Below are 202,179 nucleotides of genomic sequence, written 5' to 3' on the forward strand. Positions count from 1 at the left end.
GGCTTAGCACTCCTCCTACTGCCCATCTTCATTCCTGCAAGGACTTGCCAGTGCTGCTAACACCTCCTCCTCCATGCTCACTTGCCCATCACTTCAGTGGTTGGAGGCTCTGGATGCTTCGTCACCAGCCCTTTCACAGTCACCACCGGCTGTGAGCTGTTCCACAGCACCGCCTCCAGAGGCACATCAGGCCATGCCACCTCAGAAGCAGCTTCCATGGTGCAGGAAACTTCACCTCATGGACACCGTAGCCACTGCATGAGGCACCTCAAGAGAGTGAAGTGAAATTTCCTGTGCCATGGAGGCTTCTTCCCATGGAGGCTTCTTCAGAGGGGTCTGAGCCTGATGTGCTTCTGTGGCTGTGGAAGGGCTCATGGTAGAGCACCTGGATCCTCCGGCCACTGAAGGGATGGGTGAGTGAGCAGGGAGGTGGAGGTGGAGGAGGAGGAGGAAGAGGTGATAGCGGGAGAAGCACAGGCACTGCAACAAAGACAACAGGCAAGAGGAGGTGAGCCGGTGAGCCCTTAGGAAGGGACAAGGGGCCTACTTTGCCTGAGGGCCCCTAGTAACCTGGAACTGCCCTTGAATCTACATCATCAAGCAGTTTGGTAGCAGCAGGAGATAAATGTGTAGACACTGAATTCAGAAACTCAAGCAATATCTCTGACACTGAGAAAGGACAGCCAAGTGGTGACGACAGAGAAGCAGAAAGCAGTATGCAAGCCTGGCCAGATTATTCTATAATCTTAGAAGGATGTATGGCTTGGTTCTGAGAGGGCTTGGCTGTGACTATCATGAAGGGACCCTGCACTTCTGAATTTGTCACTACATTACTGCTCAGATGTTGTGGATTTTTGAGGGGATATTTACCAAGAGCTTTTGTGGGCATCACAGATGGTACTGGTGGGCATACTGGTGGCTCCAAATGCCATGTTGGCATCCTCGCCTTACGGTATGCATATAAGGAAAACTATGCACCAAGTAGATGGGTTATTCCTATGCACTTATTTACTTACAACTTTTCTAACTTCCTTCCCCTTCAGCTATGCTGTTTTCAGAATGGTTTGACTTTAAAAATACAATTCAACCACAAAATATAAAACAAATGAAAACTAAACCTAACTAAGATTAGCAACAATAAAACAATTTAAAACCAATCAAGTAGCAGTAGAATTAATTAAACAGTAGTAAAGATAGCGGAGGAAACAGTTTCTTATAACATTCCAGCTACAGCTGATGTATTCTACAACCTGGGTGCCACTAAGGAGAAGGCACTGCTCTCTGTTTGCCTCTTCACCCTGCAAAGTCATCGAGATCATGGCCTCTGATGCAGAACCTCAGCAAATGGCCAGGTAATTCTAGGAGCAAGCAGCTGTTCGGATGCCCTGCTTCAGATGCCCACAGAAGTCATTGGATTCCAGCTCCCATCAGCCCCAGCTAGCATAGCTAATGTTCAGGGATGATGGGAGTTGTAGACCAACTACATCTGGAGAGCCATAGGTTCCTCATTCCAGCTCTAGGCTTTTCAGTTACGATTGGTTGGATCCAGCCTTAGCAGTGCTTATAATAGATCCAGTGAAATCAATGGGACTTAAGTTAAAGGAACCTACTAACTCCCACTGATTTAAATGATTCTACTTCAAGCATGATTCTAAGTTTGGATCCAACTACCTGGTTCTATAAATACTATGGGTTGTATTCAACTAAGTCCAACGCAGAGTAGAGTAGACCCATTGAAATTAACCTAAGTTGATCTTGTCTATTAATTTTAATGGGCCTACTCTGAGTAGGACTAGTCTTGAATACCACCTTTTGGTTCCAGACTATTTAGCGTTTTATAAACCAACACCAGAACTTTGAACTCTGCCTGGAACAGAGCTTTCCTTTTCTTTTAAACTTTTGAGTAATATATTCTCAGTTAACAACCTGGCCACCATATTCTGAAGTTTTTCAGAGGCAACCCCATGTAGAATGCGTGCTGTAATCCAACCAAGATATGGACAACTGTAGAAAGATGATATTTATTTTTTATAGGGGAGATGCAGCCAACTCAAGCTAATGAAAGTTGTTTCTGTCATAGATGCCAGCTGTAAAATAGGAACCCATCCTTACTTAATAGTATGCTGAGGCCTCATTCTCCCTAGACCAGGGATGGAGAACTTGTAGCGCTTTGGATGTTACAGCTCCCATCATCCCTGACCATTGGCCATGGTGGCTGGGGCTGATGGGAGTTGTAGTCCAACAGCATCTGGAGGGATATATGCTCCCCACCCCTCATCTGGATGTTATCTCTGCAAACTCATTGGATGTTCCATACAAAACTTACCTCCAAGAAGAAATTAGCATGTTAGAATCAAGTGTTCTGGCCTAGTTTCTCCCTGGCATGCTATTGTTTTTATGTGGAGGATAGCTTTTTTATGGAGCCATCTTCTTCAACCTGGTGCCCTCCAGATGTTGTTGGTCTACAACCTCCATTCATGCCTGCCCATTGGCCATGCTGGCTGGGGCTGATAGGAGTTGGAGTCTAGCAGCATCTGAAGGGCATCTGGCTGGGGAAGGCTGGTACAAAAGAATGTCCAATCATGTCAGCCCCCACCTGTGGTCTGAAATGGTCCAGATCAGCCTTTCCCAACCAGTGTGCCTCCAGATGTTGTTGGACGACAACTCCCATCAGCCTCAGCCAGCATTGCCAATGGCTGAGGCTGATGGGAGTTGTGGTCCAACAACATCTGGAGGCACACTGGTTGGGAAAGGCTGGTCCAGACACTGGTAGATGGTCCAGAAACTGGTAGGCTACTTCAGTGACAAGTTATTAGACTCAAATTACAGTGCCTTTCTCTATGACAGGGATGGGGAACCAGTTGTTGGATTCCAGATTCCATCATTCCAACTAGCATGGGCAAAGGTCAGGGATGATGGGAGATGTAGTCCAACAACATCTGGCCACATGTTCCCTAGCCCTGCTCTATTTGACTTGACCTGGTGATTACATGTAATAAATAGCCCTTAACTCCATTAAATTTTTACACCAAGTTAATGCTAAAGTTTTAACACACATTTTAACGCAAGAGCTATGCGTGTGATCTCTTGAGACTTGTCATGTCTCCAGTGTGTTCTGGATCCCTTCCGGTGTCATGAACTGGACCTTGGGCACAACAAATGAAGAATTGTTCCTCCTGATAGAGTTATTCCTCCGCATGGAGTTATTCCTCCGCATGGAGTTCCGTTTCCTCAAGGAGTTCTGGTGGGACAGCTCACTTTTCTGGAGAGTCTGGATGAGGATGGAAGGCTTCTCATCCAGCTCCTTGGCACTGCAGCGTGGTGCTGCAACTTTGCTTGTGTTGCCAAACTTGGAGTAGTCGACCGCATAGGCCCCTTCCTCTTCTGTCACGATGGGCACAAAACGGTGGCCCCAAAGGATCTCTTCGGATATGTAGGATGATCTTGCTTGGGTGGTGATTCCAGTGGTTTCCACCACACCTTCAAGTATGACAATGATTTCTAGGTCTTGGTTGGCCAAGTCGCTGGCGGAGATGTCATAAAGAGGACTCCGCTTGTCGATGACATGGCAAATAATCAAAGGTGCCACTAGGAAAATATTATTACTTTCAATGGAATTGTCAACCGGGATGTCTAGCTGGTGAATTGGGATGACTTCACCTTCAGGGGTAGTGGTCTTCTTGACCACTTGGATTCGCACCGAGGCACTGATGATCATGCTTTTCCTCAGGTCCCCCACCCGAAACATGAAGCAGAGCTTGCCATTGCGTACGGCAATGACTGCATTCTGGCTGAAGATCAAAGTCTCGGCTCTCCGGTGAGCCTGGGCGGTTTTCATGAAGATGCAACCAAGCATGACAGCATTGATAATCAAGCCTACAATGTTCTGGAGAATCAAGACAGTGATGGCTATGGGACATTCTTCGGTCATCATCCTCCCTCCAAAGCCAATGGTCACCTGGACCTCAATGGAGAAGAGGAAAGCAGAGGTAAAGGACCTAAGGGTGGAAAAAAAGTTGCACACCATTATAAAATACTGAAATATGATGGGCCAGTCAAGGAATTCATTACTGAAACTTATCTGTTGTAGGAGTCTGGACTTTCAAGGAGCTGTCCCAGGTGCTGAAGCTAAAGCACCTCAGACAACTCCTTGAAAGTTCAGACTAAAACCTGGCATGGATTCCTCTGCCTCACTGACATGGAGCCACCAACCGCCACTGCTGAGGATCCCATTTATATATATTGCCAGCTGAATCAAATGGTAAAACTATGCCAGGACTGTACAAGTTCAGGTGGAAGAGGGAGAGGCCTGGGATGCACACAAACATAAGAAGAGCCCTGCTGGATCAGGCCTATCCAGTCTAGCATTCTGTTGCCACAATGGCTAACCAGATGCCTATGGGAAGCCCACAAATACGACATGAGCACAACAGCATGTTTAAATGGGAAGGGCCATAGCTCAGTGGTAGAGCATCTGCTTGGCATTAAACTGAAGCTTAATCCAGAAAAGACTGAGGCACTATTGGTGGATGGTTCTCCAGACCAGATGGATGGGTCATGGCCTGCTTTGGATGGGGTTACACTCCCTCTGAAGGAGCAGGTATATAGCTTGAGGTACACCTGGATCAATTACAGTCGCTTGAGACTTGTGGCACAGAGTGCCTTCCACTGGCTTCAACCCAGCTGCATGCCTCTCTGGACAGGGACAGTCTATCTTCTATTGCCAATGCTCTGGTGACCTTTAGGTTGGATGACTGCAATGTGTTATACTTGGGTCTACCTTTGAAGATGGTTTGAAAACTGCAGCTGGTGCAGAATTCATTGGCCAGATTGCTGACCAAAGCAAGATGGTCTGAGATAAAACCAATTATGGCATGACTACACTGGCTACTAAGTAGTTTCCAGGCTTAATTCAAAGTGCTTGTTTTGACCTACAAAGCCTTACACGGCTCATTGAGCAATTTGGGGGTCTTATATTCCTATTTTTTTTTGTGCTTCTGCCATTTTGGGGTTTTCCTAAGCCTACTGATTCCTCCCTCTTGTGGATGGATGGTAATGTTTTGGCTATATATAGATCGACTAATTGACTTCACTACTAGTATGTAGGAGGAGTGGTGCACCCTTGCACTGGGAGCCTGATCCATTCTGGCCCCTCAAGACCACACCAATTTGGGTAACATCAGCAAAAAAGAAAGTAAATAAATATCAAAGTAGATACGGTGCAAAGATAAGCTGGGAGACTTTGGTTGACCTGGGGTTCTACACACACATTGCCTTGAGCTGGGCGTACCATTTATTGCTCTGCCTCAGGCTGCAAAGTTTATTTATTTATTTATAAAAACACTTGTATACCGCAATTCCATTAAAAGAAAGAATCAAAGCAGTTTACAACTACATACATACACATAATTAAAAACACATCACATTTCTTAAAAGAGATCACCAACTAACTATTACAGAAAGTGTTTATCCAGACTGCCTACAAAAGCCTGATGCCAAAGGAAAGTTTTCAGCAAATGTTTAAAGGACACTACAGAAGGTGCCTGCCAAACTGGTATAGGAAGAGGATTGCGCAGGGCTGGGCCGATGGCGCTGAATGCTCGGTTTCATGCCAATGTCAAAGGAGCCTCACTAAGTTGGGCAATGACCATATCTCCAGGGTCAATATCTAAAGAAGTATTGGCTTCATAGCAAACCTCCAGCTGCCTGGAAACTCCTGAATGCATTATAGCAGGGGTGGAGAACACTTTTCAGCCCAAGGGCCACATTTCTTTCTGGGCAACCTTCCAAGGGCCACATGCCGGGGTGCGTGGGGCTGGAGGCAAAAGTGGGTAGAGCAACCAATGTAAATGTTACCTTTGTACCACAGGTTAGTGTCTACACACACCCCTCTTTGTCCTCCATCCAGACAAGGGGGGAGCATGATCAGAATTCAAGGACACTCAATTGGGAGTGCAAAGCAGGGCCAGTAGGGAGTCTGGCTGGGGAGGGGGTGTGAGTTAATGAGAGGCCTGAGGGCCTGACAGAGAGGCCTGGAGGGCCACATTTGGACTTACAATTTGCATTACAGCCTGGGCTGCATCCTGTGACACGGTTGCCGCAAATGGTATAGTCTACAGATGTTCGTGTCATGCAGACCTGAGGCAAAACCCAAGACATAGTGTGGGTGGGTGTGCAGATGTATTGCAATATGCCTGCTTGAGTGGCACTGACTCACACTTTGGGCATCATATGCTTCATCCTTAGGGCCACACATTACCTGACACAGGTGATGCATGGCTTCCACTTATTGACGCCCTCGCTTGTTGCACACGGCTTGTCCATGTCTCCGTGAGCAAAAGCCACCAGCCACCACATCATGGCGAAGAAGAGCCAGCTGCACAGGAAGGACATGGTGAAGATCACCAGGGTATGGCGCCACTTCAGGTCCACCAAAGTGGTGAAGATGTCCTGCAAGAAGCGCCCTTGCTCGCGGATGTTCTTGTGAGCCAGGTTGCAAGCACCATTTTTGGCAATGAAGCGGGCTTTGCGTGGGCGGTCCCGGATGCGTGGCTTGCCCAGGTTCTCTGCAGCAATCCTTGCAAGGACATACTCTTCAGGGATTATGCTCTTCCTGGCCAACATCTTCCTGTCACCATAGTCCACCAATCAACTGAAAACGGATAGAGGTGGAGGAGACCACAAATGAACCCTGCAGAGTTTTCCCTTGTATTTTGCTTACTCTTATCAGATCCTGGGAAAAGAAAGATGCATACATAAGTTCTCCCACTTTTTCATTCCGTTCCTCCCAATCATTACATGCCAAGCTAGGGAAGAACTTTGGAACAGAGTTTCAAGAGAATGGGAATCATTATCTGAGAATCAACAGCCTATGTTTCTGGATAGCAACTTCAGAGCATTCAGGTTGTATCCAATGTCATTCTTAGAGTAGACTCATTGAAATTAATGAATATAACTAATTTAAGTCCATTAATTTAAGTGGGGCTACTTTGAGTAGAACTTAGAGACAACTGTTCTTTTTCATGCTTGTGCTAATGTGTTAATGGACTAGTCCCTCCCATCCCGCAAAAATGTGTCATTTGCACAGTAAACTTAGTTTCATTGCCCAGCTTATTGGTCAGCATTTTGAGCAGTTTTGGGCAACATCATAGTTGTCTAAACACAAGCAAAATCCTCTTCCCACTGTTCCAACCTAAATTCTCACTCTTTGTTTCTCTAAACTCAAAAGAGGCGATTTACGGCATCACAACAACATGTAATATTAAGAATAAGGAGTATCAAACCAAATTGAAAAGGCAGTTTACATGCCATTTAAAGAAAAATGTGAACCTCACTCTCAGCACTCCTGAGAAATTCCACTTGTCACTAAAACGCCTTTTTTGGGGGGGGCTGTCCTTGAAATGCCATCTAGGTCTGTGACCATATAATAATATTTGTATTGCATTATATTGAAATGTCACAGAAGTTTCATCCAAGAAATGGCTTTATATTTCCTTTGAATTTTGCTAATCCATTTAAAGCACATTTAAAGCACGTGACCTCCCCCAAAGAATCCTGGGAACTGTAGTTTGTGAAGGGTGCTGGGAACTGTAGCTTTGTGGGGGGCAAACTACAGTTCCCAGGATTCTTTGGGGGAGGTCATGTGCTTTAAATGTGCTGTATGCCACCTTGGGTTCTATGATGAAAGAATGGCAGGATATAAATGCCATAAAAAATAAATAACAAATAGCTCACTACACTGGTCGTCCAGAATTTTAAATTAGGGACATTCCCAGCTCTACCTGGAGATGCTGGGGACTGAAGTTGGGACCTTCTTCAGGCAAATCAGATGGTCTACCCACTGAACTTTGGCCTTTCCCTAAAGAAAGAAACTCACAAAGCATATTGAGGGAAGCAAGCAGACTTTCAACAAGGGTCACATCTGCACCATACTTTAAAAACGCTCTTATAGTACTTTAACACCTTCAACAAGCTACAGTTCCAAAGATTATTTGGGGGCAGCCATGACTGCTAAAGTGGCATAACATGGCTTTACATGCATGGTGTGGATGTGACCAAGGTACATATTTTTCAGCTGGAGTTTGCACAGCCTTGGATCTCATCATCCAGAGAGATGGATGCAGAAACCAAATAGCGGGCTTTAGCTAGAATAAGGACACTAAAAGTAAGCTCTCCTACAGAAGCCCCATTGCAATGAATGCAGTATAATAACAGTACAGTAATTTGGTAAATACAGTAACTGAGTAAGATGCTTGGAGGGCTGCAGCAAGGGAGCTATGCAACTGGAAAGCAAAACTCCCCAAATTCTGCAACTAAACTCATATAAACATTATCCAAAGGCATCCTGGATTTAATCAATACTTTCTCAGGACATATGAACGGTTAAATGCCTTGTTTTAGTCCCACAGTATAGGAAATAGAAAGCAAGTGAGAGAAGGCATCTTTATTTGGAAATCTAGTGTTTACAATGCGGGAAGCAAGATTTTGAATCACACAAGGCTCTTCCTTTATTGTTGAAGTTCAGAGACATACAGAAGCTGCTAATCCAAAAATGGCTGGAAAACACAATTAAGGGCAGGCACTCACTGTCCCAGCAAAGTGATATTCTCTCCCTTCTCTCCTATCAAAATAATATCCAGCCTGATTGAAGAGTCCTGTTAAACTCAAAAGCTTGCTTCTAGCATCTTAAACACTAGTTCTCCAAATAAAGTCACTCCTCCCTTTGGTCTATGCTTCATGTTAATAAGGTGAAAAGTTGTTCAAGAAAACCAAGAACGCATCCTCCGGACTGGTGTATCATGAAATTCTAGTCAGCGCTAATATAACGTTCAACCCAAATGTTTGCTGTAGAGCATTCTATGAAGTTTGTAAAAACTGAAAAGGAAAAACAAAGATCATGTAACCCTACAAGCACGTGTCACATTTAATACAGATCTAATCTGAGCAGGGGCACACAAGTGCTTAGCACTGGAATCTTCTCTTCCCTCAATACAACCCTAAATTATGTGAATAAGAGTTCTTCTGAGCATGTCTGAAGTTCCTTTCTGTTATTTTGTTGCAGCCCACCCTTTTCTTAAATTGAGGGGGGGGAAATGCTTCTAGGGCAGAGGATGTGACTCGCTAAAAGCTTTGAGCATCTGTCACTTTAAAAATTCAGCACCAGTTGCATAAAAGTTACTTTGGGAGGAGATGAGAACTTGTTTTAATGGCAGGGGAGGGGAATATATGAAATCAGGAAGGGAAAGGCACAACAGCTGCAAGCACCTGAACTAGTCCCTTTTGTTAGTATTAGGCAGAGGGGACATTGACTAATAAAGTGCAGACAGACCCAAGATGGGAAATGGAAACTTACGAAGATTCTGCAGAGACAGCACAGAAGGAATCTGGAGCCGGCAGTCAGCCTGGCCAAATCCCGTGAGCTTCCATGGCAGCTGAATCCCCAAGACGCAAAAGGCAACAGAGAAGCAGGCAGGATTTAAGACGCAGGTAGCTGGTCTTCCTCTCTCACTCTTTCTGCTCTCCTCTGGGAAGATCCGCCCTGCTGCTTGGCCCACAAACTAGACGGGATGGTCAGAGATTTGGTGGCAGAGCCATTATTTTGTATGTCTTGCCCCAGGAGCTGTTCTTTGCCGAAGGGGAGGAGGGAAAGAGCGAGAGTGAGAGAGAAAGCAGCTCCAAGTTAAGGGAAGGCTAGCCAAGTTGTGTATGAGACTAAGGAGGACAGAACAATCCCGACAGCAACGGTAGCAGTATCACAGCCCTCCTCCTCCTCCTCCTCTGGAGACATACAAATCTTTGCAAAATTTTCAATATTTTTCCTGAGTTTGGGGATGGGAGGGAGAAAGGGAGGAGGGAGGTTGGCCCCAGTCCAAACTCCATTGACGCAGAAGAAAGTGAGATAATTAGATTCTCTTTTAACCTCTGAACTAAATAGAGCTTACCGACATTTTACAGTAAAAGAACCTCAGAATTCAGAGTCTTCCTGGCCAGTTGCTTCTGACGCTGACTGGTTTCCATAAGAAACAGTGGGCTGAAAGATGTGACCTTTGACCATGCGGGCTTGCGCCTCTCTAGGGAGGGCCCAGGATACAATAAGTTGCTCTCCTTAAGCGGTCGTGTCATGTGATTCCAGAGGGGTGCTCAGGGATCATTTGCAGTGTTGCAGAAGAGACCAGGGCCACATTCACGCCAGACATTTATTCCACTATTATTCCACTTTAAACAGTCATGGCTTCACCCAAAGGATCCTGAGAAGGGTAGCTTGTGAAAATAGCTGAGAGCTGTTAGAAGACTCCTAGCCTTTTCACAGAGCTACAACTGTCAGAGTGGTTTAACAATCAATTCCTCTTCTCAGAGAACTCTGGAAATTGTAGCTCTGTGAGGGGAAGAAGAGTCTCCTAACAACTCTCAGCGCCTTTCACAAACCATACTTCCCAGGATTCTTTGGGGGAAGCCATGCCTGTTTAAAGTGGAATAAAAGTGGAATAAATGCCTGGTGTGGATGTGGTCCAGAAAGCTGCTGTTGCAATTTGTGTTGCAGAGAGTTTTGTATCAGATTTCCTAGACCATTGCAAAGGATTCTTCCAGGGAGACATAGGGACCAGTAGTATAGTGGCAAATCCAGAAGTGCAGGGTCCCTTCATGATAATCATGACACACACTCTCATCCACGACCCCTCCCTCCCTTACTTGCTGGCTCTCCGTCATTATCTTTACACTCCTCAGTCCTTCTCACATGTGCCTTCTTCCACAGCAACAGGAAGGGGAGTGTGTTAGCTAATGAGAAGAGTCTTCTCAGTGGCTCACTCACTTCCTTCACTCTGATTGGCTCCAATCAGCACAAAAGGACAAGGAAGCATGTTAGAAGGTTATTCTTAGTAGCTCACACACTCCCCTTTCATACTGATTAACTCATCAGATGCTGAAGACATTGGGACCCTGCTCCCAAAAAAGTAAAAGGTCTAAGACCACCACCCCAACCCTGGACAACTACACCCCTGATAGGGACATAGGAAGCTGCCTTAGTCAGACTGTTGGTCCCTTTAGCTCACAATTGTCTACACTCCCTGCTCGGAGGGAGGGACAAATCTGTCAATTTTGACAGTCAATTTTCCAGTTATAAGTTTAATTCTTCACATTTCTACAACAGTATGCCATTTTTTTAAAATCCTCATAAAAATTCATCAGCATTTTCGAGCAAATTTCTCCAAACGTACGTTTGCAAAGCAATTTCCCCTAATATAATGCATTTTCTGTTCTTTTCTTTTTTAAAAATGTTCTCATGAAAATTCAGCAGGTTAGCGTGAATTCCTCCTATTATACACCTTTCTGTATGGAGTTTTGCCTAACATAAACAGTGCAAAGCACTTTCCACCTCTTATTTATATTTTCCTTAACACAACATGCTTATGTATGTTATTTTCACTAATAGATGCATTTTATGTACATTTCCCCCTGAAATATGTATTTTTGGGTGGAGAACTGCGTTGCAAAATTTAGAGAAGTGCACATTTAAAAGGATGGCTGTGTTTAGGGGTTCACGGGGAATATTGCAAACCCTACCTGGAAATGGCAGGCATGGAACTAGAGACCTTCTGCATGTAAAAAGCAAGGGCTCTATCACTGAGCTATAGCCCTAGAACTCTACAGAGCATCATCTGCACCAATATAAAATACTGCAGCTCCAAATAATCATTTGTAATTGGTGATCCGATAACACTGATTGGCAGGAGGTTCAGGACAAATGAAAGGAAGTACTTCTTGGAAGAGCATGTAGTTAAATTATGGAACTTCCTGCCATATCATGAAGTTGGGTGGCTACTGGCTTAGGAGGCATTCAAAGCAGATTAGACAAATTCACTATTGCTGCTAGCCATCATGGCTGTAAGCTGCTTCCAGGACCAGAGTCAGCATGTCTCTGAATTTCCAGTTGCTGGGGAACAACAGCGGGAGAAGGCTATTTTCTTCATCCCTGTATGTGTGATTCCCAGAGGCACCGGGTTGGTCACTGTGAGAAGCAGGCCTTGACTGATCCAGCAGAGCATTCATTTATTTATGTATTTAACAAAATTTATATACCACTTGCTTGTAAGAAGGCCTCTAAGTGGTTTGCAAGAAACAATAAGATGATCGTTTCTTGTAAACCGCTTAAAGGGCTTCTTATGATCAATTTAATTTTGAACAATTTAATCCCAGCTTTTGGGATTCAGACTCACACTGCTCCTGAACATGGTTCTGTTCAGCGAGCATCGTTAATATCCTTTGGAAAACTTAGTCATGCCCTTGCTTTCATTGGGGCTTGGTTGTGACTAAGTTTCTCTGGATTGTGCCCAGCTAAGCTTTTATCTCTTAATAGTTGACAACAGGACACAGTAAACAATGGTCTGTGTATTACTTTCATTTGAAGTGCAACGTACACAGGAAGCTACCTTATATAGAGCCAGACTATTGGCCCATCTAACTCAGTATTGTCTCCACTGACTGGCAGTGGCTCTCCGGGCTTTGAGGCAGGGGACATTTCCAGCTCTACCTGGAGATGCTGGGGATTGTACCTGGGACCTTCTGCGTGGCGTAGATGTTCTGCTGCTGAGCTATGCTGTGCCTTGCTCTTTGAACATTGGGAAATAATTTTCTAAAAACCTCTGGTCCAATAAAAGGTTTCCTTACCTAAATTCCTCTCTTGGCTGAGAACACCCTGGGAAATATGCTGTGGAAATTGCAGAAATCATGCAATCCAAACATCGTTTCAAAACAAGTCAAAGCTAATCAGTGCATAGCAAAATGTCTGTGATGCTTTCCCACTGGTTTGAGCTGATGAAGTGTGTCGTCCTGGCACTCAGTCTCTTGTGTTTAATGGAAACTTGCATTCTTGGAAATCTGATTCCACCTCCCAACCCCCCCAGCCCAGCCAACTATTAGGGTTCCTAATAGGAAGGATAAACACTGAAGCTGTTTTATAAGACTAAGTTTAGAAAAGTACATGTGACCTAAACTGTTGACCCAAAACCAATGAAATGTTGTGCTGAGATAGGCAGTGTGTGCTGCTCTGGTTAGAGTAAAACTGGGGAGACTCAGGTCGCTTCTAGCCAAGTTGTTTATTGAGCATTCATCCTGATCTGTTTTGCACAAACTTTGCAGGGGGGTTTAGATGGTGTCAACTATTTATTGAGCATTCATTCTCATTTGTTTGCAGGGAGGTTAGATGATGTTGGGACAAGCAAATGTTAGCCCACGCTTTCCAGTGAATTTCCAAAAACTCCATTTTGGGAGGGAGAGAGCAGGTTTGCTGTGCAAAACCACCCAACCAATTATAATTGCACAATCTGAATTTGCCAGTATGTGATTGAATTTTTAGCTTAAAATAGTGACAGCCTGGAAGTGCTCCCAGGTTCAATGCCCTGCTCAGCCACAAAGCTCTCTGGGTCAGTCTGAGTCGGATCACCAGCCCATCTAGCTCAGTACTGTCTGCACTAACAGGCAGCAGCTTTCCAGGGTTTCAGACAGGAGCCTTTCTTAATCCTGCCTGGAAATGCATGGTCAGGCAGTGAGTTATGGCCCTTCCTCAATGCGTAGGCAGTGCAGCAGAAACTTATTTCAAACATATGCTGATAAGTAGCTGTGGATACTGTTCGTAAAGCATGATTTCTCCTCTGATATTCCCCACTTTCTACACACCTCGCAGCATGAGAAAGCTAACACACTCAGTAACAGGTGTGTGGGAAACTTTGGGCCCTCCATGTGCTGCTGAATTACAACTTCCATCAGCCCCAGCAAGCATAGCCAATGGCCAGAGATGATGGGAGTTGTAGTTCAACAGCACATGGAAGGCCAAAGTCTGCAAACAGAGGCGGGCAAATCTGTCAATCTCGCTTTCTCTCATATTTCCATTTTTAAGTTCCGATCTCCACATTTCCACAACAGTTTGCAATTAAAAAAAATCCTCATGAAAGGTCATCAGCATTTTAGTACAAATTTCTCCTAACACGTTTGTATGCAATTTTCCCAAGTATACACATTTCTGCAAATTGATTGTCCCTAATATAATGCATTTTATGCTATTTTCAATAATATATTCATTCTTATGCACATTGCCACATCACTTGCATTTTAAAAAACACCTCATGGAAATTCATCAGTAGTTTAGTGCATTTCTTATACTATACACATTTTGCTATGCAATGTTACCTAACGTGCCCATTTTTGCAAAGCTATTTTCCCATAATATGCTTCATTTTCGTATGACATTTTCACTAATATATGCACCCTAGTACATGCATTTTTTGTACACAATACTTGCCTTCAGAACCGCACCGCAAAATTTGTAGATTTGTGAATTTTAAAGGATGGCTGTGTTTTGGTTCAGGTATTGTTTCAGAAAGTGCAAATTAGGTAGGTTCACTTTTAAACGCAAGATGAATTGAATTTCATCCCCATCCCTAATGTGGATTGTTTTTATTGCCCACAGAACAGTGGTACAGTGATGGAGGAATGCAGGACTGCTGTGCTCCACAACTTTTTTTCATATGCTGTATCGCTAGTGTAACTGATTGGACCCAGTTCTAGCAAGTGAATAAGGTGCTGCTGAGGTGTTTTCAAGTTTATTTGTGATAGATCAGCATAGACATTGGGCAATGAGGAAAATAATCAGCCCAGATACTTCTTTCCTTTCCTTTGATAGGGTTTCTACTTCATGCTAGCTATTTCAATGGTAATACTTCTTTGCAAGATGTTTTGCATTTCTAATGAAAAGTTAAAGGCTGCATTTCAGCTGAACACCCTTGATTAAAGTCCCATCTGTTTACATGCTGAACCTGTGTGGTCAGAAGTAGCTAAGCACCATGGAGTTTGCTCCCAGGGAACTCTGCATAGGAGTGCAGTCATGTCGACCCTAAGAAATGGGGCATTATGCTGTGTAGTGTTGGCTCTATGGTGTCCATGCATGTATACATAATACCTCAGTAAATGAAATACATGCATTCCTGGACATTATTCTGTAACAGAAACTTTGGTACCAGAGGAAGGAATAACATGGAAAGGACAGGGATAGGTTCCTACACCACAAAAAAGAAGAGCACTTTAACATGTTTCAGCAAAACTTTTATTCAAAACTTACAATATGCATGTCTGAAATGAAACAACCAGGCCAGGTAAGTCTTGTATACAGACCACTTGAAGGCTTCTTCCAAAATGCATCCAGGGATGCCTGCCTTGCCTTTTTTCTTTTGTCATGTAGCAGCTTTGAGCACAGTTCTCCTCTCCGTACCCTCGACCAGGCAAGCAAGGGGCAGACTCCCCCACCCCGTGCTTGGTCTCTCTCTTGGCCATCCTCCCCTACACTCGAGCAGATGCAACTGCAGTAAACAGTGCTTCCAGGACCCCCCAAAGCACTGTTTACTGTGGAGGCGTCTGTGCCACCTGGCAAGGAGTGCCATTCCGGCCACACATTAGAGAGCTGCCTGCAGCAGCTGCAATTGGGTAGACGAGGAGCCACATGCTGACTTTGTCAGAGTGTGTGCCCCCTCCACAGCCCCCCCCAAAGACTTTGTTAAAAGGAGCTTCTTTCCTGGAGAATTTGTTAACTGAGGTGTCACTGTACTGGATCAACACAGCTGCCTGCGTTCTTGGAGTCTCCTTGCAGCTCTTGTATTTCACAATTTACCTCTGCCTACACCTGCTGCCATTGTGAAGGATTATCCCCTTTTTCTCCAGCTGCGGCAATCCCTGTCCTCTGCTTGCACTGCTCCTCCTGCTCTGAGGCTGATCATGGCCCAGCATGCTGACAGTGGCTACCAAGGAACATAGGTCAGACCATTGGTCCCTCTAGCTCAGTACTGTCTACACTGACTGGCAGCAGCTCTCCTAAGTTTCAGGCAGGGGACATTCCCAGGATTGAACCAAGGACCTTCTGCATGCAAACCTGCTGTTCTTCTGCTGAGTTCTGTCCCTTCTCCCAATATATTTAGGAAGCTACCTTATACTGAGTTAAACCATTGGTCCATCTAGCTCAGCATTGTCTGCACTGACTGGCAGTGGCTCCCCTTTCTCCCAGCCCTGTCTGGAGATGTTGGGGATTGAACCTGGGACCTTCTGCATGCAAAGCAGATGCTCTACTGCTGAGCTATTGGCCCTTCCCTGTAGTCTCTGAGTTTTCCTCTCTGCTGTTCTGAGTGGGGCCTTCTTTCTTCCAAGGGGTTCAACAGAGGCTTAGTGGGCCAATGTCCTGTCACCAGCCATGACTTATGTGGACAGCAATGTACCGGGTGAGGCTGCCAATAGTTTGCTTCTAAAGTTTACTCCTTCAACCTACAGCTGACTTGGATTGAGAACTGCTTCTCCTGCTTGCTGCCTTAGTTTGGAAGAGTCAAAGTCCTCTTATCTCATAAGAAATGATAGTATTAAATGACCCTACTTTAGAGGATGATAGAGAGAGTGCTAAATCTTGGCAAAGGAACTCGGTAATGTTCAGAATTAATTGGGGCATTCTCTTGGACGGGTTGCGGAGGACTAATTTGCAGTCGAGCTTTTAGATCAAGTTCTGCTTTTGGTGCCGATATTAAACTGGCCTTTTCCCAAAGGAAATACAAGGATGTTGTTGCCTTCGCTTCATTCCTTGGAGGCAGCTTGTTGCATACAAGACTCTTGCTTTTGCCCATAGTTTTCAACAGGTGGCTCTTGAGGTTATGGCTCAGAAACTAGAGTGCTTACTGCCAGGGCTAGAACTGGGAACTCACAGGTCAAGACACTACAGCGGAGGTTGACCCATTAGGGCAAATGCAGCAGCGCCCCACCAATCGTAGTCTGCTTTCAGGCAGCCCCCACCTTCCTGCCTACTTACCAGTTCAGAGAGTGGCCCTGGCTGTCAGTTTCCTCCTTCTGAGTGTTGCTCCTTGTAGAACTCAGCAGGGAGGACGGAGACAAAACCAGAATTAGTTGGCTGTGCCTGTCATTGGCTCTGGCTCCACCTACTGTTGGGCTCCCTGCTTTTTGCCCTACCAGTCCCAGTGGGCACCAGCCACCACTGTAGGCACAGCTGCCCTGATTAGTGAACGACCAGTGCTACAGGTTTGCAAAGAAAGCCAATGTGGTGCTTGTGAGGCGTCCTTCCCTGGCTCTCCCTGTCAGGTTCCTACCTGCTCGTAGTTACTGTCTGTCACTAGGCACCACCAGGGACTCCACCAGTCCGGACTGCTCTCTCTTATGGTTTCTCTCCCCGCTCTAGCACAGATCTCAACAGATCCCCCTGCTAGGCAACCACCAGTAACTTCCCAATACTAGTATTCCCAGAGACTCTGAATACTGGTATTGTTATTCTCTTCACCGCTGCCACCATTTATTACAGTTCCCCTTCAGCCTTGGTCATTACCTTACCCTCCCTTCTGGTCTGTGAAACCCCAGCCAAGGATCAGGCCTTTGGTAAACCAAATTAAGTATTTATTACAGATAACAAAGCTAACAAGATTAACAAGATTTCTTCTTAAGGCACATAAGCATATGGTTTTACTCAATACTAATCTGAACTCCACCTCCCTCCTGGCAAACAACTCTCTAAACCCCACCAACCAACCCACTCAGTTCTCTTCTCCCCCCCGATTCCACTCTCACTCTTCCTTTTATACATTCAGCCATTTTAAACACTCAGCCAATCATCTCGCATTCTACTGCCCATTCACTCCCCCTCCTCTTTCACTCCACTTACCATGTATCTTCTAAAACAACAACACTTACCATATATACATTAATATAGGAACATCACAGTGCTCTCCAGATATTGCTGGATTACATCTCCCATCACTCTTGACGATTGGCCGCACTGGCTAGGGCTAATGGGGTTTGGAGTCCGACAACATCTGGAGAACTACAGGCTCCCCATCTCTGCTCTAGATGATACTAAGCCTTACTAAGTGATTAGATACTGGTGTAATTCTCGCCACACAGGCTGGCTGTTAAAAAGACCTCTGGTTGAGGTTGGGACTTTGCCTGAGGAAAAAAAGGCTTCACTGCAAAAGATACAGGCCATAATTCATCAAAATTAGTCACAACAAAATCCCCCTGAAAGCAGTTGGACTGATCCTAGGCACATTTAGAGTAAGCCCCATCGAAGTGATTGGGGGGTTGGTCAGAATGATGTCTTTGAGTCCCCTCCAAGCCTGTGGTTTTGTAGCTGTAAGGATAGAATTTATAGTGGAAGGAATCTACTGTACCGGTCAAATCAGTCTCTTTGTTCAGGTAATGGGTCTGGCCAAGTCTGTCAAGTACCCAATTTACATGTCTAAAGACCCAGTCAAGGGCAGATGTGTTGCCATAGGAACAAGTAGCTGGTGATGCTCTTTCGTGAGGGTGGTTCCCCACCCCCTATCCTAGTGCCAGGGGATAGCCTATGTGTGGTTTTAGTCTGATGTGGAGCTGGGAAGAGACAGAGGGGCTGATTGCTCTTTGTGATGAATCCAGAGCTATGGCTTTGGGGATTCCCCTAGAAACCTAATGGGGAAGCAGAATCTGTTGGAATGTTAATGCTGTGAGCTCCTTCCACCTTATGCTCAGCTTGTATTTATGTGTAAATAAAACCATTAACATAAAGACACCACGGCCTCCAGTGATTTTCATTCCAAGGAAACTGAACTCTGGGTAAGAACTGGAACCCCTGGAGTCTCTCATTGCTTAGGGACTAGGGTGCGTGCAACAATATTGAATCTTATTCTGAGTAAGCACACGTAAAGTCAGGCTGCATATCCCAGAATTAGTAGTAATTCTCTTGAGCTGGATGTCACCTACCCCTTCTCCTTTTCTTCCCCAGACAAAAATGATCAGCACCGTTCTCTGCCTACAGAGAAGTCCACCCAGGAATCCAACAACCATTTCCAGTGCAAGAAACCCTTTTGCTCGCCAAAAGGGGGAAGATTTCAACTCTAGTACTCCAAGAAATTGTCAACTCTGTTTAGGACAAGGGATCAAATTGCTAAGGAAATACATGGGAGGACTGTCTACCATTTTGTGAAGAAGAATTTATTGCACCAAAGTCAGCAAACATAATAGGCTTCAGTTTTATAAAAGTTACAGATGCAAAAATCCTTGGCAAAGTCTGCGGTGATGCTACAGTATATAGAAATATGTATATTTTCCTCATTTGTTGAAAAAATCAGGCAATAAAAAGCCAATAGCATGCAATTTTGCAGGCCGGTTCACATGTCAGCCCGAACAAAAGATGCAAAGATGCTGTCTTCCTGCGCCAGGAGATTCTCAGGTGTGTCATATTCCAAAATGACCCCTCGTTTCATCACAATCACCAGGTCTGCCGTCAGGATGGTGTGGACCCGGTGCTGCAGTTAAAAGATATATCTAAATTATTTCATTTTTTCTCCCCGTATAGCATCAGAGACATAGATTTGAGTTCATACAGTCCTTGGGCCACTGATGCAAACCAATAAATGAAGAAAGTTAAAATCTAAATGAACGTAATATATTTCTATCACATAGGTACACAAAAATGGCAAAACTTTGCAAAAAATAGATCTATAGCTTATAGAATGTACTAACCAATCTTACGTGGCTTTGCAACATTGCACTTGTGTGTAATATTGCATAAATATGTTCTAAAATAGCTGGCTGTGCTATCTGGCTTTCAGAACATATTTATGCAATATTACATACTATGTTTGCATTGCAATGTTGTAAAGCCAGCCCTGTTCTTCACCAGTTATTTGTTTCCAAAGAGCTGTTATTGGTTTGGAATGGGGTGGGGGGTGGACCTCAGGCTCAGGGGACAAATGCAGCCCTGCAGGCCTTCCTATCTTCACCAGGCAATTCTCTCTCCTCAAGGCACACTGCTTCTTTCCAGACCATGCCCCTCAGCAATCCTGATCCATGTCTCCCTGAAATACTTTTCCATAGCTTTAAGTGTCCTCTCTGTCATGGTGCTACTTGCTTGCCTGGATGGAGAGAGGTGTGTGTAGGAACTAGGGATGAAAAGATCTGTCAATTTCAGTTCTCTCAGTTTCTCATTTTTCCAGTCTTAAATTCACTCCTCCACATTTCTGCAGTGATTTGTGAATTGTTTTTTTAAAAAATCCTCATGAAATTTCTCTAGCATTTTAGTGCAAATTTCTCCTAATATTTCTGTACATATTTTTGTAGGCAGTTTAGACTAACGTACATATTTTTTGCAAGCAATTCATCCTAACATAATGCATTTTTGTCTGTTATTTTCAGCAATATGTTTGTTTTGTGCACACTTTCCCCCTACATATGCGTTTTTGTAAACATTGTTTGGTTGGCGAACTGGATTGCAAAATTCAAACAAGTGTGAGTTTCAAAGCATGGCTGTGTTTTGGTTCTCATATTGTTTCGGAAAGTGCACATTTGATGAATTTGGCATGCAATGTGAACTGGATGGAATGGAAGGGTGTTCCAAAGCTCTGGAGAACAGTTGCACAAAAGGCCTTGCTAACCTGGCATTCACAGATGTTGATACCCACAGAAGGTCCTCCTGAGATGTTCTCAAATATCAGAGTGGTGATTGTGGGTTTAGGAGCAGAAATTTGACTGTTCGCATGTAAAGGCAAACCCTACCAAATGTGCATTTTTTGAAATAATATGCAAACTGAAACACAAATATCTTTTGATACTTATCCAAATTTTGCAATGTAGTTCTCCAGCTAACAAATATTGTGGGCTTCCCCCAGGCACCTGGTTGGCTACTGTGAGAACAGGATGCTGGACAAGATGGGCCACTGGCCTGATCCAGCAGGCTCTTCTTATGTTCTTATATAAAAATGCATATACTATGGCAAAGTGTGCATATAAATGCATACATTAGTGAAATAATGTAACAAAAATGCATTCTATTAGGGAAAATCGGTTTGCAAAAACATGTATACTAGGTAAAATTGCATATAAAATGTGTATAGTTGGGAGAAATTTACCCCCAAACAATAATGGAGTTTCACAAGTGTTTTTCTTTAAACTGATGTGGAAATGTGGGGAACTGTAAGGCTGAAAAAATAAGAGGCACTGAAATTAACATATATGCCCATCCCTAGGTGGGCTTCAGTATGAGAGGAGGTGGTGCTCTCTGAGAGAGCCAGCACTCCAACCATTTAGGACTTGGTTGTAGGAGCTAATGAAGATATGCATGTACTTTTTCCCCCCTTCATGAACGAGTGAAGGAGGCTTCAACTTTTCACACGGGAAAAAAAATGCTTGGAAAACACTGATCTCGAATGTCAGAATGCCCCAAGATTGGCTGTTCAGAGCTTGAACCACAAAGAAGAGTGTAAAGGACTGAAGAAAGTAATACCAGAAGGCCAGAAATCTTGTGGGGAATCCTGGGTCAAAACGGGATTTATTTGTTCATCTTCACCAAAGTGGTGAAAAGTCCACGCTCTTTGAGGAGATTGGCAGCTGTGTCGCACTCGACAAGTGTACCTTCAGAGAAGACTAAGACAAGGTCTGAATCCAGGATTTGAGAGACCCGGTGCTGGAAGGAAGAAAAGGAAAGAAAAAGAGAAAAGAAAAGAAAAGAAAAGAAAAGGCAAATGACAGAAAAGGACTGCCATGTGAAGAACAGGAAAGCTTAATATAAATATAGACAGACATGTTTCATTGAGAATTGAGGGGAGAGAACTATGTAAAGTAAATATGCAGGTATCAAAATCAGCATGGGGCTCCATATGAGAATCCAGTAAAGCAGCATTTATTCACTCCCATAATTACCTCCTTCAGTTTATTGGATGTGTATTATTGCCCCTCGTTTATCAGGATGCTCCAAACACTGTGGTTTGAAAGTTGAGAAAAATCACATGTAGGATCTTCTAGTTGTGACAGCCCTCTGTGCATGCAAATAGCTCTGTGCATATGCACTGAGAATGTGATTTTGCTGCAGCTTTCCTAATGTGCATAATTACAGCAGTTTAAGTGATCTCAGGGTAACTGCATGTAATTATCTACATACAGGATCTGCACAGCTGAAGTCATTGTATGGATTGAAATATGTCCTTGTATGGATTTTGATTCTGCTCAACATTTTTGGAGTAGTCCCAACTTAGGATTTAATGCCAAACTGGCCATGTTTGCATTTAACACTAAACCATAGTTCAGCACTACACATATGAGCTGGAAAAAGCCAGAGCAAAGACTTGGGCTCGCATGCTCCCCATCTCCTCTTCTTGCATGGCTAGGAGAAGGACATCTGTTTCTTTTCATTTAACTTTCTCAGAATCCTGACTTGTCTTTATGCATGAACCAGAGGTCGTGGTTTTAAACAAACATTGGTTAATTAAACAGGCCAGCTTTCATAACCAATGGTTTGACTGGCTAGAGTTTGTTTTAAACCACAATTTCTGGTTCATATGTAAAGACAGGCCAGATTCTGAGAAAGTGAAACTAATCCCTGGAGAGCTCCTCCTCTTGGCTGTGGAGGAGCAGGAAGGAAGGGAGCACGCAGACCCAAGGCTGACTCCTTTGTGCTGGTGCACGATTGCACTAAACTGTGGTTTGGTGTTATGTGTGAATTGGGTCATTGTTTCCACCAGATCTATTATTAAGTTTATCATCAACTGGAAAAATGTGGAAAAGATGTCCACCATGGAATTGCATACTTACAGCTATTATTACCACTGTGCGATCTGCAAAGGCGGTCATCACAACCTTCTGCAAAATGTTTTCCTAGCAAATAAGAGATGCAACAGTCACTGAATGACCACATAATAATAATAATAAAATTTTATTTGTTAGTCGCCCATCTGTCCGACTTAACGGACACTCTGGGCAACTTACACAATATAAAATACAATATAAAACATATGCATACAACAGTCATAATATTAACATCAGTTCATCTAAACCATCCTTCAATAATACAGCATAATAGCAACCCACCCCAGAGATCCCATAGGCCTGCCTGAATAGCCAGGTCTTTAAGGCTCGGCGAAAAGCCATCAGGGAGGAGGCATGTCGAAGGTCAAAAGGAAGCAAGTTCCAGAGGTTGGGGGCCACGATTGAAAAAGCCCTCTCTCTGGTCCGCACCAGCCTAGCTGTTTTTACCGGTGGGACCGAGAGAAGGTCTTGTGAGGCTGATCTTGTTTGGCGGCATATTTGGTGAGCTTTTTGCACAGGTGGATTTTGACCACACCAACAGAATGTGGTGTGTCAATAATCTGTGTCAGGATCTTGCATGGCCATGGTTAAAATTCTCTCCACTAAAATCTATAAAATTAACCCAACACAGCTGCATCATGAGTGACCACCTATACACCTATCTGTATAAATCAGGCCTGAATTAGATGCTGGAATCAAAAGTGAGCTGACAAAGACAGAATCTTATCAGTTCTCTTTACAAAAATGCTCAGGAACCACCAATCCAGACTCCTCATTGAAACAGAGGAGTCATTGAAACAGGACTGTAAGGAACTCAGTGGGATAATGAACCTAACCCTTCTCTCTCTCTCCCCCACTTCCAATTTCTCAAAGTAGGAATGAGCAACATTCTCCAGTTTAGGGGCTGGACTTTCCCGACAAAGCTATTTGAGGGATAGATAGGCCCTCTCATCAGGTCATGAGGGCAAGGTGTCACATCTGACCTGGAAGGCATTCTGGTGGTAGGGCCTCTGCAATAATGCTTTACCATTTGACGCTTGAGGGAATTAGTCTGAGTTCTGGATATTAATGTAACGTTACAATAATGCTTGGAAAAACAGAAGGGAGTAGAAAAAGAGGAAGGCCAAACAACAGATGGATTGATTCCATAAAGACCTGAACTTACAAGATCTGAACAGGGTGGTTCATGACAGATGCTGTTGGAGGTCGCTGATTCATAGGGTCGCCATAAGTCGTAGTCGACTTGAAGGCACATAACAACAACAACGCTCCATGATTTCCTACTACCCGGAAGAACATAACATCCTGGTGGATCAGGCCAATGGCCCATCTAGTCTAGCATCCTGTTCTCACAGATGCCCACAGGAACCCTGCAAACAGGACTTGAGTGCAAAGAGCGCTCTCCCATCCTGCCTTTTCCAGCAACTGGTATTCAGAAGCATGCCACTTCCTATCATGGAGGCAAAGCACAGCCATCGTGGCTAGTAGCCACTGCCAGCTTTTCTTCCTCCATGAATTTCTCTCATCCTCTTTTAAAGCCATCTAAATTGGTGGCCATCACTGCCTCCAGTGGTAGAGAATTCCATAGTTTAACTATACGCTGTGTGAAGAAGTACTTGCTTTGGTTTCTCCTGAATCTTTCAACAAAAACATGCCCATTTTTTGTGCTTTGGAATAGTGCAGGTATGGAGAACCTCAGGCCCAGGGGTCCAAATACAGCCCTCCAAGTCTCTCTCTTTGGTCCTCTAGATTCTCCCCGGGCTATGCTTATGAGGAGAGACTGAAAGAACTGGACATGTTTCCTCCTCAGCCACACCCACTTTCCCTAAGCCCCACCCTAAACTGGAGAAGACAGTGGGTGTGTGAGTGGGTATAGAAATTAGCCTACTGTACAGAGCTAAAATTTACATTTGTTACTCTGTGCTTTTTTTTGCCACTGTCCTCACACACCACTAGAAACCTCAGAAAGATGCTCAGAAGAGAATGTGGCCTTTGGGCTGGAAAAGATTCCCTTCCCTTGAAGTAAGCGAAAGAATGTCCTCTACATGGCTGGTGTTAACGTGCTCTGCCCAGTTTTGTCCCACCACTGGCATGTGGCCCCTGGAAGGTTGTCCAGAAGAGAATGTGGCCCTTGGGCTGGAAAAAGCCCCCCACCATTTTTGTTGTTGTTATATGCCTTCAATTCAATTGCAACTTACGGTGACCCTATGAATCTTTTTTGGATATATTCATATGGTTTTCATGGTAAGAGGTATTCAGAGGTGGTTTACTATTGCCTTCCTCTAAGCCTACGGCACCTGGTATTCCCAGGCGGTCTCCCATTCAAGTACTAACCAGGCCTGACCCTGCTTAGCTTCCGAGATTAGACAAGATTGGGCACGTTCAGGGTAGTATGGCCACAGGCCCCCACCCTTGGAACAGTATCTTAGGAAAAACTACTTAGGAAAATGGCAACAGCAGAGCAATAGTTTCTTACTCACTGTGGCCATATCGATGGATGCCGTGGCTTCATCCATGATGAGGATGCTGCTCTTCCGTACAAATGCTCTGGCCAAGCAGAAGAGCTGTCGCTGGCCTACGCTAAAGTTCTCTCCTCCTTCAGTGACCATAGCATCTGGAAAAGGGAGTAAAAAGCCATGAATTATAGCACTGAGTGACTAGCAATCATGAGCTTCATTCAATGAACATAAGGAACTGGAATAATGACCTGGGCTATGCGCCATTGGGCAATGGCACCAAAGCACAGGAAACCGGTGGTAGCATCCTAGCACCTGCACAGTGGGACAATTCCTCCTTTTGATCTGCTGTCACTAGGAGCTGGTCATCTCCTTGTGCTAGTACTGCAGCAGCGAGTTATTTCAATATATGAAATGGAATTGCTTATAGCCAGAGGGGGGTCCCAAACTGTGGTCCCATGAGCTTCATTCAGGTGGTCTGCAGCATGACCACATTAAATATTCATATGGATTTTTAATTATATTCTTATAGCTTCTTTTCTTATCTTGCATTGTATTACAGCTGGAATTCTATGGAATGCAAATTGCAATACAACAAATAACAAGACATAAGAGAAGCAATAAAAATACAATTAAAAATCATATAGCATCCAGCACAGTGTGTTACAATTGCAGCAACAAACTGGCCTAGTGTACAAAGGTAAAATGGTTACTCTGCCCACGTTTGTCTCTCTGCCCCATCAGGTTGCTTGTTTTAGTTGCAACAGTTGATACCTGTACTTGGATCACTACTGGTGCTGGTTTTGTGAAAAGCTTCACTGGAAGCACTTGATGATTTTTAGGGGAAATTGTCATGAAAGGCTGAGAAAGTGTTTGATTATTAAAGTGACTCCTGATTGGCTAGAATCCTCCATGTGATCAATGTGTTGCCCTTACTCTAATAGACTTCATTTGCAATTAATGATATCAGCACACAGCTAAATCTGAATGGGTACATAGCACTGTGCCACTGTCACAACCTATACATGATTCCTGATTGGCTAGGACAAAGAATGAAACAGAGAAACAAGTGGCCTGGAGCAGAGGAGAGAAACAATGGTTGCGAACAGGTGCAACAAAAGTAGGATTAAGGGTTTGGGGGGAATTGCCCACCCCCAAATGACTACTTTTGGGGTGAAAAATGAAAACCATTCAGTTCAGCATTCTATTGCAGCATCTGAGTGTGACATTCCTAATGAGATGCCCACAGTTTCTCGAGAGTGCATAGAAACCTGCTTGACACTTGCCCCCTCCAACATCAGCCAGTGCTCACATTGTTGTTGTTGTTTTGTTTTGTTGTTTAAAGAGGAAAATATTGTTCTGATCTGGGAAAATTCAGGTGGTTCAGCCTCTTGATTAGCCTTATTAACACACTGCAACATGACTCAGTTCGGCACATGTTGGTCTAGTGTGGAACAACATGTTACTAGCAGCAAGATGCCTGTCTCCACAAAATAAATGGGGCATGGTTTATGCCCAAGTTGAGGAAGGCCAGTGGTGTGTAGTGGTTAGAGTGTTAGATTAAGAATGGGGAGACCCAGATTCAAATCCCTACATAGCCAAAATGCTCACTAGGTGACTTCGTGCCAATCACTATCTTCCAGTCTAACCTACCTCACAGAGTTATTGTAAGGATAAAAGAGAAGAGAGGAGAACCTCAAGGGCCTTGGAGAAAGGTGAGTAATACATGCAATTAATAAATAAATAAGTTTCACATACAATTTTGTAAAATGGCAGAATTTAATTTCTAACCCTAAACATTTTTTCCCAGATTTTGCAAGGGAAATTTTGACTTCAAGGGATGCTTTTCAAAAATATTAATCTTAAATTCCTGTTGCTGACTTGTAAGGCAGTATCGACTTGTCATTTTCAGCAATTCAGAAACATTACATCTTGGTTGAAGGTGTATGGGGTGGGGAATTAAAATGAAAAAGAAATTCTACACAAATTCAAGTCAGAAGAATTTCTTTGACCACTACCCACCCTCTCCTTTCAGCTCTGTGTTATATACACTTTCAGCTACTTATTTGTGGTGTCTTATTTTTACATGATTACCCAAGAGTTTTTAAAGTGTACACCCCAGAATGTTATGTGTGAATGAGACAACCAGGAGATTAAAAACACATGGATCACACATATGAATTAATCAAAACCAGGATTGTCTGAAATTCTTTATCAAGTATATACCTGCCCACAAACCCAGGTTTGCTGCAACATAACTTGTGGAAAGGCTCTTTGCAACATTAAGCAGCGAAATCATTACTTTGCATGCTGGAGTCTTGTTTTTAATTGAATGTGTTGGTGGAGCTAAAAAAGTATCATAATTATTTCCAATATACCCACCTAGACCACCTGGCAATGCCTTGACCATGTTCTTCAACTGGGCAATCTCCAGAGCTTCCCAAAGTGTTTCATCTGTACATTTGCACTCTGGATCCAGATTAAAGCTAAAGAAAGGAAGATGTAGAAATGCTCAGAGTTTGCTATTGAATGTGCTGTGCACCTTCATCCGCTGCAAGCCCAGTTTGAAGTATGTTCCCTAGTAGGGATGGAAGGTTCTATCCATTTTGGTTCTTTAGGTTTCTCATTCTTCCCATCTGAAATTCAGTTCTCCACATTTCTGCAGCAATTTGCATTTTTTTTAAAAAAAAAACAATCCTTGTGAAAATTCTTCAGCATTTTAGTGTGAAGCTCCTAATTATTTTTGTGTGCAGTTTTGACCAATGTACACATTTTTGCAAGCAATTTCTCCTTAATATAATGCATTTTTGTATGTTATTTTCACCAATATATTCATTTTTATGCACGCTTTCCCCTAATACAAGCATTTTTGTAAACATTGATTGATTGGAGAACTGTGTCGCAAAATATGGATAAGTGTGAATTTCAAAGTATTGCTGTGTTTTGGTTCCCATATTGTTTTAGAAACTGAGAATCTGATAGATTCGGCTTTCAATGTGAACAGAATCAAAGTTCTCCCCCATCCCTATTGCTGGACTACTCATCTGTTCAGGCAGCCATTTGACCCTGGACGTTGACCCTTGGAAAAACTGGGCAGATATACTTCCTCACTGCACCTTCCTGGCTTCCTTTGCCACTGGGAGATGTGAATGGAGTACAGAGACCACAAGTTTGTTTACTTTCTTATGTTTATATCCTGCATTACTTCTATCATGAAAAACAAGGCAGTGTATGTGTAGTCCTTGGGCAGTCACCCATTCAGACCTGCTTAGCTTCAGCAACGTGGTGGGCTCATGTGTCCTCAGATCATATCCTAGGATCCTTTTTTTTAAAAAAAATCTCCTTCTTCCTATGGTACATTTTCCCCAGAATAAAAGAATCAGAAGAATGGGAGAGACAGCAGGGAAGAGCACAAGCAAACCTGAGACCTACTCTTGATCCCCCTAGAGGGTGGAATAATATAATCTAAACATGTCCAAGAGCATCAGATCTCTTATCTTCTGCAATGGCATGGAACTCTGGGGCCAGATATCAATGTGGGGAGCATGGAGCAAGATTGCTCAGGTTCTGCACCAAAATAAACATATTTTGTGCCCAAATTCTAATCCCTCCCCAAATAATAATTTGAATGAAGCCTTGTATAAGGCTTGTTTGGCACTGATTTTGTTCAGTACATATTGTTGTTGTCATTTTCTGAACCTCACTTGGGAACATTCTCTCCCAGCTTTCCAACACAGAGGAGGCCAAGATCTCTTCTCGATCATACCAGAATGCAGGACACAGAATAATGGGCTCAAGCTACAGGAAGACAAATTTCAGCAGAACACCAGGAAAAACTTCCTAACTGTTAGAGCAGTTTGACAATGGAACCAATTACCTAAGAAAGTGGTGGGCTCTCCAATGCTGGAGACATTCAAGAGGCAGCTAGACAGCCATCAGAAGAACACAATAACATAAGAAGGGGCTGCTGGATCAGGCCAATGGCCCATTTAGTCCAACATCCTGTTCTCAGAGTGGCCAACCAGGTGCCAATGGGAAGCCTGCAAGTAGGACCTGAGTGCAAAAGCACTCTCTCCTCCTGCGGCTGCTGGTAACTGGTTTTCAGTTTTCATATGTAAGGTATGCTTTAACCTGGATTCCTGCATTGAGCAAGGGGTTGGACTTGATGGCCTTATAGGCCCCTTCCAGCTCTACAGTTCTGTGGTTCTATGAACAACATTTAGGTGGGCCTAACTGTCTGCAAGCCCACCATAACCAACATTCTGTCTGTCTGTCACAGTCTCTGAGGAAAGTGGGTTGGGCTATGGGAGGAGACTGTATGGTCTGAAGGCACATGAGGCCATCACTTTGCCAAAGCTAAGCAGGTCTGGGACTGGTCAGTGCCTGGATGGGAGACCATCTGTGAACCATATGTATGCCGCCTTGAGTTTTCCATTATGAAAGAAAGGTGGGATATAAATGCAAGAAAATAAACAAATAAATAAAAATGTGTGTGCATACAGAACCCATAATTAATTAAAAGCCACAGCTAGAATTACAAGGGTGGTCCAAAATCAATGAATGACTTTTGCTTTCTCATTTAGCACTTCCAGGTGAAGGATGCTTTGGCTATAAAGTATTCTGATTCAGGCTGTGAGTGGTATGTTTCAAGCAAGGGATCCTTGTGCGAAAATTCTAAGCAAGTTTGTATCTGTGCTTTGTGTAGCCCTCTTTAGCAGTCAAATCTGTAAGTAACAGGGTGCAAAACTAACACCCAGAAGGGCCCTAGTTGTGCTTGGGGGACATTTGGATGAGTTCTGTACATTATGCCAACCATGTTTGAAATTTCTGGGCCCACAGCAACCCTGCAGGTAGAGAATCCAGCCAAGTGAGCTACAAGAGGAGGCATCTGCACTTACCGAATGGAACCACTGAACAATATGGGGTCCTGGAGGATTATGGATAGCCTGGAGCGCAACATGTCAAGTGGCAGCTTTGAAATGTCAATCCCATCAATAACAATCCTTCCTGTTTGAAATGACAGAGAGCAAGGCGGGAGGAGACGCACAATGAAATGTAGGTAAAGCATACAGAAAGATACAAGAGCACCTGGAAACTATGGCAAAACAGGACAGTGCTTTGGGGGTAGACGTCTAGGGCTCCACTCAGCAGAATGAGCAAGAGGGCCCCAAATGAAGCAGGGCTGGTGTTATCGCATTTTGAAGTAATACACTTTACCATCTAAAGTTACTTTGAGCCAGTCACTGCCTCTTAGCCTAACCCACCTCACAAGGCTATTGTGAGAATAAAATGGGGAGGGGAAGAACCATATATTCATTTACAAAACCCTGGACAGGTCCAGGGTACCTTAAGCACCACCTGAACCCTTATATCCCAGCTTGATCACTGAGATCATCTGCAGGAACAGCTCTGATCACCCCCTGAGTTGGAGAGGCTCGTTAATGACATGAAATCGAGCCTTCAGTGTCATCAACCCAGTTCCCTGGAATGCTCTGCCAAGAGAGATTCAGCAGGCACCTTTTGTTTTAACTTTTAAAGGCCTGCTGAAAACCTTTCTATGTCACCAGGCTTGCAAGCAATTGAGAAATAGCTTTCTGCAATTAATGCAGTCAATGATTTCTGATTATATGGTTTTATTGCATATCTACGTATGTTGTAAACAGCTTTGATTTTTTTATGAACAGAGGTATATAAATATTTATTTAAAATAAAATAAAACAAACATATGCCACCTTGAGGTACTTTAGAGAAATGGTGAAATATAAATGTAATAATAAATGAAGAACCCCCCCAAGACTGTTAAGTCCATTTGGGGAAAGTGAAGTAATACCATCTAGAGAGCGGGGTAGGGGGATATAAGACCAGGGACGGCCCTACCACTAGGCAGATGGAGGCAGTTGCCTCAAGCAGCAAATGCTGGGGGGAGAGAGTGGACCGAGCACAGCATTATTCAAGTTGGCTATCGCTAATGGGAGTAGGAATCCAACAGCATCTGGTGGGCATCATGTTGGCTACCCTGGTATAGAGCCTATGCAAGTACAAATTATATGTGCATAGGCTCTGTGTGTGCTATTGGGAACCCCGCCAAAGGCAAGGTCCCTAACGGTACACTCGACAGAGCCTATGTGCATACGGAACGTGCCCAATATCAGCAATGCTAAATATCACAAGCAATGCTAAATATCACATTTGAAGTAGCTCAAATGTTTTTCTTTGCTTGCACTTGAGTGAATGTACCTTTTAGGGTCATAATACCGTTACTCATGAGCTCACAATACAAACCCAACGGCTTGGCTTTTCTGGCCAGCCAGCTTCCTCCTTAAAACGTCAATTAAGCTCTGCTTGATCAAACACAGCTATCAATCAGCCCTAAATGAACCTACTGGTGGGGGTGGGGGAAAGAGCTTAACTTTAATTAAGAACAGGAGCAGCAGCAACATGAATGTGGCACTTCTGGATCCATAGTCTTGCTCAGCCTAAAGGGGTGGCAACCCTTTACTGATCTAATGCAGCCTGAAATGGAATTATTGACGGATGCCCCCTTTTGGTTTTCTCCACCCCCTCTCTCCCATTCTCTTTTGTTCTTCCCATAAAGGAAATATTTTGATTCTGCACTACATGATTAATGATGCTACTGGGGGGATAATGCACGACATGTTGAATATAGGAGCAGAGAAAGAGCAGCACCTCATGCAGCTGTCACTATCTGAGGCTGATCTAGCACAGCCAGGCAATAGGATCTGGCCCTTTTTTTCTTCTTGTATGTTCCAGCTTTTCATTTTGGGTGATTGGCTGTGTAAGTCTGTAGCTGCAAGAAGAGGGAGACTGGCACTGAACCAATGTTCAGAGGTTGCACAGATGAGGAGATAAGACGGAATAGGCTAGGGATATGGAATCTGTAATGTTCCAGAAGTTTGCAGGACTACAGCTCTCAACATCCGTAACCGGCCAGGACTGATGGGAGTTTAGAGTCCAACATCAGGAAGGTCACAGATTCCCCACCTCTGGGATAGGCAGAGAGTGACACTGGATTCCCACTGATTTAATATTTCCTAAGTCATGCCTGCAGGCAGCAAAATGATTTATTGAGCTCCTAATAGGCTTCTATTAGGTTGGCGGGGGAGAGATAAATATATTCATATTTCAATGTGAATCTACCTGATTTACACTTCCCAAACGAAGTACATGATGTATGGATGGAAAGATCTGTCGATTTCAATTTCAGTTCAGTCAGTTTCTAATTTTTCCAATTTTACATGAAATTCTCCACTTTCTGTTGCAATTTGCATTTTTTTAAAAATTCTCATGAAAATTCTTCAGCATTTTAGTGCAAATTTCTCCTCTGACTCATGTACACACTTGTGCAAGCATGTTCACTTAATATATGCATTTCTATAAACATTGCTTGGTTGGACAACTGCCCTACAAAATTCAGATAAGTGTGAATTTCACAGGAAGTCTGTGTTAATGGTTTTCATATTGTTTTGGAATGTGCAAATTTGATAGACTCAGCTTTAAATGTAATCTGAATCGAATTTCTCCCCCATCCCCAACAGGGAGTAAAATGCAGCCATCCTTCCAAATTTGTACTTCTCTTAATTTTGTGATACAGTTCCTCCAACCAAAGAAATGTGTGCAAAAATCCATATATTAGGTGAAAGTATGCACAAAATGCATAGATTAGTGAAAAAAGCATAGAGAAATGCACTATACTGGGGAAACTGCTTGCAAAAATATAGGTGATATACAACTGTCATATTTAGAGTAGACCTTAGAGTAGAAATAAATGGAATTAAGATACTCAAGTAACTACTCTGAGGATGACTCACACTGGATCTTATTTATGTATGTTAAAGAGAAATGTGCTGACAATTTCTTGTGAGGACTTTTTTTAAAAAAAATCACAAACTCATGCAGAAATGTGGAGAACTGTACATAAAATTGGGGAAAAATGAGGAACAGAGAGAAGCTGAAACTGACCCTAACTATTCCACATAGGCTGATAAGTTTCGCTTGCCTTGGTTGACAGATTTTGCAAACCCTATGCTAAACAGCAACTGCTTCCGGGTACTTACCATCAAATATGTCTACCATTCTGAAGAATGCCAAGGACAGCGATGATTTTCCACTGCCAGTGCGACCACAGATGCCAACCTGCAAAATAAGGTTCATTGTGATTTTTTTAAAGCATTGCTGATGAATTGGGGGAGGAGATCACAGTGAGCAAATTCCCAAACTCACGATTTTTTAAACTAGCGATGGAGAAACACTTTATAGATGTTGAGTTTTAAGCCGAGTCTTGGCAGTGAAGTAGCTGGGGGAAGTGAGCTGTGAACACTTAAGGCTTCTGAGAGTTTTTAGGAGTCCCCTCTCAGCCTCACAGAGCTACAATTCCCAGAGCTCCCTGGGAAGAGGGATCGATTGTACTATAAACCACTGGTAAAAAAAGTGAAATGATTTAAGTTTGTGGAACCTTCTGGCCTGGTTTGATGTAAGTTTTGACATGCTTGAGAACTGGCTTCAGGTTGTTTTCATATCGGACGCACAGATTTTCAATCTTGATTTCCCCTTCTTGTGGCCAGTCTTTGGGAACTTGAGAAATATCTGAAAGATGAACAAAGGGAGTTGACTATAAATGCTTGGAACTGTGGTGGCTGGTGGTTCCGATGCCAGTGGGGCAATGAATCTGCTTTGGGTTTTTGTCCAAACTTTCAAGCAGCTGTCCAAGGTGCTGAAATCTATGCCCAAAATAGGTTCAGCACCTTGGACATCTCCTTGAAAGTTCGGACTAAAACCCGAAGCAGATTCATTGCTCCGCTGATATCAGAGCCACCAGTTTTCACTGCTTGGGAACCTTATTCATGTAACCAATTAAAAGCAATAGCAATCTTGTTTCACTCCCTAGCTTGTGTACGTGCAAGATAAGGCATTCATCTGCATCCAAAATAAGCAAAATGTGAAGCAAAAGAGCCCCCCCTTAATTAGCGGCTCTTGATTTAGTTATCTTTCATCTCCAGATAAAACAATAGTGTTAAGACTGTACACATTGTATGATATCTCAGCCATACTCAGAGATGACCCACTGAAATCAATGGACTTCAGTAACGTAAGTCCATTGATTTCAGTGGGTCTAACTTTGACTTAGTTGGACATCACTCATTAAGGAGTGCAAGGAGAGGGATTGCACTTACTGCCTCACCCCCTAAGCAGAACTTTTTTAATTGTATTTTTAATGTTTTTACTGTACTGTGTGTGTGGTTTTTTTACTTGTAAATTGCTTTGATGTTTTTAACAAAATAGCAGTATAGAAATATATTTATAAATAAATATAAAATAAATAACTTCGGAAAGAGCCTACACATGTAGAAACTGCAAAAAGTGTAGGGCTCCTTGACTGACTTATCTCATTGCACAAACAGAGCCTAGGGACATACAGTCTGTCCACAAGCACACTCTTCCAGAAGTTATACCTGTACAGGGCAGGAATGAGACATGATTCCCTTCTGCCTTCTATGTGTGTCCACTGTAGTGTGTTTACAGTCACTGTGAGCAACAACTTTGTTGTAATGGGAATACAAAAGTGGACAATCCAGACCAGTGTCAAACCTTTTAGCAGTGGTGGTGGCTTCTGTTTTTAATTATTTCTACTGCAGATGAAGGTGGTAGAAGCAGCAACAGCATAACTCACTCTGCTCTTGGTGATCCAGCTGCCATTTTCTTAATTCCAAATTGGCCTGCATGAAGCACTGTCCTGGGGCATTTTGGGGTTTTTTGGGGGGGAGGGGGACATTGTGGCAACTACAATATCATGGCAGCTGTTGTGTTCCTCCTCTCTCAAATACCCTGAAACAACACTGTGTCTGTGCCATTTGGGGTTAAGATAAATTGTGGGTGGCCTCCAAGGACAAAGCTTGGTTGCCACCATTGCCACTACCACCTGCAGCAAAGCAGAATTAGTAGTAACAGTAGAAGGTGCTCCTACTGCTAAAGGAGTCAGGTGGATTTTCAGCAAACACACTCCCTGCCAAATGGCCCCACAAATGAGGCTGTGATATTTGGGGGTGGGATCTGACTATACTATCTGTCTGTACACACATACACAGAGAGAGAGAGAGAGATGTTGGGTATGCTTTAACTAGGATTCCTGCATTGAGCATGGGTTGGACTCGATGGCCTTATAGGCCCCTTCCAACTCTACTATTCTATAATTCTATGTAATATGCACATATATAGCATGCATACATAGCACATGCATTCCCACAGTCTAAAGTGGCACAGTACACTCAAGGATCAATCTGTGTGAGTTAGGCCTTATATAATAATGATCCCATTACTGGAGTCAGAATAGAAGGTCAGCAAGCATTTTAACATTATTTACTTAAGTTCGTGCATTCATTCATTCATACATACATACATACATAAAAACACAAGGATGCGGCACCATACCCATGGTGGCATCATAGTTCTCTGACTCCATGTTGAGAAAACTGTTCACTTTCTTCACTGCACCCATTTGCACTTCTAGGTCTGCCAGATTTCTCACCACCCAGTTCAAATAATTGGTGATCTGCAATGATATAAGAGGACAGGGTCGCCATAAGTCATCGTCGACTTGGAGGCACATAACAACAACATGGGGAAAAAGAATGAAGACAGTGGCATCCTTTCATACCTGTTCTGCGGGATGGAAACTGGTTGCTGACTGTACAATGCGACTGAATGATTCTTTATTCAATAGTGAACCAAGTATCATTTTTGAAAGTAGCTAAATAAGTCATACTCAGAGTTAGATCCATTGACACCAATGAACTATCAGGTGCCATGGCTACTCATTCACACAGAGCATCAGGGAGAGAGATAGACTGAACAGAGTTCACTGCTCCTTCTTGCTCTCATCACTGCTTGCAGACCTGATCAGGGCAGGTATGCAAGACTATGACAATGAGGAAGAGGAGATGAAGATTTGGGATAGTGAGGAGGGGCACCGCTTGGATGTGAGCCTTGGCACATTTCAGAAGGTATCCCTGACACTTCCACCACAAACTTTTCCGCTCCCTTTCCTCATGTCCCTTCCCTCTGCTGAAATTTGGATTGCAAAATCCTCAGGACAGAGAGAGACCTGTTTTTGTTTTGCTGAATTTAATCTGTAAAGCACTATATACAGTGAGGAGGATTTATTGTAAGAAAGCAAGTTAGAGACAAAGGGGTGTTATCTAAATTCTACCCAGAGTAGACACATTGAAATTAATGGCCCTAAGTTAGTCATGTCTATTAATTCCAAGGGGTCTTCTCTGGGTATGACTAACACTGGATACAACCCAAAATTTATTAGTTAATTGTTAATTTATATTTAAATATCCAGCCTGACTTTCAATCAAAGTTCTCCTTTCAAGGTTCTTCACAATGTTACAGAAAGAAATAAGATTAACAAAATGAAAAGCAGGTCCCTTGCTGAAGGCAGAAATGAGGAAGGCTGAAGGCCACCGATGCTGTATTATTGTGATTACACAGCACATTGAAGTCCTTGCATACACTTCTGTCTTCCTTTCCTTGGGAGCACGCAGGGCCTGGGAATTGCCGTGACTTTATTATGATTTTTTCCAATTGGCTCATAAAGCCTGAAGCTGCTCCAAGTTGTTCCAAACTCCCTTGGCCCTGGCTTGAATCCATGTCTTCCTTTCAATATTGAGAAAGTTGGTAAGGGAACTGTGCATTCTGCTTTTTTAAAACAGTGGCTGTGAATCCAGCGGACTGGCGCACAAGGCACTGGAAAATTCTCCTGTGCAGGCCCCATCACAATGAGTGCAACCTGCACAAGAGGATGGTGCTGACTCTTGCAGAGGCTATTGATAACACTTGCAGGGCTGGGACATTCCCGGTAGATTGTGCCCAAGAGCTGTAAAACTACGTACTGTCAGTGCATAGAGGAGGCCCAAACCCACGAGGCCAGAAGTGGACCCTACAGAAATGGCAGCCATGGCCGCAGTAAGGACAATGAAAGCGCCCAAGTAATCCTGCAGAAGAAACAAAAGTAGGGAAACAGATTTATGCTACAAAGCAAAGCAGTAATATACAGACAATCCAATACATCAGTTCCATATTTTTCAACACACCTGTTCTGCTTCCATTTCCTCTGCATCAGTTGTGACAGGGGAGATGGGCCGCTACCGCTGCTGCACCATGCTCCCAGTTTTGGCAGCATTTTTGCACAGCAGAATGGGGTGTGGCAGCATGGTGGCAAGGGCAGCAGAGATCCAGTTTGGTGGCAGCAGGCACAAGTACACATGCATCTATGCCCCCTGTTGCCACCAACCAAGTCCTCCCTGCCACTCCAGCGCCCCCATATCCCAGTCCATGAGAGCAGCAGCACCACCATGGGAGCAAGGAGAGTGCCCCACTTGAAAAGCTGTGACTGTATGGATTGCTGCTGTAGTCAGCACTAGAGTGTCCAGATGCAGAAGAGAACAGGGCTCATGCTTCTTTAATAATTGTGCAGAAGAGGGAATTTTAGCAGGTGTTACCTTACATGGCAAGCTACATCTATTGCAATCCACAACTACTTTTTAAACATTGTTGGATCAGGCCAAAGGCTCATCAAGCCCAGTATCCTGTTCTCACAGTGGCCCTCCAGATGTCTCTGGGAAGCCTACAAGCAGGACCTGAGCGTGACAGTACTCTTCCCACTTGTGAATTTTTATTGTTATTTTCCAGTCTCTTAAACGGCATCCATCAACAAAGATAAAACAATATAATGAATAAGTCAAGATATACTTATACAACAGAGTCATACGTAGGGTTTCAATTCTGGAAGTGACAGAAAAAAGAGTGGGGGAGGAATACGAAATATTCAAGCCATGTTGGCATTTTCTGTTTTATTCTGTATGTGGGAGATCAAGTTCCAAATTGCTGCCAGATCTTCCTCAGCACCTTATAGATTATGCTAAATGCAGGAGTCCAGGTTGTTTTTGTTTTACTAATCCTAAATAAAAGCATAATTAATTGGTACATTTGTCCAGCTGTTTTCACTGTTTAAATAAGAAATAAATTCATACCAGATCGTTCAGAAAGAGTCTATTTACTAATAGGCAAAGAACCTTGCAGTTTACGAATGTGCCTATAGCCAACAGATATTTCTATCAAACTTTAAAAAGCGGGGACATCAGGCAGATATAGTGAATGCACCAGGGGAGCAGGAGACCTGACCTCCTCTCTGAGATATTGTACTGCCCTACCAATCTGTAAAATTGTAAAAATGCAGACACAATTTGGATTGGTCTTTCACAGTCCAATCCACTTCCTGTGTAGCTTGGAAGAATTCGGTAACATGAAGGTCCCCCAGCAACTTACAACATTGTTAAAAACAAAAGTAAATATACCATGCCATAAAAACAAAGTAATAAACAGCAACCACTCTCATACAGCCATAGAAAGCTTTGGCAGTACACTAATACAAACATCATCTCAGTCTTTCAAATGCCTGGGGAAAAAGATGTCTTTACCTGGCACCAAAAAGATGTCAATGAAAGTACCAGGGGGACCTCATGCCACCCTACTATTTTTAGGAGCCACCTGTGATTGTAAGGCGTTTTAAACTCTATATAATGTAGTATTTCAATAGTTGTAACTCACCCTGCGATCTTAGGATAAAGGGTAGGATAATGATGATAATAAAATAATAATGATAACAACAACAACGATTTCTGGCTCTTCTTTTCAATTAACAATATGTTTCCGGGCCAGATTCAAAGTGTTGGTTCTTACCTATAAAGCCCTTAACGGCATCGGACCGCAATACCTGGCGGAACGCCTCTCCCGCTATGTACCTACCCGGTCGCTGCGCTCGACGTCGAAGGCCCTTCTCCGTGTCCCAACGCATAGGGAGGCACGGAGAACGATAACTAGAGCTAGGGCCTTCTCAGTGGTGGCCCCCGAACTATGGAACGCCCTCCCTGATGAGATACGCCTGGCGCCTTCTTTGTTATCTTTTCGGCGCCAGGTAAAGACCTACCTCTTTGCCCAGGCTTTTTAAATTTAAATTTAAATTTCAAATTGTTAATTTTAATTTTTTTTTGTTGCAATCTTGTTTTCACATATGTTTTATAGTGCATTTTATTTATACTCACTTGTATTTTAACCTGTTTTTATTGTTGTACACCGCCCTGAGAGCTTATTACTAAAGGGCGGTATAAAAGCACAATTAATTAATAATAAATAAATAAATAAATAACTCTGGGAACTGTGGTTTGCTCATACCTAACCAAGAAAGGCATGAGAAGATCTAGGAGTAACTGATCAAGACTCAGGATTATCTCCAACGCTAGTCCTACTCAGAGTAGGCTCCTTGAAATTAATGGACATGACTAACTTAGGTTAATTGATTTCAATGGGCTTACTCTGAGTAAAACTTAGTCTGGTATGAGCCTTAGTCCAGCATCTAAGATGAACACTTACTTTTCTGTCTAGTTGTTGCTATATAATGTTCCTCTGTCCCAGTGACCTACTGCACCAGATACTGAAGGACACCTGCTGTTTATTCAGAACCAGCCAGGCATCAGCATTCGTACACCAGAGGTGTAATTTCAAAACTAGTATCTCCCTTGGCCCAAGGACAATTATAACTTTGCACCTTGCAGTGTCCCTGTAACCCAATAATATATAGCTCACACTTTGCATGTTTGCAGTCATGGTTTCAATCCCTGTCATCTCCAGTTAAAATATCTCTGCAGCTCTGCTGGGAAACATTTCTGCCTGAGATCCTGGAAAGACTGTCAGATAGCTGTTACATTGACCATGAGTCATCTCCTCCTCCACTCCAGCCCAAAGTGCTCTTTGTACTGGAGTTCCACAACTGGAACTCCTAATGTAACTGACTGCTTGTAAAAACAACTGTAGCCACTCCCCCACATTTTGATTGGGGATGCAGCATGGAAGGAGAGGGTCCAAATCTTTCCCCCTATGCTGTGTGTGTGTGTGTGAGGGACCCTGATCCCAATCACCCACAGAAGCTGCTACTAGCCACAGAAGGGCAGTTTATGGACACAAACATTGTAGGTTTCCCCCTCCATGGCTAATAGTTTGGTGGGGATAGCGGGGTTAAGACAGGAAATTGAAGCAGGGGAAAGGGTCAGCACAGGCTCCCTCCAAATGCCCCATGGCTGCTTTTACAAGAAGAAAATCATGTCTTTGGTGTTCCAGCCACAGAATTCCAACATAACATATAGCAGGGGTCACCAACCTTTTTGAGACCATGGGAACACTTGGAATTTTGAGAGAGTGCTGTGGGCACCACCCCCTCTGGTTGCTTCTCTCCTTTCTGCACTGTTCCAGAAAAGTATACAATATGCAAACAACTACTATGTGCCAATCACTGACAAGGGGTGGACTTAGGGGAGTGGCCAATGCTAAAGCAATTTAGACCAAAAAAAGCCCACACGTATGGATGGTTGAAAACCAGGTTTTCACAATAATCCGACCACAAACAGGACATGTACGGATCTTGAGGCCACCAACTGAATATAGAAAACACGATTTTGGGGTTAGGTATGGATGGGCCCTTAGGAACAATATGCCAGAATGGGTCAGGTGATATGTCTCAACTCTTATAAAAGCTTCTGGGTCAGGCTTGCTTTACAGCCCTGCCAGGTGAACTAGGAGGAAAAACACTCTCATTCTCCTCTCCATAGATTGGAGCAAAGTATCATCCAGACCAGACAATCTCTTTAAGGGCAACCCAAATGATCGAGGGGTTGGAGCAACACCTCTATGAAAAAAAGTTACAACATGTGAGGCTTTTTAGTATAGAGAAAAGGCAAGTAAGGGGGTATGACAGAGGTGTATAAAACTATGCATGCTGTGGGGAAAGTGGATAGAGAAACGTTTTTCTTTCTTTCTCGTAACACTTGAACACAGGGACACCCAAGGAAGCTGAATAGTTGAAAACGAAGGACAGACAAAAGAAAGAGCCTCGTCACACAGCACATTGCTAAACTATGGAATTCACTCTCTAAAGAGATAGTGATGGCCACCAACTTGCACGGTGTAAAAGAGGATCAGACAAATACATGGGGGGATGGCTTTCAATGGCTGCTATGCTCTACTTCCTCTGTTGGAGACAGTATGCCTTTGTATATGTGATGGGCGTGTAGACCGCAAGGTGTTTTGCCTGCCTGGTGCGAAGGTTGCAGATATCGCCCGTTGTTTAGATAGTTTGGTAGACAGTGCTGGGAAGGAGTCAGTGGTCGTGGTGCACGCTGGCACCAACGACATGGGGAAATGCAGCCGTGAGGTCCTGGAAGCAAAATTTAGGTTGCTAGGTAGGATGCCGAAAGCCAGGACCTCCAAGGTGGCTTTCTCTGAAATGCTACCAGTTCCACGCGCAGGACCACCCAGACAGGCCCAGCTTTGCAGTCTCAATGCATGGATGAGACGATGGTGTCGGGTGGAAGGGTTCAGATTTGTTAGGCACTGGGGAACATTTTGGGACAAGCCGGGCCTGTACAAAAGGGACGGGCTCCACTTGAACCAGAATGGAACCAGACTGCTGGCACTTAAAATTAAAAAGGTGGCAGAGCAGCTTTTAAACTGACTGAGGGGGGAAATCTGACAGGAGCTGAGGAAGGTCTGGTTCGGAATAAACCTCCCCCCTGGGATAAAAACCAAAGAAATGATGAAATTTTAAAAGGGGTAGGCCTAGAAGTAGGCATTGTGAGAGCAGGGGCACAGGATATAAATTCAGAAGAGCAAAATTACCACACGCCAAACCACAAATGCCAAAGACACTTGAAGAGAGACACTGCTTACAAGTGCCTGTACGCTAATGCTAGGAGCCTCCGAACCAAGATGGGAGAACTGGAGTGCTTGGTTTTAGAGGAGAGCATTGATATAGTGAGCATAACGGAGACCTGGTGGAATGGAGAAAACCAGTGGGATACGGTTATCCCTGGATATAAACTATATCGGAAGGACAGGGAAGGACATATTGGTGGAGGAGTCGCTCTATACGTGAAAGAAGGCATTGAATCCAGCAAGCTCGAAACCCCAAAAGAGGCAGACTCCTCCACAGAATCGTTGTGGGTGGTGATACCATGCCCCAGGAGGGACTTAATACTGGGAACAATCTATCGTCCCCCAGATCAAAATGCTCAGGGAGACCTTGAGATGAGATATGAAATTGAGGAAGCATCCAAACTAGGAAATGTGGTAGTAATGGGTGACTTCAACTACCTGGACATAGATTGGCCGCATATGTGTTCCAGTCATGACAAAGAAACAAAGTTTCTAGATATTCTAAATGACTATTCCCTAGACCAGTTGGTCATGGAACCGACCAGAGGGACGGCAACCCTGGACTTAATCCTCAGTGGGGACCGGGACCTGGTGCGAGATGTAAGTGTTGTTGAACCGATTGGGAGCAGTGACCACAGTGCTATTAAATTAAACATACATGTAACTGGCCAATTGCCAAGAAAATCCAACACGGTCACATTTGACTTCAAAAGAGGAAACTTCACAAAAATGAGGGGATTGGTAAAAAGAAAGCTGAAAAACAAAGTCCAGAGGGTCACATCACTCGAAAATGCTTGGAAGTTGTTTAAAAACACTATATTAGAAGCTCAACTGGAGTGCATACCGCAGATCAGAAAAGGTACCGCCAGAGCCAAGAAGATGCCAGCATGGTTAACGAGCAAAGTCAAGGAAGCTCTTAGAGGCAAAAAGTCTTCCTTCAGAAAATGGAAGTCTTGTCCGAATGAAGAAAATAAAAAAGAACACAAACTCTGGCAAAAGAAATGCAAGAAGACAATAAGGGATGCTAAAAAAGAATTTGAGGAGCACATTGCTAAGAACATAAAAACCAACAACAAAAAAATCTATAAATACATTCAAAGCAGAGGACCATCTAGGGAGGCGATTGGACCCTTGGATGATAAGGGAGTCAAAGGTGTACTAAAGAACAATAAGGAGATTGCAGAGAAGCTAAATGAATTCTTTGCATCTGTCTTCACAGTGGAAAATATAGGGCAGATCCCTGAACCTGAACTAACATTTGCAGGAAGGGATTCTGAGGAACTGAGACAAATAGTGGTGAGAGGAAGTTCTAGGCTTAATGGACAATATAAAAACTGACAAATCACCGGGCCCGGATGGCATCCACCCGAGAGTTCTCAAAGAACTCAAATGTGAAATTGCTGATCTGCTAACTAAAATATGTAACTTGTCCCTCGGGTCCTCCTCCGTGCCTGAGGACTGGAAAGTGGCATATGTAACGCCAATCTTCAAAAAGGGATCCAGAGGGGATCCCGGAAATTACAGGCCAGTTAGCTTAACTTCTGTCCCTGGAAAACTGGTAGAAAGTATGATTAAAGCTAGATTAACTAAGCACATAGAAGAACAAGCCTTGCTGAAGCAGAGCCAGCATGGCTTCTGCAAGGGAAAGTCCTGTCTCAGTAACCTATTAGAATTCTTTGAGAGTGTCAACAAGCATATAGATAGAGGTGATCCAGTGGACATAGTGTACTTAGACTTTCAAAACGTTTTTGACAAGGTGCCTCACCAAAGGTTTCTGAGGAAGCTTAGCAGTCATGGAATAAGAGGAGAGGTCCTCTTGTGGATAAGGAATTGGTTAAGAAGCAGAAAGCAGAGAGTAGGAATAAACAGAGAGTTCTCCCAATGGAGGGCTGTAGAAAGTGGAGTCCCTCAAGGATCGGTATTGGGACCTGTACTTTTCAACTTGTTCATTAATGACCTAGAATTAGGAGTGAGCAGTGAAGTGGCCAAGTTTGCTGACGACACTAAATTGTTCAGGGTTGTTAAAACAAAAAGGGATTGCGAAGAACTCCAAAAAGACCTCTCCAAACTGAGTGAATGGGCGGAAAAATGGCAAATGCAATTCAATATAAACAAGTGTAAAATTATGCATATTGGAGCAAACAATCTGAATTTCACATATACGCTCATGGGGTCTGAACTGGTGGTGACCGACCAGGAGAGAGACCTCGGGGTTGTAGTGGACAGCACGATGAAAATGTTGACCCAGTGTGCGGCAGCTGTGAAAAAGGCAAATTCCATGCTAGCGATAATTAGGAAAGGTATTGAAAATAAAACAGCCGATATCATAATGCCGTTGTATAAATCTATGGTGCGGCCGCATTTGGAATACTGTGTACAGTTCTGGTCGCCTCATCTCAAAAAGGATATTATAGAGTTGGAAAAGGTTCAGAAGAGGGCAACCAGAATGATCAAGGGGATGGAGCGACTCCCTTACGAGGAAAGGTTGCAGCATTTGGGGCTTTTTAGTTTAGAGAAAAGGCGGGTCAGAGGAGACATGATAGAAGTGTATAAAATTATGCATGGCATTGAGAAAGTGGATAGAGAAAAGTTCTTCTCCCTCTCTCATAATACTAGAACTCGTGGACATTCAAAGAAGCTGAATGTTGGAAGATTCAGGACAGCCAAAAGGAAGTACTTCTTTACTCAGCGCATAGTTAAACTATGGAATTTGCTCCCACAAGATGCAGTAATGGCCACCAGCTTGGATGGCTTTAAAAGAAGATTAGACATATTCATGGAGGACAGGGCTATCAATGGCTACTAGCCATGATGGCTGTGCTCTGCCACCCTAGTCAGAGGCAGCATGCTTCTGAAAACCAGTTGCCGGAAGCCTCAGGAGGGGAGAGTGTTCTTGCACTCAGGTCCTGCTTGCGGGCTTTCCCCAGGCACCTGGTTGGCCACTATGAGAACAGGATGCTGGACTAGATGGGCCACTGGCCTGATCCAGCAGGCTCTTCTTATGTTCTTATGTTCTTATGTATACCCATTGCTAGGAACTGCAAATGAGGAGAGTGCTGTTGTGCTCAGGGCCTTGTTGCAGGCTTTCCATAGGCATCTGCTTGGCCACTGTGAGAACAGGATGATGGACTGGCCTGATCCAGTAGGGCTCTTCTTATGTTCTTACAATCTGCACAGCAGCACCAAATGAAGAGGTTTCTTGGCTTCATCAGGGAAATCTTAACAGAAACAGCACTGAGCTATTTTAAGCACTGGCGTATATGAAAGTGTGGGTGTTTTATAGTCAGATGTGTCCCAGCTATAAATCTTTGCCCAGCATTCCACATCAAACAAAGTAACTGTTGGCTTCTAAGGTTTCAAACGCAGGGTAGGGACTAAGCTGTACGTACCGTCCTGACCTCCAGCCATCTGTTGGCGGCTGACAGAAACAAGTATGCAATGTTGTTTGTGTCCGTCAGTTCCAGCATATGCTGTTTAAATCTGGGTTCGTGTCTGCAAAAGACAAAGCAATTCTTACGTTAACAATTGGGTGGCTCACAATTTCAATGTTACAATAGGCAGAGTAGATGGCAGAATCCCAGGAAGTGGACTGCAGAATCAACTGTGCAGACCTACTTTCACTCACATTCATCCCTTCTTACCTTTGCTCCTCTGAGTTATCCTCTGTTTTGTTACCCTTGCCTACCTCCATTTCCTTCCCCCAACCTTATCAAAATGTACAACCTCATCCAAAACACAGAGCTGAAAGAGGAAGTGGGAAAGATTGTCACGCTTCCAACTTCCTTTTTCAGCTCTATGTACATGCTAAGGCCCTTCCTATGTACTACACAGTAATTGAAACCAGTCACGCAAAAGCCTGGGAGAATCGTTGCCTGACATCTAAACTAGAAGCATAAGCATCATTGGTCTCTCTGGGGAAGGTTTTTCCACAGGCAAGGTGCCACCACAAAACAGGCCCTATACACAGCTAATTTCTGAAGGGAGAGCCACCCACAGCAGGTCCTCTAATGAAGATATGTCAAGGATGGTTAACCTGTGACCCCCAGATGTTGTACTCCAGCTCCCATCATCCGGTCAGCACTGATGGGAATTGCTGTCCATCTGGAGGACCACGGATTCCCCTTCCCTGCTTTAAGGGAACAGATAGATCCATGCAGGAGAAGGCAGGCCTTCAGTTTGGGACAGAAGAGATGCAAAAAAAATGATCACATCTGATTGTCCTACCTGACCCTCACCATAGGTACTAATAAAATGAAAATCCATGCTCACTGCTGGTGCAGCACAGTAAGTGAGTAGAGAAGAACCCAGTAAGCACCTCTCCATTTGCACACCCTCCCTTGCCCCTCTCCTGTCCAACTACAGATGGGGGAGAAATTCAATCCAGTTTGCATTTAAAGGCAAATTTACCTAATCTGCACTTTCGAAAACAAAAACACAGCCATCCTTTAAAATTCGCACTTCTCCGAATTTTGCAATGCAGTTCTCTATCCAAATAATGTCTACAAAAGTGCTTATACTAATGTAAAGGGTGCATACAAAAATATAGATTAGTAAAATATATATTTATAGTGCATTATATTAGGGGAACTTGGTTGGCAAAAATGAATACATGAGGAGAAATCTGCACTAAAATGCTGATAAATTTTCATGAGGACTTTCTTCTAAAAAAATATTGCAAACTGATATGGAAATATGGGGAACTGAATTTAAGATTGGAAACGGTTCATTTACTTTTAAACTGTATTCCTGTTGTTTGGGATTAATGGCAGATCAACACAAGTGGATTTTGCGACTTATATTTTGAGGCTGGAAGAATAAACACCCACCATCTATTGGTGTGAGGACCTCACTGCCCTTGATACACTTGGACATATTTGTTATAAACATTAATTTCATGTGGATACTTATCTGGACATTTAGATGGCTTATACTGATTTATATGTTTAAATTATAGATATATTTATCGTTATTGTATTTTAATGTGAGCAGATGGTTTTTTTCCTCCACTTTTTTCTTTTCTCTCCCCCCTCGCTTACTTTGTTAAATTGTTACAAACAAATCAATTTAAAGAAAAGACTGGAAAAATGGAGAAACTGAGAGAAACAGAAATTGACAGATTCACCCTTCCCTACCCCGAAAATACTGTCTATTTGACAACGATAAATCACAAAAAATGTCATTGGTCCGGAACATGAGAGGAGTATGGGTTGCATGTTTCAGCCTACATTTAATAAGTGATACTATCAGACCAATGGCGCCCTTTTGATGTCTTTTTCCTTTCTGTTCTGCATGCTAGCTGACCATCGTTTAACTCGACCCAGGTGTTTGCATAACTACCAAGCCTCCCTCCCAAAAACTAGCTCAGAGAAATTTCATCATGATGCGTACGTTCCTCCATTGGCGGGAGGAAAATTCAGTCTCGCTTCAGATCAGAATGCAGCACGGCTGCTATAAGTGATGTTTAGAAGAGACTGTAAATACTGGCAGAGGTCTGACTGCATTGCATAAATGTTAGCATTGTGCTTTTTGTTCTGGTGGAAACAGATGAACAGCTCTTTGCTGGTTTATTATACACTGCAAGAATACGGTGCTTCTGGTTTGTTTTTATTTAATTTTGTTTTGCTTTTTTGCAAACCTGGGAGCCATTTAAGAACCAGGAATGGTTTTAACAAAAGCAAAGCCTGAAGAATGACCCTTCCGGTTTAAGGCATGGTGGAACTCAGAAGGGGGAAGCTATGCTCTATTTGAAAAAGCCTTATTTATTCATTCATTCATGTATTTATTACTTGTACTTATGACCTATCCTCTGTGGAAAGGTCCCACCGTAGGTTACCAAAAAAGTCACTATTAAAATAAGTATAATTTACATTAAATCATAAAATAAATTCACAAACCAACCAACCAACGACAAGATATTGAAAGAGCTCCAAAGGACAGCAGTGCAGAAAGAAGAAAGCCATTCATCCACTCGACTGAAGGCCTGGATAAAGAAGTACGTCTTCTTGACTAATTGTTAAAAAGCATACATTTTGACACGAAACCTTATCCATCTTGCCTTAAAATCCCTGGATGCCCAGCATCTTTTGGATCGTAATTAGCAGATGCTAGCAAAGCTGTACTCAGAAAGCCTTTTGCAATCTGCATTTTCATGCTGATTTATCCCTGGAGTGTCTGGATAAGGAACCAGCCATCCCAGAAACATAGTGTTATATTTAATATTGGTCTTACCCAGAGTAGATCCATTAAAATTAAGGAACCTAAGTTACCCATGGTCCTTAATTTCAATGGGTCTACTCTGATTAACATTGGATTACAACCTTTATAAATCTGATAAATAAATAACCAACCAACCAACCTTTGGCCCTACTGATGTTGTTGGGCTCCAACTCCCATAATCTATCACCATTAGTCATGCTGGCTGGGATTGATGGAAGTTGGAGTCCAACAACATCTGGAGGACACCAGGTTTTCCAGCCCTGCCATCGAGGGCATTGATAGCAAAATCCCTTGAGGCATTTAACTTGCTTTTTGTAACAGGATAATGTTGATATGGCAAACCTTCATTTCTTTTGGTTATTAATCAGGGTGGATTGTGTCTCAGGTATTGTTTTGGATATGAAAAACAAGTGATTATGTGGCCCACAACTCAACAGAGTAATGTGCATCTGTTCACATTGTCACAGTTTTAGGTTTGTATATTTTAAAAACTGGCCCTCCAGGCCTCTCTCTGTGGTCCTCTGGACTCTCCCCAGGCTATACCTCTTCTTAGCCATCCCCTTCTCCCCAGACCATACCCTTTACCAGCCTTACTTTGAGCCCTCCTCGAATGTTTTTGCCCAACTGAAATGTGTCCTTGAACTCTAATAATGGCTCTTGCTTGCCTGGAGAAGGATAAAGAGGTATATGTTGTGTGTGTAGAAACTAGTCTACTGCACAAAGGTAAACATTACATTATTTTCTCCACCCACTCTTGCCTCTGGCCCTGCCCACCACTAGCATGTGGCCCCCAGAAGATTGCCCAGTAAGGGAATTTGGCCCTCAGGCTGCAAAAGGTTCCCCACCCCTGCCTGAAAACATTTTACGTATGCACCTCAAAAACTGTGGTGTGTACGGAAGCACACAGGTTAACAAGTTTGCAAAGTGTTGTAGTGCTATAAAGAAAGAAAGAAAGAACGACTTTGTCAAATCTTGTTTCTCCAAAAGGAGTGGTTCAAAAGAACTGTATGTCTATCTATATCAAAAGCAACAATGTCTCAATTATCATACAACTTCTATCTTTTTTTGGGGGGGAAACCCAGTATTGTCTGTCTCCTGCATTGGACTGTTTCTTTTTGGCAGCCACGATTCACCCTCCCCCCCCCCGCAAACACACACAATGGAAACTCTGACACACTCAATCTGCATCTTTTCATCCCCCTCCAAGCTCTCCTTCTGCACATTCTTAGACCTTTTATCCTGTTCAGATGACGAACGAAAAGGTCACCCAAATCCCAGTCTAATTGGACTGTGCTACTTTGTGGTGAACTAGTCCAGGGAATTCATTACTGTTTGACGGGTACATAATGAACTCAGGACAAAGGGAAACAACTACCAGGTTTATCTGGTAAACCTGAGCCTTGAAATAAAGTCCTGGGATGGAAGAAAATTGTTAGCTGCTGCACGAGAGGATGGATGAAACGGAAGGATCTTAGTGGATACCGAGGCAAATTAAAGTGAGACAGGATGGAAACGTAGCATTTTTAAACAAGTATTCAGTTCAGGATCTAGCAAGCTCAAACCATCTAATAATATTGGCCAGGATCAGAGGGATTCCATAACTAAGGATGGAGGAGAAATCCAGTTTGCATTTTAATATTAAGCACCCTAATTAACAGTTCCTGAAACAATGGGGAAACTGAAACACATCTTACCAAAATTCACACTTTTCCCAGTTTTTGCAATTCAGCTCCATGTGAATCTACTTCACTTACACTTTCTAAAACATGAAATGAAATGAAGCTATCCTTTAAAAATTCGCATTTCTCCAAATTTTGCAATAAAGTTCTCTAACAGAAACATGTTTTAAAAAATGCATATATTACAGGAATGTGTGCATAAACACGCATATATTAGTGAAAATGACATACAAATATACATTGTATTGGGGAAACCACTTGCAAAAATGCGTATCTAAGGAGAAATTTGGCAAATTTTATCAGTTTTTTTTAAAAAAACTGTAGCAATGTAGAAAAATAGGAGAGGAACTAAAATTGACGGATTTGTCCATCCTTATCTACAACTTCTGCGCACCAAAGGAGACTATTTCAGGAACACAATTCCTCCACGTCACAGAGCAAACCACTTTTGAAATGGAAGTTTAAATAGCCATCATGAGGTATTTTGTCTGTGTTTGTGTGCTATTGAGAGGAAAAAGATCAAAAAGTGCATGCTCCCTACCCAAAATGCAAAAGAGAGGAAGCAGTTTATCCCCCTGTACCTCCCTAAATTTGACAGTTTGAATGTTTGGCCCAGTCTTAGCCTGAGCTAGGGGTAGCCAACATGCCACCCTCTAGATGTTGGCCACATTCACACCGTATATTTATTCAACTATTATTCCACTTTAAACAGTCATGGCTTCCCCCAAAGGAAGTATCATTTGTGAAGAGTGTTGGGAGCTGTTAGGAGACTCCTATTCCCATCATAGAGTTATAATTGCTAGAGTGGCATAACAGTCAGTCCCTCTTCCCAGTGAACTCTGGGAATGATAGCTCTATGAGGGAAAAGGGAATCTCCTAACAACCCTCAGAACCCTTCACAAACTATACTTCCCAAGATTCTTTGGGTGAAGCCATGACTGTTTAAAGTGGAATAACAGTGGAATAAATGTATGGTGTGAATGTGGTCATTGTTGGGCTACAACTCCCATCATCCCAGACCATTGGTCATAATGGCTGGGACTGATGGGAGCTGTAGTCCAACGACATCTGGAGGCACCACGCCGGCTGTGCAAAGTAACTAGTGGGATCTGCTCTTGCTTCTCTGTGTGTGTTGCCTACAGATTGCCTTCATCCCCCAACCTGGGAGAAGCCTGTACTGAAAACTTGACAACTGAACTGAGTAAGCTTGCCAGGGCCCTTTTAGACAGTTTCCAATACTAAAATAAAGGGAAGTAATTTACAAACCTGAAAGCTCTAATGGTGGTGAGGCCTTCTGCTGTCTCTGAAAAGTGGCAGAGGAGAGGTAGTTGAGTGCTGTCATCAAGTTCCTGAAGATCCCTGCCACCAAGGGGAAGAAGAGGTAAGAAGGAAATAACAGACCAGGAAAAAAGCAAACAGCAGGACATGGCAATTAATGGAAGCATTTATTCTAACCTCATTCACTTAGAGGTGGGGAACCTTTTTTCATCCTGAGGGCCACATTCCCTCATGGACAACCATCCAGGGGCCGCACACCAGTGGTGGGCATGGCTAAAGTGAGCATGGCTATATACACACTACATCCTCCATCTAAGGCAAGAAAGGGGTAATATCACAGTTCAAGGACACATTCTAGCCAGGCGAAATCACCAGGAGAGGGTCCAGAGCAGGGCCAGTGAGAGGTGCGGCCTGGGCAGAGTCCTGAGGACTGGACAGAGAGGCCTTGAGGGCCACATCTGGTTCCTTCCTGGGCCTGAGGTTCCCCACACCTGTTTTAAAACTTGCTTTTCCTAAACTGGTGGTGACTGCTAACATCAGAATCATAATGAAAAATATCAATAGCCATTAACTGACAAGATATTTGGGACAGACTCTTAAAAAAAAACCTACTTGGATGCAACTCTGAAGTATTTCTGGATGAAATAGAAGGCTATCCCCAGAGGCACAAGAGCAACTACGAACTGCGGAGTGGCATATGAAATCATCCCAATGGCAGATAGACAGAGCAAGGTAGACCGAGAGAGGGACTCCAGAGTGGATGGAATGTGCTGCACCAAAGATAATGTGCAAATGTTAGATTGGGCCAACATTCTGATCCTTACCGCTAAATGTTTATTCATTTACTATTTTATGTATTACATTTATAATTGTGCTTTTGTTCCTTCTCAGAACTCGAGGTGACATGCTTATTTATTTGTTTTGGCCATTTCTACGCTGCCTTTCAGTCAAAACTTTCAAGGTGGTGTACAGTAAAACCACAGGATTCCTACATGATCTCCCATCCAACGCTGGGCAAACTCAGATCCCTGAATCCCAGACATGGGATTTCAAAAGGCTTGGAAAGTAAAACTATCCTAAATTTTTGTTTGCATGCATTTTTTCTATCTTCATTATTCTCCTTTTCTTCTTTGAATTTCTGATGGTGAGCCCCACTGAAATTGGCTGCAGCAAGGAATTCCCCATTGGGAACCCCCTAGTGCAGCTGAAGGGGCTTGCTGTCAGTGCAGATCAGCTGACTGATACTGTCCTTGAGCCATACTTTGAATCCAAACCTTACCTGCAAAGTGACTCCAAAAAGGGATTGCTCTATCAGCTTGCTAGCCAATCAACAGTTATATTGAACCCCTGGGAACTCTGGCAGGTGGACAGAGCCACTGACCTGTCAATCACTTGATTCATTATGATGTCAGGCCTCATGCACCTGTCAAAACTAGCCCACAGTGATGGGGGAAATGAGGGATCTGGTCCACTGGCTGGATCCTGGTCCCCACCCGTTATATTCTGAAAAAAGACTAGACCAATGAGCTTACCTGATCAATAATATTTGTATCAGCAGAAAAGCGGTTGAGAATCAGCCCCAGAGGTGTTGTGTCAAAGAATCTATTAGAGGACAAAAAATATAAATAAAAAGTTTTATAGAAAAGAATGCTGCTATTGTTTGGCCTCCTGAATTATGTCCAGTTAAAGCAGTAAGATGGGGCTGTAGCTGCAGGGCCCATACACCTTAACATGAAAACCATCATGGCAGCTTTGAGGCCAAAGAAGTCAGTGGCCTGATTTTCACTGCACTGCAGCGCCACCCAAATAGTGGCCAGCGAGGGTACTGCAGCTCATCAGCTCATCAGATGTCTTGAGGAGCCAATAGGAGCCTGTCTGTCTCTATATAAAACTACTGCCACAGGTGCGGTTCCTCAGTCTGAACTTGGGTTGTCAGTTCTCAGGATGTGACCTGAAATTTCAGGGTTTTGGCCTTCTTTTCTGGAACTCCAAGAGAAGGAGTAAAATCTCAAGCTGAGAGGTCATTACCAAGGAGGTAGACTATTTTGTGCTTGATTTGAAAGTTTCTGGTAACATTCACTTTGCCCCCCATCCATTAAGTCCCAGTGTGATGGATCAAGCAAAGCCGAGTCCCCCTCCCATCAATCTGCCTAGTGTCATTCTCTGGTATCATCTGGCGTCAGAAGCCTTTGCCCCATCCCATCAGGCCCCAAATCCCGGTTGCTGCTAAGAGCCATCCCTTCATTTCCAGGCTGCATTTCCTGCAACTCAGATTTTGATTCTCTGGAGATCTGATAACCCTTGGCTCACTGTGCGTCCTAAAGGCGATTAGGGAACTGAGACTCATTTCATTTTCACTGTACCTGATTGGTCCAAGGATGATCTTGTTAAGGAGGTCATGGTGAAGGTTCTTAGCTGCTGTTAGGCCCATCCATTCCACGGTCAGAGAAGTGACCAGGCAAAGGACAATTCCTGCACCGCTAAGGATGCTGAATACGACAACATAGCAAGTCTATTAAAAACAAGGGTAGGGAGAGGACATATTTCTCATCCTGGGAAGGAATATAATTTTCCTTTGATTACGAAACACCCTCAAGGACATGCTTATATCTGCAGTGCAGACCAGCTGGTGGGTCATAGTTCCAAAAGACTTTAGTACTCTGTGCACTTCCTATTCAAATTAATTGAATGCTTTTATAGCACTTTGGGAGGGAAAGAATGAAGTTTCCTGATCTCTTGTGTGTACCTGTGGGAGTACTGCTGAGATACAAAACTGGATTACAATAAGAAAATAAGAACAGCCTGCTGGATCAGGCCAGTGGCCCATCTAGTCCATCATCCTGTTCTCACAGTGGCCAACCAGTTGCCCATGGGAAGCCCACAAGCAGGACCTGAGCACAAGAGTACTCTCTCCTCCTGCAGTTCCCAGCAACTGGTATTTGGAAGCATACTGCCTCTGACTCAGGAGGCAAGGCATAGTCATCAAGGCTAGCAGCCACTGATAGTAGCCTTATCTTCCGTGAATTTGTCTAAACCTCTTTCAAAGAGCCATCACTGCCTCTTGTGGGAGTATTTTCTTTTGACTCTCCCAAATCTTCCAACATTAAGCTTCATTGGATGTCCACGAGTTCTAGTGTTTTGAGAAAGGGAGAAAAACTTTTCTCTATCCACTTTCTCCACGCCATGCATAATTTTATACACTTCTATCATGTCGCCTCTGACTTGCCTTTTCTCTAAACTAAAAAGCCCCAAATGTTGCAACCCCTTCTCATAGGGGAGTCACTCCATCCCCTTGATCATTTTGGTTGCATTGAAATTAGTTTAGAAGGAATGTCTCTAAACAGTGGGATGACCCAGGGGCAAAGCAAGTCTAACATGCCAGTTCCAGCAGTGAACCAAAGGTGAATCTCTTTACTTCAGGGATTGGGAACCTAAGGAGTGGGGGCCAAATGCAGTCTTAAGGCCTCTCTGCTGGGCCCTCAGAACTCTCCCCAGGCCATACCCCTTCTCTCTAGACCATGCCGATAACCAGCCCTAGTTTGCAGCCTCCTTGAGTGCTTATGCCTGGCTGGAATGTCTCTTTGAATTCTGATAATGGATGGAGGATAGAGAGGGATGTACGAGTGTGTGTAGTAGGGATGGAGGAGAAATTCAGTTCAGTTTGCATTTAAAGTTGAATTTATCAAATTTGCACTTTCAGAAACAACATGAGAGCTGAAACACAGCCATACTTCAAAATTCACATTTATCTGAATTTTGCAATGCAGTTCTCCAACTAAGCAATGTTTGCAAAAATGCATATAGTAGGGGCAGAGCTTGGAAAAGTTACTTTTTTGAACTACAACTCCCACCAGCCCAATCCAGTGGCCATGCTGGCTGGGGCTGATGGGAGTTGTAGTTTAAAAAAGTAACTTTTCCAAGCTCTGATTAGGGGCTAGTGCGCATAATATGAATGTAATAGTGAAAAATAGCACACAAAATGCATTTTATTGCTTGCAAAAATGTGTACATTAGACAAAGCTTCATATAAAAATGTGTTTAGCAGGAAAAAGTCTCGCTAAAATGCTTGAGAATTTCATTCAGGATTTTTTTTTAAAAAAAATGCAAAGTGCTGCAGAAATGTGGAGAACTGAATTTAAGGTTGGAAAAATGAGAGACTAAGAGGACCAAAATTAACAGATCCTTCCATCGCTAGCATAGAAACAAACCTACTGTACCAAGGTAAAATTCACATTTGTTGCTCCACCCACTTTTGACTTGGCCCTGCCCACCATTGGCATGTCAGGTTGCCTGGAAGGGAATGTAGCCCTTGACTGGAAAAGGTTCCCCTTCCCTGTTTGACTTACTCCCATATAAGGAAAGAATTCCTATTTTGGGAAGACATAGAGGTCAGCATCACACCACTGAGGTCAGCATTGGATTAGGAGCAAAACTTACTCTCTGCTTCTGAGTTGTCTGATCCCCACAGAGAGAGACCCCATGGAGACCCACTTAGAGGCTGTGGGGTGATATTTTTTCTCACAGGGTGCCCCAGGCCCAGCATTGTTCCAGGGCATTCTGGGCGAAATTGTGGTCCCCACTTATTTGTAGCTGCTGGCATCGGGAAAAACTCTGCTTCCAGCCACTGAGAAGACCTCTTGTCTTTAATGTTGCCACTGCTGCCTGTGGTTGCAGCAACAATTTACATTAAAATAAAGGGGCTACCCCAATGGCAAGCTTCCCCCTCCTTGAAATAACCCTAAATTTGGTAGACCTCTTTCCGCTTCATCTCCCCAAATCTGAACTGAAACCTTTCTGTGAACCTTCAGCTCAGTCTTCAAAAAACCCCATTAGCTTACACACAGCATTTGACAGATGTCTTTGATAAGCAGGAAGGGGAGTTCCTTTTGGTGCATTCCCTGGGATTTTTTAAGTTACACAAGTCCTAAAGTTGAACAGCCCCTTCAATGGCTGGGATTGGCATAATTTAAGACCATCTTTCCTATATGATCCCAGCAGATATAGCTCACAGTTCCATCACTGTGGCAGCTAGGACCAGGTCCTTTATGGCAATTGCTTCCTAAATATGTTGGAAAAGCTACATCTTTACTGGGGTTCCAGAAAGGGTGTAATATATTTCTTTTTCAGTGGGTATTTGGAAGCTTTGATTTGTTTGTAGCTATTATTTGTAGCTGGGTTTATTTTCAATTGCCACCGCATGTTTTAAGAGGTTTTATCATTGCTGTTTACAGTAGGGCCCCACTCATACAGTGGGTTACGTTCCGGACCCCCACCGTAAAGCAAAAACCGCTGAAAAGCGAATGGTGCGCAGCATCCGAAAACCGCCATAAAAGCAGAACAAGCGCTGTATGAGTGGGGCTTTAGTCTAATTGCGTCTAATTGAGACTGCCACATTAGCAAAGCGTCATAAAGCGGGGCCCTACTGTATTTAGGAAGCTGACCTATCCTGAGTGTGACCATTGGTCCATCTTGTTCAGCATTGCCTACACTGGCTGGAAGTGGCTCTCCAGGGTTTCAGACAGAGGCATTCCCAGCCCTACCTGGAGATGTTGAGGATTGAATCTGGAACTTTCTGTATGTAAGGCAGATGCTCCAACGAGCTACAGTTTATTTGCTGTTAACTGCTTTAACCTTTGCACTTTGGCCTACCTTACTGGCAGGCTGTTCTGTGGAACACAAGGCCTGCTTGTTGTTGGCCATCGATGTCCACTGTGCCAGCCAATAATCAATTGCAACAATGACCGAGTGCTTCACGAGTTTAGAGAAGATCATCAGGAAGAGTAAGAGAAACCCTCCTGAGGTGAGATACAGCCAGCAGGTCTTCCACGGCATCTTTGTTCTCAGTCGCATTACCGTCAACATGTCATCATCTTCTTCTTCTTCCTCTTCTTCCTCTGCTAGGTCATAAATTTAACTTCATCATATATGTATGTATATATCAGGTGCAAGTAAAGATGGAGGACAATTTTGTTTGGTCCATGTTTTTAAGCGAACCAACCTTAGGTCACACCCACACCATACATTTAGAGCACATTTAGTCAAGCACGTGGCTTCCCCCAAAGAATCCTGGGAGCTGTAGTTTGTAAAGGGTGCTGGGAACTGTAGCTCTGTGAGGGGTTAACTTCAGTTCCCAGGATTCTTTAGAGGAAGCCATGTGCTTAAAATGTATGGTGTGGATGCGTGTCGCACCTCCTGATACTAAATGGATGGGAATGTAATTATCCTTCGGATTTTGCAGTTCTCTGAATGTTATTATACAGACCTCTGCTCAAAAAAGTACCAAAATGTATAATATGTGTAATGTGTCAATATATTACACACAGCCAATGTGACGTAATGGTCAGAGTGTTGGACTAGGGCTTGGAAGTCCAGGGTTCGAATCCCCACTCAGCCATGAAGCTCACTGGGTGACGTCAGCCTAACCTGGCGCCAGGCAAAAACATTTCTCTTCTCCCAGACATTCGTCTCTTAATTTTTTGGAGGGCTTTTGAAGTTGTAGCCTCTTTTAGGGGGTGGGTTGTTCCATCATCTTATCCATGTATTGTGTGTTTTTTAAAAACTTTTTATTTGTGTTAGTTTTATATTGGTTTTAATCTTTATATTGCATGTTTTGAGTTCATTTTTATACAGAAAAGCAACATACTACTACTACTGCTACTACTACTAATAATAAATTTTAAGAATGGAGAGGGGGAGAGTCATGTACATCGCTTTGAGCTCCTTGGAGGAAAATGGTATATAAATACAGTAAATAAATAAATAAGGTTAAAATACATTTAGAAATGCACACATTGAGATGAAATAAATATTTAAATAGGTATTTCAATACAAATGTTTGTACTATTTGTTTACAATCACAGAATAATACCTAAAGGGGGCAGAACAGACTTATGAATGAAATTGACATGGGCCAGGAATATTCATGGGATCTTTCCATTCCTAGTTGCAAGTGACTAACATGACAAGGATTACCCCTGTATCTGCTTAGACAGACACAAATATGCTGAGCGTCTGAGGGTTGGTTCACACATATGCATTCATCACTTGAAGACTGCAACATCCAGTGATGTGTGAATGAGTTATACCATACCACAGAGAGCCCTTCCTATCACTTTCAACTCAATGGCTTTTCAATGGAGTCAGTTCACACATTCAGCTGCCATCAACACATGCATGTACGTATATAAGTGTGTGTACAGAAACCTGAGACTTTTGCATGACTGGAATGTAGTCTCCAATAGAAAGATATATGTCACACCTGTTGTTCCACCCACTTTTGCCTCTGGCCCGCTCACCACTTGTATGCGGCCCCCAGAATGCTGCCCATGAGGAAGTGTGGCCCTCAGTCTGAAAAAGGTTCCCTGCTGAGGTACAACAATCCTTCCCACAGTATAACTTGAATTAAGGCACTGGCTTGCTTGAGAGTTCCCTTGAACAAAAACCGACCATGTGCCTATGTGTGAGAGAAAGGTGGATACATAGTCATCAACAGAGCTTGGAAAAGTTACTTTTTTGAACTACAATTCCCATCAGCCCCAGCCAGCATGGTGCTGGCTGGGGCTGATGGGAGTTGTAGTTCAAAAAAGTAACTTTTCCAAGCTCTGGTCATCAACTGGTCACACAGAGCATGGTCATAACAGACTGCTGCTTCCACCATTTTGTCACACCACAATCAGTGTAGCCAGCCATCAGGTCCCTCCTGAGTAGGCTACTAGTGCACAAAGTGTGTATGAAGAAGGCATATAGACTGAGATGTACTCAATGGCTGCTACACAGATGTGGATGCCCACCTGGAGATGCACCAAAGCCTAAGCATAATTTTTAAAGCCCTGGAGGACATCTACGTTGGCTGGTGTTTTCATAGAAACATAGGAAATTGCTTTATACCAAGTCAGACTATTGGTCCATCTAGCTTAGCATCGCCTACAATGACTGGCGATTCCCCAGGATTTCAGACAGGATTCTCTCTCTAACCGGAGATTCTTGTGATTGAATCTGGGGTCTCCTGCAAACAAAGCAGCTGCCCTACCTCTGAGCTGCTACCATCCCTCCTTTCAGCATTACATGAAGCTGCTAACCCCTTCAACTCCCTGTTCACCATGCTCTATATACGTTATATATATTAAGGCCTTTGCACACAAAAATGCAAATATTGGTCCCAATTTTCAGATGAGGGTTCCTGGCTGCCACTGCCAATCCTCTGATTGGAATTCTTGTTATTCCATCACTGAGGGAAGCTTGAGATGTTTTAGCTCAGAATAAGACCTTCTCGGTGGCACCCTGACTGTGGAATGCTCTTCCCCTTGAGGAAGGGCTGTAACTCAGTGATAGATGCTTTGCATGCAGAAGGTCCCAAGTTCAATCCCCGGCATCTCCAGGTAAGGTTCAGAATGTTCCCTGCCTGAAAGCCTGGTGAGCTGCTGCCGGTCAGTGAAGACAATACTAAACAAGATGGACCAACAGCCTGAGTCAGTATAAGGCAGCTTCCTATGTTCCTATGAGGTGTGCACCTTTTGGCACCAGCAGAAGCCCCATCTCTTCCTCCAGGCCTTTCAGTGAAGATGAGGGTTAGGATATTGAGCCACCCGACACTGTTATATGAAGCAGATTGAGTGTATTCAGGTTAAGATGGTTTTATTGACTGATTTTATTATGAAGTTTATGTATTGCTTTTATCAGAATGTGATTCACCCTGAGATGAAGGGTGGGATATAAAGTTTGATAAAACAATAATAAAACTCAGCATTTTGTCCCATCCAGACTTAGCTTGCAGGGTTGGTGGCTACTATTACGAGGCAGAATTCATGTACTGAATTTGAAGGAAGAGAGATAAGAGTGTCCCATTTTAAAGTAAGAGTGTGTTGGGACTACTTTTGACATTCCTAGCAGGAGCAGGCAACACCTGAGTGCTTTCATATATCTGGAAGTGCATTGTATATTCTTATTCATTCATTCAATTATAATAATTTTCTTTCTTTTTCAGCAAAGGAAAAGTAAATAAGGGCAATGTTTCTCATTACCTTCATCCTCATCTTCCAGCTGTGCTTTAGATTCTCTTGGGTACATAGCTCTTCGGAGAGTCTTCCTTTCCAGAGTAGTTTGGTCAGCTTCCATATCCTATCATCAAGATTTTAAAATGGAAACACAGGGGAAAATGGTGAGGGGTAGGTGCCCCCCCCAAAGGAGCAAAGAGATAATGAATTCCATGAAGGAAAGGAATGAGGAATGCTGTGTATTCCAAGAAGACTATGAACAGCTGTGCTACTTTGCAACTCTGGTGCTAGTGCACATTTGGCTGGATATTTGTAGGCTCCCATTTGCTGGGACCATTCATGAAATGAGGTAACTGAGAGTGGACACAACACTACAACAGGTAATCTACTGAGAAGGCCCATGATGAATTCCTACACTAAAATTCTGGGTAGGTATGTTTTCATGTATGAAGCAAGCATGAATCCCAAGGTTCTGTGGCAAAACGGAAAGCACTCTTGCTCTCCTTATGGACAGATCATCTTGTGTCTTAGTATGACGCATAAAATCTGGATCAATGGCTTGACTTAGACTGCGGCCCTGCTGTTTGCATTACCTTTTCTAATTCCTGGTCCTGCCGATTCATCAGTGTTTTCCAGTGTTCAAAGAGCTCAACATCTTTAGTTTGGATGTCCTTCAGCGTCCCTTCTCTAAGCACAGTTCCATCCTTCATGGCAATGATCTAAGGAGGAGGAAAACTATGCGAGTGTTTCCATAACAAAACAAAGTTGTTGGGAAAAGGCTATAAGCTGTGCATGCAGAAGGTGCAAGGGTCAATTCCCGGCATCTCCAGGGAGGCCTGGAAGAGACTCCTATCTGAAACCCTGGAGAGTTGCTGTCAGTCAGTGTAGATTGCTCTTCTTCAAACTTGGGTCTCCAGATATTGTTGGATTACAACTCCCATCATCCTTGGCCATTGTAGTCCAAGAACATCTGGGGACCCCAAGTTGAAGAACAGTGGTGTATATCACTGTTCTTCAACCTTAGGTCCCCAGATGTTTCTGCACTACAACTTCCATCAACTGTGACCACTGGCTAAGCTGGCAGTGGATGATGGGAGTTGTAGTCCAACAACATCTGGGGACCCAACGTTGAAGAACAGTGGTGTATGATACTGAGCTAGGTGGGCCAATGGTCTGACTCAGGATATAAGGCAGATTTGTAGGTTCCTATGTTCCAAAATTATGCGCCGCTTTGGAAATTTGACACCACTAGGGATGGATTGTAAATTTTAGTTTCTCTCAATTTCTCATTATTTCAATCTTAAGTTCAGTTCTCCACATTTCCGCATCATTGTGATTTTTAAAAAAAGACTTCATGCAAATGTGATAGCATTTTAGTGCACATTTCTCCTGATTTAAGAACATAAGAACATAAGAAGAGCCTGCTGGATCAGGCCAGTGGCCCATCTAGTCCAGCATCCTGTTCTCACAGTGGCCAACCAGATCTATGCTTTTGTGTATGCAATTTCCCCCAATATAAATATTTTTGCAAGTAATTTCCCCTAATATAATGCATTTTTGTATGTGTTTTCACTAATATATTGTTATGGGTTTGGGGGTTGAGAGGGAGGACTTCTATGAGTCCCTTTCCAGCCTCTGATTTGGAACCCTGTGCCTGGAGGTGGGCTCTGCAGCAGAGAAGCTTGCTCTGCTGGTCAGATGAGTCTCTTTTGTTAGTCTAGTAGAGTGGCTAGGTGAGTTAATGGGTCTGTCAAGTGCCTATTAACTGGCGAACGAGCCAGGGAGATCCTATTGTTACTGAAACTCTTCAAGAGAGCCCCTCCCCTTCCTGAGGCCAAGGAGAGGCTTGTGTTTTGAGTGGAGTTGGAGGAAAGGTTGGGAATTGGAGGCAGGCAGAGAGGCTGGCTCTCTGCACCATGGCTTTAGAGTGCCTCCTGTAAGCCTGATGGAAAATGCAAGATCTATTGGACTGCTGATGCTTTGAACCCCTCCATCTTAAACTCAGGTTGAAACGTGTGTAAATAAATAAGCTCAGGTTGAAATGCACATAAATAAATAAACCATATTTTGTAAAGACACCACAGTCTCCGCTGACCTTCTTTACAAGGAAACAAACCCGGGGTAAGCACAGAGACCTCTGGAGATCTCTCACTGCTCTGAGATTGTGGTGGCGCACAACAATATGCATTTTATCCACACTTTCCCATAATATACACATTTTTGGTTGCAGAACTGCATTGCAAAATTTGGAGATGTGTGAATATCGAAGGACAGCTGACTTTCAGCTTGTGTATTGTTTCAGGAAGAGTGAATTAGCTAAGTCTGCACTTTAACTCAATTTTTTCACTTTCCCTAGAAAACACATATAATTTGGTCCATCAGTGTGCTTCCCATTACCCACATACAGAGCTTTAGCACAAAATGAAGCATACAGGAAGCATCATCTGGAAAACAAATTGCGTGTTGTATTGCATGCTTTCCGCCATCTGGGTTGTGCTATCAGTGCTGACCTTGATGACCCTAAAATTGCTCTGTGATTCCAGACTACAGGAGACTAGCCTGGTCTGTTCATGGGTTACGTGCAGTCTGTGGGGACTGGATAATGCTAAATCAGCACGCTAGAGCCCTGAGATGACATGCCCTAAAGCCAACATCATTTTTGCTCAATGGATGGTCTTGTTCCGTTATCTGGCCAGCACAGAAGAGGCTCTTTTTAACCCCTAAACCTTTAACTGAAGAATGAATTCCAATGTCACATCTACACAAAACTGATAAAGTAGTATTAAAACAGCCATGGCTTCACTCAAATAATTCTGTGAACTGCAGTTTGTTAAGGGTGCTGGGAGATGTTAGGAGACCCCCCATTCACTCCACAGAGCTACAATTACCAGAGTGGTTTAGAAATCAACCCCTCTCCTCTCTTCTCTTCTGGAACTTAACAAACTACAGGCCCCAAGATTCTTTGAAGGGAGCCATAACTGTTTAAAGTGGTGTAATAGTGTTTTAAATGTATGGTGCAGATGTGGCCCAATTATCAGACATGCATTCTATTTCTCTATTTGCATATCACATTGCCACAACCATATAGTATCATCCACAACAGAGGGATGGCACAATGGAAACCAGACATGTATGAATCTATTTGTTCCCAATTATTTAGGCAAAATGTTTGCTACCGTGTTGTTTTTGAAGTTGACTTACAACTCAGCTATCTGCACTTGTGCAGTCAGCCATTCACATGAATGGCGGTATCACAGGGTAGTATTTGTGGAGGATTATACAGCTACTTCTGTAAGCAAGAAGAAATGAAAATGCAGGAAGGGGGGGAAGTGAATATCGGCTTTTCATCTAAAAAAATGCCTGGGTGTTTGTGAGCCTCCCCTTCAAATATTTGCCAATCCTCAACGGCATTTACAAGTCACTGAAAGAGAATGTTACTAGAATAATGCAGCCTCCTATGCAAGCCAAGAGGGAAACATCTCTGGTGGTCTCCATTGAAAAGCAGTAAAGGAAAGTGATGTTGGGGGCAAACGTTCACTCTCCTGAGGGAAGCCTTGGGGCAAGAGGCTCCCCCTGAGAGAAGCCAGCTTTTGTCTGCAGCAGCTGTTTTCCCAGCTGCAACCCCTCAAGGCAGTGCCCAACAAAGGCTAATGGGGAAAAGGTGCCCCTGTCCATTTGCACAGGGCTTGTGATATGAGCAGAAATAGAGGCAGGCTGCTTTAGGAGGGCTATGCCCACGATGCATCTGCTCAAACAATTAAAGGAGCAGTCCCCTCAAAGTCAAGAACCCTTGCTTGGAATTCTCATCCTATTTCTCTGCAGGGATCCCTTTTCATGGCTATGTCGACACATTATGTGATGTTCCACAATGACCCACATCCAGCATCAAGTGAATATAATGTCACTCATGCAGGTGACCAAATGAGCAAGCTAGTGTTTGGAATGAGCATAGTTCATAGAACTAGTTCAAAAATTATGGAATGATCTATTGGATGAGGTGCGCCTGGCGCCAACACTGTTATCTTTTCGGCACCAGTTCAAGACTTTCCTCTTCTCCCAGGCATTTTAGCATGTGTTTTTAAATTGTTTCTGAATTTTTTGGATTGTGTTTTTGAATTGTTTTTTGTGTTTTAAAATTTGTATATTTGTTTTTAATGTTTTTAATTGCTGTAAACCACCCAGAGAGCTTCAGCTATGGGGCAGTATATAAATGTAATAAATAAATAAATAATTTTTTTTTAATTGCCAAACTGCCCCTGAAAAGAGTCTCCAACAATTGCCATGTGAACTAAAGGTGAATTAAATCCATTTGGGGGTAGAAGTTTGAATGATTTCTAGCTCTCCTTCACATTCATTCCGCCCCTCCCCCAGCAGGAGGCTTGGATGCTTAGCTAACCAGAGAGATATATGATAGGAGAAAATTAGAATAGTAATAGAATGAATGAGTTGAGAGAAATTATTTTGTCATTTTTGAAACATTAGGGCAGGGGTGGGGAACTGGTGGCCCTCCAGATGTTGTTGGACTCCAACTTCCATCAGTCCCAGCCATCATGGCCAGAGTCAGGGTGATGGGAGGGCCACCGGTTCCCCATCTCTGCATGATGACTTGGATCCATTCAGTGAAATGAGCTGTCAGAAGGGCGAGGACCATTGGGAGCTGCTTTGTACTGAGTCAGACCATTCACCCATCTAAGCAGATTGTCATTCAATGCACAATTACATTACCAAATGAACTGCCACAAAATGTGATGATAGCCACAATTTTAGATGCATTTGAAAGAGGTCAGCAAATTCAGACAAAGCAAGTCTATCCTTAGCTATGCAATAGGAGAGGGACAGATGATTTGCTCTTGAACATGAAGGTTCTACTTTGGATTACTAGATGCTGGGAACAAACAACTAAATAGGAGATGCCTGTCCCCATCATGTGCTGTTTGAAAGATTCACATGGAAAACTTGGATGATGTCAGAGTGCAAACTAGAAGTGGTCCTCTTTGGTCTGATCCAGTAAGACAATTCTAGAATGGTTAAAAAACAACATGTCCCCATTGCTTACCCAATCTGCATGTGGCAGGTACTGCAACTTATGAGTCACTAATACGAGGGTCCTTTTGTCATCCCTAAGGAACTTCAGGATACCTTCTTGCATCAGGTGATCACTCAGGTGAATGTCCAAGGCAGAAAATGGGTCATCCTGAAATTGAATATATGAAGAAAGAGCATGATGAAGTAGGTTCATACATTTCTAACAATTAGAATCTCATGAAAGAAATGTTGTTGTTATGTGCCTTCAAGTTGATTACGACTTATGGCGACCCTATGAATCAGTGACCTCCAAGAGCATCTGTCGCGAACCGCCCTGTTGAGATCTTCAGGTTTCTGTGGTCAGAGACTTCTGCTTGTTATGGTTATGGGGAGGCAGCGATTGCGTCTATGTCCTTTATATTGTTTGCAACCAAGTCACAAATGATGAACCTTTCAATGTCATCTGAGAAAGGCTAAATCTCCTGAGAAAGGCTCCTGCTCATTCATTAGTCTGTCCTACAATGAAGGTAAGATGTGGCCCTGGATAATCCCACACTGACATGGCATCTGTGACTTTGGTACAGGAAGCATAGCCAAGTTGGTGGGCAACCACTAACAACTAGCCTTCCCCAGCCGGTTCCCCTCCATATGTTCTGGGCTACATCTCCCATCAGCCCTAGCCAGCATGCCCATGCTCTCATCAGCCCCAGCATTAGATGACTGAATGTTAAAAAATACACATGACCCAGAGTTAACTTTTCTTGTAATTTGCAGTTTGGGGGGCAATTGTTTTAAACAGAGGACCAGAGATATTTTTTATTCTAAAAGTCACCTCCACCTGCTTTTCTCATCATAAGGAAAAGGCTACAAGCAGTAGCAGGTGGCGTGATGGGATGGCAGCACTAACTGGACCTCCCAACAGCTGTGTCACTGCTGCTTGCCAGAAGGGGGAGGCAGCAGGGAAGTTAGCATGGGGCAAATGCACCAGCAAGAGCACAGTATTGGCTCTGGTGGTGAGTTTTCAAAGTGCCAACCTCCCTGTTGCCTTATCCCTCCCAGTAAGCAGCAGCGACTCAGCTATTGGGAGGTTAGGTAAGTGCTGCCGTCGCACAGTGCCACACACTCCTGGCTATAGGTACCCATCTCTTTTCCTTTACTTATGGAAATCAGCTTGGAAGGGCCCATTTTGACTGGGAAAAGAAGTCTGTCCTGCCCACGTGCCCACCTACCTACAGTTTCCCATGGCTGTTTGAGGGTTTTAAAAATGAAGAGGGAAACCTATGCGCAATTGCACGTTGCATGCAGCTTCAATCTGGGGCTAAGAAAGAGAGACTGGCTGAAAACAACCCAATGACTTCATGGCTCAACTGAAATTTGAACCAGGGGTTTGTAAGTTCATAGGTTATGAGGTTAATGACCATGTTACAGTAGCTTCACTTGTATTTATTATTTGAAATGTATTAACATATTTATATCTTTCAAAAGATGGCTCACAATATTAAAATGAGGTGCAACAATTAAAAACATGCAAAGAAAAGTTCACACTTTGCTGCAAAGTGAAAACTGACAGTCAAATTTGGATAAGAGAAATCCAGTTCCAGGTACTCAAATGTTAACAGTTTAACATCTCATCTCTTCTCAGCAGATTTCCAGTTGAGTATGAATTAATTTTAATTCTCATTAATGGCTAGAAGTGTAAATACAAAAGAGGTGGAGGAAAGTGGCATGTTTTGTTCTTTTTAAGACAAGGATGGAGAATCATTGGACCACAACTCCCATGATCCCTGACTATTGGCCATGCAGGCTGTGGCTGATGGGATTCGCAGTCCAGCAACACAGGATCCCCATCCCTATTTTAAGATTTTTTTTTCTCATTTCAGAATTTATAAATGGCTCAACATTCAGAAAATACCTGACTGGTGTATAGAAATAGCGTACCAACCAATAATACAGACCATAAAATAGCATTAAAGCATAGAACCAATAAGAATTAAAAACTGCAGAAATAATACAAAAAAGGCTTACCAGGAAGACAATGTTGGTGTTTTGGTACAGCGCTCGAGCAACACAGATTCGTTGCCGCTGACCTCCACTTAAGTTAATTCCCTAATGGGTAAAACAGACCATAAATTTCAGTCCCTTGAGTAAGCACCAGTGACTTCTGCATTGCCAAGTTCTTGAAAAACAGTGGGTTTTTATTAATATCCCCCCCAGCCAAAAAACCCCACACCTCCAAATTTATATAACAACGTGTTATGTTAAATATTAGGGCTGTGGGTAGCCAAAGTTAGACAGCGTCTGAGCTAAGACAGAAAATGTTTCTTAGAAATTAACTAAGGAATGAAACATTCTGAAATAATTTGTAAGCTATAAATACCCCTCTTTTATTAATATAGTTGAGGGGGCTTGCCAGTGATCTTATACCTCACTGTCTCATGAAGGCCCCGTCTGCACTATACATTTAAAGCAGTATCATACCACTTTTAACAGTCATGGTTTACCCCAAAGAATCTTGGGAACTGTAGTTTGTTAAGGATGCTAAGAGTTGTGTTATTCCCCTCACAAAGCTACAGTTCCAAGAGCTTCCTAGAAAGAAGTATTGACTGTTAAACCACTTTGGGAACTGTAGCTCTCTGAGAGGAACAGGGATCTCCTAACAGCTCTCCGCACTCTTAACAAGTTCCCAGGATTATGGTGCGACCACATTTGCAATACTGTGTACAGTTCTGGTCGCCTCACCTCAAAAAGGATATTGTAGAGTTGGAAAAGGTTCCAAAACAAGGGCAACCAAGATGATCAAGGGGATGGAACGACTCCCCTGTGAGGAAAGGTTGCAGCATTTGGGGCTTTTCCGTTTAGAGAAAAGGCGAGTAAGAGGTAACATGACAGAAGTTTATAAAATTATGCATGGCATGGATATAGAGACATTTCTCTCTCTCATAACACTAGAACTCATGGACATCCAATGAAGTTGGATGCTGGAAGATCCAAGACAGATAAAAGAAAATACTTCTTCACACAGCGCATAGTTAAGCTATGGAACTCACTCCCAGAGGAGGCAGTGATAGCCACCAACCTGGACAGCTTTAAAAGAGGATTAGACAAATTCATGGAGGATAAGGGTATTGAAGGTGACTAGCCATGATGGCTATGCTCTGTGTCCACAATCAGAGACAGTATGCTTCTGAACACCAGATGCTGGAAACCACAAGTGGGGAAAGAGCTCTTGTGCACAGGTCCTGCCTGCAGGCTTCCCATGGGCATCTGGTTGGCCACTGTGAGAAGAGGATGCTGAATGAAATGAGCCATTGGCCTGATTCTGCAGGCACTTCTTATATGCTTAGGATTCTTTGGGAGAAGCCATGACAGAGGCGGCTTCTAGATTGCTGACTCCTGATGGCCTTATTGCCATAGCAACACAAAGCCATAACCTGGGGGAGTCACATACTGTGTGGGAACTTAGAGTTGCAGCAGGTTATAGGGTAGAATGAGGGCAAGAAGCCACAAACCAGACAACAAAATAGTTGTGGGCTGGGCATTGAGGAAGCTTCTTTAGAAGACCAGCTTGAGCTGATGTCATTGCTAAAAACGGTTTCATAAATGGGTCCACTTAGACCATAACCGTGATTTCCTCCTCCTCAATTTACCCTTTCTCCGATCTCTGTCTGATCTCCAAATGGCAATAGATCAATGTCAGGCTGCAGAGAGCAGGCATCAGTCACAGCTCTGTATCTGTTGAAGGAAGACAAAAAAATGACACACGCACACCAAAAAGAGAAAAAGACTTGGCTTCTACCGGACAAGGCCAGTGGGAATGCAGGAAGCTGCCTTATACCAAGTCAGACCTTTGGGTCCATCTAGCTCTGCACTGACTGGCAGCAGCTCTCTGGGATTTCCGATTGGGTTCTCTCCCAGCTCTACCTGGAGATGCCGGAGATTTAACCTGAGTCCTTCTGCATGCAAAGCAGCTGCTTTACCACTGAGCTACAACCATTCCTCCCTTCAGCATTACATGAAGCTGTTGACCCTGTCAACTCCATTTTCCATGTTGCATATAAGTTTAGGAACATAGGAACCCACAAAACTGCCTTCAGACCATTGGCCCATCTCGCTCAGTCCTGTTTACATTGACTGGCAGTGACTGTCTGGGGCTTCAGATAAGAGTTTTTGCAAGTCCTCCCTGGAGATTTCAGGGATTGAACCTGGGACCTTCTGCAAGCAAAGCATGGGCTCTTCCACTGAACCATGGCCTGGTGAGGAAACGTTATGGTGTGAGCCTAAAAGCTTGTGGTTTGTAGGCACTGCCAATCAGCTGATCAATGATGCCTGCAAAGTCCTGTGCTTCTGAAACCGCAACAATCAGCTGATTGTTGGAGCTTGCAAAGCCCTATGCATCAAGCTTTGTAAGCCCTGGAAAACAGCTGATTTTGGGTTCTGCCTTCGCCCACATGGTTTGAGTTCAAACTGTGTGGGTGAAAATGGGTCACCTGATGTCATTGTGATGTCAAGTGATTGACAGGTGATTGACAGGTGATTGACAGGTGACTGCCCCCATACCTATCATATGTGGCCAGCAATGGGTGGGGGTGCAGACCAGGAACTGGCCTGCTGGCTGGATCCAGATTCCCACTCCTCACTTAGAGCATTTGAACATATTTGCAATGGGCCAAACTAGAGGTTCTCTCTGCAGATGCATGATCTCAACACAACAATTTATGAAATAACAGGGAATACTGGGCCAGAGGGGAATGTATGGGGGCTGGGGTTGGAGATGAGAAGTGTCATTTTAGTGGCACTGGGATGGGAAGAGTTCCTGGTGCATTTCACCCATTTTTTTCTAATGGTAGTCACTGTTTTCTTCCTAAAAATCCCCACTGGGAACCTTTATGGCTTGGCTGCATCCTCTCCTCTAGCCTTACCTGAGCATAGAGTAGGAAGCCTGCGACATTTGATCTTTAGAAGCATAGCAACATTATTCCGTACCTCTGCTTATTAAATGGGCTGCCAAAGGTAATGTTTTCCTCCACTGTAGCATTGAGGAGCCAGGGCTTTTGGGCTGCATAAGCCACAGAGTATCGGTTCCTGACGGAAGAGGTGAACACATTAAAAGCAGGCGGCAGGCGGCTTCTCCTGCACAGAGCTTATGGCGAATTGGCAGGAGACAAAGATGCACACAAGAGAAGAGCAGCTGTTATAACTAGAGGGAAAGGAGGGGAAGTTTTAAAGGAGAAGATTATGTTAGAGGAACACCCACTCTCTGCCTCAGCTTTCTCCTCCTGCAATAAACTCCAAGTCAAAAAGGTGCTATCACATGTGCCTTACTTGCACTAATCTTAAAGCTAATGGAGTTGCTGATATGCAGTGCAGAAGCAGGATTGCATCCCCCCACTTTTGACACTGGACATGCCTGTCCAATGGACATATGCCCAATCAGTGTGTTCTTTACATGTTGAACTCCAGGTGCAGAGACTCCATGGTCTATGCATAGATATCAGGTTCTGCAGAATTATGCACAGGTTGGAGCATGCACAGAAGGCAATTCAAAGTTAGAATTTTCAATGGCAATTTTCGGAACTCCAATCAATGGTGGTTACTTTATTTCTGTGTTGGCCCTAGCAGATCCCTAACCATGATGACTGCAAATGCCAGGGCTGATATAAAATGTATGCCTAAGCTAGCTTTCCTTCTTCTTTTCAAACATTAGTGCTGTGCCAAACATTTCTCCTGCAATTTTTTCCAACTGCTCTCCATCAGTTAATGAGAAAAGAGATTGCATTTGAAAATTATCAAAGGGGAGAGAAAATTTTGGTGACATTCTCATTAGTGGGGTGCAGGGTTTTTGATGGGCTTGCTTTACCTTTGAGGCAGACAAGGGTATTTGTAGTGTCCTTTTTTCATTCCACATCATCTCACCAGTGGCCTGCACTCTGCAGCCTTTGTGGGTGCCTGCACCGGCAGTGGCTGGGGTCCACTGGGATTGGTGGGGCAGAAGGCAGGGTGCCCAACAGTAGGTGGAGCCAGAGCCAATGACAGGAAGAGTCAGAGTCAAGTACACAAGAAACCAACTAATTCTCATTTTGTCCCCAATAGAGGTAGAAGCTTGCAACCACTGCCAACCCATGGACTGGTTGTAAGTAACAAGACAGGCAGGTGGGAGCTGGCTGAGGGCAGACTGAGGTTGGCCGGGCAGTGCCCCTTTCGCCCATTCATCCACTGGCCTGCACTTCTGTGAAAGCTCCAGGGAAGACATCATGAGGTAACTCCTCCCACGGGGCTTTTTCCGATCAGGAAATGTGGTCAGCCACAGAGGCTGCAGAAAGGCTGGAGAAATGCTTACTGGGAAAAAAAACACACACAGTACCCTTGACCACCTCCCAATGATAAGGTAAAGCTCAAAACCCTGCAGCAACCAAAATTCTAAAGAAATTCTTAACTGTCCTAAGAATGAGGTGGAGAAATGGACGCCTCTTTTGCAGAGGAAGAAAACGTTCGAGAAATTGGAAGACAGATTTCTGCACAGCGCTGTCCAACATACTGCAGCACGAGCATCTCTGAAAATAAATGCAGGACTTGGAGGAATGCATGTAGATGGATTGCAATTGGAGCTGAAATGAATGTGCTCTTTTCAAAATCCCCCCCCCCGGCACGTGTGGATGCCATATATTCTGCAGCTGCTCTCTGAATGTTCACATCCTCAGTGAATGTTCGCTATCTGACACTCTTGATATCAAGGACCTTGGAAAGCTCCTTGAAAGTTCAGACCAAACCCTGGAGAGGATTCCACTGCCCCACTGAGATGGAGCCACCAATGGCCCACTGTCTGACAATTGAAATGTCACAGATTGCACGACTGTTGACAAGTGGTGTTATAGCATAGTAGTTTTCCAACTTTCTACCTTCAGAGAGCAGTTTCCGTATAAAATTTCTGTCAAAGAATCCCTGCAGAAGGGACACAGATTTAGTTCATGAGTGACACGTTTGGGCCACGCCAGGGACGGCTGGGAGGGGTGGGGCAGGGTAGCATTGCCTACTTGGCTTCCCAATGCAGAAGTCGCTACCTGTAACTGAGAGGCAGAGGTGAGGTGGTGGAGAGGATGGAGTGGTGTGGGCTCAGCATCAGAAGCATTGGATTGGCTTTGTTGCTGCACCCGTGCCATGCCATCCTCCCCACTTCCTTGCCCTTCCCCCCTCAGTTACTGCCAGCAACTTCTATGTTGGGAAGCCAGGTAAGCAATGACCCCCTGTCCCACTGGGCACTACTTGGCCACACTGTGAACTGAGAATGTACCATACTTATTTATCGCTCTGAGCAGCAAACTCAAAAGGTTGAGTGCCGACAGATTAGAGCCAAAAGATGGCCAATGAGAAACAAGGGGGAAGCATTATGATACTCAGGAGGACTCCGAGATTTCTAGAAGCACCATATATATGAAAGGCACATTGGGCAAAATGTTAAAAAAAAAAAACAGCTCAAAGAAAGCTGAGCATGTTGAAACGGAAAACTAGGGGGAGGGGAGGATTGCCTAACTTGAATGGTTGATTGGAACAATGAACAGGAACACTTCCATTAGGAGGGAAAATACACTGCAACATTTTGTTGCAGGTCCCACTTGGAACATTAATATGTCACCCTTCTTTCAGGATAAAGCTGAAAGCTCTGCAAACAGGATTCCCAGACCCAGACTTTCTAAGCTTCAACAAAGTTGTGGCATCATGTGCTTTCAAACCCCCTATAACACATGTACAACCTTCCTTTTCAGGTACTGTGTGTATTGAAGAGGAAGATTAACCTTCTGAAGAACCTTATCTAACATTATTGATCTCACAGAGCAAGAGCAGCCAACATGGTGCTCTCCAAATGTTATTGTACTACAACTCCTTCTAGCCTTGGCCATCATGGCCCATGGTCAGAGACGATGGAAAGTCTAGTCCAGCACCATCTGTAGAGCATTACGTTAGCTACCCCCCATCACAGAGTAACCACTCAGAAGCTTCTAAGGAACCCAGGATGGTGCAAGTGATAGTTTGCAAAACTACTGGTATATCCTGTTTGATTGTGTTTAATGATGAGCATGCAATATTATTTAATATTTGATAGTATTTAATAGTTGACATGCAATGCTTTTTAAAAATCTGCCAGGATGCAACAATGGTTAGCATTTGACAGTTGACAACTTAAGTGATTTCGCATCCGAAGCCTGTCAAAATCAATACTGTCAAAAAATGCCATCAAGTCTAAAGCATTTGAATGTCATGGTTGAAATGTCACATTCAAAATGCAAATTTAGATTCTAATCCTGAATTTGACATTTTCTCATTCATAATGTACATAGCAAATGTGGAAAATTCATAGCATTTTAAAAATATTTGTAGACATTCATATATTTTTTTGAAGAGCTGGCCTGTTTCATCAAAATAGGCTCTCTGCAAGTTTCACGGATAGCTATCTACAACTTGATAAAAAGAGATGTGGGTGTTGAGAAATAATAAGTGTTGGTTAGAAGCATTTTATGTAAAGTTCCCATATCACAGGAATTTAGAAGACACAAAAAGTTAATGTAGTATGTTAATTTCCCTTATGCTATCAGATATCTGATAACACAGTGGTTCCCAGTTGCTGCCAAGTAAGCTATCAGTTAAAGCTGAAATGAAGTTTCATTTTAGTTCAGTGAATGTTTTGCGAGAGGGTGATAATATAAATGATATATTTCTATAAAATAAATCGAAATTTATGTGCATTTGATAGTGCAGTCCTATAACAGGTCTGCTCAGAAGCAAGTCCAATGGAATTCAAGGAACTTCCTTCCTGGTAAATGATATAGGATAGCTGCCCAATTCACTGAAACTTGGACTGAAACTAGAAGAATCCTGGATCTTTGGATTATATATCAGCAACGGAAATTGAGTTTCACTATTTAGGATTTGACTACTGAGGCACTGATGATTGCCATCTGAACTAGACTTGGCCATCAAAATTTGAGTTTTGCATCAAAATGTTAAGGCTGAAACTCAAATTCTAGAAAATACAGTTTAGCAAAATAATCCAAAACATTAGAATCTGTGGGCTAAAATCTATAGTTCATAGTAGAAATTCATTTCAGATCTGCTACTGGCTTTATGGCAAGTACATTTTCATTTATTCCCATCCCATCTCCTCCCACTGATTGACTACTACATTCCAGACCAACTCCGTTGGTTCCATTGACATGAAAACTTGATGAGCTGTTGCTTTTTTTTTTGCCCATTATCATTGTACGGCTTATTTTGTATTGATACCACCAAGACCATGCTAGGCCTCAGAACAACCCAGGTTCCATAGGGAACAAGAGGATCAATAATTAATAACTGATTAATAATTAATTTGAATTAATTAATCAATAATTAATTAATCAATAATTAAAAATCCTGGGAAGTGTAGTTTGTGAAGGGTGTTGAGAATTATTAGACCTCTATTCCCCTCATAGAACTACTATTCTCAGAGTTTTCTGGGGAAAGGGACTGACTGTTAACCTACTCTGACAATTGTAGCTGTGTTAGGGGAATAGAGCATCTCTTAACAACTCTCAGCATCCTTCACAAACTACACTTCCCAGGATTCTTTGGGGGAACCATGACTGTTTAAAGTGGAATAAACATATGGTGTGAACATGGCTCTAGACTACTACAGCAGCAACAAAAAGAAATAAAAACACCAAGTTTAATAATAAGTTAACTAATGCCTTCCCCGTGACATAGGAAAAACCTTTTCCCTTCCCTACCCAGATAATTTATTGATTGCATGCATATCTGGCTTTTCCCACCTTGAAGGGTGGTAAATAAAATGAATACATTCTTTCCATGATGGAGTGGGACATGCAGTTTCCAAAAGGTCTTTAACCCAGGCACCAACCAGAGTCTTAGCTGCAGCAAGTTTGATGTGCCATGTGCCTTCAGACCATGCCATGGAACATGTCACATATGATGTGGGTGCTTCATATAAACACATGATCTGTTCAATTCTTCTCCAAAATGAGAATTCACAAAATGTATGTTGCTATGGACCACTTACATCATATACAATAATGTTTATGTGAAGAAGGTTACGTGGGGAAGAGTGGTTCTGCTCTATCACATGAGGTCACTGTTTACTAGTGGGTCTTAGCTGTCTGTACTGGGTATTAAAATTCCTGGTGGCGCATATTTGGCAATTTACTTGATCAGGACATTAGGCAGATAAACCCATACCCCCCCCCCCAAAATGGGGAACCACTGTGTTGAAGAAGTCTACTAGTTATTATTCTCTAGCAAGGTATTGTAAATCAGGGTCAGGAAACAAGACGACAACTGTATAAAAGGTAGGGATTCAAGAAGAAGAAGATTCAAGAATAATACCTCCAATTTGCTTCAAAAGAAGACTCAGTTTCATTTACACTGCAAGTTACGGTAAACATTATTTTAGTAGTAGTTGGTGAAAAGATAACAGCAACAAGGCAAACAGATTTCACATACTTGTGAGATAAAAATAAAGCAAAATCCTGATAGTGAAGCACAGGGAGAAAGACATTTGCATTCTACTCCAGATAACTGAACATCACTCAACTGCAGCTATATAAGATACTGATGGAAATTCTGATCAAGTTTGTACAGTTTCCATTTTGGAGCCACCACCAGCTCCTCATACAATTCAACATGCCATATACTGGCTTTTATATTCCCCCCCCCTCGTGCATGTGTGTAACATCCTATGAGATTTGAGATTTTTGAACCTCCATGAGGCGTCATAAAAAGTCCTTCAGGATTCCATGCCCCGGGCCCATCTTTATGCAGATCTCAGAGGTGTCATTATTACAAGATCCCCACATCATTTGGGGGCTTCAGGTGTCCCAATGGGCAGATACCATCTTCTGACTAGGATCCTAAGACCTCCAACATCTTGGAAGATCTTGGGGTCTGGGTCAATATCCTTCATGATGGGCAAACCTCTCTCATCCTCTGAAGGTTGCTGTCACAGAGGATAGGGAGCTCCTTGTAAGGGTTACATGAGATAAACTCAGAGTGCTTCCAGACTGTCACTATTTTCAGGTAGGATTCAATCACATACCAGAAAATTCAGGTTGCACAGTTACAGTTGATTGGGAAGGTCTTGCACAGCAAACCCACTTCCCCAAAAGATCAGACTTTTTGCAATTAAGAAAGCGATGGGAAGATACACTGGAAAGTGTGGAATAACACTTGCAGATCCACACCACACATATAAATCACATCCAACTCATATTTAAAGTACATGACTTCCCCCAAAGGATCCTGACAACTGTGGTTTCCACCTCATGGAGCTACAACTTTCCAGCGCCATTAACTACAATTCCCATGATTCTTTGGGGGACATAATGTGCTTTCAATGTGCACTGGATATGCTTTAAATATATGGTGTGGACCTGTCCTTCCTTTGACATTATCTATCTTCCCTGCAAGCGATCAGAATGAATCCTCATTGCATAGCCATTGTTGTCTAATGCTTAATAAGCAGGAAGCAAACTAAGATTCTCTTCTGTTCTGTAATTCATTATTTCTGTGATTCTATAATGTTGATTATATAACTCCAACTGCCCTTTGGTTTATTTATGAACACAACTGAGTTTTGTTATGTCCAATTGTGATTTTAGTTATGTGAAGTTCTTATTTCAAAGCCCCACACCATAGTTTTGAACCCCTGTTGGGGGGAGGAAACTTATGCAAGATGAAGTCCCTCCCAACCTCTTATCCTCTCTGTTCCCCACAAGATTCTAAACTCCTTAAAGAATATGTAAACAGCATATACATGCAAATGACAATGGTGCTAAGTATGGCTTCACAGCTTAATATTAATGAGGGTCAATGCTTCACTGCAACAAGCAATGGCTTGGACAGCCTAAACTCACACCTGGAAACACACACGGAAGGGAGAAGCATCACTATTAATTAATTCACTGCAGCATAGATAAAAAAAATCATCTCAGGAACATGACATACATTTTTAGAAGAGAGGAAGAAGGTGCATCAGCTGAAGTAAAAGTTCCAAGTTGTAAAATATATATAAACACTAATTAATTCCTGCTTATCTTAGGTCAGGTTTTTACAGTGTTAACTAGTTGTGTAACTTGATGTCCCACGCTCAAATGTAGGAGTGAGTTTTCATCAGAAGGTGTGCAAAGAGGGAGTTTTCTCTTACAACAGAAGGCTCATCATTTCCCTGTTCAGCAGAATGGATTCCTAAATTTAAGTATTGGGTGGATCTAACAAGTCCCTGCAGACACAGGAGCACTGAAGCACACACAAAGCTGCTCACTCTGTTGAAGAAAGTGGAGCAGTCCTCTATGCAAGAATGCAGGCCATAACCCAGTAAGCCACTGGATGATAGAGCAGTCTCTTGAGAGCAGCAGTGCTGACCCTTCCTGATAGGACAGTCATGGGGTGGAAGCTGCTGCAGGGCAAGTCCTTCCTGCATTGCTCAGAAGTCTGAGATCATAGGGAAGAGGTCTGCAATGAGGCTTTTACTGATAGTGCTGCTCCCTCAAGAAACTAAGGCAGAGGTATCTTTTTTCCTTTTGAGGGCCACATTCCCTCACAGTAATCTGTCGGAAGGTGGGCGTCCTTGTCCTGGGTGGGACCAGAGTCAGTGATGAGTGGAGCCAGAGCCAAAAGTGGGTTGGGCCATCCTCCTCTTTTCACTGTCTTCCTACCACCCCTTTTGTTCTCTCCCATGCTCTCTGATAGCTCTTTTCCCTCTCTCTTTTTTTCCTGACCCCCCCTCTCTCCCCTTTTCTTTCCACTAGGGGAGTGGGGACAGATTGCTCTTGCCAAAAATCCCATTGATCACTTGCAGCTCCAATCAGCCCCCAGTCAGAGACGCTGGGGAAGTTGTAGCCTAGCAACATCTGGAAGGCGAAATGTTCCCCACCTGATATACCTAGTCTATGTCTGTCTATTTAGCCTGACATTGGCTCTCAAAGTTTTCAGGTACAGGTCTAGCCCTGCTCTCTGAGATCCCAATGACTGAATCTTCTGCATGTGAGACATGCACTGACCATGGTCCTTAGCAACCTTACTCACTTTCCACCTCCAAATTCTTGAAGTGACAGGCCATCAGGAGATTTAAAGATATCCTACACCCTGGAAATTCCCAGCTGTTTTCTTATCTCTGGCTGAGAGCCATCTGTAGGTAAGGATAAAAGTTACCTTCTGGCAAGGGTGAAATGTTACCTGTGCATAAAAAGCACAGAATGGAAAATATGATGCCAGGCTACATACTACAAACTTTTCATTAGCCTCTCCAGAGTTTTTGATACTCTCTTCTAGCCCATGCCTCTCCCTTGGCTTACCTTTATAAGATCAGTGGGCAAACTCAAACATGCAGAATTATGTAGTAAGGGAATAATGGTAGGAATTAGAGCCTTGATTATTATGCCAAGGGACTGAAACCATAAGGGCTGAATTTGGTAATACCTGTAAAATCCTTCTGAAAACACCTCTTTGTCAGACAGTCTGAAATTACCAGCAAAAACATTTGTTTGTGCCACAGATTGGGAAACATCAGGCTCTGATATATAATTGTATGCCCTCTTTGTATGATATTTCCTTTTTTACATATAGGATTCCTCAAAGCCTCAGCCTTCATTTGTGCAAAAAAAAAAAGTTTCTAGCATTCACAATCATAGAAATAACTGTGAAATGATGGCAAAATATTAAAATAGCTGGAAAGGAGAGAAGTTAAAAGTAGGAACAAACTGACTACATTTTCCAGCTCTTGCAATCTTTAAACCTATCTGTCAAATTTTTCCAGGGCTAACTCATAGATAAGTTCATTAACTAACTCCAGAAAAGCACCACAGTGATGAAAATGATATGGAAACATACCGGTTCCAATGAACTTTGCCTTCCAAACTTTGCATCTCACCAAGAATAGCAAGAAGGAGGGAAGATTTTCCACAGCCAACCTGACCTACAATCATTGTCATTTGGCCTACAAAACAACAGCAAAGCAAAATTAGACTCTTTGATCCATTCCTTCCTTTGATCCATTAAGAACAGAATAATGCTGGTTACTTTGATCATAACATGTATGAATGACGAACTCTTGCATATATGAATTAAATGATGAGAATATAATCATATAGATTGGCTACTGTTTAATTGATACATAGTTGCCAGCTAGCTATTTTTATTATTATTTATTAGATTTATTAGTCACTTGACACCCAAAGGTTCCCAAGCAACTTACACAATGTTAAAAAAAAGAAATAAAACACACTATAGAAACATAACAATAAACAATAGCAATACCACCCCCACAGAGCCACAGGAAGGTTTGGCAGCATATTAAAACAAAACATCATCTCAATCTATCAAATGCCTGGGAGAAAAGGTATGTCTCTACCTGGCACCGAAAAGGTGACAATGAAGGTGCCAGGCGGACCTCAATAGCTATTATTTATTTATTTATTACATTTTATACCCCGCTTTTCTTTCAACAAGGCAGGATATATGTGGGTCACAGGCGGTCTCCCATATAGATATTGATCAGACCCAGACTTGCTTAGCTTCACCAAGGTGGTGACCTCATGTGCGTTCAGACCATAGCCTGATCTGATGCCTCATTTATTTGTTACAGGAAGAAAGGGAAAAGAGAGAAAATGTCACTGTGTTGAATATGGTCACGATCCTGAAGAATTTTAATCTCATTCATGAAAGAGATTAAGTAGTCTGTATATGACTACTTAAAAGCACCTCCCATAGAGTTCAATGAGACTTAGTCCAAAATAAATGAATATAGGATTGTAGCTTTATAATGCAATCAAATATATGTCTGTTTTGAAGTAAGTCTCATGGAATGTGACTTATTTCCATAGTAGGTGTGCGCTAGGGATGGGGTTAGTAGCTGGTTCCTATCTGTTTGAATTCCGACAGCCCAGCTTTCAGTATCAATCCGTCATTTTTTGTTCCCGATTTGTGGGGGGGTTTCCAGCGAAAAAAATAATGTATTTGCTAATGAAAATGCTTATGCTGTAGGCACTTGTTCCACTGAGTTAAGTTAAGAATGCATCAGCTCAGAGGAAAGCTGATTACGAATTTGGAGCGGATTTTTTTTAAAAAAACAACAATCCTGTGCTGATGACAGCAGCATCCCGCCTCAAGAAATCAATGCCGATCTGAAAACAATGAGGATTGTCGGATTATGGCAAAATCTGGTAATAGATCCGATTTAGCAAATATTCTTCCAAAACATTAGTGTGCATAAGCTCGTACCATTTATCATATATTTATCTCCCATTAGCACTGGTGGGATTTAAAAGTGCTTCAATGTTTATTAACAGAAATTTTGTATCATCTATACAACCTGTGCCAACCTTTGGATCCACAGAGGTTGCTGAACTACAATTCCCATCATTCCTGATCACTGGCCATACTGGCTGGGGCTGATGGGATTTGTAGTTCAATAACATCTGGGGACCCAAATGTTGGGAAGGGCTTATCTATAACCTCTGTCTATCCATCCACCCATCCATCCGTCTGTCTGTCCGTGTGTGTGTGTGTATGTGTGTGTGTACCTGTTGTTGAACTACAGTTACCATCATCTCTGACCGTTAGCCCTGCTGGCTGGGGCTGACTGGAATTGGAGTCCAACAATACCTGGAGGGCCACAGGTCCTGTACCTCTCCTCTAAACCAACCACAGACTACAAGAGAAGGTATGATGAATGAAATTATGTTGAAAATGGAAGGTTATTAATTAATTGTACCTGTTGGAATTCTGATGTCAATATTGGATAATGTGGCTAAACCACTTCCCCATGAGAAGTATCCGTTGGTTACCTGCAATATATACCATACATTAGAACTGCAAACACATGCAATAATTATACTCAGTACGTGTATGTATGAAATTATCTATAATCTGTTTCTCTTGTTTTGACACTCAAAGGCCTTGTTTGCATGTAATGCTAAACCATGGTTTGTTAAACCATGGCTTAGCGTTGTGTGTAAACCCTCCCCAGCAGCTTAAGTATGGTCTATTTATTACTATCAAATCACAGTCTGAAGCATGGTTTGTTGATATTGTATGGATCTTGGTTTGTTTTAAGTTAACTATGGCTCAGTGTTACATATGAACTCAGCATCCTTCCTTAACCATGATTTGTTTATCTGACTGAAGATACTCCCTGTACTATAAAGGAATGATGGAAATCAAACTGGGAAACAAATCAAACTCTGGAGAAACAAGCCATGGTTTGCTTGATCATCTGTGGGACAACTTGTGGTGAACTTACGGCTTGTTAAACAAACCATGGCTTAGCATTATGTGCAAACCAGGCCAAAGATTTTTTTAAAATGAGATGCCACAATACAAAGGAAGGAATAGGGTGAGTCCGTGATTTTACTTTAAATATTATTTTCTTACCTTTTCAGTGTTGCAAATTTCATAAAGTACAAGGGTGCAAAAACAATGAAAACAAGCCAAGTCATATCTGGTGAAAGATGTTTTATGCCATGGATGCCACTTGGGCATTGAAGGGCAAAGCCAGATCTAACAATAACCTCAAGATGCAAAACTGTTCTTTAAGTGAAAATGCATCCCCATCCAGAACAAACTAACTACCACTTTCCTGGTCAGATGAACCACTAAACAACAGTACATCGACCTTATCTGGCTTCAACTTACAAGCAATTCATTAATTGATGATTAAGTTGAACACCTGGCAGTTCATGAACTTAAAAATAACTGGTTGGCTGCCCTACTTAAAATGCAAGTCACCTTGATAGCACAGTCATTGATGTCTGCAGGATGGGTTGGTAGCCTTAGTGAATGCTCATAGCTGTCCAGCTGGTATCTCAAGGGCTGCTTCCGATTGATGGCTTTGGAGTGCTAGGCAGGTCAACAGAAAGGAACAAGAAATGAAAGAGGTTTTATGGAAGATTTACAGAAATAAAGTAACGCAAGTATTTATAGAAGCTACAAATGGCAGCAAAAGAGGCATTCCCTCCCCAGTGTGAGAGAAGAAGGAATGACTCTTCTAAAACAATGCCTGCTGTAGCAGCTACAGACTAAAAACAAGAAATAGGCATTTTTTAAAAAAACCCTTCAAGCTATTGGGGGTTTCTATTTGGGGGCTGTGCATGCCCCCTGATCCAATTCAGAACCCAATCTGGTACTTCAGAGCAGCCCAAATCCAATCTGGGATAATACAGGTCTGACCCTGTTTTAAAAACTTAATTAAACATGCAGTCAGGATGGGCAGGGGAGGTTGTCTGACTGGGTCTCCTTTTCATCCGCTTCTCCTCGCTGTCAGACCCCCTTCTCTTTGACAGTTCTGGATCACTCCAGGGGAAACAGTTTGGGAACTGCCATCATCGAGCTTCCAGTCTTGGCCACTTCCTCCTCCACCTGCCACCATAGGGCCTTCTGATGAAGCACCTTGCAGAGCAGAGCTTGGAAAAGTTACTTTTTTGAACTACAACTCCCATCAGCCCCAGCCAGCATGGCCACTGGATTGGGCTGATGGGAGTTCAAAAAAGTAACTTTTCCATGCTCTGTTGCAGAGTAAAAGCAGGTACAAACAGTTGTCAATTCTGTTTTTATTTTTAACATGCTGCTTATTGCTTATTGCTTATTGCTATGACCTTACATAAAGAGATCAGAAGCAGGGCTCGTTCTATCAGCTCTGCTGAAAGACCACCTCCATCAGGCATCTCCTACCCCTGAACTGTTTCTAGGACAGCTGGTCTTGAGGTAAGACTTACTATTGCTCCCAGGCTATGGTCTGGAGGCACATGAGGCCAGCACCCTGTTGAAGCTAAGCAGGATCAGGTCTGGTCAGTGCCTGGTGGGAGACTGCCTGGGAACCATATGTAAGCTTCCTTGGGTTTCTATCATGAAAAGAAAGGTGGGGTATAAATGTAATAAATAAATAATATTTAAGAACTGGTACCTGAGTTTGCTTTTTTCCTCTTCCCTCCCTGCCCCTTTCTCCTTGTGTGTTGTCATTATTATTATTATTATCATTACTTTAGATTGTAAACCTGTGGGCAGGGATTGTGCATAAGCTGCTCTTCTGGGAGCCTTTTTGGCTGAAGAGCGGAGCACCAATGCAACAAATAAATAAATAATGTAGCAAAATGGGATGCTTCCATATGGCACTTTATTCTGGGCTCAGTGCTTTTCATGAATGCAAGTTTTTCACAGCGTCCACATGCCGGCATCCTCATCAAGATGCCATCCCATTCCCCTCCCCCTCCATTTAAGTCAGATTCACATTCCCCTGCAGAAAATTCATTAAGCAAGAAAGAGCCACAGAACCATTTAATTGGTCCCGATTAAATGGGAGTGGAAATATGGGATGGCCTTTTGATGAGGATGACGTTGTGTGGACACTGCAAAAAAACTTGCATGCACGAGCAGCACAGAGTCAACAACACACTGCCATGTGGGAGTAGGACTGGGGGAGAGATTAGATTCAGTTTGCATTGAAAGGTGAATTTACCTAATTCACACTTCTCCATACCATACGCAAACTGAAACACAGCCATCGTTCAATATTCACACTTTTCTGAAGTTTGCAATGCTGTTCTCACACCATGTACAAAATGTACATAGAATAGCGTAAAATGTCCACATACATGCATATATATAAGTGAAAATAACAGAAAAATGCATTATATTAGGGGAAATTGTTTTTGCAAAAATGTGTATATTAGGCAAAACTGATTACAAAAATGTGTATATTAGGAAAAATTCACATGAAAATGCTGATGAATTTGGATGAGGGCTTCTTCTTTTTAAAAAAATCACAAACTGATGTGGAGATGAGAAACTAAGAGAAAGTGAGATTGACAGATTCACTGGTCCATAGTTGCCAGTGTGCTTAGATCAGTTTTATAACCGATTTTTTTAAAAAAAGAAAGAGGAGAGAGAGATAAAAACACTTACAAGTCCTGTGTGCTTCTTACAAGACTCATATGTTAAGGCGCTATCTCCATTTCTCCAGCTATCGTCTCCAATCTCATCGCTTATGAGAAATTCATTCAGTTTTTGCACACTGGAACCAGACACATAGAGGCAGATTGTTACTGCTCATAACAACATGCTGGGAAATTGCTGAATAATGATTAAAACATCTCTGTGGCATTGGTTGTAAACCACCATGCTCCCTGACAACATAATGGATGCTCTCTGGACAAACAGCTCATCATATGGTAAAAGTGCCCCTAAACTCCACCATTTGCAATTGAGGTGGGTTGGTCTCCAGTGGGAAAAGAACACATCTATACTTAGAAGAAGGGGGGTTCTAGCCTAGTCATTGTCCCAAATGTCTAGGCTTCTATCTGTAGTAATTTTTGTTCATATGGGAGAATGTTCAAATGCAACCTCCACCATCACCACCGGCAGTTTCACTCAGGTCCTGCTTACAGGCTTCCTATAGGCATTGGTTGCCAGTTTGTTTCCAGGGTTAAGATGCTCACGCTAGTGTTTAAAGGCCTACATGACTCAGGCCCCAAATATCTTAAAGGTTGCCTCCCTTCCCCATAGGCCCACTTGGATGTCAAAATCAGCAGAGGGAGCCATCTTGGTAGTTCTGCCACCCTCAGAAGTTTGGAAGGGTAGTGCCCCCAGAAGAGTGCGTTCTCTGTGGTAGCCCAAGTTATGGAATTCCCACCCCACAGAGGTGCATCTACCACTTTTACTGTACTGCTTTCGGTGAACGCTGAAGAAGCACCTTTTTACCCTGACCTTTGACACTTGAGATATGCATATACCCTATTCTTGTGACTGTAACTTTTTTTAATATTAAATTTTAAACTCTTGTAATCCACCCAGCTACCTGATGGTGTAGGGTGGGTTATAAATATCATCATAATCATCATCTGGTTGGCCATCGTAAAAAGAAAATGCTGGACTAGATGATCCTTTGGCCTGATCTAGCAGAGGTCTTCTTATGTTAGTTTGAAGGGGTTTGTTGTTGTTGTTATGTGCCTCCAAGTCGACTACGACTTATGGCGACCCTATGAATCAGTGACCTCCAAGAGCATCTGTCATGAACCACCCTGTTCAGATCTTGTAAGTTCAGGTCTGTGGCTTCCTTTATGGAATCAATCCATCTCTTCTTTGGCCTTCCTCTTTTTCTACTTCCTTCTGTTTTTCCAAGCATTATTATCTTTTCTAATGAATCATGTCTTCTCATTATGTCTCCAAAGTATGATAACCTCAGTTTCATCATTTTAGCTTCTAGTGATAGTTCTGGTTTAATTTGTTCTAACACCCAATTATTTGTCTTTTTTGCAGTGCATGGTATCCGCAAAGCTCTTCTCCAACACCACATTTCAAATGAGTTGATTTTTCTCTTAGCTTTTTTCACTGTCCAACTTTCACATCCATACATAGAGATCTGAAATACCATGGTCTGAATGATCCTGACTTCAGTGTTTAGTGATACATCTTTACATTTGAGGACCTTTTCTAGTTCTCTCACAGCTGTCCTCCCCAGTCCTAGCTTTCTTCTGATTTCTTGACTATTGTCTCCATTTTGGTTAATGATTGTGCCAAGGTATTGATAATCCTTGACAAGTTCAATGTCCTCAGTGTCAACTGGGTATGATCTAGAAATAGACAAGTTTCCTTCAGATCAATTCGGAAATGGCTCACCAATTATGAATACCTTTGAGGAACTCTCGGGGAGAGAAAAAACTTACTAAAAATTGGGAAATCTAAATTGACTCATCGTGCCCAAAGCACTATATTGCTTTGGTTTAAAATACCATCAATATTTTATCGAGGTGCTGATCTGAGCTCAAACAGAGCTGAACAAAGACCTACAAAAAGATGTTTTCAAACTCTGGTGAGCAAGCTGAAAGTCCCCTCATTTTCTATTCAAAGCTGGAGAACTTTTGGTGAGCTCCAATACTCACCTCTTATTTGAAGTGAGAGTTATAAGATTTGTATTTCTGAGTCCAGAAATGTGAAACTTGCTGACCTCATTAGATTTCCTATGTGCTACACAGGAAGGGCTGTAGTTCAAGAGCATCTGCCTTGCATGCAAAACATCCCAGGTTCAATCCCTGGCATCTCCAGGTAGGGCTGGGGGAGACTCCCTGAATGAAGGCCTGGAGAGCCACTGCCAGTCAGTGCAGACAATACTGAGCTAGATGGACCAATAGTAAAGGGCCCATCCATGCCTAACAGCAAAATCTGCATTTTCTATATTCAGTTGGTGGCCTCGAGATCCATACATGTCCTGTTTGTGGTCAGATTATTGTGAAAACCTGATTTTCAATCATCCATACATGTGTGCTTTTTTTTTTCTAAATTGCTTTAGCATTGGCCACTCCCCTAAGTCCACCCCTTTTCAGTGATTGGTCCATTAAGGCCATTTGCTTTTCATGTGCTTTTTTGGAAAAGCGCAGAAACCTTTTCTTTTAAATTCCCATGCATGTGCAGGTTTGTGGATGTGCTATTCGATGGAAGGAAGACAACCGGCTTGGCAAATGGAATGCCCATGGACCGCCTATTGCCGTAAAGTCCACAACATGAGTGCACCAACGTTAATGCAACTGATTATCAGTTTAGGAAGGCATATGGGGTTTGGTGGTATTTCTAATGCGGATTTGTGAACATGAAAATCTGTACTTGGTTGCAACGTCATATGGACAACAGTGAATTAAATGAGGACACAAAGCTATAACACTGCAGATTATACAGTCATATGGACAGGCCCTTATACTGAGTTTACTGAACTTCCTTTTATCTAGGGTGCTTCCGGATGGTTGCTATTTTGTGGGTAGGATTCAGTAGGATACCAGCAAATTCAGGTTGCACAGTTAAAGTAGATTTGGCCTTCCTGCACAACAAATGCACTTCCAAAATAATTCATACTTTTTGCAGGAAGGAATGTGATGGGAAAATGCACTGGAAATTGCTTGGTGCAAAGTTGCATAACTTTCCCTTAAATAAATCAGAACGAATGCTCAATAAACTGCTGGTGTTGTACTGTATAACCTCCTTGCAAACTTTGTACAAACAAATCAGGATCAATGTTCAGTAACCTGGTTGCCTTGAAATGACCCCAGCAGGGCTGGCGCCAGGGGGCGGCCAAGTCGGGCCCTGGCTGAGGGCCCCTCCTTAGGGTGGGAGGGTAGCGTTCCCATTCTGTGATCCATGTCAGCATCAACTCCCGACACTGCTGCGGATTGTGGAAAGGGAGCTCCCAAGCACTTCCCCCCATATAGTTAATGCGGACCACACATGCCTCACCTACCTCTAGCTCTCCTGTAAATGACATGCGTGTGGATAAATAAGGATTAGTCTTGGATGTAGGTGTTCACAGGATCAGGCATTTTACAAATATGGATTAGTTTTGAAGGACAGTCTGATCAGTTGGCAAGATAACAGCTTGTGGGTTTTTTCTTCATTTATATTGATTGCATCTTGTTTGCCATCTAGGTTGATGGCAGGCATGTCCGCAAGCAGTAGAGGACACGCAAAGGGGGTTATTAGTTCTGCGAGATCTGTACAGAGGGGTTGCACTCTGACACCACGGGCCCAGAGCAGGCTGATGCCCAAGGGCCCTGGCATGCCTGGTGCCGGCCCTGGAGCCTAGAGAGCCTTTCACGGGACTATACTGCTACAGATATTTACATTAACATGAGTTGAAAATTTATTTAGTAGACTGCAGTGGTACATTCAAAATTTAAACAGGATTCATTCACAGAAAACCACAAAAGGTACAGCCCACTCTTAACCTTTCTTTTGGAAGCATTGGTTTACTTTACTTAGGCAATTCCAAGAGCTCAAACTGACTTATTTAGGTGTAATTTTTTTATTTCTTAGTTGTTAGTTACTTTAGATGCTATAAATGTGGATTTTATTGTTATTTAAGTTACCATTATATTGTTCTCTTAGAAGCTATCTGTAGAGTCGTGAAAGGTCAACTGGATTGGGTGTGCTATTTTTGCTATACTGTTCTTCTATGCATGTAACAACATTTGTGATCTCTTACAATGTTAATAAAATTAAAATTAAAAAAAAAAGAAAACCATAAAATGTTTCTCTACCATGTAACAAGACTGTTCCCTAAATGAGGGTTTTTGGCCAACACATGAAACCACTTAGTTATCTGGGGAATGGGACACTTAATTTTATATGATAATTTGATGGATGACAGTGGGGAGAGAGTTGCCAAGCCTGCACTCGCTGGGAAATTGCTTTGGTTGCAAGAGGAAGATAAGCAGAGGGGAAAAGGTTCTAATAGCGTTTGAGATTTGTCTTGGCAAAAATGGGATCTTTGAAGAGCTCAAATGTGCAAAGCAAGATATTCTCTGCTGGTGTTACAGCTGAGCTAAATATAGGACAGAGAGAGAGAGAGAGAAGGGGAGGGAGGGTGAAAATTTAAACAAAGGAAAGGCAAGGGTGGAGGGTTGGAGACTGCAAGAAAAGGTGGAATATGTCATGATTAGGATAAGAAACTTTTCTCCAGATTTTTTGTTGTTGTGGCTTCCCCTCCTGCCCCCTGACTTCCCATGTAGTTCACTTGGGGGGAGGGGGAATAAAAACATATTGTATGACAAAGATTATCCACAATCTGTGTTGAGAAAAGGTCATAGGAACATAAGCAGCTGCCTTATACAGAGTGAGACCATTGGTCCATCTAGCTCAGTATCATCTGCACTGACTGGCAGCAGTGATCCAGGGTTTCAGACAGGGAGTCTTTCTCAGCCTTTCCCAGAAGTACCGGGGATTGAACCCAAGACCTTCTGCATGCAGAGCAGATGCTCTCCCACTGAGCAACAGCCCTTCCTTATTCTCAGTTCTATAATTTGCACAAATTTTGCTTGTGCATTTTTGTGTTTTGCATAAACTATTTTGCTTGCACTAAGCGTCATGTCATGGGCTGGGGCAAAGAATTATGCAGAGCAAAAGTGGTTAAGATGTTTAACCAAACAGGGATGGGATGATAGGTCAGTAAGAGAAGCAGAGGCTTTCCATGCAATCCCCAGCATAGTCAGGGAAGGCTGGGAAAGTCCCAGTCTGCAAACTTGGACACTATGAAATTGGTTCAAAACAGAGGTGGGGAACCTCTTTCAGTCCAAGGGCCACATTCCCTTCTGGGTAATCTTCCAGGGGCCACATGCCAACAGTGGGCAGGACCGGAGGCAAAAGTGGGTGGAGCAACAAATGTCAATTTTACCTTCGTACAGTAGGCTAATTTCAACACACTCTCACACACTCCTCTGTGTCCTCCAGCCTGGCAAGCAAGAGGCTTTATCAGTGTTCAAGGACACATACCAGACAGGCAGAAACACTTGAGGAAGACGTGGCTGTGGAGGGAGTGTGGCCTGGAGAGAGGCCTGGAGGGGCATATTTCACCCCTAGGCTTGAGGTTCCCCACCCTTGGCCTAAAAGCTCATGTGTCTTAGTCCAACTCCTGGACACTAGTTGGCCCTTCATCATGCACGTTCCATCCCTGAGCTCGGTCTGCCTGATCCACAGTCTCCCAAGTGCAAAAAGCTCACATAACTGGGGCTGAGTTTTCCAGGCAGGACTTTTTGCTCAAAGTCTGAGGCCTCAACAGTGTTTTGCAGGGAGTCTAAAGGGCTTATAGGGCAGGTGGGCTGACCAGTGGAAGCAGAGCAGTAGTAGTGTAAAAAAAGACAATGATAAAATTCCTATTGGCGGCCCCCATTTTTCCTTAGAATGCACCAGACTCAACATCATTCTGAGACATTCCAGGGGAGATATGACAGCATCATTATAAAAAAAAAAAGTAAAAGAAGAGGCCATTTCTCAGTGAAAGCAAAGCAAAGCTAAGAAAACAGGAAACTGTCAAGGTCTGTCAACTGTGAAGTAACTGTGAAGTCCTTCATCTTGTCTGACCAAGCTCTTTGAAGCAATTTCTTCTGCAGTTACAGAATTCTCAGTCTCCACAACTTGGCTTTTTTAAAGTAGGAACTAATAAAGGCTTGCTTGCAATTGACACTGAATGGGGTCTGCATAACTAACTCAGAAAGACCTACAGCAATAAAGGCTTTCCCTCCCCAACACACACACACACACACACATTTTCTGGAGTCTTTTTTGCTGCTGGGTTAAAGCAAAGCCTGTTTTTCCTAAATGAAAGAATTCACACTCTCTAAGCAGGCCACTCATTTTGCATAGGAATTGAATAATACATTCATATGCATTAAAACACATACCTTATGATGGCCTTGACAGCAAATCGAACGACAGTGGAGAGCAGGAAGAGTGGAGTGACCAGAATGTGGAACAGGGACAGGGATGCAAAGGCCTGGGCTGTGGATGGTGGTTCCTCTTTAACATAGGTGTAGGTCACAAAAGTCTGTCACGTCAGGAAAAAGAAAAGGTTGGTGGTAGCGTATGTGACTTCCAGCAGAACAAGACAAAGGACATGCAAGTAAGGGGGAGGAATTCACTTCTGTTTGCATATTAATGAGAAAGTTTTCAAATTCGCTCTTCTCAAATGAACACACAAACCCAAACACAATTATTCTTCAGAAATTTGCGCTCCTCTGAATTTTGTAATGCAGTTCTCTGACCAAATAATTTGTATGGAAATGCATGTATTAGGAGAAAGTATGGATAAAAGTGCACATATTAATGAAAATAACATGCAAGAATACATTATTGCAAAATGTATATATTACTCAAAACTGTATGCAAAAATGTGTACATTAGGAGAAATTCACACTACGATGCTGACAAATTTTCATGAGAATTTTTTTTTAAGCATGTTGCTGCAGAAATGTGGAGAACTTAATTTAAGACTGGAAGAATGAGAAACGGAGAGGAAAGAAATGGGCAGATCTTTCCATCCCTACCTCAACCCTACACCCAAGGAAATCTTTCACACAAAAAACCCTTTCACTGTAGAAGAGTAGAGCACTTTCTGAATCTAAGGCAGAAATTTCATATGACCAGAAGCGTACCGAATAAATCTCTTCCTGTTAACTGGAAATATCATGACTGGCTACATTTACTGTGGGCTCTATGACAGATTCAACCATCCTTCTATGTGAGGCTGCAGTTCTACATAGCTCAAAGACTAACGGCTGGACTGTACTACCCGCCAACACACTACCAGTTGGGATTCAAAGGTTGGATTGATTACTTATAAAGCCCTGAATGACTTAGGACCTAAGTACTTGAAGGAGTACTCCTCCCTCCATATTGTCCTGCCCGGCTGTGGTGTAGTGGTTAGAGTGTTGGACTAGGACCTGGGAGACCAGGGTTCAAATCTCCACTCAGCTATGAAGCTCGTTGGATGGCCTTGGGCTACTCACCAACTCTCAACCTAACCTACCTTGCAGAGTCATTGTGAGGAAAGGAAGGGAAACATGAATGCCACCTTGAGTTACAGGGAGGAAAGGTGGGGTATAAATGCAACAATAAATACATAAATTGTTTTGCAGAGACCCTCACTATCAAAAGTTATACAGTATGTGGCTACAAGAGAGGCAACCTTTTCTGAAGTGGGGCCCTAGCTGTGGAATGCACTACCCTCAAAGGTTTGGTTGGCATCACCTCCCCCCCCCCTTCAGCACTGGCTTAAAAACATAGTCATTTTACCAAGCGTGTTTAGTGCTCAGTTTGGGGATTTTTACTGATGCTGTTATGCAGTCATAAGATTGATGATGATTGGATTTTACCTGCACTCGTGCTCGCTGTTAATGGAAACCACTGTTCCCCCATCCTGAGATCTTGTTGATATATAAGATGCATTACAAAATATTTAAAATAAAATAAATGAGTTTCATTTTCTGAGACTGGCATTTTCAGTTTTCCTATCCCCTGGTCTCTGATATTGGTGGTTGCTGTTATTTATTAAATGTATATCCTCCCCTTCCTCCCAAAGGAGTCTTGGGCAGCAAACACATCAGTGGTAAAATAATAATAATAAAAAACATACCTTAAAACTTTCAAAACAACTAAAAACACGTAAAACAATCTATGGAAACTCCATGGAGTCTCTCCCCTACCTCTCTTTTTAGGGATTTAGAATGCACATACATTGGATGGGCATCAGAATGTACATTGGAAGGCGCCTTGAAGTGTGGGTACTGCCTTTTCTTTTCTGAAACATCTGGCTGCTTTGCAGAAGACTTTGTGCATCCAGCCAACAACGACTGCACTACCACCACTACTGGGGTGGAAAGCAAAACAGATAGAATTGGACAGAAGGTGAGCTTGGGGTAATTGTCTGCACCAGTGGAACTACTAGCTCCTGCTAAGTAATAACATGCCAAATTTTGACTGAATATCAGAAAAAAACTCCTGTTAGAGCGGTACGACAATTGAACCAATGACCTAGGGAGGGGGTGGGCTCTCCAATACTGGAAGTATTCAAGAGGCAACTGGACAGCCACCTGTCAGGGATGCTTTAATTTGGATTCCTGCATTGAGCAGGGGGTTGGATTTGATGGCCTTACAGGCCCCTTCCAACTCTGTGATTCTATGATTCTAGGGTGCAAGGGACTATGCAACAGCCTTTGGAAGAACATCCGGATCTCACACTGGCTTGCCGGACGCCCATGGGAAGCCCACAGTTCCCATAGCTTCCTGAGCCCATCAGCCTGTGAGCTGGAGTGCAGAGGAGAGGGAAGGAGAAGAGGAGGAGCCTCTCTTGTTATTGCGACCACATCTCCATGGTGGGGTGAGTCAGAGGCTCCATTTCCTCAGAGGACAACAGTAGCAGATGATGCCTAGTAGGCAACATGAAAATGAATGTTGGAAGATTCAGCACAGGCAAAATAAAGGACTTCTTCACACAGCACATAGATAATGCACATGATGGCTGTGCTCTGCCACCCTAGTCAGAAGCAGTATGTTTCTGAAAACCAGTTGCCGGAAGCCTCAGAGGGGAGAGTGTTCTTGCACTCGGGTCCTGCTTGCGGGCTTCCCCCAGGCACCTGGTTGGCCACTGTGAGAACAGGATGCTGGACTAGATGGACTAGATGGTCCAGCAGGCTCTTCTTATGTTCTTATGTTCTTATAAATGATGGAATTTCCTCCCACAAGAAGCAGGGATGGCCACCAGCTTGGATGGCTTTAAAAGGGGGTCAGACAAATACACGGAGGATAAGGCTATGAATGGATACAGTGGCTATATTCAACCTCCACTGTAGGAGGCAGTATGGCTCTGAATGTTAGCACTGCATTTGAATGCAGGCAGAAGCTGAACTGTAAGAGAATCCCTGCTGAAGGAGCACACTTTACCCTTGATACAATCACACTGAGCTTCTGGATTTAAGAAAAAAAAATAAGCTGGCATTTATCTACAGGGAATTACGTGTTTGATAGGCAAGATCCCTAGATCTGGCTAACTAAGGTGGTGATGCAACAAGGCATGCTTGCTCCTGCATCTCAAGAGAAGGGGGATCTCAAAAGTCTCATCTCCAAGTGAGGAGTGTAAGGAGAGAGATAGAGAGAGAAGGAAATGAGGTCAGCAACTCTAAGAGTATCAATCTAGCACTAGTAGAAGGAAGATCAGCACAGGTTAGGAGGGAAAGGACAGTCTAGGAAGCATAGAGGTTCCTCTCTTTGTCTACTCTTTCCCATGCAGGCACACCAGCTTTCACTGCAAGCTGAGTTGCACCACAAAATTTCCAACATTGAATATTAGCTTCGGAAACTGCAGGAGGGAAGAATGCTCTTGCACTCAGGCAGAGCTTGGAAAAGTTACTTTTTTGAACTACATGCTGGCCATGCTGGGTGGGGCTGATGGGAGTTGTAGTTGAAAAAAGTAACTTTTCCAAGCTCTGCACTCAGGTATAATGGGCATCTGGTTGGCCATTGTGAGAACAGGATGCTGGACTAGATGGGTGTTTGGCCTGATCCAGCAGGGCTCTTCTTAGGCAGAAGATGAAGAGCAATTCCAGGGAAAAACAACCAAAAGGGCATAAAATGCCACCTGAGTAATCCTAGCACCAGAAGGACACCATATTATTTCTGTTCTTGATATCACACTTGAATGTGATTTATATTATGAGACTCTTTTGTAAAGTGCTTTGAGAGTCTCCTAAGGCTAGCAAGTGGGATATAAGTAAGCTAAATAAATAAACACATGCTCTGCTGCTACTATTGCTGCTTTTGAGCTACTGCCATGAAGGAAAGGGGGGAAATGTTTGGGGAACACCTTTCCTAGACCTCAGATGGTTTGGGAAAGTTCTCACGGTTTCCCGGTCCTTTTTCAAAGCCATGACCAATTTGAGGACATTTTTGTGAGTGGTGAAGGGTCGCTAACTCTAGATAGAATCTTTCTGTTGATATTTCGATAATAATGATCAGTGCTTTTTTGGTAAAAACCAAGGTGCTGGTACTCATATCTTCATAAAAGTGCTGTGGGTGCAAGCACAAAATGGGTGTCATGGGTGTGTGTGTGTGTGTGTGTGTGTGTGTGTGTGTGAGTGAGAGAGAGAGAGAGAGAGAGAGAGAGAGAGAGAGAGAGACCTGATGGTACTCCATACCAGTGAGTACCATCACAAAAAAGCTCTGATAATTATAATTGTCACTATCATCATCAGGAAATGTTTTACGTATCGGAACATTCAAAATAGCACCTGCCCTGCGGTTTGAAATGATGCACCACCTCAGAAAACTACCACTTTGTTCTCCTCCATGTCTACAGCCAGTTTAACAGTTTGCTTAATGAACCACCCACCATGCCTGTTTCACCCCCCAATAATTCTTACCGCAAGAACAGCTGCAATTGGTATAGCTGCATTCATAAAAACTGTGGAAATAAGCAGAACCATAAATTATGCACCAAACCTTATCAGAGTCCAAACTGTACTATGAACTTTCACCTTAAGATTATTTCCTGCCCAGGATCAAAACACCGGACAACTCCTTAACAGGAAAAAAAAATGTTTTTCATGACAGACAAAAACTTGGAAATATTATGATTTGTGTATTTTACTGAGCTGGAGAACATATTCCCAAAAGAATTGTAGAGTTATATACCACAGTTAAAACGTTCCTCAGTGGGGAAGGGGGAATAATTTAAATTGCTGGGGTTATGTTAACCTAATCCTAGGGTGGCCATTAAAAACAAACTCTAATTTATCAGCCATCCATAGATGCTGTGTATAATTATTAATGTAAACTAACTGATGTCAACAAGCTTAATAAGGAAGTTTAGAGGATTGTTTGGAGAGACATTGTCATGTTTGTCCCAGAGTATGAGAAAAGCAAAAAGAGGTCAGAAAAATAATGTTATTGAATCATTTTTTCCTTTAGTCAAGTTTCATAAACTTGTAAGTTTCACAGAGCTTTTTTTCCCATCTTAGAAGATGAAGAAAATGGACAGTCATCTTTTGGGAAATGTGACCTGCTTCATTCTATGTGATCTTTCTCTGCTCAAATTGGGACTGGAGAGGGGATTGAATCCTGGGAATGAGCAAAGGGCAAAAGACTATTGCCCATGTAGGCCCCAGGGATTGTCCTTTCAATCTGTGGCTTCTAAAATTGGGGTCAGAAGCCACACAGAGGAAATAAACTGAAATGATATGATAATTCAGTCATGTGCCTTGGATCTCTATAAGCAACTAAAAATCTTCAGTTGGACCTAAGTCTAGTAATGGCTACTAGGTATGATAGTCATGTATTAATGCCAGTTGCTGAGGTTCAAAAGTGGGAGAGTGTTACTGCAATCAACTCCTGCTTGTGGGCTTCCAATAGGCATCTGAATGATCACTGTGCAAAACAGGATGCTGGATTAGATGGGCCTTTTTGAGCTCATCCAGCAGAGCTCTTCTTATACTCTTATCTTGCAATATTTTATAGATGGAAACAGACACATGCTTGCAACACCCAGATTTATTTTCATACTATGAGATAGGAACATGAGAAGAGCCAGTGGCCCATCTAGTCAAGCAACTTGGCCTCAGAGCACCTAACCAGATGCCTCCACAAGACACAACTGTGATTGCACTTTCCCCTCTTGTGATTACCAGCAACTGGCATGAACACCTCACACCTTTTGTTGGTTACTTAAGATGTTTTCGTTCACCCTGACCTTTGGAAGTGAAGCATGCACTTTTATTAGTCCTCCCTGCAAACTGCAAATTATACTGTGAGTTGTTATTTGTTTCATGCTTTTATTGTAGTTGTTTTAGGGGCTGTTGATTAGGGATTATTTTGTAATTGGATTTTAGCCTATGCAACCCATAGGGTGGGCAAGACTTTTGCTAAAATCGAACTTGGCACTGGACTTCCCCATAGTTCACACATTTGCTATCTTTGCAGATCAATCTTGGATGCTGCGAACTTCTGTGGGTTTTCCTAACACTGGATTCTTTTTAAACCACACTGAATATAACTATGTTATTACCATTGTATTCCCTGTGCTGTGTTGCTGTGCTAATGTGAAACTGATCAGCATGTGTCTTTGATTTGTTATATGAAACTTACTAGGAGATCTCTCCTTTTCTCTCACAGTAACAGACCAGGCGATCTCTCACTTTCCCCCACAGTTGGGGGGGGGGAGCACGAGGAGAAGGTGAAGGAAAGGATTGGGTGAGTGGGTGGGCATGAGGCAGAGAGAAAGCCACTTTCCTTTCCTTTTCAAAGGGAAAACATTTTTAGAAATAATGTTAACAATATTGTTATTTTTCTGGAGAAAAAAACAAATTGATAAAAACAAAGGATAGTGGAAAAATAGTTAAAATGGACTATAACTGCCTGCTAGTTCAGCAGAATGTGATCTGAACCAGCACCATTTAGCAGATCCAATCTCTAGCAACCCACCCTAAGATGGTAGAGTGAATGGCTGGTAAGAAATACCAGAAGTTAATTTAATTTTTTAATTAACATTCTTTGGTGCATTTGTCCAAAAGTAGACTCTTCCAGAAAACCTTTATTCATCTCTGCTTTTTTATTTAAACCTGATATTTTGCAATGCTATTGGTTACAGTATGATTACCGTTACTTATAGCTACAGTAAGCTGTTGTATTTATTGTTGCTATGATTTGGGGGGGTTGCATGCCTATTGTTGTGTTTATTTCTGTGGCTTTTGTTTTTTATATCATGTGGTACTTGTTTTTTTAACACTGTAATTTGCAGCTACTTGGGGTTTGTCTTTGAAAAAGAAAAGAAATGATCAAATAAAGAAATGACAGCCTGCCAATCAACCTGTCACATATGGGGGATCGGTGGGATAGAATTACTTACTGGAGAGAGATGTGTAAAGAGCAAAAGTTTTGAGGCTCGTAAGTTCTTTCATCCTTGTTTCTTCCACGCTTCTACAGAATATGTGCTCCCAAGCATACAGTTTTAAGAGTTTGATTCCTTTCAGTATTTCATTGGTTTTCTTCAGCCTCTCTGTAGAATAATCCTTTCCACCAAAGGAAAATGGAGGGAGAAAATGAAAACTGCATTAAATCACACTTTTCAGCAGCAGCAACAGCAACAACCACGATAACAACCCAATGAGAAAATGGTCTTTTTGTCTCTTAGATCCTTTACATCAGCCTTCACCAACCCTCAGGGATGATGGGAGTTATAGTCCAACAACATCTGAAGATCCAGAAATGAGGAAGTCTGCTTTAGAGCCTTTTCTTTTTTTTTAAAAAAAGTCACCTTTTGCAATTTATTCTAGGTATTGAAATCATTTTGGGCATTGATGCGAGTGGTCTCATTCACATTACTCTCATTCACACATTTTAAGATGTCTGAAGATTAAGGGTCAATTCGGACAACTCTCCAATTCAAAGTGCAATTTCTGATTCCAGTTTGGCAGGCAAGTGCTAGCGTAGCTTAAGCAATTCAGGCGTTATGGCAAACTATGGCTAGTGCCAAACTGCAAAGTGAGTTCACAAGATGGGGAGAGAAAGAAGGAAGAGAGCCCACAGCATGTTTCCAATCTAAACCATGGCTTGAGGACACATCTGGAACATATGAAGTTGCCTTATATTGAATTAGATCATTGGTCCATCCGGCTCAGTATTGTCTACACTGACAGGCAGTGGATCACCAGGGTTTCAGATGGGGTCCTCTCCCAGTTGTACCTAGAGATGCCAGAGACTGAACCTGGAACCTTCTGCTTGAAAAACATGTTCTCTACCCATGAGTTATGGTCCCTCTCATTGAGTCAATGCCATCAATCAGGTTTTTTTTAAATGTTATTGCCACATCTTATGAGGAGAGATTGAAAGAACTGGGCATCTTTAGCCTTGGGAAGAGAAGACAGAGGGGAGATATGATAGCACTCTTCAAGTACTTGGAAGTTTGCCACACAGAGGAGGGCCAGGATCTCTTCTCAGTCATCCCAGAGTGCAGGATAATGGGCTTAAGTTTCAGGAAGCCAGATGTCAGCTGATCATCAGGAAAAACCTTTAATTGTTCGAGCAGTACAACAATGGTACAAATTACCTAGGGAGAGCGGTGGGCTCTTCAATACTGGAGGCATTCCAGAGGCAGCTGGACAGCCGTCTGTTGGGTATGCTTTAACTTGGATTACTGCACTGAGCAGGGGGTTGGACTTGATGGCCTTATAGTCCCCTTCCAAGTCTACGATGTTATGATTCTATGATTTTTAAATGAATGGAGTGCTTTTTAATGCAAAGATAATGCTATTTAACTATATTGCTGTTCCTCAGACCAATGTCAAATCAATAAGCAGGAAACACATCTAAAAAGAGATGTTAAGCAACATGTCTGATGGCATACACTGGCCAGGTATATTATTGTTGTTGTTGTTGTTGTTTATTTCTACCCCGCCTTGGCCAAAAGGCCCTCAAGGCGGCTTACAAAAAACACAAATATAAAAATACATCAATATAAAAATACATCAATAAAAACAACATAATTTACAATAGGCAATACATAAATAAATAAATGTGGGTGAGAAGGAGGATGGGCACAGAAGAAATCCAAAGGAATGGATCTTGACAGGAAAGACCTGGAGGAGAGATCCTTTCTCCATGATGACTAAGATGATGGATTAGTGATGCCGTGCTACTCAGAGTGGATTTTAGTTCAGCCACCACCGACTGCCCCAACCCAGATCATAGTATAGGACTCTACTGTTACCATTCTAGGCACCTTCTTTAAGTAGCTGCAAGTGTCATGTGTGGAAATGACTTACAAGTGTGCTCTTCTGAGCTTCAGCCAACTTTGTCGCTATGAAATATTGTATTGGAGCCAGCAGTACAATGACAGCAGCACCAACCAAGGCACTCCATCCAAGTAAGTTGTAGAGCAGGATCACACCCATGATGATCTACAAAAAGAGGGAAGAAACATAGACACTTAGGAAATGTAGCCTGTTCCATAGTTTGGTGCATAAACCTGCACAGATTATCTAAGGGTGGATTCATCTGGGATTCACTGGGTAGAGCTGTCAAATTCAAAATATGCATACAAAGTGTTCAGCTGGAAAGCGCATGTGACAACAACTAATGCACTTATGGGGAACCCCTGATAAAAATTACAGTGGTGATTATGATCAATCTACTGATTAACAACACAGTGTACAGGAGGTCCTGCTTCCTGTTTCCTTGTTCACAGAGGACTGCTGGAGCACAAGGCCTTCTTCATATTGGCACCATACCTGTGGGATTATGCAGGCTTCCCATAGGCATCTGGTTGACCACAGAACGCTGGCCTAGATGATCCAGCAGGGCTCTTCCTATGCTCCTAACTCCCTGTCCTGAGACATCTGTCCAACCACATCTCTTTAGAGTTTCAATCTCTTTTTAAATGAAAAGATGTAAACTAATGGTGCTTCCCTGACATTTTTACTTTTTATCAATTGCTTTCATTTAATATATTGTGCTGATTTGATCTTGGTAGGAATGATGTTGTTGTTATTAGTCTTATTATTCTTATTATTTGACTTTATTGTGAGATGTTACAGGTACCCTGTTGAGCTGAGAAGGGAGGGAGGGAAAGGAAGGAAGGACAGGAAGCTGCCTTAGGGCCTGTCCATATGACTGTATAACCTGCAATGATATAGCTTTGTGCCCTCATTAATTCACCATCATCCATATGATGTTGCAGGCTAGTACGGATTTTCGAGTTCACAAATCCGCATTGGAAATACCACTGAAAAACTGATAAGCTTTCCTAAACTGATTACCACATTAATGTCCATGCCCTTGGATGCAATGCCACAGACTTTCCTGCAATAGGCAGTCCATGGGCGTTCCTCCGTCATATGCCAAGCCCCTTGCCTCCTTCCCACCCAACAGCACATCTGCAAACCTACGTATGCATGGGAATTTAAAAAAAAAGATACACGTTTCTGTGCTCTTCCAAAAAAGCAAATGACCATTATGGACCAATCACCGAAAAGGGGTGGAATTGGGTGGGCGGTGGCTAATGCTATAGCAATTTAGACACACAAAAAGCCCACATGTATGGATGCTTGAAAATAGGGTTTTCACAATAATTCAACCACACACAGGACATATATGGATCTAGAGGCCACCAACCGAATATGGAAAATGTGGATTTTGCGCGTAGGTATGGACAGGCCCTTATACTGAGTCAGACCATTGGTCCATCTAGCTCAGTAGTGTCTACACCACAGGTGGAGAACCTCCTGCCTGCAGGCCTAAGTAGGCATGTCAGGCCTTGCCATTTGGCCCACCTGCAACACCATTTTAGCTAAGCCACACCCACTTGCCAATCACTTGATGTCATACTACATGACATCAAGTGTAGGCAGGTAAAAGGCATCTGCACATCCAAAAGAGGCACTGCCAACCAGCTGCGATTTGGTGCTTCATAAGCAATTTTGCCTGATACACACACATTTTTGCAAAGCAGTTTTCCCCGATACAATGCATTTTCCCTGATACAAGCATTTAGAAGGTTGTTTGAAACTGTTTTAGAAGTTTTGATTGTATTGTTTTAGTATTGACATGTTTGCCTCCCTGGGCTCCTTTGGAGGAAGGTGCAGAATATTAATCTAATAAATGAAAATAACAATAATAATGTATATGTACACTTTACCTTAGTACATGCATTTTTGTACACATTACTCGGCTGGAGAACTGCATTTCAGGAAGTGTGGGGAATTTGGGGAAGTGTGAATTTCAAAGGAAGGTGATGTTTCTGTTTGTGTAATATTTCAAAAAGTGTGGATCAGGTAAGTTCATCTTTAAATGTGAACTGAATTGAATGTTGCCCCCATCCTTAGTCTAAGTTGTACCACTTCATACTACAAGGGGGGGGGACTCACAAGACTGAATGCTCTTCCGTACCCCAAAAATAAGAATTGCTGCATAGAGAAATGTAGATGTCATAGAGGAAGCTAGCCTAAAACTGTTTTCCCTGACTAGTGTTTTTAGATGGAGGGGGAGTAACATGCAGGAGCATTCAGTCATATGAGCCCCACCAGCAGTCTGAAGTAGTACAGCTCAGACATAGGTTTAACCACCTCAGTGAGAACTAGCTCCACCTCTCACCCAAAGAGGATTACTCCTACCCTCTTTCTTCCTGGTGAATATGGAGAGTTGGGGAGGTGTCACTGACCTTCTTATGTCAACACTGGGAACATAAAGTTTTTACTCAAATGCCATGATTAGCAGAAGGGTCACCGCTCAGTAATAAAGCATCTGCTTTGCATACAGAAAGCCTCAAGTAGAATCCCTGGCATCTCCAGGGAAGGCTAAAAACCTGGAGAGCCGTTGCCAATCAGTGTAGACAGGGCCGGCTCCAGGCATGCGGGGGCCCTTGGGCATCAGCTTGCCCTGGCCCCCCATGCCCCCCCACCTTCCCCACCCCCCACAGCCCCCCTCACCCCCGCGGCCCCCCTTACCTGTCGGCATTAGCATTGCCCTTAATGAAGGTCTGTTTTAGCATTGCCCTTAATGAAGATGGTGGCCGTGGCTTCCCTAAGGGGAATGAAGCCTCCGCCGCCATCTTTGTTGATGGCACACGTGCGTGCTACTCGCACACATCTCTGCCATCAACTAAGATGGCGGCAGCGGCTTCAGTACCTTAGGGAAGCTGCGGCCGCCATCTTCATTAAGGGCAATACTAAAAAGCCATCTGACAGGTAAGTGGGGGGTGGGGGGCACGGATTGCGGGGGGCGGCAGCGGAGGGCCCCTCAGGGGCTCCTGTAGCTCCGGGGCCCTCAGGCCAGTGCCCAAACTGGCCGCCCTTTAGAACCGGCCCTGAGTGTAGACAATACTAAACTAGATAGACCAATAGTCTGATTTGTATAAGACAGCCTCCTATGTTCCTTGAACATCATGGTAAGCCGTCATTTAAGGGAGGGGCAACCAAGATGCATACAATGCATATAACCTGTCACCACTCTTAATTTTTGACCTTCATGCACAACAGAATCTAAGAGGGTTACATGTTACATTTCTTATGTGGATCAGCATCTGCATAGGACGTTTCACATGCCCAAACCATAACATATTGTTGCGCGCCTCCCCAATCTCTGAGCGGTGAGATTTCAGGGGTCCCTGCGCTCCTCCAGGGTTTGGTTTCCTTTGGGAAGAAGGTCAGCGGAGACTGCGGTGTCTTTACAAAATATGGTTTATTTATTTACACACATTCCAACCTGAGCTTAGGATGGAGGGGTTCAAGGCATCAGCAGTCCAATATCCAGCTTTTCCATCTGGGTTGCAGGAGACATCCTAAAGCCATGGTGCAGAGGGATAGTGTCTCTGCCTGCCTCCAGCCCCAGCCATTCTCGCTCACGACTCAAAACACAAACCTCTCCTAGCAGCCAGGAGGGGGATGGAAGGCTCTCCTGAAGTGTTTCAATGACAAAAGGGTCTTCCTGGCCCATTCACCAGTTGCTGGGCAACTGATACACCCATTACAAACCTGGCCACTCTATTTGTTTAACAAAAGAAATTCATCTGGCCAGCAGAGCCAGCCCCAAGGCACAGGATTCCAAATCAGAGGCTGGAAAGGGGACCCACAGGAATCATCCACTCCAACCCGCATGCTCATAACAATATGAACAGTAGCATACCTTGAGGTTTTTCTTCATATCATTCTTCCAGACAGGTATTTATTGTAGAAAGGATGTTTGTGATGCATACAAATTTTGTTGCAGTATCCCACATAATGTTGGTGGCATGAAAATGCCAGCATATATTTTATCACCCCATTTAATCCAGACTTAAGACTTTCTGGGAAAAGCCCAGTAAGGTTAAATCACAACAAATCACACACCTGGTGCCAAAAACCCATTGGCAAAATCTGAATGAACCTTGACGAAGTTAAGCCCATAGTCCATGAAGACCTATGCCCTCATAAATGTGTTAGGCCACATCAGCATCATAAACTGAAAGCACTATTATACCACTGTCATGGTTTTCCTCAAAAAATCCTGAAAAGTGTCATTGGTAAAGAGCGTCGAGAGTTGTTAGGAGACCCCAATTCCTCTCATAGAGCTACAATTCCCAGAGTTCCCTGGAAAGAGGGACTGAATGTTAAACCACTTTGAGAACTGTAGCTCTGTGAGAATAGGGAATCTCCTTAATTACATATGAAGGTGCTTTGGTCAGACCACAGGCCAACCTAGCCTAGTTTTGCTTATTCTGACTTGTCCTGGTTCTTCAAGGTCTCTGGACACAGATGTTTTTCCTAACCCTGCTGCTTGAAATCCTTTACTTCAGGGATGCAGAATATTTGGGGAAGGCCCGCAGCTCAGTGGTAGAGCATCCACTTTGCACACAGAATGTCCCAGGTTCAATCCCTTTTGGCTTGATCTAGCAGGGGTCTTCTTGCGTTAGTTTGAAGAGGTATAACCCAGGAACAATTTTTCCCTAATAATGGACAGGCTTCCTTCACTAGGAAATGGCTCACTAATTATGAATATCTTTGAAGAACTTTCAGGGAGGAAAACAAAACTTACTAAAAATTGACAGCTCTACATTCTCATGTTTGAAGAGCTATATTGCACTGGTTTAAAATCACATCTCTGTTTTATCAAACTTCCAGGTGCTGATCTGAGCTCAAACAGAGCTGAACACCTACAAAGGGAGCAAGCCCAGAGTCCCCTCATTTTCTATTCAAAGCTGGAGAACTTTTGGTGAGCTCTAATGCTCACTTCGTATTTGAGGCGAGCATTATAGGATTTGTATTTCTGAGCCTAGAAATGTGAAACTTGCTGACATCATTAGATTTCCTCTGTGCTACACAGGAAGGGCTGTAGCTCAGATCATGCAGAAGATCCCAGGTTCAATCCCTGGCATCTCCAGGTAGGGCTGGGAGAGACTCCCTGTCTTAACCCCTGGAGAGCTGCTGCCAGTTAGTGTAGATAATACTGAGCTAGATAGACTAATGGTCTCAGTCGGTATAAGGCAGCTTCTTATGTTTTTAACCTCCGGCTGTTGTTAGAGTCCCACTCCATCTGCCTCAGCCTGCATGGCCAAAGATCACGGATGATGGGAGTTGTACACAAACAACACACAGATTTTTCCTCCTCTGCTTTAACTGGAGACACCAATAATTGAGCCTCAGACCCTCTCTGTGCATGCATGTCTTCTAACCCTGAGCTTTGGACCCTCCCCTAAGGCCCCATAGTTATTTAAGGTTCAGTAACGATTTATGGTCTACGGCCATACTACCCTGAACACGCCCGATCTCAGAAGCTAAGCAGGGTCAGGCCTGGTTAGTACTTGGATGGGAGACTGCCTGGGAATACTGGGTGCTGTAGGCTTAGAGGAAGGCAATGGTAAACCACCTCTGAATGCCTCTTACCATGAAAGCCCTATGAATATATCAAAAAAAGATGCATAGGTCACCATAAATCGTAATCGACTTGAAGGCATATGACAACAACATTTTATGATTTTTGCAATAAATTAAATTGAACTGAATCTGTTGTGTCTTCCAAAAATTAGTCCCTTACTTCGAAGCTGTACCTGAACAGGCATAGCCCATAGGTTGGGACACAGGAACAAGAACCACATGAGTTGATTTGTTTCAATGGCAACCAAGTTATTGATCTGTCCCAGGGTCATCTCTCCCATTGACAAGTTGGATGTGGAAAGTCTCAGGATCTTATTATATATCATTGCCTGTGGAAAAAAGTAAGCAAAATATCAGTGGGCAGTATACTTGTTGGCATCCAAGACAGATAGTTTAGCATAGGTCCATTGAAACACAAGAGAATCATCATGCCCCCCTCACTATAAAAGAAGTCATTTATGAAGCCCCATAGGATAATTGGAGCCCCATAGGGCCCACAGTAAATGAAGCCAGTTATGATCATTCCAGTTATCAGGAAGAGATTCATTTCATATGTTTCTGGTCATATTCAACTTGTGCTTAAAGACATGTTCATACTTTGTTTCTAAGTTTAGAAAGCACTATACTTCTCTGCAGTGGGGATGGACAAATCCATTAATTTCAGTTATCTCAGTTTCTCATTTTTCCAATCTTAAATTCAGGTCTCCACATTTCAGCAGTAATTTCCATTTTTTTTAATCCTCATGAGAATTCATCAGCATTTGAATGCACACTTCTCCTAACATGCACATTTTTGTATGCAGTTTTGGCTACAGTACACATTATCCCTAATATAGTGCATTTTAATGTAATTTTCACTAATATATATATATATTCATGCTTTCTCCTAATATATGCATTTGTATACATGTTATTTGGTTGGAGACCTGCACCTCAAAATTCACAGAAGTGTGATTTTCAAAAGATAATTGCAGTTCAGTTTGCCAATTGGTTCAAGAAGTACAAATTACTCTTTAAAATGCAAACAGAATCTAATTTCTCCCCTGTCCCTACTCTGTAGTCAGAATGAATGCATAATCCAATGCACTTGTGCCTCCAGAATTAAATGGATCATGATGCCAGGTCTTTAAATATTTTTATTTACAAATATACTTGTGTACCACTATTTCATTTAAAAACATCAAAGCAAAAAACAAACAAACCATGCAGTAAAAACCATTAAAAATACAGTAAAAACAAAGGTCAATTACTGTAAAAAGACATCTTAATTGCCTGTGTAAGCCAGGCAGAACAGAAAGGTTTTCAGCAGGCACTTAGAAGTTAAAACAGAAGACGCTTGCTGAACCTCTGTTGGCATAGTGTTCCAGAGAACTGAGCCAATGACACTGAAGGCTAGGTTTTATATTGATATGAAATTAGCCTCACCAACTTCAGGAACGACCAAAGCTGCTCCTGAAGGTGATCTCAGTGATCAAGCTGGAATATAAGGGTTCAGTCAGCCCTAATTTATTGTATTATTTATTAATTTTCTATCCCACCCTTCCTGCCAAAGGAACCTGGAGCAGCAAATACCAAAATAGTTATTTTAAAAAATGAAAACATTTGAAAACAATATAAAATATTCACAGCTGATAGTTTCAAGGTTGCAAGGAACTTTATATTTCAGCCATCAAATGCCTGGGCAAATGGGAATGTTTTTCAATTCCTCCTCATTGTTGACAATGGGGGAACAGATGCACCTCACCAGTAGGGTTGCCAGGTTCAATCCCTGAGACTGATCCTGTATCTTTACGAGAAGAGGTCAGCCAAATACAGGTGTTCTTGCAACACTCTAATGGGAAAAACCACAAGGTGGAATTCTCCCTTCCCCCTGCACACCTTTTAAAGATACAGAAGACCTCTTGGTTGCCAGGTCCAGCATGTGGAGGCATTACTGTATATAGGCTAGAAGCACAGAGCTCTGTAGTGGCAAAGTACTATTAATGTCTTTCAGAAACAAAGATCCAGAGTAGGTGGAATGATTTTGTAAGATATAATTAATATTATCAATATCAATAATATTAATCTTCACACATTACATTCAATGAGTGTACAGTCTGTGTTAGGGTTGCCAGGTTCATGGCCTGAGACTGATCCTGTATCTTTAGGAGAAGAGAAGGTCAGCCAAGTGCAGGTGTTCTTGCAACACTGTAATGGGAAAAACCACAAGGTAGAATTCTCCCTTCCCCCTCCACAACTTTTAAAGATACAGAAGACCCCTTGGAGGCTGAGCCTGGCAACCAAGAGTTCTTCTGCAAAAGTTGTGCAGGGGGAAGGGAGAATTCCACCTTGTGGTTTTTCCCATTACAGGGTTGCAAGAACACCTGCACTTGGCTGACTTTCTTTTCTCCTAAAGATACAGGATCAGTCTCAGGGATTGAACCTGGCAACCCTACTAACCAGGGAGGGCATCTCATAAACAGGGAACCACTACTGAGAAGGCCCTTTTCATGGTTCAGTGCCAACTGGGCAGCACCATTATGGCAGCAGCATGGGATGAAGCAAGAGTTCTTGCTACTGTTTTAATTGTATGAAGAGCACTAGAGAATTACTCCATAATGCCAGCCAAACAGTTAATGGGGTTTGTTTAGGCCTAAACGGATTTTTTTTCAGATCTATACCACTCTATGTTTAACCCTAGTCCAGTTTTGCCTGAAGTTTTCTGAAAAGAGCAAATTAAGCCAAAGTATCTAGCTGTTTCACAGTCAAGGAAGTAATGTCTTTATTTACCAGCAAAGCTCCTCGTAGGTTGATGCCTGTTTCTATGGTAACATAGTAGGAGGCCTGTAGAAATGTTCTTTGCAGGATGAGGGCCAGGAAGAGGAGGACTGCCAGGACATAGCAGTTTTTGAGGAAATCAGTTGAGGTGAGGAATGGATCTGTAGAATACTTTGGAGCAGAAACAAAGAGATAATTTCAGTTAAGAGATCACATTGGAACTCTAATCCAACCACAAGGGAATGAAACAGAATGTTAATTAGAGCTATCACCTAATTAAAGAAGCCTTAAGTCAATTAACCTTGTAATTCCCTTGAGGGAAATCTGCATAAACTTACATGTGAATAAAAAATCATTATTAAGAAAAATACATTGTTTCTGTGTTTTAACACACCACAGTTTCTCTCTCATACATGTGAGAGAGAACATATATTACAGTTAAACATTAAAAAGGACATTTTTTCAAAGAGAATCCTGGAGTCTCTGATAAACCGTAGCTTATTGGATGAAGAACATCCACACACTTCCTCCTTGTCCTTGTCCTTCCCTAGCTTCAGATCAAAATATCATGATTTGTTAAACCACAGTTTCCTGTGACATCTGAATTGGGATGCTGTGGTTTAAGTGCTTGTTATAAACCAGGAAATCAAATGTCTCAATTTGGTCTGGGTCTGTTCCAAAACCACCCTGTTCAAATATTGTTTCTTCTTACACATGCACCTGCTACTTCCTGTTCCAAATATTTAAGAGATAACTCTGTACCAAGTAACCATCTCCTAAATTTTAGGTCACATAAAGAGTCCTCATCTGAGGACTATTAACAAGCAGTTTGCCTAATAAAAAGAGCTGGTTGGCCAGCCATAACAACATATTTGAAGGTATGAGCTGTACTCTTAAGTCTACAGTATGTTATATTTATTTCATTAATTTATTTATTTGATTTATATCCCAGCCTTCCTCCTGAAGGGGCCCAGGGTGGCAGATGCATCAATGATAAAACTTCTTTAAAAATTCTGAAAATAGTTAAAAACCTTCTGAAAACCTTCATCTCAACCAGTGATCTCAGGGTTGCCAGGAACAGTGGCTTTCAGCCATCAAATGCCTGGGTAAACAGGTATGTTTTTAAATTGCACTGAAAGTCAATACTGAGGGATACAGACATCTCTCACAAATGGAGAACCACCACTGAAAAGGCCCTGCATTTATGTGTTTACATATTTAATGTTTTTGTAGATTGACTATATTTGTACATTGGATGTTTAGGTAATCAATTGCCATGAAAGGTTTAAATGAAAAGTGATGGTTAACTTTACCCACTTCATCCTTATCCACATTTATATAAGATTTTGGTGCTCTCTATATATGTTAATATATGCTAAATCTAATCTTCTCTTTTTCCAGGTATTTTAGGATGTATATTTTTTTAAAAAAATTATTCAAGATAAAGTAAAAGTACAAAATGTCCCAATTCGATTACATAGAAGCATTACAAAATAAAGCAACAACAGCAAAAACAAAATATGAAATGAGCAAAAGTAATAATAGGTAATTATTAAGGTTAACTTCTTACCCCTTCATATTTAAGCATAATAATATAATACAACAGTTTCCTATATTGAGGTAAATAAATCAAATGGAGCTATTTCATCTATCACTTTATCATTCCAGAATTGTATAAATAAAGCCCATTTCTCTACAAATTTATTTTGATGGTTATAATTCATCGCATTTCTATTATAAATCATTTTTATCATTAATAATGTCTCCCAAGTTTATTTCAACCAATCCATCAATCCATCCATTTTTGCACGATACATATTTTTGCCACTGCGAGCAAAGTAGCTACTAATTGAAAATCTACATTAATAATTTCTTCACGAAATAGGCACAAAAGAATTGTTTTAGGATTTCTGGATAACATTTGACCTATAATATTCTGTATTATATCTAAAATTTTGTTCCAAAAAGGTTTTATTTTAACACAGCTCCAAAAAAGATGTATAAAATCCACGTTACTTCTACATCTCCAACAGTACATATTTTGATTAAATATTTTGCTTAATCTATGTGGTGTTAAGTATCATTGATAAACTGCTTTAAAAAAAATTCTCTTTCAAATTACTATTTGATAATGTGGTTGGGATATTCTTAAACAACCAAATCCACTCTTCTTCCGATATTGATAAATTAAATTTCTCTAAATCTCTGCTCTATTTCTTTTTATATGTTGAATGTTATTGTTGCATACTTAATGAGGAGAGGATGTGATATATTTTAGCAATAGCATTCTTTTTCTCTGATTGTAGTAAAAAAGTCTCAAAAGCCGTAGGAGGACGTTGGTTTCCATGTTTTGTTTTTATTTGTTCTACTATATGCCTTATTTTAGGATGTATTTTTAAATTGTTTTTTAAAGTGTTTTTAAATTTGTATATTTGTTTTTAAAGTGTTTAATTGTTGTAAACCGCCCAGAGAGCTTCGGCTATGGGGCGGTATACAAATTTAAATTAATAATAATAATGATAATGATAATGATAATCTTTGAATATTGAATCTATTGACATTTATTGTAATATGCATATGAAATAAAATGTGTTTTTTAAAAAATAAAGAAATAAGGCCATATCATAGGTCAACATCAACTGGGCAGCCCCCTGGGAAGCACTACCAACAAGACCTTACCTGCTAACTATAAGGTCCAGGATAGTTATTATGAGTCACTCCCACTCCCTTGGGGAACCCTCAGTACCGTAGTTCAGGCAATGGGACTAATGATATCACTCCCTCCAACAGCAAAGTCAACCACTATGTGTCCACAGGATTGCAGCAAAAATGGAGCCCCTGAGAAACTAGAGGGAACATGAGCATGTTTGGGTAACCCCAAGCAGAAGCACACAAAATCTTTAGGGGGAGACTGTAAGGCGGCCAACCCCCCCCCCCAAGAACAACCAAACAGCCTTATGAGGATTTAACAGTCCTTCCGCCGACAAGCAAAGACCTTCCTATTCCAACAAGCCTTTGGAATTGAAGGCTAAGGATCGGGCGTGAAGGGTGCCGCATTGCTCATGTCTATTATATCATTTTTAAACTAGTCTGAATTCTTTTAGCTGTATGTGCGTATGGTTTTAATATTGGAAATGGTTTAATCTTATTTTAATGTAGACTTTGTATGTTTTTAATTATATGTGTTTTTGATCTGGAAGCCGCCGTGAGTTCCAGTTTTGGGGAACTGGCGGGGTATAAATAAAGACAATAATAAATATAATAATATTAACATACGCAGAACGCTGAGCATTTAAACTTCTGCTGCTGTGCAGTAAACCCAAAAAAGAACTTTGGGGAAGAGGCACTGTACTTTGAGATTTGCCTCAGTGGCTGCTCTCCAATATATTAGGATTAGATTTTGATAACAAGCTTTATTTAACAAGCAGCCGAGTTAAAGCTACACATCTCAGGCAAAGTGCTGCTACCAAAGAGAAAAGGTTGGGTAAATAACCGGGCAGACAGCGGTGTAAGACAAGCGATGAGAGTCAACGATTAGCATTTTATAAAGTAAGAAGGCCTCTCCTTTGTGACTCTACCTGCCCCTCAAAATTCAAAACAGTCTGTGTTCTCACTGGAATCAGATATTTGTATGTGAATTATGTCCAAGGAAAGGACCATAGATCAGTGGTGGAACATTTACTTTGCATGAGGAAGGTCCCAGGTTCAATCCCCGGCATCTCAAAGTAGGGTTGCGAGGGAACCTTATCTGAAACCCAGGCGAGCAGTTATCAGTCAGTCTAGTTAATACTGAGCTAGATGGACCAATGGTCTGACTCGGTGCAAGACAGCTTCCTTCCTGGCAGAATCACACAAGTGCATTCTTGTATACATAGACGTGAAGAGAGGAGATGCATAAAGACTGGGAGAAATCCGAATATATCATCCATTGGCATTGTCAGACTTGCCATCATTGATTATTATTATTATTATTATTTTATTCAGCTTATATCCCGCCCGACTAGCAAACAGCTCTCTGGGCGGCAAACATAGAAACATATACAATAATAAAATTACAAGATCAATATAACAAATATAAAAGCACATCATCTAAAATACCAATTACAACATTTACATAAATAACTTAGATTAAAATGCCTCAGAGAAGAGAAAGGTTTTAACCTGGCGCCGAAAAGATAATAGTGTTGGCGTCAGGCGTACCTCCTCGGGGAGACTATTCCACAATTCGGGGGCCACCACTGAGAAGGCCCTAGATCTTGTTACTACCCTCCGGGCCTCCCTATGGGTCGGGACCCGGAGGAGGGCCTTCGTAGTAGACCGTAGTGTACGAGCCGGTTCATAACGGGAGAGACGTTCCTGCAGGTATCGTGGTCCCGCGCCGTATAAGGCTTTATAGGTTAATACCAACACTTTGAATCTGGCCCGGTAGCATACTGGAAGCCAGTGTAGGCGAGCCAGAACAGGTGTTATATGCTCAGACTGCTTAGTTCTTGTTAGCAGTCTGGCCGCCGTATTTTGCACTAGCTGTAGCTTCCGAACCGTCTTCAGAGGTAGCCCTACGTACAGCACGTTGCAGTAGTCCAAACGTGAGGTTACCAGAGCATGAACCACTGATGTAAGGTCCTCCTTACTCAGATAGGGACGTAGCTGGGCTACCAACCGAAGTTGGTAAAACGCATTCCGTGCCACCGAGGCTACATGGGCCTCGAGTGATAGGGAAGAGTCTAAAACGACTCCCAAACTACGAACCTGATCCTTTAGGGGGAGTGTAACCCCGTCCAGGACAGGGTATGTATCCACCATCTGACCAGAGAAACCATCCACCAGCAGCATCTCAGTCTTATCCGGATTGAGTCTCAGTTTGTTAGTTCTCATTCAGTCCATTGTCGCGTCCAGACAACGGTTCAGCACATCGACCGCCTCACCTGAAGAAGATGAAAAGGAGAAGTAGAGCTGCGTGTCATCAGTGTACTGATGACAACGCACTCCAAAACTCCGGATGACGGCACCCAACGGCTTCATATAGATATTAAAGAGCATGGGAGACAAGACCGAACCCTGCGGGACCCCATATTGGAGAACCCACGGGGTCGAGCAATGTTCCCCAAGTATTATCTTCTGGAGACGGCCCGCCAAGTAGGAGCGGAACCACTGCCAAGCAGTGCCTCCAACACCCAACTCCGCAAGTCTCTCCAGAAGGATACCATGGTCGATGGTATCAAAAGCCGCTGAGAGATCAAGGAGAATCAACAGAGTTACACTCCCTCTGAATCTCTCCCGATATAGGTCATCACACAGGGCGACCAAGGCCGTCTCAGTGCCAAAACTAGGCCTGAAACCCGACTGAAATGCATCTAGATAATCGGTTTCATCCAATAGCGCCTGGAGCTGGTCAGCAACCACTCGTTCCAAGACCTTGCCCAAGAATGGAACATTTGCCACTGGTCTATAGTTGTTAAAGTCCTGTGGGTCCAAGGAAGGTTTTTTCAGGAGTGGTCTCACCGCCGCTTCTTTCAGACAGCCAGGGACCACTCCCTCTCGTAAAGAGGCATTTATCACTTCCTTGGCCCAGCCAGCTGTTCCATCCTTGCTAGTTTTTATAAGCCAAGAGGGGCAAGGATCAACTTACTTCTGGTGTTATGGGAGCGTTGATTACGGTAGCGTTGATTACGGTAGCGTTGATTAAAGTCACGTTGATTACAGTACCGTTGTCTGTGGTATTAGTGCTTTGGTTCTGGTTGGAGAAACTCTGAATGATGCCAGAAATGCAGAGTGGTCCAGCAAATCCCAACAGGTCAGCTAAGTAACGGAATGTGCTGCTGAGAAGGATTGGCCGCCCAAAGGCCCGAAAGATGGCGAGCCAGATGGAGGGGATGCGGTTTGGCTTGTCAGCCACTTTTTTCTGGAAAACAAAGTAGTGGGGGGGATAAAAATCATTAAAAAAAATAAAATAAAGGTAAAGATGGTAAGTTTCTCATAAAAAATAAATAAGTTATTAAATAATCCAAAAAGAAGCATGTTAGCTCTACAGTTAATCTCTAAATTTAATCAATGCTCTCTACTAGGGATGGCGAGTTAAAGGGTCTTTTCTATGTAAACAAAGAATCAGTATGATAATTTCCTAAATATAGATATTTACACTCCTGGCTTGCATCATTGTTGAGGAAATACGAATATTCACTAATAGGCAAAAAACCTTGTGGTTTAAGAATGTACCTATAGCCAACAGATATTTCTATCAAACTTTAAAAAGCAGGGAAATTGGGCAGCTATAGTGAATGCACCAGGGGAGCAGGAGACCTAACCTCCTCTCTGAGATATTGTACTGCCCTACAAATTTGTCAAATGCAAACACAATTTGGGTTGGTCTTTCAGAGTCCAAAAGAGAAATAGAACATAACCTCCAGTTTGAAACAAAAAAGGCTATCTTCGCCATCATATGACATTGACCAAGAAAAAGGCTTTGAAATTAGTAAAAAAATAAATTTGACACAGATTTCTACAATGAATAATGAGAGAAATATAATTTTCTAGGTTAGATCTCTGTAGAAACAGTAGTAACACAGAAAAGAAGCAAACTAAGAATACCAACAAACATACAAAAATGTAATTCTCCATCTTTGGAGATGGCAGGTGCTGCCACCAGTCACCATACGCTCAGAGGCACGTTACCAAATTCTTGGTTACCAAATCCACAGGAAGGTGAAAATACCTGAGGTGCAAAGCAGGGTGAGGGGTGTGGTTTGGGGAGAGTTCCAAGGGCCAGATAGAGAGGCTTAGGAGGCCACATTGGTTCCTCAGGACTGAGGTTCTCCACCTCTGATTTAAACCCAGTCCACTCTGAAAGGAAGTCAAAACATGCAGCTTATGGAGACTTCCTCCCATTTCATGCACTGAAGCTGACTGGACTGGCAGTTGAATCTTACTTCAATGTAAGATGGGCAATGGGACAGTGTAGGCTAGCTTAAGGCCAGCAAGGAAAGCCACATGGCACACACAGCTTTGCTCTCTAGTACCTCATGGCCATTGCCCACCCCCAACTTGTGCCTCCTGAAGCAGCTGCCTCACTTTGCCGAATAGCAGGGCCAGCCCTGTTTATTAGTAGGGTTCTGATAGATTTAAAAGCCCTTTCGAGGCCTCCATTCCTTCTTGTAGAATAACTGTGGTCAAGGGACCAGGCACTGTTCATTTGAATACTTGAATAGAGAACCTGTATACATTCAAAAGAAGACATGCATATTTAGGATGAAGCCTGCCCCTTATCTGCATGCATTCTCCTTCTATAAGGAAGGATGGGATACAAATTAAATAAATAATTTCTATACATGGAAATGAATATCTGAAAAAGGTTTTTTCACCTTAATTTTCAGTTAAAGAAAAATCTGGTGGCAACATTCACACACACATATTCATACACTTTCTTTTGTCTCTCACAATTTCTTCACATCCTTAATTTGAGCAGGACTAAAATTTATTTCAAAGTTTGCTCCAGGTGAAATATACTGATAATGGGTAGAGATGGACAAAACAACGGCTAGAAATGTTGTAATCATCATCATCACCATCATTAAACTTCTCCCAAGATGTCTGCAAATGACTTTCCTGAGAGGACCATCCATATTTGCCTTAAATTTTTGTTTTAGGAAAAAATGAAGTGGCAACTCTGCTTTGGCAATAACATTCACAGAAATTGTTGGCGCTTATGTCCAATTCACAAGACCAGCAGATCCCAAATCCCCCCCCCTCCCCAAGATGGACCACTTGTAAAGTGCCAAGTGTCTTGATGGACCACTTCATGATTTTTTTGTTTGCCTGTTGTAGTAATTGTACTGCAGTGTGCTAGATGCAGTATATTTTTAAACTGTATTTTTACAGACATGCCATGGACCACCTGAATGAAGCTTACAGACCACCAGCAGTCCACGGACCACAGTTTGGGAACCCCTGTGCAAGTCCATTCTAGAGCATTACAACATGGATCATTGTGCTGATGCCATTCATTATTTTTGGTTTCGATTTGCATACTTTTTAATTTGTTTATTATTCATTTGATTACACATGCACACACATTAGTAAGCTGGCTTGAAACACTTCTTGGATGAAGGACAGTATATACATTTAGTAAATAACCAACTAAATAAAAATAAAATAACTGCTACTAGTAGCAATAATACATTTTCGTAGGTTGCTTTTCTATAGAACCACAGACATGAGGCTGACAGAGTTCCTCACAACAAAATTGTGTCTGAGATAATTTGACAGCCTCATGTTCAATGTCTTTCACTAAAGTGTGACAAACTATGTGTTCTTCCCCAAAGAGACTCCTACATTCTGCAAGGGGATGGAATACACTCAAGGCCAGCTCTGTCCCGTTTTAGACAGGCACAGTATGGCTTAATCCTGCCTTTCTCAGAAATCTTACGAGCTGACTGTGCATGAGTAACAGCTAACAAGATTCCTGCAACTGAAGTCTACAGCACGAGCATAAACAATGACCTAAATTAACAGCTTTGTCAGGCCTCCAGTTGTAATGCATGATGACTTGCAGAACTCTTCTAAATTTGTGAATGGTTCCTTTATATAACTGGAGGCAACAGGAACTGAACTTGGGGTCTTCCGTATGAAAAGCATGTGATTTACCACTGAGTGTTAGGCCATTTTAGTGTCCGCATAGCCCCAGAACAATGCTACATGAGGGGCACTGTGGGAAAATGGTGGCCACTCAGCACTGATCAGACTAGCACTGCCTCTCACTGCTGCGAGGGGGCAGTGGCTTCCACAAGACACTATGGCAAGGGCCCCTCTCAACCCTTGCCCCACAGTAATGCAAGAAAGAAGACCGTACAACAAAACAATGTATTTATGGTCCATATTATGTTTTACATGACATGTCTGTATTCTAGTTTTTATGCTGGCTTATCATTTACTTGTACTGTGTTTTGTATAGTAGGCTGGAGTGATATTTTATTGGAGATGGTAAGCAGGGTATAAAATCTCAAATAGAGAAATAAAAATTAAAAAAATAGAACAAGAACACATAAAAACATATCCAAAAAAACACCTTCTACATGATTAATATTGTTTCCTTGCATTCTGTCTTTTTCCCCACATGAATTATTTATTTATTTATTTGATTTATATCCCGCCCTTCCTCCCAGCAGGAGCCCAGGGCAAACAAAAGCACTAAAAACACAAATACTAAAAACAGACATTAACAAAACAACTTTAAAAACATTGTTTTAAAAAGCTTTGAAGACATTTTTCCTTTAAAAAAGGTTTAAAAATATTGTTTTAAAGAAAAGGTTTAAAAGCATATTAAAAAGCAATTCCAACACAGAAGAAAACTGGTTCCAACACAGAAGCAGAATTAAGGAAGGACTCTAGAACATAGCCATCGCTCTCCCTCACTGCAGAGGAAATGTGGTAGCAGTGAAGAAACTGGGTCATTCCCTGCCCCCTCATTCTTCACACTGAGGAATCCCTGGCATGTTCTGAAGATACATGAATGATGCATCAGTCTTGCTGAAGCTAAGCAAGTCTGGGGCTGGTCACTGCTGGGATGAGAGACTACTTCCCTCTCTCATAACTCTACAACTCATGGACATCCAATGAAGCTAAATGCTGGAAGATTCAGGGCAGACAAAAGAAAGTACTTCTTCACATAGCACACAGTTAAACTATGGAATTTGCTCCCACAAGAGACAGTGATGGCCACCAACTTGGATGCCTTTAAAAGAGGATTAGACAAATTCATGGAGATTAAGGCTATCAATGGCTAGTTAGAGGCAGTATGCTTCCAAATTCCAGTTGCTGAAAGCCACAGGAAGGGAGAGTACACTTGCCCTCAGGTCCTGCTTCCGGGCTTCCCATGGGTGTCTGGTTGGCCATTGTGAGAACAGGATGCTGGACTAGATGGGTCACTGGCCTGATGTGGCAGGGCTCTTCTGATGTTCTATTATTATTAATTATTATTATCATTATCATCATCATCACATTTCTATCCCACTTCTCCTCTAAGAAGCTCCAGGTAGTGTACATGTTTCTCCTCTTTATTTTTATTCTCACAACAACCCTGTGAAGTAGGTTAGGCTGAGAGACTGGTCCAAGTGAGCTTCATGGTTCATTAATCCGGTCAGTTTCATGACCAAGTAGAAATTTGAACCATGGTCTCCCAGGTCCTAGTCCCACACTGTAACCACTACACCACGCTGGCTCTCTTTGGCTATGCAATACTGAGCTACATGGAACAGGGCCCTGACTCATATGAATGCAGAAAGCACGCAGGGTGGACTACTATTTGAAAATTAGTGTCCTATGCTTAATGATAAGAACCAATATCTTGTCACTTTTATGGAGGATAAGGCTATCAGTGACAACTAGCCACAATGGCTATGTTCTATCTCCATTGTTGGAGGCAGTATGCTTCTGGGAATCACAAATCCCTCCGGTCCTCTTTGCAGGCTTCCCACAGGCATCTGGTTGGCCGCTGTGAGAACAGGATGCTGGACTAGATAGACGACTGGCCTGATCCAGCAACCATGCTTTTCTTACAGGGCCGGCCCTAGACATGCCGGGCCCTTGGGCACCAGCTTGTCCTGGGCCCTGGCATGCATGTGCGCACGCACACATACATGTGTGCGCGTGCCCAGGGCCAGCCCCAGGCACACTGGAGCCCTTGGGCAAAAGCCTGCCCCAGGCCCCAGCACTCCCCTTCCATGACTCGCGCACAGCGAGAGCTTCGGAGCTCCGCCATTCCCTTCCTTAACTTACCTTGTTTTGCAGTTGCACACGCAGCAGTGCCCTTAAGAAAGATGGCAGCTGAGGTTTCCCTAAGGAGCTGAAGCCTCTGCCGCCATCTTGGTTCATGGCAGGGATGCGAGCGCACAGCACGCATATGTGCCATCAGCCAAGATGGCGGCAGAGGCTTCAGCCCCTTAGGAAAACCTCAGTCGCCATCTTTCTTAAGGGCACCACTGCATGCGCAACTGTAGAACAAGGTAAGTTAAGGAAGGGAATGGCGGAGCTCCGAAGCTCTTGCCCTGTGATCTGCAGCAGCGATCCTGCCCCGAATCGTGGAAGGGGAGCAGAGGGGCCCCTCAGGGGTTCCTGTAGCCTCAGGGATGCCTCAGGGGCTCCTGTAGCCTCAGGGGCCCTCAGGCCAGTGCCCCACCTGGCCGCCCCTTGGAACCGGCCCTGTTTTCTTATATTCTTATGATAGCAGTTCTGGCAGTTACCTTTTGCTCCTCATAGGCATCTTTCAAGCAGACATAGTTTGTAAGGGCTCGCATGGCTATCGGCAGTTTTCCAATCACCTTCAGGTCGATCGGCTTCCTGTGAGCTGAAATGATGAGCGTGTTCATCCACCAATAGGTTGCCTTGGAGAGCAAGTTGACAAAGGGCTGAAGAAACCTCACACCCAGGTCCTGAAGATCTTCAGGAGGCTTTACTTTCTGAGGGTTTGTGAAAAATACGTATCTCTGGGGATAAAAACAGCATTGAACACAGAGTGTCAGATGATTATTTTTTTTAAAAAAATGTAGTTTCTTCATTTCATTTATTATTATTTATTTAAAATATTTCTATCCTTCCCTTCTACCCTATAATAGGGCACTCAGGGCAGCTTACAAAGATAAGATCAAACACGTACATAATAAAATTGTAAACAATAAAATCACAAAAACATTAAAATAAATTAAAATACATAAAATACAAAATACAATACACACACACACACACACACACACACATACAGGGAGTGGTACTAAAGGGTTATCCATATCCTGCCCTTCCTCCAGAAAGCTCAAGGTGGCATACATGGTTCTCTCTTCCCAATTCATTTTATCCCCACAACAACCCTGTGAGGTAGGTTGGGCAGAGAGATGGGGTAACCCAAGGTCACCCAGTGAGCTTCATGGCTGGGTGGAGTTTTGAATGAGCCCAAACCCAGCGACTATCACTTTAAATGTGAATTGCTCATTCCTATGATTATTTTGAACATAAGACCACCAGAATTCCCTCGCTGGAGCAGAGATCCAAGATAGTGTCACACACAGATGAGCAATCTTTCACCAAGAATGGGGACCCTATGTCCCTCCCGATGTTGTTGAACACCTAGCTGGGCCTGATGGGAGTTGGAGTCCAACAACATCTAAAGCAAAGGAAGTTCTAGATGCCCTTCAGATGTTTGGACTACAATGCCAACCATCCCTGAAAAATGGCTATGTTCTCAAACCATGCCACACAGACTGTGTGAAAGAAGTGGGTTGTTAGTCATACTCAGAGTAGCCCTATCATCTGTGAATAGTTTCCTGTTCTGAAACTATGAAATGACGGCAACAGACTTTCATTAACTAGCCATGATGGCTATGTTCTACCTCCACTGTAAGGATGTCCCTGCCTACCAGCTGCTGGGAATCACAAGAAGATAGAGTGCTGTTACACTCAGGTAATGCTTTTGGGATTCCCATAGGCATCTGGTTGGCCACTGTGAAACCAGGATGCTGGACCAGATAGATCATTGGCTTGAGCAGGCTCATGAAGATGTTAGGAAGGAGATTAGTTTCCTTCTATTGCAACATTGGGTTTTCCTTTGTTTCCTGGCCTTCAAGACCTGGAGCCTCATAAAGTAGACAAGCTTCAGCAGATGTTTCCAACAGATAAAGTGTCTTGTATGGTGTGAAAAAGGCACAAGAAGACATTAGAATGCATGAGAAAGGGGGGTTGATGTCCATTCTCTTTCTAACACACTGTGTGATGCACCTGTAATTGTTGTTTCATGGAGTCCTAAATCTGTACGCCAACATTCAAAAAGAAACACTCTGTGAACTGGGAAGTGATGAGAGCAATTGGCTTCAGCAAGAGCTAAACTTCTCCACTGGTCAATGGCTTGTGGATAACACTGTGAAGTCGCCCCAAATATATGTCAATCTATACATACCCTGACACGTATGACGTTGATCTCCACTGCCATTAATAACCCATACAGCACAACCATCATTCCAGTGATACAGAAACGCAGCTGACGAAAACTGATCTCATCTTGGATATATCTGACCAGCTTGATCGTTTTGGTGACAAAGGCCATGACCCAGTACAGAAAGAGGGCTGTGGCATAAAGAAATAATAAAAAAACACTTAGTTGCATATGAAAATAAACTGCCTTCAAGTTGATCCCGACTTATGGCAACCCATTGAATAGAGTGTTCATGGTGAGCGGTATTCAGAGAGGGTTTACCATTGCCTCCCTCTGAGGCTAGTCCTCCCCAGCTGGCTAGGGCCTGCTCAGCTTGCCACGGCTGCACAAGCCAGCCCCTTCCTTGTCCGCAACTACCAGCTGGGGGCAACTGGACTCCTTGGGACTATGCAGCTTGCCCATGGCTGCACAGGTGGCAGGGCACGTAACCTCTGAGCCACTCACTGTGGGAGTGATCTTTAGCTGGCCCTTTACACCCAGGAGACACGAGCAGGGATTTGAACTCACAGACTCTGGGCTCCCAGCCAGGCTTATAATTTATCTCTGAGCAAATGATCAATCTGCCCAGAGGATACGAGTAGTTTAGGAACAGACTGTGTGAAAGAAGTGGGTTGTTAGTCATACTCAGAGTAGACCCATTGAAATTAATGGGCATGGTTCATTAATTTGATGGGTCTACTCTGAGTAGAACTTAGATGCATACAATCCCAAAGAGGCAATTGAACAAAGCTGATATATAATAGGGACCATAGCTCAGTGATACGGCATGTGCGTTGCATTCAGAAGGTTCCAAGTTAAATCCTGGCATCTCAAGGTAGAGCTGAAAGTAGGGGATGGGGGATACGTTCAATACAGTTTACATTTAAAGCCAAATCTATCAAATCCACACTTTCTGAAACAATACAAGAACCAAAATTCAGCCACTGTTTGAAATTCACACTTATCTGAATTTTTCAATGCAATTCTCCAACCAAACAATGTTTACAAAAATGCATGTATTAGGGAAAATTGCATAAAATGGATCCATTAGTGAAAATAACATGTAAAAATGCTTTGTATTAGGAGAAATTGCTTACAAAAATGTAAATATTTTTCAATACTGCATACAAAAATGTATTTATTGGGAGAAATTTGCACTAAAATACTGAAGAATTTTCATGACGATTTTTTAAAACAAAATTCACAAATTGCTGTAGGAATGCAGAGAACTGCATTTAAGACTTGAAAAATGAGAAAGTGAGAGAACTGAACTTGACAGTTCCTTCCATCCCTAGCTGGAAGGGACCCTTGTCTGAAACCCTGGAAAGCCACTGCCAGTCAGTGTAGACAGTACTGACCTAGATGGACCAACTGGTTGACTCAGTATAAGGCAGCTTCTACTGTTCCAATGAAAGGGCCAAGGAGAAAACTGATTCCTTCATTACTCTGAGAAGAGGGAAGCTTGCGAACAACAACTAAGGATGCAATAAACCCAACTGTTGCACTTCCCAACCATAATTCCACCCAGATATGCATCCCAGAAATAACAATTGTTACCATTTCCAGCGTTACTTCTCCCAGAATGAAAGAGAGGTGAACCATGATTCTCTGATGTTGTTCACACATGTAAAAACTCCTGTAAAAACTCTGAAGCCCAATGTGAGGTTCCAGGACTACAGAGACTCCATCCTGAGATTCATGTACCCTCTCCACACCACTTAGGCAAGAGTGCAGTGCTGTGCCAAAGAAGTGTGTGTCCAGGTGTGTGTCTGTTTATATTCTTCATAGCACAAATATTTGCACAGGCTTTAGCAATACATCTAGCAGGAAAATACAGCACAGTCTTATACCGAGTCAGACCATTAGTCCATCTAGGTCAGTATTGTTTACACTGACTGGCAGAGGCTTTCCAGGGTTTCAGACAGGGAATCTCTCCCAGCCCTACCTGGAGATGCTGGGGATTGAACCAGGGACCTTCTTCATGGGGCAGATGCTCTACCACTGAGCTACAGTTGCACTGAGCACAGAGTAAAATATGAATATGTGTTTAGAAGATTAACTACTTACCCAGAAGTAGCTTTGGAAAATTTGATGTCTCAATATTGTGGTAATATACTATAGATGTTGTAGCTGCCACAAATCCCATTATAGCAGGAAGGAAGAGATGGAGATGACGAGACTGCAACCGTCTACAAGGGAACAATGGTGACATCAGAAAAGTAACTAGAGGTTTGTCTTTGTAGATGAAACATCAGTATATACAACAGGCAATTTGCAAGGTTCCATCTCTTTGTCATATAGTAATATGACCCAGATATAAAGCCCAAGGTAGGTCTATGCAGACAAGATATGGCTTGATTCTCAGTGGCTTCCAGAAAGGTATCTCTGACCCTCTTTGATTATATTGACAGTAATTTTGTTAGCGTTAGGAAACCCTTTCTGAACCTGGGACCCTCCAGATGTTGTTGGACTACAACTCCCATCAGCCCCAGCCAGCATGGCCAAGGGTCAGGGATGACTGAAGTTGGAATTCAACAACATCTGGAGACCATCCACTAGAAGAGAATATTGTTAAAAAGCACACAGGGAAAATGGTGGAAGACATTACATTCCTTAGACTGAGGGTCACCAATCTATTGCCACTGGTGCCATGGCACCCATGAAGGCCTTCACTGCAGATCCCAACAGCTAGATCAGAATCTGAGCTTTCATTTTTTTAAAAAGTCTCTAGCCTTCCTAGAAAGAAAGTTATGGAGCAAAATGATCAGGTATCCTTCTAAGCGATTTATTTGAAATGAGCAGGCCTGGCTGCTCCTGTCTGTCAGTGTTTTTAGCCAATGAGTGAAGTCAGAGCTGTGATTGATAAGTGAATTGTTTGGACACTAGGCAATAGGAATCCCTAAGATTCTAAAGAGCTTCTGCTTCCTCCCTTTTCCTGCTTCTGTCTTGTTTTTTTAGTCTTTGGAATTGCCATAGTTTGTCTTTTTTTCCCGAGCAACCAGGATACATCTTTCCTGCACTGGGGTCACCTGAGATCAGGTACTCCCTAGAAGATATTTTCTGCATATACTACTACACAATAAGTGTGGGTTAATGTTTAAAAAAGCCCCCTCCACCCCAAATGTGAAAACTTTACAAAGAAGCTCAGACATGTCTTCTGCTTTGCAGGAGCTAAAGACCAGGAACTCATTAAGAATTCACTGTATAGTTAATTTACAGTACCATGCTATACATGTCTACTCAGAAGTCTCTTTGTGTTTACTTCCAAGTAAGTGTGTACAGGATGGCAGTCTTGGATTTGATTTAGGGCCAGCATTGGGGAAAACAAGGTTCTTGTGACTTTAACAGCTGTACAGCAGGCAGAAAGTCAACAGATCAAGCTTTGTCTAGTATGGAAATACAATTATAAATCTAATAATAAATAAATAATAATAATAATAATAAACTTCACCATGACTATTCTCTAATTTCGCATTATGCCATACAACCCATGGCAGCCATTTTGTGTTATGACACACACACCCCAAGGTGACTGGTGCCCGCAGCACTCTCTCAACATTTGAAATGTGTCCTCTGATCCAAAAAGGTTGGTGACCCCTGACTTACATCTATTCTGCTAGCCAGTCAAATGACAAATGAAGGATGTGTCCAGACTGTCACGGTTTTCTGGTAGGATCCAGTCACATACTGGCAAACTCAGGTTGTACGATTAAAGCTGATTTGAGGTTCTTGCACAACAAACCCACTTCCTCCACAAAAGTTGGACTTTTTGTGATAAGGAAAGTGATGTGAAAGTGCATTGGAAAGTATGGGATATTGCTTGCTTTGACTTGTTCAGTCTCCCCCCAAACAAATTTGAGTGAAAGCTCATTAAATAGCCGATGTTATCCAATATTCCTGCAAATAAATCTGGACGACTGCTCAATAAACAAGTTGCCTACAGGCGCCCAGTTTCCAAGAGAGAGAATAAACAATGAGAAATACAAAATCTTCCACCTGTTGTCAGCATTTTCATCTCAAAGTCAACTGCAGCTGGGAAAAGTCAAACAAAAATGGCAATGCCTTTTCCCTTTTGGAATCAAAGATGTTTTTGAAGGAGAAGGAAGTTCGTCACCTCTTGGAAAATGCTAGGACCTCATGAACAGCCTGGTGTTACGCAACTAGCAAGGGATTATTCTCCCCCTCCCAAGGACTTACGCATCTGAAACAATGCCTTCTCCTATTTCACACACGTGCACAAACAGGAGGGTGAACGTCAGGATCCATCGCAGGTTGTGTCCAGGGAAGTGAAGCCATGTGTTGTGATGGATCTGGACTTTGGAGCTTTGAGTTCCCCATCCTGAAACACAGAATGTATATATCAAAAGAGCATTGAAAGGCAGCCTTGGAGACACATGTGCTAATTATTGTACTTGTATCCCAATTCTCCATCAGAAAGCTCAGAACAGCTTATGTAGGGCTTGACATAAACCTGGGCTGCATTTGCCGTGATTTCTAAGTTTTGGCTGACTTGAAGCTGAAAATGGAGATGGACTGCCTTCACATCGATCCCAACTTATGGCAACCCTATGAATAGGGTTTTCATGGTAAGCAGTATCCAGAGGGGGGTTACCATTGCATCCTCCCCAGCTGGCTAGGGCTTGCTCAGCTTGCCACAGCTGCACAAGCCAGCCACTTCCTTGTCCGCAGCTGCCAGCTGGGGGCAACTGGGCTCCTTGGGACTATGCAGCTTGCCCACGGCTGCACAGGTGGCAGGGCACATAACCCCTGAGCCACTCACTGTGGGGGTGATCTTTGCTGGCCCTTGACACCCAGGAGACACAAGCGGGGATTTGAACTCAGAGGCTCTGGACTCCCAGTCAGGCTCTCCTCCCCACTGTGCTATACCAGCTGTGACTTGAAGCTACTAGTCTCCATTTTGAAAGGGCACAACTCCATTATGGGAGCCTGTGATGGTTGTCAGTCTTACTGACTATTGTGTATATTTGAAATGTAAATGTACAGATAGGCGGACTAATGTTAGCGTATTGGAAGAAGCAAAGACCACCAGTGTTGAAACAATGATCCTCCAACATCAACTTCGCTGGACCGGCCATGTTGTTCGAATGCCTGATCACCGACTTCCAAAGCAGCTACTTTACTCCCAACTTAAGGATGGAAAACGAAATATCAGTGGACAGCAAAAGAGGTTTAAAGATGTTCTCAAGGCTAATCTAAAAAAAATGTAACATGAGCATTGAGAACTGGGAAGCCTTGGCCCATGAGCATCCCAATCGGAGGTCGGCCATTATCAAAGGTGCTATGGACTTTGAAAAAGCACGAGTACAGGGCAAAAGGGACAAACGAGCTAAGCAGAAGGCACATCAAGCAAATCCTCATCGTGACCATCTTCCATCTGGAAACCTATGTCCTCACTGTAGGAGGCTGTGTGGATCCAGAATTGGCCTCCACAGTCACTTACGGACCCACCGTTAAAGACCTTACCCTGGAAGACAATCTTACTTGGCCACGAGTGATCGCCAATGATATTTGAAATATCCTTGGTTTAATCCTATATGTCACCCACAAGGTGGAGTGGGAAAGGAGGTGACTTCTCAATTGTCAGAAGGGCTAGGCAATCAGTAGTGTACACATCTGGTTTCTGCCAAAAACAGGAAGAACAGCTTCCTTGTTTCTCTCAGGACCAAAAAGGGGTGAGTGTGGATCCATTGCTCAAAGTTTGTATGTTTATATACAGTCTTACTCTATAAAGCACCATGAAGACCAACAGTTTATCAACAATAGCAGTAACTAGGGCCATATTCACACCATACATTTATTCCACTATTATTCCACTTTAAACAATCATGGCTTTCCCCAAAGAATCCTAGGAAGTGTTGTTTGTTAAGGGAGCTGGGAGTTGTCTCTTCGCAGAGTTACAATTCCAGAATGGTTTAACAACCAATCCCACTTCCCAGGGAATTCTGATATTTTAGCTCTGTGAGGGGGAAAAGGAGTCTTCCAACAACTGTCAGCACCCTAACCAAATTACACTCCCCATGGTTTTTTGGGGGAAGCCATGACTGTCTAAAGTGGAATACTTGTGGAATAAATATATGGTGTAAATGTGGCCTAGGACCTGCAACAAAATGTTGCAGTGTATCCTTACCTTCTCACAAGAATGCTCCTGCTCAAGGTTCCAAACTATAAGGCAAGGCCAGGAACCCCCATTGCATCTCTGCCCCTCAGTTTGATTATCTGTGTGTCTGCCCCACTACCACCACCACCACCAGGGACATTCTTGATCCTCAATGGGCTGGGGGGCTGCTACCTTTAGGTTGTTGGGTTTGTTTGTTTGTTTAAAAAAGAAATCTATTTCTGCAAAACTTATGGTCCCCCCAAGCATGCTGATACCAGATACTGTTTCTGTTGGCAGTCGCCACCTGCATTTGCTATTAGAGCGATGAGCTTTGACCTAGAATGTGAATTAACTTGGCAAAGAAATTGTGTTTAATTGTTTTAAAATAGTGGGGTACACACCCATGCATACAGACGACAAGAGTCCTTCAGCCCTGCCATTCTTCAGTCCCTACCCTGTCCCTGCCTTTAGAACCCTGGAGAAAAGCATGATGGCAATCTAGTGCACATAGTGTATGTATGTGTGCATGTGTGTATCAATATCGATATGAAAACATTTTAAACAGGAATGCTCTAAACAACAATGCACAAACTGACAGAGTCACAAGTGGTAGCTTTATTACTTACCAATGAACAATATAGGAAAGGTGATAAATAAGAGGAAAACATGAGGTACCAGGTTGATGGCATCCAGAAAGCAGACATTCCTTAAGAAGCCAGCACTGATGTTATAGGCTGAAGGGTTGTCGTTTCCACAAAATGCAACTGTCATTGCTTCTATCCAGTTGCACTGGCAAAAGGAAAACAAACCAAAAGCTTGTGATAAAAATCAGGGAAACTTTCTTAAGAACATAAGAACAGTCCAGCTGGATCAGGCTAATGTTCTCACAGTGCCCAACCAGATGCCTACGGGAAACCTGCAAGCCAGACCTTGGCGCAAGAGCACTCTCCACTCCTGTGGTTTCCAACAACTGATATTCAGAAGCATGCTGCCTCAAATTGTGGAGGCAGAGCATGGTCATCATGGCTAGTAGCCATGGATAGCCATATCCTCCATGTCTTATCTTTTTCTTAACCAAAACACAAAAGGCTTTGATTCAACTACCAAACCACACAGACATTTAGGAATCATAGGACAGGAAGGAGACTCTGTGAACAACAGAATGTGCAGAGTACCAACTTGCTTAGCTACATGGGTGAGATTCTAGAGCTGAACCAAAATTTCTCAGAATTTTTTTTTTTAGAATATTTCTGGGAATTTTCTTTTTTGTCCCCTCCATGAAAACTGAGGCCATTTTGCAGAATATTCTCAGCCTTTCCTTTTTCAGCTCACACAAATTCCCCAAAACCATGCTAGGTCTAGAGCAGTGTTCTTCAACCTTGGGTACCCAGATGATGTTGGACTACAACTCCCATCACCTCTGACCATTGGCTAAGCTGGCTGGGGGTGATGGGAGTTGTAGTCCAACAAAATCCGGGAACTCAACAGTTGAAGAACATTGCTTTAGAGCATTATGGGAGATACAAAATGGCAGCCAGACTGCCCACATAGTTTCTGCTTTTGCTGCTGGACAGCCTCAAGCCCAAGAAACGCATAGAATATATCCTGCCTTGGAGAATATTCAGCAATTTTGGGAGGCCAGTTTTGCTCATCTCCTTACTAAGGGCATGTAGCCTCTCTGATTTAAAGGTGTGGAGTAGTGTGTAACCTTTATTTATCATCTAGTCCAGTGTGTTTTCAGAGCTTCTACTAGTTGCTGTAGTCCTTTTTTTAAAAAACAAAATCTGAATTAAATTTGCATGCACACTTTATGCTTACACCCCACCTAAAAGTTTGTTTTTGGAGTCTGAAAAATGAAGAGAAGCTCAGCTCAGTCCTTGTGTGCCTGCAAGAATGTGATTAGAAGGAGGTAGACCCAATGAAGTGAATCATGCAGAAAGGCAAGAGGCAGCCTCCTGATATGAATGAACAAATCACACCTGAATTCTGGAGAGGCACCAAAATAACATGGCCCTAGCAGAAGCTGATTGGTAATATGGTAAATTTAATGGATTATACCTTTAAGGCACCTAAAGTATTCCGTTACAGGCCAAAATGTGCATTCAATATACCACAGGCAAGAAGAGAGGCCAGAGTAGTCCATCATATACAGGCACAACTGAGCCAGGCAGCCTCCTATGATGAGGGCTACTTTAGCCTCACAGGAAACTTCAACTATTTAGTTAATGTATTTCTTGAAGTCTGCTAGCAACCCTCTCATGGGACATCATTATTTATTTTAGACATTTTTATCCCACCCTTCCTCTGCTTAGAATAGCATACGCAGTCCCTCTCAGTCCTGGCACTAGCAGGCAGTCCTCCTCCTCCTCCAGTATTTCCATAGTATCAAGATCACCATCCACCTTCTCCTCCTCCAATGTTTCAACATGATTGAGGTATCATCATCATCATTCAATAGTTCCATAGTACTGAGACCCAGCCAATATAGCAGTTAGAATGTTGGTCCAGAAGACCCATGTTCAGCTACAAAGCTCACATTTCCATCCTATGCTTCCTACAAGGAAATCAAGGCAGCTCTCCCATTTTATCAATGCAAGAACCCTATGAGGTAGATAACATTGAAAGATTAATGACTTGCTCAGGACCAGCCATAGGAACACAAAAAGAGCCCTGCTGGATCAGGCCAAAAGCCCTTCTTGTTCAGCATCCTGTTCAGGCCTGGTGTCAGTGGTCAGCCAGTTTGGGCCCTGTCTGAGGGCCCCTGTGACTCAGAGGGATCCCTGAAGGGCCCCTCCTTAGGCTGGGAGGGTGGAGCTCCCTCTCCACAATCCACGTCAGTGTCAGGTAGTGGGACCCAGCAACTTGACCCTACCACCGATTGCAGAGGAAGAGATCCCAGGCAATACCCTCCCATTACAGGCAGTGTGGGCTTAATAAGCATGTCAGTGTACACACCCCACACACTGCATGTGCATGCCTACCATCACCCAAGAAGACGTGCAATTCCCTTCAACTGATATTCAGAGGCATATTGCCTTCGACAATGGAGACAAAGCATAGCCATCATTGCTAGTAGCCATTGATAGCCTCACCTTCCATGTATTTGCCTAATCCTCTTTCAAAGCCAAGATCCTCCGTGGTGCAGAGTAGTAAGCGGCAGTAATGCAGCCGAAGCTCTGCTCACGGCCGGAGTTAGATTCCAACGGAAGGAGGAAGTCGAATCTCCAGTAAAAGGGGTCGAGGTTCACTCAGCCTCCCATCCATCCGTGGTCAGTAAAATGAGTACCCAGCATATGCTGGGGTAAAGAAAGGCCGGGGAAGGAACTGGCAATCCCACCCCATATATACGGTCTGCTGAGTAAACGTTGCAAGACATCACCCTAAGAGTCAGAAACAACTCGCACTACAAGTGTGGGGACACCTTTACTTTTTACTTTCAAAGCCATCCCAGTGGTGGGAACAAATTCCACCTGCTTAACTATGTGCTGTGTGAAGAACTACTTCCCGTTGTCTGTCCTGAATCTTCCCATATTTGGCTTAATCCGAAGACCTTAGGTTCTAGTGTTATGAGAAAGGGAGAAAACCTTTTCTGTACCTGCTTTCTCCATGCTATGTCCCCCATTACTCAGCATTTCTCTAAACTAAAAAGCCCCAAATGCTGCAACCTTTCCTCACAGGGGAGTTGCCCCCACATCCCAACCGTTGATCATTTTGGTTTCTTTTTTCTGATCCTTTTCCAACTCTACAACTTCCTTTTTGACGTGAGGTGACCAGAATTGTACACAGTATTCCACAGATATATAACGGCAGCCTGATATTGGTAGTTTTATTTTCACTCTCTTTCCTAATGTACACCGCCCAGAGAGCCCTTGGGCTTAGGGCGGTATATAAATTAAATAAAATAAAAATAAATAAATAAAATAATGATCCCTAACATGCAATTTCCTTTTTTCACAGCTGCCAACATGGCAGGTCAGGATTTGAAACCATGCCTCTGTCTATTAGCTATACCATGTTGACTCCCTATGCTTTACCTTCTACCCTCTTTGTCCTGAGGCTACATAGACACCATATGTTTAAAGCACATCAAAATCACGTTTACACACAGAATCCTGGGAACTGTAGTTTATTAAGGGTGCTGGTCATAAACAGAGCTATAAACTACAGCTCCTAGGATTCTTTGGGGGAGGCATGCTTTTGATGTGCTTTAAATGTATGTTGCGTTTGCAGATAATTCATTATCAAATATGAGAAATAACAGAGATGATTAATTTTTCTGACTATTGTAGTGGCATAAGGACTGAGGTAAAATCTAACAAAGAGTAAGGTTACAGTTTTATAAGTTCCACTGAGCATATTGAGACTTCTGTGTAAACACAGATAGGATTTTGCACTGTTAAGTTCTAAAACCAATACATTTACTAGGGAGTAGTATAAGGCAAGATTTGGCTTTCAATCTTTTATTATTAGTATTAGTATTTGCTAATGTAGATGTTTTCTTTATACTGTCTGACTTTCTTCACAACCCAAGCAACCCTTATCTGTGGGGAGTTCTGATCAAATAATATCTCACAATTAATCACTTGCATCTTCCAGATAAATAATTCCATTTGTACTATATACTGCTGGTGTACCATAGATTATTTCAAGTTTATTTATTTATTATTTATTATTTCAATTTATATACCGCCCTTAGCAGAATAGCTCTCAGGGCGGTGAACAAACAAGATAAAATACAATATATCATAATAAAAATAATAAAAACACATACAAACAAACAACAAAAAACACTACAAAAACACAATACGACAAAAATTAAAAATACGGATTAAAAGATTAAAATGGTTAAGAAAATTAAAATGCCTGGGAGCATGAAAAGGTCTTTACCTGGCGCCGAAAAGATAAAAGTGTAGGCGCCAGGCGTACCTCTTCGGGGAGGCTGTTCCACAACTCAGGGGCCACCACAGAAAAGGCCCTAGATCTAGTAACCACCCTCCGGGCTTCCCAATGGGTTGGTACCCGGAGGAGGGCCTTAGATTCTGAACGAAGTGAACGGGTAGGTTCGTATCGAGAGAGGCGTTCCACAAGGTATTGAGGTCCCACACCGTGTAAGGCTTTATAGGTAAGAACCAGCACCTTGAATCTCGCCCGGAAGCAAATAGGAAGCCAGTGCAGGCGTGCCAAGACAGGTGTTATATGCGAAGACCGACTGGTCCTCGTCAGTAGTCTGGCAGCTGCGTTCTGCACCAGCTGAAGCTTCCGAATTGTCTTCAGGGGCAGCCCTACATAGAGCGCATTACAGTAATCCAATCTTGAAGTTACCAGAGCGTGAACAACGGAGGCGAGGCTGTCCCTGTCCAGATAGGGGCGTAGTTGGGCTACCAGACGAAGATGGTAAAACGCATTCCGTGCCACCGAGGCCACTTGGGCCTCGAGAGACAGGGAAGAGTCGAGAAGAACCCCCAAACTACATACCTGTTCCTTCAGGGGGAGTGTAACCCCATCCAGAACAGGGTTAACATCCACCATCTGAGCAGGGAAGGCATTCACCAACAATGTCTCGGTCTTGTCTGGATTGAGTCTCAGTTTATTAGCTCTCATCCAGTCCATTATCGCGGTCAGGCAACGGTTCAGCACATCAACAGACTCACCTGAAGAAGATGAAAAGGAGAAATAGAGCTGCGTGTCATCAGCATACTGATGGCAACGCACTCCAAAACTCCTGATGACTGCACCCAGCGGCTGCATGTAGATGTTGAAAAGCATGGGGGACAAAACTGACCCCTGAGGGACTCTGCAATGGAGTGTCCATGGTGTCGAGTGATGTTCCCCAAGCACTACCTTCTGGTGACGATCCGCGAAGTAGGAGCGGAACCACTGCCAAGCAGTGCCCCCGACACCCAACTCCGCGAGTCTCCTCAGAAGGATACCATGGTCGATGGTATCAAACGCCGCTGAGAGATCAAGGAGAATCAACAGAGTCACACTCCCCCTGTCCCTCTCCCAACAAAGGTCATCTTACAGGGCGACCAAGGCTGTTTCGGTGCCAAAACCGGGCCTGAAACCGCATTGAAACGGATCTAGATAATCAGTTTCATCCAAGAGTGCCTGGAGTTGGCTGGCAACCACCCGCTCCAAAACCTTGCCCAGAAAAGGAACATTCGCCACCGGTCTATAGTTGTTTAAATTATCTGGGTCCAAGGAGGGTTTCTTTAAAAGAGGTCTCACTACTGCCTCCTTGAGGCTACCAGGGACCACTCCCTCCCTCAAGGAGGCATTAACCACCTCCTTGGCCCAACCGGTGGTTCCAGCCCTGCCAGCTTTCACTAGCCAAGATGGGCAAGGATCCAGAACAGACGTGGTCGCCCGAACCATTCCAAGCACCTTGTCCACTTCCTCGAGCTGCACCAACTGAAACTCATCCAATAAAGAAAGAAAAGGCCGTGCTCCGGACATTTCAATGGATTCATCTGTCACAACATCAGAGTCAAGGTCCCTGCGGATACATGCGATCTTATCTTGAAAGTGTCCAGCAATTTCATTACAGCGGGTCTCAGATGTTTCCATAGTATCGTGGGGGCCAGAGTGTAAGAGCCCTCACACGACTTTAAAAAGCTCCACTGGGCGGCTTAAAGATGATCTAATAGAGGCAGCAAAATAGAGCTTCTTTGCTGTCCTTACCACTTTTGTATACAACTTATTGGTGGCACTTACCAAGGCATGATTGTATCCACTGGGAGTTTTCCTCCATCTGCACTCCAGCCTCCTCCTCTCATGTTTCATCGCTCTCAGCTCCGGGGTATACCACGGAGCTGTATGAGCTCTACAGCGAAGGGGGCGCGCGGGAGCGATCGTGTCAATAGCCCGGGTCATTTCTGTATTCCACAGTGTGACCAGGGCCTCGACAGGAGCACCAGTCCTATCAGCCGGAAAATCTCCCAGAGCCCTCTGAAAACCTACAGGATCCATCCGGCTCTGGGAGCGGATCAACTTAATAGATCCTCCACCTTTGCAGAGGGAAAGAGCCGCTGTAAGTCTAAATCTCAGCAAGCGGTGATCTGTCCATGACAATGGGGTAGATGAAAAACACCCCACCATCAGATCACCATCTCCATGTCCAGTGGCGAAGATCAAATCGAGAGTATGTCCCGACACATGTGTTGGGCCAGTAGAAAATTGAGACAGCCCCATTGTTGTCATGGAGGCAATGAAGTCCTGAGCTGCACCAGATAAGACAGCCTCGGCATGGACGCTGAAATCCCCCAGTACCAAAAGTCTAGGGGACCTCAAAAGGACCTCCGAGACTATCTCTGTCAGCTCAGCTAAGGAAGCTGTTGGGCAGCAAGGTGGACGGTACACCAACAGTATTCCTAGTCTGTCTCCCTGGCCCAACACAAGGTGGAGACATTCCAAACCAGTCGCCGTCTGGACAGGGTGCTTGGTGAGAGGGAAAGAACTCCTATAGACCACAGCGACTGTTGACTGTTCTAGATAATATCTCAGGCACAAATACTATAAACTATTTTAACTGTGTGTTTTTTACCACAAGCATTAACACTTTATACTTAATGTGCATATCCAAAATTGATCAAAACAGATGTAAAGAACATTAATTTTTTTCCTTCTCAATGATTTCTAGGTGCTTGGATCATCATCCTCAGACCTAAATCACCCCAGCCTTGATCCTGCCAAAATTACGCTCTCTTCTCTCCAACTGATTTTGGTAGAGAGAAGGTGAACATGTATTGAAAATATTCCCATTCATATCATCAACAGAATTCAAAGCTGCAGTCCTGTGCACACTCACTAAACTAAAGAATAAGGCTGCAATCCTATGTACACTCGCCTCAGAGTAAGCCCTACTGAACTCAGTGGGACTTACTTCTGAGTAAACATGGACAGGGTTGTCCCACTGAAGTAAATAAGTTTAGGATTGTGCTGTCAGTGGCTGGTATTCAGTGCTAGTCCCACTCAGAGTAGACCCATTGAAGTTAACAGACATGACTAACTTAGGTTCATTAATTTCAATGGGTCTACTTCAAGTACGTCTTAAGTTGAATACAACCGAATATGATGAACATCTTTAGCTGAATGGCGCCGTGTGTGGGGGTACAAACATGTAGTGGAACTGTTAAGAGGAAAAAATGCAAACTTACTATCACAGCTGCATATAAAATCATTAAAATGACACTAAAAGCAAAATTTGGTACTATATACATCTCCTCTTTTCTGGTTCTTTTTTACAAAAAGCTTCTTAATGCAGCCACTTGCGCAGTGTCTGATGCCATTGTACTACACTGTCCATCTTCAGCATGTACATCAAACTTTGCGTACGAGAAGTGAACAGTTATTGTAACAATTTTCAGAAGAAGAAATCTTTTTCCCTCCTAGTCTAAGCAACAAAGGATGGCAAATGTTCTCTCTGGGCAGGAGCTGGAAAAAAATGTTAAAATAGTTCCCAGTGTTGAACTCTAGAGAAGTACAAAGGGAGTTTGGAGGTGGGGTGGGGAGGGAATACTTTGTTCCAGAAGTTATAAGGGAGAGGAAGGAAAGGATTAAGAGGGACCTGCTCTTTCAAGCCCAGATCAAACTCTGTCATAAAGTGACTTACCTTCACAAACACACACACCCCTGACTCAGAATGCCAAACAACACTTCTCTGGGTGGGACCAATATCGTTCAGACAACAGAGATCTGCTCCGCTGGAGGAAGACGACAGAAGCAAGCCCCAGAGTGACTTATTTTTAGGCTGTTGATGTGGAGATCAGCTGCTGCCTCCTATCGAGTTTCCAAAGCATACAGATTCTTCTTGCATCTTTTTCATACAGGCGCTCCAGCCGGCAGGAAACTAGGGAGAGACAAGCAAGCTAAAATAAACACTATTAATTTACATGGGTTTTTGTTTTACAAATCTCAAATCTCACCTTTTTCTACACCAAAGGGTACTCAAGGCATAGGAACAGGCAGATTTATCCATTTCAGTTTCTCTCCTTTCAGTACTCCACATTTCTTCATCAGTTTGCAAATCATTTTGAACCATGTTTTCATGAAAATTCAGCAGCATTTTAGTGTGAATTTCTCCTTATATAGACATCTTTGTATGCATGTTTGCCTAATATACACATTTTTGCAAAGCAATTTCCCCAGACAGAATGCATTTTGTATGATATTTCCACTAGGGTTGCCAGGTTCCTGGCCTGAGACTGATCCTGTATCTTTAGGAGAAGAGAAAGTCAGCCAAGTGCAGGTGTTCTTGCAACACTGTAATTGGAAAAACCACAAGGTGGAATTCTCCCTCCTCCCTGCACAACTTTGAAAGATACAGAAGACCTCTTTGAGGCCGGGCCTGGCAACCTAAAGATACAGGATCAGACTCAGGCAATGAAACTGGCAACCCTAGAGCCAGACTTCATGGGCTCTGCATGTGGATTGATGGACAACAGAGCAGGAAAGAAATTCTTTTTCAGCTGTGGAGCTTTCCTGCAACTTTTGTACAGTCTGTGTCTATGAATATTGGTCTATATGTCCTATTTTGAATATTTTGGATGCATCTATGCATGAGGTTACATCCATTCCACACCATACATGTAAAGCACATGAAGAATCCTGGGAATTGTAGTTTACTCTTCTCAGAGCTACAATTCTCAACACCCTTAAACTACAGTTAGTTTTATTTCCACTAGGGTTGCCAGCTTCCTGGCCTGAGAATGACCCTGTATCTTTAGGAGAAGAGAAAGTCAGCCAAGTGCAGGTGTTCTTGCAACACTGTAATTGGAAAAACCACAAGGTGGAATCCTCCCTCCTCCCTGCACAACTTTGAAAGATACAGAAGAATTCCACCTTGTGGTTTTTCCCATTACAATGTTGCAAGAACACCTGCACTTGGCTGACTTTCTCTTCTCCTAAAGATACAGGGTCATTCTCAGGCCAGGAACCTGGCAACCCTAACTAATATATGCATTTTTATGCACATTTTACTCTAGTATATGCGTTTTTGTAGACATTACTTGGCTGAACTATGTTACCAATTTTGAAGAAGTGTGAATTTCAAAGGATGCAAGTAAAAAAATGAAAAATCACAAGATGCTGGCAATGAATTTATTACTATTTTTAAAAGCCCAATGCATTTTGGTCTGCATGGATTGTAGGCCTTCATCAGGGGTCAATCCATAATGAGTAAACAAACTTGAGAGATTTCTGGCAACGCTTTCCATCTTTTCTTCTAACACCTCAAGCCCTGATGAAGGCCTAGAATACACACAGGGTGAAATGTGTTGAGAATTGTAGCTCTGTGGGGGATAAACTACAGTTCCAGGATTCTTTGGAGGGTGGGGTACTTTAAAAGTTCTTTAAATGCATGGTGTGTACGCAAGCTTGCCTCTGTTTAATGTGTGGAATCATAATTCACAGATGCTGGAAACTGCCCCAAATGCTGCTGCTGCTGCTGTTGCTACTGAACAATACTTGAGTGATAAATGATAATATTTATGTAAAAGGGGAAAGGGGACACAAACCAGTAAAAAACAAAGCAAAAAAAAGGTAAAATAAAGTATAGTGCTTGAAGATAGCAATTCTCAGCGCACCACAAGCCTTAAAAGCGATTCCACAGGGATCAGACAAGCCCCATCCTTTATCACAAGGGAGCCTTTTTCAGCCTGACGGCTGCATTTTTTTTCTTGGGCAACCTTGCAGGGGCTGCATCCCAGTACTGGGCAGATCAATGAATGTACATTTGATCTTTCTCAGTCAGCTAGTTTCTATACATACTCGCACATCCCTCTCCATCCAGGCAAACAAGAGAGGCATTTTCAGAGTTTAAGGACACATTCCAGTCAGGTAAAAATACCCAATGAGGGCACAAAGCAGAGCCAGTGAACTTGTGGCATGGGAGCAATCCCAAGGATCAAATAGAAAGGCTTGGGGGGGCACATTTGAAGTTTGGGGGGGCTGAGGTTCTCAATCCCTGCCTTGCGGGTTTTAAATAGGCCTCGAAGACCTACCTTTTTACATTTGTCCTCTTGGCCCTTTTATTAAGGTTTTGAAATATTGTTTTGGGGTATGTTATGGTCTTAAATTGTATTTAATTGTTTGTTTGATATGTGGCCTATAAACAACTTTAGGAAGTTTTTTTTCTTGAAAAGCTAAATACAAATCCATTAAAGAAAAATAACATTTATTAAATGGAAATAAAGAGATTATGATGATGATTCCATTGTCCATTGCATTTTGAGTGGGGCTAGTCAAAGAAAGATCTCCCGCTTTTGCAGGTTACAAAAGTGTGTGTGTGAGATTTTGGTGCCTTCTCTGAGAGAGGGCGCAAAATGCCTTCAGGGCTAGGACATAGGAAGTTGCCTTATATGGAGTCAGACCACTGGTCCTTCTGGCAGCCATTCTCCTTGTGTATTTCTTTAATATTACTTTGACGCCATTTCTTCCACCAAAAGGATAAGAGAGCTAAATATCTGCAGTAACATATCTGTGAGAGACAGGGCCGGACTCAACACCTGACACTCTTAGCCAGGTCCCAAGTACGCAGGAAGGATCCACCAGTGTTAATGCCTGCTCTGGATTGGCCATCCCATCGGGCTCAGTTTCACCTAGCAAAAGGCAGATGTGAGATGCCTACCATTTAAAATTTCCCACAATGCCCGAAGGCAATTCTTCAGCCCTAGGAACAGGCGAGCTAAATGTTGAAAGTAAATGTTGAAAGTGGGGGGAACTACAAAGGAATCATGCATGGAAATCATTCGACATGTAAAGTTGCCTTAAAGCAAGCCAGAGTATTTGGTCCTCTAGTCTTGTTAGTGGCTCTCTGAGGCCCCACCTGCACTATACATTAAAAGCGCTATCATACCACTTTAAATAGTCATGGCTTGCCCCAGAGAATCCTGCGAAGTGTAGTTTGTGAAGGATGCTGAGAGTTGTTAGGAAACCCCTATTCCCCTCACAGAGCTACAATTCCCATAGTGGTTAACAATGAATCCCTCTTCCCAGGGAACTCTGGGAACAGTAGCTCCGTGAGGGGAATTGGGGTCTCCTAACAACTCTCAGCACCCTTCACAAACTACACTGGAACACCTATCCTGATATGAACCTACCTGGACCCATAGATCTTCTTCTGAGACCCTTCTCTAGGCCCCCCCTCTGAGAAAGGCTCGGAGGATGATGACAAGGGAGAGGGCCTTTTCAGTTCTGGCTTCCCATCTGTGGAATACGCTCCTTAGTGAAGTCTGCCTGGTGCCTTCATGAACATCTTTTCGGTGCCAGATAAACACTTATATTTTTCCCCAGGCATTTGATAAGACTCAGGTGCTGTTGTCTGTATTAGTGTGCCGCCAAAGCTTTCTGTGGCTGTATGTTGTTTTATTATTTTGTTTTTATGGTATGGTATGTTTATTTTTGGATACTCTGTATCATGAGAAGACATGATTCACTAGAAAAGACAATAATGCTGGGAAAACCAGAAGGGAGTAGAAAAAGAGGAAGGCCAAACAAGAGATTGACTGATTCCATAAGGGAAGCCACAGACCTGAACTTACAAGATCTGAACAGGGTGGTTCATGACAGATGCTCTTGGAGGTCGCTGATTCATAGGGTTGCCATAAGTCATAATCGACTTGGAGGCACATAACAACAACAACATACTACTCTCAGCACCTTAAAAAACTACAGCTCCCAGGATTCTCTGGGGGAAGCCATGGATGTTAGTAGTAGAATAGTGCTTTAAATGTTTGGGGTGGATGCGCCCTGAGGCTTTCAAACTGAGACCTTTCCCAGCCTTGTTACTAATTGTTTTAATTTAAAAAAAATGTTGCCACAGACTGAAGCCAAGACCTTTTTGCATACAAAGTCATCGGCCATGGTTAGGTTGTGGGTGTACATGTACAATATGTCTATTTGATCCATTCCCATTTAATGTTTTCAATTTTTTATTTTTTATTTTTATTATTGCATTTCTATCTTACCTTTCCTCCAAAGAGCTCAAGGTGGTGTACAAACATAGTTTTCCCCTTCCCAGTTCTATCCTCACAACAACCCTGTGAGGGAGGTTAGGCTGAGAGATAGTGACTAGCCCAAGGTCACCCAGCAATCTTCATGGTCGAGCAGGGATTTAACCCTTCTTTAAAACTCTCATTACAATTTCACATTTTTATACTAAACTGGAATCATTGTCAAAAATTTATAAATATAGATATTAGGGATGGGATCCACATTTTGGTGCGGGTTCGATTTTAGCTCTGTTGAACTTCCTTTCGGTACCACTTCATCACGGATCAATGTTTTATTTTTTATTATTATTTATTTATTTATTATTTGATTTATATCCCTCTCATCCTCCTAGCAGGAGCCCAGGGCGGCAATGTTCACTATTTGCAATAAATACTGATGGGGGGGGGGGGTTCTGCAAAAATATCATTTGTTTCATAAATTTTTCAAAAATATCAATATTTTCCTCAAAATATCAATAGCAGTATTAATATCAATATTTTTGAGGCAAATTTTTAAAAAATCAGCTTCAGCCACAGAAAACCCATAGGAAAAAACCCAATCTGCAAGGACAAAAAAAAAGTGAATAACTAGGAAATCCGGTGTCAGATTTGAATTTTGTGAAATTCAAGCACATCCCTGATACACACACATTATAACCAAATTTACATATATTTGACTTTGGAAACGCTGGCCTCATTACCGTGTTTACAATTGTTCCAGAGTGTACGTACTCTGCAATCCTATTTATGCCTACTTGCAGTGCATTCTTATACATGCCTACTCAAAAGTAAGGTCCAATAAGACTTACTCACGCAAAATGTGTGTGGAATGCAGCCTCAATTTTTAGCATCATGTGTGAAAATTGCCATTGCTGTTGAGCTCTTAAAGGTCTGCCATTCCCATTACAATTGATTTTACTATTTTATTTTCCCAGCACTCTCTTACTTTATTCTCTGCAGTCCTTCTGTAGAGCTCAGGTCGTGGAGCTGAAATAAACTTCCTACTGAGTTTTAGGCTTTCAGCATCTTTTCCCCTCTGAGGAGACGGGGGACTGTGATGTTCCTATATTAATGTATATATGGTAAGTGTTAGTTGTTTAGAAGATACATGGTAAGTGGAGTGAAAGAGGAGAAGTGAATGGGCAGTAGAATGCGAGATGATTGGCTGAGTGTTTAAAATGGCTGAATGTATAAAAGGAAGAGTGAGAGTGGAATCTAGGGGGGGAGAAGAGAACTGAGTGGATTGCTTGGTGGGGTTTGAGAGAGTTGTTTGCCAGGAGAGAGTGAAGAAGGAGGGAGGTGGAGTTCGGATTAGTATTGAGTAAAACCATATGCTTATGTGCCTTAAGAAGAAATCTTGTTAATCTTGTTAGCTTTGTTATCTGTAATAAATACTTAATTTGGTTTACCAAAGGCCTGATCCTTGGCTGGGGTTTCACAGACCAGAAGGGAGGGTAAGGTAATGACCAAGGCTGAAGGGGAACTGTAACAAATGGTGGCAGCGGTGAAGAGAATAACAATACCAGTATTCAGAGTCTCTGGGAATACTAGTATTGGGACGTTACTGGTGGTTGCCTAGCAGGGGGATCTGTTGAGATCTGTGCTAGAGCGGATAGGTAAACCACAAGAGAGTGCGGTCCGGACTGGTGGAGTCCCTGGTGGTGCCTAGAGACAGGCAGTAACCACGAGCAGGTAGGAACCTGACAGGGAGAGCCAGGGAAGGACGCATCACATGTGGTGGCAGTAGCAGTGGGATACGAACAAAGGAGACTACATCACATGTGGTGTCAGTAGCGGTGGGATACGAACAACAGAGAATCCAGATACAGTGGTGTGGCAAACAGAAATAACAAAACAAGATTTCTTGTGAGAGTGACTGGCAAAGAGTGTGTGGCAAAGAGTGAGTGAACTCAAACACCATGGCTGAATACATAAAAATGAAAAGAGAGGAGCTGGTGGAGAAGTGCGTAACATTCAATTTACCTCACGAGGGTAAAGGGGTAGATGAATTGAGGGTAGCACTTATAGGATTTGCAACTGCCCAGCAAAAACAACCTGTTAGAGAAGAGACCCCAGAAGGATATTTAAGCAATCCCGCTTATATAGAGTACTTGAGAGAGAAGTTAAGATGGGAGGCTGAGGAAAAAGACAAGCAGAGGGAGTTGGAAGCTGAGAGATTGAGGATGGAAGCTGAGAGATTGAGGAGGGAGGCTGAGGAAAAAGATAAACAGCGAGAGTTGGAAGCTGAGAAGTTGAAGATGGAAACTGAGAGAATGAGAATGGGGTTTGAGGAGAGGGAGAAGCAACGAGCAGTGGATGCCGAATTACAAGTAGAAAAGTTAAAATTTGAAAGAGAGAAGTTTCATTCTGATGAAACAAGAAAGGACAGAGATGGAGCAAAAATAAAAATTACTCCAAAGGACTTTGCTGTCTATGAGCCTGGTCAAGATCCTCAAATTTACCTCAGCACCTTTGAAAAAGCAGCTCAGTTGTGGGGGCTACCTGAAGATAAATACATGCAGTATTTATCAAACCTGATTAAAGGGGAATTGGCTGAGGTATACCAATATTTCCCCTCAGACAGGCCCGTCACCTATGCTGAATTCAAAGAAGCAGTGTTTAAAAGATTCAGACTGGGGCCTGATTATTTTAGAAAGCTTTTCAGAAATTGCCAGATACAGACAGGGAGGTCTTTTGTGGAACTGGGAGCAAAGTTGATGGATATATTTGGAAAGTGGATGAGTAGTGCCAAAGCTCAGTCTGTGGAGGAGGTGAAAAACCTCATGATATTGGATCAATTATACCATCAGTTACCACCAGAAATAAGGCTCCTGGTCAAAGACCGTTCCCCTACATCTGTGCAGGAGGCCGCAGAGTTGGCGGATCACTTCACCTCCAATAGAACTGGCTGGGTGGGGAAAACATCAAGAGATTTTAAACCCAGACCATATAGTGCTGGCAGAAGGGATGTGGTACCACAGCGAGTGAGTCCTCCATTAAAATCTGAAGGGCACAGGACACCCCAGAGTGGATCTGTGTACCCTAAAAGTGAGGAGAAATTATGCTACAAATGTGGTAGACCAGGGCACCTACATTTTCAATGTGAGGTTGCCAACCCCAGTAGTAATCCTGCTCAGACAAGGGCAGTGAAAACAGAGCCCAAGGCTTTAGAAGCAGCGAAAAAGGTTCAGTTTTGCCAGATAAACTGGACAGAAGTAACAGACCTGGATTCAAGTCTGAGAGAGGAAGTGAGTGTACAAGGGGCAAATTATTGGGCATTGCTTGATACTGGTGCCGCTCAGACATTACTGAGGCCAGATTTAATAAAATCTGAGGTAATATTACCTCAGGAAACTGTGACTATCCAAGGAGTGAGGGGTCAACCAGAAAGTTTGCCTGTGGCCCTGGTGGATATGACTTGGAGAGGCTGACAGGGCCGATATAAAGTAGGCATTAATGCCCAGCAACAAGAACCAGTAATACTGGGAAGGGATGTAATGGGCGCCCAAGGAAAGATCTATGTAGTGACCAGACAGCAACTTGGCAGAGAAAAAGAAGCCATATTAAGGGGGGCTGAAACAAACAGGGTGGAATCTGTTAACCAGCCTCAGGTCACCATAGCAACCACTTGCAGGCCTGCTGAAGGAGACAAACTGTATCAAGTGGTCTCTGGGGAAGAAGCAGATCAATTCAGGGAAGAGCTGCATAAAGATATAAGTTTGAAGCAGATAAAGGAACAAGCCCTGACCCAACAGATTCCTTTCACTGACAAACTGAGGAATCAAGTTGTGTGTGAGAATGGGATTTTATATAGACTGTGGATGCCTGCTGAGAGAAAGGATGAATGTGAACCAGTGAAGCAATTGATAGTACCTAGCAAATACAGAACCAGATTGCTAGAGGTAGCCCACGATGTCCCATGTGCAGGACATCTGGGAATAAAAAAGACCAAGAGGAGATTGGCTGCACATTATTATTGGCCAAATATCTCCAAGGATGTAAAACAACATTGTCTATCTTGTGGAATATGCCAAAAGGTGGGAAAGAGTGGAGTAAAGACCAAGGCACCCTTAAAGCCCCTTCCTATAATTGGACAACCCTTTTATAGAGTGGGAATAGATTTGGTGGGCCCTTTTTCCAAACCCACAAGGCATGGCAAGAAATATCTAGTGGTGGTGGTGGATTTTGCCACCAGGTACCCAGACGCAGAAGCACTGAGATCTGTAGAAGCCCCTGTAGTGGCAGAGGCTTTATTAAAAATCTTTATGAGGCTGAGTTTCCCTCATGAAGTGCTGACGGATCAAGGCAGTGTATTCGTGGGAGAAGTGATGCAATGCATGTGGAAATGTTGTGGTCTAAAACATCTAAAGACCACTACTTACCATCCCGCCACTAATGGGCTGAGAGATTCAATGGAGTTTTGAAGGGCATGATAAGAAGCTATGTTCAAGATCACCCACAAGACTGGGATGAACGTTTGGGATGCTTCTTATTTGCATACAGAGAAGTCCCTCAGGAGTCAACAGGCTTCTCACCCTTTGAACTAATGTTTACTAGAAAAGTGAGGGGACCTTTGGAACTGCTAAAAAATTCATGGGAAGGAACTCTGGGAGAGTACAAAACTTCTATAGTAGATTTTGTATTGGAATTCCGCAATAAATTAACATCAATGATGGAAGTAGTGAAAGAGAATTTGAGTCATGCACAGGAGAAGCAAAGTTACTGGTATGACAGAACAGCCAGAGAACGTGTGTATGATGTGGGAGATATGGTTATGGCGTTCATACCCAGGAAACATGACAAATTACAGGCTAACTGGGAAGGACCATATACCATCAGAGAAAGGCTTGACACAGTGACATATGTAATCACCACAGACCAATTAAACAAAAGCAAAGTGGTTCATGTAAATATGTTAAAGCCTTACCATACCAGGGATGCAAAGGTGTTGCAAGTTACCTTATTCCCTGAGGGAAGTGGGCCTGAACTTCCAGATTTGGTACAGGAAAGCAAAGACAAAGGAGGGGTAGATCAAGTGGAATGGTCAGAGGAGGTAGAGGAGGAAGTAAAAGAAGAGATTCTGAGAATTTTGAAAACCGATAGGAATCTCTTTAGCAACAAACCTGGCCGAACCAGTATAGTTATACATTCCATTGATACTGGAGATCATGCCCCAATCAGATCTGTTCCGTACCGTGTGAATGGGAAAGTTTTGAATGAGATCAAAAAGGAGGTGGAAAATATGCTGGAATTAGGAGTGATCAGGGAATCCATCAGTCCCTGGGCCTCAAGTATTGTCCTGGTTCCGAAAAAAGATGGAACGACCAGGTTTTGCATTGATTATCGGCTAATCAATAAAATTACTGTCCCAGATGCATATCCTATGCCTAGGGTAGATGCAATGTTAGAGTTATTGGGGGCAGCAACCATTATCTCTACACTAGATCTCTGTAAAGGATTTTGGCAAATGGAACTAGACGAGCAATCCAGAGCCAAAACTGCCTTCAGTACACCAGATGGGTTATATGAGTTTGTGACCTTACCCATGGGACTAAGGAACTCACCAAGTTCATTTCAGAGGCTAATCAATACTGTGTTGCGAGGCATGTCAGATTTTGCAGTGGCCTATATCGATGACGTAGCCATTTTTAGCAAGTGGGTGCCTGAGCATGTCCAACACCTGACAACAGTATTGGAGGCCTTAAGAAAAGCAGGCCTCACAATAAAAGCTAAGAAATGCCAGTTTGGACTAAAGGAAGTAATCTATTTAGGACATAAGGTGGGGAGTGGGAAAATCACCCCCTTATGGAGCAAGGTGGAGGCAATACAAGCGTGGCCGATCCCCTTAACCAAAAAACAAGTAAGGGCATTTCTGGGTGTGGCTGGATTTTATAGGAAGTTTGTGAGAAATTTTGGGGAAATAGCAACCCCCTTGCATGAATTAACAAAGAAGAAGTGTTCTGAACGTGTGGTATGGACGGATGAATGTCAGAAGGCTTTTGATCTACTGAAGCAAGCCTTGTGCCAAGGACCCATATTAATAGCACCAGACTATGAGAAACCATTCATCGTGGCTACAGATGCGTCGGACCTGGCGCTGGAAGTCGTCTTGCTACAGGAGAGAGAAGGCACCAGACATCCAGTGGAGTACCTGAGTCGCAAGCTGACACCGAGGGAGAAAAACTATTCGTCGGTCCAGAAGGAGTGCCTAGCGGTCGTGTGGGGACTGAACAAGTTGCGCCCATACGTGTGGGGACGAAGATTCACAGTGACTACGGATCATCGGGCCTTGTTATGGTTGCAGACTATGAAAAACCATAACACTATGCTGCAGAGGTGGTCCTGGGCCCTACAGGACTATCAGGTGGACTTCCAGTTCATAAAAGGCAAGGACAATGTACTGGCCGATGGACTTTCCAGGCAAGTGGCTGGGACTGCAGTGACGTGACCAGACAGAGGAACAAAGAAAGACATTTTCCCCATAGAGACTTTTATTTGTTAACGCGACGTATAAATCCTGGAACAGGAATAATACTCTGCTGTTGTTTAAGGGGGGGGAAATGTGATGTTCCTATATTAATGTATATATGGTAAGTGTTAGTTGTTTAGAAGATACATGGTAAGTGGAGTGAAAGAGGGGGAGTGAATGGGCAGTAGAATGCGGGATGTTTGGCTGAGTGTTTAAAATGGCTGAATGTATAAAAGGAAGAGTGAGAGTGGAATCTAGGGGGGGAGAAGAGAACTGAGTGGATTGCTTGGTGGGGTTTGAGAGAGTTGTTTACCAGGAGAGAGTGAAGAAGGAGGGAGGTGGAGTTCGGATTAGTATTGAGTAAAACCATATGCTTATGTGCCTTAAGAAGAAATCTTGTTAATCTTGTTAGCTTTGTTATCTGTAATAAATACTTAATTTGGTTTACCAAAGGCCTGATCCTTGGCTGGGGTTTTACAGACCAGAAGGGAGGGTAAGGTAATGACCAAGGCTGAAGGGGAACTGTAACAAATGGTGGCAGCGGTAAAGAGAATAACAATACCAGTATTCAGAGTCTCTGGGAATACTAGTATTGGGACGTTACTGGTGGTTGTCTAGCAGGGGGATCTGTTGAGATCTGTGCTAGAGCGGATAGGTAAACCACAAGAGAGTGCGGTCTGGACTGGTGGAGTCCCTGGTGGTGCCTAGAGACAGGCAGTAACCACGAGCAGGTAGGAACCTGACAGGGAGAGCCAGGGAAGGACGCATCACAGGGACCTCTTACGATGGTCTGCCCTCAGAGGATGCTAGATCCAACTGGCTTTCAGGCAGCTCTGGGGGATTTTCCAGCTAATATGACTGGCACTCCTGTCGAAGCCTTGGATGATTTGTGGAATATGCAAATAGCCAGAGCCGTTGACATGATTGCCCTTCCTGCTTTGTAGAGCCCATCCAGCTCCTTGGTACACCAGCGCTTAGGGCAACAAAACAAGCTGGGAGATGGCTTGAACACAAGTGGAGATGAATGCAACTGAAGACTGGTAAGTGCTTGTTATTGAGCATACTCAGTGGCAGAAGACATATTTTTGTTGTTACCATTGCATCCTCATTGTGTTATCCAGAAGAGCTTTTCTGGGTAGTGTGGGGCCTTTTACAGCCTGGTCCGAAGGAGGTGGTGGAACCAATAGTGGCTCACTGTGACTTGTCTGCAAAGCACTTTGAGGATAAAATTGCTTGCATCCAACAGAACCCTAACTCCACTATTACAGCAGATGAATCCCAAGAGGGGTCCAGAACACTGTCTAGTCCTGTTGTGTTGGATGAGTTTCAGTGAGTAGGGCTCGAGGACATGGACAAGGCACTTAGTTTGGTCCAGATGACCACTTGTGCTCTTGATCCTTGCTGCTCATGGCTAATAAAAATTAGCAAGGAGAGAACAGCAAGCTGGGCTAGGGAGGTGATTAATGCCTCCTTGAGGGAGTGGGCAGTCTCTGTCTGCTTAAAGGAGACAGTGGTAAGACTAGTCCTTAAGAAACCCTCCCTGGATTCAGAAAATCTAAATAATTACTGACCTGTTACTAATCTCTCCTTGTTGGGCAAGGTCCTCGAGTGTGTGGTCACAGGCCAGATTCAGGCTCTTTTGGATGAAACCAATTTTCTAGATCCATTTCAATTGGGTTTTTGCATCTATACATGTTAACTAGCACATGCTAATGTGGTGTAGTGGTTAAAACAGTTTGCCAACCTTAAAAAAAAATAGAAATAGTCTGACCATGTGCAGTTTTGCATTTTAAACTCACTAATTAGAGCACTATCGCAAGTACAGGAATACAGATGTGAAGGCCCAGGAAAAAACAGATGTGTGCGGGGAGATTTTTTCCCCTTCCCCTACCCCAAATCCCCCCCCCCCCATTTTTTTTCCAGGCCTTCACATCTCTACACAGGAATAAAACGAAGTTTGCTTCTGGTGTCCTGATTGTAAACACATTTACTCAGGAATGAGATTTCAAAAGCAAAAATAATACAATGAGCATCTGTAATCATGTTCATGCCTGGCTGGCCACCCTTTGACTAAAAAAATAAATAAAATAAATGAGAAGAAAGAAATGATGCTGCGGTAACCAGTCACTGCAGTGGGCCTAGCTTGCCTGTGTCTCTGCTGGTGCCCCGTGCTAGCTGGTGCCCATTGGGACTGGCAGGGCGGAAGGCTGAGAGCCCAACAGTAGGTAGAGCCAGAGCTAATGAGAGGCAGAGCCAATGAGTTCTAGTTTTGTCCCCATCCTCCTCCCTGAGACTAAGGAGGAGGAAGCCGATAGGCACTGCCCTCCCATGGTCTGATAAGAAAGGGGGTATGCAAATGGGGGCTGGCTGAGGGTAGATGGAGGTTGATAGAATAGTACCCCTCTAATGGAGCAGGCTCTGCTGCTGCTGTCTCCATCACTGGCTGCTTTCAAGGTGGTTATTTGGGGGGGCCCAGGCTGTGGGGCTCCAGACTTCAGCTCCGAGGTCCAACTCAAGCTACACTCCTGCGTGTTCCCCACTCTGGTGAGATGTGTGCTGTTTCTATTTAAGTTGTAGTAATTAGTGGTTAGAGTGTTGGACTAGGGCCTGGGAGACCAGGGTTCAAATCCCCACACACCTATGAAGCTCACTGGGTGACCTTGGGCCAGTCACTACCTCTCAGCCTCAGAGGAAGGCAATGGTAAGCCACCTCTGAATACAATTTACCATGAAAACCCTATTCATAGGGTCACCATAAATCGGGATGGACTTGAAGGCAGTACATTTACATTTTAATGATTTCTGAATTTTGCATCTATACATGTTAATTAGCACGTGCTAATGTGGTGTAGTGGTTAAGGTGTTGGAGTACAACCCTGGGAGACCAGGGTTCGAATCCTCACAAAGCCATGAAACTCACTGGGTGACCTTGGGCCAGTCACTGCCTCTCAACCTTATGAAAACCCTATTCATAGGGTCACCATAAGTTGGAATCGACTTAAAGGCAGCACACTTACATTTTTAATTTTATGCAAAAATCTGTGTTCTCTTTCATCCTCTTTTTTAAAAAAAAATTCTTCTCTTTTGGTGATGTGCAAGAGGCCACAGCAGATCAGAGAGCTCAGTTTGCAGTGCTTAAAATATAGCTTCCTCTTCCATCTGATTTAAAAACACATTTGATTTAAAATGCAGGGGAGACCAGCAGTGTCTTAACCTGGAGCCTAAAAGACAGCAAAGTTGGTGCCAGATGAGCTTTCCTGGGGAGGGAATTTAATAAAGTCTCATCTATGAAAAAGACCTGATGAATATTTCCAGAGCAGCTTGCAAATGGAATAATATAATCCAACAAAACATGCAGTAAAACAGGAGGATGCAGAAAGCAACATAAAACAATGACATTGAGAGTTAAAAACCAAGGAGGTGGGGGAGAGATTTTGCACCTAAAATGCCTAAGAGAGCATTCTACAGACTGAACACCACAACTGTTCACCCACCACACCCCAATCAGCGGGGACACCTAGAACATAGTAAGCTGCCTTATATCAAGTCAAACTTTTGGTCCTTCTACCTCAGATTATAAACACTGACTGGCAGCAGTTTGCCAGAGTTTCTGACAGGGACCATTCCAAGCCCTACCTGGAGATGTCAGGGACTGAGCTTTGGATCTTTTGTACATTTTATATTTGTATTTTATATCTAGTGATTTTTGTTGACTTATTGTATGTTGTACACTGCCCAGGGAGCCATTGGTTATGGGCGGTTTATAAATGAAATTAAATAAATAAATAAATAAATAAAAGAGATGCTCTCCCCCTGAACTGTTGTGGTCCTTCCCCATAAGAGAGAGAAATATGGCTCCCCCCTTGTGACGAGGATGCACTCTGCTGGACTTAAAATTTACTGCAGAATCAATGATAGAGAAGGGGGCTTATTCAGCTGGCAGCTGCTCAAGAGTAGGCCTTTAGTGTGGTGGCACTCCAGCCAAAGAGAGGGAGACCCTCAAGGTGTGAAAACAGGAGAGAGCGAAAAATGAAGAATGTTTCTTATAGCGTTTCAGGTGTTGACACAACCCTTTGTCAAGGGGAATCTGCAGACGTATATATAAAAACATTATTAAAATCAATTACAGAGTAAATTCTAAAATATGGAAATAACTACAATCACATATCTACTCAAAATAAACAACACTCTGCATGATGCTGACAAATGCTAGAATACAAAGGACAACCAAAATGAAACATGATATTTTAATTCTTTCTTCCATATTCTGTTATAGTCAATCCTACTTTGCTCATTTTTGTTTAAATTTTTACATTTTTGTGGAGTTTACATGTAACCCATCCAAGTTGTTAATAAGAAATGGAAACAAAAAACCTTTTAAGTTTTATTTTGGTTCTCCTTTCCTTTGTATTCTAGCATTTATCAGCATCATGCAGTGTTGTTTTGTTTATTTTGAGTAGATATATGTTTGTAGCTATTTCCATATTTTAGAATTTACTCTATTTTATTTTAATAATGATTTTATATATGCTTTTGCAGATTGCCCTTGACAAAGGGTTGTGTCAACACCCAAAACGTGTTGGGCTGCAATAAACATTCTTCACTTTTCACTCTCTGCTGTTTGCTGTTTAGGCACCTTGAGGGTCTTCCTCTCCTTGGCTGGAGCGTCATTGGGTGCCACCGTCTTTGCTTTTTTTTGCTGCCTTTACTGTGGTGGCACCTGCTGTCTGGCACTTACAATTTTGTCCTTTTGGTGCATACTAAAAATCTTTCCTTTCCACCCAGGTTCCCCAGATTAGCTTGTTGATCAGGGCTGTTGCTGGTCATTGTGAATATGTGAGTTGCTACACTGTACTTTATAAAAAGTGTTACTATTTTGCTTCTATGCTATTTTATGGGGGCTAACTTTTGTACAGCAGTTTGGTATTTTTCATGGCAAGTGGTTTATAAATCTTATATATAAATTCTTGGCTACCAGCACTGCCAGATTTGAGCCCCCCCCCCCCCGGGGCAAAGTTCCTCACCAGGGCTCCCCATGCTGAAATAGGAGAGGGCCTACTGAATTACCATTCACCAGCTCTTGCAGACACACCTGTTTAGGTAAGAATTCCCCTGATCTCCTGACCTAAACCTCCGGTTCTAGGGTACAATCCAATACATGTCTACTCAGAAGTAAGCTCCAGTAGGTTCCATGGTACTTGCTCCCAGGTAACCATGTATTGGATAATTGCAGCCTTAATTGCTGTTTTAACCGTTTTAAGGATGAGGGCTTTGGCACTACTTTACAAAGGAAGATTAGACAAATTCACAAAGGTTGGGTGTATTAGTGGCCATTGGCCGGGATGGCTCATTAGAAGCTCCAAGTTCAGTAGTAGTCTATCTCACACTAGACTAGCGTGTGGCGACGACGAAGGCCATTGCGTTTCTGTCTTGACGGTGGACTTCTCAGCGGGCACCTAACTTGCTGCTGTAGGTGCTCTAAGCTGATTAAAATCTAAAGGCTTTTAGGTTCTCGCGGACTCCCTATATAAGCTTGCCCACTCTTTGAACTACATTTCCCATCATCCCTGGCAAGGGCATGGCGCACTTCCGTACCAGCGCGCGACCATTCCTATAAATCATTGCCGGAAGTGACTCGCACTTTCTATCTCAAAAGAAAACTACGCCTCCCAGCATGCTCCTCGCGCAGGTGCACGAAGAGGGGCGTGGCCTAGACGTGGCAGCTACCAGTTCCCCCATCAAGAGAAGAGAATTATGGCTGCGGCCGCCGCGGACTCCTCTTCGGGCGAGCCTGCCTCTTCCCGGCCGTCCCTGCACATGGCTGCGCTGGTACTGGCTCGCGGCGGCAGCAAAGGGATCCCGCTGAAGAACATTAAGCTCCTGGCCGGGGTCCCGCTGATTGGCTGGGTGCTGAGGGCAGCCCTCGACTCGGGGGTCTTCCAGAGGTGTGCGCATGCGCGGGGTCAGATTGCCTGTCTTACTTCAGGAGAGTGTGTGTGTGAGAGGGGGAGGAGGACCCTTTGGGCCTCCAGGTGTTGCTGAACTACAATTCCCATCGTCCCTGGCATGGGCCACTCTGGCTGGGGCTGATGGAAGTTGTAGACCAACAAGATCTGGAGGTACATAGGAAGCTGCCTTATACTGAGCCAGACTGTTGGTCCATCTAGCTCAGTATTGTCTGCACTGGCTGGCAGCTCTCCAGGGTTTCAGACAGGAATATCTCCTGTCCTGAACTGGAGATGCCAGGGATTGAACCTGGGACCTTCTGCATGCAAGGCAGATGCTCTGCCACTGAGCTGAGGCCCTTCCCCAAGGTGTGGTCCCCTCCCACACACATACACCTGTCTTTGTTGTATGTAGTGTCTTCCTTTTGATGCCAAAATCTCCATCCCATAAACTTTCCTGTTATGGCCTCTTGGAAATGCTTTTTAATATGTATTTTTTAACAATATGTTTTTTAACCCTTTTAAAAAGATGTTTCTAAAAGCTTTTTTAAAAAATGTTTTTAAAATTGTTTTGTTTTGGTGTATTTTAAGGTCTGTTTTTATGATGTTTTGATGTGTTTTTAGCGCTTTTGTTTGCCACCCTGGGCTCCTGCTGGGAAGAAGGGTGGGATACAAATCAAATAATAAATAAATAAATGATTCCTGCTCATTATAGGAAACCACATGCTTGGCTATGTTCAAACCCAGTGGTTCTCAAACTTTTTTGGTTCGTGGCGCACTGTAAAACATATAAAAATTTTCTGGTGCACTTCATGTACAAAATTAAACATATATTAATATATTTTAAACAATGAATAAAAATAAATCTCTATACAAATGGGTTTCTTCTCATTTTTAAAACGTGCCGCAGCGCACCGTTTGAGAATCACTGTTCAAACCTATCACTGAGTCAGAGCCATAATGCAGGGATAGGGGAACCTGTGGCCCTCCTGGTGCCACTGGACTCCATTTCCCATCAGCCCCAGTCAGTCTGGTCTCTGATGGGTGCTGTAGTCCTGGCAGTATCTGGAGGGCCGCAGGATTCATATCCCTCTGTGAGATACAAAGGAACACATTACTCAGCTGCATTAAATGTGCTATGTTTGCAAGGTTTCCTCTTGTAACAGCAGTTCTCTAGTGATCTGTAGGAAAATAGCTTTGATCCTCTTTCTCTTTCTGGGCAATAATATACTGCTGCTCTCTTCTGCCTGCCAACAGTGTGTGGGTTTCCACAGACCACGATGAAATTGAGAAAGTAGCCAAGCAGTTTGGGGCAAAAGTCCATCGAAGAAGCTCAGAAGTGTCGAAAGACTCTTCTACCTCCCTGGATGCCATCATAGAGTTCCTTCAGTATCATGATGGTATGGCTGTAACCCTTATTTTATAAAGTATATCCCTCCTTTCTGTTTTATAACAAAAGAGCTTAGGCAGCATGAACTTATTTGAAATCAAAAAGCAAATCAAATAATCCTATTTAAAATGCAAGGAGGAGGCAGGTTACAGTAGACAAAACAGATTTAAGATCAAGTGGTCAGTAAAATCTCTCAGCGCAGCAGACTGGAAGTCTGCTGGAAGAGAAACATCTTAACTGGACGATGGAAATTTCATTGGAGAGGAAGGAAGGCAAGCCTCCTTAGGTTGGGGTTCTGTGGCCTCCGTGCAGCTACAGAGAAAACCTGCATCCCTACCTGTTATGCCTCAGGCACTGATGTGATGTGAAGAAGTTCCCCCTGCAGATCTGAAATCAGGAATGGGAAACCTGTGGCCCTTCAGTTTTTGTTGGACTCCAGCTCCTATCAGGCCCAGCCAGCATGGTCAGGGATGATGTGAGTTGTAGCCCAACAACATTCAGCTTATTTATTTTTATTCTTTAGTTAGTTAGTTAGTTAGTATCCCGCCCTTCCTCCCAGCAGGAGCCCAGGGCGGCAAACAAAAGCACCAAAAACTTTAAAACATAAAAAAAACAACTTTAAAACACATTAAAACAAAGCATCTTTAAAAACTTTTCTTAAAAAAAGCTTTCAAAACATCATCTAAGATTTAAAACATTTTTTAAAAGAAGGTTTAAGAACATATTAAAAAGCAGTTCCAAGACAGACACCGACTGGGATAGGTCTCAACTTAAAAGGCTTGTTGAAAGAGGAAGGTCTTCAATAGGGGCCGAAAAGACGAGATGCTGCCTGTCTAATATTTAAGGGGAGAGGATGCCAAATGGTTGGTGCCACAGCACTCAAGGGCCTCTTCCTATGTTATGCAGAACAGACCTCCTGATAAGATGGTGTCTGCAGGAAGCCCTCACCTGCAGAGTGCAGTGATCAACTGGGTATGTAAGGGATAAGACAGTCTTTCAGGTATCCTGATCCCAAGCTGTACAGAGCTTTGTACACCAAAACTAGAACCTTGAACTTGGCCTGGAAATTCCACTTTCCAGTTCTAAATTCACTAGGGCCTGATACTACAAGAAGTCCAAAATGTCCCATTCTTCATCCACCCTGAAGAACAGAGGTTTGCTCGCAGTTTTGTGACATTTTAGGGCATTCTACTGCTGTAGATTCTCCCCCAATTCAGGTGTGGGGAATTTTGTGGTCCTTCAGATGTTGCTGATCAGCCCCAGCAAGCACGGCCAAAGGCCCAGAATGAAGGACGTTGTAGTTCAGCAACATCTGTAGGTCCAAAGGTTCCCCACACCTGACCTAATGGACCAACACAGCTGCCTAAATTTTTTGCAAGTTCCACTCCACCCTGGAGTTCTATGTGTTAAATCTTAACCAGCAGTAGTGGCATAAAGCTTTTTTTTTCCTGATCAACTAAAAGTCAGGAAGTATGGCACAAGCTTATGAGATTCACAGAACTCTTCCTTGGGGTGGATCTTAAAGTAAAAAGGAGACAAGGATGGGAAGAGAACAAATAAAGTAAAGGCAATGCTGGAAGCCCTATCTCCACCACATAGGAGTCATAAGATGGTGATCTCTTGGAGGATAAAGCTATCAATGACTTCTTACCATGATTGCTGTGTTCTGCCTCCATTGTCAGAGGCAGTATACCTCTGAACACCAGTTGCTGAGAATCGCAAAGGAGAATGCTATGGCACTCGGGCTCTGTTTGTGGGCTTCCCATCAGGGCTGTGGAGTCGGTATGCCAGACCTTCGACTCCAACTCCTCCATTTTTCTACTGTCCGACTCCTCCATTTTTCTACTGTCCGACTCTGACTCTTTCATAAATGGCAAATGTATACTAACTAGTAATAACAAATTTACTGTAGTAAAATGGTAGCACAAGGCACTTCATCACCACCATGTGAATCCAGAGCTTGGAAAAGTTACTTTTTTAAACTACAACTCCCATCAGCCCCAGGGATTGGGTTCGTGGGAGTTGTAGTTCAAAAAAGTAACTTTTCCAAGCTCTGGATTCACGTGGTGGTGATGAAATGCCTTGTGCTACCATTTTACTACAGTAAATTTGTTATTACTAGTTAATATACATTTGCCATTTATGAAGGAGTCGGAGTCGGTACATTTCTACCAACTCCAACTCCACCCAAAATTGCTTCTGACTCGGACTCCACAGCCCTGCTTCCCATGAGCATCTGGCTGGCCATTGTGAGAAAAGAATGTTGGACTAGATGGGCCTTTGGGCTGATCCAGCAGCCAGGCTCTTATGTGATTCAGAAACCACTTGATGGGCTGAGCCTGAAGGCTAGCGCACACTGACCTGAAACCAAGCCCCACTGAACAGAGTAAGGCCTGCTTCCAAGTAATGCATGCATTGGGTTGTCAGTTAGTTTGCAAACTGAAAGAACTGGGTTGAGAAGACTGAGGGGAGATATGATAGCACTCTTCAAGTACATGAAAGGTTTTCACATAGAGGAGGGCCGGGATCTCTTCTCGATCATCCCAGAGTGCAGGACATGGAATAATGGGCTCAAGTTGCAGGAAGCCAGATTTCGACTGGACAGCAGGAAAAACTTCCTAACTGTTAGAGCCATACGACAATGGAACCAATTACCTAGAGAGGTAGTGGGCTCTCCAACAGTGGAGACATTCAAGAGGCAGCTGGACAGCCATCTGTTGGGAATGCTTTGATTTGGATTCCTGCATTGAGCAGGCGGTTGGACTCGATGGCCTTATAGGCCCCTTCCAACTCTACTATTCTATGATTCTATGAAATGATCTCAGATTGTGTTCCCCTTCACCAGTTTGGCTGTTAATTACACCCTGGGACCTATGACACTTGCCAGCTCCAATAAACACTCTATATTGAGGCACCCAGTAGACAACAGACACAGAACAGGTTTTAAATCATTTTATTGCACCTTATAATTCCTAACAGGCAATTCCATTCCACTCACACAGTGATGCAAACAGAAGCTTATGACTAATCACCTAATATAAAGCAGATAGCAGATTCATTATCTCAAACACAGCACCTACTACCTCCTTGCTAGTTGATCAGGCCAACAAGATGAAGGGGATTTTATCAAACTCAGGGGCTAACATTGGTCAGTCGTGATTCAGCCCCTTCTCTGTTTAGATGTGGTGTTATGGGTCTCCATTACTACTACTGGTCACTTATGCACCTGTTCCACCCCAGGTGTTCTTTGGGTTTTCTACCTTACCCTGGTCTTGTCTGTAATGTCTCATGATCACCCCATACGTGTCCCCTAACATATAACTAATGGCCTCACTTATTTTCCCTTTCTACGTGTTTTTCTACATGTTTTCTAAATACTTATTCATAACATGTTTACCCCTTAACATCTGTTCCTACCAAACATTATGAAAAATGAAATGGACTGCCTTCAAGTCGATTCCGACTTATGGCGACCCTATGAATAGGGTTTTCATGGTCAGCAGCGTTCAGAGGGGGTTTACCATTGCCTGAGGCTGAGAGGCAGTGACTGGCCCACAGTCACCCAGTGAGCTTCATGGCTGTGTGGGGATTTGAACCCTGGTCTCCCAGGTCCTAGTCCAACACCTTAACCACTACACCACACCGGCTCTCCCACCAAACATTATACTCTACCCTTAATTATCAGCTCTCCTCAGCTGTCTCAACTGTCTCTTCTTCTTCAGTCAGTCTTCTTGACTATTTCATCATCCTAACTCAGTGCCCTTTTAACGACCTTTCCCCAAGCTGGTGTTTCATCCAATATCTTTATATTTAGAGGTCTCATCACAGAACATTTTCTGAGGTTCCAGGCACTCCCCAGTTCCATACATATGAAATATTGTAAGGTAACAGTTGCAGCAAAGCATACTGGGACAAAGAAGCAATGCTATTCGCCCACTAAAATACAGCAACCAAAAGTCACTTGGGTCTGTTTCTAGTATTAATTGGAACACAAGTATTCCCAGCTTGCTCAGTGATGTGAGTTTTCCAGAAAATTCTGAGTAGGGGAAAAATTCTATGCAAATTAGGGCAATTTGCCTAACTATAGTCAGAGGCGGTATGCTTCTAAATACTGGTTGCTGGAAACTGCAGGAGCGGGGAATGCTCTTCCACTCAGGTCCTGCTTGTGGGCCTCGCATGGACATCTGGTTGCCACTGTGAAAACAGGATGCTGGACTAGATGGGCTACTGGCCTGATCCAATAGCTGTTCTTATATGCACCATTATTTGCACTAGATGTTTCTCAGTTTGCGTTGGAAAACCTCTGATGCTGTACAGAGGGATCTAATCTAGCATGTTTATTTTACTTGCATTTAGTAAACAAAGCTAAAAATGTTAAAACTGCAAAGAGTGCCTAATCTATTTGTAATTGGCATCCTTTCATTGTTACTAATGAATTTATGAAATGGAAAAATTTCCACCCCGCATCACTCAGCTTGCTACTTCATGACTTTTAGGTCAGCCTTGTAAATGAGACCATAAAAGTTACTAGCCTGTTTTTTTTAAAAAAAAAATACTAGCTTGCTGAGGACTGGCTGAGAAGGAACAGATATCTGTGCCCATCTGGCTCACTGGCATGTCTCATAAGGGTACCGGGCTGCTGCCTAAATGCAAAGCTGTTTTAGTATAGTCCTGTTCAAGTTATTATCCTGTTGTTGTTTTAGGATTTCATGTAATATCTCTACTTGCATTTTTAATTTAATTTTGTAAATACTAATGATGCATTTGAATTATAGTAAACATTTTTACCTAAACATCCAGATTTTCTGAGATTTATCTCCTCTTTGTTGTGGTCTTCCCTCTTCTCCCGCCCTTCCAGAGGTTGATGTCATAGGAAATATTCAAGCAACTTCCCCTTGTTTGCATCCCACTGATCTTATCAGAGTGGCCAAAATGATCCATGAGGATGGCTTTGATTCTGTCTTCTCTGTTGTAAGGCGGCATCAATTTCGATGGAGTGAAATAAAAAAAGGAGGTAAGGGATGCCTCAGTTTCCAGCTGGTGTTGGTTCTCAAAAAAGCATTCAGGCAAGTTGTTGTTGTTGTTGCTGTGTATAATCATACATAAATGACATACATAGCATAGCGTGTTCAATACACATGTCTCTAAACTGAATGCCAGTGTGTACATCCTGGTATGACAAAACAAATGTATTTATATATCTCACTTGCCCTGATTAACCATAGAATATTATCCACTAGAATTTTCACATAATATTCCACTGCTATGGAAGTTATCTCCTATGTCAACCCTAAGTATCATCAGAATATTGGGAATCCATGATGCATATTAGGGACTTATTGATTTATTTATTTCATTTATATACCGCCCCATAGCCGAAGCTCTCTGGGTGGTTTACAGCGTTCTGTTATGTTGGATAAAACTAATGTACTCAGGTGAATTACAGAGACTGGGAACATTGGCCCATCCAGTCTAGCTTGTGCCAACCTAGTGCTCCCCAGATGTTTTAAACTACAACTCCCATCAGTGGTTGTGCTCAGGGCAGATGTTTTGGACTACCAGGCTGGTGGAGGCTGATCTAATCCAGTTAATGTCTGCATTGACTGGTGGCAGCTCCTAATGGGTGTTGGATGGAAGTGGAACTCATAAGAATATAAGAAGAGTCTCCTGGATCAGGCCAGTGGCCCATCTGGTCTATCAGGGTGGCCAGCCGGATGGTTTTGGGAAGCCTGCAAGCAGGACCCGAGGACAAGAGCACTCTCTCCTCCTGCGGCTTCCAGCAACTGGTTTTCAGAAGCACACTGCCTCCGACTATGGTGGCAGAGCACAGCCATCATGGCTAGTAGCCATTGATAGCCTTATTCTCCACTAATTTGTCTAATCCTCTTTTAAAGCCATCCAAGTTGGTGGCCATCACTGCCTCCCATGGGAGCAAATTTCATAGTTTAATTATGCACTATGTGAAGCAGTACTTTCTTTTGCCTGCCCTGAATCTTCCAACATTCAGCTTCGTTGAATGTCCACGAGTTCTAGTATTATATGAGAGGGAGAAAAAAAATTCTCTATCCGTTTTCTCTATGCCATGCATAATTTTATACACTTCTATCATGTCACCTCTGACTCACCTTTCCTCTGAACTAAAAAGTCCCAGATGCAGCAACCCTTCCTCATAGCAGAGTCACTCCATCCCCTTGATCATTCTGGTTGCCCTTTTCTGAACCTTTTCCAACTTTACAATATCCTTTTTGAGGTGAGGCAACCAGAACTGTACACAGTATTCCAAATACAGCCGCACCATAAATTTATACAATGGCATTATGATATCAGCAGTTTTATTTTCAGTACCTTTCCTAATGATCCCTAGCATGGAATTTGCCTTTTTCACAGCTGCCACACACTGGGTTGACATCTTCACTGAGCTATCCACTACAGCCTCAAGGTCTCATTCCTGGTCAGTCACCACCAGTTCAGGCCCTATGAGCAAATGTGTGAAATTAAGATTTTTTGCTCCAATATGCATAACTTTACACTTGTTTACATTGAATAGTCCCAGGCTATGGTCTGAAGGCCAGCTCCCTGCTGAAGCTAAGCGGGGTCAAGTCTGGTCAGTGCCTGGATGGGAGACCGCCTAGGAACCATATGTAAGCTGCCTTAGGTTTCATGAAAAAAGAAAGGCGGGGTATAAATGTAATAAATAAAATAAATAAAATTTCATCTGCCATTTTACCACCCATTCACTCAGTGTGGTGAGGTCCTTTTGGAGCTCCTCACAATCCATTTTTGTTTTAGCAACCCTGAACAATTTAGTATCATCAGCAAACTTGGCCACTTCACTGCTTATCCCTAACCCTAGATTGTTTATGAACAAGTTAAAAAGCACAGGTCCTAATAGTGATCCTTGGGGAACTCCACTTTCTACATCCCTCCATTTATTTCTACCCTCGGCTTCCTGCAGCTTAACCAGTTCCTCATCTATAAGAGGACCTCTCCTCTTATTCCATGACTGCTAAGCTTATTCAGTAGTCTTTGGTGAGGAACCTTGATGAAAGCTTTTTGAAAGTCTAAGTATACGATGTGTACTGGAGTACCTCTACCTATATGCTAGCTGACGCTCTCAAAGAACTCTTAATGGGTTAGTGAGACTGGACTTTCCCTTGCAGAAGCCATGCTGGCTCTGCTTTAGCAGGACTTGTTCTTCTATACGCTTGGTTAATTCGTCTGTAATAATACTTTCTACTGGTTTTCCTGGGACAGATGTTAAGCTAACCAGCCTGTAATTTCTGAGATCTGCCCTGGATCCCTTAAATCCTCCTTAAATCTCAGTACTAATATCCAGTATTTTTTCAGTTGAAACCGGATGCTGGCCTGATCCAACAGGGCTGCTAACAATGAAGAAGGCCCACCTAGTCCAGCATTCTGTTCTCACAGTGGCCAACCGGATGCCTATGGAAAGCCTACAAACAAGCCTACAAGTGCAACAGGCCTCTCCCCGCCCATGATTCCCATCAGCTGGCATTCAGAGACATACTTCCTCTGACAATGGAAGTAGAACTTAGCAATTAGCGTTAGCAGGTCATAGATAGCTCTATCCTCCATGAATTTGCCTAATCATCTTTTAAAGCCATCTAAGTTGGTGACCATCACTGCCTTCTGTGGGAGCAAATACCATAGTTTAACAATGCGCTGTGTGCAGAAGCGCTTCTCTTACATTCTTATGACCTTCTGGCTGCAAAGAATATTCTCTGCCGCTGAACCTTGGACCTTCCATAGGATGTGTGGTAACAGTGTATAGGAACATATAAGGATTCTTTTATACCGGACCACACTGTTGCTCCGTATCATCCAATATTATCTACTCTGGCTGGCAGCAGCTCTCCAACACTTCAGGGAAAGATCTTTCCTAGCCCTGCTGTCTGAAATCATTCTTAGCTGGAGATGCTGGGGATTGAACCTGGGACCTTCTGACTGCAAAGCATGTGCTGCACCACTGAGCTACGCCCCCCCTTTGGAAGTTCAAGGTGACCTTCACAATTTCAGTAAAGCAGCGCTGGAAAACCTTTGCCCCCCTCCAGATGTTGGTGAATTATAACTCCCATGGGCCCCAGCAAGCATGGCCAATGGCTAAGGATCTCTGGCCATTAGCCATGCTTGCTGGGCCCATGGGAGTTACAGTTCACCAACACCTGTGTCTCCCACCCCTGCAGTAAAGCATAATAGTGTTTAAACTATGTGGTGGTTCACAAGGAAGTGTTAATGTTGTTCCTGTGTCTCTTTTTTCGCAGTATGTGAAGTGACAGTACCTCAGAATCTGAATCCTGCCAAACGCCCCCGGCGACAGGACTGGGATGGGGAACTCTATGAAAATGGTTCATTCTACTTTGCCAAAAGGCCATTGGTTGAAAAGGGATATTTGCAGGTTGGTGCAGATATTGAACTGGGAATTTTGCCAATCCCATCTTGTCTGGATTTTGTTACCGAGTTCTATGGTGGGCCCGAGAACTCCTGTAAGAGCATAATTCCTTTGATGCAGATCAGTTGTTGTTGTTGTTGTTAAGTTTATATTCCCCCTTTACTCCCAAAAGGATCCCAGAGTGGCAAATATCCATAAAATATCATCCATCAAAACATCTTTAAAAGCAATTCCAACACAGATGCAGGCTGAGATAAGGTCTCTACTTGAAAGGCTTGTTGAAAGAGGAAGGTCTTCAGCAGGCACTGAAAAGACAACAGAGATGGAGCCTGTCTCATATTTAAGGGGAGGGAATTCCAAAGGGTAGGTGCCACAACACTAAAGTTCCGCTTCCTATGTTGTGTGGAACGGACCTCCCAATAAGATGGTATCTGCAGGAGGCCCTCATCTGCAGAGCACCATGTTCGACTGGGTATAAAAGCGGTAAGGTATCCTGGTCCCAAGCTGCATAGGGCTTTGTACACCAAAACTAGCACCTTGAACGTATCTCTTTATAGCTCCTTAACTACTGCAATTTGGGGAGGTACCTTGGCAAATGGGTCTGAGTCTCCTCCCTTGTGCTGTTCTCCTCCAAAAATCCCACTCTGGAGCTATTATTTGTCCCTGAAGGTGCCCTATGTTGAAATGGCACCTTCTGGGCAAATACCAGCTTTCGTTGGGGGGCATGGGGTGGCAGAAAAACAGAATGGGACACCCCCCTGCCCAGGTTACGTTTCCCTACCAAGGCTATTAACTTGTTTTTCTTGAAAAATCAAACTTAGGATAGATGATCACATGGGAAATGTAACATAGAGTTGTATTCAGCTAAGGCCACATTCACACCATACATTTATTGCACTGTTATTTCACTTTAAACAATCATAGCTTCCCCCAAAGAGTCCTGGGAACTGTAGTTTGTTAAGGGTGCTGAGAATTTTAGGGGACCCCATTCCCCTCACAGAGCTACAATTACCAGAGTGGTTTAACAATCATTCTCTCTTCCCAGAGAAAAGAGTAAGGGTCTCCTAACAACTCTCAGCACCCTTAACAACTACAGTTCCCAGGATTCTTAGGGGGAAGCTGTGACTGTCAAAGTGATATAAGAGTGTTTTGAATGTATGGTGTGAATGTGGCCTAAGTCCTACTCACAGTAGAACTATTGAAATGAATGAACCTAAGTCAGTCATGTCTTCAGTGGGTCTATTCTGTGTAGGACTAACGTTGAACACCACTGTATGTCTTAATCCATGACTGATCCTTCATTGTGATAGCGTCTTCTCTCTGCAACTCCCTGCCCATTGTTATTAAGCCAGGGATTGAACCTGGGACCTTCTGCTCACAAAGCATGGCTATATTATATTATTTCCTGCACCTGCTAAAAGCTGTGTTGTTTAGGCAAGCCTACCTAGGCATGTAATTTCAACAGGTATGTTTGTTTTTAAATTGCTGATTTTTTAATATTTTGATCATTTTTGTGTCAATTTGTTTTTAATGTTTGATTTTTATCGGTATTTTGAATGACTGCTTTATATTGTTTGATGTAAGCCACTTAAGCGTTTTTGTTAAATAAGTGGTATGTAAATCAAATAAAAGTAAATAAATAAAAGTGTTTAGGAGGCCCCAGTGTAGTGCATTGTTAGACTAGGACTGGGAAGACCTGGGTTCAAATTCATACTTGGCTATAAAAGTCACTGGGTGGTCTTGGTCAAGCACTTACCTTGTGTTTCCTTAAGCTCCTCCAACTAAGTCTTAAGCAGCAGGCTGACTTCCTTCCTTCCTTCCTTCCTTCCTTCCTTCCTGGAGACTTAGGGAACTCTGCTGCTGTAGGAAGGATTGGATAAGCCCTGCTGCTCTCCAGGCGGTTGCATGCACCCCACGAATAGTCCTACTTGAAACACCACATGTTGCACAGTCTGTGCTCTCCTCCCTGCATTTTAGCCAAACTCACATATTTTTCTAAATTTTAATTAGGGTGGGAAAATGGCTTATTATGAAATGCGTGCCGAGCATAGCGTGGATATAGATGTTGACATCGACTGGCCTATTGCAGAGCAAAGAGTCCTGAGGTAAAAAGATTAAAAGTATTATTATATCTTACTTCATTTATTCATTGCTTTCCACACAAAAATGTCTCTTACAGCAACATTACACAAAGCTTGCAAACGTTTAAATAAAAATGCATGAAGAATATACAGTAAGACACAAGTTTCCTTTAAAAACACTAATCCAGCAATGATATAAAAAGGGCGAATCATATTCCAGCCTCCTGAAAGACGAACACTGCAAACAGGCTGGAAAACATTCTGCGCTATGATCCCAATTAGCAACCCACAGCCTGGGTAAGCAGGAATGTCTTAGCCTGGCGTCTAAAAGCTGACAGTGATGGTGCCAGGTGTGTTTCCCTGGGGAGAGTATTCCACAAATGGGGAGCAACTGCTGAAAAAGCCCATTCTCATGTTGCTTCATTTTATTTCCCCCAACCTTTACAATTCTTAAGCACTAATTTATACATTCATCAGGTTTAAGTGGGTCCATGTTATCCTGGACTGTACCGCTTACGGACTGCAGGTGGAGGTGTCTGCATATATGAAAACTCTTCTCTCCCAGCACCTCTCTCATGGATAAATCTTCCAGCACATTGCAAGTTAGTGTGTTAGGGAGAAAAGTTTTGCTTTGCCCTGTAAAAAACATTTTACAGATAAACTTTAAAAACGTAGAGTGTGGATTATGCAAAACCATAATTGTAGCAAATTCACACAGAAAGCACTGGGAACATAGATTAGTTGTTGCTCTTTTAAGTGCCATTGATTCCAGAAGGCGTGAATGTGACCTGAGGCTGGAGTCCTAATCCCACTTACTTGGGAGTTAGCCTCATTAACGTGGTGAGGGGGTTTGAGAGTGTTGAAGAAGCTGAGAGCAGTGTCGTCAGGAGTCTCGACCAAGAGGCTAGGCTCCTAGCAGGGGCACCCAAGGCGGAATGGTCAAAGCTGAGACACCAGACTAAGATGCATCCAAACTCAGAGGAAGGCAATGGTGAACCACCTCTGAATATCTCTTACCACGAAAACCCTATGAACAGAGTAACCTTTGAGCAGACATGGTTAGGCTTTTGTTGTAACACCGGTTGGATTGCGTTCAGTCTTATATGTGCACTGGCCCAATGTTAATTGTTATTCTGCTCTTATTCCACTCAATCCCAGAGGCTATGAGTCGGTTACGGACAGTTTTAAATGGAAATAGTCGAAAGCAAAGTAACATTAGAAGTCCCCTTTCCTCGTATCCTCTAACGCTCTGTGCAGATTCCTCTAGGTTGGAGAGCCCTCCCCTGTCCAAAGCTAGATATGGTGTTATAGACGCGTGCACTATTTCATGTATATCCTTCCCTTCAACCAGCTCTCAGGGTGGCATAACAAAATTAAAATTAGAGTACTAACAAATTAAAACATTAGAACCCACAATACAAAAGCAGTCAGTGGTATTTAAGCAAGTACGAGCTAGTATAAAAGCAAAGCTGTATGCAGAGGGACATAAAAGCAAAAGCTATGTGCAGAGAGAACTAGAAAAGGTCCTCAAATGCAAAGATGTATCACTGAACAATAAGGTCAGGATCATTCAGACCATGGTATTCCCGATCTCTATGTATGGAAGTGAAAGTTGGACAGTGGAAAAAGTAGATAAGAGAAAAATCAACTCATTTGAAATGTGGTGTTGGAGGAGAGCTTTGCACATACCACGGACTGCAAAAAAGACAAATAACTGGGTGTTAGAGCAAATTAAACCAGAACTATCACTAGAAGCTAAAATGATGAAACTGAGGTTATCATACTTTGGACATATAATGAGAAGACATGATTCACTAGAAAAGACAATAATGCTGGGAAAAACAGAAGGGAGTAGAAAAAGAGGAAGGCCAAACAAGACATGGATTGATTCCATAAAGGAATCCACAGACCTGAACTTACAAGATCTGAAGAGGGAGGTTTATGACAGATGCTGTTGGAGGTCGCTGATTCATAGGGCCGCCATAAGTCGTAATCGACTTGAAGGCACATAACAACAATGTGCAGAGGATTCAAAAGCTTGGATTATTTTTAGAAAAGGTCTTTGCCTGACACTGAAAGGGGCTTTGCATGCTGAAGGTCCCAGGTTCAATACTTGGCATCACCAGATATGACTGGGAATGGCTTCTGCCTGGAATCCTGGAGAGTCACTGCTGATCAGTGCAGACAGTAATGAGATAGGTGGACCAGTGGTCTGACCCAGTATAGGGCAGCTTCCTATGTTCCGTTAGTAGAGGGGTATAGCACAGTGGTAGAGCATCTGCTTTGCATGCAGAAGGTCCCTGGTTCAATCCGAAGAAACGGCTGTTTGAAACTTGGAGAGACACTGTCAGACAATCACTGAGGTAGATGGACCAATGGCCTGGCTCCATATGAGGCAGCTTCCTGTGTTCCTAACCAAATACTTATTAGGGTGCTTATTAAGGGCATCACAGACATTCCAGCTGTGACACACCGCACCATTTTTTAAAAGCCCTCCTGCCATTTCGGTTCCCATGCCTTGCATTCCAGATAGCTGCCTCCCATCCCATCTGTATTTTCCCATTTGAGACAATACTTCTCGATTCAGCCCATCCCCTAATGGTTTTCCAACACAGAGTAAGAACAAAAGAAGAGTCCTGCTGGATCAGGCCAAAGTCCCAACTAGTCCAGCATTCTGTTCTCACAGTGAGCAGCCAGATGCCGCAAGCACAACCTCAGTATGACAGCAGTCCCCCACTTGTCATTTCCAGCAACTGGTATTCAGATGCATAGTGCCGTTTGACAGTGGAGGTAGAACATAGCTGTTGTGGCTAGCAGCCACTGATAGCCTTGTTCTCCATGAATTTGCCTAATCCTCTTTTAAATCATCCAAGCTGGCATCTATGACTGCCTCTTGTGGGAGAGAATTCCATAGTTTATGTGCTTTGTGAAGAAGTGCTTTCTTCCAACATAAATAAAACTTGAAGGTATATCAGTCTCCATTCGTGACTACCCGTACATTCAGTAGAGGGCCTTCGAGTGTCCCTGTTGTCAAAGACAATCCCTATCACGGACAGGGCCTCCTCAGTGGTGGTCCCCAGGTTACTAAATGCTCTCAGAAAGGTCCACCCGGTGCCTACTTTGTTCTTTTGGTGCCAGGCAAGGACCTTTTTGTTTGCCCAAGCCTTTTAGGCATAATTTTGTCATATTCATTGTTTTTATCTGGCTTCTAAGATCTCGCTCCCTTCTACTTCTTGAGCTTGTTGGGTTTGTTTAGATTTGTATTATGTAAAATTTATTGTAGGGTGCTTTAACGGAATAAGTATATAAAACCTCTGCTGACACTGTGGCTTAGTTCTCACTGAGGTTGCAAACCTGTGTTTGGGCTAAACTACTGCAGGTGCTGTTACAATTAAATGCATCTTCCATACAGAAACTCCCTCCTCATAGAAAACAAAAAAATGTCAGGTAGAAGGCTAGCTTAGAATCCTTCATCCCTGACACCTGCTTGAATTATGTTCAGGGAATTGTTTGGAGGAAAATTCCATTGTGTGAGCCCCCACCTGCAGTCTGAGGTGGTACAGCCCTGGTGCAGGCTTACCCCCATGGTGGGAATTAAGCTCTTAATTCTCTCACTTGCTCTCCATTTCCCTGATCAAATGAGGTTGCACAGCAGATCAAACATTCTTACCCCACTTATTCATGATTGCTGCATTCATATTTCCAGATATGGCTACTTCGGTAAAGAGACCCTGAAGGAGGTGAAGCTGTTAGTTTGTACCATTGATGGATGCCTCACCACTGGTCACATCTATGTCTCGGGAGATGAGAAAGAGATTCTTTCGTACGACGTCAGGGATGCTGTTGGCATTCATTTGCTTCAGAAAAGAGGTGTTGAGGTACAGCTTTGCTTCTTCCTGTTTTGGGCCAATTTGCGTGGCAGGGTTGCCAGGATGATCTTGCCTTTTGTTTTAAGGAAGCCAAGTTTCCAGATCTCGAGGTTTCAGAGATAAAACTTCAAAAACATATGGCCCATGGCTTTACTACTGACTAAGTGTGGTTGGGACTTTAGAGGGGAAGACACTTAGCAAGGCTTCACTGCCCTGATTTAAGTGTTAGGCCTTTCCCATATCTAGCAGAAAGAGAAGAAATGTGTTTATTTGTTTAGCAAGATTTACATACCACTTAGTTAAAAAACACTCTTAAGTAGTTTACATAATAGTACAAAATATTCATTAAAAACAGCAGTTAGAAACTGTAGACATCACAAAATTTATCACAATTTGGATAAAATCAACAGTTTTAAAACAAATCTACAAAATGAGATTACATGACTAGGTAGGCTTGTCTAAACTATATAACACATGCAAATATTAATAATTATAATTTAACACTTGTAGTGTCCAAAGTGTTTCATGTGCACTGTTTTTTTGTGATCCTTACAACAACCCTGCAAAAGGGGAGAGTCAGTAGCATTATCCTCATATGGCAGAGATGGGGTGCTTGAGGATGAGAGAGAGTGGCTTGCATCAGGCCATGAGGGAGTTCCCAGGACAGATTCAAACTGGTGGCTTCAGATGTTGCCGGACTACAACTCCCATCAGCCCCAGCAACTGGCCATGAGAGTTGGATTCCAGGAACATCTGGAGGGCGTCAGATTCCCCAGCCTTGTTGTATGTGATTTGTTCAGCCCTTCTTCTCTCCCCCTTCATCCCGCTCCCACCTGTTGTCCTAATGGCTTTGGTTTGACCAGGTGCGGCTGATCTCCGAGAGGGACTGCTCATCTAAGACTCTCTCCGCCATGAAGTTGGGCTGCGCTGCGGAAGTCAGCGTGGCCGACAAGCTGCAACTTGTAGAGAAATGGAGGAAGGGAATGGGACTGTGCTGGAAGGAAGTGGCGTACTTAGGTGAGGCGTTCTTTCCAAATAAAAACCTAGCTCTATTCTTTATGTCCGGGGTGAGGAATCTATGGTCCTCCAAATGCGGTTAGACTGCAGCTTTCATTATCCCTGACAATTTGTATATTCTATATAGATGAACCACACAGCAGCACAACTATCTGTGACTGTGCTTGTCAACGTTCGTGACTAAGGGTTTTTTTATGTGTTTTGTCTAATCTAGGGGTAGCTAACCTGTCACCTTCAACATGCTCTTGAACGCCAACTCCCGTCACCCCCGCCAGCAAGGCCATGATGGGAGTTTTAGTCCAACAACATCTGAAGGGTCAGAGGTTAGCCATCCCAAGGAATCCCTTTTTGCGTAGAAGAATGCAGGCAGGTAATGATGCTTATCAAGCAAAGATTTCTAGGCTGGGAAGTTCTCCTGCACAAACCCAACGTTTTGTAGTATACTGATGCAAACAGCCATAGTGTTTCGGAAATGAAACTCTGAAAGTTTTTAAAAATTATTATTATTTATACATAAAATTTGTATCTTGCCTCCCCCCCCCCCCAAAGGAGCCTGGGGCGGCTTCAGCCATCAAATGCCTGGGTAAAAAGGAATGTTTTCAAATTCCTTCTGAAAGTCAATAATGAGGGAAACAGGCATACCTCACCAGAGAGGGCATTCTGCAAATGGGAACCACCACTGAAAAGGCCGTGTCACAGGTTGACACCAAGCAGGCAGCACCACCAACAGTGCCTCTCATAGGGCGTGAGATGGTTGATATTAAGAGTTCCTTCTTTAGGTTCTTGGGTCCCAAACTATTCAGGGCTTTGTATGCTAGTACTCATAGCTTGATTTGGGCTTGGTAGCTCACTGGCAGCCAGTGCAGAGCTTCCAGGATCAGTGGCATATGGTCCCATTGGGTTGCCCCACTTACCAATCTGGCAACTGTTGCAGCTTCTGGACTGTCTTTAAGGGCAGCCCCATGTCAAGTGCATTACAGTAGTCTAAGCGGGAGGTCACTAGAGCATGGACAATTTGTTAATTTAACAAATTAATAGTTGCTTGTAGTCTTCTACTAGTAATGTGCTGATGTTAAAGCCCTAAGCTGATGTGTAGAGATGTCTCTGTCATCGCAGGAAATGAAGAGTCTGATGTTGAGTGCTTGAAGAAGGCTGGCATGAGTGCTGTCCCTGCCAATGGCTGCCCAGCTGCACAGAAAGCCACAAGCTACATTTGTAAATGTAACGGTGGCCGAGGCGCGATCCGGGAGTTTGCAGAGCACATATTCCTCCTAATGGAAAAGGTGAATTCGGCCGAAAAGAAAGCTGTGAAGCTGCCACCACCACCCTTGGGGAAGAAGTCTCCTAATCATTCTTTATCATTTACTCACTGATTGGTTTTTGACATTTCAGGAATCCCAAAAGGCATTCTCAGGAAAATTTTTAAAAAGCATGGCGTTTTCAGGTGTTTAAATAGAATTGTTATTTTTTTTCCTGTTGCAGTCCCATGCTGGTGTAAAAAGCCAGTCAGATCAAGCCAATATTGCCGTCAATATAGCTCAACATTGGGATTACTAAAACTTTAAGAAAAAGTGTGCGGCATTTATGCCTGCCCTTCTTAGAGGCCTGGTTTTTGACAAATAGGTTTTATCAAAATACATTTGGCCAAATTCTGCACAAAAATAGAACTAATAGGAAGAGATTATTGGTGGTAGGTTTTTCTTTTTAAGTCAGCTGTAGGATTGTATGAATGATGCATGCTGTTGTATGAGGAGTTGGTTTGATGGGCACAAGGGGGAATTGTTTTAGAAGTCCAGTTCCTTCCAAGGAGCAGTCTTCTAGACAGGAAAAAGTCTGTCCTCTCCTTTCTAGTAGGAATATACACCCTCCACTGTGCATATCTCAAGTGTGGTGCATCTGCAGCAATATATGTCTAAGGACTCTCAAGTTTGCAAGAGACCAAATCCCGCCCCGTTCCAGATGGGACAGACAAAGGGGAAGTGTCCGTGGTTCAGTGACAGATTGCATGCTTCGTGTGCCAGAAATCTGTGGCATCTCCAGTTAAAAGGATCGGGCAGCTGGTATCGTAAAAGAGCCTGAGTCCCTCGGATGATGATCCTGGGCTAGATGTACACAGCATCTGAAATAAGGCACCTTCCTGCGAGGTCAGTGATATGAAGTTCATCTTGAGCCACCCTCTGTTTGGTTCTGTCTCCAAGGTCAGCCATCACCTTTTTGAACTTTGCCACCAAATTTCTTCTACTGATGTTGCACATTCCTACCACCAGCCCATAGACTGTTCTACCTTCTGAGCCTGGCCATCAGATTGGATGCTGTGTTTCTCTACCCTAGGCCTTCTCTGTTATTGGACAACCAGTTTTTCTGGAGTCTACCATTTGGAGGAGAGGGCTTGCTTATGAGAACATTGCTCCCCTTAGGAACCCTTGTTGTTCCTGCCTCACCACACACTGATGAAGGGAGAAGGGGTTGCATGTTGGGTGCAGGCTAGGTTGAGCACTTATCTCCAAGATGCTGATTCTGAATTGGCAGGGGTTGGTTTATTTATTTATTTCAGCATGAGGGTCCATTCAGACGTGCAACCACACACACTCACACACACCCCTCTGCAGCCAGATGTCGTTCAGTCTGAGAAATTTTTTCCCTCCTGTCTTTTGGGCTGAACTTAACAAGAGGATAAGTTCTCAGAAACCACTGACAGTGCAAGGTGCTGCGCTTGTTCTAAAACTTCTTGAGGCATCCACTAGCTGCTGTGCATTCAAAGCTTGCATGCCAGTCAACTATGATCTGGAAGGCTGTGCTTATGTGCAAATGCTGCACACGCGGAGACTTGGATCCACCTCTACTTTATGTTGTCCAAAGGCTGGTTTCATATTTATACATAGATCCAATATGCACTGGATGAAGAATCTCCTTTGCCATCTATTTTTTTCTCAAAGTAGCCTTTGGGCAAAACTGGATCTGTGGACGTGCTGAGCTGTCTTATACCGATTCAGGCTCTTGGTCCAGTATTGACTGCTCAGTACTATGGTACAGTCTGTTTACTGACCAAGATCCAGGTCAGAGATGGGGGATCTCTGGCCTTCAGGTTGGTGTTGGACTCCAGCTCCACCAGCTCTGGCCAGTGGTCAAGGTTTATTGGGAAATGTAGTCGAGCAACATTTGGGGTGGGGGCACAGGTTCCCAGATCCCTGATGTAGACGTGGTACATAGAAATCATGAGTTTTCTCTCAAGGTAATTGGACTTCCACAGTGTTGCAGTTATTTGGTGCAACGTGGCAGCTTTATCGAAAGAGATGTTTTCTGCAGAGGGCAGTTTCTCCATATTAGTGTCTCCAAATGATATATCCTCTTATTCCATAAATATAACAGCTGTGCTGCTTTTTCCTTTTTTTAGACCACTTCATACTGATCATGATTATTCTGTCCTATTTGGTTTACAATGTGCTTTAGGACTTTTATTTTCCCTTCCACAAATGTTTGGAGGATGGTTACCACACCTCACTGAGATTTTTTCCATGAATGCACGAGTAATTATTTCATAGTAGAACTTTTCTAGTAAGCCAGGACTTGATGAATAGGAACATTTGTTTTATCTTTCTTTTACTACCTGCCCACGGCATCATTTAGGCCAGGATAAGGAACATCTGTGGTCCTCCAGATGTTGCTGGACTCCCACCTCCCATGAGCCCTAGCCAGCATGGTCAGAGATTACAGGATATGCCGTCCAGCAACATCTGGGGGGCCACACTTCCCCATCCTTGATTTAGACCTGCATCTCACAAATTACAGGTGACTGGGCAAGCCTGTATCTGGTCTCTACCACATCAGAGTTCTGGTGGGGATTCTCATGGTGGAATGCTCCCTCACTCTCAACATGCCAAAAACAAAATTCATACAGAAAACTGGTCAAACAAGTGAATTGGCCCGTGCTTTCAATAAGAAGGGTTGTATCCACCGTGATACTAAGTTAAACTCACCTAGCAGTATACGTGGTCCGCTGACGCAATGCATAAGTAGCTTGCTGGTAACTTTGTTGCATCACAGCTTGCACAGTCTGTGGCACAGCAAGTTTCTGCTAGCACAGCTGTGGCATTGGCTTCCTCTGTTGCACAGCATTAAAACTCACCCGTCTGCTAGTACAAGAGCAGAGGACACTGGATACAACCTTAACTCTTACAAGTCAGCCAGTTCACATATCGCAGCCACCCAGTGTTGCACACAAACCGTGGCTGACTGTGAATGAGCCATGTGCTGGTGCATGCTGTTCAAATGACACCAACTCAGCTCCTCCCTTGACCAACCAGGTAGGAAAGAAAAGTGCAGTGTTTGCTTCTCTCCAAACAAGTGCAATTGGAGCAGCTTATACCGGTACGCTGCTCATTTATGGGAAGCTACAGTTTGTTTTGTAACTCTGGCTTATGAACCAGGCCAGTGAATGTAAAAATGCCATCAACCTTCTCCTTTCCTCTCTCCATGATGAGGTCAGCCTTTTTACTTTGTCTTGAAGCAATCTCTCAATTTTCCACCATCGGCCAAATCCTTCCTTCCTCCAAGCTGCCTTCCACCCCATCTTCCACCTCATTCTTTGTTTCTCTCTCTGTGTCTCTGTACCCCTCTAGTCATTGTTTTTATTGTGCATTCCTGATGTGTTGCATTCGTATTGGTATTGGGATGGTATGCGCAATCCCACTTTCAGTACAGTTTGCACTTGCAAAGGTTTCGGGGCATTTCCAGTCAGTGCATGTGATGAAGTCCTGTAACTCGTCATACCACAAATGTTCTGTTTATTTATTTATTGCCCCACTTTTGTAGTGCTATAGAGTGGTTCCCAAACCATTTTTTTCCCCCCGTGGACCACTTGAAAATCAGCGAAGGCCTCGTTCGGCCAGTTAATGATTTTTGGCCTGTTGTAACAATTGTAATGTGCTGTGTTGGATGCTGTATGATTTTTTATTCCTTCGTTTGTTTTTATATGTTGTGTTTTATTGTATCACACTTTGCGTTCCATAGAATTCAAAGGGTAATGCAATAAAATCCAATATAAGAAATGAAACGGTAAAAATAGAATTTATAAAAAAAATCAACATGAAAATTTAATGTGATGGATGTGATGTCTCCCATCTTCAACCACAAATCCACACACACCCCATGGACCACCTCAATGAAGCTCGCAGATCTCCAGTGGTCCATGGGCTACAGTGCAAGAGCCCCTTTCCACACAGCAACAGTGCAGTAACATTGGGGAAGCATCCCAGAACAACTAATAAACGTGTGGACTATCCAGTATAAATCCATTACTAATGCATTATTGTTGTATCAATGGCATGTTGCAGAATGCACCCACACACACACAAAAAAAAGTGTCCCAAACTTGTCATCTTTCTAAAGGTGTTGCACTGGAAGGAAAAACCCACTACTGTAATCAGAGTATATGCAAATGAGTTAGTTTATATTTGCTTCTAGCACTGATGGCTTTTCAACGAATTTGGAATAGCCTGGTATGAAATGGAGTGAATTAAGGCCAGATGGGAGGGGAGAGGAATTGATGGCCATTTACTACCAAGGAACAGTCTTCCTTTCTCGTGAGTCCTCTGCAATTAACGTGGGTCCTGGATTATCAGTTGTTGATGATTTTGCTAGTGGAAAGGTGGGCAAGGAATTTACTTTGGAATACTCGTGAATGGAGGGTGGGGGGGGTACTATTTCCTGAGGGTTGTATTCAGAAATTTGCCAGTTGCTAAGAATTGCAGGTGGGGAGAACTCCCGTATGGCTTGAGGGCTATCCATGCACATCTGGTTGGCCACTATGAGAACAGGATGCTGGATTAGGTGGGCCAGTAGCCTGATCCAGCAGAGCTCTTCCCAATCTCTTAAATATAGGACATATTTTTTCCAGTTGACAAGATTCTGTTGTTATTTTTGTTTAGTAAATTTCTGGGGCTTAAAAATAAATGTATACAATACTGCTCAATTGCTCTGCTGGCAATACTGATAGCAAATAATTTTTGGAATTGATTTGCCTTGTTGATTATTTATATGCTCACATAATGAGTTACCAATGTTTAAAAGAAATCTTCATGAAAGTAGGCGTCACTTTTCTATCCAAAAATAAAAAGGGTAAAAACCTTGGCAGTGGTTCTTTTCTTTTTGAGAATGAACTTAATACAGCTAGTGCTGAAAATGACTGCTCTCTGTTGAGTAATCTGCATCCTGTTGCAATGTACTTTGCATGTAACTTGTTCTCGTGTCTGTTTCTTGAGGGCTTCCCATGCACATCTGGTTGGCCACTATGAGAACAGGATGCTGGACTAGGTGGGCCATTGGCCTCGTCCAGAAGAGCTGTTCTCAGTCTCTTAAATATAGGATCTCTCTTTTTCCAGTTGACAAGATTCTGTTGTTATTTTTGTTTAGTAAATTTCTGGGGCTTAACAATGAATGTATACTGCTCAGTTTCAGGCATATTCCCAGTGGCTGCTTATCCATGGACACTTGAGACAAGATAGAGAGTCAGTCCCAGAGTGCAGGACATAGAATAATGGGCTCAAGTCAAGTTACAGGAAGCCAGATTTCATCTGAACTTCAGAAAAACGTCCTATTAAAACAGTAGGATAATGGAACCAATGACCTAGGGCAATATGAACTTGAAAGATTTGGCTTGCAATGACTGGGATTTCTCACCCATCCCTAGATTCATGGCTTCCCACAATGAATCCAACACTGGAGGCATTCAGCAGACAGCTGGATAGCTACCTGTCGGGTATGCTTTAAGCTGGATTCCTGCATTGAGCAAGGGGTTGGACTTGATGGTCTTAGAGGTTCCTTCCACCTCTACTATTCTACAATTCTGTGTGTTGGGCATTGAACACTCCAGAGCTTGAACTGGGGGAACTTATGGATGAAAGGTTGGAGTGTAGCCTAATGCGCTGTCTTGGACAGGCCCCCAGAGTCCTATTGAGGCCCACAAGGGAAAGTAGCATGTGCCACTTGGTTTGCAGTTGGTTTGCAGTTGGAAGCCTGTGGCTTGGCCAGGTCAAGTGTGACTACCAAGAGACTGGCTTTCTGTATTTATCTGCTTGACAAACAGAATATGTCATTTGGGGCTTTTTAGTTTAGAGAAAAGGTGGGTCAGAGGAGACATGATAGAAGTGTATAAAATTATGCATGGCATTGAGAAAGTGGATAGAGAAAAGTTCTTCTCCCTCTCTCATAATACTAGAACTCGTGGACATTCAAAGAAGCTGAATGTTGGAAGATTCAGGACAGACAAAAGGAAGTACTTCTTTACTCAGCGCATAGTTAAACTATGGAATTTGCTCCCACAAGATGCGGTAATGGCCACCAGCTTGGATGGCTTTAAAAGAAGATTAGACAAATTCATGGAGGACAGGGCTATCAATGGCTACTAGCCGTGATGGCTGTGCTCTGCCACCCTAGTCAGAGGCAGCATGCTTCTGAAAACCAGTTGCCGGAAGCCTCAGGAGGGTAGAGTGTTCTTGCACTCGGGTCCTGCTTGCGGGCTTCCCCCAGGCACCTGGTTGGCCACTGTGAGAACAGGATACTGGACTAGATGGGCCACTGGCCTGATCCAGCAGGCTCTTCTTATGTTCTTATGTTCTCTGGGGCTGGCTCAGCATCAAGCTACTGACTTCGAGCCTAGGATGTTTGGATTTCGGTACTGCTGATCATGGTCCTGGCCTAATCCTGCCAAGGCATGCTTGCAAATAGGTGCCAGGCGGCTGCCTATAGAAAATGCTGTGCAGAATGTGTAGTCCCACATGCAGAATTCTTGGCCACAAGAGGCGGTGACAGCATGGTGGGAAAATCTCGCAAGTGCCCTTAGCCATGACAGCGAGATGCAACTTCAATTTTCAGAGTCTTTGCCCACCAGCAAACACTCTCTTTAGCTTATGGGCTTCTTGGGATACCTGCTTGCTCACAGTGTGAGGCCAAGAGCTGGAGTACAATCACCTGGGGTCTGATCTGGCATAAGTTTTTATGTAAATACAAATGATCATATTCTAATCGAGACCGCATTCATTCTCCAAGAGCCGTGTCCTTACTCTTCCACAACAGCCCCATCCATTCAGAAGAGGAAGGCAAAGTCAGGGTTAGGGGAATCCCCACTGATGACACAAGTACAATCTTTGGGGTAGGGGGAAGCCTTGACGGGGAGGAGCTCCCAAAAAGCCCAGTGAAGACTGAGCCTGTTCTGTGTGCACAGGATGCTGAATGACTGATGGTAAGGGGTGAAACCTGGTGGGGAGGGGGATGGAATGGAGGATCCTGGAAGAGGGCATGGTTCGGTAGCTGGAACCCTGAACAGGAGCACTTTTCCCCCCAGGTCTCACTTGTAATAGTAATCCTAAAAATAAATGAGACAGTGTGGCATAGTGGTTAGAGTGTGGCCTAGGATTTGTGAAGCCAGGGTTCAAATCCCTACTTGGCCATGAAGCTCAAGGGGTGGCCTTTGGCTGCTCGCTGTCTCTTAGCCTAAGCTACTTCCCAGGGTGGTTGTGAGGATAAGATTAGGGGTGGGAACAAAGTGTGTGACCTTGGGCTCCTTAGAAGAAAGGTGGGATGACAATGAAACAATAAAAATTGCAAAAGAAGCTGGAGAGCCTTTGCCCCAGAGAGGCATCGCAAACATAACATTTGCCCAACCCAGGGGCAACTAATTAATAAAGTTGAAGGCAACTCTGACCATTTGGGGAAGGGCTGTTGCTCAGTGGTAGAACATGTGCTTTGCACACAGAAGGTCTCAGGTTCAGTCCCCAGCGTTTCTAGGTAGGGCGGGAAGAGAACCTTGTCTGAAACCCTGAAGAGTCACTGCTAGTCAGTGTAGACAATACTGAGCTAGATGGGTCAATGGACTGACTCGGCCTAAGGCACTTCCCTGTGTGGGGAGGTGTAATTTTCTACAAGGGGGGGTTGCTTGAAAAGTGAATCTGAAAGGGTGGGGTTAAAAGCAACAGTTCTGAAAACTGCTAATAAATGCTTTTTTCATCTCCCCTGCCCTGCTTTGGCCACGAGGTGCTGCTGCCTTCCTCCTTTAAAGTCGGCAGCATAAAACTCATGCACATTTGGCTAAGTTTGCGTCTAGCTATTCATTTACCCATCCTGCTATAATTTGTGGCAAAGAGATTTGTTTAATGGTTGCAGCGCGCTCCTAAAAATGACACTTATGTACTGCCAGAATGAATGGAATCGTCCCTACAGGACAATATTTTTTGACCTTTTAAAAAAAAGTCCTTTGTGTTGGAAGAAGTGGAGCTAAGTGACTGGGGGCTGGAGATCTTGACATAGGCATCACACATTATGGTCAGATGACTGGCCTCCTCAGGGACCCTGAGACATCGTGTAAATGGACACCTAACCCTAAGGCCTGATCTCAGAGGCCTTATTACGTAGCATGGGGAAGGAGAACCTGTGGTCGTTCAGTTGTGGTTTCAATTCCCAGTGGCTCCAGCCAATATGGGCAATGTTCAGAGGTAACGATGGGAGCTCGACAGCAATAACATCTGTAGGGCCATCATTTCCCCACAAGAGCCAATGACAGATGGAACCAACTAATTCTAGTTTTGTCCTCAGCTTCCTGCTGAGTTCTATAAGAAAAAAACTGAGAAGGAGGAAGGTGCCAGCCAGGACCATCCTCTGGGCTGTTTGTAAGCAAGTAGTTATGCAGGTGAGAGCTGTCTGAGAGCAGACTGAGGGGTGGTGGGGAAGCACCCCATTCACCCTAATTCAGCCTTTCCCAACATTTGGGTCCCCAGATGTTGCTCAACTTACAACTCCCATCAGCCCCAGCCAGCATGGCCAATGGTCAGGAATTATGGGAACTGTAGTCCAGCAACATCTGGGGACCCAAAAGTTGGGAAAGGCTGTGGCCTAGTTGATCAACCTCCACTGCTGGGAACGTGGTGGGCTCTCCCTGGCTGGAGGTCTTCTAGCAAAGGTTGGACAGCTCTGGATTTCCTTGCAATCTTCAAGTTGGGCTAGGAGAGAACTCTGCAGGGATTTGGGGCTAGATGCTCTACAACAGCTGTGGGGAACTTTTGGCCCTCCAGATGTTGCTGAACTACAACTCCCATCATCCCTGGCCATTGGCCGTGCTTGCTGGGGCTGCTGGGAGTTGGAGTCCAGCAACACCTGGAGGGCCAAAGGTTCCCCACACCGGCTCTACAATGCCCCCTCCAGCTGTATGAATCCAGAATCAATCAGCTTGCAAAATTCAATGAGCTGGATCCAGACTAAGCCTGCAGTCCTAACCCTGCTTAACCTGCTGAATTCAATAGGACTTGTTTCTGAGTAGACAATATCAGGATCAGGCTGTAAGTTAATCACACTTAGTTCCTACTGAAATCAATTAGTTGAACCATTGTATGCCATCTATTTAATTTATAATGATGGCACAGGATCTCCTATATGCTCTCCTGAATATATTGGGCTGGATTCCATTGACTGCCATCAACTGCATTTAGTTTAGCTAACTTGGGCTGCAATTCAAACCCTCTTTGCATCACGCTGGATTTGGGGGGGGGCAGTGGCATTAGGTGGAGGTGTCCTTCCATCCAGCCATGCTGGTCTCTACCCACTGCCCCAGTTTGTGTAACCAGCAGGGCACCACCAACTGTCTTAAGCCTGCCCCAATTCCCTAAATGAGGCTTGGATTGCAGTGACATTTGGGATCTAGCTCAAGATGCCTTTGGGAGATCATAGATGGCAGCAAAGATGCTTTGATTTGGATTCCTGCATTGAGCAGGGGGTTGGACTTGATGGCCTTATAGGCCCCTTCCAACTCTACTCTTCTATGATTCTATGAATTAAACAAAACCAGTGTTTAAAATTTATTGGCCCCCAATTTTGATAGGAGCATAGACAAAGGATGCCACTTGTCTCGCACACATGTTTTAGATTTTCTGCACAGCAGGCTAGAGGCTTCCACTTTTCCTACTGATTTCTACACTGAATGGTCTGTGGAGGAGCCCCTGAATATTGCAAAATATGCTAAAAGGTGTATGATCTTTCCAGGGCTGGTCTGTGGGGTCTTGACATTGCCCTCCACAGAATACATCTTTGCATGTACCCATACTATCCAGTGGCAGAGCACTGTACAGAAAAATTGGCAAAGGTGAAAGGCTGTTTTTTAGGTTGTTTGCCTATCGTTACTGATTTAATTGAGAAAATGTTGCTGAACCTCTGCAAGAGAGTGATGGTGGCCATTTAGATTTTAATGCCCTCATACACAGAACAAAAGAGCAAATTGTTAACAGCCCATCAACACAGCCTACTTGATGTCGAATAATCATTCCATCTGTTTTTGACACTCAGGTTGTGAGTACCATTGCCTATGTATTAATAACACATTTATATCCCACCTTCTCTCCAAGGAGCTCAAGGTGGTGTACATGATTCTGCCCCTCCCCATTGTTATGCTGACAACAACCCTGTGAGGCAGGTTAGGCTGAAAGTTTATGGCTGACGCAATGCCACCCAGTGAGCTTCATGGCCAAGTGGGGATTTGAACCCTGGTCTCCCAGGTTCCGGTCCAACACTCTGACCGCTACACCAAACTGGCTGTAGCCAAACTACACACAAGGAGGAGATATCAACATGCTTGGAGGAGCCATAAAGTTTGCAGGAGTACAAAAAAATTTGGGGGAGAGCTAAGGGAGGGTCGGAGGTACCAAAATGATAAAAAGAAGGGGCAGATCACTGGGGGGGATGGAAAATGGGGGCAAGGGGTGTGGAGTAGCTAGAATCCTGACCAGAAATATTTCACGCTGCAACATTCTGTTGCCGGTCTCACTTTTACACTTTCTATTTTTCCTTTTTAGAAGAGACCTAATACAGTACAGAAATCTGGAGAGCTACAAACCTTTTTAATATATACTGACCCATGGTGAACACATTTCTATATGGTCACCCTGATGGCTGCCTTCTAAATCAGAGCTCATAAACGAGATGTTTTGCCACTTCGCTGACTTTCATTTTCTTGCTAAACGTCTCTTCAAACATCCGGTTCTGTTTGGGAGTGAAATGGTTTTTCCAGTCACCGACAGCACCTAGAAAATGAGTGGTGAAAAAAATATATGAAGACCTATGGAGCCGTTCTAAAAAAGAAGAAGACTGCATGACTCAATATAAAGGGCATGCAAAACCTTTATGAACGTTGAATGACAGTGAGAACAAGCCATTTCCAACATGGATATCGCTTCTGAATAAGAACACTGGGTATCTCTCATGTTCATCATCCCCGAAAAGCATGGGATGGTCTCATACCATGGAAAGCCTCAATAGCCTCTTATTGCTGGGGTGGGGGACCTGTCAGTACAGAGCTAGATAGGCCAATGATATTATTCACTAAAAGGCAGCTTCATAGCACCATCACATTTTAGAACTGAAAGGTGTCTTAGAGGTCATCTACTCCACCCCACTGCTCAGTGCAGGAGCTATAGTGCAGGCTGGAAGGTATAGTTGCATCCTTCATTGTGTATCTTACACTGAATAGGGGTATTTATCACCATCATTTATTAGTCGCTTCTTTCACAGAAAGTGACCCAAAGCAACTTGCAAAATGATCAAACATTAAAGCCAAGCATAAAAAACAAAACAGAATGAAAACCTAAAAACACATCCATAACAGATGTAAAAACACCTTTCTATCACAACCTACCCCACTAAAAGATAAACCAAAACAGAGGCCACAAATATACTCAATGCTCTCCAAATTAAGAGCCAAAAGCCTGGGTGAAAAGAAATGTTTTTTGCCTGGTGCCTAAAAATAGAACAATGAAGGAACCAGGCATTCCTTCTGGGGAGAGCATTCCACAAGCGAGGAGCCACCACTGAAAAGACCTATTCTGGTCTTGCTGGGTTGGACTAGATGACCTGAAAGTTCCCTTCCACCTCTTAACGTTCAGTGGTTCTGATCATTAGTGCATCTAACTCAGTATAGACTACCTTCCACAGTCCCAAGTGTCTTTCCATCCCAGCCATGATTCCTCAGCATCCTTTTATCTGGAGATCGCAGGGACTGAACTTGGGACCTCCTGTATGAAAAGCATCACTTCTACACCTTGAGCCAATGTTTTCCTCAGGCTGCCACCCAATCAACCCTTTCACCTGTTCATGAGGTAACCAGCATGCTTCCTTGTCTTCTTCCCTGAGAAACAACAGATAAGGCAAGCTGCTGTTGCAGCTTCTCACAAGAAAAGAAATGTGTCTAGTCTAGTTTCAGATAAACCCAGAAACTTTGTCCTGCAATACTGTTTGGGTGTACCATAGAAGTGTTGGGAGGCACAGAAATGAAGATAAGATAAGGAAGATCAAGAGGTACGTTGCAGCCTTCCTTAACCTGAGAAGCTCAGCCCGTGAGTAAGGCTGCAATCCAATAACACTTACCTGGGAGTAAATCCCATTGAACCCAGTGGAGCTTACTTCTGAGTAGACATGTACTGCATTGCAGCCTAAGTCAAGATCCTTGTTCAGAAAGCTGCATCCCACCATAGCACTACAACATTCAGTTGGGAGTGGTGGAATGTCAGTCAATAAGAACATAAGAAGAGCCTGTTGGACTAGGACCTGAGACCCGGGTTCAAATCCCCACTCAGCCCTGAAGCTTGCTAGATGACCTTGAGCCAGTCACTCTCAGCTTACCTACCTCACAGAGTTGTCGTGAGGATAAAATGGAGGGGGGTGGATAGCCATGCACACCACCTTGAGCTCCACAGAGGAAAAGGTGGGATATAAATGTAATAATAAATAAATAGTCCAGCATCCTGTTCTCTCAGTGGGCAACTAGGTCCTCATGGGAAGCCCACAAGTAGGACCTGAGTGCAAAAGCACTCTCCTCACTTGTGACTCCCGGCAACTGGTATTCAAAGGCCTACTGCCTCCCAATGTTGGAAGTAGAACGTAGCCATCATGGCTCTTAGCCATGATGGGTGAAAGGATCTGTCAGGTTTTGGTTCTCTCAGTTTCTCATTTTTCCAATCTCAAATTCAGTTCTCCAGGTTTCTGCAGTGATTCACGGTTTTTTTTAAAAAAAAATCATCTAGAAAATTCTTCAGTGGTTTACAGTGAATTTCTCCTAATAAATACATTTTTGTCTGCAGTTTTGACTAATGTACATGGTTTTCCAAGCAATTGCTCCTAATACAATGCATTTCTGTACATTTTCACTAAAATATTCATTTTAGACATGCTTTCCCCTAATATATGCTTTGGCTATTATCAAAGGTGCTGTGGACTTTGAAGAAGCACGAATACGGGGCAAACGGGACAAACGAGCTAAGCAGAAGTCACATCAAGCAAATCCTCATCGCGACCATCTTCCATCTAGAAACCTACGTCCTCACTGTAGGAGGCTGTGTGGATCCAGAATTGGCCTCCACAGTCACTTACGGACCCACCGTTAAAGACCTTACCCTGGAAGACAATCTTACTCGGCCACGAGTGATCGGCAATGAATGGATGAATTAATGTAAACACTGGAGAACCGCATCTCAAAATTCAGATGTGTGAATTACGAAGGATGGCTGTGTTTCGGTTCTCACATCAATTTGGAAAGTACAAATTTAATAAATTTGACTTTCAGTGCACACTGAACCAAATTTCTCCTCCACCCCTAGTAGCCATTGATAGCCTTATCCTTCATAAATCTGTGTAATCCTCATTTAGCTTTAGCTGCTTGAGTAATTGGCCATCATACCTGCAGAGTTTCCCATATTCTGTGAGTTTTCTATATTCAATACAGATTTCAAAATTTCCACGTTCTGCTAAATTTTCATTATCATTATCTGCTTATCTTTTATTTTGCCAGTTTTATATACCACTCAATAAACATAAAACATCTTCTACAGAAATTGGTATAAAATAGTCATTAAAAAACAGCAATGGAAATAGACTCCCAAAGCAGTAAACATAATAAAATGATCAAGATATAAAGGTCAACAGATTTCATAAAACAAATGTACATAATAACATTCAATGTCTGGATAGGCTTGCCTAAACAAAATAGTTTTTAGCAGGTATCAAGAACTATGCAATATTGGTGCCTTCTTTTTAAAAGGCAACATTCTGGTCCTTAAGGGTGGTAAAACTGTGTGTAAGTTGCCCATGTTCACACTGAAAACAAAGCAAATGCATGTGGAGAATCTGCAGGCATGGGAGGTGCCAGTTTTGTGGGAGGGGTTGGGGGGAGCAAGATGCCAAAAAAAAGCGGAAATGGATGGCCGAAAAAAGGAGACATGATTTGCATATTGTTTGTATATGTGATTTTATAGGCACAAGTGCAAATCTAGAAATAATTACTACAATTTCAATTGAAAAGCAATTCATATCAGTACATGGTGGAGAGGACTGAAATCAGGGCACCTGTGTGCCTGCCTAGCCATCCAGGTGCTACCTGTTGACAGGTAACGGCAGGGCCCTTCCTGCTCTCCCTTCTTTGGGTGCTTTATCTTTTAATTGGACTCAAACTAGGCAGCCCTTCAAGTACAGGACTGTCTTCTGTAAAGTAGGGCATATATGGCCACCCTACTGCCCCCCCAACTCCTAGAGTACACTCTCCTGGGGGTGAATACCTGCAAGCTGGCATTCTCACCAGTGAACATCTCAAAAGCACTGGAGAGAGGGTGGGATTTGGAGCGGAAAAGTAGCAGGCAAGGAAGTGGTGTTTAACCTTCCTAAATCAACCACTTGTCGCTTGCAACCCCTTCTCTCCGTTGCTGTACTTCAGCCGTGGCAAACAGGCGCATGTGAGCCTTGATTCCAGAGTGAAGGGTTAAACATTCCTCCTCTGACCACAGCCTCTCTCCTCCACACTCTCCCTACACCACTGTCATTTTATATTCAGCGACCCGAGTTCCCTTACCCAAATCTGATGCACATCATGTAAGAACATCAGAAGAGCCCTGCTGGACCAGGCCAATGGCCTATCTAGTCCAGCATCCTGTTCTCACAGCGGCCAACCAGATGCCTCTGGGAAGCTCGCAAGCAGGGGCTTCTTCTTGTTTATCCCCAAGGTAGTGCCATCCTGTGAGGACTGTACCATATAACTTCCTGAAAGTTTAAATCAGCTCTCAGTGGACAGACTTCTTTTGTAGTCAAAGAATGTTTGACTGGGGTCTGTGACCTAGGTCTCATTAGTTTCACCTCCACACACACAACAGCTCAAGGATGAGAAACCTGTGGTCCTCCAGATGTTGTTGGGTTCTAACTCCCATCAGCACCCAGACAACATGGCCCATGGTCAAGAATCATGGGAGTTGTACTCCCAACATCTGCAGGACCCCAGATTCCCTATCTGTGCTCCAGCTCAGGGCTGAGGGAGACATTTGATTTGGCTTTGCATTTTAACGCATATCTACCTAATTGGCACTTCCAGAAACAATCCTTGAACCAAAACAGAGCTATCTTTTAAAATGTGCACTTCTCAGAATTTTGTGATGCAGTTCTCCAACAAAAAAAAGTGTAATTAAGGCTGCAATCCAATACATTTCTACTCAGAAGTAAGCTCCGTTGGGTTCAGTGGGGCTTACTCCCAGGGAAATGTGTATTGGATTGCAGCCTAAGGGACGGTGTGTATAAAAATGCATATACTAGTGAAAGTAAGACAAAAATGCATTATTTTAGGAAAAATTGCTTACAAAAATGTGGTTATTAGGAGGGGCATGCACTAAAATTCTGATGGATTTTCACAAGGACTTTTTTAAATTGCCAGCTGACGCAGAAATGGAACGAACTGAAGGTTGGTAGTACGAGAAACTGGAAGAAGTTGAAATGCTCAGATTCATACATGATCCCTTCTCCAGCTTACCTTTTCGGAATATCAGTTTCCGATTGGATGTGAGTGCGCAGACCGTACGGTTCGGATCACTGTTTTCTTTCTCTGTGTTGCTTTTCATCTCACTGAACGATGATTTCTTGCAGATTTCACCAATCCCACTCTCGCTGGTGTTGAGCCCCAGAAAAAAGCTCACTTTCTTCACAACTTTAGGAAGATCCTGAGATGTGTGAATGACAGAGGGCGTGAGCCATTGGGGGTCTGCTTCTCTGCTCGGACCCAAGTGAAGTGAATTGGGAGTGTGCAAAATCACAGCCATTTTTGCACTTTTCACTGGGGACTGGGTAGGGTAATGTTTTGAAGCAGGTATGATTTTATACCTGGATCATGAAAGGGCCTAAAGCTCTAATCCCATACATCAGGAATGGGAAACCTGTGGCCCTTCAGATGTTGCTGGACTACAACTCCCATCACCCCTGACCGTTCGCTGGGGGATGAGTGGAGTTGGAGTCCAACAATATTTATTTATTTATTGTATTAATATACTGCCCCACAGCCGAAGCTCTCTGGGTGGTTTACAATAACTAAAAACATTAAAAACAAATATACAAATTTAAAAACACATTTTTTAAAAACAATTTAAAACACATGCTAAAATGCCTGGGAGAAGAGGAAATATCTAGAGGTCTACATGTTCCCACCTCTGCTATACATGCTTACCTGGGAGTAAGCACTACTGAACTCAACAGGGTTTACTTCTAAGTAGTCATGCATAGCATTGCACTGTAAGGCTGCAATGCTAAACACACTTACTAGGGAGTAAACCCCATTGAACACAGGACAAGAATAAGGTGAAGCTGCGGCCCTTCAGATGTTGCTGGACTACAACTTAGTCTGCATCTGTGTTGAAATTATTTATTTATTTATTCATTCATTATTTGATTTATATCCCACCCTTCCTCCAAGCAGGAGCCCAGGGCGGCAAACAAAAGCACTAAAACACCTTAAAACATCATAAAAACAGACTTTAAAATACATTAAAACCAAAAAAACTTTAAAAACCTTTTTTTAAAAAAAGCTTTGAAGACATCTTTAAAAAAAGGTTAAAACACATATTGTTTTTTTAAAAAAGGTTTAAAAACATATTAAAAAGCAATTCCAACACAGAAGCAGACTGCTTTTTAATCTATTTTTAAACCTTCTTTTTTTAGTGTTTTTCAAGCTTTTTAAAAAATGTTTTTAAAGATGTTTTCTTTTAATATGTTTTAATGGTGGTTGTGTTTTAATATATTTTGAAGTCTGTTTTTATGATGTTTTAAAGTGTTTTTAGCAGAGCTTGGAAAACTTACTTTTTTGAACTACAACTCCCATCAGCCCCAGCCAGCGCTGGCTGGGGCTGATGGGAGTTGTAGTTCAAAAAAGTAACTTTTCCAAGCTCTGGTTTTTAGTGCTTTTGTTTGCCGCCCTGGGCTCCTACTGGGAGAAAGGGCAGGATATAAATCAAATAAATCATAAATAAATCATAAAAAACTCCCATCATCCCTGACCATTGGCCATGCTCATGAGAACTGGAGTCCAGCAAAATCTAGAGGGCCAGAGATTGCCCATCCCTGCAGTAGGACTCGCTTCAAAACAATAATCACACGTAGGATTGTGCTATAAGCCTCACTAATTTCAAGTGGCGCACTGAGCATTTGCTTTGTTTTTTTCTTCACTGAAATCATTCAGGAAAGGGTGTACAAAATGCCAACATTAATATATTGCTCTAATGTAATACTATACTAATACTAATCTTGATGGACCAGGCTATTAAACTAATAGTACCAATTACTTGCTTAGCATTTTCCACCCTGAATTTGTCATGATAAATCCAAGCCTCTTGCAAGAATCAAAGCAATAATAATATAAAACGATAACGACATAGTAAACCTTGTAGTACTGAAAAACCCATTCCCAGGGCTCTATAACACTCTTAGAAACAAGAGCCTAAGAAGAGCCTGCTGGATCAGGCCAGTGGCCCCTCTAGTCCAGCGTCTTGTTCTCACCGGGGCCAGCCAGATGTCCCAAAATGGGAAGCCCGCAAGCAGGACCTGAGTGCAACAGCATTCTCTCCTCCGGCGGTTTCCAGCAACTGGTATTCAGAAGTATCCTACCTCCAACTATGGAAACAGATCATAGCCATTATGGCTGGTGGCCACTGATAGGATGAGGCTATGTGGAGAGGAAAGGGGTTATGGAGATGATACTGTCTTTATTCTCTTTGGCTGGAGAGCAAAGGTGGTGTTCCTTAGTGTACCTGTAGAGTTTCTCTCATGTAAATTAGTGGTCTCTCCAAGGGGAGAGTGGTGCAGAGCGGTAAGCGGCAGTAACGCAGCCGAAGCTCTGCTCACGGCCGGAGTTCGATTCCAACGGAAGGAGGAAGTCAAATCTCTGGTAAAAGGGGTTGAGGTCCACTCAGCCTTCCATCCATCCGTGGTCGGTCAAATGAGTACCCAGCATATGCTGGGGGGTAAAGAAAGGCCGGGGAAGTAACTGGCAATCCCACCCCATATATACGGTCTGCCTAGTAAACATCGCAAGACATCACCCTAAGAGTTGGAAACGACTCGCACTACAAGTGCGGGGAAACCTTTACCTTTTACCAAGGGGAAAGAGCAAACTTGTTTCTGGGGATATTGTTGTGCCATTTGTAGAACAGGAGGGGGAGAGCACCATGCCAATGTATAATCCCCTCATCTATACATCTCCTCCCATCCAAGGTGGTCGCCAAGAGCAGAAGGCGCAGTTTAGCCCCCAGTCAGATTCAGCTCCTTTGAAGTTGTTCTGTAGCAACAGCAGGGCTTCAAATTGCTCAAAAGTAACACACTAACATGTATTAGACTGGTTTTTAAAGGAGCGGGGAACAAGTTATGCTCTACGTTTATTCTGTTTTGAGATGCAGTGTTCAACTTCAGCCTGGGTTCAAATTCCTACACTGCCACAAAGCTCACAGAGTAACTTTGGGCCTAACCTACCTCACAAGGTTGTTGTGAGAACAAAGCAGGGGAGGATCACATATGCTGTTCTGACCTCTTTGTAGGAAAGGCGGGGAAAATGTTTTCAAGCATTTACTGCTTACGCATCAGAAATGTAAGTTTCACAGAACTTTAGGAGCTTACTTAGGGCACAATCCAACTCATATCTATGCTAAGCTGAGGGGAGTTGGATATGGCAGCTTCCTGACTGAGCTGGCAGGGTCCTGGATCTGCCTGCAGAAGTCCCTCAACCTGGATTAGCCATGGCAGAGCGGACACCCTGCCGGCTCAGCTGGGGGTCCACCAGGGTGTCAGCTCTCCACTGAGACAGCAGTGTCGGTAGGGGTGCAGGCAGGGCTGGAGATTCCTTGGTAATTGCCAGGCCATAAGTCCTCAGCCGGCAGCTTGGCTATAAATCTGCCAGGCTAGCAAGGAGGAAACAAGATAGGGGCAGAGGCCGTTCAAAGCTTACGTGCCAAGCCAGAAATCCAGAAGCAATGTCAGCGGATGTCCGGGTCTAGTTTGCCGAGAGATCAGTCCAAGTCAAGGTTCAGGGGATAGGAAGACACACAGTGGCCACACCTGATGTTGTAGTCAGCAACAAGCTGAACCCAAGGTTTGACTTTTAAGGAGCAGGTTTGTCAGCAGGTGTGAGCCATCAGCGTTTTGGCCTTAAGTGGACAGGCCTGCCCCTCTTCTGCCTGACCTTCTGTTGTCTACGTTCTGCAGGTGAGGGGGGAGTATCCTGTTCACTGGCTGCGTCTGGCTGAAGGGCTTCAGCTGTGTCTGGGGTGCTCTGCAGCTGAGGGGGAGAAGGAGCTGGGTTCTCAGGAGTTTTCTCCATTTCTCCTTCTGGGTCTGCTGCTTCTGGGTCTGCTGCTGTTACTCCCGAGTCATCCTCTTCTGATGAGTCCTCTGACGGGGCCATGACACAGGGAAGCCCAGCCTGGTGGACATGGTGCCAGTGGAAGGCCCAAAAAAACGGGCGTTCCAGGGCCAAGTTGGAGGAGGGGCCAAGGGGGAGGACTTATGCAACATCTAACTCCTGTTTGGAGCATTCCTGCAGGTCCTGATCTGAGCAAAAGTTATGCTGAGAAAAAGGTCAGTCTGAGAAAATAATTACAATGGAAGTCTATGGAGAGTGCGCACTCCCCGGTAGGGGTATTCGTGAGAGATAGTTTTTACTTTCTAGTCCCCCCACGCAGCTCCCAGCTGAACCTGCATTTAGCCAGCCCGGAGGCTCCCGAATGATAATTGGATGCCGTGGACCTTCCCATCGGCTCCTCCTCCGCCGACACCTCTTCCACCTGCTTCCCATGAGTTGGATTGCTCTGTTAGTTTAAGTTTCCCTTGCTTTGCTTTTCCCAACTGAGAAAAGCAACTGTCATATTTACCCTTTTCATGTCTTCATAGTACAAGAACAGAGTGTTTTTGTCATCTCTGTGTTTCTCCCAGCTTAAGATGTGATTGAACCAGGACCCACAGACAACTGTAAAAAGACATCAAAAACAGAGATAATTAGAGGCAGAGTGTTGGACTAGGACCTGGAAGGAGTTGTTGTTATGTGCCTTCAAGTCGACTACGACTTATGGCGACCCTATGAATCAGCAACCTCCAAGAGCATCTGTCATGAACCACCCTGTTCAGATCTTGTAAGTTCAGGTCTGTGGCTTCCTTTATGGAATCAATCCATCTCTTGTTTGGCCTTCCTCTTTTTCTACTCCCTTCTGTTTTTCCCAGCATTATTGTCTTTTCTAGTGAATCATGTCTTCTCATTATATGTCCAAAGTATGATAACCTCAGTTTCATCATTTTAGCTTCTAGTGATAGTTTTGGTTTAATTTGTTCTAACACCCAGTTATTTGTCTTTTTTGCAGTCCGTGGTATCCGTAAAGCTCTCCTCCAACACCACATTTCAAATGAGTTGATTTTTGTCTTATCTACTTTTTTCACTGCAACTTTCACTTCCATACATAGAGATCGGGAATATCATGGTCTGAATGATCCTGACTTTAGTGTTCAGTGATACATCTTTGCATCTGAGGACTTTTTCTAGTTCTCTCATAGCTGCCCTCCCCAGTCCTAGCCTTCTTCTGATTTCTTGACTATTTTCTCCATTTTGGTTAATGACTGTGCCGAGGTATTGATAATCCTTGACAAGTTCAATGTCTTAAATCCCCACTCAGACATGGAGCTCATTGGAAGACCATTGGCCACTAACCGTCTCTCTGCCAAATCTACCTCATGGGGTTGTTGTAAGGATAAATGGGGAGGAAAAGAATCATGTCAGACATCTTGGGGTCCTAGAAGAAAAAGTGGGATATAAATGTAAAAATAAAATTAATGCATACATACATGTGCAGGATCCTTGCACAGCCAAAAGAATGGGGTTGAGGTTTCATTCAAAAGGAAGGTTGGCCCTCCAGAGGTGATATGAAGCCACTGTTGAATTGTGGCTCCTTGTGGGCTATCATTCAGTGTTCTGTACCAAGGCACAGAGGCAGGCAAGACCAGATCATTGGAGGTGTTCTAGTGCCTACTATAATCTGGGGCGGGGATGGGGAACTTGTGACCCTCCAGATGTTGTTGAACTACAACTCCCATCATCCCTGGCTGCTTCCTATGCTCAGTGGGGATGGTGGAAGGTGTAGTCCAGCAACACTGGGAATGAATCTGGCTCACCTCGAGTTCCACTTGCTTTTTGCAAAAATAAATTTAAAAACCTGTACTGTTTGGGGCACCTGCTCAGAACTTTTTTCTTCAGGTAAATCTACCCAGATATGCAAATCTGACATGTATCTTAATACGTAATTTTGTTTATGTCTATTTGAACCAGCTAGTTGTATTTATGTGGGGCTTGTTTATTTTGATTTTTTTAAAGGTTACCTTGTTTTTCACTTCTAATTTTTGTCCATCCTTTTAATGTATATTTTATATAAATTGCTCAGAGGTTTTTATGATTAAGTGGTATATAAATTCTGTTAAAAACTATTGGTGTGTATCCAACTAAGTTCGACTCAGAGTAGGCCCATTGAAATGAGTGGACCTCTATGAATATTATTTCCTTGCAGGTGCTCTACAAAAGTTGCAAACTCCCATAATCATCCCTTACCATTGGCCATGCTGGCTGGAGCTGATGGGAGTTCAACAACACCTGGAGGGCCACGGGTTCCTCACCCCTGCCTTAAAGGGACCAGTCCTCTTATCCAGCTAACATGGGAGCTGAACTTCACAGTAAAAATGCAGCTTTTGCCATCGCGATAGATTTGCAAGGTTCACACTTCCTACCTTCAAATCCTCAATTTTCCTTTCACACGTAGTCTTTCCTCTGGAAAAGTTTAGTATCGCTGTTTCCTTGTGGCCCAGTCCCTAATTTTACATGTTTACTCCCTCCAGTGTATCCATATTGCTAGTGGAGAAGGGGAAGGTTTTTTTTTGTCAGTTTCAATGTTTCTTGTCAATTGCATGCATCCCCTGGCTGAAGTGGGAGAGCTTGGGGGTGCAATTGACACAAAATTGATATGAAATTGACTAGAGGGGAGTGTAAGAGAAGGGCAAAGTGGGCAGCAGCTACAGCAGCTTTTGTCCGTGGCAGAGACAGAGGGAGCGGGCGATGGGGCATAAGAGAGCCTGCCCACTAAGAAAAATTGAGGCAAAGCACCTACACGGAGGAGCGCAGTGAAGCTGAGATGGTTTTTCCTTTCCTTTTCGCATTATAAATGGATTGGGTTGGTATGGGGAAACTGTGTGAGAGCTGCTAATTGCCTGCAATGTCATGTGAACCATGCAAATTAAACAGCGATTCATGTAGCAGCAATCTCACAGTAAGCTGCCATGTGAATGAGCCCTAAGTTTACTCAATGCTTTTAAGCCAAATCGAGTCCTCAGACAGAGAAGATATGACCAGAAGGTAGGCAAGCAGGCATTTCAGGTCACATTATAAATTACTTTTTTTTCTTTGTTTTATATTACAAATCGCAAAGTCATATTGTCTTTGTTTGTTAATGACACCAATTTGAGTTGTTGCTGGGTTGATCTTTGGATTGCCAGCTCCACAGGAACAAATTTTTACAGCCATGCAATAAACAGTGTGAAAGGTGTTTAGATAACAGGAAGAAGACCCTCACATTCTTGACCTTAGCAAGAGGATTAAAGCTGCTCCAATAAAAGTGTGTGCCTTGCAGTCTTCGGGACTTGGATTTGACAGTCCAAAACAATCAACCTAAACAGAAGATAGGGGGTCCAAATCTTCTATGGACTTGGAGCTTCTAGGGAAACAGCCAGAAATTGAGACACGAGAAGAGCCCAAAATGTACAACAGTAGAGAGATGATGCTGTTGTGGCAAAGCAGAGCCAGCGTCAGAGGTTGGTATTGTTAGGCACCTGCTGAGGGCCACTCCACAGCAAGGGTCCAGTGTCAGTCCCCAGGCCTGGCTTCACCTGCCACCCTTGCCCACTGCTCTTGCCTCTCACCCCCCTGACTACTGCCACCGCTGCTGCTGCTGCTGAGGTTGGTGGTGGAAGTGTTCATGCTGCAGGAAAGTTGTCCTGGAGGGAGGCCTGGCCTTGCCCACCCCCTCACCTCCCACCCCCCCGTGACTACTGCTGTCACTGCTGCTGAGATGGGTGGCTGATGCATTCACACTGCAGTTTGCTTGCTTCAGCCACCCACCTCGCCTGCCTGCTCAGTGTGATCGCTTCAAACACTGCCACCATGTGCCTGTGCTGAAGTGTTCATAGCAAGTGTGACACTTACAACAATATTATATAGTTAGATAGACATATTTAGATACAAATGTTTGTGCAGTTTTTTAAAAAAATTGCAGATATCATGGGAACAAGGCAGAACAGACTTGTGAATGAACACATGCAAAATTGACCCAGCCCGCATTGATCTGTATATCCCTGCTTGAGAACAGCAGTCCTGGGAGGGACAGCCAACCATTTGTCCATCTTGGAATGCTTAGAAATGCTAAACATGGTCACCCTCTGGAGCTGGTCATGATTCTTGAGTCCAAACAAGGAACTTACAATTTTTGGCCTCTAGTTGCAGAGACGAGATCAAGGGTTTCATCTCACAAGAGATGTCCATGGATCCAGACAAAGATCATGACTATGAACAACAGGAGCTAGGTCCCCATTCTACAGCAAAGACCTCCACCTGCTGGTTGGAGATGGCTCAGAGATGGAGAAGCACCTATTTACTACTTTGGAGTCTTTGGGAAGACTAAAATTTCCTTGCCAGCTGACTTCAAATTCTAATATGTGGCTGAATTTTGAAACCACAACATTTCATTTCTGCTCTCATTTGCATCAATACATCCAACCATCGTGGAGCGGAAATTCATACTATTTATACTACAATGTACTAGAATTTACAAGGAAAGAGAGAAAATGCACCTCTTAGTCTTCTTACCGTCTCCTTTTAAGAACCTCTCCAGGAAATTAGGCCAAGAATCTATAGTGGGAAGGTTTGGGTTCTCTCTGTAATAATGATACATGGAGACAGCAATGTCTTTTGGATTTCTGATAATGTAGATAGCCTATAAGTAAAGACAACGCATTACTAAGGTAGGAACATCAGAAGGTGCCATATACCACTGTTCTTCACCTTGGGTCCCCAGATGTTCTTGGGCTACAACTCCCATCATCCCCAGACAGCATGGTCAATGGCCAGGAATGATGAGAGTTATAGTCCATCAACATCTGGGGACACAAGGTTGAAGAACACTACCAAGTCAGGCCAAAGGTTCATCCAGTAGAGGCTGCTCCCCACTAACCTCAGGCTGCACATAGCCAGACCCCACCTGCCTGCCTTCTAACTTACAACCAATCAAGGAGTATTTATTTATTTAAAATATTTCTATCCTGCCCTTCTACCCTACAATAGGGCACTCAGAGCGGCTACAACAAAATTGCACACATATATAATAAAATACACAGTAAAAACACAAACATTACAGTAAATTAAAATGCATAAAATACAATTAAAATACATAAAATGCATTATGCATACACATACACATACAAACATGCATATATGTGCATGCACATATGAGGGAGTGAGAATAAAAGAACTTAAAATATAAAAATAAAAGATAAAAAAATTAAAACAGGGTCAGGCTGACCTGTCAGTCCCAACCAAAGGCTCTCTGGAACAAAATCGTTTTTACAAGTTTCTGGGAAACCATCAGGGTGGGAGCAAAGCAGGCTTCTTGGGGCAGGGAATTCCAAAGTCTGGGAGCCACAATTGAAAAGGCTCTCTCCAGCGTCCCTGTCAATCTAATTTCCTTCATTCCAGGCATGCAGAGGAGACCAGAGGCAGATGATCTTAAATCCAGGGTAGGAACATATGGACTTAAGCGGTCCCTTAAGTACACTGGTCCAAGGCTGTTTAGGGCTTTAAAGGTCAAAACCAGCACTTTGAATTGGGCTCAGAAACAAATTGGGAGCCAGCGGAGTAGAAAAAGCACAGGGGTGATATGCTCCCTGTGCCATGCTCCTGCTAACATTCTGGCTGCTGCATTTTGGACCAACCTTATTTTCCAAATTGTTTTCAAAGGCAGCCCCATGTAGAGTGCGTTACAGTAATCAAGCCTCGATGTCAGTAGCCTCGAGTAGCTCTTCCTAAGATTGTCACTGGCTTCACTATTTCTGGTCTCCCTGATTCCTGCCCTGCCATTTCTAATGGGCACCAGCCACCACTGGGTCCATCTAGCTCAGTACTGTCTATTCACCAGGCTTCCCCAATGTTGTGTCCTCCATATGTTGTTGGACTACAACTCCCATCATTCCTGACCAGTGGCCATGCTGGCTGGGGCTGATGGGATTTATATTCCAACAACATCTGGAGAGCACCAGGTTGTGGAAGGCTAAGGTTGTGGGGAGCCAGTGTAGTGGTGTGGGCAGTGTGTCGGAATGGAACCTGGAAGAACAGGGTTCAAATCTCTGCTTGGCCATGAAGCTCCCTGGGTGTCCTTGGACCAATCACTGTCTCTCCGCCTAACTTACCCCACAGGGTTGTTGTGAGGATAAAATTATGTTCATACTCCACCTTGTACTCTTTTGAGGAAAGGTGGGGTATAAATTTAATAATAAATAAAATAAAATAATTTATACTGACTAGCAGTGTGTCTCTCCAGGGTTTTGGAGAGGAATATTTCCAAGCCTTACTTGGAGATGCCAGGAATTGATCCTGAGACTATCTGTATGCAAAGTGTGTCTTCTACTTAGGAGTGGGAGAGAAATTCAATTCAGTTCACATTTAAATTCAGACTACCTATTTTGCACTTTCCAAAACAATAAATGAACCGAAACCATCCTTCCAAATTTCCACTTCTCCGAATATTGCAGTGCAGTTCTCTAGCCAAGTCATGTGTACAAAAATGCATAAATTGTGGGCCAACTGTGCATAAAAATGGATATATTGGTAAACATAACATACAATAATACATTATATTAGGGGAAATTGCTTGCAAAAATGTGTATATTAGGCCAAATTGCAAATGTGTAGATCAAGAGAAATTCACATTACAGCACTGATGAATTTTCATGAGGCCTTTTAAAAATAGAATCTGCCAACTGATGTGGAAATGTGGAGGACTGAATTTAAGACTGGAAAAATGAGAAGCAGAGAAACTGTGATGGTCCAATTTGCCCATCAATGGTTCTGTCATTCAACTACAATCCTTTCCCCAAATCATAAGATCTTCTACCAATGTATTATTCTGAGATCAAGATCTATGTCTTGCTACACAACCAGAGCTGGCTGCAGGGTCTTTTTCTGGGGGTGGGGTGGGGGACTCATTAAAGATTCCCTTTTGGCAGAGCTTGGAAAAGTTACTTTTTTGAACCAGTGGCCATGCTGGCTGGGGCTGGTGGGAGTTGTAGTTCAAAAAAGTAACTTTTCCAAGCTCTGCCTTTTGGATCCTCTCCCCAGTGGCTGAAATAATACGTGTATATCTTACCTTGCATTGTTTGAGTGTAAAGGTTGTTGGCAACATGTTGCCATCCAAATGGGTTGGAATGATTCTCTTGCATGAAAGACAGTTCAGTTGGTCCAGTTTGGAAAGATCACCAAATTCGATTGGAGACGTTAAAGCCACTTTGGATGCATAGAGGTGCATGATGATTTCAGCAAGCCAGTGAGTGCCTGCAGCAGAGAAGAGGAAAAAGGCATGAACAGTATTAGCAAAAGTGTTGAATACAGTTGTTTGATAAGCTGGGATATAGAGGCTGTGTACACTGGCATAAACAGCCTGATTGCCAAGGATAAGAAGGAATTGCCTCCAGGCAGATAGATTGGAGGACTAGTAACTTGAGAAGGCTTCTGTTCAAGATGGGTATAGATGCTCCTTCCTAAAGAACTTTCATGCCGACTTTCCCCAACACTGGAATAGCATTTGAAGCTTGACCAATATCACTATGGTGATGTTGGGAAAGGCATATAATCACAGTCACTTTCGGCAGACATAGGAAGCTGCCTTATACTAAGGGCCCATCCATACCTAACCTAAAAATCCACGTTTTTCATATTTGGTTGGTGGCCTTGAGATCCATACATGTGTTTGTGCTCAAATTTATTTTTTAAAACCTGAATTTTCATATCCATACACACAGGCATTAATTTTTTTCCAAAATTCATTTCTGCATTAATCACACCCCTAAGTCCACCCCTGTACAGTGATTGGTCCAGAATGGTACTTGGCTTTTCCTGCACTTTTCTGGAAAAGCACAAAAATGTATATCTGACTTTTTGAATTAATGCTTGTGCACAGGTTTGCCATGTTTTCAGTGATGTCTACTGGCCTTTGTTTGCATAATATTGCAAAACAGCTTTTAAGTGGAAATGTGATTCATTAAACATTTGATTTTATGTTTGACTGCAAAAGACTAGGGTTTTTTTTAGATAAAAAGCAATGCTATACAGCTACAGAAGGAGAAAGTGCCCAGTTCAGTACTGGAAGCAGGAAGAGGAGAAGAGGAGGAGGAGGCATTGGCACAAGATGGGTTCTAACATCATCTGCCCATAATACAAAAAATGGGGTAAGATGTCCTCACTACAGAGGTTAGAGTGGTTAATAATCTGGACAGAAAAAATAATTGGTTTATAGCAGGGTAGGGGAAGTACAGAGTTAACGAGGAGAAAGTCAGAAATGGCAGGGAATGTCATATGGACGCTGGCAAATTAATGGACACACAAGGGGGTAGATCACAGTTTAAAAGGAGGTATGGATGGGCCCCAGGTCAGACCATTGGTCCATCTAGCTCAGTATTATCTACACTGTCTGACAGCTGTTCTGTGGGATTTCAGGCAGGAGTGTCTCCTAGCCCAAGCTGAAGATGTCAGGGATTGATCTTCTTCTGAGGCCCTTCTGCAGGTCCCCCCTTTGAGGAAATTTCAGAGGGTGGTGACAAGGGAGAAGGCCTTTTCAATTGTGGCTCCTCATCTGTGGAATATGCTCCCCAGTGAGGTCCACCTGGTGCCTTCATTGACATCTTTTTGGTGCCAGGTGAGGACTTATCTTTTCCCCCAGGCATTTGATAGATTGAGATGATGTTTTGTTTTTAATATGCTGCCAAACCTTCCTGTGGCCGTGTGGGGGTGCTATTGTTATTGTTTATTGTTATGTTTTTATAATCTGTTTTGTTTTGTTTTAACCTTGTGAAAGTCGCTTGGCGACCTTCGGATATCAAGCAACTAAATAATAATAATAATAATAATAATAATAATAATAATAATGGAAGAAGAAGAACCTGGGAACTTCTGCATGCAGAACAGATTCTAGCACTGAGCAACAGTCCTTCCCCAAAGGAGTGGTGCAATTGACTAAAAAAAAGGGGGGAAATGAATGGTGGGCCTTGCTCCCCAAGAGAAGTAAGCAAGGCTTTATTTATTTATAAAAGTATTTCTATACCACCACATCATAAAATATCTGGGTAGTTTATCATGTTAAAACATAAATCACCATTAAAAATACAAAGAAAAATAGAGATTATCATTAAGGTGACTGGCTAAAAGAAATACATATTAAACAACTGTAAAGGACTGTTGGCACAAGAAGGTCTTCTGTATCTTTAAAAGTTGTGCAGGGAGAAGGGAGAATTCTACCTTGTGGTTTTTCTCATTACAGTGTTGCAAGAACACCTGCACTTGGCTGACTTTCTCTTCTCCTAAAGATACAGGATCAGTCTCAAGCCAGGAACCTGGCAACCCTAATTCAGAGTCATGCTGCCGCTTACAGTTGAGAGCCGGGCAAGTGACTTGCATGACTAACTCGTGTTCTTAAAGCTTGCAATGAATGTTTGAGCTGATTAATTACGCACTGATTAAGCAATTAAACTGTGCAGCTGAATAACCCAAGGAACCCATGGAAGGGGGAGAGAAAAGTCAAGTTTATTAATATATCCCTTTTCCAGAGGGGTCACGGCAAATAGAGATACAACTCAACTGAGACTTTACACATCATTGCCGGCGGATGGATCTTGTTATCCCACCATAAGTGGGTGAAAACCAATGAAACCAGAATCCCAAACGAAAAAGATGGAAATGTGATGACATTAATGCAGCAGCATTTAACACGGCTTTAAAAAACATTCCCATTCCAAATGATTTTTAAAATAAATAAATTAAAAGAACTGCACACCATTTAGAGATTTTCAAAATATTCAGGGGCTTATAAATGTGAATAAATAAATAAATAAATGATGGGGCTCTTGAGCCTGTCAATCTAACAAAATAGAAGAGGCACAAGTGGGTGGATGGGAAGGAACAGGCTGAAGCTTAATCCTGATAAGACCGAGGTGCTGCTTGTGGGTGACAGGGGAAGGTTGGGTGTTGTTGACCTGAGGCTTAATGGGGTGAGTTTACCCCTGAAGGATCAGGTCCGCAGCCTCGGGGTTGTTCTTGATTCCAAGCTGTCCATGGAGGCGCAGATTTTGGCAGTGAGCCGGGCAGCTTGGTATCAACTACACCTCATACGGAGGCTGCAACCCTACCTCCCTATTCATCAGCTCCCACTGGTAGTACATGCCCTGGTCACCTCTCGATTAGACTACTGCAATGCGCTCTACGTGGGGTTACCCTTGAAAACGGTCCGGAAACTACAACTGGTGCAGAATGCGGCGGCTCGGTTGCTTACAAACAGCTGCCGCCGCGATCACATCACACCAGTGTTATTTCATCTACATTGGCTTCCAGTTGTTTTCCGGGCCCAATTCAAGGTGTTGGTGTTAACCTTTAAATCCCTATACGGTCTCGGCCCAGTTTACCTGAAGGAGCACCTCCAGTACCACAAATTAAGCCGCCCGACTAGATCAGCCACGCAGGGCCTTCTCTCAGTCCCACCAACGAAAACAGCTAGGTTGGTGGGGACTAGAGAGAGGGCATTTTCATTTCTACTCTCTGGAACTCCCTCCCATTTGATCTTCGCCATGCCCCTTCCCTGGATAAATTTCGCCGAGCCTTAAAAACTTGGCTCTTTGGACAGGCCTTTGGGATCTCCGGGGTGGGCTAATTTTTCTGTGATTGTTTATTGTTTCTGATTGCCCTACATAGTTTTACGCCTGCATTAGTGTTGACTGCATTGTATTTTATTCTGTAATTATATTGTATTTTATTGAATTTTAATATGTACGTCGCCTAGAGTGGCTTCGGCCAGATAGGTGACACAAAAATTAAATTTATTATTATTATTATTATTATTATTATTATAATGCTTCCTCCATATGAGAAGAAAAACAAACCCTGCACATAAGCTGGTTTTCTATGCAGATGGATGATGCTGGAGGTGCATTTAATCATGTGAGCTCCTGTCTGCATCCTGAACTGGTGCAGACCTGCTATGGGTTGGCCACTGCCATGAGAACTAGTTGTTTCAGCCATCAAGTCAGTGGTCTGAGGGAAGAACTGTGCGGTAGCAGCAGCTGCACCCTTTTGCTCAGAAATTGTTACCTGCTCTGCTCCCAGATCTCAATGGGGTGGGGATGCTTGTGATGTTCCTGCTTGTAGGGTAAATATGGTAAGTGCTGTTTATATAGAAGACGTATGGTAAGTGGAGTGAAAGAGGAGGGGGGAGTACATGAGCAGTAGAATGCTGGATGATTGGCTGAGCGTTTGAGTGGCTGGGAGTATAAATGGAAGAATGACAGTGGAATCTGGGTGGAGGTCAGGAGTGTGGAGAAAGAGGGAGTTGGAGTTCTGATTAATAAGTCAAGTACAAAACAGGAATAGATGAAACCATACGCTTGTGAAACATTCTAAAACTAATCTTGTTATTTCTGATATTTAATAAATACTTATTTGGTTTACCAAAGGCCTGATCCTTGGCTGGGGGATATACATACCAGAAGGGAGGGCAAGGTAATTACCAAGGCTGAACAGAAACAGTATCTAATGGTGGCAGCGCTGAAGGGAGGAATAATAACAATTCAAGTATCCAGAGCAACCCAGAGTTGTATGCATTATCTATAAAGATACAAGGGGGTTGGGAACAGCATAAGCACGCAGTCACAAAAGTAACCAGCTAGAGAGAGACTCAGGCAAAGTCTCTGGGAGTATTGGTTATAGGACGTGACTGGTGGTGCTGCCTAGCAGGAGGATCTAGTGAGATCTGTGCTACAGTGGAACGAGAAACCATATAAAGGACGGTCCGGACTGGTGGTATCCCTGGTGGTGCCTAGTGAAAGGCAGTAGCCACAAGCAGGTGGGAACCTGACAGGGAGAGCCAGGGAAGGACATCACAATGCTCTCCAAGACAACCAGAATCTATGTAGACAGAACTATATCATTGCATGATAAGAATACTAACTTTAAGAAGTGGTGCCTGAACTTGCATTTTTCCTCCTTCTTCACCATCCCATTTTCCTCATGAGCTATGTCTTCTAAATTGTAAGGTTGAGTGCGGGGTCTGTCTACTACTGATTCTTGTAACCCTCTTTCAGCTAAAGAGCAGGATGTAAATGCTTTAAATAAATAGACAAACAAACAAGACCAAAGCTCTCTCCAGATAAGTTTTGGAATTGCTTCTTAGAGTCCAGTCAGACTTTCTGGGAATAACATAAGGGCAAACAGTTTGTGCATCCCAGTCCCACCTTCCTCCCCTCTTCTCGTCTCCTCTCTCTCTTGCATGCATCATTTCCTACTCCAGTTAACTAAACCTTGACTAAGAAGGCATAGATGAGGACTCGTTCCAAATCAACCCAGATTTTACCAGACTTTGGATAGGAAACCAAAAGGACGTCATCTTCTCTAGCGTCAAATGTGTTCAGGGATTTTAAAAGCTCAGGCGATGATCTCATGGTAAAAGTTATGCCATTGAATGTATGGATCAGATCGTCCTCTCTCTGTGATGACATCTGTAATGCTGTCCCGGGGATCTTAGTATAACCAATGCAGCCTGCCAAATCTAAAGACGAGGAATCCGCCGGCCGGACAATTATTACCAGCAACTGAGCGAGAGTGGATTGGAAAAGAACACATTTATGCACTTTGTAACGTCTTAAAGAGCTATTTGGGGGCTTATCTTTATGGATTATGATAATTGTAAAGCCATATAAAGGTTATCCAGATAAACAGCTATTACAAAAAAAAAAGTCTCACCGGGACATGGCTTTTTGCAGATAAAGAGGAAGAAACCAACAGTGGAAAATAACCAGGATTATAATTAAACACAA

At 43.2% G+C, this 202,179-nt stretch overlaps 4 protein-coding genes and 2 pseudogenes across 12 annotated transcripts; 2 read left to right on the top strand and 4 right to left on the bottom strand.

The window, feature by feature from the left end:
- Positions 1-2,733: 2,733 nt before the first annotated feature.
- KCNJ8 (potassium inwardly rectifying channel subfamily J member 8) lies at positions 2,734-10,069 on the bottom strand. 3 transcript variants are annotated; one of them, XM_061638382.1, is made up of 4 exons: positions 9,942-10,069; positions 9,353-9,619; positions 6,260-6,733; positions 2,734-3,998 (listed from the first exon to the last, which is right to left on the bottom strand). In XM_061638382.1, the coding sequence occupies exons 3-4, from the start codon at positions 6,622-6,624 to the stop codon at positions 3,098-3,100; spliced, it is 1,266 nt and encodes a 421-aa protein (XP_061494366.1). In that variant the 5' UTR covers positions 6,625-6,733; positions 9,353-9,619; positions 9,942-10,069; the 3' UTR covers positions 2,734-3,097. The 3 variants fall into 3 exon arrangements, with proteins under 3 accessions (XP_061494366.1, XP_061494365.1, XP_061494367.1); XM_061638381.1 differs by having other exon boundaries at positions 9,353-9,624; XM_061638383.1 differs by lacking the exon at positions 9,353-9,619.
- Positions 10,070-18,968: 8,899 nt separating this feature from the next.
- ABCC9 (ATP binding cassette subfamily C member 9) lies at positions 18,969-135,296 on the bottom strand. Of its 7 annotated transcripts, none has more exons than XM_061638375.1 (40): positions 135,147-135,296; positions 127,162-127,324; positions 124,615-124,756; positions 122,485-122,606; positions 120,403-120,569; positions 118,700-118,942; positions 113,095-113,367; positions 107,478-107,636; positions 104,882-105,037; positions 99,126-99,260; positions 97,211-97,373; positions 94,731-94,771; positions 90,219-90,361; positions 83,962-84,070; positions 81,790-81,900; positions 80,777-80,849; positions 78,895-79,000; positions 75,394-75,432; positions 70,006-70,104; positions 68,670-68,754; positions 67,048-67,128; positions 65,054-65,191; positions 60,591-60,716; positions 60,025-60,121; positions 56,654-56,901; positions 53,368-53,516; positions 52,537-52,606; positions 51,617-51,774; positions 50,993-51,085; positions 45,221-45,323; positions 36,959-37,060; positions 35,493-35,613; positions 33,520-33,650; positions 33,122-33,200; positions 29,945-30,053; positions 27,429-27,532; positions 25,071-25,204; positions 22,597-22,659; positions 21,293-21,472; positions 19,228-19,316 (listed from the first exon to the last, which is right to left on the bottom strand). In XM_061638375.1, the coding sequence occupies exons 2-39, from the start codon at positions 127,304-127,306 to the stop codon at positions 21,338-21,340; spliced, it is 4,752 nt and encodes a 1,583-aa protein (XP_061494359.1). In that variant the 5' UTR covers positions 127,307-127,324; positions 135,147-135,296; the 3' UTR covers positions 19,228-19,316; positions 21,293-21,337. The 7 variants fall into 7 exon arrangements, with proteins under 7 accessions (XP_061494357.1, XP_061494361.1, XP_061494362.1 ...); XM_061638376.1 differs by having other exon boundaries at positions 56,654-56,898; positions 135,147-135,295; XM_061638373.1 differs by lacking the exon at positions 21,293-21,472 and having other exon boundaries at positions 18,969-19,316; positions 135,147-135,295.
- On the bottom strand, positions 24,876-24,994 carry LOC133363552 (5S ribosomal RNA; annotated as a pseudogene).
- On the top strand, positions 104,568-104,676 carry LOC133363449 (5S ribosomal RNA; annotated as a pseudogene).
- A 16,391-nt stretch (positions 135,297-151,687) lies between the features above and the next one.
- On the top strand, positions 151,688-174,831 carry CMAS (cytidine monophosphate N-acetylneuraminic acid synthetase). Its single transcript, XM_061638384.1, has 8 exons — positions 151,688-151,938; positions 153,196-153,338; positions 158,187-158,342; positions 161,611-161,744; positions 163,749-163,843; positions 167,526-167,697; positions 168,552-168,705; positions 169,822-174,831. Exons 1-8 carry the CDS (start codon positions 151,748-151,750, stop codon positions 170,076-170,078), a joined length of 1,302 nt encoding a protein of 433 aa, XP_061494368.1. The 5' UTR covers positions 151,688-151,747; the 3' UTR covers positions 170,079-174,831.
- LOC133390228 (sulfotransferase 6B1-like) lies at positions 164,265-201,861 on the bottom strand. The gene is made up of 7 exons (XM_061638385.1): positions 201,717-201,861; positions 196,473-196,657; positions 193,922-194,048; positions 189,900-189,994; positions 185,525-185,711; positions 180,600-180,767; positions 164,265-164,455 (listed from the first exon to the last, which is right to left on the bottom strand). Exons 1-6 carry the CDS (start codon positions 201,859-201,861, stop codon positions 180,649-180,651), a joined length of 858 nt encoding a protein of 285 aa, XP_061494369.1. The 3' UTR covers positions 164,265-164,455; positions 180,600-180,648.
- Between the last annotated feature and the right edge of the window lie 318 nt (positions 201,862-202,179).

The sequence above is a fragment of the Rhineura floridana genome, chromosome 8 (assembly GCF_030035675.1).
Source record: "Rhineura floridana isolate rRhiFlo1 chromosome 8, rRhiFlo1.hap2, whole genome shotgun sequence".
Classification (NCBI taxonomy): domain Eukaryota; kingdom Metazoa; phylum Chordata; class Lepidosauria; order Squamata; family Rhineuridae; genus Rhineura; species Rhineura floridana.

Excerpts from the sequence above, each read along its gene's own strand:
- KCNJ8 (XM_061638383.1), bottom strand. The coding sequence starts at position 6,624 with ATGTTGGCCAGGAAGAGCATAATCCCTGAAGAGTATGTCCTTGCAAGG. Across the intron at positions 3,999-6,259 it reads CCATGCATCACCTGTGTCAG|GTCCTTTACCTCTGCTTTCC; the intron begins GTAATGTGTGGC and ends TTCCACCCTTAG.
- ABCC9 (XM_061638373.1), bottom strand. The coding sequence starts at position 127,306 with ATGACAGTTGCATTTTGTGGAAACGACAACCCTTCAGCCTATAACATC. Across the intron at positions 70,105-75,393 it reads TCTTTTGAAGCAAATTGGAG|GAACCGATACTCTGTGGCTT; the intron begins GTATTATTCTTG and ends CTCTTCCGTCAG. Across the intron at positions 35,614-36,958 it reads GCCTCCTCTATGCACTGACA|ATCACCAATTATTTGAACTG; the intron begins GTACGTAGTTTT and ends ATATCATTGCAG.
- CMAS (XM_061638384.1), top strand. The coding sequence starts at position 151,748 with ATGGCTGCGGCCGCCGCGGACTCCTCTTCGGGCGAGCCTGCCTCTTCC. Across the intron at positions 153,339-158,186 it reads GTTCCTTCAGTATCATGATG|AGGTTGATGTCATAGGAAAT; the intron begins GTATGGCTGTAA and ends CCGCCCTTCCAG. Across the intron at positions 168,706-169,821 it reads GAAGGAAGTGGCGTACTTAG|GAAATGAAGAGTCTGATGTT; the intron begins GTGAGGCGTTCT and ends CTGTCATCGCAG.
- LOC133390228 (XM_061638385.1), bottom strand. The coding sequence starts at position 201,861 with ATGTCATCACAGAGAGAGGACGATCTGATCCATACATTCAATGGCATA. Across the intron at positions 194,049-196,472 it reads TTACACTCAAACAATGCAAG|GCTATCTACATTATCAGAAA; the intron begins GTAAGATATACA and ends CTTTACTTATAG. Across the intron at positions 180,768-185,524 it reads GAAACTGATATTCCGAAAAG|GTGCTGTCGGTGACTGGAAA; the intron begins GTAAGCTGGAGA and ends CTCATTTTCTAG.